We start from the raw sequence: 288,358 nt of genomic DNA, 5'->3' as shown, positions 1-288,358 counted from the left end.
CTGATATGAGATTAGAGAAAAAAATCATTTTTCTTTCCTTGTTGGAGGCTACCAAACCAATGAGGGATATGTATTTCATGCTTATGGGGGATGTGGAGTATAGAGGGTGAGTTGTTCCTTTCATAAATAAACTTATTTTGCAGTGTTTGTATAAATGTATTATAGAAGTGCCATAAGTCTAAGTTGTGTGAATACTTTGTTTTTCACTTGTGTAGATGGATTAATAGAGAGATATTTCTTGAGAAAGTAGAGACCCAGGCTTTGAAAGTTCTTGATGACTTGAGGATTGTAACAACCATGGGCGTTCCTTTAGAGACACCAAAAGATTACACAATGCAACAGTACATGGAGGACATAAAATTAGAAGGAAGAAAGCATTTGTTCTTAGCTCTACGATTAAAAGATTCAAAGATTGAGAGTAAGGGAGGAAAGAAAGCAGACGGTCTCTTTGAGTTGGACATGGCCACTCACAGGGTTGTCTACAGGTTGGTCCCTTTTAGTTTTAATGATGGTGCTTTTCTATTTGTTTTGTGAAGCTTATAACAACATTGAACTTGACAATCATTTTTATTTGTCTCAATTTTTTTGTGAACCTTTCTGTATATAGGAGCTCCAAATAACTAGTGATTGTTGATTTGTAGGTATCTTGCTCATTTGGCAAGAGAGAGAAAGATCTTAGAGATTCCAAATTTGTGCAAGAGTTGGGTGGGGAAACTGGTCATGCTGCTTGTATCTATCCTCCTGGCATGCACAATCACTCTCAATGGGAACTTGCAAATTGTCCTTGGTGGATAGACTTCCCCAAGGGACAAGTCTTGGTGCGTGAGAGAGACTTTCACAAGAAATATGCCTCATCTAAGGACATTGAAGAAAGTAAGGATAAAATGGGGGGAAGCTCTAGAAAAACAAAAACACAAGCACAAAAACAAGAACAAGCTCAAAAGAAAGGTAAGAAATATACATACACGTTGAGTTTCTAATGTTGTTTATGATGAGGGTTTGGAATAGTATACTAATGTTATTCTTTCCTATCCATTTAGATGAGGAGCCATCTAGTCCACCAAGGCAAGATAAGGATCAAATGGAGCATGCAAGGTTCTAGTTTATTTTTGTTCTTGCTATCGGTGTTTCAAAATTTCCTTTGGTTGTGTTTGATATAAATTTTCCATGTAGGTTCACAATCTATCACAAAGTTAGTACAACATTATGTATTTCATAAGGCACAGTCATCGGATAGTCTATCGACTCGTGGTATCACTCCATTATATGCTTGTATGGTGGGTGATTACATAACCATGGGAATGGACTTTTCACAATCTAAGAAAAATGAAAAGTATATTATTTTGCATGAGTTTTTCATGAATTAGTTAGCCCTGATCGAGACTACATGCAGTTGGGTAAGAAGATTAAGTGGGCTGTGGATTTTATATTGGTTGACTTTCCCACTGGATTTCCACTTGATGAGAGAGAACCCATCCCAGTTTGGAACCTCTTATTGGAGGACCATGTGCATTATGGGCTTGCCGTTGCAGCAGCTTCATTATCAGATAGTGGTTGGCTGGCAGTTATATGTCCTATGGCAGGTAAGGTTTAATATCTAGCACTATTGTTGTTATATGTCCTCTATTCCCATTTTTCTTGTATGAGATAGTGTCATTTGATTGTAGGACACTGTATTTCGTGGATGGAGCACTTTGCATTTGTTCAAGGCTTGGAAGTTGTCAGGCGTGTAGTCATTCATGACAAGCTTCCACATGGATACTATAAATACCATGGTGTAACTCTTAAGGTATGCTACAATTCCATGCATGGTGTGTTGTAATGTTACATTCATGAACTTTTTAATGTGTTTCTTTATGTGGGATTGATAGATGCCATGTTACATGTAGTATATGCATGCTAGGTTTTGATGGTAAAATCATATATTTCATTTGTGTTCCATATGTGTGGTCACATGTAGTCTTTCATGCTATGATACTTGTTGGCTAAGGTCATTCTTTGGTATTTGGTTCTCTATGCATGATTCACAGATGCAGTCATCTATGTTGGCTCTAGTACATAGAGTTAAGAAGACTCCATCAATTTATTTGGAAGAGAGTGTTCCACTATTTCAAAACCTTTCCATTGATCCGCTATCTGATTTATGGACTCACTATGTGCCTCTCAGTGAGAGGACAATAGTGCCTATGTCTTCTCAGATGGCTCGAGGTGGACTTGAGTGATGTTGCTACTTTGTTGGGTGCCTTTTGTCTCTCTTATGTGTTCCAGGAGGATTGGTTTTAGAGATGGGTTGCAGAACAGCTCCTCTCATGCGTGCTTGTCAGGCTACTGGTAGACCTTGTTTTTCTTTTGATTCAGATAGCAGTATTATGGCTACCATTGTTGAGCCACTTGTAGCAGACCATTCCGAGAAATGGGTGAGGTCAGAGCATGATGGCGATGGGGATGAAGATAGAGTGGACCCCATCACAAATCCATATGATGATTAGTATGGTACTGAATTAGATCTTTCTTTGATGACATTTGGATATTTTGGATTGTTGTTATTGTGTCTTTAACGTTTTGACTTACTATGGTTTCAAATGTATGTTTGATTGTAGTTTGTTACCATGCTATGCAGAAGAAATGGCAAGATTCATGTCAACTGAAAGAAGATATGATGAGAGGCATTCAGATAGGCCACGAGCTCGCATTTACTTTGTTGATGATGAGTGTCAAGAGGAGTAGAATATGATTTAAAAGACCATTTGGATGAGAGCTTGGTGATACTTGTGAGAAGAAGTCCCATTTTGAATATGGTAATATTGCTCTTTTGGGTGAGCTAACAGTAATGTGGTAATATTTCTCTATGTATTATGCAATCCTATGCTTTCAAATGATACTTGGGTTCTCCCACATATGGGTGAGGTGGTTTTAATGTTATTAAGTATAATTTCAAGCAATGTGGATGTTTTGATTGTAGGAAAATAAAACCCATTTTGAATGCAGAAGAATTGTTGTGTATGTGATGCAATCCCACGTTTTGAAGTGACACTTCACTTTCTTTTGATTACTAATGACACATATTGGAAGTTACATTATTGAGATAATTCTAATCAATTTTGTATCTTTTCTTGTACTGTTAGTCCAAAAGATCACTTTTTGACCTTGGGTTTGTAGACAGGTCATTTGACACCCAAATCATGTCAACTTCAAGAAACATGTATTTCATAGACACAATGTATTTCACATGCACAATTTAAATGGGATAGGAAGGACAAATACAATTACCATTTGAGAAAGCAAAATGTACAAGATGTTGTGCTTGGATAGTTAAATACAATGAAAACATTAAAAAAGGCATGAGATATGTTTGCAACTTTATATGAGGCAAATGAATACCTAGGATCTTGATGAAGAGAAAGCAAATCAATAAAAGCTTTTGACATGCGTATATAGTGAGACTCATAGGCATGAATATACAACTTGCAGCCATGTGAGGGACTATGAAATATCAATAAATTGTGCAAGTCATCATCAATAGACTCACTAAAGGATATGAGAATTGAGTTGTTGGAAAAGTGTTAGTTGCTTTAGTCTCTCCTATGCAACCAAGTCCAAGTTACATTATCAAGATAATTATAATATATTATCAACTTGCTTTACTCTCCCAAATATGGAAAGTAGGTTAAGTTTCATTTTGGAGATTCTTTCCAAATAGTGGATTTCACAGAGCTATGTTGGCTACCTCTATAAGGGATTGTGGAAAAGATCACTCGCTTTTTTGGGCCCCCTTGCTTTTTCTCGCTCGCTCTATCGACTACCTCCTTTATAATCATGCCTTCATGTTTTGCACAATTCATCCACCTATAATGATCGATTTCATGCAGTGTCCTTTTCTATTGTACCAAGGATGAATGTATGAGGAAATTACTTCGATCACTCCAAAGATGAGTATGGAGAGGCAATTTGAGATGTCCACAAAGCCAGGGCTAAAATGTCTCTTGGGTAGTGTAAGAAAACCATAGCAACACAATAGGAAGACCCATAGAGATCCTGCAAATCAAGCACCAATAATCCAAAAACACAACGAGCATCCGGGCATCCGGAAGTATCAGATTTGAGTTATCCACCACAAAGCCAGGGCTAAAATGTCGCTTGCGTAGTGTAAGAAAGACATAGCAACACAATAGGAAGGCTCATAATGATCCTGCAAATCAAGAACCAATAATCTAGAAACACAACGAGCATTCGAACATCTGGAAGTACCGAACAATTGAGCATCCTAGAAGTACCGAACAACTGGGCAACTGGAAGTATCGAACAACTGAAAATATGAACAATTGGGCATCCCAAAAGTATCGAACAACTGGGCAGCTGGAAGTACCAAACAACCAAAAATACAATGAGAATAAGCCACACACGTATGACAAGAGGCAAGCTGGTGTGAAGTAGACACAACTTACAAAATCATAGGTGGAAATGAAATAACAACCGCCTTATCCGAAAGTACCAAAGAACCAAAAATACAACGAGCATAAGCCACACACGTATGACAAGAGGAAAGCTGGTGTGGATTAGACATAGCTTACATAATCATAGCGGGAATGAAATACCAACCTCTTTGCATTCAGAAGTACTGAACAACAGAGAAGACGAGCATCCAAGATTACAAAGAACATCCAGAAGTAACTAAGAAAATGGGCATTCGGGAATGGTGATCACGTCCAAACAAGTACTCAATAGTAATCCATATGTGTCACGTCCAAACGAGTACTTAATAAATAATCCATATGTGCCATGTCCACACGAGTACTCAAGAAGTAATCCATATGTGTTCATTTGAAAGACGTTGAACATCACCACGTCCAAATGAGTATGCAATATGACCATGCCCCAATGAGTAAAGTAATCCATATGTGTCCATCATGAAAGCCAAATAAATATGTATCACATCCAAACGAGGACTCAGTAATAATCCATGTACCACATCTAGATAAGCAAGGGAGGTAGCAAGCTAAGGGTGTCCACTTCCAGACCACCCGCAGGGGAGTGTGACACTCCCTCGAGTGAAAATACAAAGGTTTTGCTTCAGTGTGCAATACCTCGATCAAGGTATTGTGTCCAATGAAATTGGCACATGTGGAAATCTGAACCGAGCTAATACCTCGAGGTCTTGCATTTTAATCAACCGAACTGAGCCTATACCTCAATCGTGGTGTCGTGGCACCACAACTATACCTTGATCGAGGTATCGTGGCAAGTCCACGTACCTCGATCGTGGTATGCTAGACTGATGACATGGAGGCATGTCAAATACCACGATCGAGGTATGTGGCATCCAACATGGTATTCAGCGTAGTGTGTTGGTAGCTGACATACCACGATTGAGGTATGTGGAACTACTGACACGTATGCATGGCAATACCACGATCGAGGTCTTCTGCATCCTACGTGGCGAGTGGCTTGACTTGACGTGGAACGATTTCCTTACATGGAGAAACATCCATGATTATACGTGGCACAAATACCATGATCATGGTAATGCACATGGACAGCCACGTATGCATGTATAGACTTAGTATGCATGGCATGATATGTTCGTGTGAAATATCACAATCATGGTATTGTGAAACCCTAAAATTTCCTATATAAAGAGAGGGACCTCGATCGAGCCCCTCATTGTTGAAACCTCGATCGAGCTCCTCATCGAAATTGACAAAATTGCTGGAGTGATGGAGAACGACGGATGGATATTGACGGAATTGCTAGAGTGATGGAGACAATGAACGAAGATAGACGGAGCGAGAGATTCTAGGTAAGGTTTTTTTAAGTGTAGCATTTTTTTTTTGCAAAATTTTATTTAAATTTTAGTTGATAGGAAAATGTAATTTAATTATAAAATATTTGAAAATTTAAAATGCATTTTAAGTTTTTTAAAATTATTTTTTTAATTACTGAAGTTTTTATTTAAATGTCAAAACATATATATTTTGTTTTTTAAAATCATCTATTTAAAAAAAAAGATTAAAGTAGTTTTTATGTTATTTTTCAAATTAGTGAAGTTTTTATTTAAATATAAAAACGTTTAAATTTTATTTTTAAAAATCATCTTTCAAAAAAAAAGAAAACAAGAGTTTAAAGTAGTTTTTATATTATTTTTCAAATTAGTGAAGTTTCTATTTAAAATGTCAAAACGTATATATTTTATTTAGGCAGATTGAGATTAGGAGGATTTGGTATGCAAGTATCACAAAAAGGAAAAGAGAAAGTAGATTAGCCCATGGTTGATGTGAAAGTAGGTCACTCTTATGTGGATGGTGAATCCAGTGGCTCAGAATAGAGCCTTGATGATGAGTTGGGTATTCCTTCTATTGTTACACCTAGAGTAAGGAAGACAAGGGATGTTTTGAGAGCACTTGGTAGTGAGCCTATTTTGCGTAGGTCTACCAGAGATGTAAAGAATGCTTTCTTGCATGGTGATTTGCAAGAAGAGGTCTATATGGAGCTGCCACCAGGTTATGTTCATGTTGTTCATCCTGAGTTTGTTTGTAGGTTGAAGAAAGTCTTGTATGGCTTGAAGCAACCACCCAGAGCATGGTATGACAAGATAGGAAAGTATCTTATCGCTATTGGCTTTCAAATTTCCAAGGCAGATTTCTCACTTTATGTGAGAAAAACAGAGAAAGGCATTTTGCTGCTTGTCATTTATGTTGATGATTTGATCATCACAGGTGATAGTGATGAAGATATCCTTCATGTGAAAATGCTATTGAAGCAGAAGTTTGAGATGAAGGATTTGGGAGAGCTGTGTTACTTCTTGGGGATTGACGTGATTAGATCGACAAGTGGGATATGGCTCTTACAGAGGCAGTATGGATTGGACATGCTATCCAAATATGGGATGATAGGTTGTAAGCCTATTTTTGTTCCTTTGGAGCAGAATGTGAAGTTGAGCGCAGATGGAGGTGAGCTTCTGGAAGACCCTACTATGTACAGACGCATAGTAAGAAGTTTGATTTATATGACTATTACCAGGCCAGATTTGAGCTATGTTGTTGGGTTGGTAAGTCAGTGTATGCAGGCTCCAAGGAAACTGCATTTGGATGCGACTAGATGCATACTGAGGTATGTGAAGTCCACATTGCAATATGGACTATTTTATGAGACTATAGTTGCATGGATACACTGATGTTGATTGGGCTGGTAGCATTTCTGATAGACGATCTACCAGTGGATATGTGTTCGCTTTTGGGAGTGCTGCAGTCACTTGGAGTAGCAAGAAACAACCTACAGTTGCCTTGTCGTGCACAAAGGCTGAGTACAGGGGTGCAGCAATGGCTACATGTGAGGCAGCTTGGTTGCATAAGCTACTTTATGGTATGCATTGGGCCAATTGTCATTTATTGTGACAACATGAGCAGCATACACTTGGCAAATAACCCAGTCTATCATGCTAGAACAAAGCACATTGAGGTGCATTATCACTATGTGCAGGAGAATGTTCTAGTAGGTTATATTGATCTAGTTTATGTTAGCACATAGGATCAGGTAGTTGACATATTTATGAAGGCATTGGGTGCAGAGAAGCTGCGCAAGTTTAGAGGCCTGCTTGGTGTGTAGGAATTGGGATTGAGCTCGAGGGGGAGTGTTGAGATATCAAGCTCCACTCGTGATATGCCAAGGTGACTGTTGTGCATTTATGTCATTGACTTGTTAGCTGCAGATGCGGTTGGTACACCGCCCATGAATAATAGCTAGATGACAGCTATCTTTATGTACTCTAGTTAGTGGCTCAATTAGTATGCCACCTTAGTTAGCTGAGTTTGGTTTGAGACCCACATATAGGGTTCACCTATTCTTTTGTACTTAGAGTTCTTTTGGCTTTCACAACTAAGAAGAGGAAAACTATTTTCAGCCTCCACCTTTGTGTATATTCCCCAATTGTGTATGTGAGAAAGCTACAAGTGAGACTCCTTCCTTCTCTCCCACTCTCTTCACAAATTGGAGGTGGATATGGAGTCTTGTGTATGACAATTGGAGGTGGATTTGGAGGACCAGAGGATTCGGACATGCATAGCCTACCATCGAGTGAAGCACTATATTTTGCAGTTGAGACATATTAGTCATGATCCATCTTGCCATAGGATCCACCCCAGTGTGGCCCTGTACACTGCCCCTCCTATAGATCTGCTAGACTAGGACACCCATAGATGCACCAGTCATAGCCGGGCTTCCTACGACTACTTGCATCCTTTGCCACGAGGATTTTGACACTGTAGGGTGGTTTGAACTAAGGTGTGGACTAAGGTGCGGCCACATCGCACATCTCCATTGCATGACCCGCCACATGGTGGCATGATCAATGTGCCCTGTATGCCTTGCTGATATTATTGTGGCCACATATAGAGGATTGGGCATGGATGATATGTATCCTGGCCATCGTCGGGCCATTGATCCATTTGCCTGCGTGGTCTTGACAGAGCACTACAGGGAGGAGGCACAGAGAGCTTTGCTGCAACAGGAGGGTGCTGATACTTGAGTGGTTATAGTGTGTGTTCCACGATGCTTCTCGTATGTTGATTTCATGCCAAGTGAAGAGGCATGAGCAGAGGAGGCACATCGTATTGAGCGAGAGGCAGAGCTTCAGATATCATTATAGCAGTGGGTGGAGCAACAGCTTGGGCGGGCGTCTTCTACATGTAGAGACAATTACTCAAGCTGGATTTGAGGCACGGGTATTTGTAGATGCACGACTTTGGAAGCTGAGGCGTGCATACATAGAGGAGGCGAGGGAGGCAGAGATGTGGTAGTGGTGGCTCATGCAGCATGCCCTCCTCGTCATCAGGATGAGGCTAGCCCATCTGATCCAAGAGATAAGGCTTTGCCTGAGGGTACATAGCGGACAGTTGGGCAGCGAGTCATACAGAAGCCACATTAGAGGACGACTAGAGGATCATATGTGGAGTTATCAGATTCTGATTCAAAATGATTGTTCATGCTTTACACATATCTTGTTTAGGGATGCACTTCTGCACGATGATGATGATGATGTACACATTCATTTTGATACTTTCATGATGTTGTTCTTACTTTTATGATGTATGAGCATTTTTCATGATGTTGTTCTTACTTTGTTTATCTCAATTTATAGTTTGTTAAAATCTAACATAAACATTTAAAATTAGCAGTATCATTTTGAATTTCAGTTATCTTAATTCACACATCTAATATATAAGGTATTTTAAAAATAATGCCATGTGAAGTAATTCTAAACATTAAGCATTAAAAAGGTGTTCAAGTACAAGGTCTCTCTCTCTCTCTCTCTCTCTCTCTCTCTCTCTCTCTCTCTCTCTCTCTTGTGCTATGAACTTTATCATTTTGAATATCATATTGAATTTCGTATATATTAATGCTTGCAATTATTACACTAATATTGTCACTAATTTTTGTAAATTGTAGATTAAGAAAAAAATGTCAATGTTTAACATGGAATGGTGCTCAATGGTAGTAACATGTGTCAAACATTAATACATGATTATGTACGATTGGTCCAAAATCATATAATACAAATATAAATTTTCATAGGTAGTCACTAGTAGTGAGTGCATGCAAAAATGTACACATTATACCTTCTACCTGGCACATACCAAATCGATTGGAAACTAAATCTTGCATGGATGTAGGTCTAGGGTAGCCTAAGGGCCATGCAAAGTTTCATCCCCAACAGATACGTCCACATGCCTATTTGGTTAGTACATGCGCCATTTTTCACATGGTCACTAGTAGGGAGTGCATGCAGAAATGTATGCATTATACCTTCCACGCGGCACATACCAAATCTATTGGCAACCAAACCTTGCATGGATGTAGGTCTAGGGTAGCCTAAAAGCTATGCAAAGTTTCATGCCCAACAGATAAGTCCACATGCGTATTTGGTTAGTTCATTTGCCATTTTTCATATGTAGTCACGAGTAGTAAGTGCTTGCAAAAATGTACGCATTATACCTTCCACGCAGCACATACAAATACGATTTTCAACCAAATATTGCATGGATGTAGGTCTAGGGTAGCCTAAGAGCTGTGCCAAGTTTTATGTCCAACAAATAAGTCCACATGCGTATTTGGTTAGTATGTGCACCATTTTTCATATGTAGTCACTAGTAGGGAGTACATGCAAAAATGTATGCATTATACCTTTTACGTGGCACATACCAAATAAGTTGGAGACCAAATCTTGCAAATATGTATGTCTAGGGTAGCCTAAGAGTCGTGCAAAGTGTCATCCCCAATAGATAAGTCCACATGCATGTTTGGTTAGTACGTTCGCCATTTTTCATATGTAGTCACTAGTAGGGAGTGCATGCAAAAATGTACACATTATACCTTCCACGCGGTACATATCAAATATATTGGCAACCAAATCTTGCATGGATGTAGGTCTAAGGTAGCCTAAGATCTATGCAAAGTTTCATGCCCAACAGATAAGTCCACATGTGTATTTGGTTAATAGGTGCGCCATTTTTCATACGTAGTCACTATTAGTGAGTGCTTGCAAAAAAATATACGCATTATACCTTCCACATGGCACATACCAAATTGATTGGCAACCAAATCTTTCATGTATGTAGGACTAGGGTAGCCTAAGAGCCGTGCAAAGTTTCATCCCCAACAGACAAGTCCACATGCATATTTAGTTAGTACATTCGCCATTTTTCATACGTAGTCACTAGTAGGGATCGCAAAAATGTACGCATTATACCTTCCACGTGGCACATACCAAATCAATTGGAGACCAAATCTTGCAGGGATGTATATCTAGGGTAGCGTAAGGGCTGTGCAAAGTTTCATCCCCAACAGATAAGTCTACATGCCTATTTGGTTAGTACGTGCGCCATTTTTCATACGTAGTCACTAGTAGGGATTGCAAAAATGTATGCATTATACCTTCCACACGGCACATACCAAATCAGTTGGAGACCAAATTTTGCATGGATGTAGGTCTAGGGTAGCCTAAGGGCTGTGCAAAGTTTCATCCCCAACAGATATGTCCACATGCCTATATGGTTAGTACGTGCACCATTGTTCATACGTAGTGACTAGTAGGGAGAAGCATCTTTTAAATTCCGTCTAAAGAAGGTCCCATGTGGCACGCTCTTCCACTAGAAGGTCTAGGTACCATTCAGGTTCTTCATCAATTAAGGCCATAGAAAACCAAGCCACCTTGGTTTCATGGGATTGATCTCCACCTGCTCGGCATGCGGCATCAAAATGTTGGAAGAATTGGGTTGGATCTTCCCTACTATTATATTTGGGAAGTTCCTATTTTCCCAAGGGGCGTCTGCCTTGATTGTTATTATTTCTTCGATTAAAAAATTTGTCAGCCTCTACGTCGAGGTCGATATCCCCATCATTGTCATGATGGCATCTAGCCATGTTGGGGCATGGAGGAGTTAAAGGGAGTGGTTGAATCTCAGGGGGGGATTCGGAATAGAGGATTGGCAGGGGCGATGGTTGTAGTAGAGTTATATGCGGATGTGGCAAGCGTTGGAGTCAAAGTCATTGGCCGGAACATAGCTGCATGCAAATTGGGCAAGATTTGCCAAGGGTGTCTCTGCCACAAGTGCGGGTGTCGATGTAGTTTTGTTGGGAGGGTTAGAGTGGTGTTAGTTTGTGTAGGGACCATTGTGTTAATAATGTGCCTAAGATTGTCCTACATGTGTAGGGAAATGTGCTGGTGCAGACGAATCGTTGATCGAAGGTCACATCGTGAAGATATGAGCGAATTTGTGCGAAACAAGGCCCGCACGGGGGTGTGATTGAGCGAGTGCTAGGGATGCTGAAATGGTGTGCAATGGGCTGGAAAAATATCCCGTAACATGGTGTTTTCATGTGTGAAATCTGGGTGCAAACGGGGTTTAGTTCGGGTCTCAGACGAATGAGTTATGAGGGGTTAAAGTAGGGGTAAAATGTGCTTTTTTTGGGGGGTCCTAAGGTTTGGTTTGAATGGGCTTTAAGACTAATTGAGGGATAGTAATTGGCCCAGTTTAGTTGACCTAACTTGTCTAGTTAGATGCTAATTAGTTAGTCTAGCCTAACCTAGTTATGGTTAGACTGACCACAATCAGTTCAACTAACCTAGTACAATGAACTAACCTAATGGTCCAATTAGTGTAACTAACTCACAGTTAACCTAACTAAAGTTAAAACTAACCTAACCTAGGTGTGACTAACCTAACCTAGGTTAATCTAACCTATAGTTAGTTTAGTGGTTAGGTTAGATTTTATTTTATTTTATTAAATTAAATTTTTGTTTATTTTTAAAACTGTGTTAGGGGAGGGGGAATACCGCATGACGGCGGCAGCGCTGGGAGGGGGGTTTCACCTTATAAACCCACTTGCAGCCAATTGCATTCTTGTCTTTAGGCAAAGGCACCAATTCCCATGTAGCATTTGCTTATAAGGCATCCATTTCTTCATCCATGGCTTTCTCCCATTTTTCTTTTCCCATGGCTTGCTCAAAAGAAGTGGGTTCTGGTTCATGTATCACTTTGACCATAGTGAATGGCCAACACCTAGCTCTGGTAGACTTGCACAAAATAGGCTCACTATTAAGTGCTCTCAAAACATCCCTTGCCTTCCTTACTCTAGGTGTAACAATAGAAGGAATACCCAACTCATCATCAAGGCTCTCTTCTAAGCCACTCGATTCACCATCCACATAAGAGTGACCTGCATTCACATCAACCATGGGCTGACCTACTTTCTCTTTTCCTTTTCGTGATACTTGCATACCACTATCTGCATTGCTTTGAGGAGATCCTCCTGATCTCAATCTGCATGTCCATGGCGAAGTATGTGAACCACTGCTAGAGGACACTACAGGTCCACTAATATTTTGTGATAACTGCTGTGAATTCTGTGCAACATTACGATTTTGTGCATCTACATCATCAATCACATTTACTGTTTTATACCAGTAGCTCATCTCATCAAAAACAACATCTCTGCTCACTTTAAACTTACAAATAGAAGGATTATAGCATCTATACCCTTTCTGCTGTAGAGAATAACCAATAAAGATGCACTTCTCAACTTTTGGATCCAACTTCGATCTCAACTCATCTGGCACATCAACATAGGCAATGCAACCAAAAACTTTTAAATGATAAATATCTGGTTTCCTACCAGTATACCTCTCCTAGTATACCTCTCCTCTGGTGTCATGCCATGTATTACTACAGTGGGAGTCCTATTCATTATGTAGACTACTGTAGCAACTGCTTCAGCCCAATCTAGCAGGTCTTTTTTGTTGAGCATGGCATGAAATACCTCTCCAATATGCATTTTGTTCCTTTCTGCAAGTCCATTTTACTGTGGGGTATGACTGCATGAATATTGCTGTTTATGCCATGCTCCTACAAGAAACTTGTAAACTCATTTGAGAGGTACTCTCCCCCTCCATCTGACCTTAGGCATTTTATTTGCAGGCCTGTTTCTTTCTCAACCATAGCTTTAAAAGCTTTGAAATGCCCAAACAATACACCCAACTTTTTTGCTATAGTCATCATCTACGAGCAGAGATGCTCACTGTTCATGTGAGCAGATCAATTGCAAAGCTCTTGGAATTATCTTGTGACCATCTCAACATACGACCTTGCGTGCAGTCCACAAGGAAATCAGCCGCCATATACAGAGTCATCACTAGTCACAGTGTCTACTCTATGCTCAACAGTGATCACAAATGCTTTCTTCTCCTATTGCGAATCAGCTACTATGCTCAACAGTGATCACAAATGCTTTCTTCTCCTATTGCGAATCAGCTACTACTAGAACCACCTTTGGTTCATAGACAACAAAATCAACCCTCAGCTTGCTACAATCAGCCGACCTCCTTCTCTTCTCTAATCACCGAACTAGCAGCTCCTCCTTGTTCCTGGTGCAACTACAACTTATGGAATCACCACAAGGTTTCCTAACCAAAATATGCCACCCACGAAAATTGATCGTGCATCCTCACTTCCTTAACTAACAAGAGCTATCGGTCACTGGTTCAATCAGCAAGTTGTGAACTGTATCAATAGCTCCCTTTGCTCATCAATGACCTCTAAGGCAAACAAACAAGATGGGCAACTCCCACTGTGAATTGAAATGAACACAAAGTTCCTAAAAAACACAATCAACTGCCCTCTACAATCTACGACGAGCCAGAAGATGAATCTGAATCAATCCCACCACCCTTCTTAATAGAGATCCAACTAATAGTTTTTTTAACCCATGTCCTTTCTTTCCCATGCAAAACCTTGGCCATCGATTGGCTCCTTTTATCTCCACTATTGAGAGCCATCCCTTTAATTTTTTTTCCTTGTGGCCCATTCTTTCCATCTGTGGTCGTGCAAAGCGCTCCTTATCTACAGTCTTTTAGGAAAGCACTAGTCCTTCTCCAGTGCCTTAGTGTACCCTCTCTCCATCATCCATTGCATGTGCCAGTGCAAGATCCAAGGTCCACATCTGACTCCATGGGTCATCCAATCATCAACTTGGTCACAAAGTTCTGTCATCATCTCCTGCAATTAGGGTTCTTCATACAAGCACATAGTTATTTTTAAAATATATGCTCAATACAAAAATCATCCCAAAAAATAGAGAGGGCCAATGTCGTAATATTCTCTAGCTACTATCTTCCACCCTATCCCTACTATTTACATGTGCACTTATTAGTGTTACTACCTCCTACATGTGAGTGCTCTTATATGTGATTTACACAGCATATTGCATTTGATACAAAAGGATACCCGTCACATAAAAAAAGCCCATCACATTTTGCCCTCCCCCTAACTGCTAGAGCATGCACATGCTAAGCAGCACATCTCATTTCCTCTGAAGTCATCCTGGATCAAATGGAAAAGATGCAATTGACCATTGCTTTAGCTTGATAGAAGAGATGGATCCTCTAGGATCAAAGACCTGTTCACTTGCCTTAACACCTTCATGCTTTCAGCTTTTGTCTTTATGATGCCATATTCTGCCATGCTTTACTTCACCTTCAATATGTCCCTACACTGAGTAATCACTTGTAACTTCCTTTTTAATACCATTAAGATATTTTCCTTTATCTACTTTAAAGTCATCCTTTCGAGATACTATTGCATTCTTGAACGTCTTGCATATGTTCCACCTCTATTTCCTCCACTATCTTCATAAAATCAAACCATGAATCATCTTTACCCTCCAATTCATCCTCATTATCCTCTGCTTCAACTTCACCAAGCAGTAAATCCCTTGTTTGAAAATGTCTTCGTGGTCTTGATTTCTTCTTTGCTTGAAGCAGACTGCCCTTCCTTTTGCTTTCCCTTCTTTGCATCATCGTGTCCATTCTCAGGCTCTTTTCCTCTTGCTCTTTTCACTGGCATCACTTCAAGATCCTCTAAGTGTATCAGTGACACATCATGCTGCCTTTTATCTATCTGTCCTTTCCCTTTTTCCTCTAGTGTCAACCTACTTGTTCCAAGCATCCTCTTTATCTCTATTCCATAATCATTTGCACAATTATTCAAATTGCTCGGCAAAGGAAACATGTCTCCTCCTCTATGTGGAGGCTTATCACAATTTGGACTGGTGTGACCCCAATCCCCACAGTTGTAACAATTATAGGGTTTAAACCTTCTCTGATTAGCTCCTCTTATTGGATCCTGTCTTTCCTTAAATTTTGATACGGTGGCCTGGGCCCTCTTCCTTGTCCTCTTCCTACACCTCCCAAGAGATTGAGACTAAGAATTTGAACATGTCAACCACCTCATGCATTTCTTTACACAAATTGTCATTCTCCATATTCTTTGTTTCTCCTGGTGCAACCAAAGCACTCATAGAATGTTGTTCCTCCCTCTTCGGCATTTGCTATACTCCTGTGGTCAACTGCTCCATTCTAATCATCTTCCACTCTTTTGCCTTTGCCAGATCCACAGCTTCCTGAAAATTGGCTACAGGTTTCAGTTCCAGCTTCATCCTCAAAGGGCCTCTAAGTCCTGAAATGAATTTCTCCTTCTTCAACATGGCAGGAGGTTGCTTATTCCCAAGTGACACACACCAAGATCCCACAAGCGGCTGAAGTCTTGAATATATGCATCAAGGGGACCTTTTTGCACAAAATTCTGTATTTCATCCCACAACTTATTTGGATCCTCTACCCTCCTATAATGCTATAAAAAAGCATTCCTTGCCAATTCAAAAGTTACCTCTACCGGTGGATTATTTGCTACTTGAGTGGCTTCGTAAGTATGAAACCATCTCCTTGCTTCATCCTGTACACAATAACTAAAGATCTGTAGCATGAAGGCTACATCTTGCCGGATTCTTGATCAAACAAGTAATTTCCAACTGTTCTATGAATTTCTCAGCATCCTCGCCTGGCATCCCATGAAACAATCGGAAGTCCTGAGCCATAATTTCTAATACCACCAATGATTTTGATCTTGTAAACTGAAGGTTTGGCCATTTCCTCTGTGGAGGCACCAAAAACGTGATGAGATTGGTAGAGCTACACTAAAATGCCTTTATAGCTAGATGAACAGTCACATTTGCAAACACACTAAGGGGAAATACAATCCCAAGATGAACTCAAAACACCATGAACTGGGGAACACTGAGATATACCATATACTGATAGCCACCAATAACTTTAGAAAATACAACAAAGAAATGTATAGAGATCACAACCTCCTAGAAATCAAGAGCTTGTAAATAGAACCCATTGTAGGATCACATAGAACCTTGCTTGCCAATGATCGATTGGATGCCCTGGAGCCTTGAATGGGACCTTGGACCTTGCCTCAAATATTGTTTTGTGAACAACTAGCTATTCAAGCTCTCTAACCGGAGATATCACTACTATTAACTCAACTCCACAATAGAAGAGAAAGTCATCCACCTACAACTTTTGGAAAGTATACAAAATCTCATGAAATAAGATTGAATGTCCTCATCTATCTACGGCATCATCATTCAGAGCCCGAAAAAACCAACTTGTCAACTTGACTAGCACAATGATCTCTGAAACAAATAATAGGCTACGACGCATGGCTCCTTTGGATCCCATAACTAGAGTCGTTAGTCATTCACCCACATTAACTTCTCTTCCAAATCGGCTAGCCGGAAAGAAATGCCTTCATCCCAATTATATGCCGCCTCCACCCAAAACCTTCAATTTCACTAGCTCACTATGACATGAGCAGGTTCACAAATACTCTCCACAGCCCGTGAGCAGTGCTATCAGCTCCATGATAAATCTACGTGCTGCTATCAATCCTTTGAGAGTAGACCGAGATTGCCATGATCCCTTCACGTATTGTCTTCGGACTGCAGCCACCACAAATTCCAGAACTTCTTCTTTTGGATAGTCATGACCAGCTCCTCTCTCCGTTCGTTGTATAAATTTGATCCCTTCACGTATTGTCTTCGGACTGCAGCCACCAAAAATTCCAGAACTTCTTCTTTTGGATAGTCATGACCAGCTCCTCTCTCCGTTCCTTGTATAAATTTGAAACGTTGTCTAGATCTGGACCCGCGAGTTTGCCCAAAAATTCATGAGTATACAATAGGCAGCTGCCCTTGGATGTAACTACTATTAGAGAGTCCACAGCAAATGCCGTCTTTGGACCTTATGCAGCCTGCTAGCAAATCTGTCTATCACCCACAATGCAATTGTGCGTATCCTTCTCAAGAGGCTGCAACTGGCTCGCATACGCTTGTCAAATCTTCACGCCTATTTCCTTACATCTACGAGCAGAGATGCTCGCTGTTCATGTGAGCAGATCAATTGCAAATCTCTTGGAATTATCCTGCAACCATCTCAACATATGACCTTGCGTGCAGTCCACAGGAAAATTAGCCGCCATATACAGAGTCATCACTAGCCACAGTGTCTACTCTATGCTCAACAGTGATCACAAATGCTTTCTTCTCCTATTGCGAATCAGCTACTACTAGAACCACCTTTGGTTCATAGACAACAAAATCACCCCTCGGCTTGCTACAATGAGCCGACCTCCTTCTCTTCTCTGATCACCGAACTAGCAGCTCCTTGTTCCTGGCCAATCACCCCTCGGCTTGCTACAACTTATGGAATCACCACAAGGTTTCCTAACCAAAATATGCCACTCACGAAAATTGATGGCGCATCCTCACTTCCTCAACTAACAAGAGCTCACGATCACTAGTTCAATCAGCAAGCTGTGAACTGGATCAACAGGTTCCTTTGCTCATCAACGACCTCTAAGGCAAACAAACAAGATGGGCAACTCCCACTGTGAATCGAAATGAACACAAAGTTCCTAAAAAACACGATCAACTGCCCTCTACAATCTGAGACGAGCCAGAAGATGAATCTGAATCAATCCCACCGCCCTTCTTAATAGAGATCCAACTGATAGTTCCTTTTAACCCACGTCCTTTCTTTCCCATGCAAAACCTTGGCCATCGATTAGCTCCTTTTATCTCCACTATTGAGAGCCATCCTTTAATTTTCTTTCCTTTTGGCCCATTCTTTCCATCTTGGGTAGTCCAAAGCGCTCCTTATCTATAGTCTTTTAGGAAAGCACTAGTCCTTCTCCAGTGCCTTAGTGTTCCCTCTCTCCATCATCCATTCCATGTGCTAGTGCAAGATCCAATATCCACATCTGACTCCATGGGTCATCCAATCATCAACTTGGTCACAAAGTTCTTGTCATCATCTCCTGCAATTAGGGTTCTTCATACAAGCACATAGTTATTTTCAAAATATATGTTCAATACAAAAATCATCCCAAAAAATAGAGAGGGCAAATGTCATGATATTCTCTAGCTATTATCTTCCATCCTATCCCTACTATTTACATGTGCGCTTATTAGTGTTACTACCTCCTACAAGTGAGTGCTCTTATATGTGATTTACACAACATATTGCATCTGATACAAAAGCATACCAGTCACACAAAAAAAGCCCATCACATTTTGCCCTCCCCCAAACTACTAGAGCATGCACATGCTAAGCAGCACATGTCCTGTCCTCCTAAGTCATCTTGGATCAAATGGAAAAGATACAATTGACCATTGGTTTAGCTTGATAGAAGAGATGGATCCTCTAGGATCAAAGACCTGTTCACTTGCCTTAACACCTTCATGCTTCCAGCTTTTGTCTTTATGATGCCATATTCTGCATTGCTTTACTTCGCCTTCAATATGTCCCTGCACTGAGTAATCACTTGTAACTTTCTTTTTAATAACAACAAGATATTTTCCTTTATCTACTTTAAAGTCATCCTTCCTGGCATCTTTTGAGATACTATTGCATTCTTGAACATCTTGCATATGTTCCACCTCTATTTCCTCCACTATCTTCATAAAATCAAACCATGAATCATCTTTACCCTCCAATTCATCCTCATTATCCTTAGCTTCAACTTCACCATCTGGCAACAACATGCCTACATCTCCACTTGAATCGGGTATGTCGCTTTCACTTTCACTCTCTTCTTCACTCCTACTTGAACTAGCTACACTATCTTCTCTTTCTTCTTCTTCTTCCTCTAGGAGCTTCCTATCCACCATGCTGAACTTTTTCCTGAGCCCTTTTTTATCCAATAGAGTAAGCGTTCCCTTCCCCCAATCCTAGATTGTCTTTACTAGTCTCAACCATGGCCTACCCAAAGATTAGTGGAAAGGCTCCCATCCCGATTGGCATGACATGGCAATTTACCTTTACATCAATCCCAAACACTGTCACATCCATGGCATTCAAGATCCCCAAGCATTTCACCTTGGAAGGATTTGCCAGTCTTATCTTGTACCCTAATATTCCATTTAGTTTGATGAGACCTAGTCTTTCAACACAAGATTGTGTAATTATGCATACTTGGGCTCCATCATCAATATATGCTTCTCCTATAAATTTTCCCTTATGCCAAGCATCTATCACAGGACATATATCAGGCAATTGTTCCAAAGATTAAACCCTTACCGTCTTCTTCTTTTCCAGCTTAGGTGGTTTGACTAGCTGCTTCCATTCTCTTCTTAGCCGAGGAGAAAGCTCCATCAACTGACCATACAAAATATCCACTTTTTTACCTATCAAATCCTTCTGTAGGGAGTAATTTTCTTGCGTTCCTCCAAGCGGTAAATCCCCTATTTGAAAATGTCTTCGTGGTCTTGATTTCTTCTTGCTTGAAGCAAACTTCCCTTCCTTCTGCTTTCCCTTATTTGCATCACCATGTCCATTCTCAAGCTCTTTTTCTCTTGCTCTTTTAACTGGCATCACTTCAACATCACATCAGGCTGCCTTTCATCTATCTGTCCTTTCCCTTTTTCCTCTAGTGTCAACCTACTTGTTCCAGGCATCCCCTTTATCTCTATTCCATAATCATTTGCATGATTATTCAAATTGCTTGACAAAGGAAACATGTCTCCTCCTCTACGTGGAGGCTTATCACAATTTGGACTAGTGTGACCCCAATCCCCACAATTGTAATAATTATAGGGTTTAAACCTTCTCTGATTAGCTCCTCTACCTGCTCCTGGATCTTGTCTGTTCCCTGAATTTTGATCCGGTGTCCTGGGCCCTCTTCCTTGTCCTATTCCTGCACCTCCCAAGAGATTGAGACTGAGGATTTTGAACATGTCAACCACCTATTCATTTCTTCATGCAAACTGTCATTCTCCGTATTCTTTGTTTCTCCTGGTGCAACCAAAGCACTCATAGAATGTTGTTCCTCCCTCTTCGGCATTTGCTGTACTCCTATGGTCAACTACTCCATTTTGATCATCTTCCACTCTTTTGCCTTTGCTAGATCCATAGCTTCCTAAAAATTGGCTACAGGTTTCAGTTCCAACTTCATCCTCAAAGGGCCTCTAAGTCCTAAAATGAATTTCTCCTTCTTTAACATGGCAGGAGGCTGCTCATTCTCTAGTGACACACACTAATGATCCCACAAGCGGCTGAAGTCCTGAATATATGCATCAAGGGGACCTTTTTACACAAAATTTTGTATTTCATGCCACAACTTATTTGGATCCTCTACCCTCGTGTAATGCTGTAAAAAAGTATTCCTTGCCAATTCAAAAGTGACCTCTACCGGTGGATTATTTGCTGCTTGAGTGGCTTCGTAAATATGAAACCATCTCCTTCCTTCATCCTGCACACAATAACTAAAGATCCATAACATGAAGGCTGCATCTTGCCGGATTCTTAATCAAACAAGTAATTTCCAACTGTTCCATGAATTTCTTAGCATCCTCGCCCGGCATCCCATGAAACAATGGGAAGTCCTGAGCCATGATTTATGATGATCAACCACCAATGATTTCGATCTTGTAAACTGAAGGTCCCTGTCCCTCCATGGAGGCACCAAAAACGTGATGAGACTAGTAGAGCTATACTAAAATGCCTTTATAGCTAGATGAACAATCACGTTTGCAAACACATTGAGGAGAAACACAATCCCAAGATGAACTCAACACACCATGAATTGGGGAACACTGAGATACACCATATACTGATAGCCACCAATAACTTTAGAAAATATACAATAAAGAAATGTATAGAGATCACAACCTCCTAGAAATCAAGAACTTATAAATAGAACCCCCTGTAGGATCGGATAGAACCTTACTTGCCAATGATCGATTGGATGCCCTACAACCTTGAATGGGACCTTGGACCTTGCCTCAAATATTGTTTTGTGAACAACTAGCTATTCAAGCTCTCTAACCGGAGATATCACTACTATTAACTCAACTCCACAATAGAAGAGAAAGTGATCCACTTACAACTTTTGGATAGTATACAAAATCTCGTAAAATAAGATTGAATGTCCTCATCTATTTACGGCATCATCATGCAGAGCCCAAAACTTGACTAGCACAATGACCTCTAAAAATAATAATAGGCTACGGCACGCGGCTCCTTTGGATCCCATAACTAGAGTTGTTAGTCATTCACCCATGTTAACTTCTCTTCCAAATCAACTCTCAAATCATGCTCAAGAAGCCGGAAAGAAATGCCTTCATCCCAATTATATGCCGCCTCCACCCAAAACCTTCAATTTCGCTAGCTCAGTATGACATGAGCAGGTTCGCAAATACTCTCCACAGCCCGTGAGCAGTGCTATCAGCTCCATGATAAATCTACGTGATGCTATCAATCCTTTGCGAGTAGACCAAGATTGCCATGATCCCTTCACGTATTGTCATCGGATTGCAGCCACCACAAGTTCTAGAATCTTCTTTTGGATAGTCACGACCAACTGCTCTCTACGTTCCTTGCATAAATTCGAAACCTGGACCCACGAGCTTGCCCAAAAATTCATGAGTATACAATAGGCAGCATCCCTTGGATGTAACCACTATTAGAGAGCACCTTATGCAGCCTACTAGTAATTGTATGTATCCTTCTCAAGAGGCTGCAACTGGGTTCGCATATCCTTGTCAAATCTTCACGCCTATTTCCTTACATCTACGAGCAGAGATGCTCGCTGTTCATGTGAGCAAATCAATTGCAAATCTCTTGGAATTATCCTGCGACCACCTCAACATATGACCTTGTGTGCAGTCCACACAGAAATCAGCTGCCATATACAGAATCATCACTAGCCACGGTGTCCACTCTATGCTCAACAGTGATCACAAATGCTTTATTCTCCTATTGCGAATCAGCTACTACTAGAACCACCTTTGGTTCATAGACAAAAACTTCACCCCTCGGCTTGCTACAATGAGCCGACCTCCTTCTCTTCTCTGATCACTGAACTAGCAGCTCCTCCTTGTTCCTGGCATAACTACAACTTATGGAATCACCACGAGGTCTCCTAACCAAAATATGCCATCCACGAAAATTGATGGAACATCCTCACTTCCTCAACTAACATGAGCTCATGATCATTGGTTCAATCAACAAGCTACGAACTGGATCAACAGCTTCCTTTGCTCATCAACGACCTCTAAGCAAACAAACAAGATGGGCAACTCCCATTGTGAATCGAAATGAACACAAAGTTACTAAAAAACACGATCAACTGCCCTCTACAATCTGAGACGAGCCAAAAGATGAATCTGAATCAAATCCACCACCCTTCTTAATAGAGATTCAACTAATAGTTCCTTTAACCCACGTCCTTTCTTTCCCATGCAAAACCTTGGCCATCGATTGGCTCCTTTTATCTCCACTATTGAGAGCCATCCCTTTAAATTTCTTTCCTTGTGGCCCATTCTTTCCATCTATGGTCGTGCAAAGCGCTCCTTATCTGTAGTTTTTTAGGAAAGCACTAGTCCTTCTCCAGTGCCTTAGTGTTCTCTCTCTCCATCATCTATTCCATGTGCCAGTGCAAGATCCAAGGTCCACATCCAACTCCATGGGTCATCCAATCATCAACTTGGTGCAAAGTTCTTGTCATCATCTTCTGCAATTAGGGTTCTTCATACAAGTGCATAGTTATTTTCAAAATATATGTTTAATACAAAAATCATCCCAAAAAATAGAGAGGGCCAATGTCGTGATATTCTCTAGCTGCTATCTTTCATCCTATCCCTACTATTTACATGTGCGCTTATTAGTGTTACTGCCTCCTACATGTGAGTGCTCTTATATGTGATTTACATAGCATATTGCATCTGATAAAAAGGACACCAATCACACAAAAAAAGCCCATCAACGCCATGCTTGCCATGCAGCATGCAACTGAGGCCTATTTAGTAGACCTCATGGATGACACCCAATTGACTACCATCCATAGGAAAAGGGTCACGGTGATCACCAAAGACATGCATTTTATTGTCTGTATTAGGAATCCCAAGGGCACTTACATATGTTATTGTATGCTATACCTTAGGCAATAGTTAGAGGTCATGTACTCTGCCTACGAGCATCAATCTTGTATCAGCCTCTTTTCAATATAATAAAATGTCTTTTTGTGAATTGTCTTTGTATGTGCAATCTCAAATTTATTTTCAGTGCATTTGCAATCTATTGATTTACTTACATGCAATCTCAATTTACTTACAAAAGACTTTTTGATGACATATACAACAGGAAAATGAAATAATAAACATCGAATCTCAATAGAAAATGCAAAAGGAAATAATACTCAATTTTACTTAACATGGAAAAGGAAACAATGTTTTGTAGTAGGAAGAGAAAATAATTTGAAAATGGTATTCTTTATTGACATAGAGTAGTATTACAAAGAGCACCCACTTGAATGCACAAGCTACTCTAGTCTACGCTTCTTCCTACTTGGCTCAAATCCCTTTTTTGCTTGTTGCAGAGCACAGAGGGTTGCACAATATCATTCTCTATAGCCTAGGGATATGTAACGCCAATTAGCCCTGTAATAGCTATGATACTATCGAGAGGACCGGATCATGTGTTCGAGCACAAAAATAAAGCTACACTACACCTAACCAAAACAACATGATCTACAGTAGGATGGATGGCCCTCATCTTCACCATCCAACTGAGTGTGAAGAGAGTGGGAGAGAAGGAAGGAGTCTCACTTGCAGCTTTCTCACATACACGATAGGTGGAGGCTAAAAACACTTTTCCTCTTCTTAGTTGTGAAAGCCAAAAGGACTCTAAGTACAAAAGAATAGGTGAACCCTATATGTGGGTCTCAAACCAAACTCGGCTAACTAAGGTGGCATACTAACTGAGCCACTAACTAGAGTACATAAAGATAGCTGTCATCCAGCTATTATTCATGGGCGGTGTACCAACCGCATCTGCAACTAACAAGTCAGTGACATAAATGCACAACGGTCACCCTGGCATATCACGAGTGGAGCTCGATATCTCAACACTCCCCCTCGAGCTCAATCCCAATTCATGCACACCAAGTAGGTCTCTGAACTTGCCAGCTTCTCTGCACCCAATGCCTTCATGAATATGTCAGCTACCTGATCCTCTGTGCTGACATAAACTAGATCAATAAAACCTACTAGAACCTTCTCCTGCACATAGTGATAATGCATCTCAATGTGCTTTTTCTAGCATGATAGACTGGTTTATTTGCCAAGTGTATACTGCTTATGTTGTCATAATAAATGACAATTGGCCCATCTGTAGACTGATGCATATCATAAAGTAGCTTATGCAACCAAGCTACCTCACATGCAGCCATTGCTGCACCCCTGTACTCAGCCTCTGTGCTTGACAAGGCAACTGTAGGCTATTTCTTGCTGCTCCAAGTGACTGAAGCACTCCCAAAAGAGAACATATATCCACTGATAGATCGTCTATCAGAAATACTACCAGCCCAATCAGCATCAGTGTATCCATGCAACTGTATCTGAACCCCAGTCTCATAAAATAGTCCATACTGCAATGTGGACTTCACATACCTCAGTATGCGTCTAGCCACAACCAAATGCGGTTTCCTTGGAGCCTACATAAACTGACTTACCAAACCAATAGCATAGCTCAAATCTGGCTTGGTAATAGTCATATAAATCAAACTTCCTACTATGCGTGTGTACATAGTAGGGTCTTCCAAAACCTCACCTACATCTGCGCTCAGCTTGACATTCTGCTCCAAAGGAACTCAAATCGGCATACGACCTGTCATCCCATATTTGGACAACATGTCCAATCCATACTGCCTCTACAAGAGCCATATCCCACTTATGCATCTAATCACCTCAATGCCCAAGAAGTAACGCAGCTCTCCCAAATCCTTCATCTCAAACTTCTGCTTCAATAGCATTTTCACATGAAGGATATCTTCATCACTATCACATGTGATGATCAAATCATCAACATAAATGACAAGCAGACCTTTCTCTTTTTTTCTCACATAAAGTGAGAAATCTGCCTTGGAAATCTGAAAGCCAATAGTGACAAGATACTGTCCTATCTTATTAGACCATGCTCTGGGTGCTTGCTTTAAGCCATACAAGGCTTTCTTCAACCTGCAAACAAACTTAGGATGAACAGCATGAACATCACCTGGTGGCTACTCCATATAGACCTTTTCTTGCAAATCACCATGCAAGAAAGCATTCTTTACATCCATCTGATGTAAAGGCCATCCCTTTGATCTAGCCATAGCAATGACTGCTCTTACGGTTGCCATCCTTGCAACCGGACTAAATGTTTCTTCATAATCAATGCCATATGTCTGTGCATACCCTTGACAACTATCTTGCCTTGTATCTGTTCACAGAACCATCTGCATTGTGCTTCACCTTATAAACCCACTTGCAACCAATTGCATTCTTGTCTTTAGGCAAAGGCACTAATTCCCATGTAGCATTTGCTCCCAAGGAATCCATTTCTTCATCCATGGCTTTCTCCCATTTTTCTTTTCCCATGGCTTGCTCAAAAGAAGTGGGTTCTGGTTCATGTATCACTTTGACCATATAGGCATAGTGAATGGCTATAAATCCATCATATTTTAGCCTATCCACATGATACCTAGCTCTGGTAGACGTGCACAGAATAGGCTCACTACCAGGTGCTCTCAAAACATCCCTTGTCTTCCTTACTCCAAGTGTAACAACAGAAGGAATACCCAATTCATCATCAAGGCTCTGTTTTGAGCCACTGGATTCACCATCCACATAAGAGTGACCTGCATTCACATCAACCATGGGCTGATCTACTTTCTCTTTTCCTTTTCATGATACTTGCATACCATTATCTGCATTGCTTTGAGGAGATTCTCATGATCTCAATCTGCCTATCCATGGTGACTCTATGTGAACCACTGCTAGAGGACACTACAGGTCCACTAATATTTTGTGATTGCTACTGTGAATTCTGTGCAGCATTACAATTTTGTGCATCTACATCATCAATCACATTTACTGGTTTATACTAGCTACTCATCTCATCAAAAACAACATCTCTGCTCATTGTAAACTTACGAGTAGAAGGATTATAGCATCTATACTCTTTCTACTGTAGAGAATAACCAATAAAGATGCACTTCTCAGCTTTTGGATCCAACTTGGATCTCAACTCATCTGGCACATCAACATAGGCAGTGCAACCAAAAACTTTTAAATGAGAAATATCTGGTTTCCTATCATTATACCTCTCCTCTGGCATCATGCCATGTATTGTTGTAGTGGGAGTCCTGCTCATTATGTAGACTAATGTAGCAACTGCTTCAGCCCAATAATAATCTGGTAGGTCTTTTTCGTTAAGTATGGCATGAGATACCTCTCCAATATGCATGTTTTTCCTTTCTGCAAGTCCATTTTGCTATGGGGTATGACTACATGAATATTGCTGCTTTATGCCATGCTCTTGCAGGAAACTTACAAACTCATTGGAGAGGTACTCTCCCCCTCCATCTGACCTTAGGCATTTTATTTGCAGGCTTGTTTCTTTTCAACCATAGCTTTAAAAGCTTTGAAATGCCCAAACACTTCACTTTTCTTTTTCATAAAATACACCCAGAATTGCTCATCTTCTACACCATAAACAGATGCTCATTTCTGTCATCACCATGTCTACTAGAGGATGCATAATCTCATGGAGAGAGATAGGGACATTGTCCATGGCCCTACCTAGTGTCTTCTTGAAGTTAGCACTCTGGTCAAAAGAGCTCAAAATATCCAATGAAACCCATTGGTGAGGGGAGTTAGCAATCACGACAGATTATCCAGGGATAAGTCTATCAAAAAACTAAAGAGAGGGATTATCAGCCTTGCAGAAGATAGGATAAACCTAATCTGTAGAGGCATGGGAACCAGTGGATGAAATCCACTACTCAAAAGCCTCTCTAGGGGAAGCCATGAGTGCCGAAGGATGCTCGGGAAGACAAAAGGGGAGGCTATGGAATGCAAGGTTACTCAAGAGTGGGAAACTAAAAATGTGAAAATGACCTTAGAAGTGTACTTTATAAAATGGGCATTGCCCTTAAAAGTGCTCTTAATTACAAAAAAATTATATTTATTGATTTTACTTTGGAAGGTCCTCTCTCTCTCTCTCTCTCTCTCTCTCTCTCTCTCTCTCTCACACACACACACACACACATATTGGCCTTAGCTATCTCTCTCTCATCTCTCTCCCTCTCTCCCTCTATCTCTCTTCATCTCTCTCTCATTGCCCTTAGCTCTCTCTCTCTCTCTCTCTCTCTCTCTCTCTCTCTCTCTCTCTCTCACATAGACTTGCAAGGTCTTCTGAGGAAGTTAATATATCTTTCTTTCTTTCCCTCCCTTTGTGTCCCTTATTGCTCTCTCTCTCTATCTATCTCTCTCTCTTGCTCCCCCTCTCTCTCGCTCTCTCTCTCTCTATCTCTTTCCCTCCCTTTGTGTCCCTATTCTCTCTCTCTCTCTCTCTCTCTCTCTCTCTCTCTCTCTGATCATCGTGTTGCCTAGTTCCCCTTAGCTATCTATGTCATGGACATTGATTTTATATATACACATTTTGTTTTTTGTTAGCAGCTCCACCCTTTGATTCAATTGTATTTGGGTTTTTTTTCAATCTCACAGTCTCTCAAATCTCATAGTCTCTCTCTCTCTCTCTCTCTCTCTCTCTCTCTCTCTCTCTCTCTCTCTCTCTCTCTCTGTGTCTCTCTCTCTCTCTCTATTCATACATCTAACTCTGTCTCATGGCGAGGTGGATTATTTATGTCGCTTATTGTGCTCCCAACTTCTCTCTCTCTCTCTCTCTCTCTCTCTCTCTCTCTCTCTCTCTCTCTCTCTTGCACACTCTAATTGATATCTATCTCTCTCACACACTCTCTCTCTTGCACAATATATATATACAAATATGAGCACAAATTTAAAATTACAAATATTTATCACTTTATCATTCATAGACCATAGAGAGCCATTAATTTAGAGGTGCAGACTTAATAAAATAAAATCTTAACTATAAATGAAATAACACTGTATTATTTATGATTTATGTCCATAAATGTAATAATGCCTCATTGCCAAGTGCATTGTCGAAGCACTAAGGATCCAAGAAACTAGATATTATGAAATACCTATCATCATGTCTCTACTACGGATGCGTCAATTTTACGAGCAAAAACCTATGAGCAGGTTTATCCGAGCATGTTTTTCAAAAGATTTTAAAAATTGTATTTCTTTAGGAAACATGGTTTTTACACTTTTATTTTCACTAGAACTGGATCCCTTTATCATAAAAATATATAGACTAGTCACTCATTCATTTTTACACAACATAAATTTTCTTATTTATAGATATCCCTTTGTACCCCTGTTATTACCTTAAAAAAGTGTTGAAAAATAATTCCTTTAAGAAACATCCCTCATAATCACTCTCAATATAATAATACTATACATATATAATTACTTATTAACACATTTATATCATATGGCAATATCTTTCTAGTGTTTTTATAGCATAAATAACAAGATATTTATGGACATGTTTCTAAAGAAGCTTAAATTACTATAAATAAGTATTAACTTGGGCTTATATATCACTCTCATAAAATACATGTAATATTTAATACTATATATGCAATATTTTTCAAAATATAACTCCATAGATGTGCTCAAATGGGGTGTTCCGATCAATTTGAGTGGTTGAATGACTATATTTGGACATTGGATGTGAAAGTTATGTCACTTTTAAAAATGTTGTCCAAGATAGTTTCGCCAGCGAAACTACCTTGGAAGACCTACCTCAAAGGAGTTTCGCTAGCGAAACCACCTGGATGGCTTTCTTCAATGAGTTTTCTTTGAAGAAACCCTTTCATGAAGATAGGTTGAGAGAGGTTTTTCAATGTCACTCCCTATTAAGTAAAAGCTCTAAGAAGGATCATAAGGGAATTTTCATAGAGAAGTCTACTCTACATGTGGATTTCTTCAAAAGCTATCCCATTATGTTCTCACCATTCCTAAAGATTCATGTAAAGATTTGTGTATAAATTAGGCATTGATATAATACTTTGCATATTTCTAAGTGAAACTATGTTTTCTTCTGATCCATTTTTGCCATATTTTTGCATAGTTGAAAGCTTTTTTTTTCCTTTGCTCGGACGCTCGGAAGATTTTGCTCGAAAAATGCTCATCCCCTCTCTACTATCTGTAGAGTATGGGGGGGGGCAACAATTCTTATAAAGGATACTTGTCTTATTAATATATCTAACTTTGCGATTATCAAGTCTAAAATAATAGTCTTGGGGAGGGCTTGTTGTTGCCAACTATAATTCTTCCCTGATAAATCACATGGTCCACTCCTCTTCCAATTCCAACATTAGATCAGGATGTCCTTGCTGATAAATTAATACCTCGACAACTAGACTGTGAGTCCCATCACACAAATCATCATCCATTGCTAGGAGCATTGCAGAGCATCCCCGGTGTTCAAGAAGGCATTGCAGAAGAGGGTGTCACGCGGTGTGTACATTGAGCATGGTGCATGTTTTTTGGAGTGTACCCAGACTAAGTTGTACACTCAGTTTGTAGAGGCGCACCCGGAGTTCAAGATTGGGCAGAGGTCATTTGAGCGATGCAGGCCATGGTTTGTGCGATGCTCTCAGGAGCGTGACACATGCTGTTGTCGCTACCATGTGGATTTTGGATTGATGTATGACGTATTCCGTTCCCTTGATGGTCATAGGGGAGTGGTTCCTACTAGCCCTCGCGACTTCATTCATTCCATATTGTGTACACGAGATGGTGATGCTTTATTCCACTCCCTTGATTGTGTGGAAGGCACGTGTACTTTGTGTGGTGACTTTGCCAGAGTGCCACGAGTTGCACTAGATACTTGTGATGTGCAGATGGTTTGTTGGCAGCAGTATGAGTACTGTACCTTGACATTAGATGGTGGTGCACAGTCGAGGAGGTTGCAGCTTGTGGGGAAGGAGACACCACGTGTTGTATTCATTGACTGTTTTCGAGGGAAGCTGTACCGCTACATACGCCACTCGCACACTGCGAAATGGGAGGATCGTCAGTTTCGTGCATGTTTGAGGACATTTCCTATAGGGGTGGTTGTCTTAGTGGTGGACTTTGCGGAGAATTACACCTTTGCACCACAGCATGAGATCCAATCGGAGTATTATTTCTTCGAACAGGTGACGTGTGATTGAGTATTGATTTTTTCCCCGCCTCATTATATTGAATTATTTCAATAGTCATATTTTTTTTTCAATGCCATATTGTAGGTTGCTATATTTGTGCACATTAGCTATCGTCATGCACAGGCTCATGTGGATGGCATTGATAGCACCATGGACTCACGCATCATTGTGCGAGAGTATCACTTCTACATTAGTGATGATCGATCGCATGATGCCCATTTTGTGCAGCATTGCTTCACTTTGCATGATAGTTTCTTGAGGGATCATGGTGTCACATGGCAGCGGTGCTGGATTTGGTCAGACGGTTGCGGCGGTCAGTTCAAATCCGCTAGACAGTTTTATTGGTTCTGCAGATGGCACCGTGAGACAGGCATTCCGATCACATGGAGCTACTTCGAGACAGGGCACGGTAAGGGAGAGCACGATGGTGCAGGTGCTTGCGTGAAGCGTGCTTTGCGTCGATACCAGTTGCGTCACAGTGCCGATCGCTTCAAGGATGCACATGATGTGGTGCGGTGGTGCAGCTAGCACTTATCCACTAGTGCTACGTCCTCGTTTCAGTCGCGTGACGATAGGGTGGTGAGCCGGTATTTTTGGTGCGTGGACATTGGGAGTCTTGATCGGTCGAGGCCTTTTGATTATCGTTTTGTGCCTGGCACTCTTGATTTCCATTCCATCAGGAGTGTAGGTGAGTCTCACCCTGCGATCTTTTCTCGACGGTTTGCATGTTTTTGCTCTGCATGCATTGATGATGATTGGGGAGGGTGCTCCATGATACCATGGGCCGATCCATGGGTACGGCGAGTGCTTTCTCCCTTCCAGCCTTGGGAGGAGATACATGATGATCAGGATGCGGGATTCAGTTCCTCTAGAGATTATGACCAGCTTACAGATATTTTGCGTATTGGTGATATCTTCGCGGTTATTGCTTCGGAGGGCAATGAGGAGGGTGTGGATTATTACTTGTTGCGATGCTCTATGCTGAAGAGTGTGCTGAATGAGGATACAGTGGATGGGCATGGGATGCACTTCAATGCTCATAGCATGATCGTCGGTGGCCACTATTTTCAGCAGATACAGAGGCGTGGTCGCTATATTGAGTTCCAGGAGTACATGGCGGATCGGGAGGCATACATGTATTCTCATCTTGTTGTTGGGATCAAGATTACTTTGAGTCGTGTTCGCACTCGCAAGGCAACGTCCACTCCACGATGGCGCCTTGCAGTGGCGGATCACGAGAGCATACTTGCAACTATTGGCATGAGAGCTGATCCTGAGGAGTAGCACATTACATATCTTATTTTTTGGGATCATCAGTTGATCAGATTGATTTTTATTGGGTATCACTAGTTGATTACACTTTTTTGTATTCGATATGTATAGGCTCACTGTGTGACCGTACCATTGTAATTTTCATGGACTCATATTTTGTATTTCACTATGATGGCTGTATACACGTTCATACACATCATTGTATTAGATTCTATTTTTAACATGATGTCCGATGTCTTCTCAATGGGATTTGTTGTGTTTGTAATACAAAAAATTGTTTATTAGTAGTAATGTTGTAATTTGTTTTGTGCATTAGGACATTTTAAAATGTGACTAAGAAAATAGCGCACGTACTAACGAAATACGCGTGTGGACTTGCTTGTTGGGGATGAAACTTCGCACGACTCTTAGGCCACCCTAGCCAATAGTCCACGCGAGATTTGGTCTGAATTGATTTGGTGTGCGCCACGTGGAAGGTACAATGCGTACATTTTTACAATCCCTACTAGCACTCGTGACTACGTATGAGCTATGGCGCATGTACTAATGAAATGCGCGTGTGGACTTATCTGTTGGGAATGAAACTTCGCACAACTCTTAGGCCACCCTAGACATACATCCACGCAAGATTTTTTCTCCAACTTATTTGGTATGCGCCACGTGGAAGGTATAATGCGTACATTTTTACAATCCCTACTAGCACGACTACGTGTGAGAAATGGCGCACGTACTAACCAAATATGCATGTGGACTTATCTGTTGGAGATTAAACTTTGCACGGCTCTTAGGTTACCGTAGACGTACATCCACGCAAGATTTGGTGCCCAACTGATTTGGTATGCGCCACGTGGAAGGTACAATGCGTACATTTTTGCAATCCCTACTAGCACGACTACGTATGAGCTATGGCGCATGTACTGAGGAAATGCGCGTGTGGACTTATCTGTTGGAAATGAAACTTCGCACGACTCTTAGGCTACCGTAGGCGTACATCCACGCAAGATTTGGTGCCCAACTGATTTGGTATGCGCCACATGGAAGGACAGTTGCGTACATTTTTACAATCCCTACTAGCACTCGTGACTACGTATGAAAAATGGCGCACGTACTAATGAAATACACACGTGGACTTATCTGTTGGGGACGAAACTTCACACGCCTCTTAATCTACCCTAGATGTACATCCACGCAAGATTTGGTCTCCAACTGATTTGGTATGCGCCACGTGGAAGGACAAATGCATACATTTTTACAATTTCTACTAGCACGACTAAACCCTAAACCCTAAACCCTGGACCCTAAATCCTAAACCCTGTTGGGCATGAAACTTCACACGCCTCTTAGGCTACCCTAGACGTACATCCACGCAAGATTTGGTCTCCAACTGATTTTGTTTGCGCCATGTAGAAGCAATCCCTACTAGCACGGCTAAACCCTAAACCCTAAACCCTAAACCCTGGACCCTAAATCCTAAACCCTGTTGGGGACGAAACTTCACACGCCTCTTAGGCTAGACGTACATCGACGCAAGATTTGGTCTCCAACTGATTTGGTTTGTGCCACGTAGAAGCAATCCCTACTAGCACGGCTAAACCCTAAACCCTAAACCCTAAACCCTGGACCCTAAATCCCGTACCCTGTTGGGGACGAAACTTCACACGCCTCTTAGGCTACCCTAGACGTACATCCACGCAAGATTTGGTCTCCAACTGATTTAGTTTGCGCCACGTAGAAGCAATCCCTACTAGCACGGCTAAACCCTAAACCCTAAACCCTAAACCCTGGACCCTAAATCCTAAACCCTGTTGGGGACGAAACTTCACACGCCTCTTAGGCTACCCTAGATGTACATCCACGCAAGATTTGGTCTCCAACTGATTTTGTTTGCGCCATGTAGAAGCAATCCCTACTAGCACGGCTAAACCCTAAACCCTAAACCCTAAACCTTGGACCCTAAATCCTAAACCCTGTTGGGGACGAAACTTCACACGCCTCTTAGGCTACCCTAGACGTACATCCACGCAAGATTTGGTCTCCAACTGATTTAGTTTGCGCCACGTAGAAGCAATCCCTACTAGCACGGCTAAACCCTAAACCCTAAACCCTGGACCCTAAATCCTAAACCCTGTTGGGGACGAAACTTCACACGCCTCTTAGGCTACCCTAGACGTACATCCACGCAAGATTTGGCCTCCAACTGATTTGGTTTGCACCACGTAGAAGCAATCCCTACTAGCACGGCTAAACCCCAAACCCTAAACCCTAAACCCTGGACCCTAAATCCTAAACCCTGTTGGGGACGAAACTTCACACGCCTCTTAGGCTACCCTAGACGTACATCGACGCAAGATTTGGTCTCCAACTGATTTGGTTTGCGCGACGTAGAAGCAATCCCTACTAGCACGACTACACGTTAGCGTACCACCAAAGTCAAAAGAAAATAGTAAAATTAAATTGTGGCCTAACATGTCACACCTTCCTTGTACTCCCATACATGAGTGGAGTTTAAAAGGGAGAAGTGGGATTGTTAATATGTGTATATTTTTTTGGTGCATAGCCTGTGCAACAACCCTTTCTTTTTACATAAACCAAATACCAACACTTTTCCTTATACCAACCGCCAATCCTTTCTCTTGTACATAAACCACTAAATGCAAAAGAAAATAGTGAAATAAAATGGTGGGCTAGCATGCTACACCTTCCTTGTATTCCCGTATACATGCATTAATTGCCAATTGTGTTGATTTCTCTTCTTTATGTTCATTATCTTTTATACATGCATAATAATTAGATTGGTGCATTGGCAAATGTCATATTAAGGAAATTGAAATAGTCCTTAGAAACTTGGAAGGCATATGCGATTGTGATTTGGAAGGCACATGTGATTGTGGTTCGAATATGACAAATCTACAGGACTTGTTTTCTTTGATCACCAATTAGCACAAGTATTGTTAACAATAACAGACAAATTAAACACTGAGTCATAATAAATAACAGCAAAATCATGCAGAGGACAAGTCTAACTCCATTTTTGAAAAAAATCCCCTAAAAATTTATATTTTTTAAAAATTGTAGGGACAAAATATACGCTTCATGTCAATAATATTAAAAAACTAGAATTGTGAAAAAAGAATGCATAAAATATTACTTATATTTTATTGCAGAACCTAAAAATGTCTAGTATTACCATTTGCAAAAAGTATTCTCTCCTTTAATTTAAAAAACATGACAAATTGCAAAGGAGAAGAAACTGCTTCATTCAACTAAGAGAGTTGCTAGAGCTTTTTCTTTGAAATACCAATCGTTTTCTATGCAAGTGCCCATATCAAATTGAAAGTTGGTAAAATTGATGTTACTTTAATATCTAATTTCATTTGATGAAACAATTTTACATTGGGCTATGGCATTGTCTAAAAAAAGTAATTTTCTTTTTATACAAATTAGTTTATCAAATGGTTGAATTTCAACATATTTTGATATTAAGATCGGAAGGCTAGATTTGGAAGCATGAATATGACAATAGTTGTCTTTTTGAAAAATTGATGAAAATTTGGATTTTGAAACACACTTTATTGACAAACATGAATAGAATAAAATTTTTGTTTAAAAAATGAAAAACTTTTATCCGCAAAATAAAATTTTCATCCAAAATAAGATGAATTTTGATATGTTTAATGTTTAATGTTTGCAATTAATGTTTAATGTTTACAATTACTTCACATGGCATTCTTTTTTAAATACCTTATGTATTAAACAAACTATAAACTGAGATAAACTGAGATAAACAAAGTGTGAAGAACATCATGAAAGTACGAAAATGCTCATACATCATAAAAGTGGGAACAATATCATGAAAGTACCAAAATGAATCTGTACATCATCATCATCATGCTGCAAAAGTGCATCCCTATACAAGAAACGTGTGAAGCCTAAACAATCAATCTGAATCTGAATCTGATAACTCTACATATGATCCTCTAGTGGAACGCTGACGTGGCTCCTGTATGACTCGCTGCCCAACCGTCCACTGTGTGCCCTCGGGCAATGCCGGCTCAGATGGGCCAGCCTCATCACCTGCATGAGATGGGCCAGCCTCATCCTGATGAGGAGGAGGGCATGCTGCACGCGCCACTGCTGCCATCTCTGCATCCCTCGCCTCCTCTATGTACGCGCGTCTCAGCTCCCATAGCCGTGCATCTGCGAATACTCGTGCCTCAAATCCAGCGCGAGTAATCGTCTCTACATGTGAAATACGCTGGTCTCGGCCCCGCCCTAGCTGCTGCTCCACCCACTGCTACAATGATGTCTGCAGCTCTGCCTCTCGCTCAATCCGGCGTGCCTCCTCCGCTCGTGCCTTGTCACCTGGCATGAAGTCACCGTACGAAAAGCGGCGTGTAACGCATGATGCAACCACTGATGTATCCGCACCCTCCTGCATCAGCAATGCTCTCTGTGCCTCCTCCCTGTAGTGCTCTGTCAGGACTACACGGGCGAATGGATCAACAGCCTGACGATGACCAGGATATAGATCATCCATGCCCAGTCCTCTGTATGTCGCCACATCAATGTCGGCAAAGCATACCGGGCACACTGAACGTGCCACCATGTGGCGGGTCATGCAGTGGAGATGTGCGATGTGGCCGCACCCTAGTCCAAACCACCCTACGGTGTCAAAGTCCTCGTGGCAGAGGACACAAGTGGAGGTAGGAAGCCTCGCTACGACTGCTGCGTCTATCGGTGTCCTAGTCGGCACATCTACAGGAGGAGCAGGGTATAGGGCCACACTGGGGTCGATCCTATGGCGCGACGGATCACAACTGATATGCCTCAACTGCAAGATATAGTGCTCTGCGCGATGGTATGCTATGCGTGTCCGAATCCTCTGCTCCTCCAAATCTGTCTACAAGAGTCGTACGCGAGACTCCATCTCCTGACGCAATAGATGTGCCTGCAATGCAAACATGTCGCGTACATGGTGAGAATTAACCAAAAAACTTCAGTTCAAAACACGCTACAAAAAAATAAACTAACATAATCAAAATAACTAACCTCGTCCCTAGACTCGGCCAACACATCCTCCAACTCTGCAATCTGTCTGTCTCGAGCCTCCAACTCGTGCTGAGGCGCCGTAGATGTGGGAGGTGGTGTAGATGTGGGACGCTCCATCGATGATCGAGGTGGGGGAGGTGGAATCGCAATAGATCTCGATAGGGCCGAGACCATGTGCTGCAAGGATGATGCCACTGAATGAACATCCCCCCTAATCTGTCCTCCCACTGCTCGCAATGCCGGTGCAGGGATGGTGTGCAACTCTGGTCCCTCGCATCGACGCCGAACACCTACAATCTGTCGCTCCTGGCGCCCCATCCTACCACGTCCCGCTCCTGATCCTGGACGGGTACTGAGGTAGTCCACCCGATGACCAAGGACAAACTCAGCATAAAGCTGCATGGCAAACGACCTCGCTATCTGGCGGTTGTGAGGCAACCGACCACCATTCGCAGCAAGATATCTCGGATAAATGTGTGCTGCTATGATGGGGTGCCTACACCGTAAAATATGCAAGGGGAGCCCTGATCGTGGTCGCTGGCCCTCGGTGTGACCATCCCAAAACATGTCGTCCAAGGCCTCCCTGTGATGTGACTCCCGCTCAAACAACTGTCGAATCGCTCTCCAATCCAAGCCACCACCAGTGATCTCCGCCTCGGCCTGTGCCTGAAAGCTATCCACAACATCCTCAACTGTCTCCAATCGACTCAGAGCCTCAATAACTGAATCCAGGCTCGCAACCAAGTGAGGGGGTGCCCTAGCATCCTGCAGTGCCCTCATCTCAGCTCTCAGCATCTCTATCTGCATACGAATAGTGGTGCTAGAACCTGTGCGCTGGCTGGCGCATGCACAAAAAAAACACATGGAAATTAATATTCTATTTGGGTAATGAAAATAATATTCTATTCAATATGACTTATAATCTATTTATGCAATGAAAACTATTTGTACGTACTCCTTGATGAGGTAGATCCTATGCACCTACCGACCGGTAGATGGGCCAAATGTGTGGCTCAATATTAATCAATATTATTAATAATTCTTAATTTTGATTAGAATTTTTTCACTCTAGTCGTTGCATTTTAAAACTTAGATGTCTCAAATATTTTCTCCTTATATGTTTCCCTTTTTTCACTTTTTATCCAATATGAAACTTTTCCACATGTGGTGTAAGGACCACATTGTCCACTAATGGCCCCTATACTAAGGACAGATAGTGGAGAGGTTTGGTTAATAAGACCTTCTTTGAATGCTTTACTGCCTTGGGTTTGCAATAGATATGGAGGAGATAGAAGGATACCTAATACATTACTTTGAACGATACACAAGCAAGGCGCATCTAGTATTTCTCGGACTACACATTAAAAATGAGAGCGGGTTCACACTACAGACCTTTTAAAGCGAGAACTTTGAGAAAATAATTAAGCCTTCTCAATATTATCTATTTTGGTTGGGCAATCCACCTCAACTACTGGCCATTCCTATAGATCATCACTTGGTTCAAGACATTTTGTATAAGACTCACTCGACTTCTAGTTGTAAAAATAGTTTTGGAATGAGATCATCCACATACGTAGCAACAACAAAGGGCACAAGATCCCTAGAAGAGGATTCAAAAACTTTGAAAATTAAATCCTTGGATGTCCCTATGCAATGGGAAGGGTTGCATACGATAACTAATGTTAATTTTGGTTGAGCTCAAGTAATAAGCGTCACCGTTGCCTATGGTTGGACTAGCAAGAAAGAGACCACCCTTGCTTACAATGAAACTAGCATATAATTCCTTGAGCATGTGGTTGACATTCCATGTGTGACATAGTTTCAACGAGGGAAAGGAGATATGTAGCATCCGCACTATTTTGGTTATGAGGTGGTTCACGTGATAATTGATATAAAGTCTTTTTGGGAAAACATCTTAGTCGTTTGTAAAAGACAAGATAAATGTTGTTAACATTAGTCATAGGTTTCCCTACGGTGCAAAAAGGGATGTATGTGTGCCACATGGCGAGCTGCCATGTAGCAAACAACATGGAATGGGATGCTTCAAATGTCGACTCTTGAAGGTTATGGAGTTCTCTCTCTCTTAAGTCTCTTATCTATGATCATTAAGGGATGATTAGGAGAGATTCAGTCATTAACAGGCTCTATTTGAACTTAGGTCTATAGTTGATCAAAACACTTGCATATATTAGCATGAATGTGGAATGAATATAGATCCACTAGAGTCCCATGTGCAATGAATGTTAGGTATTCTAGTTAAACTTTCAGTTTCTCTATGGCGTATTTCTTTCTTCTTATACATATAAGAGAAGTAGATGAATTATGGAACTAGACAACAAACATGATCAAAGTGCTAGATCTAAAGCATGCCATAGTGATAGCATAAGAATCTCAAACAGTTTATAGGCACAGACCGTAATATTCGAGTTCTTGAAGACCCATCCAAATATTCTCAATCTTGTAATATTCTTTTTTCAGTTATGCTAGAGTCTATGCATAACTTAGAAGAATTAGACATTTGCAACTCCATGTCTTCTTAAGGTCTAAGCCACTATTTCATGTCTTCTTAAGGGATATTGAAGATTTGGACTAAGCCACTATCTAGGCATTTCCAAGCTATAGCCTTATCATGCATGCTTAGTCTAATCAATCTATTGACTAATAGGGGACATATGCCTTCAACTTATTTCCTAGTAGAATCGATCCTTACTAATTGCCAAATAGTTAAAGGATGATTTATCATTAGTAATTTCCCAATATATTAGGGATGATTACCCAAGCTTAAACCTAGTTTCCTTCTAAAGAACTTGCTTGTCCCAAAGTGTCTAGTCAACTTCAAGCTTTGGTCACCAACCATGTCACTAGTCAATCTTTAATGTCCAACTCCAATAGTTGACTAGTAGGTTTATGTTTGTGTATTAATTCGATAAGTCGAGCGAGTCTTATACAAAATGTCTTATTAATTTGATAAGTCGAGCGAGTCTTGTGCCTCATTAAACGTTTTTTAAATTTAAAATTTTCACATTTTAAATTTTAAATGTCGTAATTCAAAAAAAAATAATAATTTACAAATGCATTTCAAATTTATAAATACTTAAAAATTATTCCTATGAACGTTTTTTATTTAATAGAAAGAGCTCTATTTAACAAAAAAAAATCTCATTTCACATTTTAAATAAAAAATGTCGTAATTTACAAATTTCAAAAAAACATTAAAATGCATTATAAATTTTGAAATTTTTTATAATTTTCCTTACAAACTAAAATTTAATTGAATTCTACCAAAAAGAAAATGCTACATTAAAAAAACAGAAATATAGAACTCCTAATTCAAAAATTTTAAAAAAATTTACAAATGCATTTCAAAATTATAATATTTTATAATTATTAATATGAACGTTTTTTTAAAATACAATTTCATATAAAAAAGCTCTATTTTGAAAATACAATTTCATTTTCACATTTTAAATAAAAAATGTCGTAATTCATAAATTTCAAAAAAACATTATATTGCATTTCAAATTTAGAAAATTTTTATTATTTCTCTTTTAACCTAAAATTTTTTATTATTTCTCTTTTAAATTCTACCTCATAAAAAAAACAGAAATATTTAACATTTTCACATTTTTAATAAAAAAAGCCTCATTAAACGATTTTTAAATTTAAAAATTTCACATTTTAAATTATAAATGTCGTAATTTAAAAATTAAAAAATAAAATTTACAAATGCATTTGAAATTTATAAATATTTTATAATTATTAATATGAACTTTTTTTATTTACTAAAAAAGGCTCTATTTAAAAAAAATAATTAATTTTCACATTTTAAATAAAAAATCTCGTAATTTATAAATTTAAGAAAAACTAAATTTATAATGCATTTTATAATTTTTCTTATAAACTAAAACTTTAAATTACGTTTTTTAAAATTAAAATTTTTACATTTTAAATTATAAATGTCGTAATTTAAAAATTAAAAAAAAATTTTACAACTACATTTCAAATTTATAAATATTTTATAATTAATAATATCAACGTTTTTTTATTTACTAAAAAAAGCTCTATTTAAAAAAAAAATAATTAATTTTCACATTTTAAATAAAAAATCTCGTAATTTATAAATTTAAGAAAAACTAAATTTATAATGCATTTTATAATTTTTCTTATAAACTAAAATTTTAAATTACGTTTTTTAAAATTAAAATTTTCACATTTTAAATTATAAATGTCGTAATTTAAAAATTAAAAAAAAAAATTTACAACTACATTTCAAATTTATAAATATTTTATAATTAATAATATCAACGTTTTTTTATTTACTAAAAAAAGCTCTATTTAAAAAAAAAAATTAATTTTCACATTTTAAATAAAAAATCCCGTAATTCATAAATTTCAGAAAAACATTAAAATTTCAGAAAAACATTAAAATGCATTTTATAATCTTTCTTTTAAACTAAAATTAAATCAAATTCTACATAAAAGAAAATGCTACATAAAAGAAAATGCTACACAAAAGAAAATGCCAACCTGGACTCTCCCGCTCCTGCTCCGTCCATCTCCGTCGAAGTCCGTTCGTCGCTCTCCGTCGCTCGCGCTCTTCCGTCGAAGTCCGGCAAATCCGAAATCGGTGAATGAGACAGAGCTCGATCGAGGTATGCGGAATGAGGGGGGTCGCTCTCCTTTTATAATAAAAATTAGGGTTTACCTACCTCAATCGAGGTATTCTTTCCATGCGCATACATCCCGGCACATATACCTCGATCGAGGTATTGGCCTGCCACGATACCTCGATCGAGGTATTCTTGACATAACCATGCATCTCGTTGGCATGCCACAATACCTCGATCGAGGTATTCTTTCCATGCGCATACATCCCGGCACATATACCTCGATCGAGGTATGGCCATGCCACGATACCTCGATCGAGGTATTGTGACATGCCCATACATCTCGGTACATCCACGTCGATGGAGGTTTTGACATGCCACGATACCTCGATCGTGGTGTCTTGGCAAAAACGGGATGCCAAGTCATGTGTCCACGATACCTCGATCGAGGTATGTCATCCGTCCTGTTGGCTGCCCTTTCGGATGGCACATACCTCGATCGAGGTATGCTGGACATGCCACGTGACCTCGATCGAGGTTGAGCTGGATGGCCACAATACCTCGACGAGGTAGATGTGGCATGTGTAGCTGGCTTGCCAGCAAACCTCGATCGAGGTACAGGCTCGGTTCGGCAAAAAAGCTAAGTACCTCGATCGAGGTATGGGCTAGGCTCGGTTGTGCTCGTGTGTGATTTTCATTGGAGCTTATACCTCGATCGAGGTATAGGAGACCGAAGCAAAACCTTTGTATTTTCACTCGAGCGGGTGTCACACTCACCCGAAAGTGGTCCGGAAGTGGACACCCTTAGCTTGCTACCTCCCTACTACTACCGGCAGTAATCCTTTAACTACTACTGGCGATAGTAAAAATATCGACGGTATAGTTCATACTACCATTGGTATTATTGTGTGAAACTACCGAGACGGTAGTATGAGAACTATCACTGGTACTAGCGTAAGGCATGGTTGTATCCGTGAATGCATGAAATACGTCATCAAGACACGTAATCACAAGAAAATTCACGTGATTATGTGAATATGCAATCCTTGTATTTGACCCCAAAACAGAGTTACTCACAGCCATGACCAAGCCATCCCAAATTTCTGGCTCCCAGTTAGAATAATTCTCCATGTCTTTCTGACCCTTAAAGCAACAGTCTGCTGCATTAACTTTAAAGAAGTGACTCAGTGAGTCCCTACATTATCAGTAGTCGCTACATTAACAATAAAGCAACAATCGCTGCATTAGCAAAATAGCAACGAGTTAATGAAGCTATACAAATGAAAGCAATTTTACATGATCCTACCTGTTAAATCACTTGCATTTGTACAGGTGGCTGTTCAAGGCATTTCAAAAGTCTTATTGGGGGATTCGGCCTGCTCCAGACGTGTCGGTGATGTCAAAAATACCAAATTTTGCACCGTACGTCAGATATAATAAAGTATCTCAAGTGTCCTCATTGAATGCAAAATCGGTCGCATTTCTTTTGTTTTCCTTTTTCTAAATTTTTCAACGTTACATTGGCCCTCCTTTGATTGGTGGAGGGCTATTTTCTTTCTTGGCTAGAAGGCCTTAAAATGAGCTCTCTTTTTTCCTAATGTAACTAACTAAGTCACTGTGTTAATTTTATAGCAGCGACTCTTAGTCTGGCACAATCGCCGATTTGATTTGGTTCTCTCTAAGAATTTTGAAGTTTTTGTTCAAGATTTGTGAGCACAAATGGAAGCTACACTACCTATTCTACCTACTCCAAACAAAAAACCACAAAAAAAAACCAATTAATAGCATCAAAATGAGGATTTATGAAGGTGGGGGCTAGGACTACATTCATGTGTCAACTTGAATTAATTCAAACTCATCCTTTAGTATTTGCAAGTGAAATGTGACTCCATACACACTATAGCAATCATCCCTACTAGCTACTCCTATAATGTGGTAATAAAAAACATCAAAAAACAAGCTCAAATGAGCAAAAAACACTATGTGGATGGTAATGGTAGCTGCTACTTTTCCTACTCAAAATTACATCTTTCTCCTTCAAAACCAGCCTATGCTAAGCCTATGCTCCACTAATAACACCTCAAGATAAGCTAGAAGCATTGTGCAATGGGTGGATAATGATAGAAATCTTGTGCAACAAGGAAGCATACCTCAACCTCCTCAACAACTGTACCAAAAAATGTGAAGTCTTTGGTGGTGACTCATGTGTTGTGGAGATAAGTTGAAATTTGCCTTTCTAAAAGTAGTTCAACAAGAAAGACATCACTTTGATGCTTTCAATCAGCTCAACCAATGGGCAAGCAACATCAAGCATGACTTTACAAGGAAAATGAGATTGATGATTGATTAGTTGAATAATGTGCACAACATCACAATCTTGGTTCTTTAGTGGTCTCAATAATAGCATATATTGTGCAACATGGATATCGCATACCTAATGAAGATATTAACAAATTATTCCACAAAGAATTTGTGCTAAAAAAAGTGGGCGACGAACCCAATATAGATGAAGGCGCTATTCCAAGAAGTGGGCAACAAAGTTAAGTCATTATCATTGGATAATTTTAAGCATGTTAAATCTTTGTCTTTAGAAAAATTGTTTTGCTAATGTAGGCTTCATGATCCTTGAGATTGTTTGCCACTTTAATGGCACTTTGAGATCATTATAGCACTATCTTGTACTACACCAATATTCCCAAAGAGTCTAAAAAGCCAATCTACTTCACATGCTCACACAGCCTCTACCTGGAGACAATGCGATAGTTGCTTGCTTTTTTTAATTCAACCAAGATATATGGAGAGAAATCAGCATGAATGTGTATCTTGAAAGACTCATACTTGGGGCCACCTCCCTAAGGTGCATGAGAGAACCCAATACAAAGAAAGATTCTATGAATCAAAGAAAGCTAGGCTCCAAAAGAGTTTGAGGGAAGCGTTGCCATTAACAAAGGAAGGTGGCTCCAAAAGAGTTTGCTATTAACGATAGACGACGCCCAATGCCCTCGGATTGCCCTCCCAAGTCCGGCTGCCTTTGTGCTATATTTCGAGCCCTCATTCTCTCTACTCCTCACATTGTTGCTCGCCTTTCCCTTTGATCGCCCATCTCCGCTTCCAGGTTTGGATTCGCTGCCTTAGTGCATTCTCGTGTCGTTTCTATTAGGCTGCGTTTATATTCTCTAGCTAATCTCGTCGCTCTAGGATGGCATAGAGCTCACTCGATAGCATCGTATGATAAAGAGTTCAAATAGGGGAGAGAAATAATAGATTGGGTTCGGGCGGTAGAAATTTTCATAGTTTGCACATTCCAGCTTGACTTTATCGTTTGTTAACTTCTCTTCTTGCATTTCTCGAGCCTGTCCAGCAATGGCAACAGAAGTTCCTCCAGAGAGACAAGGTGCCGCAATCTGGAAAGGCCACGAAGAGGCTTTGCAGAAGGCCGCATCCCTTCTGAAGGAGTTCGGGCTTCCAACGGGTCTGCTCCCACTGGAGGACGTGATCGAGATCGGCTATGTCCAAGAGACGGGCTACATGTGGATAACCCAGAAGAAGAAAGTGGAGCATCAGTTCAAGCTGATCAGCAAACTGGTGAGCTACGACACTGAGATCAAAGGCTATATCGAGAAGAACAAGATCAAGAGGCTGAAGGGCGTGAAAGCTAAGGAGCTGATGTTGTGGCCACCCGTTGGCGAGATCAAACTGGACGAACCTGCCACTGGCAAGATCCACTTCAAGAGTCTTGCAGGAATCACCAAGACATTCCCGGTGGAGGCTTTTGCAGCTGGCCAGTAGTCCATCAGTATAAAATGCACCCGTTGGCACTCTATTCCACCTATGAATCTAGGCTACCTCCAGCTACACTTGATTTTATGTAGCCTTAAATTTTTATCTTCATTCTTAAAATACAGCGTCCTGCAGGGTACCTCCAGCTACGCTTGATTTTATGTAGCCTTAAATTTCTATCTTCCTTCGTGAAAAACAGCATGGCAAAGCCGCTATAACCTTGAAGGTCTCTCCTGAGCTCGATTTTATGTAGCTTTAAGTTAGCTCAAATTAATCAGGAACGAGAGTTGACATGAAAGAAAGCATAGGATAAGGCTCGTTCATAGAATATATTGCAACAACATTTGATTTTGAGAAATTGATCAGTAGTTTGAAATCTGGAATATCATAAGAATTAAGGACTATTGCCTTAAGAAATAACGTGATGCAAGATGATCGTCGGATGTCAATCCAGAATCGACCCGCATCGCTAGCAATGGCTCGAAGAGCAGTTTCGCCTTCTAACCTCGTCCGTATCTTTGCCTCTTTGTACGTTGCCTTCCACGATCATCAAGCGTGAAAAACTCATGGCTTCATACTTCACTCCCACTCTAATTGGTCAACACATGAAAGTAATTCAGGAGATGTTCACCATTTTCCCCCAACTCTAGAGGAGGAAAAGAAAGCCCTAGAAATCCCATCCCTTAACTCTCCCTTAACTGCCCACTTAGCTTCCTCTCCACTACTACTCTGATAGACCAAACATCCCATTACTACAGAGACAACTCTTGCTTATGCATCAACCATTCTAGGTGGCACAAGAAAACAATCCCAAAGCCATCAAGATGCTCGTGTTCAAACCCAAGCATCCACGTTGCCATGGACAATAGGCAAGTGAGATCAGTTAAGCAGAAGGTTGAATAACATTGACTACAAGTAGTGATAACATAAATGTAGAAATTGGAAACAAAGTGGCAAAAACAATGCTAATTCAATGACGAATTAGAGTGAGATTAGAATAAGCAGCTCTATAAGATGATGGAGAAGAAATAAAGCAACATGCCAAACCTAGTTGGGGAAAGCTCAATTGGTGAGGCCAATGTAGTTAAATCTAAACATTACAACACCATCACTATCAATAAACCCTAACATGTCTCATGTAATTAATGATTACTTTAGGATTATTTTTATCAAGTTGTTGGGCACTGGGGACCTATAGAGTAGCACCAAAAGAAATTTCATTAATTAGTGAAGTGAAAGGGAGAGTGGAGAGGGTCAAAAGGGGGTCTACACTCTAGGCAACGAATGGAATGAACCACTAATTAGGGAGGAAGAGGTGGAATAAACGGATCCCTTACACTGTCTCCAATGCTCTATATAGGAATCCTAATTCACAACTCTATAATACTCTATTATCTCACTTCTTGATGAGTTGCATCGAATGATATAAAGTTTGGCATGAATAATGATCAATGGATGCACTTTATCACTCATCACTTACTCATTCCATCACAAAAATTTCCCAATCCACCCATAAAACTCTATTATGAAATATGAAAAACAAATAATTATCTATCATAAAAATAATAGTAGCATGAATGGTATCGGAGTTTAGTGGATATAGCGATCCCTTTGCCATGTCTACTGATATGCAATGTCCCATGAATTGGAGGCCTATTTTGTAAAGTTAGCATGTGCATGAGGAAGAGCAAGGTGGGGGAGAGAATTTTTAAAAATGTCAATTTTTGGCAATCACTTTAGGGACACTAGAATGTGATGAGTGAGTGCATAAATATCCTTGCCATGCTATCTAAGCATGGCATGTTGCTCTTTATAGAGTTCATTCACTACTTCCAAATATTTGCTTTAGTAGTAGCTCAAAATGTGCATGTTCGTACCGGGTATGTCATCACTGGAACTTCAAATGAAGAGTGCTTGGAATTCATTCACCACTTCAACATATTTTCTCTAGTAGTAGCTCAAAATGTGCATGCTCATACTGGGTATGTTCGTACTGGGTATTTCATCACTGGAACTTCAAATGAAGAGTGCTTGGAATTCATTCACCACTTCAACATATTTTCTCTAGTAGTAACTCAAAATGTGCACATTCATACTAGGTATGTCATCACTAGCACTTCAAATGTACATTTCTATGAGGGATAACCATACTTCACAAGGACTTTTGACGCCTAGCACCCAAGTATTGGCCTCCTAGTCCTAAAGGACGGAGGACGAATCAAATGGACTTTGGGGATAATACCTTTCCACAATCAATGGCCCCTCATCCCAATCTGTTCACAGCTTGTAGGGGAGCTCTAAAGCACCCTTCCTTCCCCACTGCTCCACCATGAGATGGCATGAGACACCTTGTGCTAGCTGTATCCTTGACATAGCCTAAGGCATTCCCTTGAGGAGGGGTTTGTTGTGATATCTCAAGGTGTATGCCTCAGGCACACCTTGGTTTCTATGTGTGAGTGCTAGAGGCACAGTTAGGTGCCCATAAGCATAGTTAGGTGGTGGTAAGCCACATAGGATGATTGAGAGAATCTAGGAGCATATTGAGGAGATGATTGTGGAGCTCTGAAGTCATCAGTGATGTCAGTGAGCATGTAAGAGTGAGCATGTAAGAGGTGCCTACATAAGGACCTCACTCTTCTTCATTCTATATGCAAGTATTCTGAGTTTGTGTTCACTCTACTCTTTCCTTTTAGTTTACCAACAGCATCTCCATTCCATCTCTACCTCTTCTTGTAGAGCTCTTCTCCACCTCCGTTTTGGTTCATAAAGTTCATCATTTTGACCTATGGAGCTTTGTTTATGTTTATTTTAGAGTTTGGAGTTCTCTTGTGAGTTTGTAAGGGTCATCTTCAAGATTTTGTAAGTCCGTGTAGGTTTATTCTCGCAGTCCTGTGGTTCTTTGTGAAAGAGTTGCTTGTCTGGTCTTTCTCTGAGAACACTACAAGTTAGCACTTAAAATGAATTAAAATAAAATTCATTTGCTGCATTTATCCCATTGACGTGTAGTCTAGCTGTAGACTAGCACTGCCATGGAGGAGATCCAACTACACCAAGCTAAGTCATCCATTGCCACATCACTTGATTAGTTCCCAGTGGTGTTAGTCCCTTTGGATCTATCATTGGATACACATCCACACACTAACACCAGCTCAGTCTCTTGGCATTTGGCACTTTAGCACCTCAGCATGACACTTGGTAGAGTTCTCCTTCTCAGATTCGTTGCATTCTTCTTGCACACACATATGCCACCCATGTAAAGTCACACATTGTTGACTATTTTTTGGCATTGGTTTTTGCACATATATGTCAGCCTTGTACAGCCTCTTGGCTATGCCCGACACTCAGTTGTCATCTTCATTTTACAAGCTTGATCCTTGGCACACTGCAGTTCTCACATGACTTAGTTTTGACAATTTAGCATAAGCTCCCAAGTGGCAGCACATTTACAATGTTCTCATGGTGGGTAGACACTTTCGCCACCAATACTTGGGTAAGCCTCTTACATAGAGCACTAGACCACCTCCAGCATGGAGTTATTCACATCAAGAAGACACCAGTCCTCATGACTCCGAATGTGAGATCTACGAGTGGAAAGAGACACTTATTCGATCATTTATTGCCACAGGGCATGTACCAGTGTACATTGCAGAGACTTCAGCCTCATTGGCCTTGATAGATCAGATGTAGATGCTTTAGATGTTAGCTTGGATTTTGATCATGCACATTCCTTGGTAAGTGCTTAGCATGAGGCATACCTCTCGGTAAGCCCTCAGCACGAGGCACATTCGATAGTAAGCCCTCAGCATGAGGCATATTTTACAGTAAGTCCTCAACACAAGGCAATCTCATGTACATCAGCACAGTCTAATTCTAGTGATGTACAACCATCACACTTATGCATGTGAAGACTTATGCCATAGCGCATTCAGCTCTTTAGGTGATTCCATTCCAGCATCCATCATTGATTCTTTCACCTCTAATGTAGGGCTTACCTTGGGATCATCAGTTCCCTTCTTCAGCATAGATTAGCAGATCAGTCTTTAGGACATTCTAGCATTAGCTCCGTCATGCCACATTGCACCACCCTTGGATCCCGTTATCACCACCACCTCTTCCGATCATCAGGTCATTCCTCAGCACGAGGACACCTATGCATCAATGTGGCCCTGCCCCAACAAAGTAGACATTATCAGGTTCAGCCATACTGCAACCTGGGGAGACTCAGTGTTTTAGCATGCACTTATTGAGAGTGCTCTCAATGGAAGCAGAATGGAAGAGGGAGAGAGAGAAATAGAGAGCCACACAAGCTTTTGGTGGGTGCAGAACACCCTAATCTTCTTTTTCATTCATTTATATATGTGTTTGAGTATTGTACATAACCGGGGTAAAGGCACAGTGACCTTTAACCCCCACAACCTCCCACTTAAAGGACAATGTGCCTTTAAGGGAGAACAACCACTGAGCATGCTATCCAATGCTCATCAATGCAAAACAATACTTAAACCGCTGACTAGGTAGACTCTTCCTCATCATCTGCAGGGTTATCATCTGTATAAACCTTGACAAGCTCTATGCACTTGTCCTCAAGTACCTCCCTGATGAAATGGTACCTGACCTCAATGTGTTTGGTCTTTGCATGAAAGACCGGATTTTGTGCTAGCTGAATAGCACAGCTGAATAGCACTCATGGAATCACTATGCAATGTCGGTACACCTGTATGAATCCCCAAATCTCCCACTAGTCGATCAAGCCATATAGCCTCCTTGTAACCCTCTGTGGCTGCAATATACTCAGCCTTTGTGGTAGACAAAGAAACACACTTTTGTGTGCAAGACATCCACGACACTGCACCACTTGTAAAGGTGAACACATAACCAGAAGTGGATCTCCTACTATCCACATGCCTTGCATAGTCTGAATCTGTGTACCCAAGTACACGCATGTCTCCTCTACCAAAGCAAATGCACATCTCTTTGGTACCCTTCATGTTTCTCATGATGCGTTTAACTGCCTCCCAATGCCTCTTTCCTGGATTAGCCATATACCGACTAACAACTCCCATTGCAAATGCAATGTCTGGTCTAGTAGCTATCATAGCGTACATAAGACTCCCAACCACTGATGCATAAGGAACCTTGGCCATCATGGCCCTCTCCTCATCTGATTTGCTATCTGTATGACTTAGTTTCACATATGGAGGCAATGGAGTACTCACTACCTTCCCCCCCTCCATATTGAAATGCTATAATACTTTTGTAGAATACTCCTTTTGTGAAAGCCAAAGGAGTTTCCTACTCTGATCACGCATGAAGCACATACCAAGAATATGACCTGCAAGTCCCAAATCCTTCATATCAAAGGCCTCATGCTACTTGGCCTTTAATGCATCTAGCTCATAAGTATTCTTACTAGCCAATAGCATATCATCCACATATAGTGCTAGGAGTATCAGGCTATTATCCTTAGCCCTTTTAGTGTAGAGGCAGTGATCAATTTCACTCCTTCAAAACCCTGGGACCAAATGAAAGCATCAAACTTTTGATACCATTCTCTAGGCGCTTGCTTAAGACCATAGAGACTCTTCTTCAGCTTGCAAACTAAATGCTCTTTGCCCTTTTCTTCAAAGCCTTCCGGTTGCACCATGTAAATTTCCTCATGCAAATCCCCATGCAAGAAAGCTATCTTGACATCCATCTACATAAGCTCCATATCCTGTGATGCCACTAGGCCAAGCATGCATCTAAGTGTGGTCATCTTCACACCAGAGAGAATATCTCATCAAAGTCCACACCCTTCTCTTGCTTAGACCTTTAGCGACCAAATGGGCCTTGTACCTAGGCACATCATCACCTATGACCTTCATCTTGTAGACCCATTTACATGGCAATGCTTTCTTTCCATGTGGCAAAGAAACCAAGTCCCAAGTCTTATTTTTCATAAGTGAACTCATCTCTGATTGCATAGCATACTCCCACTTGCATTGATCCTCATGCATCATAGCCTCTCTATAGCAAGAAGTCTCCCCACAATCAGTAAGCATCACATAGTCTACCGTTGGAACAAACCTATCATGCAGTCTAGACACTCTAGATGATCTTCTCAAGGGCATTTCAGCTTGCTGTCCCACCTCCATATCAGCCACATTTGGCTCATCATTTCCACCAATAGATGATCCATCATCTACCTTTGATTGCATACCTGTGGGAGTACTTGGTGGTACCATTTCTTGCACATTTGTTGCATGGACAGCTTGTTGTCTATCAACATATACAGGTGGATTCACGTCCTAGAAAGTGATTCTCCTCATTTCCACATCCCTCATGGGTGCCTTATGCATCTTCTTCTCATTGAAGGCTACATCATGGCTGCGTATGATCTTCTTTGCTTCTGGATCCCAGAGATGATAGCCCATCTCTCCACTTTCACCATAACCCAGAAAGATGCATTTCCTAGACTTAGTATCTAGCTTCTTTCAAAGCTCTTTTGGCACATGTGCACATGCCTCACACCTAAATATACGCAAAGAAGAGTAAGAGGGCTTCTTGCCACTCCATGTCTCTTTAGGAATACCACCATCCAAACTCTTACTAGGTGATCTATTGATCACATGCACTGCAGACTTCATTGCCTCAGCCCAAAAACCACCAGAAAGACTTGCATTGGAAAGCATGCATTGCAACCTTTCTTGAATGGTACGGTTCATCTTTTCTGCAGCTGGATTTTGCTCTAGAGTATGAGGAGATGTGAGCTCCCTCTTAATCCCATGTGTATCACAGAAATCCTGAAAGTCATGAGAGAGATACTCTCCACCATTGTCCTGTCCGTAGGCATTTAAGCGTTCTACCTGATTGATTCTCAACCAAGACCAGCCATTTTTGAAATACCTGGAACACATCACTCTTCCGAGCTATAGCATAAGCCCACACTTTCCTAGTTGCATCATCAATGAATGTCACATAGTATTCAGCCCCGCCTAATGACCATGTAGGCACGGGACCACATACGTCTGAATGCACCAAATCAAGCTTTTCAAACCCTTTCTTGCACCTTCTTTTATGGGCTGATTTAGTCTGCTTCCCATAGAGATAGTGCTCACAAAATTCAAAATAAGAGAAACTTAAATGCGATACATAACCCAAACGGCATAAGAGTTTTATCCCATTTTGGCTCATATGGCCCAATCGACAATGCCATAAATAAGTGCTTGGCTGCTCGGTTATTGCAACAACATGATCAAACACCCTTGATACATGTAAGGGAAACAAAGTCCCACGCTTGGCACCCTTGGCCAAAAGCATAGAGCCCTTCTTAATTTTCCAACTCCCAAAACCAAAGATGGTCTGAAAACCAGCATCATCTAGCTGACCCATTGAAATGAGACTCTTGGTCAGCTTAGGCACATGTCTCACATTTTTCAAAATAAATGCAGACCCATTTGCAAAAGAAAACTTTATGTCACCTACTCCCACTATGTCATGCGCATAGTCATTTCGAAGATGCACACAACCTATCTTTCCACTATCATAAGTGGAGAACCATTCCCTATAGGGAGTAACATGGAATAAAGCACTAGAATCCAAAATCCAATCCATGGAATATGCATCATTTGAAGTGGTAAGCAACTCTACAGATAAACTAGACATGAAGAGAATGTCATTGTCACTATCATGTGTGATTGCATTGATCTCCTTGATCTTCACTTTTCCTTTGTTCTCCCTTGGACTCTCTTCCTTCTGATTTGCACCCCAATTTGCATTCTTTTTCTTATCCTTTTGCTCTCTTTTAAGCTTGTAGCAATCCTTTTTCATGTGGCCCTTCTTGCCACAATAGTGACACTCAATGTTCTGTGCCCTGGACTTGCTATGGGACTTCCCTCTTTCTTGAAACTTCACCCTGGATTGTGATCTACCCCTTTGTACATTTAAGGCTGCATCCTGCTTGTTGCCTTCCATTGACTTCCATCTAATCTCCTCGGCCAACAAGCTACCAACCACATCATCAAAGTTCAATAGTCCACCAGGTGCAGAGTTACTGATAGTAGTACGGAAAGTATCCCATGAGGATGGTAATGAGCATAAGAGAAATATTGCCCTCATTTCCGCATTGAAATTCGACTTTTGAGCTTGAAGCTAATTAAAAATGATATTAAATTCATTCAAGTGCAAAGCTATGGATACTCCTCTTTCATGTGCAGCTCAAACAATCTCTTTATGAGATAGACTTTGTTTGAGGCAGTCTCTTTTTCAGATGTAGAACACAGCTTTTTCCATAAAGCTTCCATAGCCTTTTCAGTGACTATTGTGAAATAAACTATCTCCCCAAGATGAAATCTAATGGTAGACTTTGCCAATGCATCCAACTCATTCCATTCATCTGTGGACATAGCTGCAAGCTTAGCTACAATCCCTTGCAAGGGTTTTGTCTACTTTTGAATAAGGACATCCCTTATCTGTTCTTTCCACAAAGAAGAGTTTGTCCCATCAAACTTTTTAATGCTGAAAAACTCCTTTTCAGACATGGAAGAGGATGCCATGATGCAAATAAAGCAAAATCCCAAATGCTAGTGCTTGCAAGAGAGAATCACACCAAATACCAGGTGCACCCAAATGTGTATGCCACAATAGAGTGAAATATCACCAAAACTCAAAGCTCAAAGCATCAAAAGATACAGCTGACTCATGTGCATGTACTATGCATCCATATGAGCAAATCTGGCCCAAAAGAAAGTGTTAACTGCAATGGCAATCCAAAATGCCAATAAGTGCCAAATGGCTCAAGCATAAACACCGTCCATGGGCATATGCATCAACAATATCTCATCCAAGAGAGCATAAGACTATCAGTGCATCACCTGCAATGTGTCAAATGGCTATCTTTCAGCATAAAATAGCATCCATGTGCAAAGCGTCCATAAAAAATAGCATCCCACAAGGTAATCTGGGCCTATCAATGCATCCAAATGGCCTATAAATCATCCACTGTAACCCAATGCACACCATGAATGAGTGTACATGGCTCAAACTGCAACTAGAGTGATCTGCATAAGGTATGCTCAAGAAATCATGGTCCCACAGCAATGACCGCTACTGAAAATAGAACCTGAGATGCCTCAAAACATGGGCCCCATTGCATAATCGGACTTAGCAAGACAATCTGCAAATATCTCTCTTCTGCTAGAACTCCAAAATCCCAACCGATGAATGAGAAACCGAGAGACAAAATCAAATACACAGAGATCTATAACTTTGAAAATACTCCACTAAATCGTGCAAGAATTGACAAGTAGGGGTTTCTAGGCATCCAGAACGCAATAGGACAGATGATCTTGGAAACCGTGGTCCCAATCACTGGGTCCAATACACGGACTAAAAAATGTTATTGGAAACTCAATTGTTTGTAAACTCCATCGGAGTGCAAATGATGAGCAACATAGAAGTTTTAGGACCTCCTGAGTCCACCGGAACTAACAGATCTGCAAATGGTTACTCCAAACTTGAGTTCCAACACCCGAGCAGAAAAACGTTGAAACTGACACAGTGAGCCAAAAATCCAACGAAATGATTCCAAATTCAAGAATGAAGGTGTTTCCAAGCTCTTGAAGTGAAATGGACACCAAAAGCAGGCAATGGTTGCCTCTATAAGTCAATATGGAGTCTCTGTCGTCGAACGGAACAGGGAAAAGCTTAAAAAAATGACATTTTCTTTGAAAACACTTAACAGGCTCTCAAAACCACTTCGCAAAACCAAAGTGACTTTTCCAAAGGTTCTTTCAATGTCTTTGTGCACTTGAATGCAAGTAAAATTACCTACAAGGCTTCCCACAAAGCTTCTCCTTCCTCCCACAGAGCTGCTGAGCTAGATTCAAATACCAGTTGAGAGTGCTCTCAACGGAAGCAGAACGGGAGAGGGAGAGAGAGAAACAGATAGCCACACAAGTTTTTGGTGGGTGCAAAACACCCTAATCTTCTTTTTCATTCATTTATATATGTGTTTGAGTATTGTACATAACCGGGGTAAAGGCACACTGATCTTTAACCCCCACACTTATGGTTGTAGTATACAGTCCATACTTGATGTAGAGCAGTGGTTGGATACACAATTATGGATTAGTCCCTTCATTAGCATTTGGCACATCATTTGCCTCAGGAACATCTTATGCATTCTCAGTTGTATTCCATGATTCTAGGCCTTTATATTGTCAGCTCCTTCTCTCAACAAGCCTATGACAGATGCTACATTTGTTAGTTTTACGGGTCTCTTCTTCAGTAGAGCAGTGTATCATACTTGCACCTTTGGCCCTAGATTTTCAGCCCCTAGATCACTCTATCCACATCGACTATGCGGTCTTCTTCGACCCTACATCATTTGACAGAGATTATAGCTCTACTGCAGCATACCTTCACTATCGCTGTCAGTTCTTTAAGGTTGGTGACAGCCTCATATGTCACAACCTACCAGATCACATCGCCATAGCTACATTGGTTGGCCTCACATCCGGATGCCTTTTCTACAAAGCAGCTGCATAGTCCATGGTGACTTATGACATGTTCAGCACACACTCATCCATGCAGTCATCTTTTGATCGACCAATCTTTGATCTAGGTGGACTTGACTTTCTGCATATTTCCTTCCTCTTCCTTTTAGCCTATCTTCTGGGTTTTATTCCCAAAGGTGAAGGATGACCCACAACTTAAGAGGGGGGAATCCATGATATGCACAGGATCACATATGTTGTACTCATTGTACATGCTTCCGCTACATAGTCACTATGCTCACATACACACATACTACTTTGATTTCTTTTTAGTTTTGGATGCTAGCATATGCCCCAAAGGAAATTTACAAAAAGTTCTTGTACATGCACCCTCTACTTACCTAGTGCAATTTAAGAGGGGGTGTTAAAGATAGTGTAAATTGCACTATCCACATAGGGCATAGGGGCAAACCCTAACCCTAAGGGGTTCACATGTATATCTTCATGTTCATTGTCAATACTATTAGTATACATGTAGCTATATCATGTGCACTCCTCTCTCTCTCTCCCTCTCTCACTTCCACTATCGAACACCACACCATGAAACATTTTTCCAATAAATCCCTTGAATGTAGATGCCAAATCAACAAACAATGCAATGCATCCCGTTTTGCTTCTATGATAAACAAGACCAATGTTGCTCTTTTCTACCATGCCATAGGATCTTGTATCACAACTTGTATAAGGTCAACAACCCCTATAGGTCTTGTAGGTCATAAAAAAATAATATACATGAGTTCTCCCAAGAATCACTATCCGTTCATTTGAAATTTTGGTGGTGGGCTTCAAGTTGCATTATGTTTTTCAAGACATTCAACTTTACCTCTCCATATATCAACTCCATGTAAACATGAATCTTTGCCCATAAATCCTTTGTTGGTGCTACATCAATGTCCCAAGATTCATCCACTTCATGGCCACTTCTTCTTAATCATTTTGCCTAGCCTACATGCTTTTGTATTTTCAATTTATAATAGAAGTCCACCCACCCTTCATTTGAATGCAATCAGAGCATTAATACCTCATACACTGCTTCTAGCTTCACTACTTGGTTGACTATTTCTTGGAATTTCCCTTGCTCATTCTTCTTTTCAAAGGAGAATTCACCACTTGATAATTCTAGCAGAGAACATTTACTATCTTATCATTTTGTATCTCAAGAGCCTCCATCAGATAATAGACCTTGTTTTTATGGCTTTTTCCTCTCACCTACCTCATGTTGAGGTGACTCATATGATAGCTTACCAAACTCATATGGAATGCATACATCCACAATAAATTGGAAGATTTGCTCATCATGAAACACAATGTATGTGTAATCTGTACAGCTAATGGCTCTCTTTAAATCATGGGGGCTTGGCTGAACATCATTCACCATAGCTATCCAACATTTGTAAAATTGAGTCTATCTTCCCAAGAACTCTACAATGGGACTTTTTCCCTTTGAAAGCTATGGCTTCTTGCACCCGACCCATAAGTCCCTTGCTTTGGTGATAATATCCTCCAATATTTTGTGCTGAGAATGCATATCAATTGAGCCTCTTTGTTTGCCAATCAAAGAAATCTTGACGTGTGCTTTGCACATAATTAGCAAGGATGCAAGGAAAACAAAACAACAAGCTCCCAATGGCATCACTTTACACCCAATGTCATTCAAGAGGCTTCAAAGTGATGATCCTAGTGTTGCCTGATGCAACTTTCCAAAAGCACACAAACCACTCTGGAGCATTTGATGAGTTCATACAGACTGGCATGGTTCATAAAGTAGCACTTTATAAGAGAAAATACAAGGATGATGATGAAAAAATGTACATGCTCTCTCAAACTAGGTTTCTTAAAAGATGAAAATTTGATCCCATTGATGGGCAACATTTTTGTGAAGCATGCAGAATTGCACGTGATGAAGAAAACATGCAAGGAGTACACAAAGAAATTTGCAAGTGTCATACATTTTACTATTTGAAGATGACCCAAAGTACATATTGGAAACCATGAGGCTTAACACCGAATCACTTGAAAAGAAGAAGAAGTCAACTCTATACAAATAAATAGGGTAAAATGTTGAACAAATTTTTTAATAAAAAACATGTGTTTTTTATATTTTTCCAAATAAGTGCTTATTATACAATAAGAGTTTACTACATGAAGAACATATTTGTATAGATAAAATAGGATAAGATGTCGAATATGTTTTGAATTAAAAAATGCATTTTTTTTTTTGTGAATTAAAACAATTGGTTTGAGTAATGCAATTTAGCTTGATACAAGTATGAACATAGGGTTTCTTATCAGATATAGGTTGCTCATGATGTTAAAGGATATGGGAGTGGGAAGCTCATCAAATAGATCAAATTTAGAAAAATCATACAACAAATGAGCTATTCAACCTTTATTGAAGGCAATGCCATTCTGGGCTACTTCTTACTTTTCCAAGAAATAATTACAAAGGCCTAAAGAAAAACATGAATCTAATAATAGAACTCCTATCATGATCATTACTAGCCTAGTCTACATTAATAAAGGCTTAAAGATGAAGTTCAAAATCGTTGTCATACTTCATCCTGTAATGCATAGTGCCTTTTACATATCTATACTTATTTAGGTAGGTAGGAGGTGTACCATCTTCACTTTCTATATCAACCATCTTGAGTTTTTGTATAAACATTTGGGAACATAATTAAGATCTAATCTACTAAGGTTTAGATAGAGCAAGCTACGTTTAAACTTATCTATATACTTGAGGATCTAGATGTCTTGTGACAACTTGAAGTTGCTTTCCATAGGAGTCTCACATGGATTGGTATACATGGAGTGTCACATGGGTTGGCATACATGATCTGAAGTTGATGCAATAGTCTCTTTGGATTGTGTTAACATAATCTAGGAATTAGATCTCCCATTTCTATTCCAAGAAAAAATGCAATTGACTTAATCCTTTCATTGAATATTCTAATGTCAACTTGGCTTTGACGTTAGCAAGCAATTCAAAAAGGACCTATAATCCATATAAATAGTTATTACTATAATCCTCCTTTCAGTATTAAGGATGTAAAGGAATGGATCTACGAATGAAGTGCAAAAGTTGCTATTAAAATGTATGAATATTGGCATTACATTTCCTAGGAGCCTACTTTAGACCACATAGATATTTTAGCAATCACACTTTGGAATTCGCTAATGTCCTCAAACTACCTATACCTCAAAATGATCCATATAAATTGCCTCATTGAGGTACTTTTTGAGGAAGCCATTCTTGACATCCATCTGATAGATGGGTGCTATGTCTAGAAGTTTAGTTGTTATGCTAAACATATATAGAACACTTGAACCTTTAAAACCATTTTGTCAAGTGCCCATATGTAATCTTGGCCATGATTCTATTGCCATACAAGCATAGTTGGTGCTATAAGTCCACATGTCAAGAACTTTTTATGTCATGGACTATTTTTCTAATGTGTGCTGAATAGCTCTTTAATTTCTTAAGTAGTATCTACATGATAGCCTCCCCTTTTCAAAGGAATGATACAATCATGACATATGGACAAACAATTTGCTGGGCTATTCATCACACTACAAGTAGGTTTATTATATGACACACTTATAAAAGACTGAATGGGCATTGGATTAGGCGCAATTGTAGTATTAGGCTGATTGTAGCATCTCTAGAAAGAAGAGACTATCTTGTAGTAGTGTCCCATAATTTATTTGCTTTGCTCTCATCATTGTAGCTTGTCAAAACATGTTTTTGAGGCTTCGCTTAACTTGCGTCTCAATTGATATCATGATGATCCTAAGCAATAGAACCATTAAATCTCTTAGAAAACATGTTGGGGATTCATCTAAAGCCAAGGACAAATGGAAAAAGAGTGCGTAGCAAATTATAGGTAGAGGAGTGAAGGATTAGCTTGAACAAAGGATAAGGCAAAGCAGAAGGTGACTTATTTGCACAAGTCAACATTTTCTTCATCAAGATAATTCCAAGTAGCCATTTCTACCATGTAAAAAGGGCAAAATGGCAAGGTACACAACTATCAAGAGATTCACTTGTTACACGCTAGAGCCATTTGGGCTATTTTAGTGCCCAAATGGTACCTACCCTTCTAATGGGTAGGTGCAAATGATTGTAAATGGGTGGGTAGTACCCACGAAGAAGTATCATATGTCTTGTATATAAGGTCATAGGGTCCATAGAGTTAGCATTGTCTTGTTAGTGCAACTTGTGTGCATAGAGTGTGGTTGAAGAGATGGTTGTACCTTGATTTCCAAAGGCCAAGTAGGACAAGAGCTTTATTTCCAATTTATTGTGTATACTCTTCTCCTTGATTGTATTTTGTTCTAAGGTCGGCACTCCCCATTGCCCCTACTCCTTTTCATTCCATACTACACATACAATTCACACTCATATTTGTGAAGCATACCATCACTAGACCATCCAAAAAAGGATGTTTGATATGCACACCTAGAACAATCACATCACGTCTAGATGAACTAGAGCACTAGTAGGTAGCTCCATGATTTAAGGATCAACATTTTGGCAATCCTACTAGGAAATGAAGTGGTTGGTGCTAGAGAAGCTAGTGATGGAAACAATGAACATCAATTCACTGTGAATGACAAAACAATGGGCACAAGGATCCAACACTGGAAAAAGTATCAACAACAAAGATATGAGTGGTTAGTCAAAAGAGAATTTCAAGCAAGAGGACTCTAGATTTTGACCAAAGAAGAGACCCAGAATAGAGAGAGTGAATAGGCTAAATAGTTCACCAAAGACAATAACAAACAAGGGGAAGGAAGGGGAGAACCAAGAGAGTCAATGTGCCCCACATCAAGCAATTTGGAAAAGTTTTGGCAAGATCCATGAAGCATATCTTCACAACTATCATCACAAGGATGAAGTTTGAGTTCATCAATGCAAGCAACAATGGATATGTTTGAGGCAAGCCTACCACCAAGTTTATGTAGAGATGCAGAAGCAATAGGAGGACCAAAGATAAGCCTACCACTAATGGACATGTTTGAGGCTAGCCTACCACCAAGTCCATGTAGAAGGAAAAAGAGAACCAAAGATAAGAAGGAAATTCAAAAAAAATATGGGATGATAGGGACAAAATCCTAGATCCCATGTGTAGTGTTTTTTGTAAACGGTGGTGATATTGCAATTAAATATGGACGATTATTCCTTGATCCACTTTGTTTGTGGACAAAGCCATCAAATGGTATGACCACTACCCAGATGAGAACTTTGCTACATGGGAATGTGAAGTATCTAGCAGTGACTCATGTATCGTGGTTATCTTGGGGGAATGCCATCGAAGCATCTACTCTCAAACAACTCCTTGTGGGAGCTCTATATGTGCAAACTGTATGCTTGTGTCACCCAAGCATCTATTGGATCATGTGCAAGTGATTCCATGAGGGGAAGGAAGAGAGGGGAGAAGGGAGGGATAAGGGAATGAGAGCATGAGGGGGAGGAGATGGGGGTAGGGGAATAGTGGCAATCACAAGACAACTCACTAGAAAGAACAAGAAGACTCAAGTCAAGGGAGAGCTTCTACTCCAATTCTTGAAAGTACGCAATGAAGACCTAAGTCAAAATTTTGGCCTTATATACAACCTTTTGAAGGCAAGGATAACCTTTGCACTCTCTTGTATCTCTCTTCTCTCATTTTACAACCACTTGGGCCCACATTCGGCTCCAAGGGAATTATCACCTGCTACTCCTCATGCTCTCTCCTACATTTTTGCTTTCATTGTTAATTAACGTGGCAATTAACATGACCCCCTTCCTATTCACAATCCACCCATGGATTGTATTTGGTGCATAATGTCGAACTTGAGGGCGTTGTTCATTATTTGGTAGTGGTCGAACATCCTATGGGAGATGCCGCAAAAGGGATGTAGCGGCTTTCAAAAATGTGTCTCAAACATGTCTTCAAATGTTTGGATGTGATGGACATAAAGATTTTTGGATATATACATATAACCACATTACTTAAGGGAACAAGGGGCCCTCATTGATATTGAACACTATTTCTACTTGCAATCGCTGGCGGTGCTCTTCCACCAATAGGTCGAGAGTAGGGAGGTCTCTTAGCAAAATAATTAGGAACTAGGAAAAGTGCATGGTTGCCACAACAGTTGAATCTAAATGGATGCAAATGTTGTGTTAAAATCCTCCATTTGGGTAGCCAGAGCTAGGGAGGAGCCAACCTCCAAAAAATGTTGGGTAAGTTGTATGCAATGTTGGGATGCACTTCTTGCATCTTCTCAAAATTGGGCCAACTCCAGCGTCAGTGTAGTGGCATGAAGGTGTGGTCGATCCTCTATTCGAGCCTCGCACAAGAGTAAGTCTGCCAAAATGCTACTTGTTTAAAAAATGGGATTGTCCATTGAGGTTGGAGACCAACATCCTTATCATCTCATGGTACTATGTTGTAGTCAGGTTGGCTATATCCTCCCCATGTAAGCTAATCATGTTCACATTGCCATTTGCGAAAGTTACATCAAATGAGCTTAGTTAGAGTTCTCACTTCCATTATGTCTTTTTGGGAGAGGTAAAAGCTTTGTAGTAGCTTTCCTTTCCACCTGTTCACATTTGCCACATCTTTGACTGATCTAAATGAAGTTATTGCCTCATACCATGTATCATGGTCTGGTGTGGAGTCCTATGGCTACTTGTTAATCGTCTTCTTCTAGGGGATGTTGGGCAACTTCCTCTTCTGGTTCCTCTTTGTATGGCCCTTCCAAGTTGGATAAGAGCATTCCTCTAGGGGATGTTGGGCAACTTCCTCTTCTGGTTCCTCTTTGTATGGCCCTTCCAAGTTGGATAAGAGCATGGGATTAAGTATATTGTACCACTATTTGGTACCCATGTCTTTGTGTCCCTATCCATCGAGAGGCTGGTGTTGCATGTCCCCTAGTCCATGCTGTGAACTGGAGGGTTGTGTGGTTGGCCCCATGCTTGTGTGAGTGCCAGTGAGACTATGGAGCTTGGGCATGTGCCAGGTGTTGTGTCAGGGTGTGAGGAGGGAGGTGATTGTGGGGTGGCTATAACCACCTCCTATAACTATAAGCAAATGCCATAACTATAACTATAAGCGGATGTGCTTCCACTGTGGTGGCAAAAGGCCTCATTGAGGTCATGTAGTATTAGAGTATTTTAAAAAAGGATGTTGTGGGGAAGAAGTGCGGCGGAGAGTGCATGCAAAAAATATGTGTAGGCATCATGGACAATGCATGTTGTGAAGTAGAGTGTGGAAGCACAGGATGACTCTTCTTGCAGCCTCTCATGTAGAAGTCCTAGTTCTTGTTTTAGAGGGGAAGATGTCTAGGCCATGCCTATAGGTCCATTTGGAGTGCCAGTATTTGCTCACAGTGACAATATCAGAGTTTCCATGTTGCTCTTATAAGACTTCATGCAACAAGATGGAAAGAAAGGGATGTATATTCCATGTAAATACATGTACTTTATCTTCATTGGTGTTCCAAGATTGAGTGATAAATTCCATGAGTTCATGCATCAAGTAGCTCTTACAAAGGTTGAGTTGTTTCAAGCACTAGCTTTTGATAGAAACCAACCAAGTATTGGCAACCTAGTGGTATGAATATTGGCAACAAAGTGGTATGAATTTTGATGCTTCCTAGGATCATTTTGGACCATTACTATTTGTTTTGGGGACTTGTATGAGGATCTGTTGGCATGATTTTGGATTTTTTTTTTGAAAAGTAAATACTATAGTTTGATATATCTACAATGTAATTTTGGCAATTTGTAGAAGCTACAAAGTGTGTAAGGATCTTGGCTTGTACTTGTGTGAGGATTTCTTTGTGATTGTCCCTCTCCTAAGGATAGAGTGAGGGAGCAACAGAGGCGATTGTCCCTCCTTGCTTATATTAAAATTTGCACAATCACATGAAACACATCAATTATTACTAACACAAGTTGATAGGAGCAATTGAACAGGGTAGGTGGTATTGTAATTTTTTTGGTTTTTTGGTTTAGCAAACATAAACTATAACTAAAAAGAAGGCTTGCTAGTTTTGTAACATAAATCAATCATGCGTTACAATGAGAAAATGAACCTATGTCCTCGCTCAAGCCAGCACCTCACTCAAATGCAGTCGCTCAAATCTTGGTAATCCCCTAGATTGTACTATCACAATGTAGTAGCATACTAGGCACTTCAAGACCTTGAGGTAGTACCCTATATCAAATCAATTGGATCGTAGCAAATAGTAGCAGACAAATTCCCGCACCATCTCAACCTCCAATAGGCTCTCTAATTTGTTTCCAATTACAATAAGGCAATGAGCACAACAAGCTAGATGCATGCGAATGAAGAGTACCACTTCTACCAGTTTATGAAGAAAATCCAGTGGTCATTCAACCTCTCAGTTATTACCCAACCATTTGTGATTCTGTGGGCAATGGAGAAAAGGTTGGCAGTAGTGGTCCCATATAAAATAAAGATCCATAGAGGAGGGGTGCCCATTAGTCTTCTAGAGAGTAAGCTAGAGAATCAAACACTGACCAAGGCTACTTAGGCAATTACATTGCTAGCCCAGGTTCAGATGCTGATAAGACACCATAGTGTGGTTCTGCCCAACATCTTAGCACGTCTCATCAAGCCCAAGACTAGTGGGTGGACTTTTTCTATAAAGAGCTAATTGGCATTTGTACCCACAGCGAGAAAATTGGTAGTCCCATGTTCTTGATGCCTATTATCCATCACCTCTTTGATGCCCCAATCCCAATAGATTATGGTGATGCAAACAAGGATACCAGTTTGCTCTCAGCCCCCTCCACTAGGTCTGTGCCCACAAAGAAAAGAAAGAAGGAATAGACTCAGAAGGCCCAAGAAGAGGCAGCTGGAAAACTTCAAGAAGAGGAGGCAGCCCACAAGTCCTAAGAAGAAGAAGAAGCCCGATGCCAAAGAGAGGCACTAGAGAAATAGTAGCAAGCGACTTGAAAGGATCAGGGGTAGAAGAGAATGGAAAAAAGCTACTAAAGCACTTGCACATAGGCAATAGGAGCAAATATTGAAAAGGCCCATTGGCCTGGGGGAGGATATTACATACTTGACTCAAGATTCCCAATAGCCGAACCCCCTACCATAAACTTAGCACCTAGCAGGAACTCTGGGATAGACACCCCTCCAACCTCCATTCCTTCCTAATGTGTATCAACAAGAAATGGAATATTGTACATCAAGCGCATGCACCTCTGTGGAAAGATATTGAAATTTCATGCAGTAATATAGGGATTTGGATACAAAAGAGATAGCATTCATGCAATCCAACACCACTCTCACAACCACTACACAAAATATTCTCCATCGGCACCAAGACACCTTCCGATGCCAATACCTGAGGGTAGTACAAATTGCGTGCAAGCTCCAGCAAACAAAGGCTACCCTAGTGAAGGAGAAGGCCGATCGCCTCATGGTAGAAGCCAGTTGGCTTCAAAGAGTGGAGACAGCCAAAAAGTTGGAACAAGAGCTATTGTAGACATAAGAGGCCCTCGCCACCAAACAATCTTGCACGGACACCCTCCAAGCAGACTTTGAGACATTGCAATGACAGGCCGCCATAGATCAACAACAACATGCCCAGGTCATGGAGGAGAAACATGCACTAGAGCTCCAAGTCCAGAATAGTCTGCCTACTTCAACAATTACATGTAGCTACCTATCAACAAGAGTATGTTAGGCCCTTCGCAATATAACTTTCAGTATGCACATGAAAAAGATGCATTTCATTAGCACTTATTATTTTCTCTTGGACCACTTATGCATTCAAAGACTGGGCCTTCAAGAAGGCTGCAATATCTCCAATAGTTGTGATCGTCGTTCAAGATCTTTTGGAGAGTCTGTGGGGGTTAAAGGTCACTGTGCCTTTACCCTGGTTATGTACAATACTCAAACACATATATAAATGAATGAAAAAGAAGATTAGGGTGGTTCTGCACCCACCAAAACTTGTGTGGCTCTCTATTTCTCTCTCTTCCTCTTCCATTCTTGCTTCCGTTGAGAGCACTCTCAACTGGTAAATCTCCACGTATGAGGATCTGTGAAGATTGTGGGAGAGAGGGAAGGAGTCTCACTTGCGGCTTTCTCACATGCACAATGGGGGAATACACACAAAGGTGGAGGCTGAAAACAGTTTTCCTCTTCTTAGTTGTGTAAGCCAAAAAGAACTCTAGTACAAAGAAATAGAAGAACCCTATATGTGGGTCTCAAACCAAACTCAACTAACTAAGGTGGCATACTAACTGAGCCACAAACTAGAGTAGATAAGGATAGCTGTCATCCAACTATTATTCATGGGCGGTGTACCAACCGCATCTCCAGCTAACAAGTCGGTGACATAAATACACAACGGTCACCCTGGCATATCTCGAGTGGAGCTCGATATCTCAACACTCCCCCTCGAGCTCAATCCCAAATCCTGCACACCAAGCAGGTCTCTGAACTTGCGCAGCTTCTTTGTGCCCAATGCTTTCGTGAATATATCAGCTACCTGATCCTCTGTGCTGACATAAACTAGATTAATGAGACCTAGTAAAACCTTCTCCCGCACATAGTGATAATGCACCTCAATGTGCTTTGTTCTGGCATGAAAGACTGGGTTCTTTGCCAAATGTATACTACTCATGTTGTCACAATAAATGACAACTGGCCCATCTGTAGACTGATGCATATCATAGAGTAGCTTATGCAACCAAGCTACCTCACATGCAGCCATTGCTGCACCCCTGTACTCAGCCTCTGTGCTCGACAAGGCAACTGTAGGCTGTTTCTTGCTGCTCCAAGTGACTGCAGCACTCCCAAAAGAGAACACATATCCACTGGTAGATCGTCTATCAAAAATGCTACTAGCCCAATCAGCATCAGTGTATCCATGCAACTGTATCTGAACCCTAGCCTCATAAAATAGTCCATACTGCAATGTGGACTTCACATACCTGAGTATGCGTCTAGCCGCATCCAAATGCGGTTTCCTTGGAGCCTGCATAAACTGACTTACCAACCCAACAGCATAGCTCAAATCTGGCCTGGTAATAGTCATGTAAATCAAACTTCCTACTATGCGGCTGTACATAGTAGGGTCTTCCAGAAGCTCACCTGCATCTGTGCTCAGCTTCACATTCTGCTCCAAAGGAACTGAAATAGGCTTACAGCCTGTCATCCCATATTTGGACAGCATGTCCAATCCATACTGCCTCTGCAAGAGCTGTATCCCACTTGGTGATCTAATCACCTCAATGCCCAAGAAATAACGCAGCTCTCCCAAATCCTTCATCTCAAACTTCTGCCTCAATAGCATTTTCACATGAAGGATATCTTCATCACTATCACCTGTGATGATCAAATCATCAACATAAATGACCAGCAGCATAATCCCTTTCTCTGTTTTTCTCACATAGAGTGAGAAATCTGCCTTGGAAATCTGAAAGCCAATAGTGACAAGATACTGTCCTATCTTGTCAGACCATGCTCTAGGTGCTTGCTTCAAGCCATACAAGGCTTTCTTCAACCTGCAAACAAACTCAGGATGAGTAGCATGAACATAACCTGCTAGCTGCTCCATAAAGACCTCTTCTTGCAAATCACCATGCAAGAAGGCACTCTTTACATCCATCTGATGTAAAGACCATCCCTTTGATGCAGCCATAGCAATGGCTGCTCTTACGGTTGCCATCCTTGCAATCGGGCTGAAAGTTTCTTCATAATCAATGCCATATGTCTGTGCATACCCCTTGACAACTAATCTTGCCTTGTATCTATTCACAGAACCATCTGCATTGTGCTTGATCTTATAAACCCACTTACAGCCAATTGCATTCTTGCCCTTAGGCAGAGGCACCAATTCCCATGTAGCATTAGCATCCAAGGCATCCATTTCTTCATCCATGGCTTTCTCCCATTTTTCATTTCCCATGGCTTGCTCAAAAGAAGTGGGTTCTGGTTCCTGTATCACTTTGACCATATAGGCATAGTGAATGGCTGTAAATCCATCATATTTCAGCCTATCCATAGGATACCTACCCTGGTAGACCTGCGCAAAATAGGCTCACTTCCAGGTGCTCTCAAAACATCCCTGGTCTTCCTTACTCCAGGTGTAACAATAGAAGGAATACCCAACTCATCATCAATGCTCTGTTCTGAGCCACTCGATTCACCATCCACACAAGAGTGACCTGCATTCACATCAAACATGGGCTGATCTACCTTCTCTTTTCCTTTTCGTGATACCTGCGTACCACTCTCTGCATTGCTTTGAGGGGATTCTCCTGATCTCAATCTACCTGTCCATGGCGAAGCATGTGAACCACTGGTAGAGTACACTCCAGGTCCACTGATATTTTGTGATTGTTGCTGTGCATTCTGTGCAGCATTACCATTTTGTGCATCTACATCAATCATCACATTTACTGGTTTATACCAGCTGCTCATCTCATCAAAAACAACATCTCTGCTCACTGTGAACTTACATGTAGAAGGGTTATAGCATCTATACCCTTTCTGCTGTAGAGAATAACCAATAAAGACGCACTTCTCAGCTTTTGGATCCAACTTGGACCTCAACTCATCTGGCACATGGACATAAGCAATGCAACCAAAAATCTTCAAATGAGAAATATCTGGTTTCCTACCAGTATACATCTCCTCTGGCGTCATGCCATGTATTGCTGCAGTGGGAGTCCTGTTCATTATATAGACTGCTGTAGCAACTGCTTCAGCCCAATAATAATAATCTGGTAGATCTTTTTCATTTAGCATAGCCCGAGACACCTCTCCAATATGCCTGTTTTTTCTTTCTGCAATTCCATTTTGCTGTGGGGTATGACTGCATGAATATTGCTGCTTTATACCATGCTCCTGCAAGAACCTTGCAAACTCATTTGAGAGGTACTCTCCCCCTCCATCTGACCTTAGGCATTTTTTATTTGCAGGCCTGTTTCTTTTTCAACCATAGCTTTGAAAGCTTTGAAGTGCCCAAACACTTCACTTTTCTTTTTCATAAAATACACCCACAATTTTCTGCTGAAGTCATCAATAAATGTGACAAAATAGTGACAGCCTCCAATAGATGCAGCTTTTGTAGTGCACACATCAGAGTGGATTAATTCCAATGGTTTTTTACTCTCTTGAACATGCCTAGGAAAAGGTTTCCTTGCCTGTTTCCCAAATTGACAGGCTTCACAAATCTTATGCATTTCTGCAACCTTGAATTTTGGCAATCCTGCAACAATATTTTGGGCTTGCATTGATTTAAGTCGCTGTATATTAACATGACCAATGCGTTTGTGCTAGATATCAATATCTGCAACTACACCGGTCCCATGTGCAAACATTGCTGCACTCAATTCAGGCATGTCTGCATCCAACGTAAACATCCTGCCCTTCTTCTTTCCTTTTGCTATCAAGCGACCATTATTTTTCATATCCTCAGCAAAGCATCCATGAGGATTAAATCTGACCTGCAAGCCCTGCTCAACCATCTGACCAACAGAAACCAGGTTCTTGGTGATGTTCGGGACATGAAATACATCAGACAAGTATTTCTTTTTCCCATCCTGCATAGACAAAGGAATTTTGCCAATCTGCACAATAGGATGTGCAGTATCATCACCAGTCTCCACAAATCCTGGTTTTTCCATTTTTCTTGCATCCTACATCCATTCAGCGTGACCTGTCATGTGGTTTGATGCACCCAAGTCAACATACCATACATCATTGCTTTCTTCTGCACTTGTTACAGAATTTGTCATATGCTGCACCATAAACAAATGCTCATTTCTGTCATCACCCTGTCTACTAGAGGATGCATAATTGCCTTGCTGCAATTTTCCATTCATAATGTCATTCTGCTTTTTATAGCAGTCCTTAGCCATATGACCCATTTTGCCACAATAGTAGCATTCAATATTGCTGTTTGCATTTTGGCCTCTCTGCCATCCACCACGGCCTCTTTGGCTCCCCCTGCCTCTAGAGTTCCCACGTCCTCCTGCATAGGATTGGTTTTCTTGCGTTTGCTGCATATTCTGATTTCTACCACGGCCTGCAGATCGGCCTCCTCTACCTCTGCCTCTACCTCTGCCAGCATTTGAGTAGAAGACAGTTTCTTTTGAAGTTCCTGCTGAAGAAGATGCACCCCCATTTCTCTGCTCTTCAGAAATTAGAAGAGCAATCAACTCCTCAAAATCAGGAAAGTTTTCACGGACGGCAATGGATGTCCGGAACTGTGCATAATCCTTTCCTAGACCATTCAAGGTCACAGAAACCAAATCGTCATCATCCACTGGCGACCCAATGGAAGCAAGTGCATCTGCAATTTTCTTCACTTTCATGTGGTAGTCATTTATGCTCAAATTTTCTCTCTGCACATTGTGCAACTCCTGTTTGAGTTGCATTTTCCTGGCTTGCGTATTTGTGCTATACATTTTTGCCAAAGTATCCCATGCCTCCTTTGGCGTATTTGCATCCTGAATATGCACAATCATGGAGTTCAAAATACTGATAGACAGCCAGTACATAACTTTCCTGGCTCTCTCATGCCATCCTTTGAATGCCTACATTTCCTGTTGACTGGGAACATTAGGAAGAACAGGTTCTTCTTCATTTCCTGTAATGAATTCCCAATAGCCTTTTCCCATCAAGAAATTCGTCATTCTAAACTTCCATGCCTGGAAGTTGTTCTTGTCAAGCTTTTCAGCGACAATCTGTGAAAGAGAATCGGATGCCATTACAGAACACTACAAAATATTCTGTCACTACAAAAAAAACACAGCTTTTGCCTCACACGGGCAGATCTGCAAAACCGACAAGAGTGGTATTTCACCACACAGTCACTCCCTAGTGACGATTTTGCATCAACAGGCAACAGGCATGAATCTGCAACTCCCAATATCTTTGCACACAGGCATACGATGCAATTTCTGCGGCACCTTTCCACCGACTAGCCGCGCAGTGGTCGCACAGCAAAAAACAGGGCCTTTTTCTGAGTGCCCGCGAAGAACTTTCGCCTTCAAAACGGGCCCCAAAACGGCCTCAAATCAGAAAAATAAAGTCACTAAGGTCTTCGCCCTTTCCCGCAACATATACTACGCTCTCGCCACACCGCGAAGGGCGTCTCAATCTGAAACAGTGCACTCCTGCACTTCTGGCTGTGCTACTTGCAGAGATTTGCTCCCAAACTCGAAATAGGAAAGCAACACTTGTCCTCTTACTAGGACACCACGAACTTGGCTTGCTTTCTTGAGCTCCTTACCACAAACAAGGCTCTGATACCATGTGAAGATTGTGGGAGAGAGGGAAGGAGTCTCACTTGCGGCTTTCTCACATGCACAATGGGGGAATACACACAAAGGTGGAGGCTGAAAACAGTTTTCCTCTTCTTAGTTGTGTAAGCCAAAAAGAACTCTAGTACAAAGAAATAGAAGAACCCTATATGTGGGTCTCAAACCAAACTCAACTAACTAAGGTGGCATACTAACTGAGCCACAAACTAGAGTAGATAAGGATAGCTATCATCCAGCTATTATTCGTGGGCGGTGTACCAACCGCATCTCCAGCTAACAAGTCGGTGACATAAATACACAACGGTCACCCTGGCATATCTCGAGTGGAGCTCGATATCTCAATAGGATCATGCCACCTTCAACAACTTTGTAGTTCTCTTGTGCAAATTCTCTCTTCCCTCCCCCTCTCTTCTCATCTCACCCCCTCTCCCTCTCATCTTCTCTCTCTAGTCCTCCCTCTAGTCCCTCTTTTCCCCCACCTTTTTTTCTTCCCCTATTCCTCTCTCCTCTCTCTAATTTTGTTGACTTTCTCTCTCTAGAATTTCCCCTCTCTCTCTCTCTCTCTCTCTCTCTCTCTCTCTCTCTCTCTCTCTCTCTCACCTGCATTCTCTCCATTTGTGCCTCGCCATCCGTGCTACCATATGCCTCGCCATTTGCGTCGTGCTGCCACACTACTGTGTGACACCACCGAATGCCATGCCCCACACGTCGCCATCTGTGTCGTGCATCATCATCGATCTTGCTGCCTGTGTCACCACTGATCCTGCTATCACTGCTGCTTGCACCACTGCCTGTGCCACTGCCACCTGCGCTTGCCACCGCTTGTGCGTTGTCGTTGACCTTGTTGTCGCCAGCCACTTGCACTTGTCGCATGTGCCTATGCCACCGCCGTCGCCGATCCCGCTACTTCCTCTACCTGTGCTACCACCTTTGCACTCCGTGCACCGTGTTTGCCTACCTCGCTATCCACTCCTCCCTTGTGCTTCATGCATGTCGCCACCTCACTGCCTCCTCCTCCCTGGTTTGCATCCTACATCCTCTATGGCAACAAAGCTTCCGGGGGTCGTATCTTTTTGATGGGGTGAAATTTCTCGGTGGCGCAAAAAGGAGAAGTGTTCAGTTCTCCGAGCTCTTCACGATTGGTTGGTCAAAATCAGAAGGTATTCCTAGGTGAAGAAGACGCGTGAAAAGTGAGTCTCTTCTAGAGAATTCTCTCACGTGACCGACAAAATGCCAGAATCTAGTTGTTCATCTAACTCTCTCCCTTTGAAGGTCAAGAAGAAAAGAGTATTCAAGAAAAAGGTCAAGGTCTAGGAAAAGCCAAGGAGCTATTACTATGATTATGCCAAGGAGCTAGGGTTCTTCGAATTCTTATGTAATAAGATGCATTTATATGGTTAAGATGTTCTATCCTCGTGACCCCTTTGTTCCTAACCTTTTGTTCCACATCATGAACTTCATGTGGTAATTTTGTTTGGACACAAAGTGAATTTTCAACAGAAAATTGTAGCTTGTTTGGGGTAGAACACCTTGCTGAGGTTTAAGCATCCCTCATTCACTCATCCTCCCTAATCCTAGATTATTGGGAGACTTGGGATGTACGTGTCTTGGTGCTCATATGACGTCGGCTTGGGTCTTACACTTTGATGGTGCTTATAGACCTTCGACAAAAGTGGTGGGGGTAGGAGTGACCTTGACTTCACCCAACAGAGAAAAGTTTTTGTATGGCAACCTCATGGCAGCAACACTTACAATTAGGCTGAATACTCCGCACTCATTTTTGGCTTGCAAAAAGCCAAAGAACATCAAATCACTCAGCTAGAGGTATGAGGTGACTCACAATTGGTATGCCGACAAGTGAGCGGTGAGTGGAAAGTAAGAAGTGAAGCCACAATCAACAGGCTACTTAGCTTTGTCAAAACTTTGAAGAGATTCAAGTGAAGCATATTCCAAGAACTCAGAATAGCATCACCGACTCACTAGCACGAGCATCCTATGAATCAAAAGGAGATACCTCTTCAAAGGAATGGAAATGCTGAACCTCACCCCACTAGAAGAAATCTCATGGAGATGACAAGAGCTTGAGGATTCGGAAGGTAATATGCTACATCTTCTTACCATGGTAATGGCTTTCCTCTTTGCTTTGATGAACAACTTGATGTGATGCCGTACCCCCAATCTTTTGCAATGATGTCAGCTATAAAAGTTGTTTACGAACTCTTCTTTGCCACCATCGACTCTTCCCCGCCAGATCAACAGTATGACTACTGTACACAAAAGACTGAAATACCATTGGAAAAACCTCCCCCAAGTACTACAGAATCATCAGGATGGCTACATGGGCACCACTTGTATCAGCAGTATTGCTAGACCTCATCACCATCTGTCATTCTCCAACATCAAGCTAGCCAAATGAGCCAAAGTTCACTAGCTTGGCCAAGGAAGAATATGCAAGAGAATTGGACAGACAGACTGCAATAGAAATCGAAGACCAATTCTAGGCAATCGCCATAGACGTTAAGGCACTTCGTGCGCAGATAGATGAGAAGGAGGTAGAAGAAGTGCACATGAACCAAGCTCTTCAAGATAGTGAGGGATATGACCTCCAACCTCCACCAAAGTCAAACATAGCTAACAGCAGTAGTACAAGCAACGGCAATCCTACAGACCTACTATAACTCCTTGACATCCACACATGCTCAGCAGACGAAGGTAGTGGCACAAGCTCGACTCACTCTAATTCACAAAGAAGAAGAGTTCTAGGATTGCAAAGACAAGCTTGAAGACATGAAACAATCTTTGGTAGTACGTGTCTTCAGCATTGACAAGCTTACAAGGGAATGCGGAATCTTAAAGGACCAACTTGCTACCGCTCAAGAGGCCAGCACTTCACAAGCACAAGTCTTGGACCAATGGTCCAATACTACCACTGAAGACATTCCTCAACAGGCAAAGGTCACCTTGCAAATGAGAAAGCTTAAGGAGGCATATACAACCATCTACTAGCAATACAAAGAAAAAATGAATGAGATGCACTCCCAAAAGATAATCATCTCCAAGCTTAAACTCCAATTACCAGTGCACAACAATGAGGCATTGGAAGACAACACCAATGAAGCCCCACTACAATGCACAACGGTGGCGTACCAGGAGCTTGTGGCTCCTCTACAAGTGGAAGATCACCTCAACGCATGCATGCTTATCCAATGGAAGCAACTCCAAATCAGGATCATATCTGCTCATCCAACAATCAAATGGGAACGTTCCATAGGGACCAAAACTCTGCGCATAATTTGCCAAGACTTGTCCAAAGATGAGAAAAATATCTTCTGCCTAGCTACACATGCCGGGTTTATAGCACTCAAGATGGATGCTTTCATTACATATGTATGCCTCATGGGTAGTCCTCCCCTCAAGGTTATTGTTGGTTTGACATTGCTACAAAGGCCACCACTATTATTTGCAAGGCACAACATAACCGACATCCCACCCATGCAGCTGATGATCCCATCGCACCAGCAAAAAGACGTGTCAGAAGATGACAGCGCCTATCTCACATCCAACTTCCCATATCTAACCACTCTCTCTGCCAACCTCATAACCTCACTTACCCTTGCTGCTACCACCCTCTTAACCTTCCTCGAGCTCCATCCTAACATCTATTCCCTCCATCATCTCTTTGCTCATGCCTCTCACCATTTTCAACTAACCCAACAGTCACAAACTTGCGAGCCCCTCACACTTAGCTTCTTCCCCTCCCTTGCTAATCCTACCCTTGAGGATTACCAAGCTGCTCAAACCATTTGCCCAATTCTTCCCCCCCTCCCCTTTGCTCCCCCTTCCACAACTAACACTCTTCCATATTTCTCCCCCATGTCCCCAGATTCTCTCCCTACCTCACCGTCATCACCTCCGACACTACTTGTGCTTCCATCAACCAAAAATGACACAGTATTTGATTTTGAATATCAGGATCCTAATAATCCAATTCGTACTCCCATGCCAAGTTCCAATGATGGGTATGATTTTGATGAGATACCACTTCCTAGTAACCCCATCAAGGAATTTTGGAGCAAATATCCTGATATGAAAACTAGAGGTGGATGGGCCCTAGACAACTTTCCTACCAATCTTCGTGAGCGTCAAATTAGTGAAGATTGGATAAGCAAGTTGGATCCACAACCTGATTGGCGCCGTCCCAATCTCTTTGACGTAATATTCTTGAAGAGTACCTATGTGCACCTCCATGTCTCAAAACCCATCCCAAATTCTATGCAATTCCACGACGTAAAAAATGGGAAGCCAACATACACACTTTGGATGAAGATCGCACCATTAATTGGCCAATGATCGAACCATGCTCTGGTGTAGAATGGAATATCCAAGGCACAATGATCCATGCACTTCAGTAGCATGAGCAAATAATGCACCGCAACATTAATCGCTTCCTTTGCCTAAGTGCTATCTTTTGCAAAACATTGGAATTCATTCTAGAGGTCCCATGTTACCTCAATACTTATTTTCCTCCACTCAGTTTCAATCCCAATGAACGGGTCGATGCTCAGATTACAAGCCGACTCTATCAAAGAGTGATCTTCTTAGAAGCACACCACATATCTCTGTTCGAACAAATGGTGGATATAGGCTACCTGGAAACTGAGCAAAAATTGTATGGTGCCAAAGCTTTACAGCAGGACCGACTGGCATGACACAAGTTCCACAGCCACTGGACTAAAGGCATGGCAATCTAGGTACGTGCTCACAATAAGCCATAACCCAAGGACGGGTAATAAAATGGATCCGGGAGTATGTTGTCTCTGTGCCAACATAGACTTAGGTAGAACAGAATGTGTGTGTAGAGTAGCGGCAAAGCTCCGCTTGTACTTGCATAAGGCTAGAAATAATCCCTCTTAAAAATCCAACTTGCATGTTCTACATGCAAGTTCTACATACGATCCCTACATGCAACTCCTACATGCGAGTTCTACATGCAACTCCTACATGCGAGTTCTACATGCAACTCCTACATGCAACTTCTATATGCAAGTTCTACATGCAGAGAGAGAATGTCTTACAATTCCTACATGCAGAGAGAGAAGCTCTCCAACTTGTATAAATACCCCATAATGGAATGAAGCCCACACTCTTTGGGGCATTGTGTTGAGTTCTACTTTGGTATTCCAAGCAATTGTCTCAAGTGTCCATGCTTCCTTGCACTCCACGTCCAAAAGCATGTCCTAACCTTGCAACTCCTCCTCCCCTCTCCTCCAACCTTGCAACCCATTCTCTCCCTCTCCTCCTCCCTCCTCCTCCTCCTTCTCCTCCTCCCTCTTCCTCCTCCTCCCTCCTTCTCCTCCTCCCTCTTCCTCCTCCTCCTCCCTCCTTCTCCTCCTCCTCCTCCCTCCTCTCTCTTCTTTCCCCCATGCTCTTACACGTTCTTCCTTTCCCACTCCTATGCTCCCCCTAAACCCTTAGTTCCTCAACCCTTAACCTCCATGATCTACAAGGGAGACAAGTTCTCCACCATGTTCTCTACCCTGAACGTTGGAACCTCTTCTAAACTCTGGAACCTCTCTCTAAACCTTGGAGCCTCCTTCTAAACCTTGGACCTCCTTCTAAACTTGGACCTCCTTCTAACCCTGGAACCTCTTTCTAAACCCTGGAACCTCTTTCTAGACTCTGGAACCTCCTTCTAACCCTTAAACTCCTCCTAAACCCTGCCACACCCAATGAAGACAAAAGCCTTCATTACCTCAACCATGATCATACATGTTCCTTTTACACATGCATGCACTATGTTTGCTTACCACACTTAAGCCTACATCTCTCACCGGAATACGACTCGAGGTCCTAAGCTACACGTATACTACAAATGACAACCCCGATATATCTGTAGGTGACTAAAAGCCTCGGGACCCTGCATACTGAGAATACCCTGCTCTTCCTGCGGAAGCCATGGGAAAGAGCTAACAGAAGATCAACAGACTGTAGCCTCCTTGTTTATCACTTGGGAAGGACTAGCTATGACTAATGCTGTCTCAAGAATTAGACTTGGACTTTGATAGATATCCATGGAGCGAAGAAGTCCATAGGTTGCAAATGGGTTTACAAAGTCAAGCTCAACTTTGATGAGGAAGGCGATAGATACAAAGATATGCCCAAGAATGTGGCATAGATTATGAAAACACCTTTGCACTAGTTGCAAAGATGACCACCACCATAGGATAGTGACAACTCTTTATTCACACTTTGACTGGCCCGTATAATAGATGGATGTGAAGAGGCCCTTCTTTGATGGGTTTTTTTATGAGTATATTTACAAGACGTATCCTCCAAGGTATGTTTGTCAGTGGCATGGAAAAGAAAGCTTACAAGTTGCCAAAATCACTTTATAACTTAAACAAGCACATCATTCATGAAATGCAAGAGTTTACCATCATTTCCTATCATCAATCTTTCAACTATCAGATCCATTCCTCTACATCAAGAAGATTGTATAGAAGACATCCTTCTTGTAGTTCTTTATGTTGAATGCAAGAGTTCACCATCATTTCCTTTCATCAATCTTTCAACTATTAGATCTATTCCTCTACATCAAGAACATTGTATAGAAGATGTCCTTCTTGTAGTTCTTTATGTTGATGCCTTGATGATCACCGAATTTAACATACATCTCATTCAAGAATAAGAAATCCATCTCACCATGGACTTTGACATGAATGATATGGGAGAGCTTCATGGTTTTCTTTGGGATGGAATTATGTAAAAGGGACACATGCATCACACTTTCTCAAGGTAAGTACACACATTGTACTCAAGTAGTTTCATCTACATGACTGCAAGCACTCCCTACTCCTATAAATTGTTAACACTCAGCAATTATCTAGCTTTGGATCTTCTTCAATATTGACAACTCACTAGTAGCTTCATCTACCTGACTATCACTAGGCACGACAACTCTTACTCAATTGCTGTGCTCAATCAATTCATGTATGATCCCACGAAGACACCTCCTTATTATAGCAAATAGAGTACTCAAATTCCTATAGGGTACATGGTATTATTGATTGCATTATGCCAAATCATTCAGGCTACACTTCCATGGATATACCATTGCTGATTGGGTAGGAATTATAAATGATAGTAGATCCACTAGTGGATACAACTCCAATCTTAGCTCGACAGACATGGCAAAGTAAGAAGCAACCAATAGTGACCTTGTCTCCCACCAAAGTAGAGTACAGAGGATCCACCAATGCTACATTTGAATTGATTTAGAAGGCTTCTATCAAATATTGAGATTCTTTGTAAAGACACTGTACTCAATTTGGTGATACCTCCTTTTAGGTTTGTATATTCCCATGTGAATACAAATTTGTACTCTAAAAAGAGTTATTGGACTCATTTAAAAATTTTATAGGAAGCTCTTTGTTGATCTATATCAACTTTGGTTCGTCCTACAAATCCACATTGATTTCCTTGATGGTTTGTCTTTTGGTAAATAAGCTACTACTGATTTGGTTGATGTGATATGTTGGGTATTGTCTCTCTCTCCCTCTTTGTCTTTACTGAATGCCTTCAAATTTCTATTGCTACCCTCATTACATCAATAGTAGCTATTAACACAATATTGAGTGCGAGTAGCTTATCTTGAAATTTTGAACCGTATGTCTCATCCCTCATGCTTCCATTACTTTAGAAGGGTGCTCTTTCCCATTGGTATTCATACCTCTTGTCCATCCATAAACCTCTACAATCATGCACCACGTTGTCTCCCTTTAGCCATGGTCTTCCCAATCACATTGGTATCCCTTCTCATTTTCCATCTAGACCATGATGAATGCCATCATGAAGTATGCATCACTAATATTAATGCATACATCTTTGATCATAACGTTTGGCATCACAAATCTTTGCTTGAAGTATAATGTCTTCAAGGCTTTCAACTTGATCACCAATGGGAGCTTTCACTGTGTTTTTGATTATTACGTTGATCATGGGTACTTCTTTATCTTCAATTTTGATTTCAATCATTTTTGGTTAGTTGCTTTGTTGATCATGGGTACTTTGTTGTCTCAAATTTCCATTTCAATCACGTTTGTTGATCATGGATACTTCTTTGTCCCAAATTTGATCATGAGTTGATTAAATTTGGGACAAATTTTACTTTGATTTTTAAGTCGATCATGGGTACTTCTTTGTCCCAAATTTCTATTTCAATCACTTTAACCCTTGTGGTTAATGGCCTTGTTGTAGGTTGCTCATTGATTGGAGGACTTTGGAAGAACTTCATGTAGTGGGGAGTGAGCTCTGGCAGTTTCTTGATCAAAATCATTATTGTCAATCCTCAAAAATTTTCCCGAGGTATGTGTATTTGATTCATGGTACTCTTCATCCTAGATAGCCATTTTGGTCATTTCCACCCTTGTGGTCAACGGTTTTGTTGTAGGTCATTTGTTGATTGGAGGATTTTAGAAGAGCTTCATGTTGTGGGGGGTGAGTTCCACCAATTGATTAATCAAAATTGTCACATTCCATTCTCAAAAATTTCCCCAGCTATGTTGATTTGATTTTGCTTTGCTAAGATGCCTTTTGTTTCATCTTTGGTCCTTGAATCATTCTTGCCTTGGCTACTTGCCTGGTTGCACTTTAACTACTCCCTCCTTGCATTTACTTCTTGACTATTTGGTGGTTTTCTTATCTCAACAAGGGACTCTTTTTGCTTGAGTGTATATTTTTTATCTCTACTATTGATGCACGTACAAAACACCAACTATGGGACTTTGAGTACATATGCAAGCTTAAACAACCTATGCAGTTGTACATATCCTCAACGGTCATATCTCCTTGTGTGAGCTATGCTACCTCTATTAGCTCTTTTGAACGGTCTATGCTGGACTACTAAGCCATCTTAATTTATGGGTGTTTCAATATAGCTTCTTCCTTACCTTGGCTTGTAGGACTACTTAGACATAACATCTAAATTGAATCTTTGAGCCCTTGAAAGTATTACAAGGCTCTTAATAGTTTAGAGAACCTTTCTATACCTCTGTGCCTTTATTGTTAAGCCCTAGTATACTACTCCATGAATTTTGTTTTCTTGTCCTACCTTGAGTTTTTTAATCAAGATCAAACCAACCTATAATTATTTTGATTAGTGCGAGCAAGTTTCCAAATCTTAATGGTATCCTCACTCAATCAACAATCTCTCTCTCCAAAAATTCCTGTGTGCACTGATGTGTCACCTTTGTGCAAAAGTATGTTGAGATTATTCTTTGAAAAACAAAAATTTGCCGTCTCTTCTCTAAAGGGTAGTGGCTTACTTTTAAGGGCACGAGTTGAGGTGTTGAATTTGTTCCCCACTTTTGCAATCAAAGGTTATACGAGAGACCTTAAATTTTCCCGCCCAAAATTGGCCGCTCGTGTGCCTTGTGCCACTCACGGGGGCATGCCATAATGTAGAGCACTCACACATTTTTTAATTCTTTTCAAATAGGGGGATCTATTTAGGCCATAAGCCATAGCTTTACAAGAGAAATGTGACTTCACTTTGAGAAATTCAAGTTGCCATGGTCCGAATGCGGTGCCTTCAGCGAGCACGCTTGCCTGCAGGCATTCTCACCTCGCCCTCTCCTGCCAGCCTTCATTCCAATCGCCTTGCTGCCCATGTATGTTTGCCTCCCGAATACATATCTCAACAAGAGGTGCAAGGGAACTTATGAATTCCTTCCTTTTTTTTTTGAAAGTTCTACAAAAAGCTTTGGTGAAGTGGGTTTGCTGCTGGTCGAACTAATGCACATGTGCAAGGAGGAGCTTTAGAAAAGCACTGGCAAATGATGAGATGACAGTTAAAATATTGAAATTTACCTCTTGGGAAAAAAAATGTACCAACCTGACCGCATAGATTGCCCTGGTGGATTGGAGCTTTTATCGTTATGATTTGTCACTCCCGTGATCTAGTGTCCACAGTCACTGCTTAGCCCTATTGGCCCTCGTTTTAAAACCAAGTTCTCAGTATTTTATCAGCTCTTTTGGATATTGTGGGGAATTTAGAATTTTTTTCATACTTGCAAATGATAAAGTAAAGCGCATAAGACATTGCAAATAACGATAATGATCTACTTGCAAGATCTTTGGGAAGGTTCATTGTCTCTTTTATAAAGAACGTATTCCTTTTGAGTTTTTTGTTTCTGTGTCCTCTATTTCCTCATATCTCTCCCCCTTCTTCGGGTTTGTATGATTTGCAGAGTCTCCTTGGTGGTCTACTTTGGTGAGAGCTCGGTCTACAAAGAGACATTGGAATCTCTTGAAACTCATTTATGCATTATGCTTGGGCGCTAGTGAGATTGTATCTTTTGCCTTGCTTATTAGGGCTTTAGACGCCCCCTTCATGCAAGGATCAAGAGAATTCAACTACCCATCCCATTGCAGCCCTCTGCAACCCTTGACGAAGTATGAGTTGTTGTGGCTGCTGCCGTGCATGATCATGGAGTTCGTTGCACGGTCCGACGCACCGTGGTCCAACTCATTGGGAGGAGGGTGGGTGCAGAACAAGGCCCTCCTATGGGTGCAAGCCCGTATGATGACCATGGATTTTTGTGTTGTTGGCACGTAGTTTGTATCCATGTGACGGCACTCCAAAGGCATGACAAGCTCAATGTCTAGTTTAGGGCCCACTGCATGAGGAAGGAGACATCCAAACCAAGCCGGCTGGCGCATTGATGTAGACTTTACTCTGTAACGTACTTGAGTTGAACCTCCGGCCCCAAGCAGATCATAGCTGTTGCAAGGTCCAGGCCCTGCCTCTCCGGCGAGAAGGCCAATGGGAATGTAGCCAGCGTTGTTTGAGATCCACAACTTTTTCCCAAGGGATCTCAACCACTCCTCCATAATGCAGAACATCTGGTCCTTCATTATAAAATAATGAAGCACGGGGGTCCACTTTTCCTCTCCCGTGGAAGTAAAGTTGAAACCCTAGAATGGACGAGAAAGAAAGAAAGTTTATTAAAGTCTTCGGAAGACCGATGGGTCTATGAGATTGTTAAAAACCTGATACAATGAGCTGTGGTGGTGGAGCTACTAAATGAGCATCCACACCAACGCAGAATGCAAAAAATGCAAAATGGCAATACTAACTACTCCAATGGAACCCCCCTTTCAGGGCTGCAGGATCAAGATCGTCATCTCCATCGCGAGGTGGATAATCATCCGGGATGGCAACATAATTTTAGAGTCCAAGCCTCCAAAACTCACTCAGTAGGGGCTGTCTTGGATGAGGCCTTGGACTAGGAAGTTCAGAGAAAGGGTCATCTGTCTCTGTCAGCTCTGTGGGAGCTGCGTCTTGTGCCGGGCTTGCTACTAAGAGGAAGAAGCCGAAGTTGTGCCCTTGCCAGTAGGCTTAGGCATAGAAGGAGGCGGAGTCTCGGGGGGACCTGTGTGGGAGGAGGGAGCAGGAGAGCCCGCTGCAGCAGAGGGGGATGTTGGAATATCTCACATCCCTCTTCTAGGATATTATCCCTATATGCATGTGAGTAGGATGGAAGAGCCATGTTGTGGGAGGAAAGGGTAGCCAAGATTGGCTTTAGTCGCCATTTTTGCCTTCTTCAAGCCTACTGCCTTCAAGAAGTTGGTTTTTATTCAGCTATTGCTGCCTTGAAGGAGCTTATTGCTGTACTGTTATTTTGCAATGCCGGCTGTTACAACTGGAGGTTTGATGATTGTAGCTGATATGGGTTGATTGTCAAAAGTCCTTTTTTGCTGCTCCGTGCCAGAGAGTCTGTAGCAGTTTCCTTTTTATTACAGCAGCTGTAACAGAAATGTCCTAGAAGCTTTTGAGCTGCTTCAAGTTGTCTGTCTCAGAAAATCTCTGAGTGCTGGCTGTTGTGACTTTTTCTGTTAGAAATTGGCAGCAAGGGTTCTTGCATTAGTGCGGTTCTTTTGGTGTAGAGTTTTTGGTGGCGACGACTCAGCCCTGTGCTTCCTTCTCCATTGCACTTTGGTGTCGACGTAGGTGTTCTGTGCCGTTCTTTCTTCAACTTTGCTAATGTTTAAAGACTGTTGACAAGTGGCTAAATCTTTTAGGTCTCTTATCTCTCAAGGTTCATTTGCCCTATAGTTTTTGGAAGTCATGTGTGCCGATTGTAAAGGAATAGACATTGCCGGCACGTCCCTTAGTTGCCAAGACCTTCTTCATGGCAAAATAGATTTCTACTGTTAATAAGTTTGATGGAACATTTTTTCACACCTAGTAAGTGTCAATCTGATACTTGTTTATGTCTAATGGTGTATGGTCATTGGTGAAAGGAAAGAATTCAAAGATTGTCCCTTGAGGAGACCAGCAACCCCAGTGACCCCGCCTAAGAGCTCCAGCCTTAGCTTGCTCAGTATCGAACAAGGCTAGGTGGCCGCGGTACCCTTGAAGGTCATCACAAGGATGCAGGCCAAAGCCATAGGTAGGGCAATGAAGGAACATGCAAGGAAGGATAAATGGACCCTACCGCAAAGCCCTAGCATCATGGTGCAGCTAGCTTCTATTGACTCCAAAGTACATGAAGACAATGCCATTATTGCAGTACTCCTAAAGAGCATGCCCTCAGAGTATGATTCCCTAGTCACAACACTCAAGGACCTTCCATCTCCATGTTTCGGAGAATGCATGTCTTCAATGCTCGAAGAAGAAAACAAGGTGAAGAATCGAACGAACCTCTACATCGACATCTATCTCCCCGATCATTACTCAGGCCTTGGCTATGTCTACTAAAATGCACCTTTTGTAAGAAAAAGGGGCATACGGAGTGCAAATGCTTCAAGAAGGACCCTTCAAAGAAACAGTATGGAAGATGGGACATCTTTCTCGCAAATGTGCAAGTGGTGGCAATAGAAAAGAGGTGGGTAGTTATGCACAAGACTCCTCTCAAAAGCCACCAATGTGCTTTCTGGTCATACTTTTTGGTCGCCAGCCTTGGGCACCAGGGGGGGCACTTCTATTTCAGTTTCGCTGTTGGACACGGAGTCATTATCCCCTCTAGAGCTCAATGGATTATTCTCTTGATTGGAGGGTGTAAGGTTGGTTTCCTTAACCTGTATGCCTCCAACATTAGAGGGGAACGTGTCTTTATGTGGAAGGATTTGCTCTCCTGGGGCCCCAATTGCAGATTCATGGGTGATTGGAGGTGACTTTAATATGGTTGAGTTACCTTTAGACAAAAAAGGGGGTAGAGAAGGAGGACTTCACTCTTTGGAGAGAGCAGCTTGGGATGCCTTCCTTTTTTACTATTGTGGCAGAGATACTTGGTTGGACGATGCCTTTCTTATTCAGCCATAGTCCCTCCTGTTCTCTTGGTCGAACATGAGGCAGCAAATGCCTATTCATGCACGTATTGACAGATTCTATGTAGATGATTGGGCACTTGACAAAGGTGGATCGGTATGCATTGCTACTGGGGTTTCCACTTCAAACCACTTTCCTGTTGTGCTGGCTATCTCAGAGCCTCACTTGAGAGGCCGATTTGCTAGCATCAGGATTCCAGATGCCTTGTACACAGAGGAGGACCTTACAGAGGCAGCCTTACAGATATGGGTTTCTCATGTTCAGGGTGGGCAACCATTGCCATCACAGATAGCTGCTGCCCTTTCTGGTATTAGCGACTTCTACCTCTCAGTTGCTCGTACCATGAGATGAGATATTCTCAGATGTGAGATTGGTGTTCGCCAGCAGTTGGCAGCTTTGGAGAGGGAAGAGCAGAAACAGCCTTCAGATGCTTGGATTCAGGAGCGCCTTGCTGCAGCAAGGGTTCAGCAAGTATTGCTTGATCAGAGAGCAGAGTATGCATTTCATGCACGAGAGTCCTTCTGGATTCATATGGGTGGCAGAGTCAATAAACACTTTTCTCTACTCTTGGCCCTGGACATAGTAGAGAGAGTGTATCCCAACTTATTGACTCACATGGGGTTTTACAGACAGATCGTGATGATGTCTTGCGCATAGCTTCATATTTCTAAGCCGCCCTTCTTACTGCTGATCTTGAGACATGAGATAGAGAGGATGCTAGACAGGTTATTTGGCAAAGCATCCCTTTGTTGGTGAAACCTAATATGCATGTTTTGCTGGTCTTTTGGTGTAGGGATCAGATTCAGAGTGGTTTCTCGACCCAGATCCCCGGCTTCTCTCCACCGGTTCTTGGAGGCTTTGGCTTTACGGGGGAGTTCCCATTAGGTATTTGCAGTGGGACCTTGGAGAGTGGGAGTGGATTGACGTAGGACATCGAGAGAAGAGCATCCCTTTCTTTCGTTACACGGTCAGTAATGCCAAGAGATTTCAGCTCAGTGGTAGAGGTCGGAGACCATCGAGAGTTCCTCATTGGGAGACATTTGATATTTCTACGGATCTGCAGAGGTGCTTCTGGAGGAGACTCTGGAAATCCCACAGGAATAGAAAGATCACTCTTTTCTTTTGGCTTTCTATCCATGGTGGGATTGTAGTGAACCTTTGGAGATCCAGGTTCGGAACCGATCCTACTTGCCCTCGTTGCCTCTCTACTTCGGAGACTATTCATCATTGTTTATGGGAGTGTAGACAGGCGAGGATGATTTGGATAGGGGTAGCCAGGATTTTCAGTCACTTTGCCCACTTCCCATTCTTTATGACATGGGGCTCATTAGCTTGGCTTTCTCTTACAGGGCCTCAGGTATTCTATGAGAGACTTGACTCCTCTCGGGCCATTTTGATTCGACGTCATCAGATTGAGTCCTGTTCGTTGGATGTGGTACCACACCTTCCTTTTACAAATGTACATGCCTCGGTGGATACTTCTTGGGAGATTTTAGCGAGCATAGCATCCTGGCATATCTGGAGAGCCAGATGTACAGAGGCTATGGAGGGTACTCATGTTTATTCCTCGCACACTTTGGCTAGTATGTGGACAGACACCGTACATACTTTGATGGCCATATGGATGAGTATACAGGGAGACTCTCGTGCAGCCTTAGCTAGGAGGGCTTCTTTCTTCAGGGAATGGAAGGACTCTCCTTTCTTCTGTGAGACTCCTACAGGGTTGAGGTGGCACTTTCAGCCTCAGCCTTGGTTGTTTTCCACCTCACTTTGAGGGGGTTTTATTTATCCTCATGATTTCATGATGTTGTATTTTCGCTCAAAGCTTGCTCTACCGAGTTTCTTTCTTACTTAATAGAAGTCTCTTTTTTGAAAAAAAAAATCCTATGGTGTAATTATCTTGTAAAAACTGCCTATCACTATAAAGGCATGCATCGTGTCTGTAAGATGTAGGGTTATCTAATGTCCAATGTGTTGTTGCATTGAGGAGGGGTGTTGGAATCTCTCATATTCCTCTTGTAGGATATTATCTCTATAGGGATGTGGCCAGGATGGAAGGGCCATGTTGTGGTAGGAAAGGGTACAGATCACCCTAAGGTGAGGGACCCTATTATCCATCAAAACCTAAGTTGCTATGCTTTGCGGGGACTTGAGCACTATGCCAAAACACCCTTCGATGGAGAACGATACCTAGAAAGCGGAGCACACAGGAAATCGTGGCACATGATGTGTCATGTCTATGCCATTGATTGTGAACCCATGGGACCAGGGGATGAAGAACACTAGGTGCGGGCCGAGGAAGATGGGACTCTGCTCTACTAGAGCTTGGGTGGTGTAGGGAGCTCAGCTGGAGAAGAACGACTCCTCTCCCATACATAGTGACCTCTTGAATATGGTCACCAGTAAGGCTAGGTTATGCTTGGATATGTTCACCCTCTAAGGGCTCGCCTAAATCCAATCACGAATCTAGCTTCTCTTGGGTGTGAGGCCAATGATATGGCCCATCAGTGCTCTATCTAGGAGGGATGGAGCTGTTGTCTTCACCTGTTGTTTGTCTTTTGGGGAAAGGATAATCCGAATGGTTGTGGGAGTCAAGAAAGAGATTCGAGAGCAAGAAAGTGGCAACAAGGGGTGGAAAAAGGTAAAAAGAACGAAAAGGACAATGGGGAGGGAGCTGCCAGGAAGAGAAAAGAAGAAAAGAAGAAAAGAAAGAAAGAAAGATAGTTTGTTAATGCCCACGGGAGACCAACAGGTCTATGGGACAGTAAAAAACCAGCTAATATATCCATTCAGGGAGGGCATAGGGCAGCTCCCAAGGAGCTCCAAAAAACAAGCCCAAACGGTGGGCTAGAGCAACTGCCCCCAACCACCACGAAGGCCCTCGGTCCAAAGGTAGCCTTCAAGAAAGGCTCTTCGAGGAGTTGCCAGTCGATTAGAAAAAGACTAGCGGGCACAGGGAGCTGCTGTTGCTGTGTGACCAACAAATGGCTTGCGAGATATGCAGTTGCTGAGGGGGGACAGAGAGGTGCTCAGACACGCACGAGTAGGCAAAGAGAGGGATGCTAGAGAAAACGGGCTGGGGGGCGGAGCAGCTGCGCGGGGGGCAACATCGAACCCGCAGGAAGGGGGTGGAGAGGTAGAAGGAGGGAGGCATAGCTGAGGTGGAAGGATAGAGGTGGTTGGTAGGAGCTATGGCACAGGCAAGGGAGGGCTAGTAGGAGCTCGAGCCCCTTTGTCGGCACTTCATCTAAGGGGGCACAGATGAGTGATCTAAATATTATTTAATTTGGTTCTATTTGTTTTGGCTAACTCTCTATTCGGTTTTAGGGTGCCTTGGGCTTGGCTGTGTGGCATGCCCTTGGGCTTTGTATAGAAATGTTGACTAGGGTGTCGTATGGAAATTTTTTTATAACATTTTTAGAAACCGCCTAGTTTGATCTTTCATCCACTTGCGCATTTGTGCTACTCAAGCGCCGTAGTCACAATATGTGTGGTCATGCCATCTTCTTACTACACACATGATCATCAAACTTTGTGGGAGAAGTATTTACCTATGGTGGAGTTCCCCTGTTCACATCATACAATAATAGTGGGTAAACAATCTTTCTTGGAAGCATGTCTTTGGGGTAGTGTTATGCTCAAGTTGAGGCAACATGACCTCGGAAGGGTCAATCGACATTTTTCTTTAAAGGATCAATGTTTGTATTATATTTTTTTGGGCTTCACGTAAATGATAAAAAAGGAATCAAGGTCAAGGTCCTTGGTGAGGGTGACATGGCACAAGACTAGGTGGATCTAAGGCTAAGGGGTCTAAATGCATTAAATGTGCCAAGGGGCAAATGATTTCAATGATATCCCAAGAGAGGGGTAAATGATGCATTGAGGAGATGCCCTCAAATGTAGACATGTGACGTACTAGATCCATCTAGGGAATTGTGGGGCTTGGTGGAATATGCAAGCTGGAGCCTTCACGTAGGGTGGCTGTTCTGAGAGTTTGCTATCACCGAGAAATGGCTGGGCGGTTATTCATCGTGCCATCACCTGTTATTTTGTATTCGTCAAATTTGTGGTCTTGGTTGAGCTTGTAGTTTTTGGTTGTGACAATTTGGTATCAAAGCGGTCAGGCTAGATCGTGGGTTCATCATAAGATGGCGTTGAATGCAATCGATACACTAATATGTGATGCGCTAGCGAAATATGATTGGAAAAGGGGGATGAAGGTGTGGACGAACGATTGGCGGAGCATCGGGCTGTGCTGAATTCTGGCAGATCGTTTGCGTCATCTGGTTCATGTAATCGAGTAGCTTGTTAGCGTTGGGTGTGCCTTGGACATCAGAGTGGCGCACGGTTAGGTTCACGGCTTGTTGCCTTCAAGGTTCCTTGACATCGAGGGGGCTAGCTATTGCACATGAGGCGCACTCCACGAGATGAAGCACACAGCCTATTAGTTTTGGTCATGATTGGCTGGCGGTGGTTCACACCAAAGGCTGAAGCCACAAGGTTGTTGGAACACAGTTGGCGTTCGAATCGTGGGTCTGGTAGCCTGCATAGCTATGTGCATTTGCTGTGAGCTTGGTTGCACTTAGTCGCTGAACACGGGTCGAGACTGCGCCCACAAAGACCTGCCTGATCAAGGGAAGACAATTCGATGACACAGTTTTAAATTGGAGAAGAGGCTAGTCTCGTAGGCCTGCTCACATTTGGTTGGATCAGGAATGTAACTGGATACCAGACTATGACTGGGGGGTTCTTAACAGAAAAGCAAGCATCCTATGGGTGGATGTTCAAGTTAAGCGAATGGGTTCAGTTGTCCTCTTATGATGTTGGGCTAAAGGAAGGGCCTAATTCTTCACACATACTGCCTTGGCAGAGTTAATCGTTATATTTTAGGTAGAATTGATCGTTATATTTTTGGCAGAGTTGATTGTTGTAAAAAGTTATGTACGATTGCAGTTAGCATATGACGCACTGTCCATGAGACCAGTCTGGTGTGTGTTGATCACGTGGAGATAGCTTTCGATTTCCTTTTTTCCCTTTGTTTTATTTTGTGGTTAAATTTCTAAAGTTTCAAGGTGTGTGAGCTGGATTGGGAGCAAGATTATGCTTTTGGATTTACGGATTCGGAAAGGATTTGAGGTTTCTGAGATTGCAGGAGTTTCCCTAGCATAGGGAAAAGCGGTTTTGGTTTGCAGTTGATATATGTCTGGTTAGCTGTAATTTTCGGAGTTAGACTTTCGATTGTAGATACAATTCAGGTGTGTAAAAAAAAGAAGAAGAAAAAAACACACACACACACACACACCCATTGACTTAAATGGAAGTAGAAGAAGAAGCTTCTAGGGTGGATTCCGTAGAGTCGAGAGTCCGGCCAACCCCGCAGGTGTCGCGTCCAGTAGGCCATACACTATCTGGTAGAATTGCATTATTGGAGGATGCCTTGCAACAGATTTTAGCGCAACAGTTACAAGAAAATGTAGGGCAATCCGAGATCAGGAAAATGGTTCATAGTATGTCTACTAGACCATCTCGTGAAGAGAAAGGTAAATCTCCAATGGAGCATGAAACCAGTGTTCATACGTTCGAGCCTAGGAGAGCTAAGGTGCCTAATATTGCTAATTATAGGTCAGAAAAGTATTCTGGTCGGATGTGTGACCATAGTTTTGATATCATAGAGACTTGCTTACACAAATGGGACGAGGCTTTTGCCATTTGTGAAATCAGGAATGATATGAAGAAAATCCGCGAGGCCACCCATATGTTTAATGAGGCCGCGGATAGGTGGTGGATAAAACAACAGAAAGATGAAGTGGCATCTACTACTTGGGAGGGGTTTAAAAAAGAATTTATAAAACACTTCTTACCTCCTGACGAAGCATCCCGAGCTTGGGATCAGTATCGAAACCTTCGTCAGAGAAATTTACAAGTGGCGGAATACACTGATAAGTTCAGAGAAAGTGTAATGAAAGTTTATGAACCTCTACCTCAGTCAATCCAGGTAAAAGATTTTATCTTTGGACTGAATGATCGGATCAAGATGGAAGTTCGAGCTAAGTATGCGAACACGCTAGATGAAGCAATTGCCATAGCTCTGAACTATGAAGATGCCAAAGGGAACAGACCAAGTGGGTTTGTGTAGGTTGGGACTCGATATAAGTACCTGAAGAAAACTGGGTTTAAGAAGAAGTGGATTAGCAAAGGGAGTGCCTCACAGCATAGTGGTCAAGCCAAGCAAGCGAACCCAGTTGAGACTCCTAAACCAAGTACCATCATTGGAATGAAAAGAAAAGTAACACCAATGGCAGCCCAGGCTTGGTCGAAGTCTTCTTTGAATCCAGAGCAAAGAGAAAAAGCGAGGAGAGAAGGCTTGTGTTTTGGATGCCTTCAGCCTCATCATTGGAAAGATTGTCCACGAAACAAGGATCGTTGAATGGCTGAGATGGTGATCTCAAAATGCGATGTGAAAATGGAGGGAAGTCCCAAAGCAGAACAGATGCAGATTTAGCTAGCGGGATCTTCTCAAAGGTCAGTACCTGTTTTGTTATGTGTTTTTGCTGCTAAGTTAGTAACTAGTGCACCTGATAATGTCCTGTCAAAGCCCGCATCAACGGGGTATACAGCCTTTAACGATACGGAGTTAATTAAGATGAAGGGGCAAGTAGTTAATCATGACGTCATTGTGTTGTTTGACTCTGCGTCAACGCACAATGTAATTGACTCCAAGCTTGTAAAGAGGCTGAAATTAAAGACTAGCCCATTTGACTATGCATATACAGTCAGAATGGCAGACGGAAGTTCAAATGAAGTATGGGACCAAAGGGTTACCCAGTTGGAACTTCAAATTCAGGACTATGCTGAGAAGCTTGATTTTGAAATGACAAAGCTTGCTCACGCTGACATAGTCCTGGGTAAGGCTTGGCCTTCTAGGAAGAATCCAGCCATAGATTGGAAGAAGCACATTTATCAATTCAAGATGAATGATGTGCTATATGTCTTACGGGGTGAAAAAGATATACCTCAAGGACTGTTGGTTTCCGTAATGGAAGTTCGAAAAGCTTAAGAAGAGTTTTTGTTTCTTTGTACAGCGTCGGTAGAGCCGATTGATGGTCCTTCGGCTAGCACTGATGTTACCCAAAATGGAGAGATGGTCAAGTTGGTTGATCAAATAGCAGAGGAGTTCTTTGATTGTTTTAGGGATGAGTTATCTTATGGGTTACCCCTAGAGCGGAATGTTCAGCATAAGATTGAACTAATCCCGGGGGTAGAATTTGTAAATAGACCTCCCTATAGGTTAAGTTTTACCGAAGAAGCAGAGGTACGAAGACAACTGGAAGAATACCTCAAGCTGGGGTAGATCCAACCCAGTTTCTCACCTTTTGCTTCGCCAGTGATTATTAAAAAAAAAGAAAGATAATACTTTTTGCCTTTGTATAGATTACAGAGCATTGAATAATATCACTATTAAGCACATGTATCCGATGGCTTGGATCGATGATTTGTTAGATGCGTTACATGGGGCCGTAATTTTCAGTAAGATAGATTTTAAATGTGGCTACCATTAGATCCGTATTAGAGCTGAGGATGTGCATAAAACCGCTTTTAGAAGCAGGTTTGGACATTATGAGTTTTTGGTAATGCCGTTTGGACTTACCAATGCTCCAGCTACATTCATCATGCTTATGAACGATTTACTACGTACGTATATCGGAAAGTTTGTAGTACATTTTATTGACGATATTCTTGTGTTCAGCAAAAGTATTGCTGAGCATCACGAACACTTAAGAATAGTGTTCAATACTTTGAGGAAAGCCAGTCTTTATGTAAATAAAAGGAAAACTGTACTGTGTATGGTAAGACTTGAATATTTAGGATTCATTATTACTCCTGAGGGAGTAGAAATGGATCCAAAGAAAGTGGCTGTGATACTGACTTGGCCTATCTCTCAGAGTTTGACTGCTTTGCGATCATTCTTGGGATTTGTCTAATTTTATCGAAGGCATATCAAAGGATATTCCGAAATAGTATCGCCATTGACTGATCTGACCTCAGATAAAGTAGCTTTTAAATGGGGACAGAATCAACAGGAGAGTTTTAACACCATAAAACAAGCTGTGGTCTCAGGACCAGTGTTAAAAATAGTTGATTCCTAGAAACCGCTTTTCCTTGAAACCGATGCAAGTGGCATTGCGGTAGGAGTAGTTATCCTCCAAGAGGGAAGGCCGGTAGCCTTTGAAAGCAAGAAGCTTTCTCTCCCTCAACGAAATTGACCAACTCATGAATTAGAGTTGTATGCTGTTATCCATGCTCTGAAAACATGGAGACATTATTTATATGGATCAGAGTTTTATGTTGATGTTCATCATGATACTTAGAAACATTTTTGTAAATAACCTGACTTAAGAGGCCGCCAAGCTAGGTGGATAGAACTCATGCAGGAGTTTAACTTGACGATTCGGTACCGAAGAGGGAAGGATAATAAAGTTGCTAATGCGTTGTTACGCATTATGCATAATATGAGTTTCACGGTATTAGAAAGTGCTCTAATGACCGAGATTAGAGAAACTCAAAAGATGGACGAGTTCGTCCACTAAGGCTCATGTATTCAAACCCAGGGAAAAGGGTGACCTGGCATCCGGAAAAGGGTGACCTGGCATCCAGAAAAGGCCAAATTTATGCAAGATATACCATAAGAGATGGTATGCAGAAAAGGCCAAATTTATGCAAGATATACCATAAGAGATGGTATGCTGAAAAGAAATGGCAAGGTAGTAGTACCTAATCAGAATGATCTCAGGCAGAGAGTCATTTAACAATGCCATGATAGCCCATGTTCGGGACATCTAGGAGTCGAGAAAACATATGATCTCGTGAAGCGAGATTTCTTTTGGCCGAAAATGAAAAAACATATTCATGAATATGTGACACGTTGTTTTTCGTGTCAGGTAAGTAAGGCAGAGCGGATGAAGCCACCCGGACTTTTACAAACTTTGAAAATACCACTAGGTAGGTGGGAGAGCATTTCCATGGACTTTATTGTAGGTCTGCCTACGACACAAGGTGGATATGATTCTATCCTTGTGGTAGTTGATGGTCTTACCAAGATGGCTCACTTCATTCCAATTAGAGAGTTTGTTAGTGCCCCGCAAGTGGTGGATTTGTTTATTAAACAAATATTTTGTTTGCATGGATTACCCAAATCCATAGTGTCAGACAGGGATGTCAAATTTACCAGTCATTTTTAGACTGCAGTGTTTGAGACACTAAGGACTGAGTTGGGAATGAGTAGTGGGGATAATCCAAAAACGGATGGTCAGACAGAAAGAATCAACCAAATTTTAGAGGATATGCTTAGAGCATATGCTTCATTGAGGCAACATACGTGGGACAAATGGTTGCCATTGTTAGAATTTGCCTACAATGATAGAAGACATTCCTCTACAGGGTTCAGTCCGTTTGAGCTGAACTATGGTTATAGACCAACGAATCCAACTACAGTTGGAGTACCTCAGAAAGTGCCTAGTGCCGCGAACTTTGTGGTTCAGATGCGGGAGATGCTAGCACTTGCGAGAGCTAACATCCGCCAAGCTATGGATAGAGCTAAGGCGTATGCAGATGAAAACAGATCCGTTAGAGAATTTAAGGAAGGAGAAAAAGTTTTTCTTAGAGTTCCTTCGCACTCTAAGTCTTTGATTGTAGGAGAGTGTGCTAAGTTATCACCCCGACATTGTGGGCCTTGGTTAATTCTAAAAAGAATAGGCAAGGTAGCCTATAAATTAGAATTACCACAGGGTTGTAAGGTGCACCAAGTGTTTCATGTTTCTCGCTTAAAGAAATTTTTGGATACAGGTGACTCACTAATCGAGGGTGTTGTTTTGTTTCAGGAGATAGAGGATAATGCAAGACGCAAACCAACAAGAATCGTGGACCGAGGAACAATGCAAGTATGCAATTGGAAGATACCCACGGTGTTGGTTGCATGGCATGGCTTACCTCTATCAGAAGCTACTTGGGAATCCGTATACCAGTTACGGAGAGTGTTCCCAGACTTTATAATCGAGGACGCTAATGCCTGAAGAGGGAAGGAATGTTACGCTCAAGTTGAGGCAACATTACCTCGGAAGGGTCAATCGACATTTTCCTTTAAAGGATCAATGTTTGTATTATATTTGTTTGGGCTTCATGTAAATGATAAAAAAGGAATCAAGGTCAAGGTCCTTGGTGAGGGTGACATGGCACAAGACTAGGTGGATCTAAGGCTAAGGGGTCTAAATGCATTAAATGTGCCAAGGGGCAAACGATTTCAATGATATCCCAAGAGAGGGGTAAATGATGCATTGAGGAGATGCCCTCAAATGTAGACATGTGGCATACTAGATCCATCTAGGGAATTGTGGGCTTTGGTATTCAGCATGCAGGTACTTCTCACGTGTTAGATTTGGATGAGCTTGCTGAACCAGAGAAATGGCTGGGCGGTTATTCATCGTGCCATCACCTGTTATTTTGTATTCGTCAAATTTGTGTTCTTGGCTGAGCTTGTAGTTTTTGGTTGTGACAGGTAGGTATTCTGGTTGTACAACTTAAGATGCATAGGGAATCTGGTGCGATTGTTGGAGCTTTTCCTTGGAAGCTGGCAGTCTATACAGCATATTAAAGAAGAGTCTACCTGTTATAAGGATGACAGAAATGGATAGCTCACATTCACTTCTGCTCCTTTGATAGTGCATTTGAGCTGTATGTCACTTGAACTGAGGCTCTTGTGCAGGAGGAACACTGATATGATTGGGTTATCACATGTTGCAAGAAAAATCATGTCACTTACTGCCTTATTTCCTGTGTTGCTAACTATACGTTGGGAACAGCAATGCATGTGCCACATGAGGGACTTGCATTATGAGGATAGCAATTTGTATCACTTCATCGAGCAGGCATTTCGCTGATCATTTGCAGATGCACTCTAACAAGTACCTATTGCAAGAATATGTGCTACTGACACAAACCTAGTTTACCTTTTACCTTGCAATCTCATATCATGCAATAACCATTATGCTAGAATAACACAAAAACTTAGTTTATCTTGCATTTTATATTAGGTCATTAGACGTAGCAGCTCCTAATGTGTTTCAATCTTGCTACATATAAGACTGTCAAAAAAAAATTTCAACTAATATGTTGACGCACCTCTTTAAAGAATAGGACACAAAAAGCAGATGGAAGGGAAACCTTAACGTCATAAGAGGGTAGAAATAGTGCTTTTAACACCAACATCGACCCTGTCAAGATTCATCATTTGACAGCGCTAGATAAACAACCACTGTCAATAAAGCAGCTGAAACTTTGCAGACACCACCGATTCATCCTTGAGAGGCTTTTATTGAAGCTTGTTAGCTGGAGTGCACAGGAAGACTAAGAGACCAATCCTCATTTGCTGGCTTGCTGTTTTATTCAGGTTCCTTGACCATCTGTTTTTATTCAGTATCCTAACTCTGCCCATTTTTTATTGACAGGTTTTTGGTGACAAGTCTTGCCACGTGTACTTTGCTTCAGGAATTCGTACGTATCAAGCAAAGGTAACACTCTACAATTATTTGTGTTAGCATTTTCATGCTTCCAATTTGCAACATTTTCTCTCTTTTCCAAAAAGATTTTGAAAGAAAGAATGTGTTGATTTTGACAGAGCTTATTTTTTTGACATTTTGAGGTTTATTAATTTGACATGAAAGCCAAATCAGACCAAATTGGCAGGTAGTATAGTGGTTTTGCTGTTTACGAGGACCTACTTAAAAGATAGCTATTTATCCAACGACGTGGTAATCTTGATGTTTTCATGCCTATCACTCAGATTGGAAATTGTGCTTAGGTCCAGCTCATGGTTTGCGCCGTGCAGGAATGCATCCATAAGGGTATGATTGCCAGCCTTTGATGGATCTACCATCCCTTAGATGGGGGCATCTTTGTGGTGTCTCTAGCTGAGGAATCTTTGAAGGGAAAGGCTATGATTGAGGAAAAAAACAGTAAGGTCTCAACTATGCTCTCTAATGAGGTGGTCTTGTCGCTTCTAAGGTGGTTGAGATTTACAAGGGTCCAGAATTTGGCTGATAAAGCCGTATTTATGTGTAATCCTGAGTGTGGATGATTTTTGGAAATGTCATTCGCAAGAGCTTCCATGCTTGGGGTTTCAAGGAGAGGCTTATCACTGCTCTATGCTGTGGATCCTCCAAGGTTGAAATGCATCATGCAAAGCATGAAAAACTCATGGCATCAAAGGACCGTGCAAAACTATTCTTCCCCCATTTGAATCAATCCAAAAAGACTCATGTGCATGATTAGAAAACTCAGTCAAGGTATCTCTGAACCTCCAATCTGAAAGTCTCTTCTGCTTTTCCCTTTACGAGGCAGGCCATTGCGGGCAAATTGGCCTTCCCTACTTCAAAACATCTTTGTGTCCTAGTCCTAGCAATAGAGTGATAGCACCCTTTCTGCAAGGGGTATTCGCTGGGCATATAGACCACCTCCATGGTTGCTAGCTTCTGTTTTGGAATCTCTATAGGCGATGATGAGCCATGAAATCCGGAAACGGGTGTTTGTTCTTGTAGTTGGCAACCTGTTTTCTTTTCTTTGTTTTCATCGACAGCTCCTTTTGGAAGTTGGTTGTATGTTTTTTTCAAGCATTAATAGAATCTACCTTTTTCTAGAAAAAAGAAATAGAGCGATAGAAATCACTAAGTGTGCAAGAGCTGTTGCTAGGGCAGGGGTAGAGCATAAACCATCTTGCAAATACAAATTTCACATTGGAGAAGTAAGCTAGTGAGGTCCCTCTCTACATAGAAAAGAAAGAAAGAAAGAAAGATATATTAATGTCCTTGTGAGACCTCACGGGCCTATGGGACAAACACACACCACCAAAAGGTGAACACCAAAACATTAGTTATAGACTGAGAGTCTCTTGTGAGTGTATATCCACCATCATCGTTGTCACATTATTGTCAACCCTCCATTCAATGTTGGATGTGGTTGCTTTGACATGTGCCAAGTCTCATTAAAGGAAACCTCCTCTTTATACCAACCTTCAGGGAGTCCTCCCACCCTAATCTCTTTAGTGTGTTGACATGTCTGGCTTCATGTTCCTTGATCTCATCTTGAATGTCACTTTTGTTTTCCTTTGTATCAACCTCCACAGTCACTTGTTTCTTAATTGTTTGTACTTTACTGTGCACAAGATCTTTAACTGTAGAGACTAGTTGAGGGGTAGGGGGAGAAGCCTTGCAAGCTTTCACTACCTCATCTATTACTGCCTGCTTGCCTGGTCCTTGAAGAACCTGGAGTTTAGCTTTCACAGTTGCCAAATGCATCTTAAACTCTCTCACCTCCTGCTGTAGGAAAAATCCTGCTCATGTGTATGAATGATGGGATGATTCATAGGTAGAATGTATGTGAATATGGAGGGGGCGTCTTAGCTGCAATTGTGGAGTACGGAATTCTGTTGGTTGAAGTCACTGGGGTAAAAGGGTATTTTGAGGACAGGCTAGGCCACTCTATGCTGGCCATGTTTGACGAACCCTAAGGCTGACGCTAACCCCTGGGCTGGGTTAGGGGTTTCAGCCCAGCTTAGGGTTAGGGGAAGGAAAAGAAAGACTTTTGCTGGAACCTTGGAGTGAACTCGAACCGGAACCGCTTTTTGGAGCTGCTTCGAAACTGTTGATTAGTGGCGCTGTTAGGGTTTCCTGGTGGCAGCGGCCCCCTTTGGAACCTGCGGCCTGCTTCTACGTTCTTTGGCAGCGCAACCCCCTTTAACCACTACCTGCTCTTCGACGACCTGCTAAACGGGGGCTTGGTGGGAATCGGGATAGAGCCTTAACGGTGACCTGCTAATGAGGGCTGAGTGACGGGCTGGGGGGAGGGTTGCGGGATGGGCTGAAAGAAAGAAAGAAAGATTAAAAGTCTTTGGAAGACCAAAAAGTGTCTATAAGATGAAAATAACTGATACAATGAGCTAGGGGGTGGAGCCACTAAGAGGGCATCAACACCCATGACGAATACAAATTTTTTTTCCATAATCTTGATCATAATGGTGTCGGTACATAAAGAGAAACTCTCTGAGCTCATGATGAGGGAGCCGACGAGGGTGTCAAACCTAAGAGGGGGGCGTTGATGTATAAGTTTGTTGTGGTGGCAAGAAGCCTCTGTGAGAGAGAGAGAGAGAGAGAGAGAGAGGCTGAAAGGAGCAGATAGAAGTCAAAGTCGATTGAGGATAAGAGAGTGAGAGTAACCGGGAAATGATTAGAGATGGAGAACCTTGGGACAATTCAAACTGTCCAACCTCTTTCCAAGGCCCAATCATCAACATGAAATCTCTCAATACAAGCATGGATGGGCCTCATATGTCTCCTATTCAACCAGAAAAATAGGATAAATTTGGAAGGCATCATCAAGCCTACAATCCTTGCCTCTGAAGTGAAAACTCATATATCCCAAACAGTCCTTTCCAGAGAATGACTGCCTCCTTCTTGCCCCCCTCTTTTATGATTATGCATCTCGAGCATATTGAAGCCGCTTTCAAAGATCCATGAAGCTACCTCCGAAATCCAAGACAACAATTCCTTTCAGAACTAAATACGCTTTCCCTTATTGCTGGGTGCATAAAAATCAAGAAAACCAATCTTATGCCCACCAATCAAAAGCATAACCCACTAAGATCTAGAGAGGTTAAATAACACCATGCCCCACAACTAGTGGGAGAGTAAAGGCTGAAACTGAAATGCATGTCCCTTCTCTAGTACGGACTGCACTAGACAAAAAAGAAAGAAGTTTACCAGATCTCCTGGAGATTGTATCATCCAGTTTATTTTTCCATATGAAAAGAATATCAATTGGCCCACCTGAAACCAGTGGATGTAGTTGATGACGGACCAGCTATCTAGATTCTATGGCAGCGATGAGGAACACCGCCTAGACCTTGAATGTTCCAGCCAACAACCCTCATTTATGGGTTGCGTGAGACCGGAATTGCTTCGCTGATGTAGTGGCAGAACCCCTGCCCCTGTTTTTGATCTCTTGGCTTAAGTGAGGTCTGGAAACACCACTGGTGGTGAAAGATCAAACCACTGAAGACACCCGTGACTGGTGAACTAGCATTTGAAGGAAGAGAAGGACGTGGCGGCAGGAAGAAGGGAGGCAGGGGAGATGGGCTGAGCAGGTTACAGCTCACAGTTGAAGCTGATTTTGGTAAGAGGACCCTCACACTCAAGATTTTGATGTTATCAAAGATTGGGCTCTTGTTTTTGCATGGCTTCATTGGGCAGTTTCTTTAATTATATTTAGGCATTTGGAATTGATCGTGATAACCCATTTTTCAATCTTACGCAAAGCCTTTAATTTCCTGCCTTGTGAGGTGACTGTGTCTTGTGTTGCCAATGCATAGAATTTTTTTGCCTCACCTGTCTCATGTTTGACAGAAGCAGTTTAACATGTAACTGCTAGGATGATAGGTCCAGAAGTGAAAAGGATGATTAGGAGAGCAATGCATGAATTTTTTGTAAGCATGATGTGCATACGCAGTGAGCCAATCATAATAGGATGTCCTGAATTGAGAAGAATGATCAGGACAACAATGTATGAAAGTCTTGGAAGCTTTATGTGGATAGGTGGTGAGCCAATTAAACCATCCTGAGTCTCAAGCGACCAATTATTGAGGAGCTCTTGATCCCTTGCACCTAAGAAGAGCTATGGTGGCCTTGCATAGCCATGCGCAGGGCATTTTCTTAAGGATAGAAAGGCCAGAAGGCCATGTATGGGCAAAAAAAAAAGAGTTTTCGTGAGTGAATGCCTTTGTTGTATGTGCAACGGCTGGTAAAGCCTCAGTGCTTTGATATCACGGTTTGTTGGTTTCTTTCATATTCACCTTTGATAAAATTGAAGTTCATTTTGACAACCTTCTCTGTTGCAGTCTCTTTCCAGTTCTATTAGTGGTCTTGAGGTAAACTGAGAGTAGTGCGAGTCTTCAGTTTAGGCAATAGTGAAGGTTCTAGTGCTGATGATATTTGAAATGGCGACCAGGCTTGTTGCATGTGCTTTCATGTTCATATTGAATGGGGCTCCTTTGATTAGGAACAAGATTGTTGTCATAAATGCGCCAATATGTTCATAATGTGCAATTGGTAGCTTGTAAAAGTACTTTGTCTGTGCTGCATCTTTAAGCAACTCTCTTATACGTGATTTTTAAGTACATTTTTAGCTAGATTTGTGTGGATGGCTCATCAAGGTTTTTCTTTCCTTCAATAATCCAGTTGCTTCTGGACGACAAGGTTGTGATAGAGGGGAAGGAAAGCCTCCTGATTCCAACAGATGTGCAGGTCTCGCATGGTTTTCTTTGATGTGCCTTTTCTTTATCCTTGCTGTTGATATGAACTTCTTCCTTGTACGTAAATGTTGCCTGCAAGGAGCTATTAGATGGTTTGTAACTTTGTGAGCCATGTGTAATGGAGACAGTAATGTTGTGCGCAGACATTTGAAATTAACCAATTTAATTTCTCTCCACATCGTGCTGAGATTCAGTCTGTGTCCATTTCTCAGCCAACTTGTAAGTATGTCAATTTTCCAGCCATCTGGTAGTTTGATTTCATTGAGGCTACGTACTGCCACATGGTATACACATATTGTACATGACGTTACATTAATTTGTCATGTATTATACTGAGATGAATTGTGCAGATGATGGAAGTGTCTTGCTAGGGACAGCAGATTCCCGTGGTAGGATCGTGGTTTCATGCTTGGGAGCAGTGGAGAAAGGTAGGCTTAGCTTTAATATTATGTGCTGCTCAATCTGCATATGGAAGAAGTATGTGCTTGTAATGGAGCTTGGCATTGGCGTGTAATGGAGCTAGAAATGACTCCATTGTGTAAAGCTCATGAACTGATTGCTCTCAACTCTTCACAAATAGTCCAATATGTATCCTCTGCAATTGGAGACCGGGAACCAAAACCCACATTCCTGTGTGTACAGGCGCCAGCCCTTTGGTGATGAATGGCTGGTCCATGCAGACGATACAAAATTTTGCTTGCAGGCTACAGTGCTAGCAAACATTAGCAAGATTCATTTGGTGTGCTGAAAATTGGGAACTGCCTGAGGTGCACCTACGTCCTACTTGGTAGTTTTCAAAGTTTGGCTCAGTTTCCACAGCTATGAAGTTACCCTTGAACCTCACATAATTTCTCATGTTATCAGCTCACCTAAAGCATGCGCCATCACATGTGTATTGCATGTCTCAACATTGACTCAACGACCAACCTACTATTCTGTAACGGGACCACCTAAGGTTAACTAATGTGCGTTAACCTTACTGAGCCTACCATTCTCTAATTACACCTTTGGTTGGCCCTAGCAAACATTATGCCCAAAATTTCTTTGACATGTGCTCCTTCAACATATTGATAACACTATTATAGTGACATGATTGACCAGTGCGAGTAAGTGCTTCTATAATGAAAATTATACGTGATAGATGCAGCCGCACATGGACATATGCCTTTATTTTTCAACTATGGCACAAAATATGGTTTTAACAAGTTCAAAGAATGCTCATCAACGAGTGCATTGTGGAACATTACATTAAAACTTTAGATGCACCAAAGAAGTACTGCTTCTTGCAAAGAAGTATTGCTAGCTAGTAATGGTCCATGGTAAGTAGCACTACTTTTTGTTACCTCGTAGTACTAGATAGCTAATGATACTACTTAGCTCTAGCAGTGCACAATAGCTAACTTATAGTGCTAGATAGCTAGCTAGCACTGCTAAGGTGAGTCGTGACACTCTGCTAGTATGTAACTACCAGTGCTAGGTACTTGGCTGCGAGTGCTAGTAGCTAACTATTATGCTAGACACCCAAGTAATAATGCTAGCTAGGAAACTAGTAGTGCTCGGTCGCTAAGTAGGTAACTAGGAGTGCTAGGGACGAAACCAGCAGTGCTTAGTAGGTAATTAGGACTACAAGATAGCTGACTTGCAGTGCTGATAGCTAGCTAGCATGCTAGATAACTGTTTAGTGCGCTAATAGCTAACAAAAATACTAGCTAGGTAACTAGCAATGCTAATAGCTAACAACAAATGCTTGCTAAGAATCTAGCAGTGCTAAATAGCTAACTAGCAGTGCAAGGTAGCAAACTTGCAATGCTACATACGTAGCTATAGCAATGCAAGATAGCTAGCTAATGGTGCTACATAGCTAACAATCAATTGCTAGCTAGGTACTAGCAGTGCCAAGTAGCCATGAAATTAGCAATGCTAGGTAACTAAGTAGTAGTGTTGGCTATGTAGCTACCAGTGCTAGGTAGGAAAGTAGCTGTTAAGTAGCTAACTAGTATGTAACTAGCAATTCTAGGTACCTAGTTAGTAGTGTAAAGGAGGATTAGGGTTGAGAGATCAGATTTTGACTTTTTAGGTTTCCTCCCATATGCTGCTATATCCTCATAGACGAATGTATTCAACCATAAATTAAAGGAACAATTACAATGGTAAAGTTATGTAGATTAGCCAACCTAAGGTTTGACTTTAAGGGTTAGCCTGCATAAGGCAACTCTATGTACCTTGTTGCTAGTTCATCATGGAATACACACTTTATGTCGTGCTTCTCCACGCGCTTGCTCCTTTGCACTTTCAAATCCATTAATGCTATGATATTGTTATAGTCCATTTCTTTCGGAAACATGGCATATTTTTAGATGGATGTTCTCTCTATTGAAATTAGGCAGCACTGGCTAGAATATAATCTACATATCTTGAGTTTATGCACTGATGTTTAAAATTCTTCCTTGTTACTCAGTTACTTACGTAAATGAAATTGTGAGAGTAATTATTTGTGAAGAGGATCGTTAGGATCAATTGAAGGGAACTTCCTGCCTTTTAATATTAACAAAGAACAGGTCTCTTTTTGGCAGGTACTACTTATACTGCTTGCCCTCAAGATGCTGGTGTAGGTGAAGGTGGATGGGCAGGGCTTGCTTTTGTCTCAGGCCAGCCCTCCTTGGTATCCACTATTTTTGTCCATTTTCACCCTTTGATAAATAATATGAAACTTTAGATCTAAGGGTAATTCCATGTTTGAAACTTCTCTTTGAGGTTGTCGGATGCTTGCACTTTGATCCTTTGATTGTTAGCATTATAGATATTGAGAAGAAACAACCCATACAGAGCAATGCAATTAGGAAAAATAGCTTATGTAAGTCACCCATTGGAAGCATGAACTTACTTTCATGTGGGTTGGTAATCTAATGGGAATTTATTTTTTAAGACAATGACAATTGTAAAAAGCATGGGAGCCATGCTTAGGAGAGATAACTGAGCAGAAGTGATGCCGAATATGAAAGATATAGACTGGAGAGTGGCAATTCCTAAATTAACTTTATTACACATTCGTCCAAAATATAGTGAAGATGGGCATCACCAAGTACATCATCATGAAGACTGCAAGGGTTGAAGAGCCCCCATCTGGTGAACTGCTCAAATTTGGAAGGGATGGCTCCCGTAAAGACTTCTCTACAAATGGTTGAAAGCTGGTAAGGCCGAAGTACAGCATGAGAGCTGCCAATGGGAGTTTATGTAGGCTACTGTCCCCTTTGGGCAGGCCAATTATTTTGTTCTACTGCTGGCAGACTTTAGGGCAATCTCAGATGTATCACCTTTTGGTGTTGCCATGTGGCACTTGGGTTTCTAGAAATATCCCCGAACAAGTTTTACATGTGACAAGGCATGGCAACTAAATTATCTTGGTTCTGTAGTCCTATGAGTGATGGAAGACTCTCCAATGATGCCATTTTCATATGTCCATATTTCTATGCCGAGAAAATAGTGGGGATCTCCCATGTCTTTCATATCAAACCTAGACGTGAGTTGATGTTTGACTTCAAATAGACCGATTAAAGTAAGAATTCTTATCAATAAACATTCTTGAAAAACTTCTCTTGATTTGATCATAAAGTCTGGTCGTTGTAGCTTGTAAGACACACTAAATGGATTTGACATCAAGTTTGTTTATGAATTTATTTGGAACATGGGCATAAGCAAGCGAGGCAAATACTCTGAAATGATTAATTGAAGGCTAGACACTCGTGAAAGTTTCTTTTGGAATTGTGCTTTGTGAAATTGCAATTGGACTCCTGTTCATCAAGTATACTACTGTTGTGCAGGAATCCTTTTCTTAAGTATACTACTGTTGGGCATACTTCACCTCAATAGAATCTTGGAGCCTTATTTTTCATCTCATTGGATTTCTATTCTCCTCCATGGTCCACAAGTGCGTGGAATTCTTCGAGAGCATCAAGTATATATATATTTTGGCTTCAAGAAAGAAATGAAGTTTCCTTGACAACATCATGCCCGACATATAAATAATTTCATTTTAGTTTGAAAGAAGAAACTGAAATGAAAAAGAAAGACGAGCACAACGTTTGATTTGATGAACTAAAAAGCTCAAGCTCTCTTCACAGAAAGTGTCGAGGTATAACCATAAATATGGAATTGTATGATCTAGAGAATGTATGAACTCTTTGACCATGAAGTAGGAAGGATGTTGATGGCTTAATGCCTCTAATTACTTGGTGCATGCAAAGTAATTTGTTTAACTGAGCATAACCGAGATGAAAGCAAGAGCATCTAAAAGAGAACCGAAATGGAAATGACTCAATAACTCTCACAAGAGATAACTCAATCTATTATCATCAGGAAGAGCTCATCCCTACTGGGCTTGTTGCTTAGTACAACCATAGATGGCCACAAAGGCACACAAGACACACACTACAACTCACACACCAAAAAGTCGAGCTGCTTCCCACGATATCAAGCATCAACACCGACAGTATATTGCCATCTCACGAGATCAAGGCCACATGCTTTCCTACCCTCGACTCTGCATAGAGGCCAAAGGTCACGCCACCTTCCTGAGCTGGCGGGAGTCAACCTTCAAACCGACTTTTGTAGATAGCTAGAATGAGGACGATTCATCACGACCTCCTGCTACGTAGGAAAATGCATGCAATGAAGCCATGTTGTCATCCATGCATTATTCACGTGGACTCAACATTGGACCAATCATCATGCCTCCAAATACTTCATCACGACCAATAGGACTAGAGTAAAAGGACCCTTCTAAACCTTAATCACCCATAGGTCTCCCCATGAGGATGAATTCCTAACAAACCCTCCCGCAGCCGAAATGGGAGATCAAATAAAAAGTCATGCACACAAGAACATTGGAACTGCAACTACGTGCTCACAAAGAGCAACTCAAGGCAAATGAAGTTCACAAAGAGCTCAATCATCATGTGCTCACAAAGAGCTCGAAACCCGATAGTAAACGCAATTTGGAAAGCCCAGTCTTGATCTTTGAGATGATCAGCTTCAGCCAGCATAGTTGTTTCTTCTTTATTGTCTGCCACAAGTGCTTTTTCTTTACCTTTATTTAGTTTTAGGATCTCGTTGCGCTGCTTGGTATAGCAAAATATTTCAATGTGTCCTTGCCACAGTAGTTGCTTTTACGTGTATCCCGTCCTTGCTTCCTCCTTTGATCACTAGCAGCATATGCTTTCCCATCGAGCCAAGTGAAACTATTGCGCTTCTCTTCACTAAGAAGCATGCTTACACAATCCAAAAAGTCCATGTCGACGTCAAAGCGTAGTATACGTACAATTTCACCGAACTGCTTAGGAGGTAACCTTTTCAATAGAGTTGCCTTCTTGTCTTCGTCCTCTACCCGAGCTCTGAGATCACTCAACTGTCTAAGGAGCGCTTGCATACGATTGAGGAAGACTCCCAAGGTTGCATACGATTGAAGACTCCCAAGGTTTCCGATTTAACCATTTGTAAGTCGAAAAGGTCTTGAAGTTAGACTTGGAGTGTTTCATGCGCATTGTAAAGAGTCTCCAAAGTCTGCCAATTCTCTACTGCACTGGCTTTGATGTCCAAATGGTGAAAATACTTTGGCCCTAAAGCTCTACCTAAATACTCTAGCGCTTTCTCGTCTTTTTGCTCCCACATTGGTATCTTATCTGCGTCATGAGACCTCTCTTTTGGCTTCTTCTCTGCCCTTGAGACAATTCTCCATAACCCCTTGTGCATAAACGACAAACGAGTGGCCAATTGCCAAGATGCAAATTTTTTTCCATCAAAGGTGACGAGGATAGCTCCATGCTTATCCTTCTTAGATGGATCCATGCTCACAATCTCTGAGGGTTGAGAATTACTCTGAAGCAAGCTTTTGCAAGTACGTGTAGAGAACTTCTTTGATTACGTCGTTTACTCCTTAGTCGCTTCACGATTTTGATGTCCAGCCACCACAGTGCAGAAGACCGAGACATGCAAGCACCACAACAACAATTATCACAAGGATAAAATGATGACCGCGCTCTGATACCATTGATGGCTTAACGCCTCTAATTACTTGGTGCATGCAAAGCAATTTGTTTAACTAAGCATAACCGAGATGAAAGCAAGAGCATCTAAAAGAGAACCGAAATGGAAATGACTCAATAACTCCCACAAGAGATAACTCAATCTATTATCATCAGCAAGAGCTCATCCCTACCTTGGGCTTGTTGCTCCGTACATCCATAGATGGCCACTACACACTACAACTTCACACCAAAAAGTCGAGCTGCTTCCCACGATATCAAGCATCAACACCGACAGTATGTTGTCGCCTCACGAGATCAAGACCAGCTGCATGCTTTCCTGCCCTCAACTCTGCATAGAGGCCAAAGGTCACGCCACCTTCCTGAGCTCGCAGGAGTCGACCCTCAAACCAACTTTTGGAGATAGCTAGAATGAGGATGATTCATCACGACCTCCTACTACGTAGGAAAATGCATGCAATGAAGCGACACTGTCATCCATGCATTACTCACATGGACTGACCATGCCTCCAAATACTTCATCATGACCAATAAGACTAGAGCAAAAGGACCCTTTTAAACCTTAATCACCCACAGGTCTCCCCATGAGGATGAATTCCTAACAATGGTCGTTGTTGCTTACTCATACAACATGTTTGTGAATCATCTCTTAAGAAGAATTAAGCTCTTGAGATTAAGGTATCCAGGACTATTATGCCATAATGCGTTGAGATATGCATCCTAACTTTGATGAATAGGCATAAAAAGCATAGGCATAGGCATGGCTGAGGACAATTTAAGCATTATGTCAATCCTGGCTTCTTGTGCAATAATAACATTAGAATTATCAAGTTGCCTAATGGTGCAGTCATACTTGTTGAATTGATTAAAAAATATTTTGTGCTATTATAGAAACATAAAGTGTGCCACCACTACAATATTGCTAATTGCTTTAATTTTGTGTGGTGCGTTGACATTTTTTGTTAGGACATAGTTCACCAATCTTTTGGATTGTGCCATGTGATGATTGGCTCTTGAATCAAGCGATCAAATGTTCTTAGTCTGCTTGTCCTCTTTGATTGGATTCTTTGTGGTTGCGTATGGGGAAATGAGAACTTTATGTTGACTTTCATTGTCTAGGGACTGATCCTGTTTTTTATTGCATAATTAGCAGATTGCCTTCGATTATGATTCTGATCTTGATTTTGATTTTGTTATTGTTATTGATTACCGACTTTATTGTACTGCATTAGCAATGCATCTTTGCCCATTTTTGCATTTCGGCTCATGATTTTGCAATAATTGTAACTTCTTGTGATTCTTCTTGGAGCATTTTGTTGGAAACCTCCTTTGCTGGAAGTATCTTTGCCTAATAATCTTGTTTATGGATGTGGTGGTCTCTTCTTAGTTTCTCTTCCATGAACATGTCAGACGTAATTTCTAAGGTGGGTGGTGCATCCTTGGTAACCATTGCCATCATAAATTAATCATAATCTTTTTTAATTTGATCCATAATCTTTTTTGAGACAGTTAAGCATAATTTGAAGCTATCTTATTCTCTCGACTTCTTGACCGATATATGTCACTTGATGTGTATAATTTGAGCCTTATAAGATAGTCTAGTCTTGTTTCCGTTTATATCAAGCATTCTTGACCGATTATATGTCAATGTGTATAATCTTTGAGCCTTATAAGAGTCTGCTCTTGTGTCCATTTGTATCAAGCATAATGATTTTTGACATACTTTTTTTGGTAAATTTGTTTTTTCTGTGCTTTTTGTGCAACTACTGCAGATTTTTTATCTCTGATGATAGGAATCATAACTTCTTTGACATTGGAATTTATCGGATTCAGTGTTCATATTGCTTTTCATTCCAATCAAATTGCTTTTCTTGGAGGTCTTATGTTCGATCTGTTGTCAATGTTGATGCTAGAGTGCTTTATTCTCGTTTATAATTATTTTCAAAAGTATGCTATCTGAATTCAGAAATATGATATCATCATGTGATTTTTCCATAATTGCTGTAAGGATGTTAAACTGTTGAAGTTGAGGCTGATACACTTCTAGAATTGTTGCTTTTGGTGTACTTAAGGGTGCTGATGGAGACAAGTTGAATTTGGACAAAAATTAAGTTATGGTAAAAGAAAGTGAGGACAAGTAACTTCAATGGTGCTGTGATTAGGCAAAGATAACAATGTCAATTGTTTTTGTAGATTGAAATACATGAACTTTCAGTGGGTGAAACTACAGTTCAAACCGGGTTCAATTTGAATTCCAAATGATTGAGTTAAGAGGGATGTAAATATGCTTAAAGTTTACCTTGGGTTGTGAGAGAATTTTTTTGACTTAAATGAACCTTGATTCTGATTAATCTAGATTGAGCTAATTACCATTAAATCAACTTGGGATTAACCTAGGTTTTAGCTAGCTAACCCTAGGTAGGATTAAGTTACCTTAGGTAGGTTTGGATGAGATAGGTATTCATGTAAAGGTGCTCAAGGATTAGGTCTCATAGTCCACTTAGTTTGCATAGACCTTTTATGCGCTTAGGCAGTGCAATTTAGTGCTCTAACGTCTTGCTTTGCGAGTATGAGAAAGGTAGTCTACAAGCCAGGGGTAGTTTGGTGGATCATCCATATAGTTTCAATAAACTAGTCACTAGAAATCCAAGGGGTCCCATTGCGTGGATGAGGAAGAATGTTTGCTCCTACCAATTGAGTGGATAAGGGCTGGGTCCCGTAGTCCACTTAGTCAATGTAGGACGTGTATGCACAGGATCTTTCAAAATCCCAAAGGTAAACTCACCTGACTTATATGGCTCACTGGTATCCACTGACTTTAAAAATATAACGCCATGGATAGAGGAGGCAGCAGCATTGATAATAGGCATTTGCCTAGTGTTAGACCAACCATCATAGATAATAGAACATCCATTCCTCTTCCATTTTTCTTTCAGACTTTGTAAGTCCATCTCCAAACGTTTCACTTCTCCATTCAATTGCTTTCCTGAAAATGTCCCATAGGTTGGAGGCATGAAACTAGGCCCAACGTCTCCTATGGTCTTGCACATACCAAGAAAAGGAGAATTCTTGACCTTATTGAAGGCAATATCTTCACCATAAAAAATTTCTTGCATGCATACCATGCCTTGTCTGTGCAAGTAGTTCCTACGCTTTTGCTAAACTCTTTTGCCTCTTGCCATTGCCAACAGTACAGACTAAGTGTCTCTTGGATGACGAAGTTTCTTCTTCATTGTTACACAGAGAAGGATTAGACCCTTCTTCCCACTTCCAATTTACGACAAATGTCTTTTGCACTGGGAGCTCCATCCCATGCTCTCTCTCAACAAATGCATTTATTTTTCTTCATCCTTGTCTTGCCTATAGACTCCAAAACATTCACAAATTTCCACTTGACAACTTCTCTCCTCTTCATCCTAAGGTTTGGAATTTGCGAGACCTAACTACTACAATGTAAATTTCCTGCAAATGCACATTAAGAATCTGCAATCAATTAAAAAATTCTATGTATTCTCTTACATAAGAATCTGTTAATAGCTGTAAACATAGCATTGAATGCCATGCTGGAGACCATAAAGAGAATGGATCCGCTGAAAGCAGTTGGAATATTTAATGACTGTCTTGCAACCTAGTCCTACGGATGTGCTATGCCCTGATGTGGCAAAAATTTGAAAAAAGATAGACCAAGTGTCATTTGGAAGGTAGGTCAGCTTAGTCATGTCCATGTATGCCACCATTTGATGGTCTGCTAGCCTAAGTGCATCAGTGCTAATAGACACCTCTGAATCTCAAAAGTCCTTGACATTTTGAAAATAACTATCGCATTGATTAATCCAAACAGGCAGGAATAAAGGATCATTCTTACCATCATAATTCAAAGAGAGCATTACATGTGGCTTGCTAGAGATGGTGTGTCTGATCTCCTATTGGTGAAAGCCATCATCACGTCACTTTATTGCAGATGGTATAACTCTTGTTTTGCCTCCAAAGGCGCCTGTTCTTCTGGTTTTGGAGTCCATTATCTTGTTGCAAAGTTTCATGTTTTGAATTATGCCCTAGGACTCGGCCAACTTGTTATGTTTGTGACACCTACCTCGGTTTCATCATCTGCATCTATGCTCCTAAGGTACCTGAGGGCATTGAAATCATGGTGGAGGTAGACATCCGTGAGAAACTGCATGTGATTTGTGTGTATAAAAGAATTTACTCTCTTGGGGGACTTGTTTAATCTCAATGCAACCCTGAAAAGAAGTTCTTGCTAGGATTGAGAGAAAAACTGAAAGTGCCCCAAGCAGGTGGGAAGCTGAGGAGACCTCATTTGAGTACGTCTTATCGAATTTGTGGTACCTGCTTGCTGAAATAAGTCCCAAGGCAGTAAAGCTGAATTGAATTACAGTGAAAACAGCTAGTACCTGACAAAAATACCTCTCATATGACAATTTTGATTTACCAGTGTAAGAGTTGACTGCTATCATTTCTAAAAGGAGAAAAACTGCTGCAAATTTCTGCCTACTCTATAAACTCATTGTTTGGAAAGCAATACACATATTAAATTGTCGTTGTTAACGGAGTATGATGATTTTTGCCAAAGAGGTGAAAGAGGAAGAGAAGGGGGATGAGGAAAGGGAGACTTGGTTGCTTGGATAAGTCATAAGATGTCAATCAAGATGCTTGATATAGATCTACTCTTGCCTCTTCCACGAACAAGTTCCATCCTGCGGGCTTGCCACGACTACCTTTGATGATATGGTGACTCTTCTTCCCGAAAAAGATTGCCGGAACAAAGAATCTCCGATCTCTTCTTCATATACTACAGAGGCTCTTGCCTCCACCAGCAAATGGAAACCCAGGCCTCCACCAGCACATGGAAAGACAAATCCATTCAAGCCTCTCAAGTGCATCTTTTGTAACAAGCTTGGTCATACGGAGGGCAGATGCTACCAAAAGCTTGCCAAACAGCAAACTAAGGACCATGCCAATTGGGTTGCAGCCGCCAGTAGTGACGAGAAGATGACGAACCTCCGACACTAGTTCATGCTCTCACTGCTCTCTCTCTCTCTCTCTCTCTCTCTCTCTCAATGATCCATTTATTTTCTAAGCATGTTGTATTTGGGTATTCTGTATTGGGGATGTTTTCCAAAAATGAATTCAATAAATCATGTGTGTTGTGTCAATAAAGGTTCTCTGCCTTGGATAGTCCTCCTAAAATGATGTATGGGTTTTCTATGGTGTGTGGCTCCATGTCCCTCATTAGTCCGTGGACCCAGGAGAGGAATGTACTGTGGGAGCCATGCATTGGCTTTGAATCTTGATAGGTCTATTTATCAGGCCTGGCATGTGGGTTCCAAGATGTTGGTGCATTGGTCTTCTAGACCTCTGAGTTGGTCATACATCCATGCATGATGAGCCTCTGAGCCATGCTAGTTGAGCCTCTAAGTCTATATCATGCTCACTAGCCTCTGAGCCATGCTCACTTGCCTCTGAGTTAGCATGGGAGCCATGTCTAGTTCTAGATCGTCATTGCACAGCTCGATGACCGTCATTGTCATGTTCTTGTTTTCATCCCAGTAGTCACTCACCTTTCCTCCATGGGGGAGTGTTAGGAAATGGAGTCAAGTTGAGTCAGTTTTGGTGTGTTCTAACGAGTCCTAGTGTGAGTTTTATAGTACTAGGTGTCTAGGAGTGCCACGTGTCATATTTGGAGTTATCCCATCTACATTTGGTACTAAGTGTGTGTGTGTGTGTATTCTATAAAGGCATTGTACTTTCACTTGTCAAATCAATCAAGCCTCAAGCATCTTTGGTTATGTAAGTACTTTTCTTTGGTTGTTCAATTCTTTCTAGCATTTCATTTCCTTTTGCTTTCCATTTCCATTTCATTATGTTTGCTATCTAGCCTAGCCTAGCATGCCTCCTATCTAGTTTCATCAGTATTGTGTTTAGCTACTAGTGCAAAGGTCTCATCATAATGTGTGCCTTCTTTTTGGGTTTGCAACCAATCCAGCGTTATAGTTTTCTAAACTTTCATTAGTTTCAATTTAATTTGGTAGACCCATTTATTTTGAATGGAAGTTTTACTTGGTGGTAAATCTAGTAATTCCCAAGTCTTGTCCTCTTTCATGGCTTCTTGCCACTTGGGATTGTCTTTGGTCTTTCCATATCTTTCAGGCTTACATATATCTTTGATTTTTCCCATTAAAGCGCAACTCATATTAAGCCTATCAAGAGCCCTTCTTTTCTCTTAGGGTCTGCTGAGTCCATCCTCATTTGTTTAGGGTTCATCTATAGCTTGCCCTTCTTGAATAGTTTTGTAAAACCATCTAAGCACGATCTTTGACTCAGGTTCCTCTTCATCAATACTGGTTCGTCTTCTTCTTCTCCACTGATCGGTGATATAATAGAATGATTTATCTTGTTATGAAGTGCAACCAATATCTAATTCATCAAAGATCACATTCCTACTAGTAATGATCTTTCTTGCTTTAGGATTCCAAACCTTGTAGGCCTCGTGATCGTCAATGTAGCCAGCAAATGTTCATTTAATTGTTTTAACATTAAGTCTCTTCTGTTGGCATTAGGAAATGTGTACGTAAGCCTTGCAGCTAAATATCATTATATGATCAATTTTAGGCTTTACATCTATAAGCACCTACTTAGGAGTTTTGTACATTGCTTGATCAGGGTAAAGGACATTACCAGATCAATGGACCATCTATTGGAGTCGAGAGATTAAGATAGAAAGATTAGTTCAAATTGCACTTAATGGGCTCAGAAAAGACTGCGATCAGTTTTTGACAGTAATCACTAGGGATGCTCTGCCATCTTTTGAAATCATGTTAGACGTTCTCATGTGAAAGCAGTTGAGAAGATGTACAAACACTGACTTTTATTGCTTCAGTCCATATATAGCTAGCTATATTCTGAGTTTTAAGCTTACTCCTGATTTTCGTACCCAACCTATGGTTCATGAGTTCACAACCTCATTTTCTTGGGGAATATGAGAAATGTCTGTTATCTTCAATTCCCTTATCTTTACAAAAGTCAAAGAATTCCGTTGAGTTATATTCTATCCCTTTATCTGTTAGCCAGAGTCTCAGACTTCTTTTAGAAGTACAAACATACCTTCCTTGAATAGTCATTAATGCATGTCAGCTTGTATACTTTTTCTCCTATAGATTTGATATTCAGTGGATCACAAAGATCTGAATGTAGTAGTTCAAGGGTACCGCTCTTCCTCGAGTCCTCTTTGGAAAATTTTTGTGACTCTGTTTTATCATGATACATCCCGTAACAATACCGAGCTTACAACATGGGTGAATGATATATAGTTATCCTTAAGCTACTCTACAAACTGTGTAAGCGAACATGCAGGCTGAGTCTTGACTGTAGTGCATCTTTAGGTCACAACGTTTTACGTCAATCTATAAATCAAACAGTGCCATGTTGAGTTCAAAAGCTAGGATGCTTTACCATCACTTGGCAGCATGTATATGAGCAGGCACTGTTGAAGTGTTTTATTCTTAATATTTACAATATTTCATTGTCATCATGACACATGCAACATGTTTTTTCCTTTAAAATATGCTTTTAAGGTTGTGTCCTTGTTGATCATTTGAAATTATTTGTTATTGACAGGTAGCAGTTGCCCGTGGCCTAGCCAAGAGCATTGATTTTTATGACAAGGATTTACATGTACGAACCTTGCACACGTAGGTTGAATTCTCCATTCCTCGATTTCAAAGAGGACAATGAAAGCAAGTTTTAGTTCTTTTTAAGGCTCTTAGTTGTGTTTGCTTGCTTTAATTTTGGTAGGATAATTGATCCTACATTTGTCATGCACCTTTAAGGAAGGGAGCATCAGATATGCATCAGATATTCACAAATTGGTCAGTTCATATCACATCATAGATTTACTATTATATAATCTCTACTTCTTAGGCAAGGTCTTTCTATTACATTTCAAAATGCTTCATATATTACATAAGTGAGTTGAGCAGGTGCAACCTTTATGCAATATTAGAGTAGCTAACAATCTACTATGGTATACCATTTCCACTTTTATCCTTGTTCAGTACCAATTATAGGTGCTTAACCAACCATAGACTCTATTACTTCATATTGGAAGGTGTTTTCCACTTTTACCAACTATTGATGCTTATTAATCAGTTTGAATGGTGATGAATTATAGAATGGTTATTGTAGCATGCAACGATTATCTGATCGTGTAATTCACAGCAAGACCTTCTTTAAACCTTTAGCGAGGAATGAGCGTTGTTTACCATAGAAGTGATAGATCCTATGAGAGAACTGAGAGATGACTGAAATATAGAGCTGAGAGTGAGCTGTGTAAACTGTAAAAGAGAGCTGAGAAAGCTGAGGAAACAGTGTCCAAACCTCTCTCCATTTGCTGGTCCAAACCTCCGACTGTTGTGCTGCGTGGTCACCTTTAGATCAGGCTGAACTGATGGCCAAGGGACTGAGGCTAGAGCAGGGCCAGATCTGAGGATCTCAGGGGCTGCACAGGAGGCTGAAGTGGAGCTGTAGGAGAACTGAAGGCAGGAGCAAACTGAATGAGAAAACAGGGCAGCCAAGGGGCCCTTTTATAGGGCTGCCGACCCAGTCTCCTGTAAACTGTAATGAAGGTGGGAAAAAGATGGATTTTAAGGGGGAAATAGATGGGAGAATAGTAGGGAAATGTGGGAACTGTGGGGGACTATATAAGTCAACCCAAAAGGATTGTAAGGGGCTATTGATTTGACGTCTAATCCACTTCTCCTTGCTTCCTTCATCACTTGTGTACTTCCAGTCTTGTTCTCTCTACTTCCCTCCCCTATTCCTTCTCTATCTCCCCCTGCCTTCCGTGGCTTTCTCTCACTTCCCCATTCACCTTCACTACATTGGTATCAGAGCACCGACTCTGGCACCTTTGCTTCCCCTTCACCCCTTCACTCCGAATCTCAGTACCTGTTACACCAACTGTGTGAATAACATAGCCAAAGCAAGGTGTTGGTAGACAACCAGGCCAAAACGTGTAACGTGATTGGCAAGGAATGGCTGGTCGTTTCTCATGTTGTTGATGGCAAGGAATAGAGGGCTTTTGGAATGAACGGCTTTCTCAAACAAAGTCTCCACGAAGCAGACGGATGCTAGACCTTGCAAAAGTAGAACACCTCGAGCAATAAGATCTGCAATCCCAGCGAGCTCTAATTCGTCTGGGGCACAGATGGATAACAGGTCGTACAGCTCCAATTCAGCTGTGGGACAAATGACGAGCAAGTCGCCGTACGAGGGCTACCCTATATGGCAAAATGTCTAGTTCTGATCGTCGGCCTACGTCCGATCACCAACAAGAATAACGCAACAGTCCTGCTATCATCCCCGTCACCGTCGACCTCCGTTACCGTCACCCGTCCATCCTCTCTGCCTGTCACCATCGACCTCCGTTACCGTCACCGTCCATCCTATTTGACCATCTGCTCCCGTGCGTCTCCCGACTGCTGCGCCTCTTCGCCCGTGCGTGCCATCTCTACGCCACCATCCGCGCCCGTGCGCTGCCCACCCTGCAAACCTTAGCCTCTAAGGTTGCTGGGAACTACAGTGGGCTAGTGGATGGGTTGGTTGGTTAGGTTAGTTTAGGTCTGGTTAGGTCTCGCTAGTTAGTGGATTGGGTTACTTTGCTAGGTTTAGTTAGGTTAGTGATTGGGTAAGGTTAGGTTTAGTCAATTTGGCTTAGTACTAACTAAGGTTAAAGGTTGGCTTAGGTTGGTCTAAGACAGTGTCCTAACAGTCCTAAAGGTCTAGGCTAGAACTGTACTAACTACCCTAAGTGTCTTAGTTGTCCTAAGCTTCCAAAAAAAAAAAAAAAAACCCCTCTTTTAGGGTACTTCTACAGCCCTATTTTGGGCCTTTCTTAGCCACCTTCGTGGCTCATTTTGAGCCCCGTTTCCAGCCTCTTCACCGAGCTTTCTTCGAACCTCTTCAACGACTGCTACTGACACCTCTCCAGCCTCTACATCGAGCCTTCGACACTTGGCACATTTTTCTTGTGTCACTCATGGCACCCAGGCGTGCACCCCGTCGGATGAGTCATCTCAGCACGGTGACGATGTTACTCAGCAGGAGCAGATGCCGGTCACAGAGGGTGCATCTCCTTCACAGCCAGTTTCTGCTATGCCTACCGACACACAGTTTCTAGATGCATCGGCCTCGATGCTTCAGCGGGCTTTTCAGCAGATGGGTCAGCAGTTGGGGCAGCAGCTCACCACTGCTATGGCTATGCACGATACAACTATCACCCAGATGGGTAAGAACATTGGGCAACAGATCACTACCGCCATCAATATGCACGATAAGGGTAAGCAGCCCGCACCCCAGCACGGGGATCAGTCGGATAGCCAGGGTGATTTTCCTGACCCACACAGGGGATTTATGGCTGATGGCCGTCGCACTTATGATGTTGGTTCTATGCATGCATCCCAGCATGGGGATTATGTTGATTCTGGTGATGCCTTGCCCGTGCTGCCGAGCACTTCTCTTATTGATTCCAGGCCTCCATTTGGCTCGCATATTTCATTGGCTGAGCCATCCATTTTGGGCCGGCCCATTGGCACATTTTTGCCAACGGCGAGTATGCCTGGATTGGGTGTTGGGTTTCAGGGGAGTTGGGAGAGGGGCCAGTCCTCTTCTCAACCTTTTTCTATGCCACCCACCCACCGAGATGTTTATGGCAGGCAGACTCAGCAGGGATTGCATGCTTCGATGACACCTCCTGTTAATACATTCAGTCAGACTCAGCCTGTGTATCAGGGAGGTAATGCTTTCAGTCAGACGCACTTTATGCATCAGGGGAGTGGTTCTCCTAACCAGCATGATGCTGGAAGTGGGCAGCATGCAAACATGGATGATATGCTTTCAGATGCCTTACGTTCATATAGGGCTTTGCCTGAGGATGTTCGTAATGAGATGCCCTTTTCACAGTATGTGAGCTTCAAGCGTGAGTATGCTGGTAGTTACTATAGGAATAACGCAGCCAAAGATGTGAAAGATAAAATCTCTGTGCATAAGTTTAAGGGTGACACTCGCACTCCCAATGAGTTAAAGGAGTGGCTCACGAAGCTTGAAGATTATTTCCGCTTCTACCCTAAGAATGATGAGGAGAGGATCATTTTTGCTGGCATGCATTTACAGGATTATGCACATACATGGTGGCGTTACATGCGAGAGTCACCTCAGAAGCCTACCACCTGGAAACAGTTCAAGGAGCTTATGGTCACGACCTTCGTCTCGGCCCTGATCCTTGAACAGTACCTTGCTGAATTCTATGCACTATCACAGACAGGTACGGGTCCAGGAGTACTTGCAGCGTTTTTGGAGACTTTCTTTGTTTGTACAGGATATTTCTGAGAAAGGGAAGTTGCTGCGTTTTATACAAGGCTTAAATCCCTCTCTAGCTGCTGATGTGAGAGCTCACAATCCTCTAACCATTGAGCGAGCAGCCCAGCTTGCTGAGGTGTTTGAGCCAAAATATGCTGGCAAGTACAAGCATGTGTCACATAGCTTCTATGGTACTGCTTATGATGCTGATAGGAAGACAAATTCTGCTGATTGGATTGATAAGAAACCAGCAGCTGCTTCCTTCCCACGATATCCAACGGTTTCTGGAAGTAAGATGCCATATGCAAAGCCATACAGGCCCATGGATGCAAAGACAGGTGTCAAACCCAGTGCTGGTTTTGACAAATCAGAAGTTAAACAACATTCCAGAGCCATAATGGATAGTAGGAAGAAGGGAAATTTATGCTTTAGGTGTGGAGAGAAATGGACACCTGAGCACCGAGATGTGTGCAAAATGAAGAATGTCAGCTCAGCCAAACTCAGCATGATAATTGAATTATCTGATGATGATGAAGTGGCTGATGTAGCAGACCCCCATGATGTCTCTCATGAGGAATTGACAGGAGCTCATGATGCAGATGAGTCTCCTGACACAGATTCCACAAAGGGGACTGTTTTTCCTTTTGATCCGGGTGGGGCTATTGAGCAAACCTCTCATGTGATGCATGAGATTGATATTCAGCCTACATGTAGCAGGAAAGGCCGTAAGCCAACACTCTCTGTGTTGGAGCATCAACCTACAATGCCTTTTCATGTCAGAGGTGATGCTAATGGTAATGTTCCTGTGGATGATGAACAGATTTATTGGGATGCCCAGTCTACACTGTATACCATCTCACTACATGCCTTGATGGGTGCCAAAAGTGCTGACACAATCAGGTTGAAGGGAATGATTAATGGCAGATCTGTCCATGTATTGGTAGACAGTGGTAGCACTCACAGTTTCATTAATTGTAGAACATTGCAAAGATTGGGATTAGTTGCTACAGAGATAGACCATGGTCTGAAAGTGGAGATCGCGAATGGACAGCACATGATCAGCAGACATTGTTGCCAGGATGCCAGGATCAAGTTTTCTGATCATTATGAGTTTGCAGGTGATCTTTTGGCATTGGATATGGGGCCCATAGATGCTGTCCTGGGTTGTGATTGGCTGAAATCCTTGGGGAAAATTAGTATAGTTTTGAATGCTTTATTTCTTGAGTTTTGCCACAAGGGTAGAACTGTTACATTGCAGGGCATTGTGAATCAGAAATTACAGGTCATTTCAGCAAGGCAGCTAGCTAGGGAGCTCAAGAACGAAAGTGCCATTTATGCATTGAATGTCTCTGTACCTCAGGAGGGTGGTATTCCCCATGTGGATAATTGTGAAATGCAGAAATTGCTCTTAGAATTTGGGGATGTGTTTGCTGATATGCCATCTCAGTTGCCCCCAAAAAGAGATGTTGATCATGCCATAGTTCTGGAACATGGCAGTAAACTAATAAACAAGGCCCCGTATCGACTTTCTAAGGTTGAACGGGAAGAAGTGGCAACACAGGTGCAGGATTTACTTGAGAAGAACTTCATTGATCATAGCACCTCGCCTTTTGCATCTCCAGTACTCCTGGTGAAGAAGAAGGATGGCTCTTTTCGTATGTGCATTGATTACAGAGAATTGAATAAGACCACCATTAAGAACAGGTTTCCTATTCCCAGGATTGATGACCTGCTGGATGAACTCAAGGGTGCTCAGTATTTCACGAAGATTGATTTGAGGTCAGGTTACCATCAGATCAGGATGAAAGAGGGTGATGAGCATAAGACTGCCTTTCGTACAGAAAGAGGATTATATGAGTTCAAGATGATGCCTTTTGGTTTGACTAATGCACCAGCTACCTTCCAGGCACTCATGAACAAGATCTTACACCACCTTCTTTTCAAATGTGTGCTGGTATTTTTCGATGACATTCTCATTTATAGTAAGGATGCACAGGAACACATTGACCATGTCCGACAAGTGCTAGAAATCTTGAGGATGCATCAGCTTTATGCCAAGGCCAGCAAGTGCACATTTATGGCAGAGGAGGTTGAATATCTTGGTCATGTTGTAAGCAGGCACGGAATCAGGGTAGACCCAGCTAAGGTGAAATGCATTAAGGAGTGGCCGTAGCCACAAAATACCACGCAGCTCAGAGGTTTCTTGGGTCTTGCTTCTTTTTACAGGAGATTCATTAGGCACTTCGCCAAAAGGGCTGCCCCTCTCACTGATTTGCTGAAAAAGGATGCCTTCCAATGGTTAGAAGCAGCACAACTCAGCTTTGATAACCTCAAGGATGCCCTTAGCAATGCACCTGTATTGGTGTGCCCTGATTTCTCACGGTCTTTCATTATTGAGACGGATGCCAGTGGCAAAGGTTTAGGGGCTGTCCTAAGACAAGAGCATGGTGTGATTGCTTTTGAGAGCAGGAAGTTTAATGCCAGGGAAATGAATTATCATGTTTATGATCAAGAGATGCTGGCAATCTTGCATGCTTTTGCAAAATGGGACCACTACGTGTACGGTAGCAAGATTAAGGTCAAAATGGATCACAGGACACTCAAGTACTTCTTAACACAGCCTAATTTATCCATGAAGCAGAAGAGATGGCTGGCTGCAGTTCAGTCCTATGATTTTGACATTGAATATAGAAAGGGGAAAGAGAATGTGGTTGCTGATGCCTTGTCCAGGATGTGGTCATGCAAACTGTCTGCCATTTTCACGCTTCATCAGGAGTGGATACTGGGATTCAGGAGGAATACATGCAAAATTCTGATGCAGCCCCTATTTTTGTGGAGTTACAGAGTCCGTCCAGCCAAGGACATGTTCGATTTCAGCTCCGCAACGGACTGTTATGGTGCAGGGACAGAATTTATCTTTGCCCGACTCCAAGTACAGGTTGATGGTATTATAGGAAATGCACTCATCCCCTATGTCAGGGCATACGGGTATCACAAAAACATATGAAAAAGTCAAGGAGAGCTTTATTTGGGATGGTTTGTAAGTTTGTCAGTGAATGTTTGCCCTTCCAACAAAATAAAGTGGACAGCCGGTTACCCGCAGGCCTTTTGCAACCGCTACCCATTCCTGAAGGCAAATGGACTCACATTGCCATGGACTTCATTACAGGCTTGCCTTCTACAGATAAGGGTTGGGATAGCATATTTGTGGTGGTTGACAGGATGACTAAGCAGGCCCATTTCATACCGACTAGGACTCGGTACTCCGCTTCACAGGTTGCCTGGCAATTCATTGAGTATGTGTTCAAGCACCATGGTTTTCCTCAGGAGATTGTCAGTGACAGGGATGCTAAATTTATGGGTCACTTTTGGCAGGAGTTATTCACTGCAGTTGGTACTTCCCTTGTGCCTAGTACTGCTTATCATCCACAGACGGATGGACAATCAGAGAGGGTGAACAAGTGGTTGGAGGAGTATCTAAGGCATTACTGTCATGACACGCAGAAGTCTTGGGACAAATGGTTACCATTGGCTGAATTTTGCTACAACAGCACCAAACACCTCTCTATTGGCATGAGTCTATTCGAGGCTATGTATGGATGCAAAGTGGGAATGCCTTCCAGGGTTGCAGACTTGGCTGTAAAAAATCAGCAAGCAAGGAATGATTTGGAGAGTATGAATGCCCTTCTGCAGTTGGCTAAGAGGAATATGCAGGATGCCCAAGCCAAGCAGAAGAAGTATGCGGATGAACAAAGGAGGTACTTATCTTTTGAAGAAGGGGATTATGTGCATTTACGTCTCCATAAGAATCGGTATTCCTCGCTCAAAGGTAATACCAACACAAAGCTTGCCCACAGGTATTATGGCCCCTACAAAATCATCCGCAAAGTTGGGCAGGTAGCATATCAGTTGGAACTACCCAGTACCTCCAAGATCCATAATGTTTTCCATGTATCCTTGCTGAAACCACATGTCGGACAGCATGTCCAGGTTCTTCCTGAGTTGCCTCCTATGGATGAAGAGGGCCACATAATCTATGTGCTGAAGCAAATCAAGGGCTTCAGAGATCATGTACTCAGGAACAAAGCCTACACAGAATACCTCATCAAATGAGAATTCTTGGCAACCCGAGAGCATTGTGCAGGACTACCCCTATCTCCTACATAGCTGATCAGTTTCTGTTGTATCCTCTCATCCAGGGCAGCCTCTTGGAAATTTTGAGGGCAAAATTCTTTGGGAAGGGATGGCTGTAATGAAGGTGGGAAAAAGATGGATTTTAAGGGGGAAATAGATGGGAGAATAGTAGGGAAATGTGGGAACTGTGGGGGACTATATAATTCAACCCAAAAGGATTGTAAGGGGCTATTGATTTGACGTCTAATCCACTTCTCCTTGCTTCCTTCATCACTTGTGTACTTCCAGTCTTGTTCTCTCTACTTCCCTCCCCTACTCCTTCTCTATCTCCCCCTGCCTTCCGTGGCTTTCTCTCACTTCCCCATTCACCTTCACTACATAAACAGACCGATTCAGTTTGTTTTACAGACTGGTTGGCCTACAACCAGCCTATAAAAAGCCCTCCCTGGCTCATTTGCCAGGGGAGTTTTTGGGCAGCCTTTGCAAGCTGCCTTCCCTGCTTACCTGTCCAGCCTTTGGGGACCCTAAAGGGACTCCTAACCTAGGCTAAGACCTAAACTATAAGATGGAAACACTTAACCTACTATTCTCCAGTGGGTACGAGTGAACAAGAATTGACTACTGACTTGACTTAAGGCTGAGAGACTGACCTACGTAGCTTGTGCCTGACTGTCCCTGGACAAGGATTCACAAAGGGGTCACAGCATACGACAAAATCTCCTATCTGGGAACTATAATGCAGTTGTCGATGTAGCCAGTGTGTCACCTAGCACCCAAGTGCAGGGGTGCATGTGACAGTTATGATCAACATATGTAACCTCTAACAACTTTCCAAATTTACGAGTAAAATGTCAGGTCCACACGTATCTTTGAAAGACTTGAGGAACTACCTGTGAAACTGAATAAGCTTAGTTCATTTATGATGGGCGTCTGTCTCAATGCATTGGCTATCATTTTATAGTTTCTTTCATAATATCTCAACTGTGGATGTTGAAGTCTTGCATTAATTCAGCCCGGCATGGCCTCTCAACCTTTCAATTCAATTGATTGTACAATCACTTGATACTCTCTTAGTCAAAGAGAATTTCACCCTTATAGTGCCTCCATGTTTCCAAAGCACAAAATATGTCATAGCATATGTGGTATATTTTTTCTATGCAGAATCTAGCTTTTTGGTTCTAAAAATACCGATCATTCTCTTTGGATAAACTCGGCTCCCATAGCTGTATCCTGCATCAGTTTTAAGTACAAAAGCTTCAATAGATCAACTATTTTTTACACTCATCCCAATTGCTTATCAAGTTTCATAGTCTAGATAATGGTACTTCTCTTTCCCTTAAGTTGGTTCGTCATAGTTATCGTAATTCTTCTATAATCTTTGACAAATCTCTCTCTCTCTCTCTCTCTCTCTCTCTCTGTGGAGGTAGACACATATTTTTGTATCAGGACTAGACACACCGTCCTTCATAACCTCTTTTTTGTAGAAACGGTTGGCTGGCCCATTTTGAGACCGCCACCGTTATGCTCATTGTATCAGTTATCTTTAGTCTCATAGACCTTCACGGTCTCCCGAAGACTTTAATAAACTTTCTTTCTTTCTTTCTCTCCTCCCCCTTGCAGCTCCTCCATCCCTCACAGCTCCTCCTTATGGGCTGCCCCTCCACCCTCGCAGCCCCTCCTTCGGGCTGCTCACCCGCCTACAGCCCCCCCGCCTACTGCTCACCCTCCTGGCAGCTCTGCCAGCCGCTCTTCCCCCCTACCTGATTACCCCCTTTGCCGGCTGCTGCCCTTGCACAGCCCCTCCACCAGCTGCAGCCCCCTTCTGCCGGCTGCTGCCCCTTTCTTCCGCCTCCCTAGCCTATTCTGCCCCCCTCCCGCCCCTTATAACTTTTCCCCTCGTTACCAGCCTACCCTGCTGCCCCCTACTCTACCTCCCCCTCCGCCCCGCCTATCCCTGCGCAGCCCCTCCGCTCCTAGCCTACCTCCACCTCCGCCCCTAACCTACCTCCACTTCCCTACAGCCTACCCCGCCCTTCTACCCCTGCCTTCTACTCCTACCCTCCCCCACCGGCTGTTCTAAAATCCCTCCCCCCCCTCTCTCATAGCTCTTTCCCGCTGCCCAACCCCCCTCTTGCATTGATTTTTCTGGGGGGCTGTTTTGAAGGGACTCCGGTATAGGTTGTTCTCCAACCTATACGTGCCTTGCAAAATAGAAAAGAGTTAATTAGTCAACATTAATTCAAAATGGGAAAAGGAGAGAGAGAGCAAAAGACATTGAGAAAGAGAAGCACAAGAAAGATGACATGGCTCACAAGAAGCAGTTAAAGCTGGAAGATGTCAACAAACGTTTTAACCGCAGCAGCGGGCTCGGAGTCGAGAGCACAGTGGTCCAGAAGAATTCCACATCAGCAGCGTCTACCTCAGCTATATCAGCAGGGTCTACATCAGCAGCATCCACGACAGGAGGTTCGATATTGACATCCTCCCTTGCTAGTCCGGACTCGCGTCACCAGATGCATCACTCATGTCGCCATCATCGGAGGTGACACATACATGCCCACTTTACGATTCAGCCATCCCTTCCGGCTTCGATTGGAGTCACCTCACCACTGCCTTAGTCATCCTCGTACCTCGCCCAGCTTACTCTTTTGCCACCTACTATTCAGCCCCACCCTCCTACATTTGTACCACACCCTTTTTTAGTTCCGGATCCCTTGAGGACCTGAGTTCCCACGAGCCGATCCACCAAATGTTTGGGAGTCCCTTCTTATGGAGATACACAGTATTCGAGCACGAGAGGTGGAGTTGAATTGCTTAGCACAAGAGCATGTGTGCTTCACCTAGTCGCAGGTTGTGTTATATAGGAGCAGGCCCGTGATATACAAGAGCAGACTGGGCTCATTCAGGGGCTTAGACATGATGTTTCGCGGCTTCGAGAGGAGGTTACTGCCTTACATATAGCCCCAGGGAGTACACCAGTGGTAGAGACATAGATTGCGAGTATGCAATTTGTAATCGAGGAGACATCCGGATGGGTGGATGTGGCAAAGCGAGAACTTGGGAAGGCAATCGTCTCGGCCACTCTCATGGAGCAACAACAGAGGGCCAGTAAGGCTCTGAACATCAGAATTCGTGGCATCCAGCGTATCATAGCTACGCTGATGGAGGATGCGACCACTTTTGTGGCTACCACCTTGCAGAGCACACGATCGAGATGGCTTGGCGGGAGAGACCCTAATCGAGAGCGGCCACTCATCATACGATTCCATGCTTGACTAGCAGTGTTACGACGTCAATCAGTCCTAAGGGACCACCCATTGATCTCCATGGACGAGGATTTGACACCTCTATAGGTGGAGGAGAGATGTGCCGTGATGCAGCAACGGGATTTGGCTCGTAAGGAGGAAAAGTGGGTGGTGGTACGGGATGGTCGACTGGTTACAAGCCCTCATTGGACACCGGCCCCTCCTCCCACCTAAGGAGGTAGGGTCTATGGGACTCAGGACACCGAGACCCTGTCCTGCCTATTTGAAACTGTAATGGTACCTTATGGTCGAAACCAAGGAATTTCTCAGAGTCTTACTCAGGTGAATTTCTCGGAGTCTTACTCAAGTCGCGACATAGTCTTTTACATAGAGACACACAAGAGTCAGAGCGCCCATTACTACACTTGGGAGACTACTTATAGAGATGAGGTGAGAGACACAAGTGGGGTACGAGGTTCAAGAGTAGAAGTACTCTACAAGTCGTTCTCTTCGGGGCGATCTCAGTAGAGAGGGGAGATATACATTTCAGGACTATCATGATTGGACATGTGATGTCCAAGATCTATGCAGCTGTATTGGATGCATCAGTCAGCCTGTTCGCAGAGATGAGAGGGCTCAGAGCAGAGGGTCAGGCCGGTTTCAGGCGAGACCATGGGACTATGGATCACATACTCACACTCAGGAGTGCCATTGAGGAGGCCAGATCATGGAAGGAGAGGGTATACTGTTGCTTTGTGGATTTCCGCAAGCTTTTGACACAGTACCTCGAGCTCGTCTTATCACACGCCTACAGACACTGGGATTTGATCAGGAGATCATCTGGGCAGTCATGGCACTGTATGAGAGGGTCTCAGGCCGAGTTCGTACAGGCGCAGGTTGGACAGATGAGATCCTGAGTACCATAGGGGTCAAACAGGGTTGTCCCTTATCACCGACCCTGTTTGGTCTCTACATCGATGAGCTTGAGACTTTCATGGGGACGTTCGGAGGGACCGGTTGCTCACTTGCTGGGATCATCATCAGGATTCTTCTTTATGCAGATGACGTGGCACTCTTGTCGTCCACACCCGATGGGCTCCAGCGACACCTGGATGCACTGCAGGCTTTTTGTTTATCTAATGATTTGGAGGTCAACCTTGGCAAGACCAAGGCCATGATCTTTAACACCTCTCGAGCAAACATGCAACGGAAACAGTTTACTTTTACTTTGGGTGGGTCACCAGTTGAGATCGTATCCTCATACACTTACTTGGGGGTCATCTTCTCCGACCCGATCTTCATGATGAGACCAGCGATGCAGGCCAGACTGAGCAGGGGATACGCCTCACTGGCTCGGCTAGAGAGACAGTGCTTTCACTCCCACTTCCAGGACCCTCGGACTAAGGCTCTTCTCTTCGACTCCTTGGTTCGACCAGCCGGTATGTATGGCAGTCCTTGTTGGGGGCCTGACATGTCAGAGATAGAGTGGACACGGGTGGAGCGCTTGCAGATCCTCATGCTCTCATGGATGATCCGGGGAAACCGTCTGTACCACATCACATCATTCAGGCCGAGTTTGGTGCCTCTCCACTCCAGCTAGATGCAGCCTTTCAGACCATGACATGTCTACACCAGGTTAGATCATATGGGGACTGCACATCAGGGAGACAGAGGTTGCCATGGTTGGCTCTCGATTTCTCCATGAGGTTGGCAGCAGAGGGAGACGAGCGATGTTGGTATGCACGGACTCACAGATGGTTTGTGAGACTAGGGTTCCACATCGATAGGATACCTCCTTTTCAGTACAGTTTAGATGCCCCTCTGGTACTCCCACCCACCATCCCGATTGGGCCACATACCAACCAGGTCATTCGAGAGGATCTCCTGCAGCTACACACCTTTAGGACCTAGTTGGAGCCGAGGGAGCTTCCAGTGAAGCTGAGTTTCTACAGAGATTACTGTCTTCACATTTCGGAGGAGGGATTCATCACACCACCGGGGTACACTGAGCTTCATATGCCTCACTCACTACGGATCTCCATCGGACAGTTTCGGGTATCATCACACCGCCTCCGCATAGAGAGCGGCAGAGCAGAGGGGATTCCTAGGGAGCATCGCTTATGCATATTGTGCGACTGTCAGGAGGTTGAGTCAGAGGAGCATTTTATTTTCAGGTGCCCAGTGTACTACGAGATCCGAGGTCGCTACCATTGCCTCTTCAGAGACGGCTCCGGGCTCCTTTCCAGATTCCTCGCCTACCCAGATCAGAGATGCCTCGTGGCCTTCATTCAGGAGGGAATCCGACATAGAGAGTACTTACTCAGGCGACGGGGCTTGGCCACATCATCAGACACCTCTCAGAGTAGGATCACATAGTTCTTCCCATCGAGTGACATTGATCGTCCAGTCTCTAGCCGTCGACGTGACAGAGACCCCGACCCGACGATCGCAACACGACACACGAGACATGGAGGGGACACAGATCACTCTGGGGGACCTCCCGTCATTGTTTAGATCCGGGATACGTCTCGCGGGAGTCACGGTGGCTTTGGTCTTGCGTCGAGTCTCGTCTAGGAGACCGAGACGCACGACACCCCTTGACGGGCGCAAGCGTCCTATCACCGGCTATGCACTAGCCAAGGGGACATGACATACGGAGGATTCCGCTCCGCTCCAGTCCTTTTCTTTTCATTGTTACGTCCAGATGTATTTGATTATGTATGATCAGACTTAGGATTCAGCACGGGTGATGATGCTCGTTTCAGTAGCTCCACCCTTACTATGATTTGTATCAGGTTTTCTTTCAGTCTCATAGACCCATCGGTCTTCCGAAGACTCTAATAAAATTTCTTTCTTCCTTTCTTTCTGGATTCAGATCCGGCATATGGACATCTAGGACTTGTTTGTTGCAGTTTGCTACTTTCCACCCGAGACTTCCCACTTTGTTGTTCGAGAGGAGATTGAGACGTCGCAGTATGCTATTCAAACATTGTAGATTTCTCGAGCCGCAGTCCTTGTTGACGACTTTAATGCGCGGACAGGTGTACATTAGGTGCCACTCCTTGATTTCAAAGATGATGCTATTCTATTGCTAGATATTGACTTGGAGGATGCAGGTATGATGCGAGTTTCAGCTGATAGACGGGCCCCGGTCACATCTAATAGACACGCATTGTTGGATCTGGGGAGGGTGCATGATCTCATTCTATACAATGGTCTTAGCAGCAGATGGCCCTCCTCATGTGGTTTCACTTGCTTCCCACATGGAGGGGGGTCCAACGTTGTGTATCATTGATATCATGGTTGCACCACCTCCTCCTAGAGCCAATCACACATACCTCCTCTTTCGTATCTCCACTCCCCGTCTCATAGTACCATCTACACTACCGATTTACTTACACCACCTACCACGACATGCATTTCGAGCGTAGTCTTTCACCTAGATACTCTACCCGCCTCTATACACTTTTCACATATATCGATTTCATACCCCTGCTAGAGGACCGTGCAGATTTGATTACTTGCTCACTCCCGAGGCTGCCCTTCATGCTTTCCCCTACCCTACTCGCCACTTGTCCACCACCACTTGGGATTGTCTCTTGTAATAGCTGGTATGATTATGAGTGCAAGGCTCTACACTGTCAGGTCAGAGTCAAGACCAAGCATAATCTTCCGAGCAAATCAGAGACGATGCGCAAGTATCGTGGATTGGTACACCGGAAGAAGCAAGCTTTTGTCTGCCGTAATGAGGAGTTACTAAACATCTTGTTTAGTAACAACTCCAAGGATTTTTGGTAGAGATTCCTGGAGTAACGGTCCCCTTCACCCCTCACAGACACATAGGTTTGGTACACTTATGCCCACACGCTATACGACATTCCACACCAGCCCGCCCCTAACGTCTACACGCATCGCCCATTCCCGCACACTCTTCACTAAAGGGGATGTTAAGGATGCTATGATGAAGCTTCATATTGGCCGAACGAAAGATCATGAGGGGTTGTGTAGTGAATTCATTGCATATGGGATGAATATCCTAGCCATGATCCTAGCGAAGCTCTTTAATGAAGCTGTTTGTCTTGGCTCCCACGCACTTGGATACTTAATACCATCTCACCCATTCACAAGGTAGGGGATCCCATGAGCTCGGAGAACTATAGGACCATCATGATTGCACATGTCATGTCTAAGATCTATGCATCAGTGCTTGACTCCGAGGTCAGTTGATTCGCAGAGATGTAGGGAGTCTTGGACTCAGAATAGAGGGGCAGACTTACTCCCTTCAGAGCTTCTCATGCTTCAGTGGACACCTCTTGGGAGATTTTGGCTAGCATTTCCTCTTGGCACATTTGGAGAGTCAAATGTACTGAGGCCTTGGATGGCACCCAGATACACCCATCACAGGTGTTCACGGGTATTTGGACTGACACGGTTCACACTTTGATAGCCATATGGGCTAGCATGCAGGGCCCTTCACGGGCAGCCTCTTCTAGAAGGACTATATTTCTTCGAGTTTGGAGGGGTTCTCCCTTTTTCTCGGAAGTTTCTACCGGATTGAGATGGCACTATTAGCCTCAATCCTTTCTTTTTGGCTTTTGAGCTTTTCGTGCATTGCATGATGTATCCCGTATGGAGCTTGCTCTAACGGTTTTTCTTTAATACTTAATAGAAGTCTCTTTTTGCAAAAAAAAAGAATAGAGGGGCAGGCCGGATTTCGATGTGATCATGGGACCATGGACCACATACTCACACTTAGGTGTGTCATCGAGGAGGCTATGGCATGGAACTAGACGCTCTATTGTTGCTTTGTGGATTTTCGCAAGGCCTTTGATATGGTATCGAGAGCCGCCTCATTAGACAATTGCAAGAGTTGGGTTATACTTTACGAGAGGGTTTTAGGTAGAGTCCGGATAGGGGCTGGATGGACAGATAAGGTCATGAGCACTATTGGGATCAAGGAAGGGTGTCCGCTCTCACCAACCCTGTTTGGCCTCTACATAGATGAGATTTAGACATTTATGTAGACACTGAGGGGGTTGGATGCCCATTTTGTATAGCTGACTTGCAATTAGTAGGTAGGGGGCTCCTTTTCGAATTAATTTTCTTGCCTCCACTGGTTTTAGTTTAGGGGGTGGTCTTCATGTCATTAAATACCCAATGATGTCTGCACACCAATCTGGAACAACATGTATTTGAAATAGCTCAACCTCCCCTTCCCAATTCCTCACCCCAACATAGTAGAGAACGAATATCTCCATGTCCCATAGTTGAGTTTGTATTAGCATAGGTTGACATTTCGTCAAGGTTTTGCTGATATCTCCAAACACACGACTTTGTGATTTGGTGGCCATTTCTTGTATTTGCTATGTCTACTTTTTAGGGATGGATAGTGATATCCCAAACATTGCACTTTTGGATTAGGCGAGCTATACTTTTCATTAGGTTATTACTAGTTTTGGCTTCTTACTCCATAAGAATGAACACTAGCTTTTGCAAGCTTTTAATGTCTTCTTGCATTGTTTCATGTATCATGTAATACATGAACATTATCTTGTTTTGAGCAAAAGCTGACCACCTAACCCTTTTAAGGCATGAAGTTGGGTTTGTGCCTCCTTCCATTAAGCTGAAAAATCATATTATTGGTATAAGAGAGGAGGATAAGAAAACGATAATATAGGTTCGTGTGTCTCTTTAACCTTCATGCAACTTTTTAAAATTTCCTTGCGCTTGATCCCAATAGTTCCCTTGACATACCAAAAGACTTTTGACTTCGCCTATGATTCCGGCCATTGGAAATCCTCGTTTTTGTTTTCTTTTCTACAGGCTTTCTTGTTCATTATAATTAAAACGTCTCGAAAATAACATTTTGGTTGTCTTTACTTCTCTTCTACCCATTTGCTGTTTTCCATTCCAGAGTGTGCCACAAATGTTACGAACTTCAAGACTAGCTATGTACTTGCTTGTATTGTTGTCTTGTCACTGTTTCAATACATGCATTTTGCTAGTTTTCTAGGAGCAATTGTTGGGGCTAGTTGACAGCCAACTTGTGTATGGTGAAATCATCAATAAAAGTAACAAAATAATAGAATCCCCCAAGAGCTGCAACCCTCATGGGTCCACAAACATCACTATGAACCAGATAAAGCTTACGTGAAGCACCAACTCTCCCATCCTTGGGAAACGCAGCATGGTGCATCTTACCAAAAGCAAGCATGGTTCACAAACATGTTTTGTAGGCATAAGCATTTTGGGAAGATCCATAACCATATCCTCCTTATATAACTTCACCAAGGCTCCAAAATTGAGGTGTCCAAACCTCTCATGCCACAAATGAGTATTTGCCATGGTAAGTAGCATTAGAACCATCACTTGAAGACCCATCACCTAAAGAAGAACTAGAGGCTGTAGGTGTAGCACTAGAAGTAACAGTGCGTGTAGGCTTGGCCTCAGAATTTGCAACAACAATGTACTTGCAATGGCAACTCTTTTCATAGTTTCCACATCAATTCCCTTTGAAGGTTGACTACGGAGCTGTGTATGACTTTATGGTAGGGACACCCTTGTAAGCCAAATCCTCCATGAATCTAGTGGGATGCCCCACCGACGGGGTTCTTAAATATCAACCAGAACCAAACAACGCTGTTGCACAGCACCATGCATAAGGGTGGCAGCTCAAAAAATATTACCATGATGAGATCGATGCCCAAGATGAGGAGCTTGATAAGGTGAAAGTAGAGCAAGATCCCTTGAAGGAGGCCCATATCTCAAAATAGAAGAGCTCTCAAATAATCACAAATCTACAATTCTGTGTAGTTACTCCTCGAAATCATCCTCAATCCTATTCATAGGGGGAGGCAAGTAGGCTAGCACTTGGTTGTCATTATTGACAGCCTCGTCTTGGCTTGCAGGCATGGGATAAGGACCACCACATAAATCTCCATCCCAAATGTGTGGTGCTATAAATATATGTGCCCCACAATCTTGACCGGTTCAAAGCAAGCATCCACAAGGATATCCTCATCCATGGACCTGGATAACTTGGGATGCCTATTCTCGAAAAAGGTCCCATCCACCACAACCTGTTTTTGTTGTCCTTGTTGCTGCCACTCTAGGGACTGCATCACTGACCTCAAAAGGCTGATCATGAATTTTTTATCAAGTGGGCGTGATGGTTTAGAAGATGCCAAAGACAGGGTGGGTTTGGAGACCTTGATTCTCCCAATGCAAGAAGGGGGCCTTAATAAATAGAACTAAGAGATTTCTTCAGTGCAGGGCTTTGCTTTGCAAATTCGTGGGCAATTAACTTTTGCTGTGATAGGTGCTTTGGAAAGATTTCTTCATTTGATGCATTGGTTTCTGTACCTCTCCTCAGGGTGGTGATTGGGTGCACAACATTAGGTGGATCTTTACGTCCGTAGACCTCAATATGCCTTCCTTTCCCCTTATGGCTGCCATCTTGAAAGCTTGGGGCAGATTTAGGAATTTTCTTTTGAGGATCCCTCCCTCCTCACAGGAAGACAATGATAAGCAACTAGTCATGTGGAATGATACGACTCTTAATTATCATGGCAAACCCCTTGGATGTTTCTGGTGGTCCACTAGGGAGAAAGGCCCCACTTCCTTTATGAGCTCTTAGAACGCTTTCAAAAACCTTCATAGCCCACTCTGAAGCCTCCCAAAAGGAAAATATACTAAAAAAAATGCTTCAGGTGATGCACAAAAAGGAGTCTGCATATGGTGGATAAGATCTGGGGGAAAGGGATGCAGCCACAAGCTGATTGCCTTTGCTAAGATCTTATACAGAGCACCCAAGAGAGTAGGTAATCAAATTTCTGCATCCCTCCTTTGGGATAAGGTCAATCAGACTATATTGTAATTGAATCAAGCATAGCACTACGTCACAAACACTCTGTAGAGTTGAGGTGATATGATCACAAATCATGTCTCAAAAAGTAATGAAAGAAAAGTATTGAAGAAAGCGGGGTTCAACCCACTTGAACCAAGATGCTTGCCCTTGTGAAGGGTAAGAAGAGTAGTCCTGAATTATAAATTCACGAAAGGTGCATCAAGTAAAGCCCTCATATCGAGTTTCACCAATACTAGAATAAATTGCCCGAGTCTCTCTTAGGCATCATCTTGTGGTAGGAGTGCCAAGGTCTAATTTAGAAGGGAGGCTTAAAAATCTGAAGTGATATGCATGACGGCATCAAGGTCTGACTGTAAAACCCCTTCAAAGTCAACTAGCTGAGAAACACTTTCTGTACTTGTAGGGCCAAGAGTAGAGCCATCTTGCAATTCTGGTTTTTTTGACCACATTATATTTGATTATTTTGCTCTCGATATTTTGTTGTCAAAGCTCTCTGGGTGCTTCACAAGAAATATTGCAAAAAAGGTTAGTGATGGAATAATAAATTGGTCTTTTGTGGAGAAGCACATAAGATAAAATTTTTCCCACATCGCAGCTTGGTGTTTATTCCTATGTATGGAGCATGATCTATGAGGAGAAGATTGCATTGCAGCAGAAACAAAGCCTCCTAATAATCAAGGAAGCAAGAAGAGCAATCTATGGGAGCAAACGACTCCTCTCATCATTTTAATTTCACAAAGGTAGTAACTGAAAATTAAGTCATGCTAGAGAAACTACTCTGGGAAACACTAAAGAATTCAAAAGTTGTTTTAATGCAGAATTTATTCTCACTACAGATGATCAAAGGAGCTCCATTGGTGACACACCTGAATCACATGCAATTGTTCATGGGACAGCTAGGTGGTTCGGGGTCAAGAGAAAAGATGACAATTTTAAAGCTAAAGATGGTTAAAATTTAGAAAATTAAACATAAGTTGAACTCTCCTAGATGTAGAATGAAGGAGGTAGATGTGCAAGTGGGAGAAGGTTTGTTTCTAACAAAGATGCACAAGTAGAAGCTCAAGGGTGGCAAAGTAGGTATTTGGGTCTATGACTATATTGTGTTATGTCAACTGTAATATAGAGATCATGATATAGGGAGGAAACGATGAGAGCTTGGCATTGTTTGCGAGAGTGTGACATTAAAGGATGGGACATTAAGTAATGTTACCCCATCACAAGGCTAAGGTTATACTTAGGCTTAGGCATTGGTTATGGGGTGCAAATGAAGGCCCATGAGAGGGTCTATTAAGTGAAGGTCCTTAAAGGACTCATGGCACTAATATATGATCCCAAATGGCAAGCACTAGGTCAAGGGAGGGTTCTACATAGTTCTAAAAGAGGTTGGTCACGAAGGAAGAGATAGAAAGGCCGACAAGGCGAGAAATAGGATCAGTAATGTGCAGCAGTAGGATTGTGGAACCTATGGCTAGGTCGGATCTGAAGAAGAAGCCCTTAGAGATGTATGAAAAATTTGTCGCATGGGTATGAGGGAAATTCCTTTGGCATGGAATAATCAAGACATCTAAGATTATGTATTGAAGTTTCAAAATTGGACAATGTGCTTACAAGTTAGCTCTACCAGGAGGACGTAGAGTATATCCATTTTTCATGTATATAGATTTAAAAGGAAACGAGGAGATGATGATAGGAAATGAAATCCTAGTTGAGCTCATTCAATCTATATCTTGTCACATGAACCAGGGAATTCTAGATAGACAAGAAAAAGACAAGATGTACAATATGTCAAGAATGTCTACCTAAATGGAAAGATAGACTTGAGGAGAGTTCAGCATGGGAAAGGTTAAGCAATCTCCAGAAGAGGTTTTCCATTTTGTTTTCGAGGATGCAAACATTTCGTAAGGAGAAAGGAATGTTATGTTAACTATAATATGGAGACCACGGCATAGGGAGGAAACCATGAGGGCTTGACAATGTTTGCAAGAATAGGATATTAAAGGATGGTACATTAAGTAATGTTACCCCACCATAGGATTGATAGGCTTGGGCCTATGGTTATACTTTGTGCTTAGCATTAGTAATGAGGTGCAAAATAGAGCCCATGAGAGGTCTAATAAGTGAAGGTCCTTAAAGGATATGTAGCACTTCCCAAATGGCAAGCATGAGGTTCAAGGGAGGGTTCTACATAGTTCTTTGATTTTTTTTTTGGCAAAGAAAAGACTTCTATCATGAAAGAAACTCCAAGAGCAAAGCTCAAGGGAGAAGTACATCATGCAAAGCATGAGCAAAGCTCAAGGGAGGAGTACATCATGCAAAGCATGAGGAAACAAACACCTCATAGGGCAAAATCAAGACCTTGTAAGAGAGCTAGAAAAAATCCAATGCCATCTGAACTATTCGGAGGACTCTAAGAAGAACAGGAAAGCCACTACACCCCCTAAGGAAAACAATCCTCTTGGTAGAGGCTTCTTAGGAAGACCCCTGCATGCTTCCTCAAATGGCCACCAAGGTGTGTACAATATCTGTCCAAATTTTGGCCAATGTGTGTGCAGGGTGGACTTGAGAATCATCCAAGGCGTCTGTGCATTTGGAACTCCAATATGCCACGCTGATACGCTCTCTATAATTGAGGAACCCAAAGAGGAAGACCACTGCATATAATGAGAAGTACCAAGTTGTTTGCCATGATCATCAAGTATACTATTATTCCACATGATAGGTTACCTATAAATCTCTTCCCGAGAGGAAGGAAAACTCTTAGAAGAGTATTCTTTAACTTGGCCCAAGCTTTCAAGATAGCAGACATAAAGGGGAGGAGGAAGCCTTGTGATAGGCAAAGATCTACCTAGTACTATGCATCCAAGCTCCACTTGTGGAGGATAAGACATTACTATTGACCTTTTGTATGTAGAGGATCTAATTGTGATAGGACGCAATGAGAGCTTCATCAACAAGTTGAAACAAGACTTATCTGTAGAGTTCGACATGAAAGATCTTGGACTTATGCACTATATTTTTAGTATAGAGTTTTGTAGAGACTCAGACAACTCCTTCATGAACTAGCAGAAATATGTGGATAGTTTCATAAAAAAGTCTCACATGGAAGATTGCAAGATTGTAAGCCACTCCCATGGAGTAGAGTTTGAAACTACTAAAGATCCAGAAAAGCCTACAGTCAATGACAAGTACTATTGGCAACTCATCGGATCTCTTATATATTTGACTATCACAAGGATAAATATTAGCTATGTAGTGCATCGAATGAAAAGATACAGGTTCCCATCTTGTCAAATGTCTTGTGACTACCACCTTGCATAATAAGGCTTTGCTCTGTAAGTCTGGATCTATTATGCTTTGTGTGATAATGCGGTTGTTCTGATTTGTAGGTTGATCTGTGTAATGTTTTGATCTTACCACCTTTGTGGAAGTTGGTTTGCATCTGCCAGTTTCTTGTGAGTATTTCCAATGTGGTAGATGTGTCAACGGCCCTGAGTGGAAGTGCCTATTTTTATGAGAGTTCTCGTCCTATGGAAATAACATGAAATGTTTCCATGTAGAATTTACATGTTGGGCTGCTCTTGTTCTCGTCATTGGATGGGCCACTGTTGTGCGGTGTAGCTCATAGATCTTTGTGGATTTGCTCGCTCCATGTGGGTAGTTTTATTCATAATCTATTCACTTTGATAGGAGGTCGTACAAAAGGAAAATCTTAATTTGCCCTATAAAAGTATAAAAAGGTATTCTTCCCTTCATTCATTCTTATCTCAATCAATTGGAGAAAAAGAGCAAGAAGGAGCAAGAACAGCAAGGATCAAGGAGAGTCTACATCCTATCTACAAAACCTTCAGCCATGTAGAAGAGAAGGCGGGTCGAGAAGACGAACGGAGCGATTAGTTGAGCAAACCTTGAGCTGTGCAGTAAGTTATAAGCTAGTTGGCTTATGTTGCATGGCGTGGAAGGTGTCCAAACACTTGGTATTATCCCTTACTAATTTGTATGAGATGCTCTTTCTTTGTGTGTGGAGAATCTACTTGTGGTGATCTCTACTGTAGGTGGCCGTGGTTGTTGCAAGCTATGGCAGAGTTTCTGCTATATGAGTACATTGAGCCACTTGGTGAGCTGAGGGCTTGCTATTAAGTCTGGATGATGGTTTGGTAAGTAGCATTGTGGTGTGCATACAGTTCGCAATGGAGATTATGCTCTCCAATTTCTGCATGTAATGGTGGTAGTCAAGGCTTTGTAATGAACAACAAACATAGTCGGCCAACTTTGATTGATATAGAGATGATTTGAGTTGTCATTCTCCATCTCACAATTCTGGTTTTGCCACTTTCACAAATTATTGACTCCATTATGCTTATAATTCTTCTGGGTTTATCACTTATACTCATTCCGACATAAAAATATCCATGATACTAGGGTCAGCTTCTTTTGCTTCTAGGCTTGGCTATTCCTATGATGGTTGATTCAATATACTCATTTTGAAATCAAGGTACGGTGGGGACAGGTGCACAGTTATCTTGACCTTCAGTTAGCTAACGCTAACTTGGTTGTGAGCTCTATACTTCCAGAAAATAAATTCCGGGCATATCTGATACCCTGAACAGAGACTATGTATATTCAAAATGCAGTATTAAGATTTGACCTCCTACGGGAATATGTGTCGACCTGGTCAATGAAATTGTCTAGAGTCATGTGTAAGTGAACCTGTTTTGTTGATACTTTTGTCCTGACTTAGAATTTGTGTTGGCAATGTGAAACTTTGTGCCATTAGGTTTTCAATACAATGCAAAACAAAATGTTATGTATTTTTTTAAATTACTTTTCTTTTACAAAATGTTATAATCAATCCTAATGATAACAATCAGGGGACACTCTCCTAAGGGCTCTAACGTCTATCCTACAGGTTTCTGTAAGCTTGATGTTTTTCCAGCAGTCTCTAGCTCTACCTTTTGTGGCGGAAATATTATTAATTCTGCTACGATATGAGTTTCGTGTTCAGTTGCAAACATTGTGTCTGCATGTTGAGGCATACATTTGCAAAACGGTTGCCAAAAACCCTTTGCGAACCTGGCATTTTTTTTGACCCTGTGGGATGTTTGGTTTCCCCAAGAATAAAAACTATGAGGACTATCCAAAGTCACATCCTTTTGTAATATTAGCACCAAACAGATGTGGGTACAGTTCCTTATCCCTGCAAGCTGCTAACATCCATGCATGCTTAACCTCCACACATTGTATCCACTGTTTCAACCTGTTCAGAATATTCTATAGATATTTAATATTTGCACTTATACTAACCAATGTTTGAACCTGGCTCTTTATGTAGATGTTTGCAAACATTTGCAATGATTTCTTTTTTTTCACAAGTATGTTTTTGATGAATCCAATGTAATTTATATCGGATGAATGCCAAGAAGGTAATACCTCATAACAAGAGATTATGTTTTTCCTCCAGGCTGAAATTTTTCGTAATATTGAGGGATGATTGATGTAATTAGGACGTAGACACTAACATGGCATCACAAACTGATTGTATAGAGGCGATTGTCATGTTGCATATCTGGGTTGAAAGATAAGGAACTATTTATGCAATGCCTGCCAACACATCAGCCTTTTGGTTCATATATATGACTGTGTCCATGCGGATATGTGTTCTTAAACAAGGTGATAAGAATCCCTTAATCTATGATTCTTTCCAGGCAGAATGGTGGAGCCGCCACTCATGTTGTAGATGCGACGAGTCTGCATAAAAATGTGCATTTGATTAATGTTTAAAAGCCTTCAATCTGGAGATGTAAAGATCCTATCTCATCACAGCTCTGTTTCTAACAGGGTGCGTACCAGAAGACTCCATAGGATTCTTCTAGGTGCAATACAAAGGATTTATGTTTTCATACATTCTAATGTGCACATGTTTAAAAAAGGATGCTGGAAGTATTGCCAAGAAGTCTGGTAGCCTGATTTTAGGTGCCACTGGTTACTGATTTGTATGTTATGTCTGTCAATAGGCTACAGCATCCTACTTCTTTGACGTTTCTGGATGGACCCACTCATGGACATATCACCTCACCAATATTAGCCATCACTGAAGGTTCTCAGGTTGTGAAATGCGCAAGGAAATAAGTTAGATCTCATCTTGTGCAGCTTATTTGCCTTCTGCATACAGGTTCTAATTATACGTTCTTTTTGCAAATCCTCTATCAATAGCTAGCTAAATTTTCAATGTCCATCATAAATTGTGGTGCAGCTGAGCATCTGGGATCTGAGAGCTAGCGCGAACGGTGGCTGTATGCAACGAATATTGGGTTCTTCATCATTGGAACCACTGTATGCTGTGTGCAGCTCTTCCAATGGATTTGTTGGCACTGGAGGAGCTGAGCGGTGTGCTGTTATTTTTGATCAAAAGAAGTGAGTTATCTCCAGAACACCTCAATCTTGTTAGCTGTTTTGAGGTTCAATGCTCACCTTTGTGAATTGCAGGATTTCAAACAGTTTTGCATCCCTGCTCTTATTATATACATTGTTTGTCTTTGAAGAAAAATGATTTTCTGTACGAAAAGCCATATTGTACACATGTTTTGCCAAGTTTCGGTCAAACATTTTCTTGCTTGAAATGTGTTGGGGTTTGCTCACTCCTGAAACACGCTTTTTTGTGACTTTTGTGTGTGTGTGTGTGAGAGAGAGAGAGAGAGAGAGAAACTTTTTGAAGTCTTTGAAAGACCGAGGGGCCTATGAGACTGGAAAACAACATACAATGAGAAAAACCTATACGGGTGGAGTCATATAGCGGGCATCCATGCCCACGAATACAAATATCTAAAAAAACCCCATTGAAAAAAAGATAGATATACAATGTGGCGTCAATGTGATAGTCCTTTGTATGCTGTCTGAGGGACCAGATCCATTGGCCAGTTGAGAATGCATAAGATCTCAGCAGATGGTGGCGCCGGTGGAGGCTAGCGTCGATAAGAGATAAAACCTGTGATAGAGCGCTGCTGTCGATCCACGTGTGTGGTACTTTGTGGCCACCTTGCATTAGCTCTCTGTCAGACAAATGCCACCGTCACTCTAATGGGTTGTGTCCTTAGGTGTCATGTGCATGGTGTACCTAGGGTTGGATATCAAGTGAACGTGGGTTACGGGATAGCGTAGGGCTGGATGGCTATTTTTAGTTGAGATTGCTATATACTTCATATATAGTGCTCGCTTTATATAGAGGGAGCCATTCATAGCATCATGCTATCTATAGTGGGTTTCCTTCTATATAGAGGGAGGGCCAGTGCTATTGTGTAGGTCAATTCAGCACTCCTCAACTAATGGATGGGGCTTGACCCAGGCCGAGACTTTGGCCATCTACATGGCGGATCATAGGTGGTGTATTGAGGGTCCTCTAGACGGGATTAGGTGGTATGGAACGCTTGGGTTAGATACCGGCCTATGGATGAGTCGAGTTGTAGCCCATGTGCTCGGGGGTGGTCGGGTGGATCGAGGCACCTACACTTTGATTTTGGGTGGATTGAGGACGAGATTCCACTTCAATGTTAGGGTTAGATCCTACGGGGTCGTGTCATTTGGTATCAGAGCCGCCCTTTCACGACTGGTAGAGAGGTAAAGTAGCGCAAGAGATTTCTAGGTACAATTCTCATATTTGTGTAGGATTTTGAGATTCTCCTTTCTGTTCAAGACGAATATATTGGGTTGGTTGTTATGTGCTGGTAACTAGTGAAATCGCTGGATTTCTTTGGCTATTTGAGATTCCCCGGGGGTTTGCCTTTAGGAGAAGGAATTCGATGTTGGATTATTGTATGAGAATCTGGAAATCGTTTATCAGCCAGTTGTTTGAGGAAGGTACCTAACGTAGGAGATTCGATGAGGTCGATGGATGATGCGATTGCATGAGCGCTTGGTAAGGTCTTGCGATGGGGATGATAAAAGGGGGGGATTAGGCCATATTGGACTGGAGAAGCTGGGTGCAATTATCTAGGGCTGGATTGGGCTGATTGAAGATGCAAGACATGGAATGGAAAGGAAAGTAGAAAAGCAAGACTAGGAAAACATAATGGAACTGAAATAATGCTAGAAAGAAATGTACAACCAAGCAAAGTACTTACATGATCAAGAAAGGCTTGAGGCTTGATGATTTGACATGAGAAAGTACAATGCCTTTATAGGATAGGCACACACACTCTTTTTTTGCCGAAAAAACAGTGCTGATTATATTACTTCGAAAACAAGATACATGAGGTCAGCTTTGCAACTGACGGGTCTGCGTTCACAAATCAGACGCAGCCCAAAAAGGAAACAAAAAAGTAAAGCTCTCTCTCACGGAGGCGAGTGTGAATGAACAGCCAAGGAGGTGGTGAATAGCGCCACTGAAGGCCCTGCGAGGTATGCTCGAAGAAGAGGCCCTGTGTGTCCCAGTCACGGAGGAAACGTCTCCGCTTCTCCCGGCCAGCCCAGGAGTCTCCCTGTATCTGGTCCCACTGGCCTCTGAGGGTGTGTATAATCTCACTCCAGATGTCGGCCATGACCTGGGCAGTCGAAAGGGAGGTACCACCGAGGATCTGCGCGTAGCGCGAGGTCCAAATGTGCCATCCTACGATGTTGCTAATAATCTCCCAGACTGGTTGCCTCTCCTGAGATCCTGTGTCAGCCTCTGTCAGGTGCGGCGGAATGCTCTCGAGCGGCTCCCAAGTCCCTTGTGTGATAAGGAACGTGGGGTCCTGCGGACATGCCTCCAACAACTGATGAAAGCCAGGTGCGGTGCTGCACCAGCAGAACGCGCCCCAAGTGATCAAGCCCAACTCCGGTGCTGCGCGAGTAAGAATCCCGAATGTCCACCTCCACACTTCCTGGGCGCGAGTGCAGCTCCACAGGCAGTGTTTTGGTGACTCCTCGTCCTCATGACAGATCTGACAACGTCCATCCTGACCAACCTGCCGCAACCAGCTCCCCACTGGAAGACCTTTATGAGCGAGAAGCCAAAGGAAGTAGGATATCTTCCGCGGCCGCCAGCTCTCCCACAAGGCCTTCCAGAAGGCCTGCAAAAATAGCCTGGAGATACCCTGAGCATACCAACTGGGCCGCTGGGTGGGTGGGCGGCTCTGTATCCTCCCGAGAACTCTCCTGCCCAATGTCGTGCTGTAGGCGAAGAAAGAGGTCGGCCCCTGACCTGTCACAATCTCTGGCCATCTCCACTCTCCTGGGTCCCAATCAAGCTCTGACAAGGCCCGCCTCTCCCAGAGCTAGAGTCGCCATAACTGCAACTGATCCTGCTCTATGCTGGGATCGGTCCGCCAAACCTTCCCCACAAGGCCTACGACCCGAACCCTCTGCCATGGGAGTAGGGGGTCGATGAGCACATCCTCTCTCCTGAGTCGGCCGTCCCCCATAACCGTGAAGAAGGAAACAGAGGTGTTGTCCATCCGACCTGCAACCACCAGTGGGATGCCACGGGGGGTGAACTGTCCCAGCCAACGGTCGTCACCAGGCATGAGGATCTGACTCTCGGGTGGAACCAACCAACCGGCTGGAATCGCTCCGTCTAACTCCGTGCATCTCGCCTGAGCTCCACGGGCACCTCCAGCTGCGACTGCTAGAGCAGCGGTCTCCAAGTGTCTGTACGTGTCCCTTTAAACTCGAAGGGACCGGGCTGGCTCCCGCATCCAACCGTCCCACCTGATGTGTGATCTCTTCCCCAGCTGAAGGCCCTCGACATCTCTGACCTGATCGTTCCAGATGAGCGGCTGGCGATCGATCTCCTCCTGACAGCTAGGAGGAGTCTGTATGAGACTGAGGCGGAGCCGCCTCCAAACCATGAGAAGGCTACAAACGAGTGGGGAGCGGGGCTGAGTGAGCGGGGCAGAGGTGAAGATCCACCTGAGAGACGATAGCCACTCTCCACCTCGGCGCGGGACACAAGAACCGACCCCCTGCTGAAGTAGCATCTTCCACGTTTGCCCCCTTGGGGTCAAACCGCGGATAACCAACTTGCCCAGCAAGGCTTGACTCTGAAGCTCAGGATCGATGACCTCCAAGCCACCCTCAGCTTGCGGAAGAATGATTGTCTGCCAGGCAACCCTGGCTCTGGTATCTCTGTGACCGTCCCCCCCAGACCACAGGAAATTCCGGACCAACCTCCTAAGCTATGCCACGCTGGATCTCGAGAAACACCAACAAGAGGCCACATACCATGCCGTGGCTAGGAGAACCTGGTTGACTACAAGAGCACGACCTGCCAGAGAGAGCTTAGCAGTGCTCCAGAAAGCCAGCTTCCGTCGAATGGAATCTAGCACTGGAAGAAACTGCTGAGCTGGCGTGATATCCAGGCCGACCTGAAAGCCGAGATATCTAGCTGTCTGTCCCCGCGGGATCCACCTGAAACCCAAAAACCTCCCCCACTATGAGCATGCCCCGGGATTTGTGAGAAAACCAACTGATTTGTTCCAATTGATTTTCGCCCCGGCAGCCGAACAGAAGACCTCTAGGGCCAGCCTCACCCTCTCCATCATCATCTCATCATCCTGAACATACAGTGCTGTGTCATGTGCATACTCTGAATCCAGGAGCTCCGTGTCCTCCCTGATGGAAAGGCGAACACCCCGGATCCCGGTCGACCTCGCCCGAAGGTAATATGTCATGGCCTCGGCGAAGAATAGAAACAGGTAAGGAGCAAGGGGGCAACCCTGACGCACTGATCTCTCCAAACGAAATCGCTCTCCCATCCTGCCGCCGATAATGACCCTGCTGGAAGCTGTCTTGTATAACGCTGAAATACCTTGAATCCATCCTGCTGGGAACCCCAGTCGCTCCAGCGTACCCTCCAGGAAGGACCAGTCCACTCGATCGTAGGCCTTCTCAAAGTCGAGAAGTAGGATGGCTAAATGTGACCCACTGTGCTGAGCCCACTCCGCCGCCTCTGAGAAAGTGAAGACATTATCCAGGATACTGCGATCCTGGACAAAGCCTGTCTGAGTGTCATGAATGAGGTCAGGAAGTAGAGGCCGAACTCTGGCGCTGATCATCTTGGCAAGGATTTTGTAGGCAGTGGTGAGGAGGGTGATCGGTCGCCACTGACGGATCTCCTGATGATCTCCTCCCTTCGGGATGAGGCAAATCAGTCCCGAGGAGAGGCTCTCAGGCATATATCCGCTGCTGAAAATCCTCTGGAGGGCTGCTAGTAGGGGCTGATGGATCTGATCCCAGAAGGAGGTGAAGAAAGCGCGAGATAGCCCATCCTCGCCAGGGCATTTTTGCCCATCGATGGCCATCAAGGCCTCCAACATCTCGTTAGTAGTGAACGGTGCCAACAACGTCGCCTGCATGCTGGGCTGAACCAGGGCTGGAATATGCCTCCACACCTCCTCGCGGGAACGTCGAGTGCGAGGGGCAAGCTGCTCCTGCTGGAAAAGAGTCCTGTAGAAGTCGGTAGCCAACCCCAAGACCTCACCCGGATCGGTAACATGTGCCCCTCTGCTGTCCTAAGACTCCGTAGCTGATCCCCTGCTGCTCTCTGGCCATGCGTCCTGAAGAACTCCCTGTACATCCGGTCGCCCTTCCGGGCCCAGAATGAGACGGAGGCGTGATAGGAAAACTCTGAGTGGCGCTGGAGAGTCTCCTCAAGAAGGGCTCTAGCTCGAAGGGCCTGGCTCCTCCGAGCCCGGGGCTGCCTGCTGGAGTCGCTGAATGGAAGCGAGGTCCCTACGAAGAGCTCTCTCTGCCCCACCACTCTTGTCGAACCTGAAGGGCTATGAGCTGGCAGATCTGGCTGGACTCCTGCAAAGCCTGTGCCACCGAATCAACCAGATCCACGCACTCGCCCTAATCTCTGTCCCAAAGGCTACCGATACTGCTGTGCACGTCCTCCCTCGAGAAGATGGAGTCGGGAATCCGGCACCAACGGGGAGGGAGGGACTGAGCTGCCGAGTCTAAAGATAAGAGCACAGGCGCGTGGTCGGAAAGTGTCGTCCCTGGCACTATACCCGTCTGACCACCTCTGCTGATGGCCCAATCACTGACATAAAATCTATCCAGTCTCTCCAAGAGTCTGCCTCCTTCCCTGCGGAAGCCCCACGAGAAGTCCAAGCTCCTGTGCCAACGGCGAAAGGACGGGTCTCTCCAGCTGTCCCTACCTCCTGTCGCGAAGATAAAGGAGTCCCAAGCGGACTGCTCTGCCTGAGCCATACCTGTAAACTCTGGTCCTCTGCCCTGCTGGTCCTCCAAGGTCTCCAGATTGTTGAAGTCACCTCCAACAATCCAGGAATCCATGTCTGGGAGAATCCCTGTGAGTGTTCTCCAAAAAGTGGCTCTGCATCGGAGGTCTGTGGGAGCATAGATGTTGAGGATTCCTATTCTGGAACCCTCCAACTCTAGGCCTACCCAAAGTGCCCGGCCTGGGATCAACGTACCATGACCAAAAACTCCCTGGGCTAACAGCTCGCACACGGAAGTACAGACACCGCCACTCCTCCCCTGTGCGCCGATTGAGGGCTCCCAATAAGTGTGAGAGCGTCCAGGGAGAATCTTCCCGCAGCTACGGGAATGAGCCAAAGAAAGCTTGTGCTCCTGGAGCAGAAGTATATCCAAGCGACCAATAACTGTTGGCTGAAGTTCCTGTCTCAAGATGAGCTTCCTAGGACCATGGGTGCCAGAAGAATGAAACCCGTTCACATTCCAGGAGACAAGGTGTAAGCTCATGGTGAGGACTGGTAGGCTGCGAACAGCTATCTGCTCGCGGCTGATGTCGATGAAGAAGCTGACATTTCGGAATGGAGGCGCTGACGCTTATGAGAGGGTTTGGAGGGGGAGGCGGGGTCGTCCTCCCGTTCTTTAAAACCTTTAGCAAAGGCGTGAGGCCTTTAGTGCCATGAACAAACGCTTTCTCGAGCCAACTCGAGATCTCTGAAGTAGTCATCCCGTAAAAGGCTCGGAGTTTCTGAGGAGTCCAGGCTCTGACATCCTGAGGAAGGGGCCACGACAGAGGGGGCCTGAGGATCACAATCAATCTGAAGCGTTTGGCGGCACAACGCCACCGTAGGCGCACGTCACCCTCGGACCACTGAGTCTCGAGAAGCTGTCCACCCGACGGGCCTATCCAGGAGCAAACCTGAGCGTGCGTCTGCTCTCTGAGAGCCTCCCAGACCGTGTCGTCTGTCCAAGTCTCAGTGCCATCGCTGAGGAATGTGAAAGCAAAGCTAGGGCCATCCTCGGGGCCAAGGCTGCGATCTTCCCATCCGCCCCTTTACGGAGCAGGAAGATGCTGATGTCGAGACAAGCAAGGAAGGTCCCAAGGTCGGCCACATCCAAGTAGTCCCAGGGGCCAGATCTGTAGAAGTCACGAGGAAGCTCTCTCTCCTAAAGCTGAGGCCCACCAGAGTCTGCAACTGAGGGGCTAGCAGACAGGGAAGACTGCTCCAGGGGTGGTGTAGATTCGGGGTGTCCTGCCTGTGGAGGGGAAGGGGGAGGTGGCTGGGGGGTAGGCAGCTCAGACTCCACGGAGGCGACTAGAGGGGGGGGTGGAGGAGGGGGAGTGGGGGCTGCCCGCGGCTGAGGAACCATCGGTACAGCTGACACTGTAGGAGAGCTGAGAGAGGCGGGGGGGGGGGGATGGGGCTGAACCTGGGACTGGGGCTGAGAAGGAAGAGGAGGGGACTGAAGAGGAAGAGGCGGGGGTTGATGCTGCGGGTCGGGAGGAGGGGGGTGCGACTGGGGAAGGGGCTGGGACTGAGTGGAAGGGGGCTGGGGAGCGGAAGAGAGGGGGATCTGAGGCTGTGGAGGGCGGGCTATCGTCGAAGAAGAAGCTCTCCTAGGACCCTGGGGCGGCTGCCTGTCAGGTCTCTGAGGTGCTGCTGCAGGTTGGGTAACCTCTGCCTCCTTACCTTTTTCGGAAATCTTCTTATTCTTTCCTCTTTTCCTTCTGACCTCAATCCAACCGCCATCCATCTCTGGACCAGACTCCGGCTGCCTCTGCTCCTCCTGACGTGGCTGCCCGGAGGGGGGGGGGAGGGGGCGGGGGCGGGGGGGGGGCCGAGAGGAACTGGAGAATCGTGGGCAAATAGCAGCCAGGTGCCCAAAGCCGTGACACCTCAGGCACTGGCCTGGCTGTCCTGTGACTACCATGCTATGGGTAATGCTGCAAGCGTCTGTCACGATCTCAATCACTGCAGGGAGAGTCGTTGGGTCTGCCACAGCCACACGGACTCGGGGGGCTCCTGCCGTAGTAACCACATCGGCGAAAGTGTCATGCATAACCCAGCCAAAGTGGGAGCCTAAGTCCCTGACAATCGGCACCCATGAGGTCTCCTGAAGACGTTAATACACCTTTCTTTTCTTTTCTGAGCACAATCACAGAGTTCTTCCAGGGAGAGCCCAGCCACGGTTAGCAGGAGAGGTAGAGACCCTGAGACCGAGATGTGGCACACCCGAAAAAGGACAGACGCACAGATTACACTCACTGACATCTCCTCTATTTCCAGACTTGGGATGCGGCCGCAACGGGGGTTACAGTGGCACTCGTCAGGAATCGAGGGTAGCGGCCACGAGGGCACGACGGGTTACTCATCCAGATAGCAGACAACAATCCATCACGAGCTTCTTGCCTACACTGCCTAATCCGTCATTGGGTGTATCTTGATGTTATGTATGTCTATTGTATTGTATTGGATAAGACTACGTCTCCACATGAGGATGATGACGCCAAGATGGTTGTATATGATTATGATGGACATGTACTATGATATCACTGACTATGTCTACACAGTTTTCTAGCATGTGTTAGGATGCTCGCTTAGTAGCTCCACCCTTTTGCTCATTATATCAGGTTTTCCTTCGGTCTCATAGACCCATCGATCTTTAGCACACTTTAATAAACTTTCTTTCTCTTAGGACGTACCAGGACGGCACCCTTAGGGGGGCGACAGCGCTCTCTTGCTGACCTCATGCCTCCACTTTCACAGCCTCATCCATCCTGATGTCCTACTGCTGATGATGATGATGATGATGGTTATGATGATGTCGATGATGATGCTCAGATTGATTGATGTATACAATCGAGATATGACTATGTTGTACTTAGGATTTAGTACTACCATTTTGCATTTTTTGCATTCTGCATTGGTGTGGACGCTCGTTTAGTAGCTCCACTACCACAGCTCATTGTATCAAGTTTTTCACAGTCTCATAGACCCATCGGTCTTCCGAAGACTTTAATAAACTTTCTTTCTTTCTTTCTTTCTTTCTTTCTCTCTCTCTCTCTCCCTCTCCCATACCTCTCCCTCCTGTCCGTACCTCTCCCTCCCGTCCGGCGTACAAAGACAATACACAAGATATATGTAACCCATACAAGCCACTGTGGGCTGAAGCAAAGGGCTTACTAAGGCCCTTGCTGAGTACTAAGTGCTAAAATGCTTAAATTCAAACGTGCAAAAAGCTAGTATAAAATATAGTAGGAAAAAACACAGGAGCAGTCAACTGCTAAGAACCAAAGCTCCAAGTACATGTGGAGGCTCTATATAACCCGGCTTCCTGGTGGTCCTCTGATGTGATGCAAAGAGCTCATGTATCTGTGTCTGTCGGGCTGTTTCCTGCGGTGGTGGGGGGCGCACTCTCCTAGATCTCTGTATCCGATGGGCTACATCGAGAGTAATGCCTCGTCTTTGGTGGTCTCCTCTGAGGAGGGCTGAGATAGGTCGAACCTCAATCGTGCATGCTCTGGTCATCCCACGTGTCGTGTATGGTCTCCGTATCTCTCGTCCAGCCACATCATAGTGACGGGCCCATAGTTGACATGTACGATCACGTTCAATACGTACTAAACGAACAAAAAAATCTTAGGTGTACGTCCGATGGTACGTTTGATACCCAAAAAAAAGACAGAGATTTTAGAGTTTTGGAGTAGGTACTTGTACAAGCTTTAAAACTTGTACAAACATGTTATATAGGTGCTTGATGGAGATAAAGAGGGAGAGAGATGAAGATGCTTGATGCAGCTTGAGCCTCGTCACTTGTTGGATATGGAGAGGGGAGAGTAGAGACTCGAAGTCAGAGGTAGATGCATAGTGACTACACAGCCCGAAACAGATAAACTTAGAACTGAACTGAACTTTCCCCCAAAACTCAGAGAACAGTCAGCCTCAGAATACTATAAACCCACAGCCCACACTCCTAAGCTTCCATCAAGGACAAGAGCTTGTAACTCCCACAAAGCTGCAACAGCGCCACCTCCTCTCCTTCTCTATCACTACCCAGCTCGCTTAGGACAACCATCATCGATGAAAGGTCACGTTCCATTGTGCCTTAGCCTGCAATTCCTTGGTCCCTCTATCTCTTTGCATACGGAGTTCATGGAGTCTCTGTTGCCCAAAGTCCTTCAGCTAGCAGAAAATGATACACAGCTATGCCTCAAGCTGTCCTAATCCATGAATCATCACCAACCATGCAGCAACCCGACAGAACACACTTCCAGCAATAGCCCTGCTATCTTCATTTCTCACGGAGAGCTTAGCTCACATGTATAGCATCACCCGCATAGCCAGGTAGCTTCCTCAATCAGGAAAAAAAAACAGCCTTTCTATATGATCTCAGCCCAGACCACGCATTCTCTGCATCAGCTCACGTGCAAACAACGACCGTCCTGCCTGTGTGGTAGCCATGCTCAGCGAACTACAAACAGCTCGCTATTTCTGGAGATCTCCAGCGCCAAGGTCTTCTCAGCGCACACAAGCTCACAAATTTCCTTACGTGAAGACAACCAACAGCGTCCACAATAGCCCTTCTCCCCCATTCGATCTAAATTCACCACGTAGCTGTAGCAACGGAGCACCCCGAGTTTATCCTTTCCAAACTTGGAGTCCCTTTGTGCCAAGCATGCAGTCAGAAATCCCCATCCCATCATGTACATAGGCCTTTTTTTGATGGGTGCTTAGTCTTGCGCTTTCATCTACGAGACTCCTAGTTACGTGCATCGCTTCCTCTTTTCTTCAGAAATTCTGGATTTCTCTACACGTGATCGATCGCAATCCAGACGCTCTACATTCCTTGCTACGTAGCCACCTTTGCATGAGCAGGATGCCTTCCCAATCAGTCCAGCCACCTCATCCTAATTTGCCACCTCATCAGTGACATTTTACCACTCCCATTTAAAAAATGCAAATATCCCCCCAAGGCACATTAAATGCACATTTTGGACCTTTAGTCACACAATTCCCACACACATTAGCATGCACATTAAAGCTTGCATGCACCCCCGTACACACAAATGAAAAGCCCTTTGACGTGGGCACCAAAACATATCAAATTCCCGTAGCATGCAAGTGCACATTGACTCAGAAAAATAAAATAAAGAAACCCTTCATGACTTGATTTACATGACCCCAAAAACATTTCACTTGACCACACACTGGACACCCTTGCTTTGGAAGTCTGGTACAACGACATTGCATTTCATCATTTCCCATGAAGTCCCTACAAAACATACTTTATTGTCTCAAAAAACTATACATTAGTCCATCATGCTTGTGAAAGAAAATCCACAAATGCCAAAAGCCCACACCTACCCTAGATGTGTACAACTATATGCCTACCTACAGCTATATACAGTGCTCAAAAACTTGATACAGGTTTTGTCCTATCATTTTGCCCATCCCCAAGTCTGCAGACATTCATGTCTTGCAGATAGGGGTATATAAGATTTGCATTTCTTCAGAGAGATCCTCATCCATGAGGTCTTCCGGCTTGTCCGGTTTCATCACAGTAGGTCCACAACTGCCTACACTCATGATCCTATGAAAGTATTTCTTTAGTTTGAAGCCATTGACTCTATTCTTATGCTGCTGACCATCCAAATCCTCAAGTTGATATGAGCCATTTTTGAATTTCTTTGTCACACGAAAAGGTCCATCCTATTTGGTCACAAATTTCTTCTTGAAGGTAGAATCCAGACTACTGTTGTATCTCAAAACTAGATCACCCTCCTCGATTTTCTTATCCCTGAATTTCCTGTTTGCTCTCTTCCGATTCTCCTCTTGAATTAAAGCATAATGTTCCACCGCCTTTTGTCTGTCTAGTTGTGCTTCCTGCAAATCCAATAACTGGAAAGTAGAATTTGAATCCTTGTTTATCTTCATTAACATCTGTAATGCAGGAATTTCTACTTCCAAGGGTAATAGAGGTTCTTTCCCGTAAACAAGATGAAATGGTGAAAACTGGGTGCAATCTTTTACTGCAACTCTGTAAGCCCATAAAGCCCAGTGCAAAGCAAGGTCCCACTCCTTCTCATGTGTTCTCATGATCTTTCCCATGATATTAGTACACACACCATTAAATTCATCCCATTACATTTAGGATAATAGGGACTTGCATATCTATGTTTAATCTTTAGCTTTCCACATAATAAATCTATCAGTTCACTCCTGAAACCTGGACCTCTATCATAAAGCAACTCTAGTGGCACACCAAATCTACAGTAGATATCCTCATACACAAATTTACATACAGATTTCGCATTGACAGCTCGTACTGCTCGTGCTTCTTTAATCATGCTCTTGGAGATGTTTGTACTATTCAACATATGAGGCAGTAGTGAACATGAGGTGAGAACCACAAAAGGCCTTGACAATAGATAAGACCGAAATCTCCTATAGGCATACAAGAGGCTAGCCAGGTTCAATTCAGCCGCGGAATACTTCCTCTCTACTTCACTCTTCACCCTGCTGGCATAATAGACTGGCCTTGTATATCTGGAACCCTCTCCTTGTTGCAAAAGGATAGCACCAATAGCATCTGCTCCTACAGACGGATTCACATAAAAAGTCCTGGAATAATCTGGTGGCTTTACACTTGAAATATGAGTCAAGGATTCCTTAACTGTCTCAAACACCTCTTCACTCTCTGTCGTCCATTTCAGAGGCTAAGATTTTACCACCTGCTGAAGAGAATACAAAATTTGAGATAACATATGAATAAATCTCGATAGATACTTCACCTTCTGGAGAAAGGTATGCATCTGCTTGGTATTCTCAGGAGAGGACAGCATAACTAAAGCTTTTACTTTACCTGGATCTAGCTCAATCCCATTCTCAGATACAATATGTCCCAATATTTTAATGCTGGTGTGAGCTAACTGAGTCTTCTTAGGATTTAATTGACCACCATTATTATCAATCTCATAAAATACCTGATCCAGCTTGCCACAGTGCTCCCTTCTTCCACTGTAGACACAGATGTCATCAATAAACACTTTACAAAATTGATCCAAGAAAGGTGATAAAATCAGATCTGAATTCTCCTGATAGTGTGAGGGGCCGTTGGTAACTCCAAAAGGCATTTTCCTGTAACAAAAACAGCCCCAGGGGGTAATGAAGGTAGTCTTGATTTGATCTTCCTGGGCTATGGCTATCTGGAAGTACCCTGAATATCCGTCACACAAGCTGTATATTTCATGACCCACCACTTTATCAAGAATATCATCGAGAAAAGGCAGAGGATAGTGGTTTCTCTTTGTCACTGCATTCAGAGGTTTGTAATCGACACGGACTCTCCATTTGTCTACACCTTTTGGCACTATGACCACATGACTTATCCAATCAGAGTGAACTACAGGATAAATTATTCCTGCCTTGAGAAGCTTATCTACCTCTTCCTTCAGCACATCTCTTTGTTCCGGGCTTAATCTCCTTATTTTCTGAAAAACAGGTTTGGCACCTTCCTTTAGCTCAATCCTCAGAGGCTTCCCTTTAAATCCCCTGATCTCCTCATAAGAGGTGATAAACAAATTGGGGTATTTCTGCAACATCTTCAAATATTCTTCTTTCTCCTCAACATTGAGATCAGGATTCAATGATTGCTCAATTAACACCTGGGTTGATTCTTGAGAACATTTGGGTTGCATTAAATCCTCGATAACCTCAAACCTATCCACCTCTTCCTCACTGAACCCTGCTGACCCCACAAAATCTACCTATGAATCCTCATCTACCAAATCCACCAATGCTATTGTTCCTTCATCACTTTCTGAAGTCACCGAGCTCTCATCCTCACTGTTGGTTTCACTTCTCTCTTCCTCTTCACTTGCTGAATCTGAAACTTCAGCCCTGCTTACCATATCGAAATTCAATTTCTTCCCATTCGTATGTACAAAAAAGATTCCTTTCTGCCAATTCTGAATTGCACCTACCTTCCTCAACCACGGCCTTCCAAGAATCAAAGGATAGGCTCCCAACCCCACAGGCATCACATGACAATCCACTCGACATGAAACACTGAATGCCTCAACCTCTAGGCCAGGTACTATCCCTAAAGTCTTCACCTTGGAGTGGTTTGCCATTCTGATGCGATAACTAGAGGAGCAGGATATCTTCAGTCCTAATCTCTCTACACAAGCCTGGGTAATCACACAAATCTGTGCAACCCCATCTATATAGGCCTCTCCAAAACCCTTTCCTTTATGCCAGGCTTCTACAGCAGGTAAAAGATTTGGCAACTGTGAGACATACATTAGCTTAATTGTACCTTTATGAGAGTTCTTCTTTGCTAGATTTACAGCCCGCCTCCATTCTTTTTTAAGCTTTGGGCATAGACCAATCATTTGGGCAAATGTAATGTCCGGTTTCCTCGCTGAAAGATCTTCCACCAAATCATAATCTCCTTGCTCCTTTCCCATGAGATAATTTGCAATTCTGTACTTCCTTCTGGGCTTCCTGCTCTTCTTCTTTTGGTAGGTCATCATCTCCTCAGACTGCTTCCCCTTCTTTGCACTCGGACCAACCTCCTCTTCTCTATCTCTCTTCCCTAATGGCATGACATCTTTAACTTCCTCCAACTCCAACAAGCCAAATGTAACTGCCTTACCTTTCCCTTTCTCTTCTGCAGTGGCTTTATGGATTCTAGAGGTATTAGGCTGACCTGCATCTTTTACTTCTACACTATGATCATTCACCCTATTATTTGACCCTGTTGGCAATGGATAAACATCACCTCCAGCACGAGGAGACTTATCAGAGTGTGTGCTGTAATGTCCCCACTCTCCACAATTAAAGCATTGGACGCAAGGTGCAAATGACCCTTGACCTCGTCCTGCTTGCCACGGGCCTACACAGCCCGAAACAGATAAACTTAGAACTGAACTGGACTTTCCCCCAAAACTCAGAGAATAGTCAACCTCAGAATACTATAAACCCACAACCCACACTCCTAAGCTTCCATCAAGGACAACAGCTTGTAACTCCCACAAAGCTGCAATAGCGCCACCTCCTCTCCTTCTCTATCACTACCCAGCTCGCTTAGGACAACCATCATCGATGAAAGGTCACGTTCCATTGCGCCTTAGCCTGCAATTCCTTGGTCCCTCTATCTCTGCATACGGAGTTCATGGAGTCTCGGTTGCCCAAAGTCCTTCAGCTAGCAGAAAACGATACACAGCTATGCCTCAAGCTGTCCTAATCCATGAATCATCACCAACCATGCACCAACCCGACGGAAGACAATTCCAGCAATAGCCCTGCTATCTTTATTTCTCACGGAGAGCTTAGCTCACATGTATAGCGTCACCCACAGGAGAATCCTTCCATTCCTTGAAGAAAGAAGCCCTCCTAGCTGAGGCTGCACGGGAGTCTCCCTGCATACGCGTCCATACGGCCATCAAAGTATGTACGGTGTCTGTCCAGATACTAGCCAATGTGTGCGAGGGATAAACCTGAGTACCCTCCAAAGCCTCTGTGTATCTGGCTCTCCAGATATGCCAGGATGCTATGCTCGCTAGAATCTCCCAAGAAGTATCCACAAAGGCATGTACAGCTGTAAAAGGAAGGTGTGGTACCACATCCAACGAACAGGACTCAGTCCGATGACGTCGGACCGAAATGGCCCGAGAGGAGTCAACTCTCTCATAGAAAACCTGAGGTCCTGTAAGAGAAAGCCAAGCCACTGAGCCCCATGTCATAAAAAAAGGGGAGTGGGCAAAGTGACTGAAAATCCTGGCTACCCCCCTCCAAATCATCAAGGAAGGTGTGGTACCACATCCAACGAACAGGACTCAGTCCGATGACGTCGGACCGAAATGGCCCGAGAGGAGTCAACTCTCTCATAGAAAACCTGAGGTCCTGTAAGAGAAAGCCAAGCCACTGAGCCCCATGTCATAAAAAAAGGGGAGTGGGCAAAGTGACTGAAAATCCTGGCTACCCCCCTCCAAATCATCCTCGCCTGTCTGCAATCCCATAAGCAATGCTGAATAGTCTCCAAAGCAGAAAGGCAGCGAGGGCAAGTAGGGTCGGCTCCAAACCTGAACCTCCAAAGGTTCACTGCAATCCCACCATGGATAGAAAGCCAAAAGAAGATAGTGATCTTTCTATTCCTGTGGGATTTCCAGAGTCTCCTCCAGAAGCACCTTTGCAGATCCGCAGTGATATCAAAAGTCTCCCAATGAGGAACTCTGGAAGGTCTCCAACCTCTACTACTGAGCTGATATCTCTTGGCATTACTGACCATGTAACGAAAGAAGGGGATGCTCTTCTCTCGATGCCCTGCGTCAATCCACTCCCACTCTCCGGGGTCCCACTGCAAATACCTGATGGGAACTCCCCCATAGAGCGAGAGCCTCCAAGACCCGGTGGAGAGTAGCCGGGGGTCTGGGTCTAGGAACCACTCTGAATCTGATCCCTGCACCAAAAGACCTACAACCCTGATAGGCTGAAAAGCAGACTCAAGCAAGATGTCCTCTGTGGACCTGAGCAATCTGCCACCATCCTGGACACTTAAAACCAAAGCATCCTCCTGTGTATCTCGAAAGGTCAAAACCTGAAGCGGAACACCGCCTCTCGAAAAAGTACCTGCCCAAGTGGAGGAAGTGAGTGGCATATCATCTGTGTCTACCCAAACCTCTGGAAGGGCTGCCTCAATCTGCAAGATCCTCCCTGCACTCCCTCTGAGATGTCCTGTCAACCTTGATTTGGTCTCCTCTGGAAGCCTGCGGAAAGCTTTCCAAGACCCCATAGAAGATGCAGGTCCCCTCTCCCACCTGGACCACTGCATGTAGAGTGAGGCACCCAGTGGTTTGCCATGATCATCTAAAATACTGTCATTCCACATGATGGGTTGCCTATCAATCTCTTCCCGAGAGGAAGGAGGAATCCTCCGAAGAGTGCTTCTGAAACTGGCCCAAGCTTTCAGAATGGCAACCATGAGAGGGGACGAAGGTGATCTGAGGTGTGCTGTGGTGAAGATCCACCTAACACTGCTCATCCAATCTCCTCCTGAAGAAGGTGTGCACCTCTGTATGCTGCTGATAAGAAAGTCCTTCCATGGTTCCTGCCCTGGCATAAGTCCTCGCACCACCATCTTGCAAAGTAAAGCTCTGCACTGTAAATCTGGATCAATAATATTGAGACCCCCTTCCTGTGTAGGGAGGATGAGGGTCTCCCAAGCCACCCTGGCTAAGGCATCTGCTGTGCCATCAAGCCCACTCCAGAGAAAGTTTCTGATCGGTCTTCTGAGCTGAAAGATGCAGTCCCTAGAACGGCACCAGCATGAACAAACAAACCAGGCCGTGGCCAAGAGAACCTGGTTGACCACCACAACTCTAGAGGCAAGATCCAGCTTGGCTGAGCTCCAAAAAAGAAGCTTCCTTTTGATGCTCTCCAAAACGGGAGCAAACTGCTGCGTGGTAGAAATATCCAAGCCGACTTGGCAGCCCAAATACCTGATCGGCTCACCCCTCTAAACCCAAGTGAATCCTATGTCAAATACCCAAACTGGAGTGTCCTCATCACTGATCCAAAAGCCATTGGATTTATGCCAATTTATCTGCTCCCCTGCCGCCAAGCAAAATAAATCCAATGTTGTCCTGAAAGAAGTGAGCGTCTGTGGAGTGGCATCCAAGAAAACTGCTGTGTCATCTGCCAACTCACTGTCAAGTAGCTCCTCTTCCCTTCTGATGGGAAGTCTCAGCCCAAAGATGTCAGCTTGAGATCTAACATAGATACTCATAGCTTCGGCCACGAACAAAAAAAGGAAAGGAGCAAGGGGGCATCCCTAACGGACTGATCTCGAAATCTGAAATCTCTCACCCCTTACCCCACCAATAAGTACCTGGCTGTGGGCTGATCTGTACAAAGAGGAAACACCTTTGATCCAAGCATCAGTAAAGCCAAAGCGTAGAAGGGTGCCCTCCAAAAAACCCCAATCTACTCTGTCATAAGCTTTCTCAAAATCCAAAAGTAGAATGGCAAGATTCTGGCCACTCTGCATGGCCCACTCTGAAGCTTCCCAGAAAGAAAAAATGTTATAAGAAATGGTTCTGCCATGCACAAATCCGGTCTGAGTGTCATGAATAAGATCAGGGAGAAGTGGCTGCAATCGGAGGCTGATAGCCTTGGCGAGAATCTTGTAACAAGTCCCTAGAATTGTGATAGGCCTCCACAGGGACACTAAATTTCTGCAACCTCCTTTTGGGATAAGGTGGATGAGACCCTCTGTAAGCGACCCAGGCATCTCGCCAGAGTCCCAAATGGCCTGCAGGGCTGAAGTAATATAGTCTCCAATCACATCCCAAAATGCAATGAAAAAAGACGGGGTGAGGCCATCCGAACTTGGGCACTTGCCCTTGTGAAGGGCTGAAAGTGCAGTCTTGAACTCTATGTTGGTGAAAGGTGCATCGAGTAGAACATGCATACCTGGATTCACCAACACAAGGATGCTCTGCCAAATAGCCTATCTAGCATCCTCTTTATCATGTGTCTCAGGATCAGCAGTAAGAAGGGTGGCATAGAAATCTGAAGCTATGCGTAAGACATCATCAGGCTCTGTCTGTAAAACCCCATGTGAGTCAATAAGCTGGGATACACTCTCTCTACTATGTCTAGGGCCAAGAGTAGAGAAAAAGTGTTTATTGACTCTACCACCCATCTGAATCCAGAAGGACTCCCGTGCATGAAAGGCATACTCTGCTCTCTGATCAAGCAATAACTGCTGATGAGCCCTTGCTGCAGCAAGGCGCTCCTGAATCCAAGCATCTAAAGGCCGTTTTTGTCTTCCCTCTACAAAGCTGCCAATTGCTGGCGAACACCAATCTCACATCTGAGAATATCTCGTCTTTTGGTACAAGCAACTGAGCGGTAGAAGTTGCTAATACCAGAAAGGGCAACGGCTACATGTGATGGATATGGCTGCCCACCCTGGACATTAGAAACCCATATCTGCAGGGCTGCCTCTGTAAGGTCCTCCTCTGTGTAAAAGGCATCTGGAATCCTGATGCTGGCAGACCGGCCTCTCAAGTGAGGCTCTGAGATAGCCAGCACAACAGGAAAGTGGTCTGAAGTGGAAACCCCAGCAGCAATGCATACCGATCCATCTCTGTCTAGTGCCCAGTCATCTACATAGAATCTGTCAATGCGTGCATGAATAGGCATCTGCTGCCTCCTGTTCGACCAAGAGAACAGGAGGGACTGTGGCTGAATAAGAAAGGCATCATCACACCAAGTATCTCTGCCACAGAAGTGAAAAAGGAAGGCATCCCAAGCTGCTCTCTCCAAAGAGTGAAGTCCGCCTTCTCTACCCCCTTTTTTGTCTGACGGTAACTCGACCATGTTAAAGTCACCTCCAATCACCCATGAATCCACAATGGGGGCCCAGGAGAGCAAAGTCTTCCACATAAGGACACGTTCCCCTCTAATGTTGGAGGCATACAGGTTAAGGAAACCAACCTTATGCCCTCCAATGAAAAGAATAATCCACTGAGCTCTAGAGGGAATAATGACTCCGTGTCCAACAACTAAGGGGAGAACCGACTGCGAAACTGAAATAGAAGTGCCCCCCTTGGTGCCCAAGGCAGGCGGCCAAAAAGTATGGCTAGAAAGCAACTTGCCTGACTTGGCACAATCTCTAGAATCCAGCTTGTGCTCTTGAATAAATAAGATATCAATGGAACCCCCAGTAACACCTGGATGAAGCTGATCCCGGATCAACTGTCTACGGCGGCGATGTGGGACGCCACCTAGGCCCTGTATGTTCCAACTAATAATCCTCATCGACGGGAGGATGTAGAGTGGAACACCTTACCCGACCTAGTGGCGGAAACAAACCCCTCAACAGGAGAAGACCTCCTGCTCGAGGAGGGAGGGATGGAACCAAGTGGCGGAAAATCAACAGGGGAAAGAACCGTGCTACCTGAAGAAGAAGCCCTGTCAACAGGAAACCCAATGACTGGCTCCCTAAAAGTAGGGGGCACAAACTCCTCCTCTGGGAAATCTGAACCATCTGCCAGGGCTGAAAATGAGTTCCTGTGAAGCAAGCCAGACATCGGAGTGCGAAGGATCCCTTCTAAGGGAAGAGGATCAATAGTGTAAACCATCCCCTTCCCCCTATCCAAGGGAGGAAGTGAGGACTGCTCTCTATCCTGTGTCTGCCCAGCCGCGGAGATCTCTACTGCCTCAAGAAGAGCATCTGGCACCGCTGGATCTAGGGAAGAAGCTGCAACCGGGGAGGAGGTCGAAGCTTCAGTGTCTCGGACTGTGCAAGGTGAGACTGGAGGGACAGCTCGAGGTGAAGCAGAGTCCACTAATGTAGCCTCGTGAACTGAAGGAGGGATCTGCACACGTGTCGGAATCCACTGGAGAGCGTCACGTGCCCCTGAGGTAGGTGGGGGTCGAGGAGCAGGTGATGGACCTGTACCACCCCCTTGTCGAGGCCGAGGAGCAGGTGCTGGATCTGTACCACCACCATCCTGAGGAGGACCGCCATGCGAAGGTCGAGGAGCAGGTGCTGGACCTGTACCACCCCTCTATCGAGGCCGAGGAGCAAGTGCTGGACCTATACCACCCCCCTGTCCCCCCTGTCGAGGCCATGGGGCGGTAACTGTACTAGAGGACTTGGTCCGCGGGTCGTAGAAGTGGGAGTGGTAGCACTGTCGCTCCAGCCTGGCAAGAGCGGCGTAGCCCCGGCTGATCCTGGCCTGCATGGCCGGGCGCATCGTGAAGATCGGGCCTGAGAAGACAACGCCCAAGTATGTGTAAGAGTCAACTATCTCAACAGGGTCGCCGGCGAAGAGGAACTGCTCTCGGTGCATAGCGGGTCTGGAAGTGTTGAAGATCATCACCTTGGTTTTCCCAAGGTTGACCTTCAAGTCATGTGTATCACAGAAGACCTGAAGTCCATCCAGGTGTCGCTGAAGACCAGTAGCAGAAGAGGATAGTAGTACTACATCGTCTGCGTATAGGAGAATCTAGATGACAGCCTCCGCAAGAGAGCAGCCTGCACCTCCGAGTGTCCAGATGGTGGTCTCGAGCTCGTCGATGTAGAGGCCAAATAGAGTCGGTGACAAGGGACATCCTTGTTTGACTCCGATAGTGCTCGTGATCTCTGGGGTCTAGCTGGTGCCAATCCTGACCTGGCCCGTCACCCGCTCGTAGAGAGCTACTACTGCCCAGATAACCTCCGAGTCGTAGCCTAACTCCTGCAAGCGTCTGACGAGTCGGGCGCGGGGAACGATGTCGAATGCCTTGCGGAAATCCACAAAGCAACAATATACTCTCTGTCTCCTGTGTCTGGCCTCCTCAATGATCCCTCTAAGTGTAAAAATGTGATCGTAAGTCGAGTGATCCGCCCTGAAGCCGGCCTGTCCGGATGCCCTGAGCCCCTGTACCTCTACGCGAGCACTAACCTCGCCATCTAACACTGATGCATAGATCTTGGACATAACATGTCCAATCATGATGGTCCTGTAATTCCCTGGATCCATGGGATCTCCTACTTTGTGGATGGGTGTGATAGTGTTCAGGGTCCAGGCTCTGGGAAACCCGTGGCAGACAGCTTCATTGAACAGCGTTGCCAGGATGGGGGCTAGAGTTTTGATGCCATAGGCAACAAACTCTGTGCATAGGCCCTCATGATCCTTAGCTCGGCCGTTGTGAAGCTTAAGCGCTGCGTGGGTGACTCCCTGGGTTGTGAAGAGGGTGCAAGAAGTGGGGCGGGGGTTGGCTGAGAGGTCGGGAGGAGGCTGATCAGGGATATCATAGAGTGTACGTGTGTAGGAGTACCAGAGGGAAGTGTCTGTGAGGGGGGAGGGGGATCGGCGTTCTAGGAAATTCCTCCAGAAATCCTTGGAGTTGCTACTAAACAGAATGTTCAGTAGGGTATTCTCATTCTGGCGCAGGAAGGCTAGCTTCTTGCGACGGACTAGTGGACGATAATCGCTGGTGAGATGTGGGTTGGCCCTAGCGTTTCGCTGGGTCGTGAGTCGGAGTGTGCGGCGTAATGATTTACACTCGTCATCATACCAGCTATTGCAAGGGGTGGAGCCAGCGGGTGGAGGGCGGGTGGACCGAGTAGTGGAAGGAAAAATGTGGCGGGCTGCATTGTGAAGGGAGTGGGTGATAAGGGTGGCTTGGTGATCTAGAGAGGGTATGGTGTCTATGTGTCTGAGGAGGGAGGCTAGGTGGGCTGAGTAATCAGGTGAGAGGTTATGATCAAAGTGTATATCATGATAGGTAGTGTAGTGCGGGGTGTGAATGGGAGGGGCTCGGGGCGCAAGGATATGAGAGAGAGAGAGAGAGATTATATTAACGTCTTCAGAAGCCCTCACGGGACTATGAGGCAAAGTACACACCAAAAAAAGTGTAGCTACTACATCTCTGAAACTCAGAGAGTCGAGGATTGTTCATGGCATCTCACCTCGACATTATTTAGTACACATATAAGTTCTAGTTTTATACCAAAAGTGGCCTGCATTTACATCAGTTTAAGACTGAGGGTCTTTATGTTTAGATTTGAAGTCTCTAATTGGAGCCATTCCATCATGGTAGATTGACCATTTTCCTGCTTTGCGTGCATCCTTCACACTAGTAAGTTCAGCATTCCTTTGTTTGATCTGAGTCGAGTGAGCTTGTCAAACATCCATACCCATGTACCTTTCAGCTTGTTTGTCTGTCACAGAATCTTAAACTCGTCCTGCCCTCTCATTGAAATAAACTTGCACTTGTGTCCCCTTTTGTGATGCCACTTTCATCCCATTCTATTTGTGGTATCCCCTTCTTGAGACATGTAAATTTCTCTTCTTCTCTGTGTCCCTCCTCATCATGAAAACACCCAAGACTATCCTTTGGTAGTCCTGCAATGCACAATATTTTCTTATTATGTGTTATGGCTTCTTGCTCTTTTACTTCTGCATAGAAATCTGTTTTATTAATTTTGCTGTTGGCCACCATGGCCATTTCTTTCTTGCATGAGCTTATCTGAATGGTGATCATCTCTCCAACCGTGGAGACAAGTGTTGGTGCTGGTGGAGATGTGCTGCATTTTTGTATGACCTCTGCAATAATTTCTTGCTTGCCTTCGTTCTCCATCTCCTTCACCTTTCTTCCAAGGGCTGCAACCATAAGCCTGAGCTCTCTCAGATCTTGCTGTAGAAAGTATATATGCTCCTGTGGATCAGATCCAATCCTCTGCTTGTAGTGCAGTGCTAGGGGTTGGGTGTCAATGTGGAGGCTGCAATGTCAGTGTAGGAGGGTTTTCTAATCAGTGTAGAGGGAAAAGCCTTCATCTTTGGGAGCTCCATAATGGTCAGTGCAATCTTGGTGCCCTTTTGTTGAAGCTAACCCCCAAGCTGAGCCAAGGGCTCAGCTCAGCTTGGGGCCGAACTCGAAGCCTTGGGTGAGGGAAAGGGCTGTCCAGCTATTTGGCTAACGAAGAGGTACTACGGGAGAGAGAAAGTGTACGACACGGAGGTTGTACGGGAGCTGGGCGGACCTTGTAAGGAAGCTTACGACATCTGTACGAAAAACTGAGCGGAGGTTGTATGGGACTTGGACGACGGGCTGAGCGGGAGGTACGGCTTACATGAACAGGCAGAGCTGTACGCAACCTGTACAGAGGGCTAAGCGGCTGAGCGAGAGGTACGGTGTACGAGCGTACGAAGAGGTACGGGGAGCTATGGACGGGGGGGGGAGAGAGAGAGAGAGAGAGAGAGAGAGAGAGAGAGAGAGAGAGGTCCATGGGAGGCCTCACGGGCCTATGGGACAAAGTGCACAGAAAAAGCGAACTCATACAAGCCTCAGTGGGCTGAAGCAAAGGGTACGCTAGGACCCTTGCTGAGTACTAATCTATGCTAACAAAAACATAATCATAGAAAAAAAGTCAACTACAACTGCAGAGTGGGATATATCAATCAATCTATCTATCCTAGCGCTGGGACGAAACCGAAGATAGAGTGTATTCTGGAGGCTCTCTATTGCACATGTGGCCTCTGTGCCCCTCTCTCGGGGGTATTGTGCCGGATGCTCATCCAGACTGCTCTCATATTGGCTAGCTCTTTCTCCTCCACTCCACTGTGTCCGGAGGCTGACTCAAATGTATGGAAGTCTGTGACGTGTGGCTATGCCCGATCACCCTTTATGTCCTGTAGTGGTCTGACCATCCCCTGCTGCTCTCTGATATGCCGTAGAAGTGTCTCCCTGTGTCGTCACATCTCCATCAAATAAAGCCTGATGCAGACTTGGTCATGGAAATGGATCAGTCGTGACAAAGGACCGAAGCTACTCCCCTCTAGGTAGAGACAACGGTAGCGCCTCCAAATCTCGTAGTAGGCTGGGCAAACACAAAGAAAATGCTCCTCTATCTCAACCGCCCCTAGCATACGTAGCATGCAAACCCGCTGCTCTTTGGGTATACCTGCTGCTCTCCCTGCCTCGATCCTCAGCTGGTGGGACGAAACCCACATCTGACCAATGGAAATCCTCGGTGCATGGGAGACTCCTCTACCCTCGAGATATTGGGGTCTGATAATGAATCCCTCCTCTGATACACTCAGGAAGTGGTCGCGATAAAACTTGGTCTTGGTGTGTGGGTAGAGAGAGAGAGAGAGAGAGAGAGAGAGAGAGAGAGAAAGAGAGAGAGAGAGAGAGAGTAACGTCCTTGGAAGACCTCGCGGGTCTATGGGACAGAGTGATACAACATCAAAAAGATCTCATACAAGCCTCTGTGGGTTGGGGCAAGGGGGTGAGCTAAAGCCCCTACCAAGTACTAATCTAGTGTCTAAATAGAATAGAATAGAGAAAATCTGAATCTGAATCAAGAGTCAGGAGTTGACAGAGAATCGGAATAAAGAGAGAGAGAGAGAGAGAGAGAGAGAGAGAGAGAGAGAGAGGTTGCGCTGAGAGAGGATTGACAGAGAGGAGAGTTTGGGCTGAGAAAGGGTGAGAGATAGAGAGAGAGAGAAAGAGAGAGAGAGGGGGGGGGGCGTAATGCCTTTAGAAGCAGAGTTGGTCTAAATGTAGTACAATACATAAAATCCAAGAAGGGAGAGTCTAACTTCTTTTCTTGCTAACTGAAGAAAAACAATAGAGCGCAAGGTCCAATTGTTGGTGCAGTGTGAGTCAAGCAGGGTAGAAATTCAGCTGAGCAGTAGGGGTTGGATTCCCTCTAGAGCTCCCCATTGGGACAACTTCTTCATCACCACAGATTTGCGTAGGAATTTTTGGAGGAGGCTTTGGAAATCCCTCAGAAATAGAAAGATCACTCTTTTCTTTTGGCTTTCTATTCATGCAGGGATTGTAGTGAACCTGTGGAGATCACGATTTGGGCCTGATCCCACTTGCCCTCGCTGTCATTCTGCAAAGGAGTCAGTGCGACATTGCCTTTGGGACTGCAGTCAGGCGAGGATTGTTTGGAAAGGGGTTGCTCGGATACTCAGCATTTTTCATACTTCCCCTTTCTTCATGACTTGGGGCTCGGTTGAATGGTTATACCTTACTGGGCCCCAGGTGTTTTATGAGGGTGAGCCTTCTTCTTGGGCACTCTTGATCCGCCGGCAAGTGATAGAGCTCTGCTCTCTTCAGAATGTACCACTTACTCCCTTCATAGCTTCGCATGCTTCAGTGGACACCTCTTGGGAGATTTTGGCTAGCATTTCCTCTTGGCACATTTGGGGAGCCAAATGCACAGAGGCCTTGGATGGTACCCAGATACACCCATCACAGGTGTTCACGGGTATTTGGAGTGACACGGTTCCCACTTTGATAGCCATATGGGCTAGCATGCAGGGCCTTTCACGGGCAGCCTCTTCTAGGAGGACTGTATTTCTTCGAGTTTGGAGGGATTCTCCCTTTTTCTCGGAGGTTTCTACCGATTTGAGTGGCACTATCAGCCCCAATCCTTTCTTTTTGGCTCTTGATCTTTTCATGCATTGCATGGTGTATCCCGTATGGAGCTTGCTTTAACAGTTTTCTTTAATACTTAATAGAAGTCTCTTTTTGCAAAAAAAAAAAAGCAGTAGAAATGTGTTGTCCTTTGATTAGACGATGGTGAGGATGAAGTTAGTCCTAGTCTGTATCTGTGGTTGGTCCTTGGAATTGTGTCATGTGCTTCCCAATCCTCTTCTCCCTCCATGTCCTCGTCCTCCTTTCAGTAGGATGTAATGATTGTTCGTATCCTGATATTTGGTTGCATGGGAATGTGGACTCATGATATGTCTCTCTGTCTCTTTATTCCGAAAAGGAAAGGGTGGAACATCTTTCCCCCCTAACCAAAGCCTCCTTTCTAGTGTGCCCATTTGAATAGTTACATGTTTGAGATGGTTATCTCATTGCAAAGGTTGTTAGTGGTGACTTGAAAAAAACAGATCTTTGAAAACAGTTTCTATTTTGATACCTTGCAGGTGGACAGCCGTTTCAAGATGGACAAATTGTTTGAAATATGAGGTTTGTTCTCCGAATATCCACTCAAGTGGTAGAATCACATTCACATTTAGCAACCTTAGATGGCATTGTATTGTTAATCACGTAATGCTGTATATATTTATACTAGTTTTATCGTCATTATTTCAAGTTAGTAATTTAATTGTTACTTCTTTATAAGGAGGTTTGGTGGGCAGGTGCTAAATAGGTTTGTGTCCTTATGAAATTCTTGGGACAAAGAGAATTTGGGCTTTGACAAAGGTTCCCATTTCAACAATTAATCTACAAAGAATCTAGAAGGCCTACATGAACTGATTAGTTTTGATCGTCAAGCTTAGATGGTGCTATATGTTCAACAATGTCATGCTGTATGTTTTTATATGAGTTAATCTTCATTATTATCTTTCAGGTTTTTGATTTGATAATTCTTTTTTATTTTAGAAGTTTTGATTGGACAAGAAGTAAATAGGTTTTGTGGCTTTTAAATTTCATTTGATATAAAAGAACTTCCATCTTGACAACGGATCTGAATCAACAATCTATCTATCATGTAAGGTAGACGGCTTGTGTTGGGATATCTCAAGGTGTATGCCTCAGGCACACCTTATGTTTCTATGTGTGAGTGCTAGAGGCACAGTTAGGTGCCCACAAGCACAGTTAGGTGGTGGAAAAGCCACATAGGATGATTGAGTGAATCTAGGAGCAGATTGAGGAGATGATTGTGGAGCTTTGAGGTCATCAGTGATGTCAGTGACCTTGTATGAGGTGCCTACTTAAGGACCTCTTTCTTCTTCATTCTATATGCAAGTACTCTGATTTTGTGTCCACTCTACTCTTTCCTTTCAGTGTTTCAACATGGTATCAGAGCCATTTCATCCCCCTTGAGCCCATTTTTGCCACATCATCATCATCTTCTTCTTCTTCTTCTTCACCATCTCTCCCTCTTCTCCAAAAATTTTGCTTGAGCTTGTTCTCCTTCAATCCTCAACCATTTCCCACACCCTTTCTGCTGTAGATCCCTCTTGTTAGGGCGAACTTCGGGCTGCAAGCAATTGGAGAACAACCCGCGCTGCTGGTCGCCATTGCAGAAAAGTCGTCGTTTTTCTCTTCTGCGTTTTCTCTGCACCTGCTCTGTCTTTTCTTAATTCCTTCCAGGGCAAGCTTCTACATACCTAGAGCTACCTTGTGCTGAACAATGGCTGCATATTGAAGGAGAAAACAGAGAAAAACCAGTCGACTTTGTTCAAGAAGGTGAAGGCGACCTGACGCGTTTTTTCGCCTCTTCTTCCCAGAGGATCTACTGTGGTATATCAGCTTTCTTTTGCCTCAGAAAGCCCCCTTTCTTTTGCTTTGAAGAGTGTGCTATGAGCCCTCCAAGTTCAGCTCTCTAGTTTTGACAGTTTTTACATGCTTTTGAAAAATGATGCTACATAAAATGCTACTCTAGCATTTCTGGTCTTTTGAAGTTTTTAATAACTTCATTACAAGTGTTGCTTCAGTTTTGTTTTGACTTGCTAGACCTGGTTGTGATTGGAAAGTGGTTATTTCATCCACTTCTATGAAGCATATAAAAAGTAGCATCATTGTTTGAAAACTAGTCACTACTATTTGCTACAACAAGTGGCTATACTTTGGAAGTATTGCAGTTCTTTTTGCCTTGTAAGAGAGATAGACACTGCCCAATATCTGGGTTAGACCCTCTCATGGCTACTTTATATAATCTTGAGAAGTTCAATGGAAAGGGGTTTCATACATGGCAAATGAAGGTAAAATTTGCATTAATGCGGGAGAACTTATGGGGACTTGTCAAACCTTCTCCTACCGCTTCTTCTACGGCCTCAAATGCTGGGGAATCTTCAGCTCCGACACGACCGGCAAGGGATCCAGCAAGAGAAGAAAAAGCATATGGTATAATTGCTTTAGCTTTGGGTGATGATTACATACATCATATATCTGACTTGGAGTCTCCATCGGAAGCATGGCAGAAGCTAGATTTGATTTTTGGTGCAAGCTCTCATATTTCTAAACTATCACTTAAAATTTCTTTCTTTGAATTAAAGATGGCAAGTGATACTACTTTAGCTGCCCATGTCAACTGTATGCGGAGTCTTATGACTCAGTTAGCTTCTATCAACTCTCCTATCACCCCTGATGATGCTATGGCAGTACTACTTAAGAGTATGCCTGAAAGCTTTGATCATATTGTAAGCACTTTGAAGAATCTTCCCAATCCAAACCTTGAAGGCATTATCTCAGCTCTCCAAGAAGAAGAAAGACACATGGAGTTAAGGAAAGGCAATGACACTGCTTATGTTATGAAATTCCAGAAGGGCAAGTATTCTCCTTGCAATCACTGTGGAAAGACAAATCACCTTTCAAAGGACTGCTTCAAAGTTAATCCATGTAAGCACTGTGGCAAAAACAACCATAGTGAGAAGTTCTGCAGAGACAAAGCAAAGACAAAAAATGCAAATCTACTTACAGTGAATTTGCCTCCACAAGATGAGGCATCCCATGAAGATTATGCATTTTAAATCATCTCTATGTATGCTCCAGATCACTCTTTTTATGTCAAGGTACTCAGTCTGGATAGTCCTCCAAAATGAATGAAAATAAATTATTGTGTGTTGTGTTTTGTGTGTTTTGTAAACACCTCTGGTCACCTTATGATGTAGGCCATGTGTATGTTTGTTCCATGGTACCTCCTACAGACATTGTGTGCATGTACATGCAGGAGAGATAACCATTGGAAGGTCTGTTTGTATCCCTTTCTGTTTACCTTACACCCAAGGAAACCCTTGCTAGCATGAGAACCTAGCCATAGATTTATCCTTGACCACCATGAGATGGCATGAGAAACTATGAGACTAGATGTATCCTTGACATAGCCAGAGGCATTTCCTTGAGGGGGGGTTTGTTGGGATATCTCAAGGTGTATGCCTCAGGCACACCTTATGTTTCTATGTGTGAGTGCTAGAGGCACAGTTAGGTGCCCACAAGCACAGTTAGGTGGTGGAAAAGCCACATAGGATGATTGAGTGAATCTAGGAGCAGATTGAGGAGATGATTGTGGAGCTTTGAGGTCATCAGTGATGTCAGTGACCTTGTATGAGGTGCCTACTTAAGGACCTCTTTCTTCTTCATTCTATATGCAAGTACTCTGATTTTGTGTCCACTCTACTCTTTCCTTTCAGTGTTTCAACAGCTTGGAGATGAATTGATGGAGTTTTGATCATTGTGGTTAGCTCAATTGCATTCTTTATGTATTGAAGCTCTTGCAATCAATTGCTTTAGTTGTTTTGTTCACTTGCTCTAGTCGTGCAACTTGATGGCTTGAAGATGAGCTTTCAGTCCATATGGCCTATCGGCCTTTCAAGTTGAGCTGATTGCACCACTCTCTTGATGAAAGAGAATCTCAAACTTAGCACGGTACAAATAGTGCCTCTATGTTTTTAGAGCATGAATGATGGCATAGAGTACTTTCTCATATGCAGAGTAATTTTTTTGAACTGGGTCTCGTTTCTTGCTTTCAATAGCAACCGGTCCTCCATCGTAGATAAACACAGCACCCACAACTCTACCATTCCCATCAGTTTCAAGTTTGAAAGGTCCTTGAGGATCAACCCCTCTCTAACTGGGACAAATGGTATTACTGTTTAATAAGCTGAAAACATCTTTCAGCTTCCTCAGTCCAAGTAAAGGTGCTTCCCTTTCCCTTAAGCTCCTGCATCATGGACCTGCAACCTTGATAATCCTTGACAAATCTTTGGTAGTAACCAGAAAGACCAAGGACTATTGGAATTCTTCTAGCATAATATGACTTGTCTACTTCATAACGGCTTTGATTTTACCTGGATCCATATGTATTCCTTCCCTAGAGGTAATATGATCCAAATACTTCACGTCCCCATAAATTAATTCACACTTAGTTTGTTTAGCATATGAGTTATGTTGCGTGAGCAATTTGAAAACTACAAGTCCTCCAAATGCTGGTGATTACTCACTAAAGATAAGAATATTATCTAGAAACATGACTACAAATTTGCTTAGGCATGGTCCAAGCACATTGTTCATTAAAGTCATGAACGTAGCAGGAGCATTAGTTAACCCAAAAGGCATTTACTCTAAATCGAAAAGGACCTTTTCGTCTTTATCGACGTTCAATGCATTTCACATTTTACAGAGCCATTCGTAAAGAGCCTCCTTTTTGGCTCTCTGATCTTCACAAACTTTTTTCATCCCTATTAGCTCTTGCTCCGCTTTGTCCCCATCCATTCTAACGTCATCAAGCTACTTATACAGCAGCTTGATGTGCTTCTTTTCTTCTATGCCTTTCCATCTCTGCCATTTTTTTAATAGCCTCAGCTTGCTCTCATGCCTGCAAGGCCTTTGCTTTTGTCTCCTCTACCTTGGCTTCTGCACCCTCCATGAGCATTCTCTCACGTAGCCAGTGTCACAAGAAACGTTTCTAGAAACACGTTTCTAGATTTTTACAGGTGTTTCGTCTAGAAACGCCTAAAAATACTTATTTTATAGAAGTTATATATATAATATACTTCATAAATAATTGTCTTCAGATTCTCTCTCTCTCTCTCTCTCAAAAGAGCTCTCAGACTCCTCTCAAAAGAGCTCTCAGATATCCATATTGTGCACACAATGCACATTGCACACACATATTACACAGTTGAAAGAGTAAAAAGATGCGTCATGCAGCCTATAGATTGAGGTTTACAAAGACACAGATCTTCCAGTTTACAAATTACTATTAACTAATTAGTTGCAAGTGCATATGGTTGCTAGCATATGCCATGGCCCATAGTTCAAACAATAAACTTCTAACTTTATAATTCAAATTTCAAAATCAAATTTCAAGATTCAAGATTCAAGATTTAAAATATAACAAAATGTATTATGTATTACTGTTTACATCATACATGTAACATGCCATAATGATATACTGGTAATTGTATGGTGTAAACTGTATACATAATCAAAGCCTGTCGCCTGCAAGCCAGCTGCTAACAACTGCAGTGTACACAATACACTCTAGAGTCTAGTCTCGACTCTCTAGAGCTAGGGACCGCTGCCCTCTCCAAGATCTGCTGCCTCATCACTGTCATCATCAGCATTGGAATCAGCAGATGGATCTACATCCTCTGTGGAGGAAGAGGAAGTGCCACCCTCGAACCAAGTAGGGGCTCGCAACTGATCTGAGTCCTCTGAGTCCGCACTGTCTACCAATGCCGCCTCCTCCTCTGGCTCATCTCTGCCTGGACGTCCTCGGGATGACGATGCAAGAACAGATACCTGTGATCCCCCTCGTGAGGCTCGTGCTCGACGTTGATAACCACGAATCTGGGGTGTCCCTGTATCCTCTGCAACAGTAGCAGCACGTACTCGTGGTGCACGAGCTTGAGCCATCGAACGTGTCTAACGTCGGAATCGAAGCATATCCTATCGCAAGAACTCGTAAGCATCATCATTCTCTCGACTGTGCTGGATGATGGACATGCCGACATGTTCTAGCTTGATCTTGTCAGGATTGACTTGCTTGGGCTTCCACTCGATGCTACCGGTACCATCTGCAGACCTGTACTTCTCAAGTAGATGTAGGTTGGCATTGACATATACTAACCTATTGAGCTGCTCCACGCTCAACCTGACATAGTTTACAAAGCATAAAGAAGTCAATTCTCACGACTTAAGAATTGTTTTTCAAAATGTTACAAGCTTGACGCTATACTATATAGCCTATAAATAAGAACTATAAGAAGTTAGAACTTACTTGTTTCTCTTCCTGGTGTGTATGTCTGCACATATGCTCCATATCCTCTCAGCTGGACCTGATGTGCAATCTTGCGAAAGGATGCGACCATGTGCAATCTTGCGAAAGGATGCGGAGAGCTAAGTTCTGCAATGAGGGATTCAAAATCCCAAATTCTCCCACCAAGTAAGAGCCAAGAGCCTGTTGTCTCTTTCCTTGGCAATTGCACGGGAGAAATGACCCATGTCATTATGGAACTCCACTATGTCCTCTTCAATGCTATTGCAATTTGCAATACAGAAGAAGACAATATAAATAATTAGATAAATCATAAATGATAATAGTAAATACAAAGTTGAAAGCACTTAGAAGTTAGTAGTGAGCAGGCTGCAAACTTGTATGCCATGCTACCTCACCTATTCTGGACCGACGAGTCGCATACTTTCTCTAAGTATTGGGTCCATCCGTTCACAAGCACCCGATCATTCCATTTAGCAGGCTCCTTCCACAAGGGATGGAGCATATGTGCAACAGTGTGGATTGGCCTATGAAACCAATCCCATCTCTTCCTCCAAATTCCTAATATGTCATCCTTTCTGAAAATTTACCAAAAGAAATCAAGTTAGAGGCTAGACTCTAGAGCTAGGAGAACTGAGTATTAAACTTACAAGTTTCAACTTATATGTACCTGCTCTGGTTGAGGATCTCAATAGGACAATCCTCTGTTGCTTTTCGAAGCTTCAGCATGAACTCATATAGCAAGCCCATAGTACAACCCTCATGGTCAAAGAGTCGAAGCACGAAGTACAAGGGCTCTATGGACATCTGAATGCAAAGGGCTTCCTGCCAAAACTGATTGTCAAAGACAATCACCTCGACATTCTGTCCAGCAGGCAATCTCGAGTCACTCCAATCCAGCCAATTTGAACTGGTCATCATGCGACGAAGGCTCTCTTTGGTCTTAACCAGCTTACAAATGATAAAGTTTAAACAAATTTAAACAATGAATAATTTGAGGAATTGATCTTTGAATGATGAAAATTGAATCATGATTCATGAATCATACCTGCTAAGAATCAGGAAGATATAGCCAAAGCGTGTCTTTGAGGGTCTCAATAGCTCCCACTTACACTCCCTTCTGAATAGGGCCAGTGCATGTGGCCTACGAGTGATATAAGTCACTAGCTGCATTGCTTTTTCGACCACACTAGACACCCAAGGCAGCTTTCCAATATCCTCCATCATCAAATCAAGAGAGTGTGAGGCACAAGGTGTCCATACTATCTTCGGATACTTCTCCTCAAGAAGACTTCCCATTCTCTTGCAGTTGGAGCCATTATCGGTGATGACTTGCACCACATTATCCTCACCAACCTCCTTGATGGCTGCCTCAATATGACCCCATATCCACTCTCCGGTGATGTGAAGGTCGGCATGTGAGGCATCAACCACCCTAAAGAATATGCTTCCCACACAACTAGTGACCAAGATATTAATCATGTGTCTCCTCTTCGTGTCACTCCATCCATCGGAGACTATGGTGCATCCATACCGACTCCAAGCTTCCTTGAGTCCCTCCATGTCTTTCTTGATTAATCCCACCTGCTTCTTCAAACGTGTGGTGCGGAGAGTCTTAGAACTAGCAGGTGTAAGGGATGATGCTCTTGCTCTACCAGCAGCTACAAGTGCATGATAAAACTTCTTGTAGGCAAGAGTCCTTGCAACATTGAAGGGAATATTGCAAGCGTAGAAAAACTGCTCCTCTGCAATTGCAGCCTCTTGCTTCAGGCGTGGTGTCCAAGCAGCTTGTATAGGAGTAACTCTCGGAGTGATAGCTGCTGGACCACACGGCCTCTTGGCAGGAGGCCGTGGAGGAGCTGATGGCATAGTGGATAGCCCAACTGATACGGATGCCGATGGAGTGGAGCCATGTAGAGGCTGAGTAGAGGCACTTCCATGAACTTGTGATGTCGATGTAGATGGAGTATACCCATGCCCCTCCTGCTGTGAGTGAGAACACTCCACATTCCCGGTATCTGATTGGGATGATGTGAGAGTGACAGTTGCCTCTATGCCCAACTTCTGCTGCTCAACCAACACATTAGCTTGAAGAACTTGATCTGTGATCACGGGATGGAGGAGGGATCGAATCTTAGCAAATTTGGATGAGGTACCTCCATATGCCAAGAAGATCCCCTCTGGAATGGCATGGCAAGCACTCTTACCCTGGCCTCCGATCCATAAAAAATGTGCTCGAATTGGAGGGGCAGATCCCGTCAAAGTGTCACCACAAAACTTGCATACTGACCTCCTCGTGCCAGATGTGCCATATCTCTTTATAAAAACGGTATCCTGCCATACATCCCGTTTTGTGCTTCCACTTGGTCCACCGGCACGTCTTGAGACCATGGTATGGGAGTAGAGAGTAGAGTAGAGTAGATTGTAGAGGCTAGAGGAGAGTAGAGGGTAGAGACTAGAGTAGAGGGTAGAGTAGAGTAGAGTAGAGTAGAGGGTAGGGTAGAGTAGAGGGTAGAGGGTAGACCGTAGAGGAAAGTAGAGGGTAGAGTAGAGTAGAGTAGAGTAGAGTAGAGTAGAGTAGAGGGTAGGGTAGAGTAGAGGGTAGAGGGTAGACCGTAGAGGAAAGTAGAGGGTAGACCGTAGAGACTAGAGTAGAGGATAGAGTAGAGTAGAGTAGAGGCCCGAGGGTAGAGTAGAGAGTAGAGAGTAGAGGAGAGGAGAAGGTGGAGTAGAGGGTAGATTAGACTGTAGATGGTAGGCACTAGGAGGCTGGAGCAAGGCAAGCAATGGAGCAGCGCGGGAGGAGCGAAAAAACGAAAACGGCGGCCAAAATCTGCAAGAAACTCATCGCGGCGGATTTTTGGACAGGCAACGTTTTGCCCTAATTGCGCGTTTCAGGCGTTTCGAAGAAACGTTTCGTCTAGAAACGTTTCTTCGCGTTTCGGTGCCCCGAAACGCGTTTTTTGGTGACATTGCACGTAGCGTTGTCTTTGCTGCATCGGTGGCTTTCATATGTAGAAAATTCATCTTCCTATCATATTGCTAAAAAATGATTTGAGGGAAGTCCCCATCAAGTGTATAGCAACTCCTATTGACCAAGATGACAATTTGGATTTGCCATTCTTGCAATTCTTCAAGTTAGTCATCACGCTCTTGGAGATCGCCTTTGAGAAAGAGACCGTACGTCCGCTCAATCGCTCTGTTGCTACTTGAACATGCCAGAACTTCATGGTTCCTCTCGTATTAGAAAAGTACTGCCTTGTCTGTTTCAACACATCCCGAACAATTGTTGGGAAGCTCGAAACCTTTAGTCCGCCATCTACACTAATCTGAGCGTTGGGGTATAAAGCTAAAATATAATTTCTCTTTCACGACTTCTCCAAGAATGCTTGCAAATTGCCTCCAGGAATGCCTAGCGCCTTTTTAATCATGCTTTCATTGATGTTAATCTTTTGACTTTGATAAACAATGTATCCATCCTTCACGTTCAGTTCATCTATCAACGTGCTGTGGGAGGAGCTCTCATATGTCACGATTTCAAGATTAGAGGAGGAACGATTGTGTGAGAGTTCTCACATGTCATGATTTCAAGATTGGGGGAGGAAAGATTGTATGAGAAGCTCTCACCTTGTGTAGAGGGGGTTGAAAAATTGTGCGAGACGCTCTCGGATTGTGCGGAGATGGAGGAGCAAGATGACACTTTTGGGAGCTCGTGTGTCCAAGGGGATCCATTGTGAGAGGGGATTGACGTTGCAGGAAGAGTTCAATAGAGAAAGGTCGAGAAGTAACGGTGAAGGGAGTCAGAAATGGCGAAGAAGTAATTATGGTCTAAACGAAACAATGAAGATGAAATCGTGAAAGGAGTCGAAAATGGTGAATGAGATGGAATAGTGGAGGCTTAAGTAGTGTGAAGGCCACCGTGGTGGTCTGGAGGGCTACCGCAGTGGTTGGCTGAGGCTTGAATTAGCGGCTAAACCATAAGTCTTTTTCTACCCAAAAAATTTGATGTGCATGCGATCGAGTAGAGTGCAGTAAATTACCAGCCACCGCGGTGGCTCCTTGATGATTATTTGGACGGGTGGCATGTGAATAATATGCGGATCGACTTTGATTAATCGAATGCGATAGTGACGGCACCACTGGGCTTGAATACGATTTAATTACCACTTAAGTACCAGCCACCGGCATGGTGGCTCCTTCGTGATTATGTGGATGGCACACCTGGCTCGCTTCCGCCCAAATTGACATAACCAAAAGCGTGTCATGAAGGGAAGAATTTCGCTTTCTCCTCTGATAATGCTGTAGCATAGCCCTCCATAGCATGTAAAATCATGTTAGTCCTATGGTTGGATGGGACCATGTCCTCCACAACTTATAAACAGGCTGATCTATAGTGGCAGTTTAAGATCGAGGGAAAACCCACCTTGGTGTGTTGTTGCACAATGCTATAATGATAGACAATATCCCATATATGAGATGTTTTGCAACAAGTTCTTTGTGATCCCTTTCTCATTTATTTAATGAGCTTCAAAATTGTGATGTCTTAGAATGAGATGAAAGCCGTTGCTTTTGATCAATGGAAACACAACGTATGTGGGAGATCACTTAAAAGAGCATTTACATTTCCTCCCGCTGTCTTTTTGTTCCAAATACCAATTGAAGACTTTGAAAAAGTATGTGCCTACAAAGCTCAACGGGCATCAGTACCACATCTAATGGGAGCATTTTTATGGGTTCTAAAGGCAGTTTTGGGTACATAATTCATGATGCATCCTTGATGGTACCCAGAACGTAAATCAAATTTGCTGAAGTACTTAACTCCTTGCAACTGATCAAAGAGCTCATCAATGGGATGAATTGGATACTTTTGAACTATTATCTTATCAAGGGCACAATATCAATGGGCTATTTTGGACTGTGGGTGCACACTTGAACACTAAACAAGGAGCCTTTAGCCTTGTCTTGCTGTTTTTTGGCAAGTTGTGAGGCAAGAAACAGCTGCAACAGTATCTATTTTGGGATTTCAGCAATCCCACATTGGGGTCACCTTTATTGAGGTACCACTGCATCATTTTGCATCTATTTCTGCGGTAATTGTTGGGGAATAGGCTTTTCTTTGCAGGTATGCCTAGCATAAAGAATGCACCATGAAAATGCTCTTGATTGGCAAGGGATTATGGAAGATTGTTGAGGGCACACAAAGATAGCCCCCTCGTGATGTGAAAAAGGTCGCAGATTGGGAGACAAAAGGTGGACAAGCAATGCCCATGATTGTAGGCAATGTCAAGTTTTCTCTCTTGATCACATATTGAGTACAAAGATTTCAAACTCAGGCTTGGAATATTTTGGTAGACTATTTCGAGATGTGCAATATAACCTGGGTCTTGCAACTTAAAATGCAGCTCCACTCATTGAAGATGAGAGAGGGAGATGTGCCCTCCACTAAGCTCACCAAGATTCGGGAGATTGCAGAATAGCTTGCAGTGAAAAAAACTTCATTCCCGTAATAGAGGGAAAAAACTTCATTCCCGTCATTGTGGACTTCTTGGCACCTTTCACAGAAACTTTTATCTCCAGTTTCAACATGACAGCTGGATTTGCCATTTCTAGTATGGAAGATTGGGATGCCCTATTGTAAAGAATAGATGATGCAGAATGAACATGCCTTTGCAGTTCATGGTCATGGGAAAGACAAAGAAACATTACTCTCTCATTTAGGAACCTCTCTTGCATTGAGAGATAGGAGTCTGAGTTCCCTCTAAGGTCTCTATGGATCAGGATCTTAAATTCTGCCATGCAGTACAAGTAATGATAATATACTATAAATGGAGATTGAGGTCTATGCAAAGAAACATACATTGCATCTAGAGTGCTAAGCTGAGGGACTCCTTTGATGATGAGAATAGCCTTGTCCGAATCTGCTCCCTTAGAAAAAATATGGGGACCTGACTATGTGAGCTACACCACAAATCCCAAGTGATGACAAATAGCTTTGCTCATCTTTCTAAACAAGTGTGCGATGATCCTTTGGGAATCTCTACAATCCCAAATGCAATGTTAAATCGACTCTGATTGTGAGGCAACATAGGCGTTTGGGATGCGGCTTTCAACATTTAGAGAGAGATTGACTACTTTCTCAAAGGTCCACTTGAAGAGGCAAAAGTTAAAGGGACAACTACATGAGGATGCTGAAGCACACGTTTGGAACTTCCTCATGGCTTGCAAGGCAAAGGGGATGGGGCATGAGCAGTCCTTTCTCCACACTTTTGCTTCTTCCTTGTAGGATGAGACTGATGTTGGCATAATCGATTTCACAAATGTTTGGTATAATCAATTTCCTCTTGATCACTTCCAAACATGGTCAAATATCAAGGATGACTTCTTGTCATAGTACCAGGGAACGACGTTCCAACATCCGGAACGTTTGGAACGTTGTTCTAGGTAGTTGGAACGTCCACGATTTTTTTTTTTGCTCTTTGAAAGTTTCAATTGGGTATTTAAGAGCTTGTATATAAAGTTTAAAGCTGTAAAATGTTAGTTCTTTCATTTTCTAACATAGTTTTAAGCCATATGATGACATGTCGTGTATGACGTGGCGTTTTGGCTCCCGTTCTCCTGTTCCCCCTTCCCGGAACGTTTCCATTCTGACACCCAAAATTTTGAAACGTTCCCTTTCCTTGGTAACTATGCTTCTTGTGGACCTTCGAGTTGGAAAAGTTTGAGCATATGATTGTCCAAGAGCTCTCCACCATCATGATGAAGCCAAGGGATAGCATTTCTGAGTTGCAAAGAACCGTGTGATGATGGAAGAATACCAAGTTATTATCCACACTTAATACTTAGTGAAGTATACAACAAGTGAAACCAAGAGGAAAGACCATTGCTCATTTATTGAATCAGAACCACTCCCTAACCTATCAACTCAGGTTAGAGGAAGAGAACTCGGCACACTGCTCTCTTGTTCTCTTCCCCGCCTGCTACAACTTTTTTTCTACCTACTAAGAACCGCCTTCCATTTTAGCATGTGCTTTGTGCACTCGCTCTGCTATTTGTCTATAAGTTGATACTCCGGAATCATCTGCACCTATTGCTGCAAGCCGGCGGTGCTCGACTGCCGCTCCCGCTATCCTTGCTCGATGCTTGGTGATCGCATACTAGTTAGCCGGACCGTGGGTTAACATCCTTGGCTATCCTTGCCCTTTGCCAGGGACTAGTCGTTGCTCGAAGGTGGATGCTCGCGGATTGAACCCGCGGGGTCGGCAACGCCTTTGTTGATTGGATGGTCGAGGGTGGAGGAATGGTTGAGAAGGCCCGGCTTGATTTGTAGTTGGTGGTCGAGGAGGGGAACATGATGGTTGAGAAGGCCCGACTTGATTTGTAGGTAGTGGTTGAGGAGGGGGAACACGGTTCAAAATGGCGCCCCCTTGGTGGCCAAGGATAGACATCAGAGATGTCTGCCAGTGGTCGCTCGGGTTCGGCCAACCAATCCAGGGACCAAGCTTCAGCAACTGGGTCCTCAGATGGGAAGTCGATGTTGAGTGTTTCAAAATTGGTGCGGAACCGCCATTGCACTTGGTTGACACATTCTTGCCATTTAATCTCCGGTTCCTTACACAACAGGTCGTGTATGTTATCGCGCATGGACCGCGCTTTTGTTACATGACTACCGATTAAGTGCTTGAGCTCTCGTAAAGGCTTGCTGTAGTAGACGGGTAACTTGGCCATGGTAGGCTTAGGTATGCACCTCTGTATGCTGCTGATAAGAAAGTCCTTCCACGGTTCCTGTCCTGGGATAAGTCCTCGCACCACTATCTTGCAAAGTAAAGCTCTGCACTGTAAATCTGGATCAATAATATTGAGACCCCCATCCTGTGTAGGGAGGATGAGGGTCTCCCAAGCCACTCTGGCTAAGGCATCTGTTGTGCCATCAAGCCCACTCCAGAGAAAGTTCCTGATCGGTCTTCTGAGCTGAATGATGCAGTCCCTAGAATGGCACCAACATGAACAAATAAACCAGGCAGTGGCCAAGAGGACCTGGTTGACCACCACAACTCTAGAGGCAAGATCCAGCTTGGCTGAGCTCCAAAAGAGAAGCTTCCTTCTGATGCTCTCCAACACGGGACCAAACTGCTGCGTGGTAGAAATACCCAAGCCGACCTGGCAGCCCAAATACCTGATAGGCACACCCCTCTGAACCCAAGTGAACCCTACGTCAAGCCGCCAAACTGGAGTGTCCTCATCACTGATCCAAAAGCCATTGGATTTATGCCAATTTATCTGCGCCCCTGCCGCCAAGCAAAATAAATCCAATGCTGTCCTGAAAGAAGTGAGCGTCTGTGGAGAGGCATCCAAATAAATCGCTGTGTCATCTGCCAACTCACTGTCAAGCAGCTCCTCTTCTCTTCTGATGGGAAGTCTCAGCCCAAAGATGTCAGCTTGAGATCTAACATAGATACTCATAGCTTCGGCCACGAATAAAAAAAGGAAAGGAGCAAGGGGGCATCCGTGACGGACTGATCTCGAAATCTGAAATCTCTCACCCCTTACCCCACCAATAAGTACCTGGCTATGGGCTGATATGTACAAAGAGGAAACACCTCTGATCCAAACATCAGTGAATCCAAAGCGTAGAAGGGTGCCCTCCAAAAAACTCCAATCTACTCTGTCATAAGCTTTTTCAAAATCTAATAGTAGAATGGCAAGATTCTGGCCACTCTGCATGGCCCACTCTGAAGCTTCCCAGAAAGAAAAAATGTTATCAAAGATACTTCTGCCATGCACAAATCCCGTCTGAGTGTCATGAATAAGATCAGGGAGAAGTGGCTGCAATCGGAGGCTGATAGCCTTGGCCAGAATCTTGTAACAAGTCCCCAGAAGTGTGATAGGCCTCCACTGGGACAATAAATTTCTGCTACCTCCTTTTGGGATAAGGTGGATGAGGCCCTCTGTAAGCGACTCAGGCATCTCGCCAGAGTCCCAAATGGCCTGCATGGCTGAAGTAATATAGTCTCCAATCATATCCCAAAATGCAATGAAAAAAGACGGGGTGAGGCCATCTAAACCTGGGCACTTGCCCTTGTGAAGGGCTGAAAGTGCAGTCCTGAACTCTGTGTTGGTGAAAGGTGCGTCAAGTAGAACATGCATATCCGGATTCACCAACACTGGGATACTCTGCCAAATAGCCTGTCTAGCATCCTCTCTATCGTGTGTCTCAGGATCAGCAGTAAGGAGGGTGGCATAGAAATCTGAAGCTATGCGTAAGACGTCATTTGGCTCTGTCTGTAAAACCCCATGTGAGTCAATAAGCTGAGATACACTCTCTCTACTATGTCTAGGGCCAAGAGTAGAGAAAAAGTGTTTATTGACTCTACCACCCATCTGAATCCAGAAGGACTCCCGTGCATGAAAGGCATACTCTGCTCTCTGATCGAGCAATAACTGCAGATGAGCCCTGGCTGCAGCAAGGCGCTCCTGAATCCAAGCATCTGAAGGCCGTTTTTGCTCTTCCCTCTGCAAAGCTGCTAACTGCTGGCGAACACCAACCTCACGTCTGAGAATATCTCGTCTCCTGGTAGTAGCAACTGAGCAGTAAAAGTCGCTAATACCAGAGAGGGCAGCGGCTAAATGTGATGGATGTGGCTGCCCACCCTGGACATGAGCAAACCATATGCATAGGGCTGCCTCCGTAAGGTCCTCCTCTGTGTAAAAGGCATCTGGAATCCTGATGCTGGCAGATCGGCCTCTCAAGTGAGGCTCTGAGATAGCCATAACAACAGGGAAGTGGTCTGAAGTGGAAACCCCCGCAGCAATGCATACCGATCCACCTCTGTCTAGTGCCCAGTCATCTACATAAAATCTGTCAATGCGTGCATGAATAGGCATCTGTTGCCTCCTGTTCGACCAAGAGAACAAGAGGGACTGTGGCTGAATAAGAAAGGCATCATCACACCAAGTATCTCTGCCACAGAAATGGAAAAGGAAGGCATCCCAAGCTGCTCTCTCCAAAGAGTGAAGTCCGCCTTCTCTACCCCCTTTTTTGTCTGACGGTAACTCGACCATGTTAAAGTCACCTCCAATCACCCAAGAATCCACAATGGGGGCCCAGGAGAGCAAAGTCTTCCACATAAGGACACGTTCCCCTCTAATGTTGGAGGCATATAGGTTGAGGAAGCCAACCTTACGCCCTCCAATCAAAAGAATAATCCACTGAGCTCTAGAGGGGAGAACCGACTGCGAAACTGAAATAGAAGTGCCTCCCCTAGTGCCCAAGGCAGGCGACCAAAAAGTATGGCCAGAAAGCAACTTGCCTGACTTGGCACAATCTCTATAATCCAGCTTGTGCTCTTGAATAAATAATATATCAATGAAACCCCCAGTAACACCTGGATGAAGCTGATCCCGGATCAGCTGTCTACGGCGGCGATGTGGGACGCCACCTAGGCCCTGTATGTTCCAACTGATAATCCTCGACGGGAGGATGTAGAGTGGAACACCTTACCCGACCTAGTGGCGGAAACAAACCCCTCAACAGGGGAAGACCTCCTGCTCGAGGAGGGAGGGAAGGAACCCAGTGGTGGAAAATCAATAGGGGAAAGAATCCTGGCACCTGAAGAAGAAGCCCTGTCAATAGGAAACCCAACCACTGGCTCCCCAAAAGTAGCAGGCACAAACTCCTCCTCTAGGAAATCTGAACTCTCTGCCAAAGCTGAAAACGAGTTCTTGTGGAGCAAGCCAGACACCGGAGTACGAAGGATCCCTTGTGAGGGAAGAGGATCAACAGTGTAAGCTATCCCCTTCCCCCTATCCAAGGGAGGGAGTGAGGAATGCTCTCTATCCTGTGTCTGCCCACAGCCGCGGAGATCTCTCCGTCCTCAAGAGGAGCATCTGGCACTGCTGGATCTAAGGAAGAAGCTGCAACTGGGGAGGAGGTCGAAGCTTCAGCGTCTCGGACTGTGCAAGGTGAGACAGGAGGGACAGCTCGAGGTGAAGCAGAGTCTACTAAGGTACCCTCGTGAACTGAAGGAGGGACCTGCACACGTACTGGAACCCACTGTAAAGCGTCGCGTGTGCCTGAGGGAGGTGGGGGTCGAGGAGCAGGTGAAGGACCTGTACCACCCCCTTGTCGAGGCCGAGGAATAGGTACTGGACCTGTACCACCACCTGACTGAGCAGGACCGCCACGGGAAGAACGAGGAGCAGGAGTTGGACCTGTACCACCCCTCTGTCGAGGTCGAGGGGCAAGTGCCGGGTCTAATCCCCCCCTATCTCCCCTGTCGATGCCTTGAGGCGGTAGCTGTACCAGAGGGCTTCTTCGGCCTTTTCTTCTTCCTGGGGCAATCCCTGGCAAAGTGTCCCGAGGTCCTGCAAATCCTGCACTGGTCCTGCCTGCCTGAAATCTCCACTCTCTGGCGAAAAAAGGAACCATCCGGGCGCTGGATCATGACGTGGTCCATCTTGAGGTTAGGATCCTTGCAAAGGACCCTAACTCTAGGAACCCCATCAGCCTTGGTTGCCTCTGCTGCAGTCAATGGCAACCCAGGGAGGGGTGGGATCTCAGCAACTGCGCCAAAATGCTCCCCAATAACAGAAAGAAGTCGATGGTAAACCTGGGGAAGCCCGGGGAACCTGATGAAGAGCGAGAAGATTTTCTTATCTGCCTCTACTGGGTCGAAACCAATGTGAAAGGCTTCAAAGAAGATCTTCCTGTGTCCCAGGTGTAAAAACTCGGCCTTGAGCACAGTGCTCGCAGCCTCTGGAGTGTCAAAAACAACCTGGAAAAAACCTCGTCCCAGAAGGCGAACATCTAACAATCGAGGAGTGAGGTCTGGGGGGAGAGCCGCAAGCATCCAGTCTCTGGCTTGGGATCTGGAGGGGTGAGACCCGAAGATGCGTGCTAGCAACGTGGTAGAGCATTCAATCTCTACATCCTTCTTGAGCTGCTGCAACTCGTCTTTAGAGAAAGTGATAGTTTTCATGGCCGGTGGAGGTGGAGTAGGATTGGCTGACGGGGTATCCATCGCCAATCAAGGTGAGGAGGCCGACTCTAACAAATTAAAGGCTCCTTCCGTTCCAAAAAAGCTACGGGAGGAAAGGGTGCAGAAGGAGGGGAAAGGAGGCAAGAAGGAAGCAGGGGGGAAGGGGAGGGAAGGAGGAGAGGGGCTGGGGCTGAGAGGGGATAGGGGCAAGCTGAGAGGGAGGGAGGGGGCGTTGGAGGGGAGGGCTAAGAGGGAAAGGAGAGGAGGGTGATGATAAAATTTCAAAACACAAAGTGCTCAAAAAGCAGTTTTTATCTTCTACTACAAAGTTCGATTCTTCATTTGTTGATGGAGTTCTCTCTTCAACCAGATTTGTCATGTTTTTCTTCTTCTCATTGCAAAACTATTATTCTTGCCTTAATAAGTGCAAGGGTTGATTTTATAACAATCCTTCTCAAGATGATTGTTTTACCCACAACGCTTGCATGCCTTGTACTTACTCTTTGATGAAAAGTTTACTGCAAGTGCTTCTGTGTGCACTTTACCCATTCTTGAAGTGTTCTTTCTTTCCTCCTCTTGTAAAGCACTGATAATGCCCTCCAGTGTGGGTTGGGGAAGATTCTATTTAGCATATGCATACCCAGTTGGCTTCTCCCAAAGCTTCTTAGCCAGGGTCTTCTTTATCTTGAACTTTGTCCTTCTTGTAGTCTTCTTGAAGTGCTTAGCATTGGAAGAGCATTGAGAGCTTGGCATTTTTACAAGATATCAATGCCAATTGAACTTCAAACTAAAAGAGTATGTAGTTTAGCACACTTCATACCTCAAGCATCAACTTAGCATTTACTTTAGCATCAAATTTCAAAAACGGTAAAAAATGCTTGCAAGAAAACAGAGTAACTTGGAGGCTTGATATCTCACTCCACACAACTTCAAATAGGGGCTTTGTGATCTGGAATGAAGTCTTTATATAAAAAGTAAGCACAACAGAGGAGGGGCGAAAAAGTGCGCCACATTGCTTGTGAGAGTCACGTCAAAGTCGACTCTTCTTTTGCTAAATTCTCTGTAACCACTAGACCATATGGGCTCATATTTCACCACAGTAGCAAGCTCTAGGCATTGCCTAACTTGTGCTTGAAGGGCAGGTCGTCATTTGCTCTGTAGACACAGAATTTCACTAACTGTCGATGCACTGAGTTTGGGTCGGCACGGGCGACAGAGACAACATCAAGGACAATGATTTGAGCCAGAGGTGTGCCCCAAGGGAAAGAAGCTTCAGTTCAGAGGGTTTTGCAAATGGCGCACTGGATGAAGAGAACGGAGCTTAGCAAATTTTGAAGAGAAAGGAAGAGAGAGCTTCAAAAATGGAGGTGGTGGAGAAGATGATGAGGTGGCACTTTCAAAGTGGATTCTCTAGAACCTATAAGCTCTGATACCAAATGAAAAGGTGAAGAGCACAAGTGAAGGCAAAATCAAGTGATGCATAATGGCACAAAGGGAAGAGCACAAGTGAAGGCAAAATCAAGTGTATTGAAATGAAGGAAGAACCTCCATTATATAGAGTAGAGAGGAAGGTGTCCTAGATCATAGGCACCTCCCCTACATCAGTGGCAATCAGCCCCTACATCATAGGAATTGGCTAAATCAAAGGAACCTCCCATGTGGGGGCCTTTGCACTTACATCATCACATATGTGATGGTCTAGACATCTCATAGCACTAGGTGTGCTTCTACTAATGAAACTCCGGTCTGGATGGATAAAACCCAAATAGCCAGAAGAACTTCTCAAACGGAACAGATGGGAATCTCGCTCGCAGGTGCTGTCGAAGCAGATCAAAAAACTCATGAGAGCACGGACAATTCCAAAACAAGTGAGGCACAGTCTCCGAAGAAGTAGAACATCTATGGCAAAGTGCAGGAGCAATGTGTCGATGAGCTAATAGCTGTCCAAATTGAAACACTCCCAAAAGAACTCGCCAAAAGAAAACCTGTTGCCGAAGCGGTACTTTATAGGCCCAAAGTTGCTGTAATCTTTTCCTCCACCACTTGGTTGGGCGATGCATTCGCCAAACAGAATCACCTCTCTCTAAAACCCAAGGTTGAGGCAAAAGGATTTTATACAAGTCAGGTACAGTAATCTGAGATAGCCTCAAAGGACAAGAAGAGGACCCTGGAGAAGTCAAAGTCCAATCTTCCAGTCGGGTCCAGGAGTTCCAAAGGAGGAATCGGAACAAAGGGCGAAAGCATAGAAGTAATTTGTCGCCACAAAGGACGATAATGAGAGCCCAATCCATATGTAGTGGCTGCTAGAGAAAAGGGGAGCACAGTACCAGCATCATCTATAACATCAGCAACCGAGGTGATGCCTTTAAACGAGACAAAGTAGGAACGTCGAGCTTCCTGTAAAGCCAAGGGAGGCTGAAAGACTTTCGACCAGTGAATGCTTTCAGCTCTCAAAGAATTCCCAAGTAAAGATTGCCGTCCATTCCATTCCAGATGAGAAAGAACATGCTTCTAGTCAAGAAGCAAGCAGGAGACAAAAGGGCATCCAGGCAAAGTGCCATCAGTGCGGTCGAAAAAGAAATCCTAGTGATCGAGTTGCCAATGACCAAACGCAGAAATACTGATATGAGTGACCAGAGTCCTAATCATAAGAGCCCAAGGCTGATCACCTTGCAGGAATTGCAGTAACATTTTCCCCCTGTGGGCAAGAATATGCACATGAATATCCGTGATGTTCAATTCACCATGCATCTTGGGAGAACAAATGTGATGCATCGAAAGCAGCCTGAGACTTTTTCTGCGATGTTTGAATCGCCAGAAGAGTTCCATAAAGACAGACATGAAAGATGTAAGATCTGCCTTAGTGAACATGATTAATGGCAAGTAAAATTGAATAAAGGCCAGGTTACGAGTTTCCAATACTCAAGCTTTTTCCGAAGCTTAGCCAAAACCCAATCAGTTTGTTGTCGGCGAGTGAGTTCCCACCCCAAAGGGTAACCAAGATGACGAACAAACTGAGTGGGTGGAATGATATCCCCGGGCCATAATAGACTATGCCAGTCTTTGGAATGCAAAGGGAGCAGCTTAGACTTCTGAAAATTAACATGAAGACCAGTTGCCAAACCATAAATAGAGAGGGCCTGCATCAAGGCACCAAGATCATGGGGCGTATTCTTCGGGGCAAAGGGAGCAGCTTAGACTTCTGAAAATTAACATGAAGACCAGCTGCCAAACCATAAATAGAGAGGGCCTGCATCAAGGCACCAAGATCATGGGGCGTATTCTTCGGGGTAAAGAAAGAATCATCAGCATAAGCTTGAGCAACCATGCTGCGATTAGCATCCAATTCCAAGCCATGAAGTGATCTTGTAGCCACAAGATGATCAATATATTGCAGCATAGGATGAGTAGCAATGGCATACAGTAAAGCACTGAGAGGGCATCCCTGGCCGACCGAACAATGAAGAGTCCACTCATCAAAGATATCCCTAGAGATAATGCAAGCCGCATTGGTATCTCTGTAAAGCCAGTAAATAACCTGCTGCATTTTTTGTCCAAACCCCAAAGCTCGCATAGTTTGCGAGATGAAATCCCATTGAACTGTGTCAAAGGCTTTTGCAATATCTACCTGCAAGAGTAGAACATCCTGCTGCGTGTATTTGGCATATTCAATCCCAATATAAGCATTGGCAATGTTATTTGTGATATGGCAACGTGGAACAAAGCCATATTGGGAGGGATGCAACCCATCATGCAAATAACCTTTAATCCGATCAACCATCATTTTGGCAATGATCTTGTAAATGACTGGCATGAGCGTGATTGGCCTCCAATCACCTAGTGAATCACATAGCTGCTTTTTTGGAATCAGCTTGAGAAGACCCTTTTTCCATGACAAATGCATCTACTGATTTTGCCATGCTGTATTTACCATTTGCAGCAAGGTGAATTTAAGAAGATCCTAGAATGCAAGAAAAAATTCAACAGTGAGACCATCCCATCCTGGAGATTTCCATCTGCCACAGGATCTCAGTGCATCAGACAATTTCCTTTCAGTGAAGGGATGTTCAACTTCCAAAGCCTGAGCATCAGACAGAATTGGATGAATATGCTGCAAAAGAAGCTGACGTGCAGACACGACCCGAGGAGAAAGAGTATTCAGATGCCCAAAATGAGTGGAGAAGTGCTGCACACATAAATCAGCAAGCTCTGAACGAGATGTTGACCAAGAACCATCAGGCATCCGGATCCGACAGATATTTGCAGCCTCTCTTTTGTAGTGTAAACTCTTAAAAAATTGCTTGGAAGAGCAGCCTTTATCCAAAAATGCCCGTTGTCTGGATCGAGTTTCCCATTTAGCAAGCTTTCTGCGATCATTAGATTGAAGAGAGAATTGAGCCTGACATAAGAGCATGCTTTCCTCTGAAGACAAAGGGCGAAGATGAGCAAGCTCAATCAAACTCTGACATGTAAATTTGGCATGTGCTACAGTCTCCCTTGTGGCTTGCATATAGGATTTGCCATAATCTCGAATAACCGCTTGCATCCGAGCAACAAAAGCCTGCCAGGCATAATCCAAACCAATGCGTATCTGATGGGAGAGAGGCTGAATAGCATCAGAGACCAAGGCTTTAAAGTCAGCATGCTCCAGATAACTATTATTAATCAGCAAAAGCCTTCGGCAAGGCAATCTGTCAGTAGGAAATTCATGTAAGGAAAGCCTCAACCAAAGAGGAGCATGATCTGAATGTGTGAAAGCATGATCAACCCAAATTTGACAAGTAAAGGCATCACAATGCTATGGATCAATCTGATACCATCTGTCCAAGCGTGCCCGATAAGAAGATTGAGCATTATGCTGAAAGGTATAACCCAGAAGCATAGGTTGTAATTCCAACCAGGCGCAACTGAAGCAAAAAATCAGACCATGCCTGTGTTTCAGAAGCCAACATATGAGTGTGGCCTGAGGTGTTATCACCCGATTGAGGGGCATTATTAAAGTCACCACAAATGAAGGCATGTTGTCGCCATGGATAAGTATGCATGGCAGCCTAGATCAAAGCTCTATCACGAGAAGACTGGGGGGCATAAACCGATGCAAATTCAAAAATTTTCCCTTGAACAAGGCATTGAACAATAATCCATCTACCATGGCGATCATTGAGAGCCACAACATGTTGAAGGTCGTGCTTTACCAAAAAAGCCACACCAGAAAAGGAGTGCTCTCCAGCATAGAAGATATCATAACCAGCAAAATGGCCTATTTGACCAGCATACATATGCTGATTATGCTCTTGCAAAGCAATTATATCATGCTGCAATTGCCTGATATACATCCAGACCAGTTTCCATTTGCAACCATCACACATTCCCTGTACAATGAGAGTAACACACTTCAGATGATCAAGCATATTTACAGTTATGGGACAGGTATGTACAGCAACTAACGGGCTGTCTACGTCTGCATTTCCACCTCAATGTCCGGGCCTCTGCCCTGGGATGAAGCATCAGCCTGAGGAGAGGACAAAAGTGCAGCAACTTCTTCTTCAGGAAACAAGGTCCGATTTGTAGTCACAGCAGCCCAGGTCAAGCCAACACCAGAGTTTTCAGCAGGTGTTTTCCCATGAGAGGATGCACCACTCCAAGTCCGAGAAGGCAAAGGTCGCCTGGGGGAGATCACTTTGCGAGGAGTTTGCCATCCATCAGTCAAAAAAATTTCCCCCTTCCCCTGAGGTGGAAAGGACTAAGGCACAGGAAAAGAAGCATTACCATGTGAGACAGCTAGGGCTTTGCCTTTGTCTTGAACAGAGAAAAACTGTTTGACCCCTTTGTTTTTGACCACAGAAGAGGCATTTGCATTCTTATTCAAAGGCTGAACCATTTCAGCTTGCATTGGCATCCGTGGAGCTCGGGAAGGGCATTGTGAAGCCATGTGCCCAAATTGCTTGCATTCAAAGCAAGCACCTGCAAACAGCCCCCACTTGAGCTTGTAGAAGGCACTCCCCATGGAAACATTATTCACAGTAACCGAGTATGGAGCTGGAGTGGGATGATCTGTATCCCACAAAATGCAGAAGCGATTCGAATTTCCATTGGGTCACGGTGGACATACTACCTTACCGAGGGAAGCTGCAATTTTAGGTAGAAGAGAAGACAAGCATTGAGAAAAATCCACAACTCTTACCCAAACAGGGCAATGATGCCGAATCAATGCCTGATAATCCCGGGTGGGAGACCAGGGCAGAACATGGACCATCTGTTGGCCATAGAAAAGAGGAGAGTGCTCTAGCAAAACCTGACGGTGCTCCTCATCAGCCATGATGATCTCAAAAAAGCCCCTCGCTACATTATGAACTTTTTTGACATAAGAACCACCCAGGGTTCGAGTCAACCAATTCCCAACATCTGCAGCAGCAGGCATCCGTCCTGGGAAGAAAATTATAATGGCATGCTTCGCATATTCCTTAATTGGATCAAATATATCATCCACTTCCACCATAATGCCAGTGGTGGGAAGTGGATCTTTCCAACCTTTACGGGTGTCTTCAAACCCTTCATGCATAACCTCATAAACAAGTTGAGCCTCAGCACAGTCATGAAGGGAATCATCTAAATCCATCACCTGTTTTTGTTTCTTGTTGGAAACCGACTTGTCTTTGTGAAAGATTTTCTCATAGGAATAATCCGCCATTCGAGTTAAGGAAAAAACTTGGAAGCAGCAACGCTTTACAAGATTGCACGATCAGTTTGTCACCTCTTCTCTGTGGTACTACATGGACCTTAATAGCCTTCGTGGGCTGACCATGCCATGCAACCAACACCGTCGGTATCTTCCGATTTCGTATTTGCATTGTTCCTCGGTCCAGGATTCTTGTGGGTTTGCGCCTTGCATTATCCTCTATCTCATGAAACAAAACCACACCTTCGATTAGTGAGTCACCTGTATGTAAAAATTTCTTTAAGCGCGAAACATGAAAAACCGGGTGCACCTTACACCCCTGTGGCAATTCTAATTTATAGGCTACCTTGCCTATTCTCCTTAGAATTAACCACGGCCCACAGTATCGAGGTGATAACTTAGCACACTCTCCTGAAGTTAACGACTTCGAGTGCGAAGGAACTCTGAGAAAAACTTTTTGTCCTTCCTTAAATACTCTTATAGATCGGTTTTCATCCGCATACACCTTGGCTCTATCCATAGCCTGGCGGATATTAGCTCTCGCAAGTGCTAGTATCCCCCGCATCTGAACCACAAAGTTCGCGGCACTAGGCACTTTCTGAGGTACTCCAACTATAGTTGGATTGGCTGGTCTATAACCATAGTTCAGCTCAAACGGACTGAACCCTGTAGAGGAATGTTTTCTATCATTGTAGGTAAACGGCAACCACTTGTCCCATCTATGTTGCCTCAATGACACATATGCCCTCAGCATATCCTCTAAAGTCTGGTTGACTCTTTCCGTCTGACCATCCGTCTCAGGATGATGATCCCCACTACTCATTCCCAATTCAGTCCTTAGTGTCTCAAATATCGCTGTCCAAAAATGACCGGTAAATCTGACATCTCTGTCTGACACTATGGATCTAGGCAATCCATGCAGACAAAATATATGTCTAATAAACAAATCCGCCACTTGCGGGGCACTAACAGACTCTCTAGTCGGAATGAAGTGAGCCATCTTGGTTCGACGATCAACCACCACAAGGATAGAATCATACCCTCCTTGAGTTGTAGGCAACCCCACAATAAAGTCCATGGAAATGCTCTCCCACTTATTCAGTGGTATTTCCAAGGGCTATAAAACTCCGGGTGGCTTCACCCGCTCGGCCTTGCTTACTTGACACGAAAAACATCATGTCACATATTCATGAATATGCTTTTTCATCTTTGGCCAAAAGAAATCTCGCTTCACGAGATCATAGGTCTTCTCGACTCCTGGATGTCCCGCACATGGGCTATCATGGCACTGCCGAATGACTCTCTGCTTGAGATCATTCTGACTAGGTACTACAACCTTGCCATTTCTTTTCAGTATACCATCCCTTATGGTATATCTTGCATATGTTTGGTATTTTCTGGATGCCAGGTCATCCTTTTCGTTTTCCCCGGGTTTTAACACATGAGCTTTAGGCCATAAGCTCTAGACAAACTCGTCCACCTTTTGAGTTTCTCTGATCTCGATCATTAGAGCACTCTCTAATACCGTGAAACTCATATTGTGCATAATGCGAGACAACGCATCAGCAACCATATTATATTTTCCTCTTCGGTACCGAATCGTTAAATTGAACTCCTGTATGAGCTCTGCCCACCTAGCTTGGCGGCCCCTTAAGTCAGGCTGTTTATAAAAATGCTTCAGAGTATCATGATCCACATCCACATAAAACTCTGAACCATACAAATAATGCCTCCATGTTTTCAAAGCATGGATAACAGCATACAACTCCAATTCATGATTTGGCCAATTCCTTTGAGAGAGAGAAAGCTTCTGGCTTTCAAAGGCTACTGGCCTTCCCTCTTGAAGGAGAACTGCTCCTATCGCAATGCCACTTGCATCGGTTTCCAGGAACAACGGTTTCTGGAGATCAACTATTTTTAACACCGGTCCTAAGACCACAGCTTGTTTTATGGTGTTAAAACTTTCTTGTCGATTCTGTCCCCATATAAAAGGTACTTTATCTGAGGTCAGATCAGTCAATGGCGATACTATTTCGGAATATCCTTTGATATGCCTTCTATAAAACTGGACAAATCCCAAGAATGATCGCAACGCAGTCAGACTCTGAGGGATTGGCCAAGTCAGTATCGCAGCCACTTTCTTTGGATCCATTTCTACCCCCTGTGGAGTAATTATGAATCCTAAATATTCAAGCCTAACCATACACAGTATAGTTTTCTTTTTATTTACATAAAGACTGGCTTTCCTCAAAGTACTGAACACTATTCTCAGGTGTTCACGATGCTCAGTAATACTTTTACTGAACACTAGAATATCGTCAATAAAATGTACTACAAACTTTCCGATATATGGACGTAGTAAATCGTTCATAAGCATGACGAATGTCGCTGGAGCATTGGTAAGTCCAAATGGCATTACCAAAAACTCATAATGACCAAACCTGCTTCTGAAAGCGGTTTTATGCACATCCTCGGCTCTAATCCGGATCTGATGGTAGCCACACTTAAGATCTATCTTGCTAAAAACCACGGCTCCATGTAATGCATCTAGCAAATCATCAATCCGAGCCATCGGATACCTGTGCTTAACAGTGATATTATTCAATGCTCTGTAATCTATACAGAGGCGAAACTTGGTTGAATCACTGGCGAAGCAAAAGGTGAGAAACTTGGTTGAATCTGCCCCAACTTGAGGTATTCTTCCAGTTGTCTACGCACCTCCGCCTCTTCAGTAAAACTCATTCTATAGGGAGGTCTATTTACAGGCTCTGCCCCTGGGATCAGTTCAATCTTATGTTGAACATTCCGCTCTGGAGGTAACCCATAAGGTAGTTCATCCCTAAAACATTCAGAGAACTCCTCTGCTATAAGATTAGCCAGCTTGGCCATCTCACCACTTTGCGTAACATCAGTGCTAGTCGAAGAATCATCAACCGGCTCTACCGATGTTGTGCAAAGGAATAAAAACTCTTCTTGAGCTTTTCGGATTTCCATCATGGAAACCAATGGTCCCTGAGGTATATCTTTCTCACCTAGGAAGACATAAAGCACATCATTCATCTTGAATTTATATACGTGCTTTTTCCAATCAATGGCTGGATTCTTCCTAGAATGCCACGCCATACCGAGGGCTATATCTGTATGAGCAAGCTTGGTCATTTCAAAATCAAGCTTCTCAGCATAGTCCTGAATACGAAGCTCCAACTGGGTAACCCTTTGGTCCCATACTTCAGTCGAACTTCCATCTGCCATCCTGACTGTATACGCATAGTCAGATGGGTTAGTCTTTAACTTCAGCCTCTTCACGTGTAAACAGCTAACTATCTAATCTCTACTTCGTATCACGGGAGCGGCACCATGAATCACCTCCCAGCCAAATCTCGCTGAGGCTAACGAGCAGACAGAGATATTCTATTCACAAATCCTACGTGAATAATTTTCTTCTCTTCTCTTCTCTCTCTAGCCTCAACAAGCCCCCATTTCCCTAGATAGATCTAGATGCCACATGTCATCCATATAGGGCCTTCCTAATGCACCATTTCACCCCTCTCTTGGGATGCATTAAATCCTTTGCCCCTAGGCACAATCTTTGCACTAGGCCCTTGACCTTAGATCGACCTAGTTTGGTGCTATCAGCCCTCACCTAGGACCTTGACATTAATTCCCTCCCGATCATTTACATGAAGCACAAACAAATTTATTACAAAGATAGATGCTTTAAGGAAAATGTCGACTGATTCTTCCGAGGTTATGCTACCTCGGCTAGAGCGTAACATTCCTTCCCTCTTCAGACATCAGCGTCCTCGATGATAAAATCTGGGAACACTCTCTGCAACTGATATACGGATTCCCAGGTAGCTTCGGATAGAGGCTGACCATGCCATGCAACCAACACCGTGGGTATCTTCCGATTTCGTATTTGCATTGTTCGTCGGTCCAGGATTCTTGTTGGTTTGCGCCTTGCAATATCCTCTATCTCCTAAAACAAAACCACACCTTCGATTAGTGAGTCACCTGTATGTAAAAATTTCTTTAAGCGCGAAACATGAAAAACCGGGTGCACCTTACACCCCTGTGGCAATTCTAATTTATAGGCGACACTGCCTATTCTCTTTAGAATTAACCACGGCCCACAGTATCAAGGTGATAACTTAGTACTCTCCTGAAGTCAACGACTTCGAGTGCGAAGGAACTCTGAGAAAAACTTTTTCTCCTTCCTTAAATACTCTTATAGACTGGTTTTCATCCGCATACACCTTGGCTCTATCCATAGCCTGGCGGATATTAGCTCTCGCAAGTGCTAGCATCTCCCGCATCTGAACTACAAAGTTCGTGGCACTAGGCACTCTCTGAGGTACTCCAACTATAGTTGGATTTGCTGGTCTATAACCATAGTTCAGCTCAAACGGACTGAATCCGGTAGAGGAATGTTTCCTATCATTGTAGGCAAACTCCAACAATAGCAACCACTTGTCCCACGTATGTTGCCTCAATGACACATATGCCCTCAGCATATCCTCTAAAGTCTGGTTGACTCTCTCCGTCTGACCATCCGTCTCAGGATGATCCCTACTACTCATTCCCAACTCAGTCCTTAGTGTCTCAAACACCGCTGTCCAAAAATGACCGGTAAATCTGACATCTCTGTCTGACACTATGGATCTAGGCAATCCATGCAGACGAAATATATGTCTAATGAACAAATCCGCCACTTGCGGGGCACTAACAGACTCTCTAGTCGGAATGAAGTGAGCCATCTTGGTTAGACGATCCACCACAAGGATAGAATCGTACCCTCCTTGTGTCGTAGGCAGCCCTATAATAAAGTCCATGGAAATGCTCTCCCACTTACTTAGTGGTATCTCCAAGGGTTGTAAAAGTCTGGGTGGCTTGACCTGCTCGGCCTTGCTTACCTGACACGAGAAACACCGTGTCACATATTCATGAATATGCTTTTTCATCTTTGGCCAAAAGAAATCTCATTTCACTAGATCATATGTCTTCTCGACCCCTGGATGTCGCGCACACGGGCTATCATGGCACTATCGAATGACTCTCTACCTGAGATCATTCTGACTAGCTACTACAACCTTGCCATTTCTAACTAGCATACCATCCCTTATGGTATATCTTGCATATGTCTGGCCTTTTTTGGATGCCAGGTCATCCTTTTCATTTTCCCCGGGTGTTAACACATGCGCTTTAGGCCATAAGCTCTGGACAAACTCGTCCACTTTTTGAGTTTCTCTTATCTCGGTCATTAGAGCACTCTCTAATACCGTGAAACTCAGGTTGTGCATAATGCGAGACAACGCATCAGCAACCTTATTGTCTTTTCCTCTTCGGTACCGAATCGTTAAATTAAACTCCTGCATGAGCTCCGCCCACCTAGCTTGGTGGCCCCTCAAGTTAGGCTGTTTACAAAAATGTTTCAAAGTATCATGATCCACATCCACATAAAACTCTGAACCATACAAGTAATGCCTCCATGTTTTCAAAGCATGGATAACAGCATACAACTCCAATTCATGAGTTGGCCAATTCCTTTGAGAGGGAGAAAGCTTCTGGCTTTCAAAAGCTACTGGCCTTCCCTCTTGAAGGAGAACTGCTCCTACCGCAATGCCACTATTCTCAGGTGTTCACGGTGCTCAGTAATACTTTTACTGAACACTATAATATCGTCAATAAAATGTACTACAAACTTTCCGATATACGCACGTAGTAAATCGTTCATAAGCATGATGAATGTCACTGGAGCATTGGTAAGTCCAAATGGCATTACCAAAAACTCATAATGACCAAACCTGCTTCTGAAAGCGGTTTTATGCACATCCTCGGCTCTAATCCGGATCTGATGGTAGCCACACTTAAGATCTATCTTGCTAAAAATCACGGCTCCATGTAATGCATCTAGCAAATCATCAATCCGAGCCATCGGATACCTGTGCTTAACAGTGATATTATTCAATGCTCTGTAATCTATACAGAGGCGAAACTTGGTTGAATCACTGGCGAAGCAAAAGGTGAGAAACTTGGTTGAATCTGTCTCAACTTGAGGTATTCTTCCAGTTGTCTACGCACCTCTGCCTCTTCAGTAAAACTCATTCTATAGGGAGGTCTATTTACAGGTTCTGCCCCCGGGATCAGTTGAATCTTATGTTGAACATTCCGCTCTGGAGGTAACCCATAAGGTAGTTCATCCCTAAAACATTCAGAGAACTCCTCTGTTATAAGATTAGCCAGCTTGGCCATCTCACCACTTTGCGTAACACCAGTGCTAGCCGAAGAATCATCAACCGGCTGTACCGATGCTGTGCAAAGGAATAAAAACTCTACTTGAGCTTTTCGGCTTTCCATCACGGAAACCAACGGTCCCTGAGGTATATCTTTCTCACCTCGCAAGACATAAAGCAAATCATTCATCTTGAATTGATATACGTGCTTTTTCCAATCAATGGCTGGATTCTTCCTAGAATGCCACGCCATACCCAGGGCTATATCCGCATGAGCAAGCTTGGTCATTTCAAAATCAAGCTTCTCAGCATAGTCCTGAATCCGAAGCTCCAACTGGGTAACCCTTTGGTCCCATACTTCAGTTTAACTTCCATCTGCCATCCTGACTGTATACGGATAGTCAGATGGACTTGTCTTTAATTTCAGCCTCTTCACGAGCTTGGAGTTAATCACATTGTGAGTTGACGCCGAGTCAAACAACACAATGACATCATGATTGGTCACTTGCCCTTTCATTTTAATTAACTCCCTATCATTAAAGGCTGTAGGGTGTGATTTTTTGGTGAGCTTTTTGTCATGATCTTTTTTTCAATTTTCATGAATATTGTGAGCTTTTCATTCACCTGAGAGAGAGAAAGTTTGGGTTATGGTTTCAGTTAAGAGGAGAGAGGGGGGAGAGGGGAGATAAAGGAAAAGGGGAGGGATGGTCGCATGGGTAAAGTGGCATGGAGAAGGGAGGGGAGGGGAGTTGGAACATATATTCGTTATCATAGTTAGAGGGGGAACTTATAAGGTATGCAAAGAGGAGTGCAAGGAGGAGAGAGAGGATGAGGAATGTGAAACTTATGTTCATCTCCTAAATGTAAAGGAGAAGGGAGAGCATATGGGAAATTTGTTCAGTTTCAAAGTGTATAATTTGATAGATTTGACCTCATATTTGGATTCCTCGTCGAATTCCGGTCATTTTGAGTACCAACATGACCATATTCCGATAAAAATTAGAAAAATGGTATTTTTGTCATTTTGGCCTGTTTTGGGCCTATTTTGAGTCTGCGCTAATGCGCTAATGTAAACGACTTGATCTATTTTTATCTGTAACCTGAACCTCTTCATGTCGTTGAAACAATCACGGGCGATGGCTATTTGTTATTCCACCCAGCCTATTCTCATGAATCGTAAATCGTCAAATCTATATATTATTTCATTCATCCTTATCCATGAGACCCTCATTTTCCTAGATAGTTCTCCTTGCCAAATGTCATCATTATAGCCTCTCCACTTGGTGCACCTTTTTACCCCTTTCTTGGGGCACATTAGCGCAGACTCAAAATAGGCCCAAAACAGGCCAAAATGACAAAAACACCATTTTTTCAATTTTTATCGGAATATGGTCATGTTGGTACTCAAAATGACCGGAATTCGACGAGGAATCCAAATATGAGGTCAAAAGTTTCAAATTATACACTTTTAAAATGAACATATCTCCCATAGTTCCTCCCTTCTACTTTGAATATGGACATATCTTCCATAATTTTTTGCCTCCTACTGCCACTCATATCCGCCCCCCCTTATGCATAGTATACACTCTTCCACCCCTTCCACATGCTATGAAAATGAACATATCTTATATCCTCTCCCCCTCTTTCTAACCTCCCCAGCTTTCTTATAACAAAAACATGTATGGATTTTTAAAAAAAGCTCGCAAAAACAAAGGAAATGGTAAAAAAGCTCACATTAAAAAGCTCGCCAAAAGATTTTTCCCAAGGCTATATACCCCTTTGCTGCGGGCTTAGATAGGATGTTATCAGGTGCACTCGTCACTAGCTTAGCAACAGACACACATAACAAACAAGGTACTAACCTCTGAGAAGATCCCGCTAGCTGAATCTGCATCTCTTCCACTCTGGGACTTCCCTCCATCTCCACGTCACACTCTGAGATCACCATCTCAGCCATCTGACGATCTTTGTTACGTGGACAATCCTTCCACTGATGAGGCTGAAGGCAACCAAAACATAAGCCTTCTCTCCTCGCTTTTTCCCTTTGTTCTGGGTTCAAGGGAGACTTAGACCAAGCCCGGGCTGCCATTGGGGTTACTTTCCTCTTCACTCCAATGGTGGTACTTGGTTTAGGAGTTTTAGCCGGTCTCGCCTGCTTGGCTTGACCACTCGGCTGCGAACCACTCCCTCTACTAGCCCACTTCTTCTTAAACCCAGATTTCTTCGGATACCCATACTGGGTTCCGATCTGTGCAAACCCACTTGGCTTGCTGCCCTTGGCATCCTCATAGTTCAGGGCTATAGCTATTGCATCATCTAGGGTGTTCGCGTACTTAGCCCGAACTTCCATTTTTATTCGATCATTCAATCCAAATATGAAATCTTTCACTTGGATTGATTGAGGCAGGGTTCGTCAACCTTCATTACACTCTCGCAAAACTTATCAGTGTATTCTGCCACTGATAAATTTCTCTGACGAAGGTTCCTATATTGATCCCAAGCTCGGGATGCTTCGTCAGGAGGTAAGAAGTGTTTCCTGAACTCTCTTTCGGACTCCTGATTCACCAGGGTCCCTTCTGGAAGTCCTTCTGCTTCCATTCTGTTCAATGGGTGTTTTGGCTTGTTTTGTTTTGTTTTGTTTTGACTTGTTTTTTTTTTTTTTTTTAATAAATTTTAAACACCACTCGAAAGCTGTATTTACAAGCTGACACAATTCAGTGTACTAACAGTCTGGCACAATTCCCTATACTAGGGAATTCCTGCAATCCCACCTTCACACACTGATCAGGCATTTGATACAGGCATATATCTCAGACCACGCTTTTCCCTATCATAGGGAAGCTCCTGCAAACAAACTCAACTGTAGCACATAGGCATAACCACAAGCACAATCCGTCTCTGCTACAACATTAAAGCCTCATGCAGGCTGATTACTCTCAAGATCCTGTCTATGAAGGTAAAGCATCGTCCGACTAAATCGAGGAGAAAAAAAAAACAACGCGAAAGTAATGGAGGTCGAAGAGAGCTCCCTGGTCGTCAACGAATAGCCACGCTCCCTTTTTGTTCCATGCAATTCCAGTCAACAATCTGTCGTACTCCTGCGATCAGTCTTCAGTCACAGTTGATGTACAGGCGGCGGGCCACTAGCCTGTTCTGCCACGCCGTTCGTCCAATTTGTCCGTCGAGTTATTCGGACCAATTGGTCTCCCTGCTCACGAACTCCTGCTATCCGTTCCAGCTCCTTCCCTTGGGCTTTCTATTGATCTGCGTCAGCCACAAAGTACCAATGTCGAAGGGCCTTACAGGAACCTTCCGCTCCAGCAACAGCTTCAACGCCTGCGTGTCCCGCTCCTACGCTCTACGATCTGCTTGCGTAGGCCAACGCCAATCGATTTGACGCTCACGTCCGTCGACGACCCAACTCTATCCTTCCAGCTACGCTCCAGGCCTATTATCGATCACGTGAATGATTGAATTCCTTGCCTTACGGGAGCGCCATCGATCACGGGCATCGTCAGCAGCTTTGGATCTCCCTCGACGCTGGTCTGTGTTTGCGCGGCCTTTTACACTTGCCTACCCTGTTCAAGGCCCTACGCTCCTCTATCCATCACGTGAAGGCCACTGTTGGACGACTAGCGCACTGCGATGATGAGGCACCGTCACGGGCACACCCCTCTTTGATTTCGTTGTAGTTGCGGGAGCGCCAACAGCCCCCTTTCCTAGTTCGTGGACGTAGCCTTGGCTCTTATACCAAATGTAAACAACTAACTATCTAATCTCTACTTCGTATCACGGGAGCAGCACCATGAATCACCTCCTAACCAAATCTCGCTGAGGCTAACGAGCAGACAGAGATATTCTGTTCAAAAATCCTACGTGAATAATTTTCTTCTCTTCTCTCTCTAGCCTCAACAAGCCCCCATTTCCCTAGATAGATCTAGATGCCACATGTCATCCATATAGGGCCTTCCTAATGCACCATTTCACCCCTCTCTTGGGATGCATTAAATCCTTTGCCCCTAGGCACAATCTTTGCACTAGGCCCTTGACCTTAGATCTACCTAGTCTGGTGCTATCAGCCCTCACCTAGGACCTTGACATTAATTCCCTCCCGATCATTTACATGAAGCGCAAACAAATATATTACAAAGATAGATCCTTTAAGGAAAATGTCGACTGATTCTTCCGAGGTCATGCTACCTCGGCTAGAGCGTAACATCACGAGCTTGGAGTTAATCACATTGTGAGTTGACGCCGAGTCAAACAACACAATGACATCATGATTGGCCACTTGCCCTTTCATTTTAATTAACTCCGTATCATTAAAGGCTGTATATCCCGTTGCTGCGGGCTTAGATAGGATGTTATCAGGTGCACTCGTTACTAGCTTAGCAACAGACACACATAACAAACAAGGTACTGACCTCTGAGAAGATCCCGCTAGCTGAATCTGCATCTCTTCCACTCTGGGACTTCCCTCTATTTCCACGTCGCATTCTAAGACCACCATCTCAGCCATTCGACGATCTTTATTCCGTGGACAATCCTTCCACTGACGAGGTTGAAGGCATCCAAAACACAAGCCTTCTCTCCTCGCTTTTTCTCTTTGTTCTGGGTTTAAGGGAGACTTAGACCAAGCCCGGGCTGCCATTGGGGTTACTTTCCTCTTCACTCCAATGGTGGTACTTGGTTTGGGAGTTTCACCTGGTTTCGCGTGCTTGGCTTGACCACTCGGCTCAGAACCACTCCCTTTACTAATCCATTTCTTCTTAAACCCAGATTTCTTCGGATACCCATACTGGGTTCCGACCTGTGCAAACCCACTTGGCTTGCTGTCCTTAGCATCTTCATAGTTCAGGGCTATGGCTATTGCATCATCTAACGTTTTCGTGTACTTAGCCCGAACTTCCATTTTTATCCGATCATTCAATCCAAATATGAAATCTCACTTGGATTGATTGAGGCAGGGGTTCATCAACCTTCATTACACTCTCTCGAAACTTATCAATGTATTCAGCCACTGACAAATTTCTCTAACGAAGGTTCCTATATTGATCCCAAGCTCGGGATGCTTCGTCAGGAGGTAAGAAGTGTTTCCTGAATTCTCTTTTAAACCCCTCCCAGGTAGTGGATGCTATACCATCTTTTTGTTGCTTAATCCACCACCGATCCGCTGCCTCACTAAACATGTGAGTGGCCTCGCGGATCTTCTTGATATCATTCCTGATTTCACAAATGGCGAACGCCTCGTCCCATTTGTGTAACCAGGTCTCAATGACATCAGAACCACGGTCGTTCATCCGACCAAAATACTTTTTCGGCCTGTAATTGGCAATATTTGGTACTTTAGCCTTCCTAGGCTCGACCGTATGGACACTAGACTCCGGTTCCATTACTCCGGTTCCATTGGAGCATTTCCTTTCTCCTCTCGAGAAGGTCTGGCAGACATACTGTGTATCACTCTTCTAAGTTCAAACTGCCCTGCATTGGCCTGTAACTGTTGCGCTAATAGTTGTTGCAAGGCATCCTCAAGCAATGCAATCCTGCCAGATAAGGTGTGAGCTCCTAGGCGCGACACCTGCTGGGTCGGCCGGACTCCTATCTCACCAGGGTCCCTCCTGGAAGCCCCTTCTTCTGCTTCCATTTAGTTCAATGGGTGTTTTGTTTTGTTTTGTTTTGTTTTTGTGTTTTATTTATTTATTTATTTATTTTATAAACACCACTAAAACAGTGTATTTACAAACTGACACAATTCAGTGTACTGACACTCTGACACAATTCCCTATACTAGGGAATACCTGCAATCCCACATGCACACTGACTAGGTATTTGACACATGCATATAACCAAATACCACTTTCCCTATACTAGGGAAGTTCCTGCAAGTCAACTCAGACTGAAGTACACAGGCATAGTAAACTGTAAACTCTGCTGTACAGAAATAATAGGCTGCGAAAAAAAAAACTGAAATCTTATAATGAAAGAAAAACTGATGCTCCCTGGAAACTGCACGCAATTCGAATCCCCGCAGCCTGCAGCCTCCACGTACGGCCTGCTCTGATCGCGCTACAGTAGATAAACGAAAATGGTGGCCAAAGAAGTCCCAGCTTACGATCTGGCTACGTGACCAAATATCAGAAACTTTCTCTATGTTCGAAATCTGCCTGAGCCTACAAGCTGTCTGCGTGGCGTTGGAGAGCTCCGACTGTAAGTCCGCCAGGGAAGCAGGTCGACATCTATTTCAGACCAGTCAGCCACGTAACACCTCGAAGGTCTTCATTCCGTCGTAAACCACGGGCAGCGCCAACACCTTGCTCACGGGTTATTCCATGATCACGTCCAAACCCACGAATTGCTTCGAAGGTCTCCTGTAATACAAGCTCAGCCACCACGCTGTCCCCAAGCCCTGCTGTTCGTCGTCATGGGCAGCACCCCTCCAAAATTCGTCGATCACGTCGCAGGTCAGCGCCGATCCAATCTCACGAATAGTTCTATGCTCCTCATCTGTCTGATTTTGTCAACGATCCTTGCGGGAACCCTCCGCTCCAGCAACAGCTTAGAAGCCTGATCGAACCTCACGAACCGTCGCGCACTCCTTGTACCCGACCACTTCAGATCATGCTCACGATGCACTTCACGCCTCCCATCCAATCACTGCCTGTCTCGCAAGTCTTTCGTCCGCTACCCACAATCAACGATACGTTCGTAGCTCTCGTCATAGCTCACGAACCATTCCTGTTCCATCAGATCAAAATTCGTCCCCTCTCTATCTCCTAACCTTTAGCTCTGATACCAATTGTTAGACACTAACTTCTAACTACAGACAAATCACGGGAGAAGCACCACTCTTGTTCCACCCAGCCAACCTTGTTGAAACGTGAGAGCCAACAGAGAATTCAAAATCCAAACGTACGTGAGAGCTCATTCTCTTCTCTCTCAAGCTTCAACAAGCCCCATCTCCCTAGATGGATCTAGATGCCACATGTCATCATCATAGGGCCTTTCTAATGCAACATTTCACCCCTCTCTTGGGATGCTTTAATATCCTTTGCCCTTAGGCACATTCCTTGCATTAGGCCCTTAGCCTTAGATCCACCTAGTCTGGTGCTATCAACCCTCACCTAGGACCTTGACATTAATTCCCTCCCAATCATTTACATGAAGCGCAAACAAATAATTACAAACATAGATCCTTTAAGGGAAATGTTGACTGATTCTTCCGAGGTCATGCTACCTCGGCTAGAGCGTAACATGTAGCATCGTATTCTGGCACTTCTTCACGATGAAATTGAAGTCCTCACTTGGGAATTGGCTGCCCACCACTCTCCTTCAAAGAAAACAGCAGCCCTCTTCCAAAATTCACCTTTCCCGCGACAGAATTGATCTCCCAGCATGCCCTGCAGCACCAGCTCAGCATCCACAGCTCCAGCAAGTCACTGCAGTCTTCACAGCTCCTCTAGGACCAACCAAGCGACCTCCAGAATAGCTTTCTCTCTGGCTTCCCAGAATCCCTCCGTGAGTTCCTCCCCTCATGGTTCTCCCTTGCGCGGTTCCCCAATGCTGCAGCCTCCTCTGAGTGCCCATGATCCCTTTTTGAATTCTCCTGCAAGTTGTCACCTTCATCTACGTCCAGCTCGTCACAACTAGAAGCATCCTTTCCTCATTTACGTAGCATGCATGCATGCTTTTCTTAAAATTAGCCACGTCACCTCATGTATCTTTTTTACCACTCCCAAGGATTCCCACAAATTCATACACTAAGGCACTTAAAGCACATATTCCAACCTTAGTCTCAAAGCACACCGTTTCACATAACCTTCCAGCAAAGCCTAAAGCTTGATTGCCACATATAACCACACATCCATAACGCCCACACTGAGTCGATGAGTGCTCCCATGACTTTTCCACAATAGGGAACATCACTCATGTACACATGTACAAGTTGAGTTTGGGGTTTTCAAAAATCTTCACACACCTTTAGCAACCCCACTCTTCTGCTGTGACATTCATGTCCAACAGCTATACAAACAGAGACTATTTATCCTCTTGGATCAAACAGAAAGCTCGGTGCATACACCTTCCAATTCTTCAAGCATTTTCCTCTGTCAAATAACCATTGATACATCCTGTCATGATCTTCCATTTTCAGCAACTCCCTGGGTTCTTTATATATGGCATCATCAATATATACTATTGCATTTCCTCCTCCATACCAGCTCACATAATCTTGTGATGGAAATAACCATTCCTCACCTCTACTCCTCTTTGACACATCTGAATCCCACTCATAATCATATACTGAATTAACAAACCTTTGATCATCAACTTCCATCTCATGGTCATCCAATTTGCAACCTACATCATTGGTTTCCAACTCTTCCTTTGGACAAACTGCCAAACTAAGACTATAGCCAAACCACTCATCCATATGTTGAGCATCAACATGAGGTGTATCAACCATAAACTCATTTCTCTTCAGCCCATCAACATCAAACACAGCAACTTCATGCACTGTAGACTCATCATTGCCACTTCCCTGTAGTTTCTCCAGCTTCAAGACCACTGGTGATCCTTCAAGATTCTCCACATCTTGCAAAGGCATCTCTACCAAGTCTAAGCTTCCTAAACTGCCAGGCAAAGCATCTTGGTCCCCCTGACCAACAACAATAACCTCACATGCATTCTCACTACTGACAACTGACTCATTCTCTTGGGCATGACAAGAAACATACACCTTATGATCAGCAACCACACATGCAAAATCTATCACGTCATCATCCAAAATAGCATCTAACTCATCATCAGTCACACCATCACTCCCTTCTTGCACAACTGGTATGCAAGTATTTGTTATCTTCTCCAAGGAAGCCAATTCCAACAGATCATCCAATGCATTATCAAGAATACAGTTCAGCTCATCATCCAAATTCTCACAAGCTGCAATATCCAACTCATCACCCGGATCATCAATATGTACTTCATCCATAGTATCTTCATTAGTAACATTTTGATCATCACATTCTACCTTGACTGGCTGAAGTACAGGCACATGCAAGTCATTACTCATTTCTGAATCAAAGAGATCATCCAAGTCATATCCATACTCAAACACATCAGGTCCCTCAGCATTAACATCACTTTCACAATCTACAGCATCATCAATAATCTTCTTAAACAACATATCTGGATTTCTCTGCCAAGAGTCAGAAGTACAATCAACATGCTCATAATCAGTTTCAGCCTGTTTAATAGTATGACCAGCAGCCTCTTCCACATTAAAATCATGACAAACAGACATATAGGAACCCTTATCCTCATCCCTAATAACATGCAAGATAAAATTAGTAAACTGTTCACATGGTAGATAGCACACTGGAGTCTTCATCACTTCCCTAATCATAGGCTGAACCATAACTGGCTGCACATCATCAATACTTCCATCCTCCTCCTCCTCATCTTCTGAAAACTCTTCAGGGCTGATTCCAAAAACCTTACCCTTCTTCATTTCCAACAGGTTAATCTGTCCCATATCCTGCTCTGCAAATGTGACCTTACGGACTTCATGAACATTGGGCTGAATTGCATCCTTCATCTGCATACTAGGGTCAATCACCCTAGCATTCATTCCTGTAGACAACTGATACATACCACCATTAGCTTTGGCTGGTTTCTCACATTGCGGACTGATATGACCCCACTCACCACAATTCCAGCATTGCACATTACTCAGATACCCTCTCCCTCTTCCAATATCTGCTGAATTTCCTTCAGAATCAGATGATGCATTAGTCTTTCTTCCCATAACACCTCTGCCTCTTCCTCTTCCTGCAGACTCTATCCAATTCAAGCTTAAAGACTTCATGAGCTCCATTGCTTCATGAATATCTCTCTTCAATGAATCCTCTTGTTTAGGAATTGCTATAGCTTCTTTCTCAGGATGTACATTCACCATCTCTGGAACATTCACATACTTCTTCGGTTCTTCCTGTATTCCCAACTGCCTCAGACGCTTCACCTTCCACTCCTTCTCACGAGCAACTCTGACATATCAAGCACTATTATCTAATCTCTACTTCATATCACGGGAGCAGCACCATGAATCACCTCCCAGACAACAATCTCGTTGAGGCTGACAAGCAGACAGAGATATTCCGTTCAACATCATACGTGAACAATTTCCTTCTCTTCCCTCTCTAGCCTCAACAAGCCCCCAATTCCCTAGATAGATCTAGATGCCACATGTCATCCATATAGGGCCTTCCTAATGCAACATTTCACCCCTCTCTTGGGATGCATTAAATTCTTTGCCCCTAGGCACAACCTTTGCATTAGGCCCTTGGACTTAGATCTACCTAGTTTGGTGCTATCAGCCCTCACCTAGGACCTTGACATTAATTCCCTCCCGATCATTTACATGAAGCGCAAACAAATATATTACAAAGATGGTCCTTTAAGGGAAATGTCGAGTGATTCTTCCGAGGTCATGCTACCTCGGCTAGAGCGTAACATTCCTTCCCTCTTCAGACATCAGCGTCCTCGATGATAAAGTCAGGGAGCACTCTCCGCAACTGATATATGGATTCCCAGGTAGCTTCGGATAGAGGCTGACCATGCCATGCAACCAACACCGTGGGTATCTTCCGATTTCGTATTTGCATTGTTCCTCGGTCCAGGATTCTTGTCGGTTTGCGCCTTGCAATATCCTCTATCTCCTGAAACAAAACCACACCTTCGATTAGTGAGTCACCTATATGTAAAAATTTCTTTAAGCGCGAAACATGAAAAACCGGGTGCACCTTACACCCCTGTGGCAATTCTAATTTATAGGCTACACTGCCTATTCCCTTTAGAATTAACCACGGCCCACAGTATCGAGGTGATAACTTAGTACACTCTCCTGAAGTCAGCGACTTCGAGTGCGAAGGAACTCTGAGAAAAACTTTTTCTCCTTCCTTAAATACTCTTATAGACCGGTTTTCATCCGCATACACCTTGGCTCTATCCATAGCCTAGCGGATATTGGCTCTCGCAAGTGCTAGCATCTCCCCCATCTGAACCACAAAGTTCACGGCACTAGGCACTTTCTGAGGTACTCCAACTATAGTTGGATTGGCTGGTCTATAACCATAGTTCAGCTCAAACGGACTGAACCCGGTAGAGGAATGTTTTCTATCATTGTAGGCAAACTCCAACAATGGCAACGACTTGTCCCATGTATGTTGCCTCAATGACACATATGCTCTTAGCATATCCTCTAAAGTCTGGTTGACTCTCTCCGTCTGACCATCCGTCTCAGGATGATCCCCACTACTCATTCCCAAGTCAGTCCTTAGTGTCTCAAATACCGCTGTCCAAAAATGACCGGTAAATCTGACATCTCTGTCTGACACTATGGATCTAGGCAATCCATGCAGATGAAATATATGTCTAATGAACAAATGCGCAACTTGCGGGACACTAATAGACTCTCTAGTCGGAATGAAGTGAGCCATCTTGGTTAGACGATCAACCACCACAAGGATAGAATCGTATCCTCCTTGTGTCGTAGGCAGCCCTACAATAAAGTCCATGGAAATGCTCTCCCACTTACTCAGTGGTATCTCCAAGGGCTGTAAAAGTCCGGGTGGCTTCACCCGCTCGGCCTTACTTACCTGACACGAGAAACACCGTGTCACATATTCATGAATATGCTTTTTCGTCTTTGGCCAAAAGAAATCTCGCTTCACGAGATCATATGTCTTCTCGACTCCTGGATGTCCCGCACACGGGCTATCATGGCACTGTCGAATGACTCTCTGCCTGAGATCATTCTGACTAGGTAACTACAACCTTGCCATTTCTAACTAGCATACCATCCCTTATGGTATATCTTGCATATGTTTGGCCTTTTCTGGATGCCAGGTCATCCTTTTCATTTTCCCCGGGTTTTAACACATGAGCCTTAGGCCATAAGCTTTGGACAAACTCGTCCACCTTTTGAGTTTCTCTAATCTCGGTCATTAGATCACTCTCTGATACCGTGAAACTCAGGTTGTGCATAATGCGAGACAATGCATCAGCAACCTTATTATCTTTTCCTCTTCGGTACCGAATCGTTAAATTAAACTCCTGCATGAGCTCTGCCCACCTAGCTTGGTGGCCCCTTAAGTCCGGCTGTTTACTAAAATGTTTCAGAGTATCATGATCCACATCCACATAAAACTCTGAACCATACAGATAATGCCTCCATGTTTTCAAAGCATGGATAACAGCATCCAACTCCAATTCATGAGTTGGCCAATTCCTTTGAGAGGGAGAAAGCTTCTTGCTTTCAAAGACTACTGGCCTTCCCTCTTGAAGGAGGACTGCTCCTACCGCAATGCCACTTGCATCGGTTTCCAGGAACAACGATTTTTAGGGATCAACTATTTTTAACACCGGTCCTGTGACCACAGCTTGTTTTATGGTGTTAAAACTTTCTTGTTGATTCTGTCCCCAAATAAAAGGTACTTTTTCTGAGGTCAGATCAGTCAATGGCGATACTATTCCGGAATATCCTTTGATATGCCTTCTATAAAACTGGACAAATCCCAAGAATGATCGCAAAACGCGGTCAGACTCTGAGGGATTGGCCAAGTTAGTATCGCAGCCACTTTCTTCGGATCCATTTCTACCCCCTGTGGAGTAATTATGAACCCTAAATATTCAAGCCTAACCATACACAGTATATTTTTCTTTTGATTTACATAAAGACTGGCTTTCCTCAAAGTACTGAACACTACTCTTAAGTGTTCACGATGCTCAGTAATACTTTTACTGAATATCAGGATATCGTCAATAAAATGTACTACGAACTTTCCGATATACGGACATAGTAAATCGTTCATAAGCATGACGAATGTTGCTGGAGCATTGGTAAGTCCGAAAGGCATTACCAAAAACTCATAATGACCATACCTGCTTCTGAAAGCGGTTTTATGCACATCCTCGGCTCTAATCCGGATCTGATGGTAGCCACACTTAAGATCTATCTTGCTGAAAACCACGGCTCCATGTAATGCATCTAGCAAATCATCAATCTGAGCCATCGGATACCTGTGCTTAGCAGCGATATTATTCAATGCTCTGTAGTCTATACAGAGGCGAAACGTATCATCCTTTTTCTTCTTTAATATCACTGGCGAAGCAAAAGGTGAGAAACTTGGTTGAATCTGCCCCAACTTGAGGTATTCTTTTAGTTGTCTATGCACCTCCGCCTCTTTAATAAAACTCATTCTATAGGGAGGTCTATTTACAGGTTCTGCCCCCGGAATTAGTTCAATCTTATGTTGAACATTCCGCTCTGGATGTAACCCATAAGGTAGTTCATCCCTAAAACATTCAGAGAACTCCTCTGTTATGAGATTACCCAGCTTGGCCATCTCACCACTTTGCGTAACATCAGTGCTAGCCGAAGAATCATCAACCGGCTCTACCGATGCTGTGCAAAGGAATAAAAACTCTACTTGAGCTTTTCGGATTTCCATTACAGAAACCAACGGTCCCTGAGGTATATCTTTCTCACCTCGCAAGACATAAAGCACATCATTCATCTTGAATTGATATACATGTTTTTTCCAATCAATGGCTGGATTCTTCCTAGAATGCCACGCCATACCCAGGGCTATATCTACATGAGCAAGCTTGGTCATTTCAAAATCAAGCTTCTCAGCATAGTCCTAAATACGAAGCTCCAACTGGGTAACCCTTTGGTCCCATACTTCAGTTAAACTTCCGTCTGCCATCCTGACTGTATACGCATAGTCAGATGGACTTGTCTTTAATTTCAGCCTCTTCACGAGCTTGGAGTTAATCACATTGTGAGTTGACACCGAGTCAAACAACACAATGACATCATGATTGGCCACTTGCCCTTTCATTTTAATTAACTCCATATCATTAAAGGCTATATACCCCGTTGCTGCGGGCTTAGATAGGATGTTATCAGGTGCACTCGTCACTAGCTTAGCAACAGACACACATAACAAACAAGGTACTAACCTCTGAGAAGATCCCACTCGTTGAATCTGCATCTCTTCCGCTCTGGGACTTCCCTCCATCTCCACGTCGCACTCTGAGATCACCATCTCAGCCATTCGACGATCTTTGTTACGTGGACAATCCTTCCACTGATGAGGTTGAAGGCAACCAAAACATAAGCCTTCTCTCCTCGCTTTTTCCCTTTGTTCTGGGTTCAAGGGAGACTTAGACCAAGCCCGAGCTGCCATTGGGGTTACTTTCCTCTTCACTCCAATGGTGGTACTTGGTTTAGGAGTTTCAGCTGGTCTCGCCTGCTTGGCTTGACCACTCGGCTGTGAACCACTCCCTCTACTAGCCCACTTCTTCTTAAACCCAGATTTCTTCGGATACCCATACTGGGTTCCGACCTTGGGTTCCGACCTGTGCAAGCCCACTTGGCTTGCTGCCCTTGGCATCCTCATAGTTCAGGGCTATAGCTATTGCATCATCTAACGTGTTCGCGTACTTACCCCGAACTTCCATTTTTATTCGATCATTCAATCCAAATATGAAATCTTTCATTTCGATTGATTGAGGCAGGAGTTCGTCAACCTTCATTACACTCTCTCGAAACTTATCAGTGTATTCTGCCACTGATAAATTTTTGTAACGAAGGTTCCTATATTGATCCCAAGCTCGGGATGCTTCGTCAGGAGGTAAGAAGTGTTTCCTTAACTCTCTTTTAAACCCCTCCCAGGTAGTGGATGCTATACCATCTTTTTGTTGTTTAATCCACCACCGATCCGCTGGCTCACTAAACATGTGGGTGGCCTCATGGATCTTCTTAATGTCATTTCTGATTTCACAAATGGCGAACGCCTCGTCCCATTTGTGTAACCAGGTCTCAATGACATCGGAGCTACGGTCGTTCATCCGACCAGAATACTTTTCCGGTCTGTAATTGGTAATATTTGGCACTTTAGCCTTCCTAGGCTCGACCGTATGGACACTTGACTCCGGTTCCATTGGAGCCTTTCCCTTCTCCTCTCGAGAAGGTCTGGCAGACATACTATGTATCGCTCTCCTAAGTTTGGACTGCCCTGCATTGGCCTGTGATTGCTGCGCTAACAATTGTTGCAAGGCATCCTCCAGCAATGCAATCCTGCCAGATAAAGTATGAGCTACTGGGCGCGACCCCTGCTGGGTCGGCCAGACTCCTGATTCACCAGGGTCCCTCCCGGAAGCTCCTTCTTCTGCTTCCATTCTGTTCAATGGGTGTTTTGGTTTGTTTTGTTTTGGTTTGATTTTTTTTTTTTTAAATTTTAAAACCCACTAGAAAGCTGTATTTACAAGCTGACACAATTCAGTATACTAACAGTCTGACACAATTCCCTATACTAGGGAATTCCAGCAATCCCACATTCACACAGATCAAGCATTTAATACAGGCATATATCTCAGATGGTGCTTTTCCCTATACTAGGGAAATTCTTGCAAACTGACTCTGACTGAAGCACACAGGCATATTCTGTCCCTGCTACAACATTAAAGCCTCATGCATGCTGATCATTCACGTTATCCTGCCTATGAAAGTAGCGCATCACCCTACTAAATCGAGAAGAAGAAAAAAAAACAACACAAAACCAATGGAGATCGAAGAAAGCTCCCTGGTCAAGCCCTGCGCTTCTGCGCCCAATCTGCGTCCCAGACTGTCGCTGGATCGTAGCCCCAGTCACTGCTTACGAGCAGGTTGCTCGGCGCTGGAGAACTCAGAGCACACGTGTGCCAAATCAGCAAATCACGAGCTAGCCAACTTGATCTGCGCCACCTCTGCGTTCCAACGACGACTTAGAAGCCTCAACTTTCGTCCAATTTGTCCGTCGAGTTATTCGGCCAATTGGTCTCCCTGCTCACGAATTCCTGGCGTCAACGGAGGAGACGGCCAGATCCCGTGACTGTTGAAAAACACCCGTGCATCTCACGCCCACGCCAAATCTTGTCACACCTGCGCTCCACCAGCTTAGACGCCTGCGTGTCCCACTCCATGCACGTCACCTTTCCACGCCTGGCCTGAGCTTTCCATTGAGATTACGGGAGCGCCATCAATCACGAGCATCGTCAGTAGCTTCGTCGTCACGTCACCTCGCCACCTATCTCCAGGCTTGCTGTCCGTCGCTGCCTTATGGGACCCCCAAGCAACGACTCACAGCGGGAAGGTTGTCGACAAACCTTCCGTCCGTCATAGCGTAGCACCAACACTAGTCGTCGTCAACCACTCAGGCTGTCTAAGCCTGTACCTCGAATTCACGCCTCTCTTCTTCGTAGCCTTGAGCTCTGATACCAATTGTCAAGCACTATTATCTAATCTCTACTTCATATCACGGGAGCAGCACCATGAATCACCTCCCAGCCAAATCTTGCTGAGGCTGACGAGCAGACAGAGATATTCCGTTCAAAATCATACGTGAACAATTTCCTTCTCTTCCCTCTCTAGCCTCAACAAGCCCCCAATTCCCTAGATAGATCTAGATGCCACATGTCATCCATATAGGGCCTTCCTAATGCAACATTTCACCCCTCTCTTGGGATGCATTAAATTCTTTGCCCCTAGGCACAACCTTTGCATTAGGCCCTTGGCCTTAGATCTACCTAGTCTGGTGCTATCAGCCCTCACCTAGGACCTTGACATTAATTCCCTCCCGATCATTTACATGAAGCGCAAACAAATATATTACAAAGATGATCCTTTAAGGGAAATGTCGACTGATTCTTCCGAGGTCATGCTACCTCGGCTAGAGCGTAACATGACAGCCTCCTCAAAGCTATCCATATTCTTTAGCTCCACCTTCAGACGGAGGGTAGGCTCCAGACTAGCCACAAACCAGTCTCTCTTTATCATCTGCAGGGGTACTTCAGGAATCAAAGCCTCACACCATAGACTCCACAGTCTACCAAACTCTATCAGACACTGATCCACATCCTGACTATCCTTTTGCTGAATTTTGCACAACTCCTTTCATATTTCATTCGGACTCCTCACACGGATAAACTGTGCCAAGAAAGCAGCTCTGACCACACCATACTCAGGGTCATGCTGTTAAGCATTTCTGAAGGTGGTCACAAACATCTGTAACCATGCTTTTGCATCACCCTGTAAACAAAAGGTCAAGATCCGAGAAAGGATCTCTGGAGTTGCTCTATCCTTCATCAAGGCTGTAAACTCCATCTTTTCCAGAAACTTAGACACACTTTCATGCAGTAACCCCCAGAACTCTGGAAAGTCCTGTGCCATCTCTTTCAGCTCTTCAACACTACAACTGACTGCACAGCTTCACACTTGTAAACTGAAGTGCATAGTCCTCCGTGGAGGCACCAAAAAGATGATTGCATAAAAGATAGAGCACTATACTGCCTTTATAACTACTGCAACCTCTTCCATATACTCACCCCTACTCCAAACAGAAGGCACCACAATCTCTCTCAACCCAAATCCACCAACCCTCATCACCACACCCAGTAGACATCTTCAAACAATTCACCAACACACTACAGGAAGAGAAGAACCATATACAAAAGACAAACTTTATTCCAGTTCATATTCATTACATAAAACCAACCAATAGATTTCGTCAGGCATATCATCTTCTGCAAGCCACTCCACATCAGCTCACTCTTCATCTATTACAAACAACACCTGTGACCACATGCCATCATTCATCCATTTCTAAGTCTACATTCAAGACAAGATACATGATCTGTATGCTCTCTAAATTCTGATTTTTAGACCAGCCTTGCAAAATGTCAGACTAGCCCTCTTTTCCTCCTGTCTTCTCCACTGGAAGTTCTTCCAGACTAAGGCAAATGCTGCTGATTTGCTGCAGCCACTTAATCAGCTCAGAAAACACACTTTTCCTTCCTGTTTTAGCTCTGATTCACCTCAAAATCACTTCCCCAGGGCAGTAGCAATCACAACTATCAAAACAGTACTGAATTTCCTGATTTCCAGCAAGCATCCACCCTGAAAAGTCTCCTACTAGCACCCTCTTCTCAAAAAACAGCAACAGCCCACTTCTACTGGCAAAATCCAGTCAAAAACCAACCGTACATGCATTTTCCTACACCCAGGTAGTGAATTTCAGCAAATTGTTCCTCCTGGCAAAAACGTTTTTGCTTGTAGCTCTCAGTATCAGCAAAAAAACAGCACCCTGAACCTCTTCTTCAAGTCACCTACCTCCAGACAGCAATTCCAGTCCACTGGAATGCTTTTCTCCAGGTCGCCCTCCTCCCAGACACAGGAAACACCTATTCCAGAAATCGCCCTGCTTCTCTGCACCATGTAGCATCATATTTTGGCACTTCTTCACGATGAAATTGAAGCCCTCACTTGGGAACTGGCTGCCCACCACTCTCCTTCAGAGAAAACAGCACCCCTCTTCCAAAATTCACCTTTCCCGCGACAGAACTGATCTCCCAGCATGCCCTGCAGCACCAGCTCAGCATCCACAGCTCCAGCAAGTCACCTGCAGTCTTCACAGCTCCTCCAGGACCAACCAAGCAACCTCAAGAATGGCTCTCTCTGGCTCCCCAAAATCCCTCCGCGAGTTCCTCCCCTTATGGTTCTCCCTTGCGCGGTTCCCCAACGCTGCAGCCTCCTTTGATTGCCCATGATCCCTTTTTGAATTCTCCTGCAAGTTGTCACCTTCATCTATGTCCAGCTCGTCGACTAGAAGCATCCTTTCCTCATTTACGTAGCATGCATGCATGCTTTTCTTAAAATTAGCCACGTCACCTCATGTATCTTTTTTACCACTCCCAAGGATTCCCACAAATTCATACACCAAGGCACTTAAAGCACATATTCCAACCTTAGTCTCAAAGCACACCCTTTCACATAACCTTCTAGCAAAGCCTAAAGCTTGATTGCCACATATAACCACAAATCCATAACGCCCACACTGAGTCGATGAGTGCTCCCATGACTTTTCCACAATACGGAACATCACTCATGTACACGTGTACAAGTTGAGTTTGGGGTTTTCAAAAATCTTCACACAACGTCTGACTATCCGACTGCTCCTCGCCTGTTCCTTGCTCCTGTTGTTCCTTACCTTTATCCTGCTGTTGGTCTTCGCCTTTGTCCTGCTCGCCTTCTCCTTGTCCATGTTCCTGTTTCACTCCTTTTGTCCTGCTTGCCTTCTCTCTGCCCTCATTCCTCTTCTTTGTCCTGTTGCTCATCTTGCTCTTGCGGTTGCCCCTTACCTTGCTCAGCTTGATCTTGTTCATCTTGTCCACCTGCTCCCAAGGTCCTTGCCGCTCTTGTTGGTAGTGCACCTAGCCAAGGCACTCTCGTGAACATTAGTCTTTGATGGAGCATACATAGGTGGGGGCTGAGCTTGCAATGGGTTTGCCCCATGTTGACAGTGATGAAAGAAAAAGGGGAAGGACAGAGAGGGTGAAAGAAGGGCTCAAAAGACAACTATGATTTCCAAGAGATTCACTAACTATTCATATAAAGTCTTCCTCATCACAAAATTCCAAATGCAGGATGCACTCAGGGAGATCTTCTTCATTAAGACGAGTTATACCAGCCCATTCCTCATCTAACAAATGTAAAATCAAAGACCAGTAACAGCCATGAACTAATGACAACATTACTTCAACATGAAAACCCTCAAACAGAACTTGTCACGGCGGGGACGTGATTTTATGAACCGTGACTAACTTTGACTTAGGGGACTAGCCTAGGGGAAGCGACACTTCCCAGAAGTCCCTAGGTGCACACACTAGGCCTACTTGCTAGGGGCAAGGCAAGGTTTGGAGGGGTCTTAAAGTTAGGCCCAAGGAAACCAATGTTCCATTGGTTAGAAGGGTTAGGATTTAAGTGTGAGGGGCAAACCAATGTTTCATTGGTTTTGTGGGGTTAGAGATTTAATGAGGGGGCCACGTGGCAGCCCCTCATGCACACCTACCACCTTCCACTCCTTCCAAGGCTAAGGTACGTGATGTTTTTCTCACTTCTTGCTTCCTTGACACATTTCGAGATCGACTTTCCCCCACGTTTCTTGCTGTTGCACGCATTTCGAGGCAATCCGTACGGTTGTACGGATTGCAGGTGCTAATCCTAAGAAGGATGTATGGTTGCTTTGCTTGGAGTGGCACACACTTTTAGGCATCTTCAAGGCGATACGGGATAGTACGGTTGTCATGCACGCTTCCCAAGACGGGCTGTACGGATAGAACACTTGATTGGCACGTGAACCAAGGTGGCTGAATTGCATTAATTGCTGGCTGTACGGAAGAGGCACGCATCCCTAGGTTGTTTGTATGGACGATTGCACGCTCCCCGTGGTAGTTGGCGCTGATTTCGAGACTGTTGTATGGCTGTTTTCTGCATATTGTTCGAGGTGCACGCTTCCCTTAGCGGATCTTGCAGGCTGTGTTGATCTCTTTCTCCTCCTCCTGCCCGTGATCCTGATTCCAGCCCGTTATCTCCCTTCCTTCCCCTCTTCAAGCTGCCATTTCCTCCTGCTAGCCTGCACACTGGTGGATCTGTTGCCCGTGGAGGTTTTTTTGGACTGGATTGGAGCTCCTTGGAGCTGATCTGGAGCTGGATTGAAGTCGTTTGAAGCTGGTTTGAGTTCTCTTGTCACTATTCCTTTCACGTTGCATTTGTGGAATTTGGAAGCTTGTTATCACTCCATTTGTTGTTGGAAGCCCCTTTTAGCCATTCAGGTAGTGATTGGGCACCCAGTAACAGAGGGTGTAACCAGATTGGGGTCAAAGGGCAGTGTGTGGATTTTCTTCCTGTATTGTGGTCACTTGTTCAGTCTGAGATCTGTGTTGAAGCTTGATCACCCTGAGAGGCTTGTCAGTGGGTTGTGGGATTGCCAATCCTAGTTGAGTAAGTTGGATGCTTTGTGGAATGCTTGGACACCTTTACAGTGGTCGTGGACAATGGTGAATGCCTTAGCCTTGCCTTGGCACATGGGTACTAGTGTGTGCACTAGGATGTAATGCAAGTTATAGCCAAGGTTTGGATTGGACAGTGGAATTGCCCGTGGAGGTTTTTTTGGACTGGATTGGAGCTCCTTGGAGCTGATCTGGATTGAAGTCGTTTGAAGCTGGTTTGAGTTCTCTTGTCACTATTCCTTTCACGTTGCATTTGTGGAATTTGGAAGCTTGTTATCACTCCATTTGTTGTTGGAAGCCCCTCTTAGCCATTCAGGTAGTGATTGGGCACCCAGTAACAGAGGGTGTAACCAGATTGGGGTCAAAGGGCAGTGTGTGGATTTTCTTCCTGTATTGTGGTCACTTGTTCAGTCTGAGATCTGTGTTGAAGCTTGATCACCCTGAGAGGCTTGTCAGTGGGTTGTGGATTGCCAGTCCTAGTTGAGTAAGTTGGATGCTTTGTGGAATGCTTGGACACCTTTACAGTGGTTGTGGACAATGGTGAATGCCTTAGCCTTGCCTTGGCACATGGGTACTAGTGTGTGCACTAGGATGTAATGCAAGTTATAGCCAAGGTTTGGATTGGACAGTGGAATTGCCCGTGGGGCAGAGCACAAGGGTGAGCCCTTATTGTATGTACGAATCTCATTCTTAAAGAAATAAATAAATACCGGAAGGGTTGCCAAGTGTTTGGGCCAGTGTGGTGTCTTGTACTTGGTTTCATTGAGTAGGGGCACTCTAGCCTCCATCAAGTTATTCCTCAAATTTTTTTTAAAGTGGCATTTTTAAAGTTAAGTGGTTGGAAATGATGCAATGTGGCTGTGAATAATGAATATGCAATGTTAGTTATGGTCTACTGCCCTTTAGGAAACTGAAGGCCGGTTCCAGAACTCCAAGCACCTCCGGTCCTAGCAATGTGGAGCTCAAGGGATAGAGCATATGCATCAGGTATCCAGAGCACGAGGACTACATGCAATCTCACACAACAACTGACTGGAACCAAGCACACAAATACTCAGAAATCTCCATGATTCAGAATTTCCCAAGACCTTGACGATCTCATATCAGCCGCCCAAAACAGATGCCTTTGTCTCAGCTCATACATGAGCTTATATACACAAGTATAGATCCAAAACCTCGATTCAGCCACATAGGAATCTGTACAAAACTCCATACTTAGATCAATCAAAACTCTTGCGTAAACTCTGTGAGCAGATAGTGCAAGAAAGCTGTACTCACTGTCTTGTACACCATCGTAAATCTTTCCGTACAAACTCACGCCAATGAGCAGAGCAGCCTTGTGAGCAGATCGTACATCATTTGTGTGCAAGCGACAGACGTCTCCACACAGCTCCCATGTGCACAAATTGCAGCCAACGAATGGCTTTGTGATATCAGCACCTAGCGTAAAGAACTCCGTACAAACAACCCGTAAGCAAGCTATCTATCACATCGACCAGCCACAAGATCATAAAGCAGCTGCCAACTCCCACGACAGCCCACAACATGCACTCTCGATCTCTGCAAAACGTATTGTACGGAATGCTTCCCTTCATCCGTCGACGCTCACACACCCAAATAGGTTTTAGCCCGTTCTCTTTAACGCACCATCCATTCTCCAGGAATCGCAACTTATGTGCCATTGCCAACTCGCTCTCTAGAAGCTTGGAAATCTCCATCACGTAGCCACCTCGTTCAGCAGCGGACACCTCATGCTTGATTCAGCCGAGTATCAAGCCAGCTCGTCTACTAGAAGCTTTAAAGATTAGTTTTATGTAGCTACCTTGCATGCACATCCCTTAGCTTCCAAAGTTTCCAGCCACCTCACCACTTGCAATTTACCACTCTCCCTTTCCCTTTCCCCAAATCTTAGACCAAGGCAATTAATGCCCAAAATCCCAACCTTTGACACACCCTTTGCACATACACTTAAACTAGGCATTTAATGCATGCATGCCACACATGACATTACAACGAGACTACAACCACACATGCCCAAATGAATACTCAACCAATCAACACCGTAACATTGGTGACTGAATAGTATGCTCTGGAGTGCCTGGCATCCACATTGCATTTCATCACTTCCCACTGATATCCTTGCAAAACATATTCACATAAACTTGAAATATTTACATCAATTCATGGTAACTTGCAAAAGAGCTTCCTCTAAATCCGAAAGTCCCCTAACTAGCAGTTGTGCAGACCTAAGTGCCTACCCATATCTACATGGTGTACTAAAAAATAGGATACAAATTTTATCCCATCAACGGTTCGGAGTTGGTTCTCAAAAGCCTTTTCAAAAAGTGTGAACCAGTTCATATGAAGCTGGTCCTCTACTGCCATAATGACTTGGGCTACATATTGGGAGGGCACATACCCATTACTCTTCTTGAGCTCGATGAACTTGGACAAAAATCGATACGTCGTCTTCAGACCTTCATCCTTAGATATGTTGATGAGATAGCCCTCTGAAGACGAGTAATTGCTCGCCTCAAAGAACGCATCACAATGTTTAGCATCTGCCATCTTCTTGGGATCGGCGGACCGTTGCTTGCCCTTTGTAGGAGCTCTGAAGTAATCTTGACATGTGTGTCGTTAATGACGAGATTGTGATCGTTCTCGTTATATGAATCCAAGATCTTCTCAGCCAGCTCCTAGACGTCCTTCCAAGGTAGTTGAGCAAACTTGAGAATGCGATTCGCCGCAAGAATACCACAGTGAGAACATCATTGGAGAAGTCTTGAATGGGGTGCGGAGGAGAAACGCAAGAGTTGCGCTTCCGCTTCTGACAAGTCCGACGATTTGCCATCACGACAAAGATGACAAAGCTAGGCACAAAGAGAGAAGGTTGTGAGGGAAACTATAGTGATTGATTGGCTTGATGAGGACAAGAAGCTCAAAGGGATGGACGGAGGTGAAAGAATGAGAGCACAGAGTATTTGAGAGGTAGCTATGGGAGACGATGAAGATGATAATGATTGTGTATATTGAATTTGCAATTGGTATCGGTTTTGATCAGTGGAGCTTCTGATCAACTGTAGTCGTTCGGAATCTGCGACTGCAATGCTTGTCAAATCAGTAGTTCCATGGATCTCCCTTAATTTAGCATGATGTCTCAGCATGATAAGCCTTTAACGTTAATCATGCCACACGATGGCACATGAAGCTAGCTCGCACATTGGCTTGCGAAAAATTCACCAAGACATTGTCAACCGAGTGATTTACTTCCAAGTTCCCTATGTATGAAGAACTCGTTGTTCGGTATGGCTTAACTTTACTTCCATTCTATAACTCGAAAACACATTACCTTCGAGATCTGCGAGTTGCATTGTACCATTGTCATAAATTTCCACTAACTAATAGGGTCCATTCCATCCCAACTTAAAATTGGTTTTAATAGGCCCCAACTTAGCAGTATAGAGTAATACGATCATATCCTTCTTCAAATGCTTAGACACAATATGTCGGTAGTGCTTGGCTTTCCTTTTGTGCTGTATCACCGTCTATGACTAGGCAGCTCGGAGATGTATCTCATCCAAGTGGCTTAGTTGATCCAATCGTCCCTTGATTGCTTCTGGCTCACCCAAATGATACTCGATAACTACTCGGAACCACAAATTCTAAGGAACAACTGCTTCCTAACCAAAGGCCCAATGTAACTAAAAAACGTGTTTCGGGCAGTAGAAACGTGAAGAAACGTTTCTGTTCAAAACGTTTCTAAGAAACGTGGAAGTTTTTTTGCATTTTTAAAAATAAAAAATACACTATTTTTATTATTTATATAAAATACACGAAGTTTACACGTTTCTAGAAGAAACGCTTGTCAAAATCTCAAAATGTTTCTTGTGACACTGTAAAGGCCATACGAAAAGATGTGAGGTTGGTAGTTACCTTGTAAGCCGTTCTGTAAGCCCACAAAAGAGTATAACTTGATGTCCCATTCCCCCTTTAGCCAATTGTATTGTTTTGTGAGGATGAGCTTCAATGTTTTGTAAGTTGACTCGGCTTCACCATTACCACGAGCATAATAGTCCTTTTTAAGTACTTGCATTACATCATTGAGAAAATGTGCTTCCTGATCACTGACGAGTTGGAGAGGACATCCATACTGGTGTATAATATTTGCATACACAAATTTAGCTGTGCTTCGAGCTGAATTATCTCGGAGTGCCTTAGCTTCTGCCCACTTTGTAGCATAGTCAGTTTCAACGAGTACATACTTGTTTTGAGTGAACTTTGCAGGTTTAAAGGGCCCAACAAAATCCAAACCCCAACGTTGAAAGGCTTCCCAGGGCCTGGTGGGTTGCAAAGGCATAGATTGTTTAGCTAACAACCGTCCAGTGCGTTGGCACAAATAGCTGGAGAAAATCATTAAACCCCTCTAGACTGTCCTGCAACGACTGCATTAGTTTTTGACAGGAAGAGTAGTGAAACTAGACATCTCTCAAAAAATATCTTGACTGGGTGATGGGAGCTGATCAGTGTCTTCAATGAAATATTTTAAGCACAAATGATTCAGTGTATATGTATAGTATAATCTTGATTTGTTCTCCATAACTCAAGCTCTTTCGATGCATCTTCGTTATAGTATACAGGTGCATGTCATACCTTATTTCAAAAGATTGATGCTGCGACTTGCTGTTTTGTGTCTTTCAGATTACAGGAATGGCCTTTTCAGCTCTGGATCAAAATGTTCTGTATGTGCATGGGTTGGACTACGAGGTTCTCTTTTTTCCAGAAAGAAAGCTTGAATTTTTTCCTTTGTATCTGAGCTCGATATTTTTTCAGAGATAATTCCAGATAACTCATGTTAATCATTATGCAAATCAGCTACCTTGACCTGGCCAGTCTTTTGTTATAATATAGAACTCATTGTGATGCTTTCTTGCAAAGACCGTCTCAATAGAACTGCATTTTAGAGGTAGGCTTCCTCAGATTCCTTGAAGCAACTGACCAACCTCTAAAGGTAAATCTTTTTGAAGTGCATTGCAGTTATGCATACACTGGGGGCATATGTAGATATGTCTGGTAGAATCTATAGTTTGGGTGCTTGTGACCAGAAATTGAAAAGTCCATGGAACTGTGGAGTTGTAGTGTATTTTAAATGAGATTTCATCCATTCCCTGACTCAATTGCCATGTCTTTAGGTGAGTCTCTCCTCACCAATTCTGCATTTGTTTCATTCTGTCAGAACATTATGCAATGACGTTTCTGTGTATGGAAGGAAAAGAACTTGTGGACCGTGGTAAATAATTTCTAGCTTGATTTTGGAGGGTTGATATGACGTGTGTAAAAAGCAGGTGATCTGTGGCCAGTGGAATGGAGTCAATGATAGCAAAAGGCAGTGCTTTGCTTTTCGTGGTGATTCTAGGTGGCTTGGATTTAATAAGGTATTCCCTGTTTTGTTCCTGAGCCATCAAAGAAAAATGGGCTAATCTATGCATTGTGAAATGACTGTATCTGGAGATAAACTGGTTGAGAAGAGGACCTGGAATTTGAGTGTATGCGCAATGTTTGCTGACGCTCAAACCTTCACAGTGTTCCTATTCAGATGTATTTGCTGGATGGTGCGAAGCTGGGAGTATCTTTGCAGGTGAAGCAGTATCAGATTGAATTACACAATCAAGAGGAAGCATTACCTGTCACTGCAAATGCTTTTGCATTTCTTGCTTGCTTCTGATTATTCATTACCTGTATAGTTTCAGCATTTTTTTGCTAAAAAAGGCTCCAATTTTGTTTATCTTCTGCAAAACATGTAGCCTGCAAGAGAGATTTGGAATATATATCAAGTCTTTCAAAGCGTCCTGGCTTTGGAATTTGTATACAGAACCTGCCCAAGAGCATTGTCAACTGTAACTGTCTTCAAAACTTGGAATGAAGTCTCTGAGGTAATCAAAGTGGAGCAATGGCATGCACCACTCTCACATGATGTTCTAGACTTAATAGGAAATTTTCCAAGATTTAAATTTTCATTACCTTTCATTTATTGACATTTTTGAAAATTACCTGGCTTGCACCTGCAAATTGTAAATCCTCGATAAAGATGTAAATAAGTGAGCACAGTCATTACATTTAAACCACAACAAATGATGAATCTGCTAAGCCTGATAATAGAGAAGTATCCTTTCTAGGTTCAAGGTTTTTAAAAACTCATTGTAGATTTCCTATGCTATTATTTACACCGTAGTTTATATGCTTAAGCAATATATTTCCGCACAAATTATGTTGTGTTTTTCCCTCTGGAAAACATCTTTCTATGAAGGTGGAAAATAACTTTGGTTGCCCAAGTGTCAGGGTATGGCGTGAGTAATGTACCATTAAAGATGAAGAAAAACAACAATATTCCTTTCAGGGTTGCATATTGATCATGGTGCTCAATGCAGCCTGAGGAAGTGCCTAGCTGAAAAGAAAAGGGGGCTAGGCAAGAGGGGAGTTAATGCCATAAGATGCCTCTCACTCATGGAGGATCTGAAGTCCTGAGTCACAAGTCTGGAGAATGTTATATCAAACTTAAGCTACTTTGGAGGCATGTTTCGTTATGTGACAGATGTGCGTGACTGGAATATTGGTACTAATAGCCAGAGGAAGCATGCCTTAAAGATATGCCAGTCTCCATCATCTTCCATATGATGGCTTAGGAGGTGTATGTTTAGGACATGGTCCTGACATAGTTCATATTCTCTTTGTAAATGTTCCAGGCCTAAGATTACCCTTTATAGCCTCTAGAGTAAGCCACCTCACCCAGCTAAGTTAAGAATGGTGACAATTTTGCAATCCTCTACATTGATCCGAGCCATTGGATAGTCAGTCACATATCTATCTCCTATTTTCATCATTATAGTCTACCGAGATGTTCTAGACGGATAATTCCAGAGAAATAAGTGATGTGCCTCAGCCATTGAGTCTCTTAAAGTATAATCCAAATGTTTTGTCATTGCCATGCTAAGCTTTGGAACTGAATGCATAAACGAATCTATGACTAAGAAGTTCAAGGGAGCACACAAAGGATTCTTGGGAGGCCAAGCTGCCCATGCGGATCCCATTGAATCTAGAAATGTGTCTTCAGACTCCCTGAAAGATAGGCTGTATACTCCTATTGTATCTTTTGATTCCCATCCAAAGATGTCCCAGATCTCAATAATGGGTAAAGGTAAATTGTATGCAAATTCTATAGTGAAAATATTATGTGCAAAATCTATTGATAAATGATTTAATTTTGTATTCTGCCCCATCAAAACATAAGTGATTTGTTATACACTGGAGTACATTTTTAGACCTTTCTGAGCTTTAAGTATTTTAACAATGGGGCATGATACATTTTTTAGACCTTAAAATGATTCTAACCCATCACAAAAAAACATAAGATGTTAGCATAGACAATGCTTGCATAGATCTTCAACTTATTCTCTCCCCCATTAGAAAACCTACATGTTTTTGATGGGTTGGAATAAAATTTGAGACTTATGTAAGCAATTGATAGGTAATCATGCAAGTATTCTTCAGTATACAATGTATCTTTTTGCCCACTTTCTAGAGAATGTACTGTTCTTTGCATCTAAGAACATTAGCGTAGATTTGCCAACCATGTGCATGATTTAGTAGTGCATTCAACACGAGAGTGAAAATAATGGTTTTTGAAACTAAGAATGCTTGTGAAATACATTCAAATGGCTCAGAAACTTCACTAGCAGGAGTAAAAGAACATTGCATATTTAAATGGATGGAAATCATAGTTAAACACCATTTGATTTTATATTATTTGAAGGTTGGCTTTTTTTATTTTGGAGTGCATCATGCTTGGAGGCTTGTCTAGGTTCTCATTCCTTGAAAGCTATAACTACTTTTGGTTGAAGAATTTAATATTTTCTTGTGCTATCTTGAATCCGTGAGACTTCTCCCTAGTAGGCTCTTCATTTTCCAAGCTCAAATTGAGCTCTTTGTTTTGTGACGTAGAGCCCTTAGCTACGTACCTTTTTCTTCAATCTTCGTGGAAATGGGACCTATTTTGCCAAGGTTGGAACTTTTTTGTTTGGGAATGGATATGTTTTCTCATGGCGGATAAATTTGTATACATTCTATAAAATGTTGCTATTTATGTGTGCATGGATGTCAAAGAGAAACAACCTTGGATGGGTTGTGCATGGTTAGATTGGATTTATTTTCATGTTTGTATACAATATCTAGGCTACAAAGCTATGCATGTAATTGATAAAAATCCTAGAGCCCATCTTCTAGAGACGCCAAACTTGTAGGTTGGCTATAGAATTAGTGAGCTCTCATAACACAAGAGGTATCATCATTGTAAATCAGAATGCAGCTTACGTCACGACACTTAGGTTCGCTCCATCAAGCAAAGTAGGGGATGATATGAGCATATCTTCGACATGTGAAAAGACACCAAGATTCTCAATGGGACCCTAGCTAGGCTTGTGAGGAAGGCTCAAATCCTTCATTTGTTGCATGATGATATTGAAGACCTGGGAGTGAAGTAGCAGCAGATTTTGAACAAGTAGTAGAAGACAGTTGCAGACAACAACGATAGAGAAGAATAATTGGACAAAGATTTTGAAGAAAAAGAAGAAAACTCGGATGAGGATTCTAGAGCAAGACAACAAAATTCAGACAAAAGGTCCAAAGAAAAGAAGCAGATTTGGACAAAAGATCCAAAGAAAAAGAAGAGGTTTTGGAGAAGAGATATGAAGATAGAGAAACAAATTTGTTCAACCAAGACAAAGAGAATCAAGCGTTTCATACTTTCCCAAACAGTCCAAGGAGTCTAATTGCAAAATCACCACTGCCATCACATGTAAGTCCACCAACACATAGGCCAAATACACCAGCTCACCTAATGGCACACCCATAGGTAGCGAGTTTGAAGTGCAAAGTTTTTGAGTTTAAAGGTAAGGATAAAGAAGATCGAGATAGTCATGTTGCTCAATTCGAAAATAAAAGCAAGCTAGTAGTGTCAACACTTTCTTTGGGGATCCAGAAAAATTACAACAGTTCATAGGCACACTAGCTTGAAAAGCTATTGGATGGTTTAGCCCATATGGAGTGGGAAATTTCATCATTTATAATGAATTAAAGACAATTTTTGAAGAGATTTTGAAAAAAAAACCCGTGATGTCAGAAGAAAGTTAAGGCAATCAAAGAAAAAGAAACTATCCATATAAGACTATGTCCGATAATTTTTTAACCTGAATGCACGTTTGAATGCAACAAAAATACCGACCACTGAAACGATGGTAGAATATTTTTGCAAGGGACAAAAACTGGGAATTCACAATTCGGTTGGTGATCTTGTACTTTCAACATGTGCAAATGGGTTCAATACCCTTGTTGATGCATCCAAAAGAGCTAAAAGACACATAGGCACAATTAAGAAGGAAAACTGGTGATATACACACACTCACTTTCCTACTCTATTATTCTTCAAGACCTTTTCAGTCTTAAGGGGGAGTATTAAAACTAAGACCTAATTTATAAGGTCTGAATTGCACACACATGCACTTACCGTGATGCGAAGAGACACACACCTCTTCGTATCGTGACGACCTAGGTACTCGCAGGCAAGAAGATGGCCCTGTAAGCGGTACTGATGGAAGCCATTAAGCAAGAAGAAAGCCTCTTTGGTTTCAGCCATTTAGTTAGCTGAGGATCTTGCCATGAGATGGCCGTTGTAAGCACTGCATTAAAGGATAAGGAATCGACTGTAGGGAGTAGCCTTTGCCTCAAACATTCTCTATCTGTGTGCCTTTTGTCTTACTGATCTCCATAGTTGTCACGTCTTCTTGGTGGAGACGTCATGGAAATTGATCTTGAACACCAACACGAGGCCTCTTTCTCTCAGTTCACCCCGGAGCTCCTCACCTCACTCTTATCTGAACTGGTGCAGTCGAATATGCGTGTTGCCGATCTCACGGCTCATCTCTTTGCTCGTCACCTCAACAACGCCGACCATGTTTCGAGTGTCTACCCTAAGCCATTCACTGGCTCTCCTGATGATGACATCTATCTCTGGTTGGATCATTTTTCCAACCTAGCGGAATACAAGTGGGATGATCCTCTGAAGGTGGAGGAGATCAAGCCCTTCCTCCAAGGATTAGTTGTAGCTAGCTGTAGCATGGTATCACCAACTGGAGCCGCACACCAAGAATTCATGGACTCTCCTACAAGCAGCCCTCACCAGTGCATTTGGTAATACAAACACCATCAAGGATGCCTTGACACAGCTGTAAGATCTCGGGCAATCCCCTATTGAGACAGTTTCTCAGTTTGGCGTCAAGATAAATATGCTGGAGGACCTCAAGCTATTTTTTCTTTGGCCTAGACTCAACGCCAACATCTCTCGAAGAACTCAGGCCCCAAGGACTAAAGACGCTCTAGGATGCCCTACTCATTGCTCAAAGGATTGAGTTTACTCATTCCAAGAATACTCCCAAGATTCTGTCCTTACCTCCTCTTCTGCCTATCCCTACCACCATCTCCGCGCCTACTCCAATGGATACAAATCTTATTCACAATGTGCAGATGATCAATCGCCCTCCTTTCCACTCTCGTTTTTCTTCCTCAGGCAATCTTCCCTCTCTACCAAATTGAGATGCACAAGGACGCCCTCGGTGCTTCCATTGTAACAAATATGGACACATGAAGAAGCATTGCCGTCTTCTTTAGGTCATCCAAAATACTCAAACAACCAGTGACTCTTGTCTCGGGAAAAGACGAACTAGATCTTTCCAGGAGGTGAAGACTCCCCCAGTTCCCAGTCGGTTGAGGGCCTTAGCACATGGATGGGGCTAGCATGGGTTTAGGATGGGAATATTTGTCATCATTACTCCCATCCTACACCAAGTGGTCTAGGATGGATTTAGAATGGGATTAGCCACTTTTTCTCCCATCCTGAATGATGGCCTCTAGACCCTCGTAGCCAGAATGGGTTCCCCTTTTTCAAGGATTCAAAAACATGAAAGGATGACATGTGTCCTTGTCTCCACAAGGTCCCGACCTCTTAAACACATGTTTTTTTCTCTGTCGTATGTTCTGCTGTCATGATGTCCCCAATGGTTATCAATTATGAGAGTCCTCCAGGTGTCGGGATTGGTTCATTATGTATGATAGTCTGTGAGTGAATAAGCATCAAATGCTTGCATGGTAAGTGTGTGCATAAATGTCGTATTTTGGGGTGTGTGATTTGGGGGAAATGTCTTAAGAGGGGTAAAAATGTCACTCATGAGGTGGCAAATTGCTGGACTGATTGGGAAGGCATCTTGCTCATGCAAAGGTGGCTACGTAGGAAGGAATGGGGAGTTTCTGGAGGCTGATCGATCACGTGAAGAGGAGGGGAGAATTTTCTGAAGGAAAGGAGGACGCACGTAACTACGAGGAGGGGAGCTTGGTTACAAGGGGCGCAACTGGGAGCTGTTGGAGGTGGGTCGTCATGTGTGAAGAGGAGAGGCACTGAGAGCAGGGATCATTGTAAAGAGAGATCGTTGTTCTTAGTGGGAGCTTCAAGATTTGTACTGTTATATGGGCTGAGAGATCCTGGGACAAGGAGGCACGCGAGCATGTATAAGGTGGTCGTGAGACTTGGCCATGGCTCTCTACTGTGAGCTTCTTGATCGGGGGTCGGCTTTTGCTTTGGGAACTCCTAGATGGTGGAGGTGTTGCTCTAACATGTGGGCTGAGAGAGCCTTGGAAGAGCTCTGTGTGCCCTATGAGCATGAGAGGCCGGGTGCTGACTATGATCACCTGACAAGATACGATTGGAGTGGCGTCACTACTATATGGGCCAAGTGTTCTATCAGCCAAAGAGAGACACAGATGATGGGAATGATTTGCGCAAGGATAGAGATGGTTGTTGCAAGCAATAGCCAGTCCTATTTCACCCTTTGTAAGTGAGCTTCAGCTTTGGAGAGAGTTATGGAATGCTGGGCTTGTAGACGACGGGGAGAGCAGTGGTGTATGAGCTTGCAGTAGTTGTGGTGGTGAGCTTCCCTTTACTGGCGCTGCTTTCTGGTGGGCTGTCATTTTGGAGGGAGCTTCAGGAAGGAGTGTGGCTGGACGACCGTGCGGGCTGGAAGCTTGATAGAGTCTTGGCTGGCATCTCTACTCAAGGGATGCTGCCTTAGAGGGAATCGTGAGATAGAGACGGAGTCTGTGAGCTTGCTGGAGGGATCTACGCTGCACTTGGAGGGCCCTTGGAAGAGAAGGTTGGACGACCAGATGCAGGAGAGGCTCGTAGATGAAGAGGTGTGGTGAATAAGCGGAAGGTAGATGCGCCCATCAAGTGATAGGCATACGTACGTGACGGGGTGTGGATCTATGGACTCTAGGTGCTCGGTGATGATGAGCTCGGTAGTGCAGGTGGTGCTTACTGAAGTCCTGTAGAGTCTTGGCTGTGTGTGGATAGTGCAGTTGAAGGAGAGGATCTTGGGCGACAGAGTCCGTAAGCTGAGCATGGCTACCACACGGGAAGGACTGTTGGCGATGTGAGCTATGGCATGGAGGGTGCTCTATGAGCAGGAGAGATACTATAAGGCAAATATGATTGCATGAAGGAGAAGGGTGATGGAGTTGTTGTACCAAAAGCAAGAGCTGGTCGAATTGTTGGTGAGCTCACGGGGCTGTTCTACAATATATGTTGCTGGAAGAAGCCTGGAGTAGTCTTCTATAGACTGGGCAACTTCATAAAGGCTCTCCTCGCTGAGATGCAAGGGTGTTTTATGTGCCCATGGTTCTTTGAATCCTTTCGACCTGCTTGTTAGTATATTTGTTTGTTCTCAGGTGAAAAACTGCATGAAGAAGTGAAGTTAACTGATGGTTGAAGAACTATACAGCTGCATATAATCTACTACAGGATGGCGAATTGTACTTGGATGTTTGAGTGGTCCTCTGACTGTTTTTAGACAGGCAGCATAGTGCGATCAATACAAAATTCAAGCTCTGGTGGAGCCACGTGTCATGCTATTTGGGTCGAGCCATGTGTCATGCTATTTTAAGATTCTTTAATAAAGATGCCTTATAACTGCCTAAAGACGCTTTGCTTTTTGCCTGCAATATACTAAGTCTTCAGCTCCAATTGTGCTCGAGGTGCTCCAAGCTAAGCACGGTAGAGGAGTTTGCTCAACAGAGGTGCTCCAAGCTGAGCGTGGTAGAGGAGTCTGCTCTAACGCAACAGTTGATTCTAAGGCTTAGTTATGATAAGAGAGCAGGTAACGAGGTTGAAATCGTGACACAAGGTCTCTTAGTCGACAAAAGATACATCAAAGTCATTAGGTTTTTAGGGGCAGGAACGTACGAAAAGGTAGAAGAAGTTCTGTATTTTGGTGAGAGATATGCCATGAAGACAACCAATGGGATATGCGACTTTGAAACTTCTAATGAAGCAATTATACAAGCCCAAGTGCAGCATCCAAATATCGTCAAGCTAGTCTGGTATACTTCTAACTTTGAAAAGGAAAATACTTTGTCATTGTTGAGGGAATTGATGGGAAGGGACTTAGAAACTTTCATCGAGCAGCAATATCGTAGCATAAAGGGTCCATGATTGAATTATCCACCACTGGTCTCTCTTCACATAATGCTGCAAATCGCAAATGCAATGAAATATTTGCACGGCCAAGATATAATGTGCAGGGACCTGAAGGCTACCAACGTTATCATAGATTTCAGCTGGAGCCTAGATGCGTTCAAGGAACGGTACATCCATGTAAAGGTAGCTGATTTTGGGCATTCTAAAGTGAAGCATGCTAGTAGCATGAATACTCGGAATGTGGGAACCAAATATTGGAGAGCACTGGAAGTGTTCAAGCCAGATTCTACAGTACCAGAAGATAGCAATGAATTAACATATGATCGCACAAGGTATACAATCTCCGTCGATGTGTATAGCTTTGCCATGACCTACTACGAGATTCTCACGGGGAGGAAACCCTTTGTTGATCAATATCAAATGGGCATAGTGGCTTGCAAGTCCATTGGCCTGTCACAACAGCGTAACAGCGTTAAAGGGAGGGGCGATTGCCAACCAGCTTGCGCTAGATTCAAGCAAAGCTTGCGCAGTGTGGAGAGCATGATTTGTATTTCACATTCCCGCACTCGAGTTGCAACACTCGCTGGAAATAGCTTGCATGGCTTCGGCAACTGCAAATTCACGAAGTTTGGTATAGAGGAAAAATTGCCTCCTGACTATCGATTAGCAACCGTAGACAAAGCTCTACAATATCTCTCTAATCTGTAGCTTCCAGTAGCTGATCCCGATGATGAGGAAACCGTCGGCCATATCAACAAAAACGATGTCAACCGTGAGTACTTCCGTTATTACGGTGGGTGTGGCTGAATCCGGCTTTGAGAAAACCCGGCTCAAGAATGGCTTCATTGATAACCATCGACATGTGGCTTGGAATGAATTTGCAAGACTGTATGTTGTGGACAAGCTTGCAGTTAAATGTACTGATCCAGGTATTGAGACGTAATAGTTCAAAAGGTTCATCATCTTCTTTGTTAATCCGATCTTAACTTTTGGCTGTCTATCTTGTGTTGATATATCGGTGCTGCATAATATTGCAAGGGTTCATCTTCTTCGTCTGATTTGATCTTTCGGTGACGCAGCAACCCAGAAGCAGCCCGAGCGAAGAGCCAGTGCACACGCTCCATGTAATGCGAAGCTGGTGGCGATTCACTAGCGAATGGCTCGAATTTCTAGACAAGGTGAAGTGCCCTTAGTGCTCTTTTTTGCAGCTCAGATTTTGAGGGTGAGGATTTGCACACCAAAGCGCCATCACATCTCCAACCAATCGTATTCTGCCATCTGGAGCTATATGGGGTTGCAATCCCTTCAATGCTCTAGCTTTGGTACAGATGAAGATTTGTAGGCCAATCAACAAGGCCCAGCTCTTCACAATGCAAGTACTCAGACGTCCATTCCAATCAAGTCAGAGCTTGTTCAAATGCCTAAATGGTGTTTTGTATTTCCCCGTGTGAACAAAATTGTCTGATTTGTCTCTCGTTCTAGATCGCGCATTTTCCTTCTCGTGTGCACTGGCCCTAAGCAAACACAATCGTGTGGTGGTACTGTTGTATGCCTGTCTAGCTTCAATTTCCTTGTTTCCGATTTGACATTGATGGTTAGTGCATGCACAAGTATTGAAAAGGTATGGCAAGGGAAAACGTGATGTGCTTGCCGATGATGCCACATTGTGCCTTGAAGGTAGACCTGTGTGTTTGGAATAGTTCATCAATTGTGTTTTCTCCAAGGTGATTGTGTTGATTGTCTTTGTTGAATTGAAACTACAGAGAAGATTGACATTGCTGCAAAGTGTGAGAAAGCACGAGAGATTAAAGAAGGGAAGAAGAAAGAAGTTATACCTAACGATATTGTTCGTATTCCCAAATTTTGCATCTTGCCAGTTTTTGTGCTGTTGTAGCTTGAGCATAATTGATCTTTGTGTGATAGTCCAAGCAGTCCCATGCAAGCAAGAATGTTAAAAGGTCATTGAAGGAGGTCTTTGAGAGTGGCGCGCAATAGACTCAGTAATACGGTGAAGGTGAGAAACCCATCTATACATATGTTTGAATAGGCATGCCTTAATTATATCTATCGAACTCACCCTTTCAATGTTTGTGTTCTCATGAACCAGTTCACAATGTTTTTGCACCAAAGGGCAAAAAACAAAAAGGTGGTTGTCAAATTGACTCTCTGTCTCAGGCGAGCCTGTGTGCACAAGTCAAAAGATTGATGGATCGGTATATGAAGGTTCTCAACGCGGAACATCCACGTTTTGAGCATTATCTCTTAGGGCTGAGTATCTCGACGAGATACAAGGATGCTAGCGTGCTTGCGCTCGTTAGATACTCACGAACCATTGTTTTACAAGGAAGACTGGCATTCGCTCCGCCCCACTGTGGTGGATAGGCTTCTTTAGAGGTTGCATGAATGATGTTTCATACTCTGGCCTTCTACTTGTGACCCTTTCGCCCCGTTTGACGATTGTCTCGGATACTTCGTTAGGTTTCTTAGAACTGCACTAACTGGCAAAGTGCATGAGCTTACGTTGCGGCCCAATATTCATTTTCATTTTTATGCCGAGGAATGCCAGGAGGCTTCACCACCACCCCGTAGGATAGATAGACACTCACTGCTGTCAACGTTGTAGTACGTATGACATACATTTTGACTTGTGTTACAACGGTGTTAGAAGCTTTTCTAGTTGACAGAAGCTTTTCGGCTCTCATTCTCTATGTTTCAGGCCTGACTTGCAACCCTCCACTGACTACTGTGCATTCGCTCAAAAACTGGGAGGGAGGTTCTTCGTGATAGTCCACCTATTTGGTAGTCAAAGGTGTGATCGATACTTGGAACTTCGCTAGTAGCATATTTTATTTTTAGTCACAAAATGATCTCCATAGCGACTTAAAACACTTGAATAACATGTCAAGCAACATTGTATGTGATGCTTACAGCTCGTCCTCATCCCGTCCCTCTTGCCCTTCATTTTAATCTTTCCCCGTTGCCCTTTGAATTTCATCTTGCCCTTGCCCTCCTTCCTTTCCCGTCTTACCCTCTTGTCCTTGCCGTTCATTTTCCTCTTGCCCTTGCCTTTGATTTTTCCTTTTGCCCCTTACCTCTTGCACGTCCATTACTCCAAAGGAGGTTGTGAGTGGTCAAGGTGAGAAAACTCCAGTGACTGAGAATGAGAGTCGACGTGAGTTATGGGATGATACATAGCGCTACCTATCCCAAAGGCATGCAGAGTACCTGAAGGTCGGCCTTTCACGTCATCAAAATGCAGAGTTGTCGTGTAATTAGATTGCCTCAACTAGCGTTCCTATTCCAAACCGCATGCATGCTTCTAACTTCTAAGTGTCAGGTCTCACTAGATCCGTTACCAGGTTTGCATGAAGGGGAAGGGCGTTCCTGTTCCAAGCCGCATGCATGCTTCTACGTGTCAGGTCTCACTAGATCCGTTACCAGGTTTGCATGCTTCTAACTCGTAAGTGTCAAGTCTCACTAGATCCTTTACCAGGTTTGCATGAAGGGGAGGAAGGAATCTAATGCATATCGAGACTGATACACGCATGAAAGGAGCTGTTTCACACAGGGTCTCACGGATCGAAGGGTGAAACCACTGTGCAATCATGTTTGTGCTAAGGCAAGACATTGGTACTGGCTATTACAACATGTACTGCTTACCATCTAATACAATGGCGTCATTACAAGTTTGGTGGATTCCCTACTCTGCAGATCATGCCTTATCATGCCGCTATTGGTTTTCTCAATTACCCCCAATATAATTCGTCTCTCTCGGATGGCAAAAGGGAGTTATTTTCTGGGTGCACTACCATGGACATTCATTCCATACCATTGTGCTCCATTTCCCTCCTGAAATGAAATCCAGTAAAGTATTAAAAAACAAAGAGTCTTCTATTCAAATCTGTAAAAGCATGTCAAATTTCACACTAAAGGGCCTTTCAATTTTTACTTTAGGCTTCCTTAAAATAGTACATACTTCATGGTCATTATATCATTATTAGCACAACACCTATACTCCGAAGCTTTGTCAATCTAGTAAATATGGGGTACTATCCATGACTTTTAAGTAGGCCCATAGTAGATAAAGTTTTGCCTTTTAACTCTCCTTGAGCCATCAGTCTTGCATTATACATGTATACAAATGCGCGCACACACACACACACTTTTTTTTCTTTTTTTCTTTTGGTGAAAAAACACACCCCCCCTTACATAGGGATTCCATACCTTGTACCAAATAAGCATTGATGGGTGTGAGTTATACATACCCTTGGAGAGGACGTGGGGTATCTAGGAAGATATTATATTGGATAATCGGCTTTCTTGCCATGACATTAAAACCTATATGTATGTAGATTTATACATGTGTGTGTGTGTACGCGCGTGCACGCGTGTCATATGTGTGCATATGCATGCATCCACAAATCTCTCTCTCTTTATCTATCTATTTGTTGTCCGTATGTCTGTCTTTCTATCCTTTTATATTATGAAAATACAGTTTACTATGTCATTACTTGTGCTTTTGAAAAAAAAAGTAATTTATCTTTTTATGGTGAAATGTTTTTCTACTTTTCTAGATGTCTTTCTAGATTCTTTTAGTCAACGAAATTTAATTTATGTTTTATATTGTGGATTTTTATAGACTTTTTTTTTTAAATATGTCATCTTCTTCCTCTAATAAGCCCAAGGGAATGGTAGAAAAGCAGGGAGGAGGGCTGAATGTATAGAGGAAACTACATTCTTTGAGTTTGAAAATGAGTATTGTGAATGGTGTGAAGTCTCTTTAGAGATAAACTCTTTTGGAGGTCTTAAAAACTATTACTTTTCAAAAAATGACATGATTAAGTATGTTTGTTGATGATTTCCACACTTCCACTACAAGCAACAAGCTAGATTATGAATATGAAACGATAGATAGAAGGGAATACAATTGATTATTGCATGCAGTGACAGAATGGATAAAAGCATCAGTGGATCCTCTGCATCCCTACTGGGCTTGTAGGAGGATCATTTGTTACAACCAGATATAGATTCTCATCATCCACACAACTGTCCAACTCTCTTTTAAATTTCTCACACCTTCATGGTAGCAAGCCATCATATACATCTCAAGGAGTTAGCTAGAACCGCCACGATTGAGGTATCACGATCATCTCACTGAGAAAGAAGGAGATTCCACCACCAAAGTTGGAGCAATCATAGGCGCATCAGTCATCCCTAATTTCATGGACTCCATACAACGTGCCATGCAAGCTATCCACGTGGCAAACCTCCTACCAACCCCCCTTGACTCATGCATGAACTCACCCCTGGAGGTATGAACAAAGCATACATATGCTCTTCTTGCTATTATAAATTAAAATGTAGATGAAGTAGAGTCATTAACAAAGTAAAACATGGCTTACAACAAGAGAATCCTAGGAATCATTTGCAAAGAGACAACGTATATCATACATAGCAAGGTGAGACTTGAATACTTTGAACATCCTCTATCATCCGAACGATTACATACAATCAAAACAAGATTCTCAAGATAAAAGAAGCATGTTTATAGATGATGGTAGATGAGCAATAATAACTCGCATAAAAGGATTCATAGCAATAGAAGCTTCTACAACAATAGCACAAATGGAGAGAGAGCTCACGGATGGAGAAGATCAAGATCCATAGAAAGATGCAAGTGTTTGAACTAGAGATGCAAAATTAGATGAACAACATTACAATCACATAAATCATAATGACAAATAGAAAAGGCTAGTACTTCTTGTACAAAGAATCCTATTTATTTTGCAGTAAAAGTTATTTATCGGTACACTTTTTGGACTTGCTAAGAAAAAAGCATGTTTATTGCTTGGTTGCAATGAGGTGGTTGTGACAATTACGAGCAGTGTCAATATGACTCAAGCCAATGACGTGTTAATCTTTGACTAAGAAGGATAAAATCATGGGACCTTGTGTAGGAAAATTTCATTCTTATCTTGGCAAAAACAATACAATTGTCTTTTCCAATTAGTTTTCAACAAGTTTTCTCCTTGCATGTGTTTTACTGCACTCTCTAATGTATAATCTCATGCAGATTATACCGACACTAAGTATTTAAGGAAGCCTATTTTTAGCACCCCTAAGCAATGGGAATGTGAAATTCTAGCTAATAGGTTCTAAGATTATTTCCATTTTACATAATACGTTTGTCCTCAGATTGTTTCTATTTTGCATCATCATCAAATGAACAAATAAGATATGAGCAACCTAACAAGAAGTATTATCTCCCATCCGTGCAGAGTCTTGTCTCTTGTTCCATCACAAAGCTAGTATATTACAAATTAATATAATCGTAATTACTACTAAAGAGTTTTCATTGAAGGGGATGTAACTCAAATGATAGAGCACTCGTTACTCACAAGTACTTATGCTCTCTTGTTTACCTCGCTTTCATTAGGATTTCGATGTCGATGTTATCTTACACTTTGCAAAAATATCATGATTCAATCTGTCAGACTCGATCAAATATTCTGTTGGATGCGCCATATAAAAATTTAAGGGAAGAACCTTTGAAATTTGCTCTGGAGTGAGTCTTCTGAAGTCCCTTGCTTGTCTAACAAGTTCAATGCTGACCATCAATCGGACCAAATTTACAATAAAGCAACAAATTTCTCTCTTTCAAAATTCTCTCGAAATTTGCCTCTTCACCTTGTTCATGCGGAATTTATCAAAGGTATTGTGTGAACTCTCTCTCTCTCTCTCTCTCTCGATAATAGGGTATACACGCAAGAAGGACAAAGGTAAATGCATGGGCTGACATTGAAATTTCAGAGACAAAGTTCACAACCAATGCAAAGACCTCGCAAGAGTGTTACAACCCCAAGGAGAAGCTCGTGACGGTCCCAAACATTGAAGCCACGCTAACTAAGCAGGTAGATCAAGACATTCAAGCTACAATATTAAAAAGCAACGGGAAACCATAAGAAGGCAATTTGAGAGACAGGTCGTCTTAGAGATCAAGGATAAAAAAACAACGAGCATCTATATATACATCAGAGTGGGGGGAATTGGTTCAAGATACATAATTAGTTCAAGATACATTGTGAGATGTGGTAAGAGCTAACCTCAAGTGACAACCCTTGTTTAAAAATGGTATAATAGGCAACTGTGACGGGCATTCAAAGCAAGGGAAAACGGGATTCACATCCTTTTTATGGATAGCGGACGACCTCACCCCAGCACAACTGAAACATAAGACAACAATTGGCGAAGATCAGAGAAGCTAAGAAAGCTGGAAAATGAGCAGTTTTTAGGAGACGCTCTCGTAGGATATTTCAGCGAGGACAAGAAGACTCTCAGTGATGTAAATAGATGACGTCTCTTAGAGATAATTCGTTTCTCTTTTATCACAGTCCCTTTTGAAAATGCATTTTGCATGTATTAATTCCCATAGACCATATTGGGTGTCCCGTGGACGTTAAAATCATCATTCTCTCTATCTCTCTCATTCAATTCAGCTATGTTATGTGTCCATTTAGATCCCGAAATTCTCAGCAACCAATTTCACGAGATTCCTGAATGCAGTATGATACAAATGTGAGCTTGGATTGATCCAGCCTAAGAAGAGCAGTATAGAACTCTCAAAATACGCTAGCTGAGAATAGAAAATACGTTGGGAGTCTTCGCAACTTTTTAATGTAACAGCTGCATTAATGTGATAGCCGAGACCTCCTACTGGTGACCTAAGCCAGTGCATTTTCAGGTCCCATAAAGGCCAACCAATAAATTATCATACTGTGGGTAGCCTACTCTAAAAATTCCTTGGGCCACATGCGTTTCCATGTAGAGATTTCTTCCACATTTTGCAGTTTCCTGATACCCCCATAAAACCCTTCTGCCTCATTTCCCTCTTCATGATGGGTATGCCTGTTTACTGCTGATTGTCTCCATCTAGAACCTATGCTGTAGTGGTTGAATTCCAGCCAAACGGTATCTGTCAGCACAGATTCCACAACACCACCTATCAAACACGAGCAAAACAAGTATCTCATGTTCTACTTATCAAGTCAGGAAGAATTATTCAAAAGCACACATTTCGCGAGTGCAATCTAAATACCAGAGGCATTAAATCCACGAACCGGAAATCCAGTAAGAATACTGCCAAGAAGAGAAAGAACATTGGAACATGCTCACATCATACCACATTAATAGATTCCCAAACGTAGATGAAAGGCCCATGACAAACTTAGGACATTCGTTTTCATGAGAGACTCTGGATATATGATAAACACTGAATTGAGGAGCACTCCTGATGTTGCTCCCAGGACTAATCCAATGCAGCCTTCTAGACTGCAACGCTTTCCAATAATACTGTCTTGGAACTTGCTAAAATGGCTAAGAAAAGAAAACCCATTGACACTTAATAGAGCTAGCCACTATGACATGAGTCATAGAGACACTATTGCAGAGGTGAAGGTAGGCGAGTACACTTGGGGAAATTGTTGGCCTCAAATTAGAGTGGACCATGGCTAACTGATATATTCCTGAGTTGATTTGTGGGACCCCGTCTATGCTATTTTTAGACAAAGTCAATCTGACTAGAGAGAAAAAAACTCGTTTTAGGAGATCCTGCAGCACTTGCTTTGAAAGTGAAATACATGAGAGGTTCTCAAAGACTATTTCTGAGAAACGCCATCCATAGCAGTGCTTTAAAAAAAACATTTTTTAAATCCCTTAAATAAGGGCAATCCTAAAGCCTAACCAGGTTCTATCTTAAATTTTTCCAAAAATCATATAAATACTGAGATTTTCAAATTAAACGCGTATATTATTGTCATGTGCACGCTAGGGACAGGCAGGTAGATGATGTGGGCTAGAGTCCTACATGGGTCGGCAAGATTGCTTTTTTGGCTTTTCTTGGCGCTTGTGTGCTTTTCTTGGCTTTTTTTGCTTTTCTTAGCGAGCACTCGGACCAGGGCCATAGTTGCACACACCGGCCAGTGAGAAAGCAGAGCTAGGAGCTACCAACACGGCTGTTCACCAAGCGGTATGGCTCGCCAGGGGTGACGTTTGGCTTGCAGGGCTGGTAGTTTCCACGAGGCTCTCTAGCCTGGGCTTTGTGGGACTGATCAAGTCTGGATCAACATGGTTGGGTGGTGAGTTGCCTGCACACGATTCTGGTGTTGTAGACCTTGGTTCCGATAGGGTTCGATCATGTCAGGGCGTGACAGATGGTATCAGAGCTGCCCTATCGTGGATAATCTCGATCATGGTTGAAGTGACGCAAGGTATGCTGGAGTGGCAAATTCCAGGTATGGAAACAATTCGCAGTTGCTGAAGATTTTGCAGTAGTTTGTGATTTCATCAACTAGGGATGTGAATTTGTCATGATTGGAGAGAGAGGATCCTGATTTTAGTGCAAGAACACCTCGTGGTGAGGAGGATTGAACCAGGAATTTGGGGAAAGAAGAGCAGTAGCTTGCAGTCGTTGAGAAATCTGATTGGGGATTAGCAGCGAGTTTGTCCTAGATGAGACCTAGATGTGAATTTTTCCCTGGAAAGGAGGGATGGGAGCTGGATTCTGAAGAGTAGGGTACTGCAAATTGATTGGCAAGGACCTGGTCAGGCTAGGAGACTTGTGTGGGAGGGCGCATCAGGGAGTAGAGCAAGAGTGTGGCACAATTGGCTGGCCATGCTTTTAGGAAGATGCTTGTAGGGTTTTGCTTTTTTGAAAATGGATTTTGGGAGCTTTAATTGCCGAAAGTAGTAGCCTCTGCTTTAGTTTTGGATGGATAAAGGAGAGAGAGCTCTTTTGGAAAGCTATGCTTTCCAAAACAGCAGAAGCTTTTGGAAAAAAAGCTTATTTCCACACAAAAAAAAGAAAATTTGAGCTTTTTGAAGCTTTTTTGGAGCTAAAAGCTTGGGCCAGCAGCTTTAGAACCCCCACCCTCCCTTGTCCAGAGCCCCGCACAGCCTATATTCATTGTGATCTAGCAGGAAGGGATTCCAGGACAGGTTCTGCAGCTCACAGTCTACTCCATCGCAGCACTACTCCAATTCTTTCTCGCTTCTTGTTTAAGGCATCCTTCTCTCAGATTTTTCCATAATTGCTAGCTCCTCTGGCTGAGATTCTTTTGCGATTTGCCATCTCTACCCGTCTCTTCTCAGCGCAAGCTCTATAAATGTCTGTTAAAATACTGGTTCTTGATACTCAAAGCTTCTTTGAGATTGACCGGTCAGATTTGTTTCGAGTTAGAACACGCTTTTGAGGTTAAAAAGCAGATATTTTGACTTTTCGAGTTTGGGAAGTAAAGATTTGATTTCACTTCAGTTTGGGAAGAGACTACTGTTGTGTTAGTAGATTCTGGCATTTTCCGAGTATATGGTTTCCCAATGTAAAGGACATAAAGAATGATAGATGTTTTGGGCACAACTCGTTACAACAGTTGTTGCTTACCTTGGGTACTGGTAGCATGTGCCTACCTTAGGTATTGGTTGTGTTATCAAAGTAGAGTTGCCAGTCGGTTCATTTGAAAGAGATGTTTTTTGACCAGGACTTCATGCTCATTTGATGTTTTTGAGCAGGTGGATCTCTTGATAGGATTATCCTTGAGTCCATTGGTTTCGACCAACAAAAATGTGTTTCTAGCAAGTTGACTACTTTCAGTTTTTATGAGCTTAGGAGTGAGCTCTTTGAGGAAGGGGAGTATGCCATGTGCACGCTAGGGACAAGCAGGCAGATGACGTGCTAGAGTGCTAGGAACATGGGTCGGCAAGATTGCTTTTTTGCCTTTTCTTGGCACTTAAATTGCTGGAGTAGTTTGAAGCATTTAATAGAGGTTTGACTTGTTTCAAATAGACTTCTGAGTACTTGCAGGGAGCTCTCACATGGAGAGCTGGCCATTTTTGATTGGCCTCAACATCTACATCTGCACCAATTCCTGAGCATTGAAGGGACTGTAACCGAACACCAGCGCCAGATGGCAGCTTTCGATTCGCTGGAGAAAGAGTGGTGCTCTGGTGCTGGAATTGGCACCCTCCAAAATTGAGATCCAAATCTGAGCACCAATGGATTATGGCACTTCAACCTCGTCTCAAAATCTGTGCCAGCCTTCACAAAGAGCACCTGCTATTGCATGGCTGCCATCATGCATACAGGTTGTATGGAGAGGGGCAATGACGAGGCTAGAGAGAGGAAGAACAGAGCGATGGTGAGGCAAGGGTTGACTTACCGCAGGCGACCAAACGGGAAGCTGCTGTATGGCTGTCGTACTGAGAGTATGGACAGCAAGAAGTGCTAGGCGGGGAGGAAATAACGAGGGAGAAAGGAGAAGGTGAGTTGCAGCAGAAACAGGGAGTTGGGCAGCTCAGGTCCCTAGGTGATTTTTGTGGAGCAGTGCTCACAAAACTTGTTTGTAGTGTTTTTTCTCGCTGAAATTGAGAAATGTGGGTTTGGATTCTAGGTTGCCCTTACTTTCAAGGGACATAATTGTCACGCCCTCACAGGATTGAACCCTATCGGAACCATGGTCTACAACACCAGAATCGTGGGCAGGTGACTCACCAACCAACCATGCTGATCCAGACTTGATCATCCCCACCAAGCCCAGGCTAAAGAGCCTCATGGAAACTGCCAACCCTGCAAGCCAAACCTCACCCCTAGCGTCCCATACCGCCTGGTGAACAACCACAATGGTAGCTCCTAGGTCTGCTCTCTCACTGGCCGGTGTGTGCAACTATGGCCCTTGCCCTCCCTTTATAGCCTCAGGGAAGAGTGCTTGCCAAGAAAGCCAAGAAAAGCACACAAGCGTATGAACCAAATCATCTAATGGCACCAGCTGCACATCTTCTTCTCATGTGCACAGGCCCTTACGCCCTGTTCGCACTCATGTCATAACTTGTCTTGTTGCCCTGCTCAACTTGCCTGTTGTCTCACTCACACATGCACACAACACACACACACACAAGCCACTCACAAACCCACACAATTCACACGCTACCCTCACACACTTTGAAGACCGCTTCCACTTCACGAATCCCTTTCCTCACTCTTCACAGATCAGTTCTTACCTACATGTGCACACACTCCTTCACGACACCCTCTCTCTCTCTCTCTCTCTTCCATACCTACATGCTAACACTCTCACAAGCACACACTCTCTCCCCCACACTTGTCTTCTCTCGCACACTCATCACACACACCGGACACTCCCACACTCCCTTCTCCTCTCTCTCTCGGACACATACCCTCACACACACACACACACACTCACTCCTCCTTGTCAGTCTCTCTGGACCCCTTCAGCCAACTGTTCTTCTATCGTATTACACAGCTATTGGATTCCTATGGAATTCTAACTACTGTCTTTTCAGCCTTTCAAATAATCCTCCTGAACTCTATGGTGAAGGCCATCAGCAGCACCTACCTTGGGAGATATTGCCCATCTCGTTGCATGGCAGACACTGAGATCCAGATGCACAAAGGCTATATGTGGGACTCAGACTTTTACCTCTCAGTCACTGGCAAGACATTATTCACACCTTCATAATCAATTGGGCCAAGGATACAGGGCTCCTCATGCAACACAATGGCCAAGAGAGCACATGAGAGAATGGGACCATGGTTTATTCTTCACACATACTACCATAGGGCCTTCATGGCATTTTTCCATTCTCTGGATTGGTAGCCTCATTTCTTTTCTACATGATTTTGTATGAGGCTCTGTCAGGATTTTATCCTAATTGGGTCATACTTCATCCAAGTTGAAAATGCCCTCAACAGATGTGTTACTAATGAGTTCATTCAAGGGCACCTCAGATTAGCCATTACTACAATAAGTCATTCATAATCATTTATGTCATACATGCTACTGATCCAGTGGAACAACACATGATTAGCTTATCTAACAAAAGGTCAAAGGACACACTGACTCAAAATCCAAAGGTTCCCTTCAAGTAGGTTGTAAGGCAGGTCCAAAATTTTACTAACGAGAATTCCAAGCCCAAAACATAATCAATCTGCAGAGTAAAATCTTGTTCTTGCTCACTTACCGTCCAGATGGCAGCGGCAGTCGTGGCTGTTTCTACTGCATGAATCAAGATGACCCACAACTCCATACCACCATCCTGCAACACATCACAGACAACATTCAGTTAGCAAAGTCTCTGGGACTGAGCTACTGTAATGCCTGAATGTAGGAATCATCATATACCAGGCAATCCTTGAATGACAGAATATATAAGAGATACAGTATCTCGAACAGAGAGCATGCAAGGAGAGTGGATAATATGAGGAAATAAAATAAGGTACGGCCCTCTGGAACAAGGGAATAATTCTAGAGTTGTATTATTGCAATCCCAGAAGCATAACATGTGCACAGGCATACTGACATGCACACAACACAGGCACGCACAGTAGACTACATACATCGAGGCAAAATGAATGGCCATCTCATCAGGAAGGGAGAGAGAGAGAGAGAGAGAGAGAGAGAGAGGACACGAGAGAGATAACTGACACTACCCCAGCACTCCTGAAACCTCTGATCTGCAAGCAAACACACAAACACACCAAATGTGAGGAAACTGAGCAGGCTGCTCACCACCCAACCATGACATCTACGGGATGTGATCCCGAATCAGGAGATGTCCCCTCCGAGCCATGAGCTGAGCTACTGGCACGAACTCCCAACCAGATCCTAACCAACCTGGTGTCCCATACCACCAGGTGGCGTTGTGAAGCCTGGGATCTGCTGCTGGGCCTTGGGCTACACTATGATGCAAGCACGCGTCTGCGACTCAATCCATGATCAGACCTAGCACCTGGGAACGAGACTTGCTCCCATCGGCTCTCTAAGAACTGAACCTCTAGGCCCCTTATATAGCCTCGGGCCCCAAGCGCCAAAAATAGCGAAGACCTCTAACTGGTTCGTACCCCTTGCCACTCAATCCGAGAATCAAGCCTGCCTAGCCCTAAGCCTCCCCAGGCTACCTGAGCTAGTCTTGTGTACCCAGTACACGTCAGATACCAATCCTTGCACATGACATACTTCCCCTCCTCTAAGAACTCACTCCTGAGTTCGCTAAAAAACCCGGGAATGTCCTCTAAAGGCTCTGTAATGTCTCCCATGTTGCATCCTCCTCAACACGATCCTTCCACTTGATCTTGTATTTCGTGATAGTTCTATTACGAATCTATCTTTCACGAAATTCAAGAATACTCTCAGGTTCGTGTGGAATAAAAGTCAAATTTGTTACTTCTATTATTTCTTTAGGAGAAACAAGTTGATCATCTGCACCCAATAACTCTTTCAGTCTACTAACATGAAACACTGGATGTACTTTAACATCAGGAGGCAATTCTAGTCTATATGCAACTGCTTCAATTCTTTTAATAACCTCGAACGGACCACAGTATCTGGGGGATAACTTAGGAACCAAACCAGTACTTAGGCTCTTGGATTCCTTGGGAATACGCAAATATACCATCGTTCCTTCAGAGAACTCTATAGGTGAACGATGTCTATTAGCATAAAATCTATCCCGATCTTGGGCACTTCTAATAGACTCCTTAGCAAACTGCAACATTTCTTGCATGTCTTGCAAGAATGTCTTTGCAGCATCATTTTGGATTCCCTTTAACCCAATCATAACTGGTGACTTAGGTTGAAACCCGTACATAAGCATAAAAGGACTGTAACCAGTACTCGAATGCTTTGCACTGTTATAAGCAAATTCTATCATAGGTAGATAATTTTCCCATGAAGACTGTCTCTTAGAAACATATGCCCGAAGCATATCTTCAACCAATTGGTTGACCTTCTCTGTACTGCCATCGGATTGTGCATGATCTGAGGAACTGAGTAATTTCTAACTTCTCAAAAACAAGTGTCCAAAAGTTACTTGTAAACTTCGAGTCCATGTCGCTGACTATGTCAGAGGGCAAACCATACAGCTTAAACAAGTGATCCACAAACTCATGAGCCAGCTGAACAGCTGAAATAGTTGTTCTAGTAGGTAAGAATCTAGCCGTTTTTGTCAGACGGTCCACTATGACCCAAATGAAGTCATGACCCTTGCGCATTCTAGGCAACCCCGTAATAAAATCCATGGAAATACTTTCCCACTTATTACCTGAGATTTTCAATGGCTGTAATAAACCCGCACTTCTAAGGCGTTCTGCCTTAGTAACCTGACAAACCCGGCAACCTACCACATAGTTTTCTATAAATGCACGCATCCTAGGCCAATAAAAGGTATGCTTCACAAGAGACAGAGTCCGATTTATACCTGGATGTCTAGCACTAGGAGCATCATGACACTCCCAGAGAATCTTGGATCAAAGATCCAAAACATCTGGCACACATATCTTTCCATTCCAAAACAGCAAGCCGTTCCTAATCATCCACTAATCTCCCGTCGCCTGTACCGTAGGTGGCACAATCCCTGAGTCCTGGTCAACCATGGAGCTCCCATCCTGGACTTTCTGCCAATAAGAACTGAAATGACTATCAGTTGCGCAAAGCGCTCTCAAGGATTGAAATAGGTCTGAGGATATTTCCGTAAATGACATAGCATTTACAAACTTGACTTGACTTAAGGCATCCGCCACACTATTCAAGGAACCCTTGCGATAACGTATTTCAAAATCAAAATCTTGCATTAATTCTGCCCATCTAGCCTTCCGTCCCCTCAATTCAGACCCATCACACACATACTTGATTAACTGGTGATCAATCAATACAAGAAACTTCAAACCATACAAGTAGTGTCTCCAAACTTTTAGAGCATACACAACTACATAGAGTTCTTTTTCTAGTGTGGGCCAACGATATTGGGTGTCGTCTAGCTTCTTACTCTCAAAAGCTACAAGTCTGCCCTCTTGAAATAAAGCTGCCCCAATCGCAAAATCACTCGCATCGGCCTCTAAAACATAAGGCCGGGTAAGATCGGGTAATGCAAGAACGGGTGCTTCCTTGACAGTTAACTTCAAGGTTTCAAAAGCCTTGTTCAATGCATCATTCCAAGAGATCGACTAGGTAGACCTGCGTCCACGACCTTTCAATATGTTTGTTAGAAGTGCCATGATGTGTGAATAATCACACACAGACTTCCGTAGAAATACCGTGAATCCTACGAAAGAAGAAGTTGTTTCACAGTCTGAGGGATAGGCCATTCTAAAACCTTCTGGATACGATCCAAATCAATGCTAATACCTTTAAAAGAAATCTTGTGTCCTAAGTAAATGATCTCCTTCATAAAGAAGTCACATTTACTCATCTTGGCATAAAGTTTATGATGTGTTAGTATAACTAAGACAATCCGGAGGTGTCCAATGTGATCCTCTAGCGTTCACCTATATACCAAGATGTCATCTAAGAACATGACAATGAATTTGCCCAGAAAATCTCGGAACAAATCGTTCATCATTTGCTGGAAGGTAGCAGGAGCATTGGTCAAACCAAAAGATAATACGAGAAACTCGTAGTGGCCATACCTAGTTCGGAATGTGGTTCTATCTATGTATTTAGCATAGATACAGATTTGGTGATAACCCGTACGCAAATCAATCTTAGTGAAATACTTCGCTCCAGCCAAACGGTCTATCAAATCATCGGTACGAGGAAGAGAGTATCGATTCTTGATTGTCACTTTATTCAATCGTTTATAATCTATACACATTTTCCACGAATTATCTTTCTCCTTTCTTAAGAGGACAGGTGCTCCCCAAGGTGATTTACTTGGGCAGATATAGCCCATATTCAGATAATCCTGTAGCTATGAAGCTAACTCATCCTCCTCAAGCTGGCTCATCCTATAAGATGAACCACTAATAGGTTGAGCCCCAGGTACTAAATCTATGCGATGGTCTACTGCCCGTTCTCGAGATAAACCTTCCGATAGTTGAGCAGGGAATACATCCATGAAAGCATCCAACAACGTTCTCAATTCACGGTGTTCAAACACACTTAAATCATTCTTGCTATTAACAGAGACAACAAATGAAGAAAGCGGAATCAAAACACACTGATACACATCATAATGAGAAGTATTTAATATACTCTGAAGCTGCATCGCAGATACAATAGGTCCCTAAGAAGAGGGAATATTATCACACTGAATACAAAATTGGGTGTCCTTATCCAAAAAAGAAAGAGTTTGTTCCTTTCATCCAATCCAAATATCGTGGGTTTTAAACCACTCTATTCCGATTAACAAGTCCACGTGCTTCAAGTGCATGACATAGCACGTAAGAGCAGCTGTGTAGTCTTGAATCCGGATAGAAAACACTTCAATCTTACGATCCCAAAACTGCTTCCCAACTAGAAGCTGCACCTCGTAGGTGTGATCGCTAGGTATCGTGGACAGCCCCATCTTCTGCACAAGTTTGTAATTAACAAAGTTGCGACAGCTGCCCGAGTCAAAGAGAATGTGAACTCTTGGTCCCTAACTTCTCCATAAACTCGAAAAAGATCATGGGAACCAAATAACGAATTATTAAAAGTGCAATTATAAGAAATTGGGCAGGTAATGACATTACCTGTCATCAAAACTTGATTAGCTCCCTTAGCTTTGGTACCTGGACCCGCATGGAGCTTTAGTTCCGACGCTTGCTTCTGATTCTTGCACTTAGGACAATCATTCCTAGTGTGGCCCCGCTCCTCGCATATGAAGCAATGTCCTTCTTTCTTTAGCTTCAAGGTACGAAGGAAACGGGCACGACCATTCTTCGCCTGAGTCGAATGTTTCTTGGAGGCGTTGTCTAAAGACTTCAACTCCCCAGTACCAGTGGTAGACTGGAAGAACTTCCTCTTGTTCTTCCCACCCGTGTCGACAATTGTGGTTCCCTTTGCGCTGGCCATGGTATCATCATAGATGCGCGCGTAATTCATGGCCTCTTGCAAACTGGTACACTTGTTATTCTTGATCTGTAACTTGTACGAGTCATGCAAACCATCCACAAAGAAACCTAACAAGGTCACTGGATCCATCTTTGTAGCTCTGGTCTGCAAATCCCGAAACCTCTAAAGATAAACCTCAAAAGCCAAATTCAGCTTGGACATATCGAGGGCTTTGAGCTTACCTACGATATCGTAATCTTCCTCCTTCTTCAGAAACTCTTTCCTGAAGACCCCTTCGAATTCTATCCATGTTGCAGGCTTGGGTCAGAGTTCCTTCCACCACAATAAAGCCTTCCTTGACATAAACCCTGCTGCAAGCTGTATTTTCTTATCATCCAGGTAAGGGTGAAACTGAAAGTGTACTTGCCACTGGTGCAACCAAGTGTCAACAACCTCCTTGGTACGAGACTTCTGATCTCCGGGAAAAGGATCTGGAGCGATGTTCGGACCTAACACTGAAGCCGTGGCATCCACATGCGTGAGTGCCTGAACAGTGCTAGTCAAAAGTATGAGTGTAGTCTGAATCCCTTGGAGTTGCTGTGTCAACCCCGTTTGATTCGTGTTAACCTGCAAGAGCAGTGGTGAATTCACTGAAGGCTGTCTTTGTAATCAGATCATCGTAGAGACCCTGGTCATCCTCCGCATGGTAGTTCATATCCTGGTCTCCCATCGCAAGCTCAGGGTCTACAGAATCAGCCATAACTGAATCGGATCTGATGAGAAGATAGGCTAGAGAAGAGAAGCAAGCAGGTGGCCTCGGAGCTAGGAGGTAGAACCGAAGTGAAAGCTGGCCAAGAAGGAGGCAATGGAAGAAGAGAAAGCTGGTCGATGGAGAAGGTAAGCTGGCTGTGCTGAGCTGATGCGGCAACTCGAATTCTTGGACTTGGGATTCCGCACCTGGCTGTCCGTACGAAGTGCTGCAGCAGGCTGTACAGGTAGTTTGGCTCCCGTGCGTGAAGGTGTAGAGGGGCTGGGATGCTACGCAATTTACAGGCTATGGGAGAAGGCAAATCGGCCGAACTAATAGCGGGAGAGCAGGCTTTTCGTAAAGCCCTGCTTTTCCAAAAGCTCACCCTCCAAAAACGGAGGGATATTGCTTTTTTAAGCCTCCAGGACCCCCCGAAAAGCAACTGGCCTAGATTGCGATCTAGCCCTATCCTACTGCCCACCTTCCTGCGCTCCCCTTCTACCTGCCTGAGCAACCAGCCGACGCATGGGATCCCCTTTGGTTCGCCCCAACAGTGCGCTCTCTCCTGACTCCCTTCTGACGCCTCTACCTGGACCTCACTACTTCCTCCTAACTACACCTCTCTCCCTCTCTCTCAACCTGTCACTTCTTGTAACGAAATCACCCTGCACTCTCTCTCTCTCCTTCCTTCTATCCCAATCTAATACCACTTCCCTTAATCGATGAACCAGCAGACACTTGCAAGGTTTGAGCACGAATTTCGAAATTAGGGCATACCTGGAGAAAACATCGTCCAAAATTCTCACAACAGAAGTTCCTATCTTAGGAGTTGGCTCTGATACCAACTGACACGACCCCAGCACTCCTGAAACCTCTGATCTGCAAGCAAACACAAGAACACACCAAACATAAGGAAACTGAGCAAGCTGCTCACCACCCAACCATGACATTTACGGGATGCAATCCCGAATCAGGAGATGTCCCCTCCGAGCCACGAGCTGAGCTACTGGCACGAACTCCCAACCAGATCCTAACCAGCTTGGTGTCCCATACCACCAGGTGGTGCTGTGAAGCCTGGGATCTGCTACTGGGCCTTGGGCTACGCTATGATGCAGGCACACATCCGTGACTCAATCCAAGATCAGACCTAGCACCTGGGAATGAGACTTGCTCCCATCGGCTCTTTGAGAACTGAACCTCTAAGCCCCTTATATAGCCTCGGGCCCCAAGCGCCAAAAATAGCAAAGACCTCTAACTGGTTCGTACCCTTGCCACTCAACCCGAGAATCAAGCTTGCCTAGCCCTAAGCCTCCCCCGGCTACCTAAGCTAGTCTTGTGTACCCAGTACACGTCAGATACCAATCTGTGCACATGACAATAACGTACACGATAAAAGTCCTTAAATGGAGAGCATACATGCTTCCTAAGAGATACAAGACAAGGAAAACATTGTAGAATTACATACTACAATCTCTTAGCCAATTTCTAGTGAAGTATCCGTTAAACCATTGGCTAAAAAGGGCCTCTAAAGGGTCTTGGAGAGGTCCAAAAAGCAGCCCTCATGACAGCACTCAGCATAATTGTGATCTTTCAGTCCGGATGGTCTGAAATACGTTATCTGCTGCCTGGTTGCAATCTCACAACTGAATATGAGGCAAGATCTCCTCACATGTGAATCAGACAAACTCACACCTATTGAGACACACTAGAGAGAGAGAGAGAGAGAGAGGACCCAAATGGCCTATGAGAGCAAAAAATGCATGATGTGTGATGCACTACTAAGAGCGTTTATGTGTTTCCACAAACTATTTATGTCGGGAAAGATTTATCAGCATAATCCTAATCACCAAAACATGTCAAGCTGCACATCATAATGAATTTCCCTGACGGAGTAGGTAATCTACTCCTTGACTGAGGTCACCGAGCTAAACTTTTGTGAGGCTTCCTGGCATGTCGGGGTTGTCCGTTGCCTAGGTCTTGTGGGTATCAACAGTCATAACCCTCAGACCACGTAGAGGTCTCTCTCTCTCTCTCTCTCTCTCTCTCTCCCACCCATCAGCCGTACCTCTCCCTCCCGGCAGCTGTACAGCCCATCAGCTAGTAGCCCTCTCTCTCAGCCCGTCAGCTCCCCGCCTCAGCCCATCATCCCGTCACCCAGTCGCCTTAGCCAGCAGCAAACTAACACTAACCTTGAGTTGGGCTAAACCCCCAATCCAACTCGGTGGTTAGGTTCAGCTCGGGGGTTCAACAGACAGCCAATGATGGACTGGCCTACCCTCTCCTCCAAGTCCCCCTCAACTCCTTCAACCTCCATCAGGACGCGGTACTCTACAGTTGCAAGCATGACACCCTCTCCATATGCACGCAATTACCAACAAGAGGGCTCAAAATGACCCATCCCGATCATATTTTTAATCTACAGCAGGCAGTGAGAAAGCTACGATTGGAACTGGCAGAAGTAAAGACTTGACTTCTAGAAGGGCCTGGTAAGCAGGCAATAATTGGTGAGGCTGTAAAATCTTGTAAGGATTCCCCCCCTACCCTGCAGCTAGTCTCTACAGTCAAAGATCTTGTTCAAATTGAAGTACAAACTGCTAAGAAGGAAGTGATTGTGGAAGTGGACACCAAAGCAAGTAAGTCGGATTTTCAAGCAGAGATTAAAGAACACGAAGCTAGATGTGATAATGCGCTCAATATTAGAATAGGGGGACTCCCAAAAGATTGGTATAAAGAGGAGGACACAGTGTGTGAAATATTTACAAAGATCAAGCAGGCTTGCCCAACATTGAATGGATGGATGATGATGAGCAGGATACAACTCCAGGCCAGCTTCTATTACGCACTATAAAGGTCATGCAATCCTTGCACTGAAATCAAAAGATATGCAGATCAAGCTTCTTCGACAATCTTACAAGCTGAAGGGTACCAAAGTATGGATAGCTGAGGAGCTTAACAAGCTCAACTCAAGAATAAGGCAACTGAATTAGCTAAAGTCAAGGCTGCCAGAAAGGATGGAAAATGGGCAGTTTACTGTGAAGGCGTAGCCCTAATCAGAGGTCTTAATCAAAACCAAAAGACTCTCAGTCTTAAACTGATGTATGGCTGTTTACTCTTTCAGAGTATTATGTAGATACTCTAAATAATCACAGTAACAAGTTGGCTTGTTGGTCAAGAATCTGGCTGGCTGTCTAGCCCCTTCTAATTGGCTGAGCATGCCTCATTACTCTGCTGCCTCATTGAACGGTCAGTCTTGCTCTTCTGAGTTAGTTCCTAAGCTTTGCTGCACCAAGCTCTGCTTTTATGAACCTTGTCCAACTGCTGCTTTGTTTTAGTCAGCAGGGTAGGACTGCAGATGTCCGTAGCCTCACCATTCGCTCAGCATTTCCTTCAGTGTGGCTTGCAACATGTCCTTCAACTGGCTCACTGAGTTGCTGGCATAGTTCGTGACATATGCTCAATACAAGATGGACTAAATGTGCTACAGCAGAAAACTACATGCACAACGTTGGCGCTAGACAGTCATTTTACTACCCGTCACTTGGCTTCACGCTTGGGTCATTTCTATTAATGCCATTTACTCTAGCAGTGAAGGTAAATCCATAACTCTGCAGCCTGCAAGAAAATTCGCTATGATAGCTCTGAGTGTACCATTAATACTGCTGCAGTCACGATGAAACCAGGCTAGCAACATCGATACAAAAGAACCTAGCAGAAAATCTCAGACGATTACCATAAGGAAACTCTTTATTTCTTCTCCACTGTACTTCCACATGGTCTCCTGGCCGTAGATCAGCCAGACTAGTGGTAATATGCAGGCCATGTGCAGCGGTATCTACAGGAGCAGGACGTAATCTATCCCACTTTACGCCTTCTTCAATGACAATGGTATTGGGACCATGTGGAGGATACCTGCAGAAAACCAACATCGATTTAACAGTAAGACATGATGCAGGCCCAAAATAATGCCATGAGATCTAACTAGAAGCCTCAGATCTGGGATTTTCAGGTTCCTACTCCAACATGCTATGTATCTCAAGCCCTGGAATTACTTTTCAAAGGATCAAACACACACACACACACACACACACTTTCTTTTGTGAAATCCATTTGTCATTCTATTACAAAAAACTGTCCAAAAGAAAAGGACAACCAGCTACAAACATCAGAAGACATCATTATATGACAAGAAGGTAGGATAATCTAGGTCCTGTGCAGGCAGACAATCATAAGACGATTGTCGTAAAGATGCACAGAAGAACTCACACACACACATACACACTTTTTTTGGGGGTCATACACACACATATGTACACAAAATTTATTTATTTATGTATTTTATATGTTTTGTAAAAACTATCAACAGGATTCAAATATGGGTGAGCGAAATGTGACTAGTCGTGCATGATGATTCTGCATCCAGCTCACATGACATACAGAAGCGTCACACTCAATTTCCAAGCGTACAAGTTACCAATATTGTGGGAATGAAAGAAAAAAGAGACACTCACATTCAAAGCTAGAGAGAAAAAACTGAAATTTAATGATATTCGTAAGAAGAGTGTAGAAGGGAAGCTTCACATCTACTGTATGCAAAATCAATGCTCATCACGACCCCAACACAAGCTGCTAGTGCAGTTAAAATTTTCCTGAGAGCAGAGCAACTATCACAGACTGGAACAGAATTAGAGAAGCCTGATCTACAAGGGAATACTTGACAGCAACAGCCATTGTCATCAGAGACGCATTCAGTGATTAAATGTCCCCCTTGACTTTCATGTGCCAAGGTGACAATTAAAGCGGCTTTCATGCGAGGAGTAGCTCTAATAAAATGCGATCGTGATAGGTTTCCTTCCTACTTTTGCTTTGCAGTGACTGCTTTGACTCACCTAGCTCTAAATGTGTCTGTGCTGCGATCGTAGCTCAGTTCCGCATCGTAACAAGATAACATGAAGCCCACATGTCCCTGCTACAAAACATGGGTTAGATTATTTATCTAAAACCTTATGAAGGAGAATCAAGTTCGCTAGGTTGCGGTGGGCATGCTTGTGAAAGAACGTTACACATTGCAAACATTCCCTGAAAGCAATCACCCACGTTTCCGGTCTACGCATATTGTCACTCTTTAAAGTAGCAACGCAGTAAGAATGAGAAAGAGCAGACTAGGTTGGGCAGGAGGGTGACAGAATTGTGGTTTATGGACTATAACCACGACGTAAAGAAAGCATAAAAAAGATTCAATTGCTTAAGTAATACCTCACGATTATAAACTTGCGCTGGGAACCAGAAGTCGCCGCTTTCCAAGGCCCAGTACCATGCCATCAGGGAGTCGAGAGGCGTTTCCACCTTCAATTTCTTCTCACTTTCGTCCAATCGGAGCAAAGAGAAAGGCCAGATGCAATTAAGAGGCCATGTCCAGAAGCTATAGCCGCGTCGACCAGCTACAGAGCCTGTATGATAATTTAGAGCCACGCTCCATTGCCATTCCTTGTACGCTACCGCTCCTACTACTTTCCCCCACTTTGCCTTCAGGAGAGGCTCCCAAAAATGATTGCTTTTGCACCTTACTCGAAGCTGAGTGCTTACTCCGGCCATCACACGAAGATTATCCGCTGAAAGTCGAGTCAGGACCTGTTCCAAAACTAGCTCGGGAAGTTCCAGCAGAGGAAAGAATTCGCTTTCCTCAGCGTTCTCTACGTTCGACGTGTACACCATGTTCAGGCACATTTCAGCCTGGAATCGGAGCAAGCTCTTGAGACCTCACGAGACTGAGGAGATAGAAAATCCGGAAGGGCTGCTCAATTCAAAAGAACTGCGGATAGCCAAAGCAGAAGAGCATGGAGAGATTCTACAAGGAGATGCGATTCAAAGCACCCAAAAGCATCTTTGGCGCTTTGCTAGCTGAGATCCAACAACTCGAGGATTGTAGCCTTCACGCTGATAATCACTGGGGAGAGTGGCGCGTCGTGCTCACATCGGATGCGATTTATTATTAGTCCAGAAAAGCAAAACACAACCCAGAATAGGTGCCGGATTTGATGCCGAAACAAAACAAAATCAGAGCGATCACGCATCTCACTGGTGCGATTTACGTTTTGAGTGGCCTTCCGTCTGTACCAAAATCCGTGGCTGTTCAGCTATGGCGGCCTCCCTGTCAACGGAGCTCTGCCAAAGCTCTGGGCGAGCTCATCACTCCCTGATGAGCTCCCTCGATCCATAGATCATCTGCTTCAATGCTTCATCATCTACGCGATTTCCAAACTCCTCCTGCTCGAACGCCGATGACGCACTGACCCACTGCTTCAGCACGCTCAAGACTACGGCTCTGCAATGAGTCTGCATCTCCAAACTTTAATCCGCTTTCCTTGTTTTACTCCATGATCGTCGATGAGACGTCTTTTCTTCTTCGCCGGAATTCAGACAACAGTCTGTAATAAGGCTGCAGATTCCTTGTTTCCTCCATCATCATTCTCAATTCCTCATCAATCATCTCATCAATACTCTCACTCACAACGTGGGACTCACTCACAACGTGGGAATTCAAAGATGAACAGTCTGTAAAATCAGGCCGGCAGCCTTTCGTCTATTCCGTACGTCACGACGTCGCCGCCGTACTGGTGCAGTGCTCGACAAAAATGTTTTTCTGAGCCTTGAAAATTAAAGCTACATGGGTTAAATTATAAAATTCCATAAAAATTTATAGTGTTACCGGGATTTATAACTAAAATATGTAAATCCTGGTCCTTAAAATTAAAGGCAACCGTCAACTCCAACCGGGATTTTTCAATTTCAACCGGGAATTTTATATGCTCAACCCGGTTTGGCGAGCACTGTACTGGTGATCAACAGAAACGTCATGTCAGCACTTCCTGGTAGCCGTACCGGGACGAGCAAGGGTGCTCTACCGCATCGGTGCTTCAATTCGGCCCAGCTCACGTCGGTTGTCAACCATCCTCCAAAACATGGTGTGAACAGTTGTCGTCCTAGTTGCTCCCAGCCACGGCCACGACCTCCCGATCGGCTCATTCTATCTCCTCCAACCCCTGCACCACCAATCACATGGCAGTGGCATACAGTAGCAGCCCAATGACCATCGGATGCTGTGAACAACACACGTGGTGGCCATCCTCCAATTCTATTTCCTCCTCTACAAACGCGAGTGGTCTCATCCCGTTTGAGCATTCACCCACTTGAGTGGCTATCTGCGTTCGATTCCCCTCAGGCACGTAAGCCACAGGCCGTGTGTCCCTCGTTGCTGGTAGTGTGTGAAGAAAACAAGGTGGGGATCCCACGAAGGCCCTGCTTTTGGAGTGACATTATAAGTATAAGTGTAAAGTAGCTCCATAAATATTTCTAATAACTTGTAAAAGGGAAACGATGGGTGTAAATTGGAAGGAAAGGAAAAGAGAAAAAGTAAGTGAAGGTGAAGGAATATGGGGAAAGGTCGATAAGTGAAAGAGAGGAGAGAAGAGAGGTGAAAGAGGTATGAGATAAAAGTGGGGACGTGGCTATTTTGACAAGAGTAATATAAAGGTAGTGTCCTACAAGAGACAAAGAGAGCCTCTATCTTTACGGAGAAATACCTAACAAAAGACAAGAACATTTAGGACCTCCACAAGCACACAATTTGTTAGGTATTTCTCTCTAAAGATAGAGGCTCTCTTTGTTTCTTATATGACACCACCTTTATATTACTCTTGCCAAAATAGGCACGTCCCTACTTTTATATAATGGTCCATCCACAACACACCTCTTTCACCGCTTTCCTCTCCTCTCTTTCACTCATCGACCTTTTTCCTTATTCCTTCAGCTTTACTTCTTTTTTCTCTTTTCTTTTCCTTCCAATTTACACCTATCGTTTCCCTTTTACGAGTTATTAGAAATACTTATAAAGCTACTTTATACTTAGACTCATAATAACACTCCAAAAGGAAGGGCCTTGGTGGGATCCCCACCTGGTTTCATATGCTTTTCATAAAGGTGGTATCATTGAAGCTAAATTTACTACCTCTTATGTAAGGCCACAAACTTAATCCACACAAAGTGACAAAATCATTTAGGACCCTTACAAAAAGACAGAAGCCTAAACCTAGAATTCATTACAATGGCCTAAACTCTAACACTAAATACCCCATTAACATGGTCAACATGAACTAACTTTTAAACAATGAACTTGATTATAGCAAAACTGGGTGGGGATCCCACTAAGGACCTGCTTTTTGGAGGGTCTTTATAAGTCTAAGTGTAAAGTAGCTCGTTAAATATTTCTAATAACTTGTAAAAGGGAAACGATAGGTGTAAATTGGAAGGGAAAAAAAAGAGAAAAAGCAAGTAAAGGTGAAAGAATGTGGGGAAAGATAGATAAGTGAAAGAGAGGAGAGAAAATAGGTGAAACAGGGGTGTGTGTGTGTGTGTGTGTGTGCGTGCGTGTGCATGTGCCATTAAATAATAGTGGGAACGTGCCTATTTTGGCAAGAGTAATATAAAGGTAGTGTCATAGAAGAGACAAAGAGAGCATCCATCTTTAGAGAGAACTACCTAACAAAAGACAAAAGCATTTAGGATCTCCACAAGGGGACAAACAAAAGACTAGAACATTAAGGACCTCCACAAAACCCTAAACACATTAGAATCCCTTAACCTACTTACTAACTCACACTTAAACCTCATAGTAACCACAATTGGCATGGTCGAATTGACCAAATGAACTAACTATGTACCTAATTAGTAACTCACTAACCAAGACATCCCTTAGGACCCTTGCAGGGCCAAAAACTCTCCATCTCTCCATAGACCCTTAGCAAGGCCAAAAAAACCACAGTCCATAGAGGCTATGGTTTTCATCGAGGGAGAGGGTGCTTCGTCTAACAAGAAACAACATCACATGTTACTTGCCTCGTAGGTTCTACAGTTATTGCATCTGGCACATATAGGTGAGCTAATGTAGCAAAGGCAAAGGAAGGAGAGAGAGAGAGAGAGAGAGAGAGAGAGAGAGAAGGGGGGGGTGATCGTTACACACTGAGTCTGCCTGCTAAGTTAAGCTGATGTAACAAACATGTCTGCCCACCAAACTTGATGGGTTGGCCACAAATTACCCGCCCAAGTGGTCAATATGTTAACACCCCAATAAGAGAGAGAGAGTGTGTGTGTCCACTGATTTGTGTACTCTTCCGTCTGCTATTCCTCCTTCGTTTCCCTTGGACTCTCAAATGGTTTCTTTCACCTTATTTTGCTCTGCTATTCTGTCTGACGATCCGTCTGCTAATTTATATGTTGTTCCATCTACTGGAGCTCCTTTTATTTTTAGATCTTCTACTACCCTTCTCTCAACCTCTACCAGGAAAAAACGGTCCTTTAATCTCTCAAATTCTCTTCAGCCTGACAAAACACTTAAATATAACTTCTCTAATTCTCCTTCGTCGTTGCTGCAAAAGGATCTCCTGCGTCGTTTATGTGAGGATTCTATAATTGGAGGCTCAAGATTCACATTCACTACTACGTAGGGCTCTCCCTCTGGACTCTTTTCTTCATAGTCTCTGTCACGCACAACAACTCGGAGTTTATCTGTATTTCATAGGCAGAGTGATAAATTTGGCTTCCTTATGTGCATGGTCGACAATAGCTATTGGCTTGGACAAATTTTCCTCTTTTGTATTTCTCGGAAAAGGTTTTTATTATGCGAGATGTATTGATGTGGAAACAATATCTCAATTGGTGAGTAAGGAAGGGGTGCATGGTGTCGGTTTCTTTGCATATGCTATGCCTTGGGATCCTCTTTTGACACCCAAGAATCTCATGCATTTCCGTCCTATCTGGGTCACCCTCAAGGCCTTGCGCGTACCTCTACTCCCGCATATCTCCTCTATTGCAGCTCTCTTGGACAGAGTGTTGCATCTTCCCAAGCACGATTTTTGGTTTTGAGCAAGGACATCCGAGTCTATGTCTTGTGGGATGTGGAACAGGCCATACCTTCATGCTTGGATCTTGATTTTGGTTTGACCCATCCTTTTTGCATTTTGTTTAAATTTGCATCCTTCCCAAATGCGTGTTACAAATGCAAGCAGGTTGGTCATTTTTCTCGATATTGCCTTGCATTCGCAAGTCAATCAAACTGTGTAAAAGGTGCTTTGCCCCTCCCTCAGGTTCCTACTCCTCTCTAGTATGAAAAGTTGGAACAACCCAAGCATAAAAAAGAATGGACTCTGGAGACAGGTGAACACTCAAGGGTCTCTTCGTTGGTTTTTTTGTCAAATCCTTTCCCTCTTATGCCAGACTCTCAGCTACAGAAGTTTCAAATTGCTCCTATTGATGATCCTTCTATATCTTCCATTGCTGTTATCCTTGATCTTTGGGAGCCTGAATTGCTATTACATGTGGATATATCTCCCTTAGATATAGTTCCTGATGGTCATGAGTATTTGAAGGTGGATTTGACAGAATAGGACATACAGGTGGATCTCTCCCCTATTGATGGTGATACAGTGCAAAAGACTTTGGATTTGAGAGTGCAAGTTACTCAGGATGCTTCTCCTCCCCCAAAATCTACTTTTACGTTTGAGAATATGCATCCTATGTTGCAACATGTTTTTGACCCAGTGATTCAATGGTTTCGTCTTCCTGCTTATGTTAAGAAGAATCACAAAGGTAAAAAGAAATTGCATTTTATTGATGGCACTACTACTTCACTCAATGCTTTTTCGATACAACAAGGGATCACTTTGGAGAATATTGTCTTTATATTGCCACCCGGAGGCACGTAAATTCATATTTTCCTCCCTTTGTTTTTGGAGTTTTTGGTTATCTACATTACCTAGTGACTTGTATAAACATTTTTCCTTTTCTACTTTCCAGGTAGCCCCCTGGCTTTTCCTAGAGGCCTACTTGTAATCTTTTTACTTTTGTACTTCATGGTGGGTTTTCACCTCTTTTGAGGTTTCCCACAGAGAAATATAAGATTTCACTTTAAAAAAACTATGTGTGCACGCGCGCGCGCATGTGTGTGTGTGTGTGTGTGTGTGTGTGTGAGAGAGAGAGAGAGAGAGAGAGAGAGAACCAAAATATTAGATAGGTTGTGTCATCATCAAATCAACTCAAATCGATAATGCTAACAATAGGTTTGCATTCGTCTCATGCGCTCATTGATCAATCAAACAATTCAACTTGACCATGCCATTTTCCACCCCTTTTTTTTCAAGAGCAAAGAGAATGAATGAAATCAAGGAGAATGTCACTAGGAAACGATGAAGCAAATGTGCAAGGAAGGTGGTACGTCTATAGTTTCAAGCCTCCACAACCTCATTCTGTCATCAACCTTATAACCACAGTAGGTTTCGACTTCACCAACAATCTCAGTAATTCCTTTTCATTAGTCAATTGGTAAAAGCCAAACAATTCTCAACAATGATAGAAGTCCATTTTAGAGATAAGATGTACAAATATGCATCCACCACATTAGCCAAGATCACTTTACAATCAATGACATCAAATTCACACATCCATTCTACACTTTGGATTGCGATTGCATCACCATTCACATATCCTTTGATCACCAGCTCATCCTTTGATCCCTACTACACATACCTTGTCCAAGTTCCCTTTCCACATTCAAAATGTAAAATCCATCAACCCCCTTGACATAGTCACCCTCCCTATATGTGGGCTCAATAGATCCTATAGAATGCACATGTATCGATAGTAGACATGAATTATGCCTCACTAGAAAACAATGTAGGTGATACGTCTACAATTCCAAGCCTCCATAACCTCTTCAAATCACTTGATCATCATCACCCTTGTAGCCATAGTAGGTTTTGACTTCATAATAGTCTCCAACATTTCAATTCATCAATCCGTTCACATTCCACACATCCAACATTTCCCAAACTAATCCCAACAAATGAGCCATAGAAGTCCGTTTCAGCAATAAGATGCACAAATACACGTCCACCATAGTAGTCAATATCGATTTTACTATCAAAGACATCAGGTTCGCATGTTGTTTCTACATACTTCCCAGACAGACAATACTCCCCATGACGTATCCCTGACATATCCTTGGCTAACATAGATAACCAATAGCTTATCCTTAGATACCTACCACTTATATCCTAGTCCAAGTTCGCTTTCTACATTTGAAATGCACAATTCATCAGCCCAGTCATCCACCCAACGTATGGGCTCGATAGATTTACACATAACATGAACAAGCTATATTGCAAGAAGCAACACTCACCTCCACATTCTATCTACATGAAGAAGATGACCCTTAAGATACCTAAGATTGGTATTAAAAGCCACAAAATATCCTTATATACCAAGGTCCATCCAACATGTGTGGGATAGCATCCACATGACCACTTTTCACCATAATTTGGCCCTATTTCTAAGTATTACAGGTTCACTGTATCAACTTGAGTGATGACAAAATAAACATTGATCTTCTCAAACCCTCGCCCTCAATGGATATTTGTCCCATGAGGTTACAAGAAACTACTTGTGTGATATATGTCAATTGAAATCTAACCTTTAAATATGACACTTGATACTGGCTACATGAGTTGTCTCGATACATGATAATGTCAAATCTTCAATAGATCACATGTTTATGACTGTTTTGACATGATTCAGTTCAAGAAACTATATATTCCCACTTCAGAAACATCCCACTAGATACTTGATGTCTAAATGAATACATGACTTCACCAAACTCAACAAATTTTCTTTATCTTAATTAAAACCTTCACACAGGACATGTGATTCAAGGGAGCCAAAATACCATACAAGAACAAGATTTTCACAAGCGCAATTTACTTGAATAATAATTGGAATTTAGAAAAGGTTGGTTTCCTTCTCTATCTCCACACTATTTTCGGGTTCATCTTGAAATGACTTCAAGGCCTTCTACCTAATGCCTCTTCAAAGTTTCAATGGATTTCCTTGAAACCAAAGTTTCATTTGAGATAAACTTCACTAGATTCACACAACTACTGCCACTTGAACAAGACTACCATAAAACAAGCATGTGCATTTTCCTTGCCTTGTCCATAAGAATAAATCGATTGCTTACTAGAAGTAGATCTAGTCCTAGTTGCTTGATGATCATATTTGATTTGGGAGTGTCTTTCTCACTTTAGTGGAAAAGACTAGCTGATTACTACCACTGGATACTTGTTAAGATAAGGATTTCTGCTTATATGTATTGATCCCCATGTTTAGCTAGCATGTTGGAATTTGTAACTGCACCTGATACATCTTAAACTCTATGATTCGTCTATGAATTCGATCAAGAGTATCAAGCATTCTTGATGACTTCGAAGTTAGTACTTGCAGTTCATCTACTTGATTAAAGGCATCTTAACACATGAATTATCCTTATCATGCAAATCTCCCCATGAAATTGGTCCAAAGTTTCATGTCCTAACTAAAATAACTTTTCATTATCTGATAAAGAAGGCAAGATTTCTTCCATCATTGTTATATTTAACCCATCCATACCAGCATGAGCTTCAATGTTATTTGTATTAAGAGGCTCACTAGGTCCCACCACTCCATCTGATTCTAAATGCTGACATTTGCTTCTTACTTCTCAGGATCCATTTTACTTGATTCTGAACCTACAAAGAACAAGAACCTTGTTGCATCAATGCCAGCCATGTGCGATATTGATTTCATCGCTGCATGTACCATTAGTAGCATTATTTCCCTCCCCCTTGGAATAGCAATATGAAGGTTTAGACATTAGGCACACTTGTCCTTATGACTACTAGAAGAAGTTTCGCATGCATCAATTGATTTACCACTTACCAAGGGCAAACATTTTTTGGGTATTATGTCTAAAACATAAGATAATTAACTAAAGATCCAATTACAACTAGTTAAGCACAACAGAAAGCAAATGGAGATCATACATAAGTTATAAACTTCAAAGCTTGAACCTTGTGACTTATGATTGTCAAAGTTATTGTTTCTCTATTCCTCTTACAGTAGAAGACCAGACAACATATCAAAAGATGGAAACTTTTCTCACACAAGCAACCCTATCACAAATATTAAAAGACTTTGCAAGACCCCGCAAGACCATTAAGGGTAATTTCTTATAGATCTTTGTTCACTGATTTTCTCATCACATTCAACAAGCTAACCTTTGAGCTCTCTAACTATAACAAATAATTTGTAATATTGTCCCTTCCTCTTGTCTATCAAGTGCTGATAGTAGTGAAGACATGAGTGCTAGGATTCTAGGTGTATTCATTATTTAAAATGCCTAAATTCTAATCTTCACTCTAATAGACTTGATCCCTTGTATGTACGGGATGATTTAATCCTTCACTAATAGATTTAATATGCAAAGAGCTCCTTTTTCCCTTTTCTTCCATGGTTTTGTTTGATGTTCACTTACAATCTTCTCTTCCAATGGCTTCCCATCACCTATAACTAGATCCCACATATAATTGTCTTCATAGATTTTTTAAACCGTGAATCTCTATGCAAAATAACTAGAAGCACCTTCAAGTTTGGCAAACTCAAGAACTACACTTTCACTCTTAGGTAAACATGATAACTTGAGTTGTTGTCATTCAACCAACAAGTACTTGATGAACACTTGGATTGAGCCTTTATTTCACTAAAACTTGAATTTTGACTTGCAAACAATTGTTGCATGACAAGATAAAGATTCCCCATTTTACACAACTCGGTACTAGTTTGACTTGACCTCTAAGTGGCTAGAAAACACATTAATATTCCTGTCTCATTTTGATATAGCCGAAATTTGCCTCCAAAGTTGGGAGTTCTCCATCAAAAAAGCAAGGGTCAAGCAAAGCACTTCAAGGCCCAAGGGGATCCCCCTTGAGGGGTTTGGGTCCCAAAACATCCAAAATGCCAACCAGTCCTCCCATCAATCCAAAATCAAGATTGGATTGTAAGTTCAATCCATCAATCAGCCCAAATAATTTTAGATTCATCAATCCACAATCAGACCAAATCACTCTAGATGTATACTTAAAGATAACCTACTATTCTTTTGCAATTGATGTTCCAATCCTTGCCTTTATTCCCCTAGCCTTAGCAAACTACAAACATGTAGAGTACCATCGCATCTCGATTGCAATAGTGCCTTTATTTATCATCAATGAAAAGCCTAATATGAAAGCCTCCACGGAAGTTTCAAAGAATTTTCATAACTTAACCATTCCCATTGGCTACATGGGAATTGATCCCTCAGTCAACTAGTGGTAACAAGTACGTAATTGTCTTCTTAGGTACCTTACCAAATGAAGCAAGCAAAGGTGTCCCACACACTTCCACAAACTCGATCGTGTCTTTTTTACTCCACAACATCATTCCATGTCATGGTTGCCTCAAAATAACAGGTCAAGCACCAAAAAAATCTAAAATCATACATATCATCTCACAAGAACACTCAATATACGTGTGAATCTGATGAGTCCCTATCATCCTTAGACAAATGAGCTCATTGAACGACTCAAGCAAAGCTATAAAAAATATATTGTCGATACTCTACATCAATACTGGGACAAAATCCTCCCATTTGTCTTGCATGCATATTGATCAAATTTTCAAGACTATTAAGAAGCACAACTTTCTTATCATCTTCGTTAGGTGGGGAATTTAAGGTAGTGAGTTGTCGTACAAGGATATCTGAAGCATTCAAATGGTCCTTCAAGGAGGAATCCCTCTATGTAATTACCATGATTTTCAAGACTATTAAGAAGCACAAGTTTCTTATCATCTTCGTTAGGTGGGGAATTTAAGGTAGGGAGTTGTCATACAAGAATACCTGAAGCATTCAAATGGTCCTTCAAGGAGGAATCCCTCTATGTAATTACCATGATTTTCAAGACTATTAAGAAGCACAAGTTTCTTATCATCTTTGTTAGGTGGGGAATTTAAGGTAGTGAATTGTACAAGGATACCTAAAGCATTCATATGGTCCTTCATGAAGGAATCCTTAATGGACATCTTATGAAATTGTTGTTTGAGAAAGAGGATCTTCTCCAAACAGATCATTTAGGATTTCCCATACCTCTTGAGTTGTATTGTCAAGGTCAAGGTCAACGTGATGAATGTAATCGTTTTACAAGATCGAGACCAATAATCATAAGAGATCAATCATTTTTTCATGCCATGTAATCACTATAGCTGAATTTACATTTCCTTCAAGCTTGGGCTCGGTTCCCTTAACAACTTTCCACATGCTATACTAGAGAGTTGGAGGGTAGTGGAGTAGAGATCTAGTCTCCTTCATGGATTCATGGTTTTCAACATTGAGGAGGGGTGAACAAGGGTGAGGAGGAGGGGGGGAGGAGGGAGAAGGAAGGAGGAGGAGGAGGAGATGATGAAAAAAGGAGAAGAAGGTGTGAACAAGGGTGAGACAACAGTGAGAAGTAGGGAGGAGAAGGAGGAGAAGGGAGGAGGTGAACAAGGGTGAGGAGGGGGAGAAGCATGAGGAGAACAAGGGTGAGGAGGAGGATAAGGGAGGAGGTGAATAAGGGTGAGGAGGAGGGAGGAGAAGGGAGGAGGATGGGGGATTGCAAGTTTAAAGAATGCTATCAAGAATTGGTAGTGTTGAGGGAACATGGACACAAGGAGATCAAGCACATGAACACAAAATTTAATTAAACATTGAACCCCAAAGAATGGAAGCTTCTTTGCATTAAGAGATATTTATACATGTTTTTAAGTTTCCATCCCTACACAAAGTGTATCCTCTTTCTCTCTCCAGCATAAAGTGTATCCTAAGGATTTTAGTATTTCTTTCTCTAGGTCCATCCCTAATCCTCATGGATCAAAGAGATGAGTTGATTAGTTAATGCCTACATGATGTAGCTAGATGAGACAAAGCTAAATATCACAAGTCAATGTGATCCACATACCTGATTTGTAGAAGAATCCAAATGTGAAATGAATCGGTGCGATTGTGAATGAATTCTTTGATCATAGACAAGTGTGTCCACAACCAATATAGTTGGTAACACTGCATAGGTATGGTAAAGTGGAGTAAGATTTGTAAAACAATGGAGGATAAAAAACTACATGCTTCCCATTGAAAAAGCGATCTAGGAGTTGCATAATAATGAGAACTAGAGGAACATGACTAATTTAATGATCACAATTAGTGATGAGAGCTGAATCCAAGTATGATTAAATTTCTTGATGCCGAGGGCTGATGTGGTGATCACAAGTGGAAATGGAAGTGAATTCATAAGCAATGCATAGTGGCATAAATCTTAAAAATCTAATGGAGTAGAAAGAGCCTCATGTTGTGAGGGCCTATGTGTAGATCTACATGATCCATTAATGTATGGAGGCTTATCCATGCAATCATGTGATGGATGTACATCAATACAAATGTTAGGATATACTGATGTATATGGAAGGTCTCACTTAGAGAGCTCAATTACAAATTTGGACCATGCAAGCATGTGATGAATATGTTGCTTTTAAATTGGTTTCATTTGGGATAGTAGGATGCATTTCATTTTATTCAACACTTATCAAATCTCAATCAAGATTATGTACTAGTACATATTCATTGGAAATGAAAGTTGAGGTGGTGTCACTCTCCACTAATAGATTTCATTTGGAGTCATGACTAGAATGTTAATAGGATGTGAATAGCTCCATGTTGGAGATGATCTAGTGCTCTACACTAGAGGCTTACCCATTTGCCATCAAGAACCCATGAGAATTGAGATGCTTCACTATTGAAGGCTATTGAATATGGAAAGGATGAATCCATGTGCATTTATAATCACGAGCTATGATAAAGGCTAGGAAATCTAAGATGCTTCTATAGGATTGTCCATGTGGAGTGCAAGATATGTGCAACTATCCTAAGTAAAAAATGACCACTTTCGAAGTGAGGTGGTTGGTCATGGATGTGAAAATTGATGATAGATCTAACAAGCCTGACTTCATTAAGAAGTAACTGGGTGTGTTACGCAATGGCTCAATGTCCTAGTTCAACTAAACTACACATCATATGAGAAACGGCACAAAAGATTGTTCATTTATGTGCTTATTTTAAAAAGGTTGCAATGGAGTAAGATTGGTTTTGATGATGAGGCTAAATGAATTTGCACTATGCATAGGTCAAAAGTCATATTTGGGTGTCGTGCCATGTAGTTTTTTGGGCTATGCATTTTTGCTTCTCATAGCACTGCAAAATTCTTTATGGATCAAAGTTATGGCCATTAAAAGTTTTTCCAAACTTGTCCCAAAAGAGTGGTAAAAAATGATGATGTGTCATGCACAAGTGATGTGGTACTGAGTGTGCATTTGCTGCATTTAAAAAAGTGCCTATGTAGCACAATGTCCTTAGGTGGCACATGGTGATGTGCCCAACGTGACATGGTAGTATTGGCTTGACCTATTGAGCTATCTACTAGATGATGTGGTAGTTGGATAAGACATTGAGGTTGCAGTTTGATGCCTTGTGTCAATTGGTATGTTGTCAGATCTACCATAACACTACTGTATTTAATGGGAAAGAAGGAATCATCAAATTTTATACACAATGTTTTGGGCTAAACTTGCCTAGAATAGAAATATGCATAAGCCATGCAAAGACAACAAGATAGTGCAGAAACATAAGCTAGTTGGATTGTATTATGAGCTCCAATAGAGAAAGATAGATGCAAAAGCTTTCTTCTCCCAACAATACATAGTCAGGAGCATGGAGAATTGTGGATGGGATCAACATCCAATCAGCATCTAGCTTGCTAAAAGGGGGATACATGGTCTGAAATCTTGGTCAAATAGCAATTTGACTGCCATACCTCAAGATACCATTATCCAAAAGGAGTTATAACTACCCATAGTGGTCCTTGGTAACTGCCACTCATCTATATAACTTGTGACCTTCCAACTTCTGCATGACTTGTGGCCTTCCAACTTCCCACATGACTCTACTTAGCCTAGGTGCCTAGATACCCCTCAACACCTAGGTGCCTAGGTGCCTAGATACCCCTCAACACTTGGCACTTCCAGTGGGCAGCTCTTTTTGGAACAAAAAGCATAGACAAGAACCCTTCTTAACCTCCATTGTGTAGGTTCTACTGATTACTATTGTGCCATTTCATGGCTACATGCCAAGGCTAGGAACCCATCAAGTATAACATCATCCATACATGCTAATACAGAATGAAAACATAGAACCATGAACATATGAGTATGTCTAGACTCCACTAGCATGTATTAGACATGGTGTAGGCATAGCACTGCTCATAAAAGTATGTTGATGAAGGACCAATAGCTAAAACATAAGTTGGTGTAAAGTCCTCAAAGAAATCCTTCATGCTTCTCTAAAAAGTCTGAATTTGACCTTAATTAAACATCCCAAATTTTGAATTTTGAATCAACCTTAGTCCCTTGGTTGAATTCTTATTTCTGTCTAGAATTTGCAATAGTTGCACTACCGAAACTAGTCGGATTGTCATCGGACTACTTGTCCATGTTATGCCAATTGTATAATCATTATTTGCTGAATAAAATATCACAAAAATTACTGTTTTGGCATCCTTTAGACCTATTAGACTGAAAATCCATCTTTCCCATTGTTTTCGACCTTCGAAATGCGTCCGACTTGTATTAGACTGCCTAAAGCATGTTAGAACTGTTTGCTGAATTTTTGTTTGCTATTTTTCCTTTTCCCAAGCATTCATTTGCTGTGTTTTTTGACCTTGAACACTTGCCAAGTGTCTGCATATTTTTGGTATGAAGTAGAGGTGATCAAGGGACTCTTCGGGGCTGTTTCGACTCCATTTTGGGCCTTTTGGCTCTAGGTCAAGCTCTTCCATTTACCCTCATCTTTCATCCTTTGCATTGTATAAAAATCAGCATAATCATCAGCATAAACATCAGCATCATCTTTGTTTGCATTTGTTTATGAATTTTTAGTTTGTGCTTTTTCACTCAAGTCCTCCCAAACAACTGGATCTTTGCCAACAAGGGGATTTGAATATAATCCAAAAGTTTGTAAAACCACCTCAAAGGGTGTTTCCTCTAGAACATTGTCCTCATCATTTTCTTCACCCAATAACTGAGCTGAATTCATTTACATTTTACCATTTGAAATATGAATTTCTATCAACACTATTGGTTGCATTTCAGTTGACTCAGATGGACCCTCCAAGCCCTCAACACTCTCTAGAAGCTGATTAATAATCAGGTTAAAGAAAGAAGAAACTTCAACACCTCATTATCTTCATCATCAAAAATTGGTCTTTAGTCTTATTTGGATCTAACTTCTTTTCTTTGTTGTTCTCTTATTCATTGTTTTGAATATGGACCATCTTTGTAGCCCTTTCATCATTGCTTGTATCCTCATCATCATTTTCAACCTTCATGCATTTCCAAAGATTGGAAATAGATGCTTGATAATCTAGAATAACTGCTTGACTATGTAGGATTGATGTCAAATCATTTGCATTACTCATGTGATCAAATTGTTCATCCAACATAGCATTCTCATCCTTGATGGACAATAGGAACTGCTCAATAATGGCATCTTCCTCATATACATATTTGTCAACTTGCATATCAACATCAGAAACATTGCGAGTTGAAATAGCATCATCATCATTGGCATTAATATTTTGATTCATTTCAAGCTTGGTTGTATTGGATCCATTGGTTCATCCCAAATAGGAAAATTACTCACATATGAGCTGATTGCATACTCCTCAAGATCATCCTCATCGACATGCATGAAAGATGCAATCTTTGCATAATCAATAGCCACAGATGGTGCATAGATATAAGAAACATCATTCACTCTATTACTTTGAAGTGCTTTAGAATCATTGACTTGAATTTGATTAGCGATGTACCCCAAACCTTGCTTGTTATATGGACTCTTGTAGTTAGGCTCATCAAAGATTGCATTTGGATGGACTTTCTCTTGCTTCCACATCACATTAATGGCAAAAGATGGTGCAAAGGCGTAGCATGCACACTCAGCATATGACTTCTGAATTTTGATCATCTTCAGTCGGAAAGTAATCCTCTATATCATCATTTGTTGATCCAAGTTCTTCTTGCTCCATTTTTTGATGAAGAAACCCAGAACTGATTGGCTTTCTATATACATCCATATTTGAGCTTTTAGACTGGTCAGAATTATCATCTCACTCTTCGAAATCACTGTCTAACTACTTTAAGTTGTTGTCCAATTGGTGCAACTTACTGTTAGACTCTAGTCTAGGACTATCATTAGATTGTTGTCTGACTGTTTGGAATGGATGTTGACTTGGGTATGTTCTGAAAGAGTAATTTGCTGATTATGGATAGAATTAACTGAATGATCATTGCAAATCTTACCACCTACCATCTTTAGAATCTGAGTTGAAATTGGAATCATTGTCCTCTTCATGAGAATACGTAGATTGCAATATCTGAACCCTTTGTTGTAGCTCTAGGATATCATTGATATGTTGATTAGATCTCCAGTTATCCTGATGGAATTTGGTATGTCAAGATTTTGCCTTCTCAAGCAAAGCTGAATACTCGACAATTTTGCCCAATAGTTTGTTGACCTTTTAGAATGATTGTGCTTCACATATTGTCAGAAAGATCTCATAGAGCTTTAGCTCCAATAGATCAATACAATACTTTTTTTAATAACCATGTTGCTTGCAATGCTTGCAAAAAAATCGATAACAATCTTTTTCTTTAGATCAATATTTCTAGATAACAAACAATGCATCCTCTGACACTTGTTTTGCTTTGACTTTGCCATGATATGATCAGAAGTTGAGGTGACATGGCAGTCGACCACAACGGGGCTTGAGACCTATCATCACCAGGGATGCTTATACCTCTAGATCTTTGAGCGCTTGGTATGCGATTGCATTGTGGTGATAGGGGGTATAATCTTGCCCCTCATACATGTACTTAGAGTGGATCACACAGCCATTAAGATGTTAGATGCATGCTTTCCCCCAATGAAGAGTGTGCTAGTGACCTTACAACCTTGTGCTCCCCCTGTGTGGGAGTTGGTGTGTGCTTCTTGGATGCTCGCGATGAAGGGGTTGCAGCTGGTGGTGGTGGTTGAGAGATCTGTTGAGTCGAGATATCCTCTTCTGTTTGTAGTTCAGCTACCAAGATGTTTGATGGATTTGGTCATGAGATTTGATAGCCGTTTGGACAAGCATTTAGAAAAAAAGTTTATCGGCCAATTGGAGGGACCATATCGAGTCAAAAAGAAGTTCACAAATGAAACCTAGCAGCTTGAGGATGTTGATGGCATGGTGATACCTGGACGCACCAATGAGTATCGCCTTAAATTCTTCTATGCTCGACCACCTTGAGGGCCAGCAGACCCTCTCTGTCATTAGAGAGGATTTACTAGGGGGGGAAAGATGTGACACCAAAAATTGATATTTTTTATTTGGCATTGGTATTGTTTTCTTCTATGTTTGATAAGAGTTTGAGTATCAAGTGATAGCCTAGCGGCTCTCACTTATTTCTATTTTCTAAGATTTTGTATGGGATTGAGAGGATGAGTGGAATGGATCATTGTAAATACCATAGGTATGAATGATAAATACCTTGGTATGGGGTGAGAGTTATTTGTGTATGGGATATTATGGGGTTTTTAGAAAATAGGAAGAGTGAGTCATATAAAGAGATGGGCTCATGTCCATGTGTTCCAATAATATAAGAGAGATCACATGCCAAGTGTGTGGAAGGCATGTGGAGGAGTTTGGAGTCAAGAGGAATCCTTCTAGAATTCCTATGTGGAATAAGGAGGATGTGGACATATGGAAAAGAGAGGGTCCCTATGGGCTCCATCTGGGGAGACTCTTGACTTTCTCAATATTTTAAGAGTCTTGAGCGTCTTTTGATGGGACACATGGAAAGAGTAGCCAAAAAGGACATGGATGGTGACATACATGCTTATGTGATTGATGGGGAAAGGAATCTACAGGCAGCAATTGTAAATGGGTGAAGGAGGGTGATAAAATCTCTATAAAGGAGCCCTCCTCTCCCTTGTTAATCATCTCTTCCACCATTAGGCCTCATGTTGTTGTAGCTCTAGTATCCTAAAGCCTCTTCCATGAGCCTTCTCTCCCTCTTGTAGATATTCTCTTATGTAGACTCTTGAGTCCATCTCTCTCTAGCTTATCCTCTCTTTATGAGTAGTCTTGGAGCTTCCGCTCCCTCTTGTATGTATGAAACCTCTTCTTCTTCCTTGTGTTTGTAGTATTTTGAGTGTATTTGAGTGAAGTCTTACTCTCATGGCAATGAAAGTCACTTCTTATCATTTTCCTTGAGTCTCCATTCCTTTTCTCCATTCCTATGTTCTTTTATCTCTCTATTTAAGTCTCTAAAGTAGTTCTTCTTCGGCTGCTCACTGTGCACACATGGTCCATCCATTTCCCGAGCCACCATGCAAGCTTCTTCCTCTCTTTAGGCAAATTCTAGGGGGATTGGATCGTTGATAATTGTGAAGCTTTGAGGGAGTAGTTTGCTTAGGCAAAATCTGCATGGGTAGATGGCAGTTAATAATATAGCAGTTAGACACCCTATCAGTATTTGGCATATAACTTTCTCCTCGGCGGTCCGATTTTAATGAAACTTATATTAGTGTGAAGCTCTCTTTAAGGTCTCCCTCCCATGTAATTAGTTTTTTGCATCGGGTCTTGGACAAGAAGTTATGAGTCTCTGTGTATGACTATTTATTTCTATGGGAGTTTCTACCCCCTTTCAGTAAATTGTCCATATCCCATCCATATCTCTTCAATCAATTATTTGTTTTTAATGAAACTTATATCATCACAAAGCTCTATTTAAGGGTCTCCCTTGCATTAATTAGTTTCTTGCATTGGGTCTAGGACAAGAAGTTATGAGTCTCTGTGTATGACTATTTATTTCTATGGTAGTTTTTACCCCCTTTCAGTAAACTGTCCATATCTCTTCAACTGGTTATCTGTTTTCAACGAAACTTATATCAATACGAAGCTCCTTCAAGGCACATCCCTATATTTACTTTAATTTTTTATATCAATTTCCTGGTGGAAGTTGTAGACCTTTGTGTTTTCTAGCAGTTTGTAGAATGATTTTGAGCCATTTCTAGAGGCTTCTGTGAAGGAGGTGCCATGTTTCCCTGGAATTTACCCATCCAAACAAACCGCCCCTTCAAGCCCCTAGACATATATTAGTTCATGTCATGTTAAGCCAAAAGATCTTCTTCCAACAACGCATCACTCTTCTCTTTAGCACCGACCGGCTTGGTGAGATAATGGCCTCTGCGGATCCTTTTCTTCTCCCGATATGGGACTATAATGTCACTTGGGATGTTACCATATTCATTCTCCTCTAAGGGAAGCAATGAGAAAGATATGTTGTGGTTTCCTTTACATGAATTTTTTTTTTTCTTTATCTCTCTTTGCAAGTGACAAGGGTCTCTATTATTAAGATTGGGAAGAGTAGGAAGCTAAGAGGTGCATGAAGTTTCATTATCCCCAACTTCATGTCACAGTGCCCAATGGAATTACTCAGCATATGAGAATCCCATGAGAAGGAACTATATGCTATAGTCTATGCTTTAAAAAGGTGGAGGCACTACTTATATGGTGCAAAATTTGAGATCATCTTTGATCAAGAGAGCATTAAGTGGATTTGTAATTAGCTAGAGCTTAAAGGTAGAAAAGCTAGATGGGCTGAGTTAATGCAAGAGTTTGATATAAAATTGACATATAGGAAAGGGAAGTTTAACGTGGTACTAGTGATCCAAGCAAAGGAAGGAAAGTCCAAATTTGGTTTTTTTAATGCATTTATGATATTTATTTTGGTCCTTTGAATGCATGTGCTATCTAGGGTGCACATTCAAATAGCAAGCTATATGATAGACAGATAGTCACTTGTAAATATTTGTTAGATATGTACATTAATGCACATGAAAGGTCTTCGTCTGTTTGAAGAAGAAATGTTTTGAGTTACTAGAAAAAGTCCAAGAGTTTAAGTCACTTGTATAAACTAGGGTGATGGTTGAAACAAGAGTTTACGATACTTGTGGGGATTGAATCACATGCCTTCTATTTGACAAGTGTACCTCTAAATTTTTCATTAAGTTTTAAAAATAGTGGGGCTTATGCAAGAAATCTCTTTCCCTACAATAGGATTGTTGAGATCTATAAATGGGACCTACGATATAGGGCCTAGTTATCCTTATGGAAGTATGTGGTAAGAGGTTCCTAACCCTAATCTCCTTATATATAGTTATATATACTTATTTTGCATTTTGTTAATACCAAATAGGATAGAGTACATTTGTATAGAATTTAAAGTGTCCCCCCCCCCCCCCCCTTTCTCTAATGTGGTATCAAAACCTCCATATTGAGGCCTATGGTAAAATATTTGTGAGAGAAAGAAAGAGATTAGTTAAAAGTTTTCCAACTTTACAACAAGAGAAAGCAAGGATTTTTGAGAGAGAAAGAGATTGGTAAAATTTCCCTAGCTTTACAAACAATCAAGAGATGTCTAGAGGGTTTCTCTATAACCCATTGACATCTTGATTCCTTCCCAACAAATTGCAATGCCTATATTTGCAGTTATGGAACCTTTACTTGAGCTTTCTATGTCTACATTAGCTTGCATTAGTATCCCTTCTTTTAGAGAGAGAGTTATTCATAATTTATTTGTTTGGTTTTCCACTTGCAGCATAGCTCTATAGTTCTTCTCATGTAATGTGAGAATCAAACTCATTCTACCACTTCACAACACATATCTTGCACTCTGATACATGCCAACATTACTTGCTTTTGGCTCCCCGAAGAATTTAGGACCTTCTTCCATCTTCTAGTTCTTGTGGGGAACCCTTAGTCATAGCCTTATTTAAGATTTATTGTGGGAAACCAAACACAACCGGGGTGTGCGGGTTGAGGGAAGGTGCAGTGTGCATGCAATAGGGAAGGGAGGGGGTGGGGAGGGAGGGGCTGGGAAATGGAGGTCACTTTGTCCAGGTTTCCAACTTTTAAACATTCTTATGGGCTAACCCACGATTGAGGATGCACATAAATACCATGTTCTCCCATTCTTGTATGAGCTATTGCTCTCATTTCAACATCAAAAGCCTTGCATTATCTTAGACTCAACGAGCTCTTTTTGCAAGGTTATTTGAGAGTCCTTCTAGAAAAGGGATTTTTTTAGTGTGCCATTTTTGGCTCCTTTTCTTTTTAATACCAAGCCCTAGATTATCTTAGATTCATTGAGTTGGTCACACACTTAGTATGGCAAGAAGATTTTAGTCACACACTTTTGAGTGATTTGAAAGCTTGGCATATGCATTAATGCTAGGGCAACAGAGAACCAAGCTTTAATTGATCTACTAGTTTTTGGTTGGGCTTCTTACTTTTTGGCATTGTTCCTCATTCCTTCAGCCCATTTTTTGGGCTTTATTCCAAAGGAGAAGGATGAACCTAGAACTTATGAGGGAAAAAGCACATTATGAACATAATTTTCTAAGTTGTACTCATTGTATAGACTTTCGTTGCATAATTACTGTTTTGAAGCTTTGAACAAAAGGTCTTATGCTAGATCCACCATGCAGCACTCCAGTGTACTCTCTCTCTCTCTCTCTCTCTAGTCTTCTCTCTCTATCTCTTAGAAAGGGAATCCAAGGTGTTGACATAAGATGCATCCTCTAATAGATAAAAGTAAATTTGGAGTTTTGTTGTCTAGATGTACTCTACAAAGTGTTTGAGTTATGGATGTTGTAATCAACTACCAAATATTCTCTCATACTCAAATTACTACATGCTAGAATTTGTTGCTACTAATTAAATGTTGAGATATCAAGCTCTACCCCCGATATATCTCCTGGATGACTATCATTTATGTCACCGCCTATGTTAGTTGTACTCGTGGTGTAGTTAGACTACCACGTATGTTTTTGGTTTGGGTTCACATATGAACCACGTATTCTAGGGTTTGACATATAGGGTATTTCCCTCTTCTATTGTATTGTTGTTATGTGCAAAAGTGAAGAAAGGCTTCACCCTCCAACCTTGTGTCCTCTCTCTTTTGTGTGTTGTGAAGAAGAAAGCTACACTTGAGTCTCCTATCTCTCTCCCTCATTCTTTACATGGTATCAGAGCCTTGTTCGTGGTAAGGAGCTCAAGAAAGCAAGCCAAGATTGTGGTATCCTGGTAAGAGGACCAGTGTTGCTTTCCTATTTCGAGTTTGGGAGCAAATCTCTACAGGTAGCACAGCCAGAAGTGCAGGAGTGCACTGTTTCAGATTGAGAGGCCCTTCGTGGTGTGGCGAGAGCGCAGTATATGCTGCGAGAAAAGGCGAAGCCCTCGGTGACTTTATTTTTTTGATTTGAGGCCGTTTCGGGGCCCGTTTTGAAGGCGCAAGTTCTTCGCAGGCACTCAGAAAAAGGCCCTGTTTTTCGCTGTGCGACCACTGCGCGGCTAGTCGGTGGAAAGGTGCCACAGAAATTGCATCGTATGCCTGTGTGCAGAGATATTGGGAGTTGCAGATTCATGCCTATTGCCTGTTGATGCAAAATCATCACTAGGAAGTGACTGTGTGGTGAAATACCACTTTCGTCAGTGTTGCAGATCTGCCCCTGTGAGGCTTTTTGCAGAAGTTTTGCTATTTGCCCTTTTGAGGCATTTGCTGTGTTTACAGGTTGCTGTTGCAATTCGTGATTTGTAAAATGTCTGAGAATCTGTCTACCATTGTCAGTGAGAAGCTTGACAAGAACAACTTCCAAGCATGGAAGTTCAGGATGACAAACTTCCTTATGGGAAAGGGAGTTTGGGATTACATCAGTGGTGAAACTGCAGAACCAGTTTTGGGTACTGCTCCCACTCCTGCTGAATTGAAGGCCTTTAAAGAATGGCATAAAAAAGAGGCATGGGACACATTGGTGAAGCTGTATAGCACAAATACCAAAGCACGAAAGATGCAGCTAAAGCAAGAGTTGCACAATGTGCAAAGGAAAAATATGAATATAAATGAGTATTCCTTGAAGGTGAAAGGCCTTGCAGATTCTCTTGCCTCCATTGGAGCACCTGTTGATGATGAGGACTTAGTGTCCGTGACCTTGAATGGTCTTGGGAAAGATTATGCACAGTTTCGGACATCCATTGGAGTCCGTGAAACATTTCCTGATTTTCAGGAACTTATTGCTCTCTTGCTGAGTGAAGAGCAAAGGAATGGTGGTTCAGCCACCTCAACTTCTCAAGAGACTGCTTTCTACTCAAATACAGGTAGAGGCAAGGGTAGAGGAAGAGGCCGTTTTGGTGGCCGTGCAGGAAATCAGAACCAACAGCAACAACAGGAAAACCAGTCCTATGGAGGAGGACGTGGTAGTTCTAGAGGCAGGGGGAGCCAAAGAGGTCGTGGTTCATGGCAAAGGAACCAGCAAGTAAATAGCAGCACAGAATGCTATTATTGTGCAAAGCCTGGACACAAGGAGAATACATGCTATAAAAAGCAGAATGACATCAAAAGTGGGAAGTTGCAGCAAAACAACTATGCATCATCAAGTGGGCATGGTGACGACAGAAATGAGCACCTTTTTGTGATGCAGCATATGGTTAACTCTATGTCAGGAGATGCTGCAGCTTGCAATGATGTTTGGTATGTTGATTCAGGTGCCTCTAACCACATGACCAGTCATGGTGAGTGGTTTCATGATGTTAGAAATTTGGATAAGCCAGGTTTTTTTGAAACAGGTGGTGATGATACTGCGCACCCAATTACGCAGGTTGGTAAAGTGCCATTGGCTATGCAGGATGGCAAAACGAAGTACTTGGCAGATGTACTTCATGTTCCAAAAATCACTAAAAACCTGGTTTCAGTTGGCCAGATGGTTGAGCAAGGTCTGCAGGTTAGATTTAATCCTGATGGATGCTTTGTTGAGGACTTGAAAAATAAGTGCCGCTTGGTTGCGAAAGGCAACAAAAATGGCAGAATGTTCACCTTGGATGTTGATATGCCTGAGGTGAAAGCTGCTATGTTTGCGCATGGGAGAGGTGTCATTTGCAGATATTGAGATATGGCACAAGCGCATTGGGCACGTGAATATACAAAGGCTGAAATCTATGCAAACGAAAAACATTGTTGCAGGTTTGCCTAAATTCAGAGTTGAGGGAATGCAAAAGGTATGTGAAGCATGCCAAATGGGTAAGCAGGCCAGACATGCATTTCCCAAAAATGCTAAGGTGAGCAGAAGACCTTTGGAAGTGATCCATTCAGAAGTTTGGACAACCAAAGCTGCTTCTATTGGTGGATGCCATTATTATGTGACATTTATTGATGACTACACTAGGAAGGTGTGGATTTATTTTATGAAGCACAAAAGTGAAGTGTTCAGCCATTTCAAGGCTTTTAAGGCCATGGTTGAAAAAGAGAAAGGTGTGCATATTAAAGTGCTAAGATCTGATGGAGGGGGAGAGTACTTTTCAGAAGAATTTTGTGAATATCTGAAAGAATAGGGAATTCAAAGGAAGTACTCATGCAGGTCTACCCCTCAGCAGAATGGGGTTGCAGAAAGGAAGAACAGGCATATTGCAGAAGTAGGACGGGCGATCCTAAATGAGAAAAACATGCCTGATTATTTTTGGGCTGAAGCAGTAGCAACTGCTGTCTATATTATGAACAGAACCCCCACTGCAGCTGTCCATGGCATGACGCCTGAAGAAATCTATACAGGCCAAAAACCAGATATTTCTCACTTGAAGGTATTTGGTTGCATAGCTTATGTTCATGTTCCTGATGAGAAGAGAACAAAGCTGGATCCAAAGGCAGAAAAATGCATCTTTATTGGATATGCTCTGCACCAGAAAGGGTATCGCTGTTATAACCCTTCCACCCACAAAATGCAAGTGAGCAGAGATGTTGTTTTTGATGAAATGAGCAGCTGGTATGCACCAACTGTTATGGTAGGAGATGCAGATGCAGGAAATGGGAATGCTACAATAAATGCAGAGCAGCAATCTCAAGCCTTGAGTGGACCCAGAGAGTCCTCTACTAGTGGATCTAATGCATGGACAGGGAGATTGAGATCTAGTGAATCGTCACATGGCAGCCCTGATAGTGTTGTGCAGGTATCACATAAGGGAAAAGAAAAAGTAGACCATGCTCTAGTGTTTGATGTGTCTGCTGGTAGCTCTCATGTTGATGGAGAGTCAAGCGGCTTTGAAATGAGCCTTGATGAGGAACTTGGGATTCCTTCTATTGTTACACCTGGTGCAAGGAAAAGCAGGCATGATTTAAAGACTCCTGCAACTGATCCAGTTGTACGAAGGTCCACTCGTATTAAGTATCCAGTTGACAGCTGAGATATGATGGGTATACAGCACATCACTATGCTTATATGGTCAAGGTTCTAGAGGAGCCAGAGCCCACATGTTTTGAGGATGCAGCAGGGCATAAAAATTGGGAAGCAGCTATGGATGAAGAGATGGCTGCCTTGGATGCAAACCACACTTGGGATTTGATGCCTTTGCCTCATGATAAGAAGGCTATTGGCTGCAAGTGGGTTTACAAAGTAAAGCACAATGCTGATGGGTCTGTTAGCAGGTACAAGGCAAGATTGGTTGCCAAAGGTTTTGCGCAGACATATGGAATTGACTATGAGGAAACTTTCAGCCCAGTTGCAAGGATGGCAACCGTGAGAGCAGTAATTGCTATGGCTGCTGCAAAGGGATGGTCTTTGCATCAGATGGATGTGAAAAATGCCTTCTTGCATGGTGATTTGCAGGAAGAGGTTTATATGATGCAGCCAGAAGGTTATGAGGATAATTCACACCCCGATTTTGTATGCAGGTTGCGCAAAGCCTTGTATGGCTTAAAACAGGCGCCGAGGGCATGGTCAGACAAGATAGGGCAATATCTTGTCACTATTGGATTTCAGATTTCCAATTCAGATTTTTCACTTTATGTGAAAAGGACAAACAGAGGGATTGTGCTTATAGTCATCTATGTTGATGACTTGATTATTACAGGTGATAGTGATGCAGACATTAATGAAGTGAAGCTGCTGTTGAAGCAGAAATTTGAGATGAAGGATTTGGGAGAGCTGCGTTACTTCTTGGGCATTGAGGTTATTAGATCCCCGAGTGGGATATGGCTGTTGCAAATGCAATACGGTTTGGACATGCTGTCCAAATATGGGATGACAGGCTGTAAGCCTATTTCTGTTCCATTGGAGCAGAATGTGAAGCTCAATGCAGAGACAGGTGAGCTTCTTGAAGATATTACTATGTACAGGCGCATAGAGGTAGCTTGATTTACATGACTATAACCAGACCAGATTTGAGCTATGCTGTGGGGCTGGTAAGTCAGTTTATGCAGGCACCGAGGAAGCCACATTTGGATGCGGCTAGGCGCATACTGCGGTATGTGAAGTCCACATTGCATTATGGACTATTTTATGAAGCTGGGTGTGCATTTTACAGGTACATGGATACACAGATTATGCTGATTGGGCTGGTAGTGTCTTAGACAGGAGATCTACTAGTGGTTTTATGTTTTCCCTTGGGAGTGGTGCCATCAGTTGGAGCAGCAAGAAGCAGCCAATAGTTGCCTTGTCGAGCACAGAGGCTGAGTACAGGGGTGCAGCAATGGCTGCATGTGAGGTAGCTTGGTTACGGAAGCTACTTGCAGATATGGGACAGTCAATTCATGCAGCAGTTGTCATTCATTGTGACAACATTAGCAGCATCATGCTTGCTAATAACCCAGTTTATCATGCTAGAACGAAGCACATTGAGGTACATTATCACTTTGTGAGAGAGAAGGTTCTAGCTGGTGAGATTGATCTTGTCTATGTCAGCACTGAGGAGCAGGTGGCTGATATTTTTACGAAGGCATTGGGTACCGAGAAGCTTCGCAGATTTAGGAGCTTGCTTGGTGTACGTGAGATGGATTTGAGCTTGAGGGGGAGTGTTGAGATATCAAGCTCTACCCCCGATATATCTCCTGGATGACTATCATTTATGTCACCGCCTATGTTAGTTGTACTCGTGGTGTAGTTAGACTACCACGTATGTTTTTGGTTTGGGTTCACATATGAACCACGTATTCTAGGGTTTGACATATAGGGTATTTCCCTCTTCTATTGTATTGTTGTTGTGTGCAAAAGTGAAGAAAGGCTTCACCCTCCAACCTTGTGTCCTCTCTCTTTTGTGTGTTGTGAAGAAAGCTACACTTGAGTCTCCTATCTCTCTCCCTCATTCTTTACATTAAACACTTGCTGTTACAACCCTAATGATTGCATTACATTTCAGCTTGTGCATAGGTTAGTGCATTTAAGGTCAACCACCACACAAAGCATCTACTATAAAGGAGTGATTAGCAATGGGAAAGAGCCACAATAATAAGATGATGGATGAGAAATTCGTAAGGGACTTGGGTACATCGATGACACCACAATGGAGACATAATGCTAGTATATACCTATGTGATGTCAAAACATCTATCTGAGCCAAGGGAGGGAGTACATCAAGAAGAGATCAAGAATGCAAAGGAGTGCACTATGGCATAGCATAGAGTGATCTAAAGCAAAGAAAAGGAGGTCCAAATTTGGTCCTTTGAATGCGTCTATGGTATTTATTTTGGTCCTATAATGCATGTGCTATCTAGGGCGCACATTGGAATAGCAAGCTATATGATAGACAAATAGTCACTTGTAAATATTTGTTAGTTTCATACATTAATGCACATGAAAGGTCTTTGTCTGTTTGAAGAAGAAATGTTTTGAGTTACTAGACAAAATCCAAGAGTTTAAGTCACTTATATAAACTAGGGTGGTGGTTGAAACAAGAGTTTAAGACACTTGTGGGGATTGAATCGAATGCGTTCTATTCGACAAGTGTACCTCTAAATTTTTCATCAAGTATTAAAAATAGTGGGGCTTATGCAAGAAATCTCTTTCCCTAAGATAGGATTGTTGAGATCTATAAATGGGACCTACGATATAGGGCCTAGTTATCCTTATGGAAGTATGTGGTAAGGGGTTCCTAACCCTAATCTCCTTATATATACTTATTTTGCATTTTGTTTATACCGAATAGGATAGCGTACATTTGTATAGAATTTGAAGTGTCCCCCCCCCCCCCTTCTCTAATGTGGTATCAAAACGTGTTGGGAATCAAGCTCTCGGTTATTGTTCTTGTTGTGTGAGTAGGTGAATAAGGTGAGTCACACTAACTCAACCATAGTTAGTTCTTATGTACTATGTATGGGTGTGACCTTAGTAGTGTTCAATAGTATTGTGCAGGGTGAATATGAGCTAATTGTGGAGGAGACTATTGCTCCCTCCTGGTTGCTTCCTATATCTCTCCTCTTGTTTTTTTTCTTAATATGGTATCAGAGCTACCGTTCCTTGCCTTCTAATTGCCCACCGCTTGTGGAAGCTTGCGGGAGTGCTTCTCCTACTCTAAAGCTTCGAAGTGATGAGAAGAGATCTCGTTTTTTGGACTAAAGTAGCAATTTCCAGCTTCTGTTTGGCTTGGGAGCTGTCCAATCGATGTCTTCTTGCTAAGGGGAGATCGCTATTATCCATAGGTTGCTCGTGGGAGATGTATTTTGGCAAAACACAACTCGTTTTTACTGTTTGGGTGTGATAAAACAGAGCTGATCTCTTTTCTGGACAACTATTACTTGGTTTGAGCCAAGCAAGAGATATATACAATAGTAAGAAGCAAAAACGTCTCTCCAATTTCATCGCCCAGCTCTTTGGAGGTTGTTTGTGAAACGTCTCTCCAAACCTCATTGCCCAGCTCTCTAGAGGTTGTTTGTGGCTGGAAAAAACTCTCCTACATCTCCTATTAAGTGAGGAGAACCTTCAGCTCGCAGATCTCGTTTTTTTGTTCCTGGACAGCTTTTGGAGACTTTAAAAGTGATATATGACTTGCTTTCTTCCTTTTCCAGCACCCCAAAGGTTTGCTACATCCTCATACATCATTTTTGTGGAGTCTTAGTCTCTCTGTGAGCTACTAGGACTCCCGTGTTCCTGCTGTTTTTTTGTTCAAAAGTGATCAAATTGTCACTTTTCGGACTGTTTATTTCTCAAGCTGTGTGGATTTGGATGGTGGTCTGAACTGACAAGTTGGAAGTAAGTTCATTTGGATTTACGGTCAAAAGTTATGAGCTTGGGAAAATCAGAAAAAGTCACAGTTAACAACATACTGTCAAATTGTCAGATGCAGTTGCAGGCATGATATTGCAATGTTCATGGATATATGTGATGGTATTTGGATGCCCAGTGGTTGGATGTTAATGTCAAGTAGCTTGACAGATGCTATGCCTTGTCAGTGATAGTAGCAAAGTGGCATTTTGAGTCCGATTGATCCATTGAACTAGTAACTGAAGTTTCCAAATTGCTGTCAAAAGTGTGCAGGTGCCTGTCTTCAGTAGTAGATATCAGAAAATGCTTAAGGAATTTGGATCTGCACTGAACTAGAAGTTTGTAGAGCCATGCACTGGCTACATTTTTGCTTTTGACAGTATTTGCATCCAAGCTAAGGTGTTAAAGATATTGGCAGTCCAAGACAGTAAAAAGTTACAGGAATCTATTTTTTTGTAATTATGGCAAATGCAAGTGGGTCTGATAATATCATTCAGATTTTTGGTGAGAAATTAGATTACCATAACTATCCCATTTGGAAATTTAGAATGGAGAACTTTTTGATTGGAAAAGGCAAGGAAGAATGTTTACTTTAAATGCAGGCATGCCGGAACTAAAGGCTGCCATGCCCATGGTACGGGTGTTGTCTCTGATTTGGAAATTTGGCACAAACGCATTGGTCATATTAATATTCAGAAGCTGAAAAATATGCAGCATAAAGGCATTGCTGTTGGCCTACCAAAGTTCAAGTATACTGCTTTAGAGCATGTTTGTCCTGCATGCTAGTTTGGAAAATAATCAAGGTTGCCATTCACTAAGCATCTGCGAGAGAGTAGTAGACCTTTGCAGTTGATTCAGTCTGATGTCTGGGGTCCTGCACACACTACCTCGATGGGAGGTTCATCATATTATGTCACATTTATTGATGATTTTAGCCAGTATACATGGCTGTATTTTTTGAAACATAAGGATGAGGTCCTACCTACCTTCAAGCATTTCAAACAACATGTTGAAAAGGAGTTTGGGTCATATATCACATGCTTGAGATTAGATAATGGAGGTGAATATCTGTCAAATGAATTTGATGACTTCTTTGCCTATCATGGGATTAGACGGGAGCTTACATGCCCATATACACCATAGCAGAATGGAGTGGCTGAACGTAAGAATGGGGTGATTGGTTCATGTGGTAGAGCCATGTTGAATGAAAAGAACTTACCTGATTATTATTGGGCAGAAGCACTTGCAACTGCAATGTATGTGCTGAATCGCACTCCTACTATTGGCATTCTTATGCTCACACCATATGAGAAATTGTATCGATGGAAGCCTGATGTCAGTCATTTAAAAGTGTTTGGTAGTTTGGGATATGTGCATATACCAGATGAAAAGAGATGGAAGTTGGATCCCAAAGCTGAAAGATGTGTGTTTATTGGCTATGCACAGAACCAGAAGGGTTACAGATGCTACAACCCATCGACCAAGAAGACTATGGTGAGTCGGGATGTTTTTGATGAGCTGGAATCTTGGTATGGCAAGCCGAAAGTGGCTGTTCCAAATGATGCATCTGTAGGTCATGCATATGATAAAAATAAGCAAATTAGTACATCCATATCTGGGCCTACATCTACTGGTTCTACTACAGTGAATCCTTGGTCTGGCAGGTTACACAATTCCACGGACACTTCTATGTCAGTGAGGGGGAGAGATAAAGGGAAAGCCAAGGTTGTTGAGGTGCTTTCACAAGCAGAAAATGACGTCTCTGGGCCATCAAATTGTGGCTATGATTCATCATGTAGTGATAGTTTGGATAGTGAGCTGGGTATACCATCTGTGTCTACACCTGGAGTCAAGGGAAGCAGGTACATACCTCCTCATGAATGAGGAGAGTCAGGCACTCCAGTGAGAAGGTCACAGAGAGTCAGGTATCCTGTTGACAGGTTAACTTGTAGTGGTTATGCTACTCGGCATTATGCATATATGACAAAAGTTATGGGATGCCCTTGCCACTAATCAGACTTGGGATTTGGTGGAGTTGCCTGAAGGCAAGAATCCTATTGATTGCAAATGGGTCTACAAAGTAAAATGCAAGTCTGATGGATCAGTGGAAAGGTATAAAGCAAGGCTGGTTGCCAAAGGGTATGCATAGCAGTATGGGCTAGATTATGAGGAGACTTTCAGCCTTGTTGCCAAGATGGCAAATGTGAGAACTGTCATAGCATTGGCTGCTGCAAATGGCTGGAAATTGCAGCAAATGGATGTCAAGAATGCTTTCCTAAATGGTGACTTGTTGGAGGAAGTCTATATGGTTCAGCCCGAGGGTTCTGTGCACCCTAACTATCCCAACTATGTTTGTAGGTTGAAGAAAGCTCTCTATGGGCTGAAGCAAGCACCTAGAGCATGGAATGAAAGGATCAGTAGATACCTATAGGAGCTTGGTTTTGCAGTTGGGAAGGTTGATCATTCACTGTTCACAAAGAAGACAATTGCTGGATATGTTGTGATTGTGATTTATGTTGATGTTCTAATTCTGACTCGTAGTGATGATGATGGCATTGCTGAAATTAAGAGCAAGCTGAAAATGGAGTTTGATATGAACGATCTAGGGGACTTGAAGTTCTTTCTTGGCATAGAGGTGTTGAGAACACCTGATGGCATTTGGCTTATGTAGAGGCAATATGCCTTGAATATTTGGGAGAGGTTTGGCATGAAAAAGGATTGCGAACCAATGGATATTCCCTTGGATCAAAACTTGAAGATGATGGCTGATTCTGGAGCTGAGATTGATGACATTACCATGTATAGGTAGATGGTTGGAAGCTTGATTTATTTGACTATTACCAGGCCAAATTTAATATATGCTGTGGGACTCATTAGTCAGTTTATGCAGAAGCCACGGAAGCCTCACTTGGATGCAGTGAGGAGGATTATGCACTATGTCAAGGCAACGTATCAGTATGGACTCTTTTATGAGTATGGAAAGGATATAGAACTGGTTGGATACACAGATGCAGATTGGGTAGGATGTGCCTATGATAGGAGATCCACTAGTGGTTATGCATTCAGCCTTGGTAGTGCAGTGGTGAGTTGGAGTAGTAAAAAGCAACCCACAGTAGCATTGTCTAGTATAGAAGTAGAGTACAGAGGTGTGCACAGCATTGGCTACATGTGAGATTGCTTGGCTTCAGAAGCTTTTACAGGATTTGGGACTGCATGTGGAAAAACCAGTCAGACTTTATTGTGGTAACATGAGTAGTGTGCGGTTGGCAAGTAATCCGGTTTATCATGCTAGAACTAAGCATATTGAGGTACACTACCACTTCATCAGAGAGATGGTGTTATCAAAGAAGATTGATCTCATACATGTGAAGACTGAAGATCAGGTTACAGATATATTTACCAAGTCATTGGGTAGAGATAAGTTTACATACTTTAGAGAGCTACTTGGTGTTATGCTCCCTACTTGAGCTTGAGGGGGAGTGTTGGGAATCAAGCTCTCGGTTATTGTTCTTGTTGTGTGAGTAGGTGAATAAGGTGAGTCACACTGACTCAACCATAGTTAGTTCTTATCTACTATGTATGGGTGTGACCTTAGTAGTGTTCAATAGTATTGTGTGGGGTGAATATGAGCTGATTGTGGAGGAGATTGTTGCTCCCTCCTGGTTGCTTCCTATATCTCTCTTCTTGTTTTTTTTCTTAATAAAACCTCCATATTGAGGCCTATAGGGGTTTGTAAGCATTCCTAAGTGATGGTAAAAAGTTGAAAATATTTGTGAGAGAAAGAAAAAGATTGGTGAAAAGATTTCCAACTTTACAACAAGAGAAAGCAAGGATTTTTGAGAGAAAGAAAGAGATTGGTAAACTTTTCTTAGCTTTACAACAGTCAAGAGATGTCTAGAGGGTTTCTCTATAACCCATTGACATCTTGATTCCTTCCCAACAAATTTTAATGCCTATATTTGCAGTTATGGAACCTTTACTTGAGTTTTCTATG

The 288,358-nt window shown here is 43.0% G+C and overlaps 5 protein-coding genes across 10 annotated transcripts; 3 read left to right on the top strand and 2 right to left on the bottom strand.

Annotated features, from left to right (window-relative positions):
* Nucleotides 1-45,013: 45,013 nt before the first annotated feature.
* On the top strand, nt 45,014-45,730 carry LOC147903641 (uncharacterized). Its single transcript, XM_087372946.1, has 2 exons — nt 45,014-45,056; nt 45,294-45,730. Exon 2 carries the CDS (start codon nt 45,305-45,307, stop codon nt 45,728-45,730), a length of 426 nt encoding a protein of 141 aa, XP_087229072.1. The 5' UTR covers nt 45,014-45,056; nt 45,294-45,304.
* A 35,376-nt stretch (nt 45,731-81,106) lies between these two features.
* Nucleotides 81,107-224,213, top strand: LOC147903638 (uncharacterized). Of its 4 annotated transcripts, none has more exons than XM_087372898.1 (12): nt 81,107-81,231; nt 96,395-96,457; nt 101,391-101,466; nt 101,598-101,675; nt 103,821-103,909; nt 114,924-114,997; nt 139,919-140,009; nt 140,158-140,318; nt 166,546-166,588; nt 222,818-222,883; nt 223,462-223,551; nt 223,713-224,213. In XM_087372898.1, exons 1-12 carry the CDS (start codon nt 81,133-81,135, stop codon nt 223,839-223,841), a joined length of 1,059 nt encoding a protein of 352 aa, XP_087229024.1. In that variant the 5' UTR covers nt 81,107-81,132; the 3' UTR covers nt 223,842-224,213. The 4 variants fall into 4 exon arrangements, with proteins under 4 accessions (XP_087229024.1, XP_087229026.1, XP_087229023.1 ...); XM_087372900.1 differs by having other exon boundaries at nt 223,700-224,213; XM_087372897.1 differs by having other exon boundaries at nt 103,806-103,909.
* Nucleotides 119,122-139,894, top strand: LOC147903640 (uncharacterized). Its single transcript, XM_087402280.1, has 2 exons — nt 119,122-120,291; nt 139,835-139,894. Exons 1-2 carry the CDS (start codon nt 119,137-119,139, stop codon nt 139,892-139,894), a joined length of 1,215 nt encoding a protein of 404 aa, XP_087258406.1. The 5' UTR covers nt 119,122-119,136.
* Nucleotides 171,514-172,430, bottom strand: LOC147903639 (uncharacterized). Its single transcript, XM_087373081.1, has 2 exons — nt 172,350-172,430; nt 171,514-172,223 (listed from the first exon to the last, which is right to left on the bottom strand). Exon 2 carries the CDS (start codon nt 171,983-171,985, stop codon nt 171,638-171,640), a length of 348 nt encoding a protein of 115 aa, XP_087229207.1. The 5' UTR covers nt 171,986-172,223; nt 172,350-172,430; the 3' UTR covers nt 171,514-171,637.
* Nucleotides 224,214-239,088: 14,875 nt separating the features above from the next.
* LOC147903637 (F-box protein At2g26850-like) lies at nt 239,089-256,764 on the bottom strand. 3 transcript variants are annotated; one of them, XM_087400325.1, is made up of 5 exons: nt 255,510-256,764; nt 255,143-255,222; nt 253,987-254,165; nt 244,722-244,796; nt 239,089-239,691 (listed from the first exon to the last, which is right to left on the bottom strand). In XM_087400325.1, the coding sequence occupies exons 1-5, from the start codon at nt 255,978-255,980 to the stop codon at nt 239,477-239,479; spliced, it is 1,020 nt and encodes a 339-aa protein (XP_087256451.1). In that variant the 5' UTR covers nt 255,981-256,764; the 3' UTR covers nt 239,089-239,476. The 3 variants fall into 3 exon arrangements, with proteins under 3 accessions (XP_087256451.1, XP_087256471.1, XP_087256461.1); XM_087400345.1 differs by having other exon boundaries at nt 239,089-239,664; XM_087400335.1 differs by having other exon boundaries at nt 255,143-255,219.
* Nucleotides 256,765-288,358: the final 31,594 nt, after the last annotated feature.

Source organism: Dipteris shenzhenensis, chromosome 3 (assembly GCF_047967505.1).
Source record: "Dipteris shenzhenensis isolate YYH24624 ecotype China chromosome 3, Dip_SZ_1.0, whole genome shotgun sequence".
NCBI lineage: Eukaryota > Viridiplantae > Streptophyta > Polypodiopsida > Gleicheniales > Dipteridaceae > Dipteris > Dipteris shenzhenensis.
This window is presented reverse-complemented; position numbering and strand designations above follow the sequence as displayed.

What these genes read in the sequence shown, in the direction of transcription:
- LOC147903641 (XM_087372946.1), top strand. Translation starts at nt 45,305, where the DNA reads ATGGCAACAGAAGTTCCTCCAGAGAGACAAGGTGCCGCAATCTGGAAA.
- LOC147903638 (XM_087372897.1), top strand. Translation starts at nt 81,133, where the DNA reads ATGGTCCGAATGCGGTGCCTTCAGCGAGCACGCTTGCCTGCAGGCATT. An exon ending in GTTATTTTTGATCAAAAGAA is followed by an intron (nt 140,319 to 166,545) that starts GTGAGTTATCTC and finishes GATACCTTGCAG; the next exon opens with GTGGACAGCCGTTTCAAGAT. An exon ending in CAAATTGTTTGAAATATGAG is followed by an intron (nt 166,589 to 222,817) that starts GTTTGTTCTCCG and finishes TGTGTCTTTCAG; the next exon opens with ATTACAGGAATGGCCTTTTC.
- LOC147903640 (XM_087402280.1), top strand. Translation starts at nt 119,137, where the DNA reads ATGAAGAATGTCAGCTCAGCCAAACTCAGCATGATAATTGAATTATCT. An exon ending in TTGCATCTCCAGTACTCCTG is followed by an intron (nt 120,292 to 139,834) that starts GTGAAGAAGAAG and finishes TGTTTAAAAAAG; the next exon opens with GATGCTGGAAGTATTGCCAA.
- LOC147903639 (XM_087373081.1), bottom strand. Translation starts at nt 171,985, where the DNA reads ATGGCTCAAGCTCGTGCACCACGAGTACGTGCTGCTACTGTTGCAGAG.
- LOC147903637 (XM_087400325.1), bottom strand. Translation starts at nt 255,980, where the DNA reads ATGTGCCTGAACATGGTGTACACGTCGAACGTAGAGAACGCTGAGGAA. An exon ending in CGCAAGTTTATAATCGTGAG is followed by an intron (nt 255,223 to 255,509) that starts GTATTACTTAAG and finishes CATGTTTTGTAG; the next exon opens with CAGGGACATGTGGGCTTCAT. An exon ending in AAATAAAGAGTTTCCTTATG is followed by an intron (nt 244,797 to 253,986) that starts GTAATCGTCTGA and finishes GATGTGTTGCAG; the next exon opens with GATGGTGGTATGGAGTTGTG.